Below are 288358 nucleotides of genomic sequence, written 5' to 3'. Positions count from 1 at the left end.
ATTCATTTCATTTTAGATATAATCATATAGTATATAATTATTATTTCGAGTTGTTCTGAGGCTCCCTTGTGCAGACTGCTGAGCAGAATGTTTTTGCTCAAAATCTTGCTCACCTGCATCCTCTTCTTCACACTCATCTGGAGACGAATCAACCTGTTCACTCTCAGAATCTCCAGACCTCTCTTCAATTTCGTCTTGAAAGTTATTATCATTTTCCTCTCCCAGATCCCCGGTTGCAGCAGGGTCTCCATCGTCACTCAGCAGCATGCTTCTGATCTCCCCAGTTGGTTTGGGTCCGAAAAATTGAACCGAGTGCCACTCATTATTGCAGCCTCTGCAAGAAAAAATAAGAATCGGTTGAGAAAATAACGAGCAATTGGAATAGGTTTTTTTTATTTATAATATAAATTATGACTATAACTTTCACTATGGAAAAAAACATGAAAAAATGGGAAGAAAAAGTAAGGTGCCTGTCAGACACTACAGCACAGTGATCTTTTGACAGACACAGATAAATATAATTTTATTTTACCATTTTTATGTCACATGAAAGTGAAAAAACATACAGAATGTACATAGAATTGGTATTTGAAATGAATTATAATAGAAAAATACAGAAAAACTTACCTTGAAAATTTTCCGTTTAATTGGGCGCAGTGAGCTTCTCAGATCGGGCGAGCTGTAGTGAGCCAATCAGAAAATTAACTGGAAAATGAATACCAGCATACTAACTGACATCCGAAGACAGGAAGGTACCATGAGAGTGAAGTCAAAGAAGCGCGATGGTGGGGGAATAGTTTAGGAAAACTGACGCCTAAGCCTGTCAGATCGGCCGCGCCCGATGCAGGGTTAAAATTGATCTCTCCAGACATTTGGTAGTTGAATCTAATGTTCATTGTAAGGTGATAGAAATGAGACTAATTTCTTCAGCTTCTGTTGTATTGGTTCCTTTGATGCTCTATGTTTGTACGCAGCCATGGCCTTGAGAGAGCCAGTTGCATTGTCTGTTAATTCATAATCCGGTCTAAATACCACGAGAACCAATCAGAGAAGCCTTCTATTGAAAAAAAACCCTGCTCTGATCAATTCTCATTAAATTCGATCCTGATTAAAATTGAACAGGCTTTTGTGCCACTGGGCCTGATATTTTCATGCTTCAAAATCAGCAAAAAACTAAATTGAAAAAACAACATAATATTCCATCAGCTGCTCCTATTTCCTTCCATCCTATATCATCCTATTATATGAAGTGATCAATTTCTGTATATATTTCCATATTTGATTATTTATATTTGGTTATTTATATTTATGGTTATTTATATCCAACAGATCTCGAAAACAACTCCAACGATTTTCACCAAATTTGGAACATAGTAGGTTTATGATATGAAAATTCGATTGCACTAGGTCTCATCCCTGGGAAAACTCGCTGAACGACATTGAAAGGATAATTCATCCTTTGAGAAACAGATGAAACTGTCGTCGTCTGTAGATAATAAAATATATATGTGGATATAAATGCACTCGGTCAGTGGAAAATCAAAATATCGCATCCCCGAAGTTCATAAGCTGACGTATAGCCAGCTGTAAAATATAGACACGATCATTTTAAAGAATTGTGTTCTGTTTATCGATATAAAACAATAACGAGCGAAACTCGGTGCCACGATATTATACTACAAGCAATTTCTGTTTATATGTTTAGATGTTTATATGTTTTTATATCTGTATGTGACTGGATCTCGTAAACAAATCTAACGATTCTCACGAAATTTGGAACAAAGTAGGTTTATGATATGCAAATTCGATTGCACTAGGTCTCAACCCTTGGATAACTCGCTGAAGGACATTAAAAGGATTAATACGCCCTTGGAAAAACAGCTGGAAATTTTGTCGTCTGTCGATACCTTAATGGAAGTGAGTAAACGAGTGCATGTGAAGGTTATTCCTCAGCTGATCTCATGAGAAGAATAATATCCAGCAAGAAAAACTTATTTTTGCTGCTTATTTCTCTTTTTTAGAGAACATATTTACTTTAAAAATTCCAAAATAGTAACTAGATGCTGTTAGTGTAGAATAGTACATAGTATATTAACGAATATTGTAGCAAACATAGTAAATCATTCTAAATCGAATTCATAGTATATCTATTTGTAATTGATGATGTGTTTGTTTTTTGAAATGTGAATAAATTGTCATTTTGATGAGAGATAGTAGCTTAAACTTAATTTTGATGTGGACTGTAGTATAAATCCGAAAAGGGACAGTTTTGGGCATTAAGCCTGTTGTGCCTCCTCATATAACTGTAAAAATGATTGTATGACTGAGAAAATGAATGAATAAATGTGAATATAAAATAAAAAATTAATCTTTCGTTACAAATGTTTCATGCTTTTACACTGCAGAGCGAAGCTCGGTCCCCCGATATTGATGTCATTACATGACACAAGACAAAACTATTGATATTGATAGATCACAAGTAAATACCAAAGTTGTCAATTTAGATAGAAATTGAATTGAATTTCATGTTTGTTGACATCCAAATTTCCATCCTTAAGCATTTGGTTTAAAGCTAAGATCAAAGAAATCATATGATGGTAGTGAATAATCAAAGTAATTGAATAAACTCTATTCAGATTTATTCGAATTCACATTAAAATGATCCCACTTTTATCTTCATATTAGTAAAGTTTAGGGCATGAGAAATCAGCCACAATAAATGTTATACTATTATGAATGGACTGTTATGTATGAAAGGACTTCCATGGGAGAAAGATCAGTGGATTGGCTGCTTTCACACTTTTGGATAAGTGAAACAAAAAGTAAACGAAATGCTATGCCAAAAACTCCAGAATAAGCAAGAGATCCATGGATCCATGGATTCAGAGTCATCAAATTCTGAATCAACTTAATTTGGAATTTAATCTTCAATTTTATCAAGCAAAAACAAAAATAACATGATCACTGCTAATTTTATATCTGTCAATGGGAAATATAAATTTCCAATGAATAAAGTCCAGGTCGACTCTTAAGCCTTGCCCAATATTCTACAAAATTTGCTGCAAAGACTACTATCCTACACAGCACTTCCAACACATCAATCAATTATTCGAATGATTTAACTCAATAATTATCATGCCAAGTTGTGGCCTAATCTCAAAACCGAATATAACAATTTTGGTAGGATTTAGATTATAAATGTTTCTCTTAAATTAGATAAATTATAGCGAAGCACGGGTGCCCTGCTAGTTAACTTATATTATTTATATTCATAAGCGGCTTCATTCACCCTAGTCTTGAATATTTTTGCTGAAGCATGTATTTGGATGAAAACTCTGAAATGATCAAATCAAGACAAGAGGAAGCATATTATGTTCTCTGATACGAGGTAATTGGAATACAAGTATCATTTTACATGTTGTCACGTACTGCTCCGTGGAGGGGCATGAACATGCACCAAATGAATAATGGTAAACTTTGAGTTTATGAAATTGTACTTCGTAATAATTATAGGTTAGGTTGATTTTTATCCGACTTGCAAAAGCATAGACGGCACTGAATTCATAGGATCTAGGCAGAGTGAACGGTATATAGACGAGATTTATTTGATGAAGTGATTTGTTGAATTGATAGGTTGGCGGTCTACAAAGGTAGCAGAAGTAGGAACTGTAAACTTCTAAACTGATGCCATAGGTGGGGATGTGCTAACTTGAAATTGAATCCAATTCAGTAATAAAATGCAGTTCAGTTTGAATCTGCCTATTATAATCAATGCTGTCGCTAGGACCAAGCAGAGATTTAAACTTCTGAGTGAGTTCACTCTCCAAATAATAACCAGTATACTTAGATTCTAATACCTGTTTAACAGTTGGAGGAGATATTAGATCGCACAAGACAACAAACAAAATGGCAAATCCATGCAAACCGGGTCTCTGACAAATACTATGGGTTGTAAGATTGCAAAGTGCCAAACCAAAATAGTAAATGCTTCGAGTACCGAGTTTAACTTTGATGCTGTCTATGCGATCAATTACCTCTCCTTGTGGCATTAACTGGTTGTTAATGCTGGATCCAATACACCTCGATGCGGTAGGTTGACGGCAGTCGATCTTATTTGGTTCAGGAGGATATCTCCAGTAAAATGTTTTATTATTTGATATGAATGTCGACTACCATCTACCACCAGAAGAAATAATGTTCCAATAATATTCATGTTACTCAATAATATCTGACTACTGCAAATCAGGTCGTGTCTCGCACGATCGATATGTGTCAGGTGAGGAAGAACGAACTTGGAGGTGTAATGAAATAAATTCAGAGAGGTGGATAGATAATATAAATATATTGTTGAAGAAATTCCCAAATAGCAAAAAAATTGAATTGATAGATGAACAGATTATACAAAATATAGTTTCAAACTGATAATGAGTGAATATTAAATGATAATAAGGTTGAATCTTCAAATGATAGATACTGTATGAAAATGTAATAATTTTAAATTTATTAAATTGAGGTAGGTGATAGCCCTTGGAAAGGGCCATAAGACATACAAAATTGAATAGGCCAAGTAGGCTAATACAAAATTATAATTTGAAAATAGAGTAAATGAATAGATAAAGATATTTCAAGGTGAGGGTTCGCCTAAGGAAATAGACCTTTTGGCTAATTACAGCGTGAATATTAAATTTGACTTATTGAAATAAAAATCATTCATAATAATTTGGTACACTTGAATCTATAGTCATGACCTTTTCCCAAGTTGACGAATTTATATGCTGTATAATTTCTGTAGAATAGCGGGGATCCCCTTTTATATGTTCGAACAACTTACGTAGACTTTTGTTTTCGTTTTGGTATTCAAAATATATTTGGCCGTAGAATATTTCGTGCCGGCTAGATCCTTCAGGCATGGCAAAATCGTCGAACAGACCTCACTATTATAACTTTAGGGTTTCTTTAAATGAATTCGCAAAAAAATTAATATCACAGATTACTATAGGAACTTTAGAACAACTTTTAAAAACAGAAAGAACAAAGATTAAATTACATTGAAACAGGAATTAAAGCTTTTAAAAATTAAGTATGTGGACCAGGTCTGTATCCCACTGGTAATTTTTCAAAAATGGCCTCCAGTCTTCTTCTTCCCATTTCCACCTGAGTTTCTTCTCAGAAATTAAAACTCTCCAAATTTACATACTATTTCGGGATTGGTTAGATCCTGTGATGTAACAAAAGCGCCAAATGAGTGGTGGAAATAGATCCAACTTTAAAGCTTTTGAATTAGTAAAATTCTGTATTATAAGTTCTTCTAAATTATCATTAGGTTCCATTAAAATATAAAATAAATAACATAATTTCATCTACTACGATATACATTTGTTAAATAACGAGATAGGTTTAACAATTCAAAAGAACTTGTGCTGGCGCTAATTTTGTGAACTTCAAAAATAGCCAATAATTTGTAGAACATAGACGTAATTTTATAAAATAAAGTAGAAGTATATATATATAGACATATAACAACACACATGCTTGTAATAATAATAATAAATATATTTCTTTTGTTTACATTGTTTTCCATGTGTTAGAATGTCAATCCCAAATCACTACATATAAACAAACCATGAACTCTATAATGAATATAGCTTTATGACAGCTCATAAATAAATATTTGAGCCCATTCGGCATATAGATTACAATATGAAAAGATGAAAAATTAATATCATATAGCTGTTGCAAACAATTATTAAGCAAACTGCCTTCTCAATTGGCTAGTTGTTGACACAAGTTAGCTTTGGTTTATTTAGGGTTATGTATCGGTTCAATTCTAACCTCCAAATATTTGAATTACCAATCAAAATAGTAAACATTATGAATACATGTGGTTTTTGTTAATAAATTTCTGAAAGATATACTATTACTGATTTACTAGTTGCAGCATTTATAGGTCAGATAACTGTCGTTTATCTGTCTTAGATAAGATTGTGATTCTTTCCCAGTGATGGAATTTGTTTTGTTCGCTTAACTGTCTATAAAAATTTTAATTCATAACTCAGGCGCTGTACAATCATTGGGTACATCACAATGTATTATAATCATCATGGTTCAGTAGGCGATTAGGATTGCACCTAATGAAATTTGTGTATTGGAAACCCACTTTTTCTTCTCCTTCTGGTCAAATTTACAATTTTCTAAATTCAATTCTCTAGTTCAATTCTACTTTAGAACAATCGAATAATAATTCTTCTTTTCTTGCTAATAATCCACCAACATTCGAATGAATGGAGCTTGAATGATGAAACTGCATTGGAATAAAATCAATATTTATGTTTTTTCAAGCTAATCCAGCTTCTCCAGCCACATGTTTCAAACTTTCAATTATTCGACATTCGAGTATAGAAAATTCTAGTTTGGAACAAAGAGATTCCTTATTTTTTACCTTATTCTCCCTCAACAACCTGCTCTATTTCTCATGCCTGAATCAGATCTCGGATCAAGACCATGTTAAGAAAAACTAAACTATTGCAGATTCAATCGTATTGCATTGACTATGTAAGTAGCTGAAAGGTAAATCAGTCAGAACGGCCGCAGCGAATACATTTCCCCATCTGCAGGCTATGCCTCGACCAAGGGGGGCAATAAATCTTGAAACTTTTCTATTGGTCTTTCAGATCAGTGAAAGGTCTTGACTGTGTTTTTAACATAAGAAACCCGTTCCAGAGGTGGTCGCCTTCTACCAAGGATTTAAATAGGGGGAGTAAAAGAGGGGACATTCTCTCTAATGTAATGAACCCATGACAATTGACGGATAAAAATTTATGATCCTGTTCGCTGTGCTCTGTCATTGAGCGCAAGCATGAACAAATGAAAATATCTCACGCACAATGCAACTAACCTGTTTCTGTTCAACAAACTGCCACTAGGACTAGGCCTATGCCTACTCTATCGAGTAGGTTTGAGGTCTGCCTCAGCATCGGTCAACTTTTTGTTGTTTTCACTACATTCTATCTGAGGTCTACCTCAGCATCGGTCAACTTTTTGTTGTTTTCACTACATTCTTCTGTTTCCTCAATTCTGTTAGTAACAATGGCCAAGATACACGACATAAATAGGCTACACATAGCAAAGAATCAATTTGATTCTTTGAATCAACTCTTGATCACACTCATCAGAAGATCTCCATCTTCTCAATAACATCATGATAGAAGTTATCAAATTTCTCAAATCCATGATCATTTAGAACTTTATCGTGAAGGTAGGTAGGAAGGATTTTTAATTTAAATTTCTCAAATCTATTATCATTGTGAAATTTATCAAAATAAAAGTTATTGTATAGTATAATCAAGAATTTACAAGGATAGCTGGAAGCTGAAAATTAGCTGTTTCCAATCGCTCCGATTGTGTAAGCTGTATACTCTTGGTTCTTCAGTTTGAAGGGTGACTGACTGCTTGTGACCAGTTCCACTTGTAGACACGAGCTTAAAAATCACTTCCCGATGGCTGGGAATGAAGGTCAATTTCTCATATCATTCTTCTTACAACGCATGTACAAGTCAAAGGTTCATAAGGGCATCATCTCTAGGAATTACATGGAGAACTTTTCAGCACAGAGCAATCAACTGCCACCTACGTGCATTCATTACTAAGTCTTATTCAATTGAAAAAATGAATATACTTATAGAGAAACAATAGCAACTCTCAAGCTATCTTTTCTCAATAAAAAAAAACTCAGATCAAAATAAAAAGCTTCTTGAGCCCCACAGCCCCACACTGTTTTTCTTCCTAATTTTGTGAAAATGTTCTAAATGAGGTTATGTAAACACTTCTCGTGATCACAAAAATGTACAGTCTAAAATAGGCTGCATTATACTATGAAGATTTCAAATTTTCATAATGAATCACAATTCACAAATCATTCCAAATGTCATTTTGTGACAGATCTCATTTTGTGAATCATAACCCTACCTTTGCTCGTATCATTTTCATCATCAAATTCCATTATTTATTCATTTCATTCCACAATCACAACATCAAATTGGGAGAGAATCAACAGTATAAACCCCACCCTTTTTTTCTTCCTAATTTTGTGAAGATGTTCTAAATGAGGTTCTGTAAACACTTCTCGTGATCACAAAAATGTACAGTCTAAAATAGGCTGCATTATACTATAAAGATTTCAAATGGAATTCAAATTTTCATAATGAATCACAATTCACAAATCATTCCAACAATCAAAGTAGTTTATATAACATCTCATAATTTTCATCATTTTTCTCTCTTGCTCATCATTCTTGCCACAGTGATTTATCATCAATGCGTCTCTTGCATCTTATAATATTAATGCCGTTTGCATCACATTCCATCTTATTAGAATAGCAATGGGCAGACACGCTCCGCCTCCCATACAACATAAGCTATGCAGCAGCCCATATAATTAGATAATTCAAGTAGAAATCAAAGGCCACCGTGGGGTGGGAGGTGATTGTTGGACCTATCTTAAGTGAAGGCGAGTGAAGACGGTGAGTTATTGGGCATAATTAGGTGGCGTGCTTAGATATGAGTTATGGCAGCTCCTTGGGCTTTCCTCGGTGACAATAATCATAATCGGGCGTCGAGACGCCTCGCCGATCTTGACAGACCCTGGAAGGAAGCCCGCTGCGCCGCTGTCACTTGCGATTAGGAGGCTCCTTCCGGACAAAGACGCTCTCCTCACTGCACTCAAACTGTCTGTATTCCTCATGCTCAATATCGATGCTTGCCGTTCAAACAATGCTGTCAGCTTGTAGTGCTGGCGTTGCTCTAGTGAGATTCACTACAAACTGTCACCAATCCTCATATACAACATCACTACTCCCTATTTAAACAAGGCTGCCAATTTAAAGATAATTTTACTATAAAGATTCACTCACTTTGTCACCATCCCGTATAAATAGCATCAATACTGCCCGTTCAAACAATGCTGCCAGTTTGAATGGAGTCTCTGGAATCGATCGCTAATGCTCTAGGTCCAAGAGAGTGACCACTACTATACTAAGCAAGTACACAGACGCACGCGCACACACCAGTGCTAACCAGGGTCAACACACGCATTATTTAGATGGACTCCCTTCTGTGATTTCACGCTTGTACTTGCAGGTTTCGCTTTCTCGGAGATTGTGTACACCCAGCCTGCAGTAAAGTATTTGAAAAGAAGTGCATGATACTACAGTGAGAAATTTAAACTATTTGGAAGATGATTGAAAGAAAACGGTTGAGAAGACGGAAAATGGTTGAGAAAACTATTAGGAATAAGGGGAAGAGTTGTTTCCTTCCAGGAAAATCAATTCAAGAGTCGTTATTGATTGTATACTTCATTGGTAGTTGCATGAGGAAATTCAGTTATTGGAGTTTCCATGGAGAGAGTCGATTTCTGAAGTTGATGAAAAACCAATAGAATTAATCGATTTTATATAATAAATTGAGAACTAATAAGATAGATTGAAACACTTTGATGGAAAACTTTATAGAATCGTTCGCGATGGACCCCATGGTCCATTTACTGGAAGATTGTTCTGAATCATCATTGATATAGTAGGGTCCACGTTGATAATGAGATTGGATAGAAAAAGAAGAACAGTGTTGCCGAATCTCTGTCTTTCCACTGCCTTCTCTAGAAGATAGCTGATTCTCATATTACCTGTGTAATAACTGTTCATTCTTGTTCAAAATAGCCTAATCAATATTATATTTTATTCATAAAGGAAATATATTTTTTAATGACCGCATAATAAATTTACATATTATTGATATTGGATATTTTGTAAATTATTAATATTTCTATTGTTTGAAATCGATCTGGCAACGTTGCAGAGCAAGAAAAGTATGGTGCTATCTACTTTGACGTATGTTAAACAAGGATATCAACACCATTTCTTGGATACCCTACTTGGATACTCAACACCATTAAATGATGGATAAATAATTTGAATTGAAAACAGATATATCTGTTGTTGGAAGGAGTCTCCTCTGCTCTAGTACTGAGCGAGTTCTATATTATGACGTCTATCAGGTCTTCCACTCTTTACCAGTTCTAAAACCATTCACCGCACACCTCACCTGCCCTGTTTCCACGTGCCCTGTTTTGCAAACTTTCAGAATAGTAATAAAATCAAAATCCAGTAAAGTGTTCGAAAAGTGAAAGAGACTTGACAAGGTGGTATTTTCGTCTTGACAGCGTCGTCCCCGTGTGACGCACAACAATCAAACACATGATGCTCCGAAAATGAAGTTACATCGTGGAGTATCCCGAATTTTGGAATATATGAAATATGGCAACGGCAGGACGCCGCCAGCGGGCTTGCTGTCACAAGCGTTGGAGATCAGATGCTGGTTTGATAAGATAATTCATCGCTTCCCCGGCTGTTACTTCTGGTCGTCCGCTATTATTCTGGGATACTGTTCCGCCCAGAAACGTAGTTACGCGCGACCGACAAATGTGTGTCACAACAACTAGTAATTCACAGACCTGGTTCGAAATATCAGGCTTCCTGAAATGTGTGAGTGGTGCTTCACTATGTGGCGGAGAAAAGGCGAAGACACAAAAGCTTTGAGCAGCTGACAGGTGGCATGTATCACACGGTTCATTATCACGCTAGCATTGTCGATCCCGCGCCTGGTGCAAGGTTCACGATTGAAGTCCAGGTTCTTCCAACATAGGATGATCTGAATGACGCTCCAACAAGATAGGCTATGAATGTGGTGATGTGTATGAAAATGAGTAATGTGACGCATATCTCAACAGAAATTGGATAGGATCAGGATGTTATTGCATTACTTCTCTTCATCAACGACGAGATGATGGAGGAAGTGTACAGGACATGAGGGGATGCATGGGATGTATTAATGACGGACTTGTTCACAAAGAAGATATTTTCATGGAGCCCCAATGGATATTATTATCATCATGAGGTAGAAAATCAAATCACTCTTTATTCTCCGAAATGCCCTCTACAGTCAGTTTAAAAAAATAATATTAGAAGAATACCCCGACACACACGTCCGTGGGTAGGGGTGAATATTATACTATAATAATGTTCAATTAATCTCATCAAATTTGAGAAGGATAAAACATTGCTGAAATTATTTCAGTTATGTTTTAAATTCCTGCCTTACCTTTTGAATTCGTGACTTCGGATGAGTTTTAAAAGATTAAAAAAGTACTCGTATTTTAGATCACACTGCGACACTGCCTGCTTCCTGGACTATGGACGCTTGCTAAGTTCATATTTTATGTCATAAACGAAATAATTGTGTGATACATCGAGAGAAACCGACAAATATTGTAACATTATGATAGGATAAGGAAATGTAGAATTCCTGGATTACAAGGAAACGCTACTCATGAACTGAATGTGCATCTTGCATAGCATGCATGCTCAGACGTGGATTATCATATTATTCCATAATATTAGACAAGATTCCATATTATCATCTCAGTAAGTGGTATATTTTATATTTCTGTATTAGACCTTTATGACCTAGAAATATTCAGGCTAGATATCTAGGCGGGAACAGGCCCCTGTTCCACAAATTGGATACAAATTACATACGTTACCTCACGCGCACTTCGAAATTTTGTGATATTGTGGTAGATATCCACATTGAACGAGAAGGCTTTGAATTGTCACGAACACTTATTCACTGGAATAGCAATGAGCTAGATCAAGCTGTTGTGACAATTTCAATATTTTGTTATTGGAGCCTAATAGGAATACAGTGTCACCGCTTGTGCAGAATGTGGAAACTGACTGTCAATGACCCGAACTATAGACGTGAACGCTTATTTCTGAAGAAACTACCATAAAAATAGAGCAGCTGGCTTTGTGCAAAGTCTGTTGTTGAAACTACTTTATAGTCAGTTTTAATGAGCAGATATTTATCAACGGTTGCTCCGTCTTCTAGCCCGTAAAAAGGGTTTGCCTACTTGACAGGTTTATGGGGTCTATCTTCAGCCAAATACGATCGAGAAGACGCTTGGCACGAAACTGTTCGCTCAATTCTTGATTCTTTCTAAAATTTGCTGCAATATCGCGGAATGCGATGCATTTCCACTCAACAAAGCATGTTCCACGAGAGTGGTTCGTGGTTGCATTTTTCAAGAATAGCTATGGTATGTATTGTGGCTTCTATCAATTTGGTGGATTGTTAAAGAATCTAGAACTACTTGGAGATGAACTCGTGTATTTTATTGCATTAAAGAATTGCTTGTCTTTGTGAGTCATGGTCGCTGTTGAAGCTATACTTGACTTTCCGTGGACTATTGGATGAAATGATTATTCTGCTTGATTTTATAACTCTTCAAGTAGTTAAACTAAGAATGATGTGGTTCAAAAAAATAAAGTGCATGTTCCATGAGAAATATATTGTAGAACTTGAAAATTTCCCTTTCAAAATATTTATTGTAAATTAATAGTAATTTTAAGTTGTTTAGGTATGAAATACAGTAGTTTTTCGTTCTTGATATAAGAACGAAACTATATATTGTGAAAACTCAATAGGATCTATTCAGAAACCTCAAGATACCTATCTATCTTTTACTTTGTTGAACCCATACTTTGTCTTCTCCTGATTGTTATAATAGCATTATACCTAGGAGATTCAAGTATCACATTAACAAGCACTATTATGCAATAAACAAACTCTAAAACAATGTGAAACTTTTAAAAATTGAGTTAAACTTGCGAAGTATAGTTGTCAGATTATTAATGCTGGCTTATTCAACATTTTTGTGAGATTAATCGTATTATGTTCATTTCTTCTCAAACATTGAAAGATACTTCACATGATGATTACTTGTACCTGTAATTGGCAATGATAGAGTCTACTTCTGAGATTCGTATTATCATTATCAACTCGTTATCATTATTATTATCTGATATGAAGAGTTATGAAGAAATCTGAAATTGATAAGGCTACGTAAGTGCACACTACGCCATCAAATGGCTTAAAAGCCTAGATCTATAAATCCAACTGATTGTAAAATGATTTGATTCCATTTATTAATAGCTCTATCCAACCGGTTTTAAACTCCAGTTCGGTTACTTCTTGACAGATGGAATACTGGATATGGTGTGCCAGTAATGTTTTGTACGAATAGATTTTATAGAATTTGATCAAATAAACACTATTGAATAAGTTCAAGGTATATCTGATAGCAAATTTAAAAATCTCACTTTAACAAATTTCACAAGTCATAGAAGCTCTGACTTGAAACAGTAGGAGTAGATTTCATTTTGATACTTAATATATGATACATACATAATATACCGTTAATAATTTGTAACAATTCATGTTTAAAGTTTAATCAGAGACTGTTTGTCATAAATTTCAAAATCCATGAGAATCCAGTTTATGAAATCTTCAAAAACCGTTGTCAGTACATGGAAACAGAAAATAAAATGAAATTTATAAAGAATTCTGGAGAATTGGGGATGAATGTAATTATTTGAGTTGATACTCTGATAAAAAGCATTTAGGACCTGATGAATTGACAGATGATTCTTTTTATTGGTTTTTTATGTATTCTCAAACGGAGTAATGACAGGGAAGCTGACATTACAGAGCAGCCAGCATTCACTAATCCGAAGAAAGAGACCGGTATCATCGGAGAAGGGCGCTAAGAAGGTGTGATAATCGTGTTAGTGAAGAGTGCGAAAGGGTGAGCAGGAACAACGCACTGATCAATGATTAGCAATGTGAAAGGTATGAATACACAAATCCTTTTTCGAATTGTTGTGAGAGGGTGATGAAGTGGGGTGTCAGAACAGTGCGGAGTCCAGGTAATATCGTAGCTGAAAAGAATAGGGGAGCATGTTGTGATTTTCAGAAGAGGGTGTGAATTCTAGGAGGATGAGAAGGTGGATACGCGGCGACTCATAAACCGACACAACTGTATCCGAGATATGAGTAATAATAAAAAGACTAGTGGAGTGACGGGGAGGGGGCTAGTAGTACGAAGCTAATTTTGCGGTGTCTGTGTTGCAAAACTTGTCCTCCTCTCATTATAATAATATTCTTTGCATGATCTGGCAAGGAAGCGGGGAAGCTGAGGAGTATCTCCGTTTCAATCTTGTACGCTCTCTTGCTCTAGCGTCTCCCTCTAGTCGCCGGTGGAGGAAGAGAGGGATCTGATTCCGTCTCTGTTGCACTCTCTTGGAGGAGACGAGGAGGCTCCTTGCATGTGCAGCCTGCACCAATGCAGTTTGTTGCAGGGAGCTGCATTAAGTGCATCAGAATAGCCGTGCGTTGTAGCGATAACCACGGGAAGATGAGCGCCGATCTTTTGTGTAGTCTTTGTCTTCTCATTTTCGCTGCGGAATGAAGACGCTCAGTCTTGGCGCGAAAACGCCGTTGTTTGCGCGAGGAAAACGCTGCTTGTGAGTCATGGAAAAATTGACAGGCATGTGTGCATCCCGCGCACCCACGCTTCTGCGTACAACAACCTTCCAAGACAAACTTTTCAACTTTGCATCACCTGAGGAATACCACCACCAGACTATGTGACGTGAGACTCATTTAGGACGTCCGTGAATTGTTATACTAGTTATCAGTACTGCGCATGTCTTTAAGTTTGTTCAACGCATCGTTAATTCTATAATCTTTGTTATGAATCTGTGTTATTCCTGTAATTTCTGTGATCATTCAAGAAGACGTTTGGAACTTCTAGATACAAGACGACTAAAGATATATTAGTTGAAACATTAATAATCATTCTGGAGAAATTGTTTTGATTTCCTGTGACCACCATCATCATGCAGTGATCTTCAGAGTTTGTAGCAGTGTCACACTCAAAGATCTGTCTGTTATGTAAGTAAGAATGGACTCTGTTATTGCATGTTTCATTCCTCTTATTGGAAAGTTCCAATTTCTGTGACTATTGTCTCTTCAGTCCTTCAATTCAGATTAATTGGGGGATCAAACTCATTAAATAAAGACCACCAGTCGAGACTATAAAAATAGGAAATAGTTGATGAATAGTGTATGTAATAGAGTTCCGATATAACAAAGTATTAAACGATGATATTTCAACATAGGTTTATTGAATGTTCCTACAGTAGCCGATGGAAACACCATTGGAATAATAACATTATAATTCTCATCGTCTTTAACCTGTTTAAATATTCAAGTCCACCATTTAAGCAATATTGGATCTGGAATGTAGCCAATGAGATGAAAATACTTTCTTCTCGATATAAATACTCTATAGATAATTAAAATGTTCAATTGCACAGAACATTAAGGTTCATCTTTCTGAAAATATTATATTAGTGTTCCAAACGTTTACTAATCTATTTCCATGGACTGGCCATTATACAGGGTGTTTCAGAAGTAGTGTCGAGAATTTTAGGGTATTGTACCTGGATGCTAGGAGACTACAAATGTCATATTTGAAGTGTCCAAAACTCAGCGGTTATCCTTATAGCTGCCATTTTGTTTTTTTCACTTAAAAATTTTTATCTCAAGAACGAAATGTTGTATTGATCTGAAATTTGGCATGAATATTTATGCTATAAAGACTCAACTATAAAAAATAAAAAAAAATTTTTTGGTTGAAATTTTTCAAAATGGCGGCCATTTTAAATTTTTGATGGCGAATATCTCGAAAACCGTCCATTTTACAGAAAATTTACAAGAGACAAAAATGTTAGCAAATTTTTTCACGATTCCAATGATACCTAATTTATTAAGATTGATCGAAGAATAACAGAGAAATTAATTTTTTTCGTACTGCATGCATGACCACTTTTCACCATTTAAAGATCAATATTAATTTTTTTTATAATTTCATGAAAACCGTTCTTATTACAGAAATATACAAGGATAACTTTCCTCCAAATTTTATTTTACATTGAAAAATATTAATTTCACTCAAATTGGTTCACTGATACTAATGCAGCAATTGCTCAAAATGCCGTCCTTCAACTTGATTACACAGTCTGCACCTTTCAATCATGGACCGTCGAACTGCTATAAAAGCATTTTCATCATCTTGAATGGCACCTGCTGCAGCAACCACTCTTGCCACAAGGTCTTCTTCGTTTTCTACTGGCGTGCTGTAAACAAGGTCTTTCATATGGCCCCAGAAAAAAAAATCTAAAGGGTTGAGGTCAGGTGAACGTGCGGGCCACGGTACTGGTCCACCCCGCCCAATCCACCGCTGACGATAGGTCATGTTCAGAAAGTCCGTAACAACATTTCCGAAATGAGCAGGGGCACCATCATGTTGAAACCAAATATTATATCTGTTTGCAAGAGGCACATCTTCCAAAAGTTCTGGTAGTATGTCTCTTAAAAAAGTAATGTACGTGGGAGAATTCAGACGATTAGGAAGAATGTATGGTCCAATCACGCGATTACCTAAGATACCCATCCAAACATTCAGCGAAAATCTATGCTGATAACCACGCACTTTGACCTCATGAGGATTGTCTAAGGCCCAGACGTGACTGTTGCGAGAGTTGAAGATTCCTTCTCTTGTAAAGCTGGACTCATCGGTAAATAACACATTTTCTAGAAAATTTGGTTGGATAATGTCTTGCTGAAGAAACCGACGGGCACAGTTTACTCTTGGCTCATAGTCGCGTTCAACCAATGAGTGAACTTTTTGAAAGCGGAAGGGGTGAAGTCTTTCCTTGTTTAGTACACGCCACACAGAAGAAGCACTTGAATTGATTTGCTTTGCAACTGCTCTCGTACTCGTTCTAGGATTGAAATCGAATTTCTGCAATACTTCCTCTTCAAAAGCAACATTTCGAACTGCTCGAGGCCTACCAGCAATTACCCTGTTCCGTTCAAATGAACCAACTTCTCTCAGCCGATTGTGAGTTCTTGTGAACACCTTGTCGGAAGGGAGACGGCGGTTTGGAAATGCAGCTGCATACATTCTTCTTGCTTCGGTCGCATTGCCAAGAGCTGCTCCATACATGAAGTGAATATCGGTGTACTCCAGCGAACTAAATTCCATTACAATAATTAAATATTTGTGTAGAAGCAACGTAAGAAAATATTGAAACTGGAAATTTAAGATAGAAATAAGACCTAGGAAACGTGAAATAGGAAGCACTACATCTGGTTCTTTACTTTTAATGAAACAACAATACTTTTACAAGACAAACATTATCATCTGAAAACCATTGTAAAATCATCTGTTTGCCCATATGGAGCCATACCGAGTTTCAAAGCTTCATCTTAAATACATCTGGAATTAAAAATTAATATTGATCTTTAAATGGTGAAAAGTGGTCATGCATGCAGTACGAAAAAAATTAATTTCTCTGTTATTCTTCGACCAATCTTAATAAATTAGGTATCATTGGAATTGTGAAACAATTTGCTAACTTTTTTGTCTCTTGTAAATTTTCTGTAAAATGGACGGTTTTCGAGATATTCGCCATCAAAAATTTAAAATGGCCGCCATTTTGAAAAATTTCAACGAAAAATTTTTTTTTTATTTTTTATAGTTGAGTCTTTATAGCATAAATATTCATGCCAAATTTCAGATCAATACAACATTTCGTTCTTGAGATAAAAATTTTTAAGTGAAAAAAACAAAATGGCAGCTATAAGGATAACCGCTGAGTTTTGGACACTTCAAATATGACATTTGTAGTCTCCTAGCATCCAGGTACAATACCCTAAAATTCTCGACACTACTTCTGAAACACCCTGTATGGCCATAATATATGCTTGCACAGGATACAATCATAACTAGAAGCCTATATTTTTTTAGAAGAGGGTAATTTTCACTAATGCCATTTCTAACTGTCCCTAAGATGTCAGGGTGAGTAGTTCATGGAAAATTGGTTAGATTTGGAACATCAATGATAGCATGGTTATAATTATGTAACAGGAAGGAAAATGGAAATCACTACGCTCTCAATCACTTATCCATATCAGTATTTGTAAACTAATTTCCCAAGTCTAAGATCTAATAATTTACAAAAGTAGCATTCAATCTATTATTCTCATGATTCAAGTATTACAAGAGTATCAAGTTTAAATAAAAACGAATTATAGGGAATTTCCCACTTGAATTATTACAATTCTCTGGAGTCAAAAGAGGTCATTTTAAACTAAGCTCTAAACCCCTGATCAGGGCGATTGTCAATTTCTATTCAGATTTTGAAGTTTTAAAGAGAAAAACTCTCTTATCAATGAGTGCTTGCAAAATAAAATTAAACTCACTCAATAAGTCCTTGATTATTCATTATTCAATATAGTTCTGAAAGAAAGTATATTTTTCCTTGATAAATTCCAATCCGTAATTGTCCACACATGTTCGGAAGATGTTTGAAGTAAAATGGCGGTAACAAGATGGACATTGTGTTGCCTGACGCTTGCGCGCGAGCTGCAACTTTGGCTCCAGCTAGAATCGATACACTCTGCAAATCTCTCAAAGAATCTCAATAAATGTTTCTAAAATAATTTGATACACAGCATTTTCCGATTAAAGAAACTATCGACATTTCCAATCACTAGTAGATAGGAGTAGCGTTCATGATTTTTATTTGAATTTTGACTATTTATGAGCGAAACGTCTTGAAACAGTTTGCGAAAGATTGATTCAAGCTTCTTTTCTGGTTCTTCCTTCTGTAATTAATATTAGTTTTGATTCATATTATGGTGTTTGAACATGCTATTGATATACAAATATCCTTATAATAAATAGATCATGGATTTCAATCACATACCGGTATATTTTGTTTTCACTTTAACTGGTAAAGGTTATCTTTCTTAGAAGGTTACATAAGAAAGTCTTGGCCATTGAGTAGTATTCATCATGAGAGATGATGGTGGAATTGAATTTTATCACTTTTTCGACTTATTTTAGTAGATTTTCAAGTATTACAGAACTATAGGTTTTTAAGTAGGTATTTCACAACTACTTGCCTGTAATGACTCATAACACTTGAACGCCTAAGTTCACATTTCTAGGTCATACCTTACCAAAAAGATGATCATACAAGTAGTTGAAGCCTATGATTGGCTACTTCATTCTGAATCGTGAATATTATTTTCATTGGAACTCAAAGCAAAATATATATGAGGTGATGAAAAAACTCTTTGTATGTATTGTGAGAAATTCTAATCATAAGAAGCATTGAAACAGTGATGAATTTCGATTAAGATGAATTTATGATTCTCACAAATTATTGGATCCCAATTCTCATGGAATAGGTTGAGAATGTTCCATGCCACATAGTCATGAATGTAGGCTGTTACTAATTCTGATCATTCATTTCAGAAACACATAATCATCAAATATTATTCAATCAATTCATTTAAACAGCTCCAACAGAGTTGTATGAGCTAAAAGTATATAATATATGAGCGATTGTAAGAGACAACCAAAATTATCGGGATACTACAAAATTGAATGGAATATTATAAGAAGATTTTTAAGGTTCACCAACCAAATTGTTGGCAAATGAAGCTAAGCCTACTGTTTGAAGTGAATTTGTTTCTCATTCCCTTATCTCAGCTTCCATGATGTATTCTCCGTTGGCTGATGAAAAAGTGTGTAGAAGTGTGTAGCGAATTAAATCCATGTATCGAATGTGTCTGATTTTGCTTTAAAAATTTATTGAAAAAATACTTAGCAACTAATAGGCTTCAAGTTGATAATATATTAAAGATGAATAATAGTTCGAATGTTCATAAACAGTGTTAATATATTGCTCTCAACACCACGTATGAATTTTCTATTACTCTACATCTGGGTTTATGAATGGTTCTATAGCATACTGTAAACATGCTTTATCAAGCTTGAGTTTTTCATTCAGAAGACGTTCAAACTTGATATCGATCATCATACTTCTGTAGTTATGTGTATGATCCACGTTGATCATATCACTCTATCAGAATCTTACCTGTGTATCATCATTTGGTTGCACATATGATATACCTCTACTCATCTAAGCGGAAAATAAAGGCATTCGTCCTATTCTATTGGACGCCTGAGACCAACTTGATTGGGCCGGCCACTAACCATACCTTAGAGTAACTCAAGCATGCTCGTACCAGCGAATATGTCTACAAGCCAAATTGCACTTGAATCTACGTAATTATATAGAAATGATGTCTGTTTTTGTTTTTGTGTGTATGTTTGTTCCCTATAGACTCGAAAACTACTTGGCAGAACGGCATGAAACTTTGGGAATATGTTGTGTGAATATTGGGAATGGTTTCTGACCAGAAATTCTAATAGGGGGGCTAAAAATAATTATTTATTAATCCATTTTCCAGACCTATGTTTTCGAAATTTTCGGCCGAGAGGCTACCGAAGAACAGAAAGATGATCATGATTCAAGATCATATTGTGATAATATGATTCAGCATCTAAAGTTACTAGCTGTATAATAAGCACGTCACCCTGTGATAAATTGTGTACTGGTATCAAAAATCTGGTGTGGCGCACACACGACTTTCCTTGCCGTTATGAAAATTGATCACCTGACGCTAGTGTTTCCGCGCATCTCAAGTCTACTATTCAAAGATTTGAGCCATCTGGTTACAGGGCAATAACGCTGGAGACACACGAGGTCTGCTATCTCTTCATAGTGAATCATTTTATAGAATCAACAGTTGCCAACAGTTTGCAATAATTAATTGGATAATCACATTTTCTCGAATTTCGAGCTTATTTTTAATTTTAGGTGAAAATGTTACTGAACATTAATTGTAGAGATTCTCATGCTCAATCTTGTCCACTCGAAGTTTTTTGTTTACATTGTATCTGAAGCCTGATAATTGAGAATCTGAAATCTAACTTTGCATAGATGGGGCGGAGCTCCTGAAATTTTTACAGATATAGGACTTGTGGCAGTTGATAAAGCTTATTGATGACTATTCTAGGTATAACTTTAATCAAAATCGTTGGAGCCGTTTTCGAGAAAATCACGAAAAACCCCTTTTTTTGACAACATTTTCGCCATTTTAGCCGCCATCTTCAATCGCATTTGATCGAAATTGTTCGTGTTGGATCCTTATGGTGTAAGGACCTTAAGTTCCAAATTTCAAGTCATTCCGTTAATTGGGAGATGAGATATCGTGTACACAGATTCACATACACTCATACACACACACACACACACACATACACACACACACACACACATACAGACCAATACCCAAAAACCACTTTTTTGGACTCAGGGGACCTTGAAACGTATAGAAATTTAGAAATTGGAGCACTTTAATTTTTTTCGGAAAGCAATACTTTCCTTACCTATGGTAATAGGGCAAGGAAAGTAAAAAAGTAGTTTGGAGTTGAAGTTAGTGTAGTTGATTGGTACCAGCTGTAGATAATCGTTTCTTAGAAGACCTGAACAAAAAATCTGGTGTAGCGCACTCACACAACTTTCCTTGCCGTTAGTGTTGACGCGCACCTCAAGTCTGCCATTCCAAGAACTGAGCCAGCTGGTGACATGACAATAACACTGGAGACATACGAGGTCTGCTATCTCTTCATAGTGAATAATAATAATAATAATAAAGCAGTCGTTAGGTCATGTCAGAGGCCCTGAAATTGATCAGTTGCGACCTGAAAACTCTGACACCAGACCTGAGCCAGCCAGGTCACTCGATATTATTATTATAGTGAATGATTTAATACAATCAACAGTTGACAACAGTTTGCAATTGAATAATCACATTTTCTCGAATTTCAAGCTTATTTTCAATTTTAGGTAAAAATTTTACTGTACATTGTAACATATTTAAATCTGGGTAGATGAAAAGCCCTAACAGAAATAGTAATAGGTCTAAAAATAAAGTAATTGGCTAATATCGCCAAGCAGATAATAAACAAGATTAGATAGCATCAGCTTGTTCTGGCTAAATGGTACAAGAACTTAAAAAGGATTTGAAGGAAGTTTACTACTCATAAATAGATTATTTATAAATATTTGAGATTGAGGTTATATAGATGTATTCACGGATCGGTGACCTAGAGATCGATCAAACCGAAGAACGTAGAATCTGACCAAAACCCCTTGGCAGAGCTTTATTGCATTCGGATGGGGTGCAATGTGAAAAAACACCCGTCCACGTGGCTAATTATTAGGTAGCATGGAATTAATATTAATATATAGAATATTAACTAGCATGCAAAGAGCATAAATAAAAAACCAAATAAAAATAATTTAATGTATTCAGGAAATAAGAGTTACCAGGCGCATGAATACCTAATAAAATTTGCATGCACCAATAGTAAAACGGCAGTTAATAGGCGGCAACTGTAGGCCAATTCAAAAATATTTATATATATTTATATAAATGTACTAGATTTTGTGTAAAAATGTGTGTAATCTATGTTATCAATATGGCTCGAATGCAAAGAAATTATTAATCATATAATCTAAGCAATATTTTAGCATTTTTTGTAAGATCTATTTGAATTTAATGGCGGAGGATTGGGATATTTAAATTTTATGCTAATTTGAAAGTCGGAAAGAGGATCTGTAAAACTTGAGAAGGAAGAACCAGCACTCGCCAGCCAAATGCCACCATAAGAGGACCCCAAATATTTTAGAGCGAAGTACCTTACTAATGATTTTGTAAAAGTTAAAGTTAAAGTAAATTATTTAATTTCTTAAAAGACTTCGTGATGCTATTGTGAAGCAGAAGTCATTTTCATTTTTAATTAAATTTATAACCCCTTGGAGGAGACGATTCCGGCTACCATATTCCCGGACCACATGGAGTTGGATCGACATCGGCGGCTTACAAGAAGATTTTCGACACGTGAGTGATTAAATTTGAATTTAGTGATGGGCGCCCTAGTGCTTCGAAATAATCTGATGATCAAAGCTAGCTCGCCGAAAGGGTTATTATAAATTGAGAAATTAATAAGAGTAATACTTGCGCAAGTAAAAATTAGTATTAAAGGTATTTAATTGAAAGAAAAATATATAGATCAATATTTTTAGAAATTTCTATTTAATCAAAGAAGTACGAAATCTAGGCTATTAAAACATATGCATATAATATTTAATTTTTTGCAATACAATTTGCGATGATTTATCATAATTCTAATTCACTAGATGAATGGCTCTACCTATTCCGTCAGGTGCCGAATCTTGCACCCTGAGATAAAAATATATATTCGATACAAATAAATCTACTAAATACTAGAGATTTTAATATATAAATATATATTTGGATTATTAGTGGCTAATTTATCAAGCTGATTTTAGAGCACACATTTGTTGATTGAATTATCCAAGTCGACAAGTATTAGCAAGCGTATATCGCAGCTACATGCAAAAGAATGCATATGATTTTAAGATAAAGGCACATGGTAATGATTCGTGCCATAAATCTAGAATATAAAGTTTAGCCTGTGATATTTTGCTGATATAAAATTATTGTTCTATTTTTTATATTATATTTTTTATCGCTCTATATATATTTTTTGCCTCGATTGATCTTTGCATTATTTGTGTAATATATGTGTGAAATTTTCATGGTGTGCAATTTATTTTTTATTCCTCATCTCTATAGTATAAGTATCATTTATATATATATTTATTATTTATTGAATTACAAGAGTTATTGGAGAAGCCCATATCTAGGCCTATCAAGATTCTTTAAGACTGAATACTATTAGAAAACCACGACCTAATTATATTAAATCTCATGCTTTACCGACTGATGCCAAGCAGGAGGCTAATCGTTATTTAAATATAAAGAATAACGTGACAACATTAATTGTAGAGATTTTCATGCTCAATCTTCTCCACTAATTTTTGTATTTTTGTTCAAATTGTATCTGAAGCCTGATAATTGCGAATCTGAAATCAAACTTTGCATGGATGAGGCGGGGCTCCTGAAATTTTTACAGATATGGAACTTGTGGCAGTTGATAGAGCTTATCAATGACTATTTAAGGTATAAATTTGATCATAATCGTTGGAGCCGTTTCCGAGGAAATCGCGAAAACCCCTGTTTTTGACAACATGTTCGCCATTTTAGCCGCCATCTTGAATTGCATTAGATCGAAATTGTTCGTGTCGGATCCTTATATCGTAAGGACTTCAAGTTCCAAATTTCAAGTCATTCCGTTAATTGGGAGATGAGATATCGTGTACACAGAAACACATACACTCAAACACACACACACACACACACACACACACACACACACAACACACACACACACACACACACACACACACACACACACACACACACACACACACACACACACACACACACACACATTCAGACCAATTCCATAGAGAAACATTAGAGTAAGTAGATATCCCATGGTATGGGGAATTTATGTCGCAACTTTTACTGTTATCTCAAGCCGATTACTGTCGATTATTGTAAATTTTTACTGTTTTGTTGGGGTGAGAGTGTATGAACGGCACAATTTGAGAGACTACCAGCGTCACACAGCTTCATGGGAAAGAACTAAGTGAACTATCGGCTTGGGATAACAGTGAAAGTTGCGACATAAACGCCCTATACTATGGGATATCTACTTATGCTATCGTTTCTCTATGCCAATACCGAAAAACCACTTTTTTGAACTCAGGGGACCTTGAAACGTATAGAAATTTAGAAATTGAGGTACATCTATTTTTTTTGAAAAGCAATACTTTCCTTACCTATGGTAATAGGGCAAGGAAAGTAATAATATTATCACTCCCCTATCAAATTCTCCTCATGAAAGAGAGTTGTTCATATTCCATTCATTGATATTACTGGAGAATGACAGACTATTTTACTTTTTTTTTAATTTAGCTTAGCTTATATTCTTTCTAAAATTGAGGATGGAAATAATATGGAATTCTGTGTAATTCATCGTACATCAAATATTTCCTGGTCCATCTATTGACAATCAACAACTATGAAAACATTAAATTCGTCTTTGAAACATTGATTTAACCTATTCATTTTTTTCAATTCAACACTCTACTGATAGATATTACTACCAATTGATTGAGAAGAATATTTTTTCGGAATAATAAATGCTGCATGACTAAACACATAGGAAATCCGTATTGAGATGTGAATTAGATTATTGATTGTCAGATAAATTTAATGATTCAAGTGTGACATGAGATACATTGACTTTTTGGCGGTACGAAGTTCGCCGTGTATGCTAGTGATGTATGAAATTATTCATTTTTGAAACTACTAACAAGTATGAATTTATCTAGAAGATATTTCCTTTCCATTTCCTCTTGATTGTATTCAACTTATATCTCTCTATCCCCTAAAAATGATACTCATCACAGAAACATATTACCATTTATTAAGCAATGTGATAACGTAACAGCAATGGATGTATGAGTAGGCTATTGGTAGCCTAATACACGTTATAATAATTATTCAGAAGTGTCGGACACTGATCAGAAACATTACATTGTTGAACTGGGCAGTGCAGAGCATAGGGCAACCCGTCCAGTACATCAGATCTCCAAGACTGTTCACGCCAGGCATGGCCTTTCCTGGTCATATTTGACAGCGACATACATGACGTGGCTACATGACAGTGCAGCATTCACTCAGAGTGCATTGTTCGCTCTCATCTGCTAATAATGGCAACTCAGCAATTACCCCAATTGCAGTCATACATGAACTCATAATCACACCCTCTTAAGAAGTTCATAAAGATGATTTCGACAGTATATTTGTTATGGATCGAAAAATGCTCGTGAATTGTTATCGTCCTCTTTAATTTATTAGAAGGACTGTTGAAGAATTTAATTCAATCAAGTTCAATTCATTTTTAATGAAATAGACTAAGAAATTGTCAAAAAAACCACAGATTTATTGATACTTGGGAAGACCGGTTTCGGTTGTTACACCATTGTCAATCTCTAATAAACTTAGTTTATGATGAGTTTATCAGAGATTAACAATGGTGTTACAACCGAAACCAGTCTTTCCAAGTATCAATAAATCTGTGGTTTTTTGACAATTTCTCAGTCTTTTTCATTTAATATGAATAATTACCACAATATCATCTTCTCAACTACACAAAAAGTTCAATTCATTTATTTGTCATAAGAAACAAGATTGACAATAACAAAATACAAATACAACACACATCATATTAGTGAATGGGAGATATATATGAACATTATTGTGTAAAATGTGGATGGGGCAGCAAGTTCCAGCATGTCGAAAGTTAAAGAAGAAAGTACACATTATTATCTTCCATCACCTTGAAGGGCGGTTGCAAAATATTAATGGAATCAGTGAGTAAAGTTAAATACCTTATTTTGGAATGTTGACTTTGAACTATTCATCACAAAATTAAATACCTATACAGCAATTGTTATTTTCAATTTAAACAAGAAAATCGTTTTTGTTTACTTTCGAGTTGTAAAGAAAAAGTTTACTCTCAATGTGGCTGGATTTTCATTATAATTTTGCATTTGTTAATATGGCTATCTACAATAGTAGTTAAGCTCTATTCATCTATTCGTTCCAACATTGCCTCAATGTAGGGTATACATCAAACAATGATATTCTGAGTAGAGTAATGTTAGCTGATTTCAAGAAAATTGGTTGAGATGGAGATTGATTTCTGTGAGGCCACTCTCGCTGATATCCTTATCAATTAATATTACATTGCATTTGTATTATTGTTAGATTTTCACAAAACAAGAACAAAGTTGTACTAGCAAATTATTATCTGACATTCTTGAATTACAAATCAGAATATGTACTGATAAACTGATGTTAATAGCAGATTTCCATTATCACAACTAAGCAAGGCATATTTTGAAGTAATATTCAAGTGAGGAAGAAATTGAAATGGGTTATATTTCAACATCAAGTTTCATTCGTTGATTTTTATTTGTGTCATGATCAAACTATAATTTAGTGGAAGATTTTCGTGCTTCCTTGGTAAATTGTATTCATGAATCTCCCCTGGTTGATGCAATGCATATTGTGAGGTATTGATCGTTATTCATATAAATATTGAAAACTGGTATACGATTTCTAGCTTGATAGAGGTTTCATATATTATTCAGGCTTACATGAGAGTTACATGCCCGCTGTCTGATAAAGAATTAAAATCACAAACTATATTGAAATTATATTGTTGAATCAACATCTAGTATTTATTTCACGATCTTGAAAAATGAAAATAATATGACATTCCAAAAAGTTGTTGAACCATTAAATATTTGAACATTGATGGTGAATATACAATCATTGAAAAATGTGTATTGAAATCAACAAATGAATCTAATTATAGATAATAATTGTATTCACGATTCTCAAATAGGCCCTCAGGTTTGAGAGTTTATAGGGAGCTAACTGCTATACGAGTACTACTTTTATAGCTGTATTTGACTTGCAGTGGAAATCTAAATAATTGGAATATAGAATTCTGTCACCAACCACAAATTACTAATCCGTCGAAGAATCACTCGCGTGATCTGTAATTACCTTCATAACTTTCCATCTTCCTTCTTTCTTTATTCTCATCCTATCTCTTCACTAGCATTCTGGAACAATATCCTATTTTGTGAAACTTCCATACAAATTGCTCTTTATTATTCAACTAATGATAAATATCTTTCGTTACCTTCGTGGAAACCGATTAGAAACAAAACCACAAACTATAATTCCCAGGGAGAACGAAGTAAATATTCAACCAAATAGGCTACTTATCACGGCATGACTTTCCACTATTATTTATTTTATATAAATGTTCAAGTGACAACAGATTTCTAAAACTTGATAATTCATTAACAATTAATAATCTTGCATTCAAATTATAATAAATGATTGTTTGAGTTAGCATAAACAACATTCTAATGGGTTGAAGATTGTCAATCTCCTTTTGTCAGGAGAGAAATGATTGTGAGAATCTTCATTGATTGTTTTGAAAAAAAAACATCAGCACAAATAATAAATAATAAATAAATGTTTATTTCCCAAAAAAACTAAAACTAGATCATCAATTACAAAAATATTAGATAAATTACAATATTACATACAATAGTTAGTAACAAAAGATTCTTATAATGTGTTCTCTACTTGTTTAATTTTTCTGTGTGGAAATTGACCTACTCCACTATGGCGTACCATGTTCTAGAGTAGGTTTTGTTAGTTTTTTGTGTGTATTATCAATTAGTTAGTGTATAAATAGAAGAGACAGTCAATATCTGAATCGAAAGCATAATCCAATTTACCTAGAATACATTATATTGTAGCCTAACTTTGGAATTCTAGGTACATTGGCATAATCGGTTATGCGCGTTGTAGGATCTCATATTGGAATGAATAGGCCTTGTCTTCGCCAGGAATATGATTTCTAGTTGAGAAAATTCCATGAATTCTAGTTAAAAATATGATTTTTAGTTGGAAGTAGTATCCATTCAAGCAGGAAGGTGTTGATTCTGAAACAATCTGGAACCGTAAATTCATCCACTCTAAATTTCTCTCCAACATTTCTTTTCTCAACCGCTCACCACTCATGTGAGCAACATCATCCTACAAAAAATAATTATTTATCACATAATCATTGAGTCATCTTCCATTCATGTATGACAAATTTTTCCTGTTTTCAACAAATATTCAGATTAAAAAGATCTATAAAATATCGAATCAAAAAATCTAGATCCAGATTTTGAATATTTCATTAGGATGAATAGAGCTTGAACCGATTCTACATGTTGTGATCAAACTTAAATAATATATAAACAGATAACCTCTCTACAATAAAGCACATAAAGGACAAGTCCCATATACGAAGACATATCATGGCTTTGAATAAGTGCACATTGAACAGGAAAGAGGCATAGTGAATGTAGATGATAAATATATCGGCATAAGCATAATCAACAAAGTATAGGATGGTGGTAAGAGGAGAAGTAATCTGACCAGTATAGAGCTTGATGCAATTAGGCATAAATCAAGAGAGGAGAAAGTAGTAACGCTGAAAGGAAGGAAAGAAAACACTGGGTGGGGGGTGCACTGAGAAAGACAAACGATCTAGCAATGGGACTAGGTTCTTAAATGGTGGAAAAAGACAGAACATTCATTCGGTCTGACGCGGTGCATGGTTTAGAGGCAGCTTGGAAATAAATATGAGGATAGAGGACGCTTTTTATCCAGCAGCTTTCCATGTTCTAGCGCGTTCCCTGGGCCTGGACTGGACTTCTCCATGGAGAAGAGAGGTACAAGAAGTGTTGTACAGACTGCAGCACTCAAGTACACACCATGTTGTCTGTGAGCGAGGCGAGGCCAGTTGTCCATACCATACACATACGGGCTGAAGCAAACCACTCGCCTCGAGAATCGTGACTTACCCGTGATTGCCATCTTATCATTATATATACATTTTTTGCTTTCGCTTTCCTATTTGCTTGTCCCTGTGATTCAATGCTGGCCAATAACCGTTAATCAAATGTAACGCACCAACTTCTGTTAACCTCTTCGCTGCATTCAAAAGTATTTCTAATGCAGCTCTATGCAGCTCCTCTAGAAAGTCTTGCAAATGTGTATCTCACGCGGTTGGGGACAGTTTCGTTGGGAAACTCTTCGCATAGACACTTCCAAATGAGGCATGAAGATGCAGATTATTATGAAAATTGTCTATGTAAATGTTGGGTTGCAATTCGAAATCGATTCCGCAATGCACTCACTGGAGACTATTAACTTTTTTCATTGAATTAATTGTCAACCTTCCAATATATGGAAAGATTCTTCCCTTTGTGCCAAATTATTGAGAGTTGAAAAGAATTCGAATGCATCATAATATAATATTGGTTTTAGAAAGCGACAAATGAGAATTTGACATCATGGATGCTACCAATGTACCTAGAATACAAGGTAGTGGCCACGAAAAGATGCGCAGTAACAAATCCAAACCAGTTGGTCGGTGTGACGTCATTGGTGCTCTAAAACTCTATTCTTCCCATCTTTTCAATGTTAAAATGAGCAACTTTGTGAGTCCCATCAACATTCCCTACAATTTATGCAATATTTATCTTCAATTTTTTTTTCGAAGATAAAGGACTGTGAGAGATATAATATCATACTATAATTAATGTTTTCACGTTTTCAATTCCTTATTCAATGATCGACTTATCAAATTCATTAGCATTGAGTAATTGAATTACAAAAGAGCAAGGGAAAGCATGTTAATTTTCAATAAGAGAGCTACAGGTATTCGATGTGCAGGCTCTTACAAAATCAATCATTCTGAAAGATCCAGCCGTCCAGAAGTATTGAATTTCTAAAAAAATTAAAGATAAATATTTTATAAATCGTAGGGAATGTCGATGGGACTTGAAAGTTATTTACTTTTTGAGAAAAAGACTCACGAAGCTGCTCAATTGAACAATGAAAATATAGGAAGAATAGATTTTTAGAGCACCAATGACGTCACACCGATCATCTGACTCAGATCATTAAAAGATCGAGATACGCGTGGCCAGTACCTTCTGTTTTAGGTACCTTGGATGCTACCTTATCTAGTCCATGCACATGTGAGGAGCGATGCTCAAAGATCTGTAATAAGAATAATATAATCTTATTCTGTAATGGAATATAGACCTTAAAGTAGTAGAGATATGATAGACATGTAAAAAGATTGTAGAAATGCAAGTTATAATCTTTGAAACTGGAACAGGTGTGTACGCCTAATCCTGGAGAGAAGAAGAAGAAGTATATTCTTATACTTTAGAATATGTAGAAGAGACAAAGGGACATTGGTTCGCATTCTTGAAGAATCTCTCAAAAAGGATATGATTCTTCATGTGTTCTGCTTGTGCAGAGCAGATTTTCAAAGTTTTTCTTTTTTTTCATTTTTTGTGTAGCAATCACAGTTCATCAACTTTCTTGGTAGAAAAATAACATCATCGATTCAACGTTGAGAGATGTGGAGTTTATTGAAATACAGAGCTATAGACAAACCTGGAGAGCATTCTGTGAAAAGATATAAATTGAATTCTGGACATGTTGGAGTGATGTAGTACAGTCAGTAATTTTATTGATAATTACGAATGAAAAATTGGACACTAATTACAAGGTGGATATCCCTTTTTATGCTCCTCCGAGCGCAGAAATGATGCAGCCCACATATGTGGAGCACAGCTAAGTCAGTAGCAACAATAGCTTGCCAGTTGTCATTTGAACTGAATTTATGATGCACTTTGGTTTCTCCTTGACCTCAGTTAGAAATGAGATGAAAGCTTTAATAAGAAGAAAATGAGAAATAAAAAAAGAAGAAAGGGGTAGAGGAGGAAGATAGAGTGAGACAACTACAATGGGCACGGTGTTTTATAAGAGTTATTGAATGTTGAAATGGAATCCATTGGCGATCCAGAAGAGTATAGCTATAGTGATGACTGGCCGCGTCTCTCTTACATTAGCACGCCGCCAGATCGAAATAGATTACTGACCTCAAATTTGTGAATTAGTGGGCTGCTCTCTTTCTCTTGAAAGCAGCCGATATAAATTCTTAGCGCGCTTCCTCGTTCTTGATCCAAATGTGCATCGCGTTCGAAACTGCATAGCTGACAATTTCGCCAGATACTTCGAAAATAAGATTGCATCAGAGACTATAAGCTGTAATCATCTACTGATCTGCCCTTATGGAATAATCATCAGCGTATAACGAGAGAATAATGTCAACATTCGACAAGTGAAGTACAGAGCACAGGAAATGAAATTTCTTTTATAATAAAATTTGTTGTGACGATCGTATTTTGTTCAGAAAATGCGGGTCGTGGGTAGCATGAATTCTTCGTAGATTTCCTTTTGACTTCAATTGCACTAACCAGCATCAACCAACTTGACATATTATCATGTTCGCACTGTTCATAATAATTGAAATGGAATTTTTTGTGGCTATTTTTAGTTGTTCACTGGTTCTAGTAATTACTCAGTATAGCTAATATTTTGTTATTTTTATCATTTTGTTGATGCACATGACACTATGGTGGTTCTACCATAGAACCATGGAGGAGCAATTAAGCAGAATAATGGAATCAAATGTGAGCATGTGACACTATGTTTTGGAAGCGCAACCAAATGCACCACCGGAAGTGTAGTGGCATTAAGCCCCGAATTTTTTATCCACCAGCTGGTGGCGCAACCAAGTAATCTTATTGAATCACATGCAGCATTTTCCATCACGCTTCCAAAATCGCAAACATACTCAGTCCAACACTACCATATTATTCATAATCTTCTATTGGTTGAAGTATGAAATATTCTCGATTCATGATTGATTGATTGATTACTTTATTTATGTAGATTACAATATAAGTACTGGCTCATAGACTCATATACAATAGCTTATAATACAGCAAAATTATGGATTAATTTACATAATATAAACTGAGAAAATAATTATTGAACTGTATATGACATGAAAAAAGCTATTTGGAATAACTTGTTAATAATAATATTGTTATGCATCTACATAAATTGGGGGAGCTTTGGACATATCAATGTCCATTCTTCGGAAAGAATATTAGAAATATCCTTCCCACTAACTCTCTACCAAAAGAGAGATGTTTGCTCCGCTTGAAGGCAGTTTTAGAAGCAATATTGGTGGACTGTTCTAAATATTTTGCCACCAGATTCATGCGACTGGTTTAGCACCCATGGTGGCCGACTGTGCTACATGCCTGAATCAGCATTCACCAATCTTAAAGTTTTGCGCCGATGAGATCCAAAACTTTCTCACCATATGCAAGCTAGTATAAGAACTCTATCGATTCACTCATCAAGATACTTTGTGAGTTCATGTGATTGGTCGAGAGTATCAGTAAACAGACTGATAATAGTCTACTCATACACGGCTTCGATATGAGAATCTCAGACCCGCCCTCATCCTGCCTGCTGGTGAACAGAATGTAATTGAATATATATTTTTGTTGAATTCAGCCTGAGAAGGTATTCGTTTATTTCTCTTGTCCCGCATAGAATATTGCCCAGACCGCTTCTAGACACTTGAGCCAACTCTAGACAGCTTGATAACAATGTTATGGCACAGGTTTCAGTGCTTGGTTGACAATCAGTTGTTGAGTTTTGATAATTGTTGCAGATTTTTCAAGAATGTATAGCCTTTACCTAACTTTCTCGCTTGGTGTATATTTTCATTTTTCATTCTGCTACAAGACATAATTAGGTATACTATCATTTGATTCGTGATCACGATGCATTATGTTCATATTCAGGACAGTGCTTAGCTACGATTTTCTGAATTAAACAAAATGCCGTTCAGTTCTCTACAAACTAAGATGTAGTGAACTATCTTATGCTTCGATCTGTCGGAGCTCTATCAATATAATCATTTAATAGGCCTAATATATATTTGACAAAGTGGTTGGAGCATTCATACTATTCAAAGAAGACTTCGAATGGAATGGTGGGCGGGAATAACGTATTTTAAAGGTGATGGCATGGTCCAGGTGGAAAAGATTCTTCTAGAAAAATGCGCTCATGACTGAATCGAGTCAGATGCAAATCTTTATAATTCTCGTTGTGTTTTTCTGAAGAATGCTAAAAATAACAGCGTTATCCCCCATTGGTGGCGCACAGCCAACTAACTTTAGATTCATTTCGTGCATTGCTCGTTAATGATGCACTTTTTCCACTGGATGCTTCTTACGATTTGCGCAACTGTCTTTGTCTCTCTCACAGGTTTTAATACGAAAAGAATCAATCGAACAGAGATTGAGGCGGGATGCAGTCGGACATCTATAGAACTGCACCTAAATATTGATGACCGAATTGCAGATGAAGCCAAACGGTGTTCTATAATGTGCTGCAGTTTTATTTGAGAGCTAGCGCGCACTTATAAATAGAATAAAAACATCCACCACGGAAAGATATATTTTTCTGCGTCATACAGAAACATGAAACCGAAATTTTATGGCTTCCCGTGACAAGAATGAGCCAGAAGCTACTCAAGTTTTGCGGTGTTTATAAGTGCGTCTTTTGGATTTCGTAACTCACTTTCTAAAAGGTTTATCTCGGATCTAGGGTACTGTGAGAGAAAAGTGAATTATTTTACACTTTTGTTTCTATAAAAAAACACACTTTGATTCCCAATAAATAACATTCATTACTTTATCAATTTCAATCTTGGGACAACCAATTCTTTCAATAACTACACTGATTTACGGTTTTTCTTTTACTTGGGAATACTACCTTCTGTTTCTTTAATGATTTGATTTGTCATTTTTGACAAATACATTATATTCCTTGCCCAAAATCATTGTCTGCCTCATTCAGTTCTGTCAAATGAATGGATCAAGTTTTATTATTTCATTTCCATAATCAATGGATAGTTCAATTCGCAAAGTATTCTAAAGATCAACTTTAATGGCACTGTCAAGCAATCTATAAGTGTTCATGATGTTATATGACATGAGGGTGATATAGAATTTTGTTTAAAAAGTAGCTCTGGTTGACTCATTCAGGTTGAGGAGGCTCTGTCAATGGGTATAATTTATTACTCGTACATAACTTTAGAAATTTCTTTGAATAATAATGGAAGGATGAATTTACAAGCAATTACTCACTGTCTAATAAACATTTACTTAATTCACGAAATCAAAATCACTAATATTCTGAGTGGAGACATCTATGATTTCTCTAGTGGATTTAAAACAATGGAAAATTGGACAATTGTATAACAACATCTATACTCCAAATTTTCTCAGAAGCGTACATGTATCTTTAACACATGTTGGCTATCACTTCCAGTTCTCAGCATTATATTGTGTCAAATATATTTAAAATTAAGAATCCATTTTCTAAATGTCAACAAACGAGCCTTTCAAGAAATTTCATCAATCTTAACTATTTTCATTTATTGTCAATGAACGATATAGTCTAATATAATAAAGGTTCTCTTACCACTACTGAGTTTTTGTGGGTTTACTTCCAACTCATCAAGACAAGAAGTATCATCATGGGAAAGCGACATCTAACTTGATATCTTCTCGTAATACAAGAGTGTCATTGCATTTATACAGTTAATCGGTCTTTTATGGGCAAAATAATAGTCTCACGATTCTCATTCCATGTTAAACGTATAATAAATGGCTGCAGGCTCTGTGACGTCACGAGCACAAGTCAAACGTTCATCGTGCTATATCATGCAACAATTCATCATGCCATGTCACAATACTTCCTCTATAATTCACTTTGCAGAAATGAATCTGCAACAAGATGAACGATTATTTATGGCAATATCCTCCAGGAGACAAAATAGGGTGCATCGTGTGGGAGTAGCGGGCATAAAAAACCCACACCCTCCTCATGTGGCCAACAGCTCAAGTAGTGAAAATCTTGGGACCCTTATTATATTTGCAGTGTTAATGATAATTATTATTTTCTATTATGGAATTATACCGGCTTTTCTGTAGAAGGAATGTTCTAAAGTGATATTACTATCTGAGAATAGATTGGTGGTCCATTCTGAAACATTCCTTAAACATGATTATCATATTTTATAACTAAAATTTGCGTGAATTTTATAAAATGTATAACTTGAACGCTCTGAATTTAGGTTGAGATTGCGTTTCAGTAGAAAAAATATTGTAGATTTTCTGTGAACATTATTCTTTGATAATAGACTAATTGAAGATTTTCTTTAATTTCTTATTTGAGAAGGTATTATTATTGCTTTTCAATCAATGAATAGTATAATATTCTATAGTTCTGAAATTGATAGTGGAGTTTAAAATTCATTGACAATGAAATAAAAAATGCTTAATAGATGAAGGAGAATTCAAATACCACTGATCTAATTATAGGTTGTGCATAGATTATTAGATTGCTTTAAAAAGATTGTGAGATTTCATCAAAAACAGGACTTTATATGAGAGTAATATTTTAAAAATATATTTTATATAAGAAACTACTGTCTTCGGAGCCGAAAAGGTAACAGCTCTTATACGAGTGAAACTCTTGTTAGAGTTTACTTTATAATTTGAAGATAATGGTTCTTGTTGTAATAATTAATTAATTTACTTTTCTCATGATTATAGAACGAATACATCTCAAATTAAATAACAAGCATCACATCAACCATACATAGTCTTCAATAATTTGGTGTATAATTCTAAACAAGATAATCATTTTCTTGACAAATGATGCAAAAGTCGAATAAGGTGATTATTATATGATAGCCATGACTCCACTCGTAAAAGTAATTTATTCTATTATCAAAAGAGCTACAAATCAATAGAACCGGGCTAGAACCTGAATTAGTACTACCTAAGACACGCTATCAAATTTACATGGTGTTTCCCTCCTAAAGGTTAATTGAACGCTGTGGCGTCTGGCAAAAAACTGTTCCTAAGTTTTTGGCCTTTGATAGTGTATTAAAAATAGGCGCACGCCAGGTATAAAAATAATGATACAGTGATGAAACGGTAGTTTTTTCTGTGCAATGTGAAAGCGTGCAGAGTGAAGGAAGGGTTGTGAGTGTCTGCCGGCAACATTTTTTGCCGTTTTTATTGTAGAACGAGAGCAGAGGTGACGGCAATAGGCGCGTCTTCCGGTTCAACAAAGGCATCAGCTTCCTTTCCGATTTTTAATTCTGTCGACAATCGAAAATTTTTATTTTCCGCGACTTGGCCGCCCTCTGACGACCCATCTGACTACTCCAAGTAGCGGAAGTGCCGTCAAACCGATTCCAATTACCTTTTCTCAACAAGAACAACGGAAAGTAGCGTCTGCACAAAGGACAACGGGTATATTGGATCACAAAGTTGAGATGTCAGTCCTGCCCTCTTCTAAACAGTATATAGAGAATAAATTTTAGAGATGAAGGCTTTGTCTCGCCAAATAAACTAAGTTACTTAGCTTTCACATTCTGGAAAATGTTAATTGTGTTACGTGATTGTCAATTAATTAACTTTCATTCCAAGTGATATTTTATATTGACTTTGACTCTCGAATGATATTGGAATAAGTGTTTGCAGAGCTTTCATCGAATCGTGCCAAATTGTGTCTTACACAATCGAATTATGTCTTTCATCGTTGAGTTATTATGATAAACCTTATGAAACCTATCTTGTTCTCGGATAGGGAATCATTTTAGGGGGATGCAGTTGCGAATCTTGTTATTTTCATGATGTATTCTAAATTTAGTGACTAAATTTAATACTTGTAGTATAAATAATGAGTGAGTATTGTCTTTTTTCTTTATTAGGGCTACTTTTGATATGAATAAAAATATAAATCTGAGTAGCCGAAACATGTCGTGACGAAATAATTTAAAATGGTACTCAAATTTATATTTTTATTTATGAGTGAGTATTCCTTTAAAAAAGTCGGAAATTACAATATTTTTCTTATATTTTGTCTATTGAGATAGAGCAATAAGAGAAGAGCTGACAAGTCATAATGATCAGTGAAAAAGTTGAAAAACTGAGAATAGTAGCTTGAAGGCAAGTGACTGCTCTCAATGGATTCTCACTTCAATCAACTTTTAAATCACCAATTTTCTACCATTTTTGCTGATAAATGAGGGAGAATTTCAAATAAAGTTAACTTCGAATCAAGAACAACTATTATTCCAGTCTCAATTTGAGAAGCTATTTCTAGAAGAGAGGTAAGAGGACACAATCTTCCAATGAAAGAGGTGGAACTTATCTTCAAAGTTTGGCAAACCAATTATTGATAGGGCTTTTAGTGGAGATTTTCAATTGTTTGGTAGTCAAACATCAGAGAGAATGGAATAATATAATGTCCATCGTTCACTGAAAAATATTAAGTTTCTAAAACCAAAACTGATTCATCGATCAAGATCCAAAGCTCAATGGAACGTTTATAGAGTGAGTAGTAGACATTAATTACAAGGCAACTTCCACGTGTTTCATGATATTATGATACAACATAATATTATGTTAGATTAAATGGATAAAAATACCTCTATAATTTATATCATTTCACCTGCATCAGTGACTATTTAGTTTCTTCATGCTCTAGCTGCAACCAACACCTGTACACAGACAGCAGTGCTTCAATACATCACATGAGATCTCCGGTGCTTCCCAAGATAAGTTGAGGACGTGTGATGCATGATGGCCCGGAAGTCGTTAGATGTGAATCTTTTGAATTGTTGCGAACGAAATTGTTTTCTTCTTCTTTTACTTTGTACAATCAATTTGCTATTGCAAATTAGATGCGTTAATCACTTCTGTTTTTCTTCTTTTTCGTTTGTAATTTCAATTTAATTCGCAATTGCAAATTAGGTGCTGTTTTCGTTGATAGAACACAACCTTGTTCCCAGGACGGTATGAGGCATGATGGCTTCCTCCTTCTTGCCTCGTGGCATCAACTCGATTGTCAGCCGTCAACTATAACAAAGATAGTTGGCGATAGTTGGGTCCGCCCCCACTATAGTTTGGAGTTTAGGCTAGCCCCACCATGATAGGCCGGCCGTGCTCAGACTTCCGTCGTTGGACTCCCTTTAGCTGCCAGGGAATTTTTACCGGCCTCTCGCCCCGCTTACCATCTACCTCTTAGCCCAAGAAACAATGCCCCTCGAATTGGTCTCATTATCCGCACAAGGGACTCCACCCTGACAACCCCTCTCCACCATCCCAAACAGAGGGCCGTCCCTTTTCTATTGTTTCAGCTTTTAGGATAATTGAAAGGCGTTTTTTCTTGTAGGTAATTCTTTTTTCTTGCGAGCATCCTGATGCCCTCCTTGTGTCGAGTGTTGTCCCGTCAGTAGGCAAACGCGCGCGGGTACGGCGACTCGTTACCGGACGTAACGTGTCACAATGTCGTCACGCAACGACACACGTCAATCAAGATCGCGCCTTCAAATCTTGCACGCTACTCAGCGCTAATAACCCACTGACTATTTATTCCATGATTTCGCGTAGTGTCACCCACTTAACCATACTGAATTGTGTTCATTAATGATCTCCAATTTAAGTGTAGGTGATATATAGAAACTATCTTTCCCAAATTTCCTTTAAACTCTGAATTGTGAAAACTAAAGTTGGTCTGCTACAGTAGACTCTGCTCATCGTTCTCCAAATTAGTGTGAAGATGCAGGTGAGTAGTGAAATATTGAAACTAATTCATTCGTTTATTAATTATTTTGGAAGTTCTGATCTTGAATGGAAACTGATTCAATTTGGCACACTGAAATTCACATATCTTGAGAGCCACCTCCTTAACTCATCATTTACAGATCACTAATTTTGGTAAATACTCTTGAAATTATCTTCTTTTGGTAGTTATCAAAGTTGGTATTTCCCAATACTATTATAATGTTCACTATCTGGATTTGGTTCTGAATTCGTCCAAGATGCAATACAGCGAATAATTATTTTCACATACAATCATTTTTGAAAGATTTGCAAGTTTTTAATGCGTCTAGAAGTGTTTTTAAAATCTTATTTCGTGAACTCCCATAAGAATCAATTTTCTTCATATAATATCACAAGATAACATTTTAATCCTCATCACATTACTGACTAGATAGCTTTGAGTTACTTAAATTATTCCATATTTCATCAAGGGAAGCATGGGAAGGATTTTTTATATTAACATGTATTACATATTGTACTATACTATATTATGATATTGAATTTTCGAGAAATACCTGCTATGTTCATATTTATTGATAATGAATCATTACATCAATGTTTTGGGAATCCCATTTGATCGGTAACTTGTCAGTAACTTATACTATAATACATACAATCAAAAAGAAAATATTTATACAGGAAGTGTCAAGTATCATCATTGTAGTCTACTCTAGCACTGAGTACATGGGGATGCGTAGATGTAGACTAATAAATAATTTATAACTTCAAATCATGACAACAGTAGACTAAATCTGAATTTAAATTACTGTAATGGGAAATTCAATTTTGTGGCTCTATAGATGGAACAGATCCATTCAGATAGTTGAGAGCTAAAAAACGAGAGTTATAATTATCAAAGCTCAAGAATTCCAACATTCAAACATTTGTGTAAAATTTATTTAAGAATATTATTTAACGGAAATGAGCATAGTTTATAGTGTGCTCAATGTACGTAGATTGCTAGAAGTTTTTCAATCAATATAAATTGCTATCAGTTCATAATAATAAACGTCATGTTTGTGGTGAATGCATGTGTTATGTGCTATTGAGATAGGCAGATTTCATATACTGGAGCTACAAGGAATTCTGCAAGGCCCTTTCACTTTTGAAAATTCATATAACCAGTTGAAACCGTTCAGTGAATTTGTCAAGTTTCATGAGGAATTCCAACATTTATCAGTCCTAATGAATTGCGTCAACTTTGATATAATATACAACAGTCCTGTTACTATTAGCAAGACTCGTTCAAGGATGAAAGTTGACACAACTTTGAATATTTCATAGGATTGAATGAGGATAGAAATGTCCAATTTTTGAACAATTCCTCAAGATATATGGTTCAGGATGTGGAAAGGATACCTGATACCTGTTATACTTGAAAGTTTTGCTACTCAAACGTAACTCAAGTTTGAAGGCAGTTTGAATATATTGCCAAATACCTAACTTGAAAAATAAAGTTTAGCTTGTTGATAGTGCTTTTAAAATGAACATTCTCTTATATAAAATATTGTTCTAAATGGTCTACTACTTGTGCTTGATGAACACTGAATCATTGCATCATTTAGTACAGTGAATTTCTCGGCACAAATATTTATTTTTGTTTAAATTTATTTAAATGAGTGAACAGAATTCAATTCCAGCTATTTATATGATAATAATTGGTACAATCACTCCAGCAGGGGTTTCCCAGTCTTCCAAGTAGGCTGGTAAAATTATTTCATTAAAATTTTATTGAACACCTTGTTCAATAATCGATAATATTATTATTCCTTTTCAAAGATAATAAGATCGATAATATTATTATTATTCCTTTTCAACCTAGAGTTTAATGATGATGATTCATTCTTCCATTGATGCCCTTCTGGAATTCAATGTTAATATTATTGATGTACGATCATTGATTATTGGCTGCAAATAAAGGCAATTTATTAACTATTACATTAAATCATTTTTTTATTCAGGAAATAATCTACTACTCATCCCCACTTGATAAGAATAAGACTAGTGTGGAAATTTAAATATTCATAAAGTATTGGAATAATGGAATGGTCGTTTTCTTCATTCTCAATCATTGTGATTGATTGGGAGCTCTTTACGTTTGTCCTTCTAATAATCAATCGATTCACGCAATCTTTATAAGAAAAGACATGCATACCAATTCTTAAGAAACTGCTGGAATATCATTATGATGAACTTCCATAAACAAGTGCCATAATTAAGGCCTTATACACTTATCTTTATAAGAAAAGACATGCTGCTATACCAAATCTTAAGAAACTGTTGGAATATTATTTGATGAACTTCCATAAATCCGGCCTTATTCACTATTTAATCGATAGAAAGAATTTTCATGTTCTTGAAACCTGATAGTGGTCCAACTCTCTTATTATTCGCGTTGTCTGCCAGAAAACAGAGTACGACACCGATTGTTTGTTTCGCAGTGTTTTGAGTGCGTGTGCTATTGAACTCTATTTTTCTAGGGTGCTGCACTAACAGTCGGTGGTTATTTTTGTACGAAAAAGCTTTTTTTTGTGCGCCGGTAAGGGGGTCTTAGACGCCGGCGGAGGTTCAGTGGAAGAGTGTTGTGTGGGACCGGCGCATGTCTTGAAAGATGTCGTCTGAGCGAGAACGTCGCGACGTTGAAGGGAAGCGTCTGGCTGCAGTTGCGGTGAGTACTGACCTGCCTCAACCCGGTGATTCTTGTCCGCGTCTCTCGATGCGGTCGCCGCGACGTCTTTTCTCTCTTTTTGAATCCGTTAGGCTCTGCTGTGCCCTCTCACACCTGCCTCTGCCTCATCGCACAGATGGAGTCCAACACTCGACTAAAAGATCAACAGGGCACGTGCCATTGACGACTGGTCACGATTCCCATCATCACTTTCATGCATACCACTGCTTGGTCGGTTGGTTCTTCTGAGAGCACGATACCTTGACTCATTGGGACGCTACTGTTTGAGATATTGAAGTGTGGTGGTGATTTTTGTAATTCTAATAAGTGGCACTGTTTGTCAATGAAACGTATCACATGATAACTTTTTGATAGGGGCCAAGAGAAGGATGAATACTCGATACGCAATACTGTATGGCACGTTATATAATATTTGATACTATACTATACACGTTACACTATGCATGACACGTTATCTATCTCACTTGAAATACTTGATACATCACACTCTACACGATACAAAATAAACTAAGCACAAAAAACACCACGTGATACAAAATACACAGCACACAATTAGCAGATGACAATAAAGAAATACTCTGATTTTTGTGAATTTCGAAAGAAAGGTTTTCCTTAAGAGCTTCATTTATCTATCTGAGACTATCCTCTGATACTTTAAATTATTATAAATAATTATAATTAGAATAATTGCCCCAATGCATGAATTAATAACAGAGTTTGAAGGGAAGATTGTTCTGATTCTTTGTCCATAGAAATATCTGAAGAAGTTGACGGTGGAGAGGAAGATAATAAATTATTATTTTTGACTGATATCGATTTTAATTGAATAGGTCAATTGTTACTGCTTTTGCTAATGCTCTTGCCATTGCTACTGCTCATAAAGTATTAACTTGTCAAACAGGTTTTCATTGCATTATTGCATTGAGATTAGTACAAAATTGTTCGATATTCGATTGTGAATGCAGCTTAGAATCCGTTGTAGTAATATTTTCTAGTAATCAATGTCGGTACTGAATACTACAGTGTCATGATGATGAACCAAAATGGGTATGACTTTGAACCATCAATAGGAATAGGCACACCCAGAAAACTTCGATTAACAGCATTTATGCTTTGAATCTGCTGGCCTACTCGAGTTTATCTCCATCAATGGCATAGTAAATTCTGAACCCATGTATTGCTCATGAGTATCATTGACCAAATGTGTACAACCGTCCGATCTAAGCCTGCAACGTTGCCATGAAAGTAGTTTCACATAATTAGCGAGAATGATGTTGACAGTTCTGAAAGACAATACTAAGCTGGCTGTCAACTAAAATTTCAGTTGATGCTTGGTCATGGCCATTTTGTTGTACGTATTTGCAATTTGCGTACGTTGAAATTTTGGAACGTGGGAATCCAGTAGTAGAATATTGGAGCTACAATTATTTGAAGAAATCGGTAAGCTTACTTTCTACCTACCCGTAAGATTTTCTGCAATGCTACTGCGCTACATTTCTCATCATACTTGAAAACTCTCGAATCTTCATAGTGAAACTTTTATTATAGTATTGTATGTATTATATGTATTATAGTATAGTAAATTCAATTTCGAATATTCTGACCTCGATCTTTGTACACTATTATTGTTAGCTTCTTCAACATCTAATGATGTTTGGGTGATTCATTATACAATTAATCATTCCATATCATTAAATCTCATTCTTCAACTTCATGTCCTTAAAAATGAATGAATTTCTATTGAAATCGAAAATGAAACAGATAATTAATCAGTATTCCTAAATATTTGAATGACTATTCTCGTAATCCAAATTGCAGATAGAAGAGCTAATCTATAATGATATAGCCTACAGTAATATATTATTACACCTGAATAATGTTCAGATCCAATGATCTTAGTAATTTATGATGTAGACGACATATGTTGTCTTAACAAAGTTACTTTAACAAAAGATGTTCTACAATCTTTCAACTCAGTCTAACAAAGATACAACCCATCGAAACTAGTTCATATTTCCAATAAATAGGTAACTGGAATCTGACAGTTTTTCATCAATTTAGTCCATTTTTTTCAAATATTGGATTATCGCACACAAACAAGCAAGCATTAACTACTAGAAACTGTTCTCTCATTCGGGGTTTTGTAACAAATTATTATACATTTATGTCCAAAAAATACCTGCATTTCAAAATTAATGAACTAAAAACCATTTTCACATTCCAGTAGCAGTGTGTCGAAAACAATTATTGTTCGCCTAGATTCTTCGCACAGAGACAGCACCGCGTAATTTTTCGAGCGTTGTAAACAATATGCAATAATAATTTGTATGATGCAATTGTGGTGAATACAGAGGTGGATTTTAATAGTGAACCGGCCGGCAATTGCATTTTAATTCACTTCAGTTGCGCTTTTCCCATAGGGCCCGTTCAGCTGGGCTCTCGCCAATTTCGAATTGTTTTATCTCGTTTCAATGCCGTTAGCCGGAGTTTTTGCCTTTTCCCGCTAGCAGCTTCAGTAATTTCCATTTAATTGTTAGTGAATTTTGTAATTTCAACGCTGAATGGAATTTATAAGAGCTCTGGGCACCCGGATCCCTGAGCTCGATTGTGTTGTTCTGCTCTCTGGGCTACTCCAAATGCTGCTGAAAGCTGAAGCCGAATTCTGTTGGGCCGAACATCGTTGCCATACTAACGTTTTTCTCGATCAATGTTGTGATTCCCTTATCAATTCATTTTTTACAGATAGTTTTTCCAAGTTCAATCACTAAGAAAGTCCTTGAAATACTTTGAAGACATTGATTGAAACAGGATACCTTGAAACTTATGAAAATCACGAAATTTAAGTACTTCAGGACCATATACTAACACTATGTTTAACGCTAAACCACGTTTACTTCTAGGTATGGTTGCAGTATGGTTGCAACCATATGGTTGTATGGTTGTATGGTTGCAACATGTAAACAGTCATTATGTTTTTCATACGCGGTTTGAACGAACAGCTGGCATTTCTCCGTTCAAACCGAGTATCTGCATACAAGCCTTATAATGGTTTCTTGAAATAAATGCTACCTACATCATTCATGCTGGTGAATCGATAAATCGATGGATCAATAGTAAAATATTGATATTTTTCGACATTCATGGTCAATGGATGATTCATGTATCAATAACATAATATTTGAAATGGAAATATTAATCCTTAATATTTTAAATGGAACTCTTGCTGAAAGAGGCATTTGATAAACTGTCCATTACTCTTAATAGTAGTTGAATCTGATAATCAGTACAAATATGAAAGCAGTGCATCAATCATATTCTGATGTATCACTTCAAATGTGAGCTTCTCATGCCATACACCCTGATCAGCTTGGTTTCAATTCTACCTTGTGATTCATAGTGAATCTCCAACCTGTAAACAATCAAGAACTCATCAATGATTTGCGATTTAATCTAGTGTCAAATCAATTCTCAATACAAAATGAAGGGGAATTTTATGAAGAATGAAATGATTAGTTGGTTAGTCGGATAAAAATACGAGAAGTGGATGATCCCACTTCTTGCATTAACAATTAAGTTGTAGTATACCAATTCTCAAGCTCCTAGAAATAAATATATTTGGACAATAACTGTAGTCTTATTTCATTTATTCTATCCAGTAAGATTCACAGCACAAATTTACTATGTAGGCTCAGCCTGACTGCACCGTACTTTCTTCGTTGATATTCTGTTATTCACTAGATTATAAAGCAGTAAACAAGCAATTGGGCTGAAGAAATCTTCTCGCTCAACAGGATGCATCCTTCATCTATAGTGAGATTCACTTTATACTGTCAGACTTTCTTATAGATGTCATTGATGCTTCTCATTCAAATAATGTTGACAATGTGAATTCAACTATGGCATCCAGCATCCAACCACCAATCTTCAATCACAATCATAATCAACTTTATGATGCGGTTATACGGATGGCTTTGTGGCATTTTGTTTTCAATGCAACTGCATTTATTTTCCCCAGATCGCTGCATAGAAGTGCATAAATATATTTACAAACATCACATGATGACAAGCCATTTTGCTGCTTTATTACTGGGTGAAATTACTTATGGGATTTTCGCTGTTATTTGCGGTTTATTCAATGTCATCTTTAGAAAATTCTGTTTATCTTTGAGTTGGATATTCTCTCATCAACTACTACGGTAACCTACCTCATGCTTTTCCTTTCCAACTTCCCACTAAGAAGCTGTTACCCTCGTCACCATCAGTTGACAAATCCTGTATCACAATCTATTACAATCCAATGCATCTAGAATAATGTACTCTAGGTACCTTATAACAATCAATCACGGAGTTATTGATCATATTCATGTTTGATGATTCATAATATGGATTATTGTATTAAAATCCATAATATTATTCTGAAAATTGATTGAAAGAGAGGAACACTAATATCAATTTACTAGTTCTCTCAATGTTCATTTTCCAACTAAAAAAAATGTGGAATAGTGATTGTCTCCTACTTGTTGAACCTTGAATATTCAAAGCCAATCAACCATTAGTATAATCTATTGTAGGACACATTAATGACGCTTCTACATTTTTTGATAATTTTTAACTCATCACATCATGCATATTTATAAGTCTCACCCAACTCATCTTTCGACTTGACCATAATCCCAAGATTCAAGAGCTACCTTGTCCATACCTCTAGCAAATGTTATGATGCATTAATTCCAGAGTTAATCCCTGTAAGTTATAAGAGAATGGAAGAAACTATGAAACATCATCTGTAATATAATTTCATGATAATTATAATAGCATATAATGTAATGAATTACAAATTTAATTCAATCAGAAGTATAGAATAATAAAGTACAAATATAATAAAACTTATCTATACTAGCATATTTGTTATAGACACTAACTTCTTTTTGTCGTTCTTCTAAATAAATCCTATTGCTTGGAGGGAAACCAAATATGAATAAGAAGGAAATTCGAATACCAACCAATTACGTGGAGTACAATAGCTCAAAATAACTGTCAACTTCAATAATTCTTATCACAGAAAATACATTTTAAATTCAAATACTATTTAATGCTAAATAAATCTTTACCATTAAAATAAAGCTTACTTTAAACTCATCTATTTCACTATCCATGACGAGCTGCAGGTAATAATCCGTTTTGAACAATTTTCGACGACACTACAGTCAAATTTGTCTAAATTAAACTGTAGTGTCGTCAAATTTGACAAATTTAAAAAAAATTTAGACAAGCTCGACTGTATTGTCGACGAAAATAGTTCAAAACGAATTTACTTTGAAGTTGATTATTGAAATAATTAAATAACATTGCCGATGAATTACCGATGACTTAAAAATTTATGTTTGAGCTGACAATAAAATGTCTGATAATAGGAGATCATGAGGAGCACATAAACTCTGCCATGAGTGCAGGTAAACTACACGTGTATGGCCATAACTCATTAACGAAAAGCGATCTGCATGTATTTTGCACGCTGGCTCTAAAGATGCGTAACCATAGGGCATTAGCCTTCGGTAACTTTTCCTTTTACGTTGACGGTTTGGCATTCAGACTAGACTCTTGAAGGTCGTAAAATGAGTTGAATGGGCCGTTTAAATATCCTATACATTAATATTCGCTCAACAGTTTTATAACTGAGCCCTTTGTTTCACGGCGAAACGCACCGTCATGCCATTCGTAACGCATGTCCGTCAAAAACGCAGCAAGCCGGGTTCAGATTGAACTCAAATTGTAAGTAGAGAATGATCAACATGTTGGAAATCAACTGCTTTTATTCAGTGTGATCTCATGAATTAAAGATTGTGTTTGTTTATTATTGTGATATTCTTTCATCCATTATTGGAGTGATAAAATCAATCACCAAAGAACTACTTCAATCCTGGTTTTGAAACTGATCACTTTCAAGGATTGATAGTATCAATAATTGTATCGATTGAATGAGTGTAAGGTGTGTATGTGTATAGTGTGATAGAGAATGTAGATCAATAGAGTATTATATTGCAATTTGGAACTTACAGCGCTTATTCAAATCCAGCACTATTCCTTTATTATCTCATTTTATGGTAACTTTTTCATCAACCCTGAGCATTCACTTGCCGTTCATTATTCTCATATAGATTCAAGTGTTGAGAACCTCTACCGTCTATTCATTAATTGCGCTGTAACCCCTTTGGATAGCGTTAATGGACACATTCAGGTCTTTCTTACAACTCCTGCTTCTCCGCAACTTTTCCCTCTTTTTTTTGTCAGGAATTCATTGAAATTTTATCAACATCATCTCACCATCTCTAAATTGGTTACCTCCAATTGGTTCTAATCGATATCTTCATCTGTTATTCTATGAATTATCATCAAGAAGGGAGTGACGAAGTAATTGATTGAATCAAGTGCAAATATCAATTCAATTCAATTCAAGGGGTTCAAGATAACAAAATGGATTTTTATAAAGCGATTACTCTTGAAATCTGGTTCTCAATTCAAAAAACAAATATCTCAAAATTTCTCTATTATTAGAATTTCCAACACCTTCAGCAAAGTATTGCTGAAAATCAAACCTTATTGTCTACTAAGAGCGTAGCTATTAATTTGTCATAATATGCATAATAAGCATAGTAAAATCAAAACAACTAAAAATTAGATAGGAGTATTTTATTTTTTATTCATTAAATCTCCTATACAACCTTTCCAACTTTTCATACATTCATCCTCAAGAAAACATATTTCAACAAAATTGATGAACAATTTAAAACATAAAACATTTTCTCTTCTAAGAATTCAAGTAGCTGCTCTTTCATCCTGTGTTCATTTTCCTTTACGATAGAACATCCTGATATGCTCTAGCTGGATGGTATATATCACATTTTTTCTCTCTTGTCTTATCTTAAGCAATGAACTTTCTCATTTGTAGAATGAAAGTATCATACTTTGAAAACTTGATTATAATAACTGACAATGTAATAGGCCTAGTTGTGGATGCTAAGGATGCTTTTCTGCCTGCAAAGAAAACAATCAACACTTTTCTGACTGCATACTTCACCCTCCTTCTTCCAACCAACTTTCTTGCCTCTTTTCCCTTTTGCAAACAAGATGGCCGGTCAATGACGGAGAAGAAGGTAGCGGTAATTAAAAGAATCGGGCAAGAATTATAGCCGTTTGTTTTCAAAGTGTTATCAGGACAATAAACGAGTTCTCCTTTTTGTCTCTTTCTGCATCCTCCCCTTCCTTCATGGCTTCTTTTCTTATCTTTAAAAAGCTTTTCAAGACAACGTGTTTCATGCGTCTCCACAGCCAGTGTTGTTGGCCACGTGGTTTGCAACCCCTTTAACAGTCCCTCCTCACCCCTCCCTGCCAAGCCAACACTTCTTTTGTTTCTAACAAGTTGAAGAAATCAGTGCTTGACTGTTATTATCCTGCCAGCAACTTTATCAGTTCCACTCATCTTGATTCTGGCCATTCACATTCTTCGGCTCATCCATTTAATCCTGGCAATCTGCTTTGTTTATATTGTTACTTTCTACGTCCCCCTTCCTGTTCTTGCTCAGTAATAAGCTGAATATTAAAAATTGTGTCCTCATTGAAATTGTAACAGATTAACTGTTATGAGAGAAGGCAATTCTCTTGTTTCCCAGTTCTCAAGTTTCTTGCTGCTGCTCTGTCATAGAATAACCAATCTATGCTATTCATCTGTATGGGTTTTCTCTAGTTCTGTGAGCATAATCATTGGGATGTGTTTTCCACGTAGCAGACTTTATTACCTTCATTTGTTGACGTTTTTTTCAGGTTCATTACGGGTTCTGTAGATAGATGTTCATCTACAGAGAAAATTGATGTTACAGATGGAATTGAATAGAGAATGCATTTATTCAAATGCTAATTGATATATTATTATTATTTAACGAAAATCCTAAATAAATGCTGCAAATCACCCCGAAGACTTCTGCTACTGCAGACATTGACAACAGGGTTAACAGCTAGATGGAAATTCGATGAGAGTTTTTTTTGGATAGTGGTTCTCATCGAATTTCCATCTAGCTATTAACCCTGTTGTCAATGTCTGCAGTAGCAGAAGTCTTCGGGGTGATTTGCAGCATTTATTTAGGATTTTCGTTAAATAATAATTAAAATTGATGTTCATAAATACATTTTGCAATGTCAATGAAAAGTGAATTGGATTTCAGTTCAGAGAAGAAGGAATGAAGACAGAAAGAAATTAAAAATAGTTTCGTCTCATAACAAATATCATTCTACAGTTTTAAAATGAAGATTTTATCATGAACTAACTCATTTCTTACTTATTTTCCCGGAACATCATGCGTAAAATCCATCAAGTTAAGTTGTCTGTTCCATGCTTTAAAAGCCATGTTTCAGCTTACGAATTTCATCCATTGAAATACAGAATGAATGAAAAAAAATTATTATTCACTTTGTTAACATTATTCTTAGGCCTACCAAACAAATCGTATGATCAAGACAAATAATATTTGAATGAACGTAGGTAATTGCTTGATTGGTCATATCACTACTGGAAAACATATTCACCATTTCCAAACCATTTAACTTTTTGAAAGCTTCTTCTCGAGCTAATCATCCAATTTTTCACTTTCAAAATCAAAAATATAATAGTTTCTTGCACACAGGATGCAAATTGAAGAAGTAGAATATAATATCAAAATTTGATCCTATAATTCATTTTTGATTAACCTGAGAAGACTGGAAAATCATTATAAGACAACATTGATTCGTAAATTTTAATTCAATGGAACTAAACTCTAATGAATTGACGTGTTTGAATTGTAAGGAGAACATCGAACTATCCAAAATATTGGAAAAATCTTATAAATCTACCTTCTGAGCCTTGAGACACAGAAATCGAGTAAGTAAGTGAAATCAACGTAATCTTGAGTACAGATATTAGGGATGCAACTCATTACCTAGCCAAACAATCATGGATGATTTGACTGTTTGATGAATCCATCTAAGACAGAACTGTATGCAAGACATTACAATTCTAGTAATATTCATGAAGCTTGCCAAGCAAGCAAATCGAAGTGCATGTCAATTCATGGGCATTTGCAAATTCGAGACCCAGGTACACTGGTAGACGTAATTGTTTCTCATATTAGTGATTCATCAAGTGGTAACGATCATAGTGAGCATTGCCATGTAGCACTGATTGATCAATTGTCCAGCATAGCTCATGCAAGCTTTGATAAGAATATGAGAAAAATATTATAAAATGAATAATTTAATCTAAAGGACCTAATAGCATACTAGCTAGCCTATTGCCTATCATAATGCAGCATTCATTTTACAAAATGCAAATCCTTTTCTCCTGGTCAATGTTGTTGTTTGCAATGGATAATGTAGATTTTCAAGCTATCCATCTATATACATAACAATGTGGAATCAATCAACAAATTTTCATCCTTGCTCCTCCAATCCAGGGCTACTTTTATTTCTCTTATATTTCCATTTTCTTATATTCAATCTGAAGATATGTTAATATGTTCTGAAAGTATGGTTTTATTCATAGTGAGTAGGTTTGTGATTTTGTCTTGAAGTTTTTCAAAAATTACAATATTTCTCAAGTTTTTAATTTATTGCTTTCTGTGGTACATTCATTCATACATTAATTCATCTCTTACGACAAACTTCGAAATTAAAAAATTCCAAATAATTATTCCTAGACCGAGCATTGAGTGGCGAAACAGTGATAAGTACTTTCCAAATCTATATAAATAAAAATCAAGCCTCAAATTTTGACATTCAATAACTTTTTATGTGTGCACCGAATTTGATGATTTTTTTAGTTGTGTTCGTTATGTTCAGGACCAGGATTATGGCCTATCAAATGTATAATCCGACTTCAGGATTCTTTCCCACAGTCCTTCAAAGTTCACATGTAATCCTTATGGGAGAAGATTTGTGAGCTTGCCACACACAGAAATAAGAATCAGCTGTTATAATCATTGCGTCATACAACACCCATCGGTAGATAGTAGACAAGAGTGTGTATGTATTTTATTTTAAACGCCCCGACTAAAAACAAAATGACTGTTCCGTGTGTAACCCTCCAGCAGTGCGGCCTCAGGTTGAAGACTTCCATGCTCTAAAGCTAAAGACATTGCTTTGTTCCGAATAATTGTGCTGTCTTCAGTGTTTAGAATTAATTGATTTTTAGTAAATGATTACTAGATAGACATCGATAATATAAATATTCCCATTAGCGGATCACGTGTTTTTTATTATAAGAATTTTTAATTGAATTTTATTTATTACTAGCTGGCCCGGCGAACTTCGTACCGCCAAATAGTTAATGCATCTCATGACAAACTTCGGCTGGATGCACACCTGAGGAGGCGCGATGCGGCATTTTGCATCCAGGTGCTTTGAATGGAAGCACTCAAACTGAATCGGGCATGCTGTAAAACGGTGTGATAAGGCAATCTCAATAAGATCAACACTTTGTATCACCAAGCCGCGCCCCTCCTCAGGTGTGCTTGGCCCTAGCCTAATCTGATGCATCACTATATTTTTATGAAAATTATCCAACAATCAGTATTTACATTATTTTATCTCAATATGGACTCCCTATGTGCTTAGTTTTATATTTATTTGGTAATAATTTACTGAAAATCAATTAATTCTAAACACCGAAGACAGCACAATTATTCGAAACAAAGCAATGTCTTTAGAGCATGTAAGTCTTGAACCTGAGGCCGCACTGCTGGATGGTTAGACACAAAACAGTCATTTTGATTTTTATTCGGGACGTTAAGAATAAAATACATCGGCGGTTATGGAGCAGCACACACTCGTCTACTATCTACCGACAGCTGATGGATGACGGAATGATTATAACAGCTGATTTTTATTTCTGTGTGTGGCCAGCTCACAAATCTTCTTCCATAAGGATCACATGTAAACTTTGAAGGACCGCAGGAAAGAGTCCTGAAGTTGGGTTATAAATTTGATAGGCCATAAACCTGGTCCTGGACATAACGAACACGACCAAAAAATCATCAAATTCGGTGCACACATGAAAAAGTTATTGAATGTCAAAATTTGAGGCTCGATTTTTATTTATATAGATTCTGTACTGTTGATAAATTATTGTGTACTGGTATTAATACAGTAGTTTGGAGCTGAAGTGTAGTTGAATGGTACCAGCTGTAGATAATGGCTCCTTAGAAGACCTTTACAAATAATTATCAGTCCCCTACCATTGAGAAACTGGAAAATGTAGAAAAATGTTTCACCTCATGAAAGAGAGTTGTTCAAATTGCAACATTAATTACTGAAGAATGACAGAATAATTTACTTCTTTTTTTTAAATTTAGCTAATCTAAACTGTTGATATTCATCATGAAATGGAAGATTGAAGGAATATAGAATTCTGTATGATTCATCATATATCGCATACTTCCTAGACCATCCATTGACAAATCAACAAATATTAATGCATCAAATTCATCTTTGAAACACTGATTTCACCTATCTATATTTTTTAATGCAACATTTTAATCATAGATGTTACTACTGATTGATTGATAAGAATTTGTTTTTGGAATAAAAAATGGTGCATGACTAAGCACATAGGAAGTCCGTATTGAGATGTAAATGAAAATTCTGATTCTCAGATAAATTTCACCAGATAAAGTGAAGTGACATGAGATACATTGTCTTTTTGACGGTTTGAAGTTTGCCGGGCCAGCTAGTTATCAATAAAAACAAGCATATCTATCAATTACTGTAGTTTCCAAAATAGGATTAGAAATTATGAGACAGATATAATTTTTATCTTATACAACACATTATACTTTCTGAGCTATTCTTGAAAAAGAGTTGAATGCTGGATTCATTATCTCATGAATTGAATCAGAAAACTGATACAGTACAACAGTGGTTCTCAGCCTTTCACTTCGCGCCCCCTGCATAATTCAGCTGTAAGCCGGGGCCCACTACATGTATAAGCGTGTAACAACAAATTCTATACAAACAATTATAATTTATTTTAATTCATAATTTATAGTTGTTACTTTTGTTTCTCATAGCAATTAACAATAAAAAGAGATTCAGTGTGAAGGATGAGCTTGTTTTTTTTCATACAGAGTTTGTTGAAAAGAGGTGTCAGCTATGATTACGCTACTCTAAGTTCCTAGGTCACATCCAGTCTTGATGTAAATTTACGTTTCATGGCAGCTAGAGAAGAAAACCCAGTTTCACACGAATAAGTTGTCGCTAATGAAGTCAATATCTTCAATGCTTTTTCCTTGATAAATGGGTGTTCCTTGTTCTCAACAATCCAGAAGGATGTGAGAGAATATTTTTCAAACTTCATTTCAAGCGCATGGTCACCTTGGATATCAATGAGATTTTCTCTTTCTATAATGTTGAGGGAGCACTCATTGATTGAGAATTTGAATGGGTTTTGATTTTGAATCCATGCCAAACCATTCAAATTCTCATGAAACTATTTTCAAGTGGAATTTTAAAAATAGAAAGATTGCTTATGGTAATTATTTTAGAAGTAAATTTAAATAATTTTCCAACCAAGCTTTGTGCCCCCCCCCTGAGCATTCATCGCGCCCCCCTTGGGGGTCGCGCCCCACACTTTGAGAACCACTGCAGTACAAAATAATCTTTCAAAATTTTGTCCTAAGAGTTATTCATTGCATAACTATTACTGATTGTTACTCATCTATGGAATAAAAGGCACACACATTATTATTGGCATTTCATGGAAGAAATAACATATAGCAACAAATTTCATTTCACTTATTATTTCCACTCCACGTACATTTGATAATATTCTTTATCACCAGTAAAAACCTCGAAATATCGGAATAAGAATTCAGAGCGCAAAAATACACAGAATGAAGATTTTTGCAAGTAGCTTCTCCAACAATAGAACGGCTTGCCAGCACTCCCAGGAGAAACAAAACACATTAATTTGCGTAACGCCCCTCGCCATTGCCCATTAGCGAAGATGACTATGGCTGTCCCTTTTTTCTTGCGTTATCTCACTCCACTTGTGCATTAAGATGGGGCTGACTGACATTAGAAGAAATAATAAAAAAGGGGAACAAGAAAACTGCCTGCAAAAAATGGCGACAGATGATGCGAGGGTGGAAATTGGGAAGATGGCTGAAGGGTGCAACTCAAGAAACAATGAGGAAAACAGAAGCAAAGGGTGAACTAATGATCAGTCTATATTACGAATCTGTTGGGCTGCTTCTTCGACATTATGGGCCACTATTTTCCACAACATTATTAGTCTGTACAAGATGACAAGAATGGATATTTCTCAAGAACAAGTATTCCAACAAGTATCTATCAGTTTTGTTAATAGTGTGCACTGAACTCATTCAACTGGTTTTTTCTCAGATCAATGATAATCATAAAACATATTTGATATTCAGTGCTGCTCATCATGATGCTACGAGTTGATATTACATCAAGTTACCTACCAAATGAGCAATCAGCATAAAAAACATAATTGAATCCTTTTATATTAAGCGAGCAATTTCTGTATATATTTTTATATCTGGTTATCTGGTTATTTATGTTCAACGGATCTCGAAAACGGCTCTAACGATTTTCACGATACTTGGAACATAGTAGGTTTATGATATAAAATTCGATTGCACTAGGTCTCATCCCTGGAAAAACTTGCTGAAGGACATGAAAAGGATAACAATTATTCATCCTTGGAAAAACAGTATGGGAGAGACAGAATTATTTCCAGCTGTGTAATCAATCAGCGATATATATTGACTTATTATTTAGAAATTTTAATCGACTTGATCAAATAATCTGATTTGTTGACATGACATGATAATCATTCCAAACTAGAGTATTTATATTAACTTTTATAAACGTATTATCAAATTATCATAAAGTTATTCATTATTTGACAATATTTCAAGTGATTAGTGAGTGTTATTTTGTTATTTAATTTGGTTTGTAAATAATCTAAATTGGAACTTTTTTGTTTTTAGATGTTAGGACTAAAAATTGAACTTCAAATGTATGGAACATAACCCACTTTCTGGACTATTTATAGTGTATAAATCAAAATTCGGGGAAGAAACAGTTTCGGGATGTGCCTGTTGGTACTTCCCCAATCATATTGAAGAAATGTGTTCTGTTTATCAATAGTTTATAAATGAATAACGAGCGAAGCTCGGTGCCCCGATATTTACAACTAATTGAGCTATTAAACATAGAATTAACCAGAGCCTACTGCGTCTCATGGCCGACATGATCACATGGTTAGCATGATCTGGTTAGCATGATCACATGCTAGTTAGAAGTATTATAGTCAGGAAATTTACTAAAATAAACAGTGGAATACATTATGAACTTGAATTCTTAGACTGTGCCGAATGAGATAATAAGCGTAGAATAGTATTGTCTTGAATTCGTGTCGAGTTTGTCTTATAATCTTACTCCATAATCAGGAAAGCCTTCTTGATAGACTTCAAACCTCTTCAATCTTAACGTCTCCAATGATATATGAGAAGACGAGAATAATTACAGCTTGAGGTTCCTAGTCCTAACTCCGCCTAATAAAGAATATTTTCATTTCATTTCAGCTTCTATATCATATCACTCTATCATTATTACATCTCAACTTACAATCTTATCATTTAATAACTTGCCTATGCAAGTCTCCATGATTTTACCATAAAAAATATGAAACCGTGTTGATATTGGAAAATTTCAATCCAAATTGTAATTTTAATTTATCAAAAATATATGATATCTCCCATAGACTTTTTGTAGCATACGATGTAATATCGTCTTTGTTGATCAGCATGTAAGATATTATCACTTCAATAAATTAACATGTGATATATAATTATTCAAAAACTGCTTTTTATTTTCGAAATGAACTTGTTGATAATACTGACTCATCAGAGTTGAATTAATCGATCCATTGATTTCATCATCAAATGGAATTGGAGTAATTAGTCATTTTAATGAGTAGGCCTATGTACGGTTATCATATTATGATGAATCACGTTTATGAATATTTCCTGCAATTTCACTAGAATAGTTTCATGTAAAATAAAAAGTGAACTTCTCACAACTTGTACAAACATGAATAGTAGGAATTTGTTATTGATGAAATTAGAAGTAGGCTATTAGCTTAGTCAACAACTAATTAAATTGGAATATTTATAAATATTATTTATTGATTCATTCAATTAAACAATCAAGAAATGTAAGAAGAATAAAGAAACAGTGGAACCTCAATATAGTACATCTGAAGGGACCGCTCATAAAACTATAATGAGGCCTGTTCTAAAGCAGGATATACTCTGTCGACGTTGAAAACAGCTATACGGACGTTTCAAGGGACTGCAGAACAAATGTACTATTACAGGAATGTAGGCTATTATAATAGAGTGTACTATATAGATGTTCCACTGTATAGTTTTATGAAACAGTCAAAGACAAATTTCACTCGATCCAACTGGAATAGTGAGAATCATCTCATGGTTTCAACTTTATCCAACAGGAAAAATAGGGAAAAAGTTTTCTTTTCAGATTCCCTTATTCTCACATAATATAGGAATGATGTTGAAAGCGACAGCAGCAAGGAGATAAGAACAGACAGGAGGTGGAGAAAACAGAAAAACTCTTTTAAAAAAGGAGGGTCAGGGAAGAAAGTGGACGAGGAATTTGTGAGATCTAGCTGCTTTGTGAAAGTAAAATGCGGTAAATTTGAAAACTGCTCGAGGGAAGAAGCAGGCGAGGTGTCATCTTTTTTATCAAGCCTCAGGCCTGAAGGGATGTTTTGACATTCGTAAGGCTATTCCCATTCTGGCTGTCCAAGTAGAAGGGTAGCGACTTAATGGAAGTGTCTGGTACGACGCTTCGACCGACCCTCATTTTTCTCTGACGTGAGCAACCAAACAGACGGATTAAAAAACCACGCTTTTTCCTACCTGCGGTTCTTATTCTTACTCGTGATAAGTCATAATATGATCGTGTTCAGTCACAACAACAGAATATGTAAACAATCTCATTTTACGCCACATGCTGAATGTTGTTCAATGCATCATTAAATGGTATTTTTCCGCATTGTCACTTAGGCTACATTGGGAATAATTCAGCATTCTTCTGAATTCTAGAACACATTTGTTCAAAAAATGAAACATCATCCATCAATCAAATATAAGGGTTTGGTAGTCGTACTATAAAATTGCTCAATATTTTAGAGATAACCAAAATATCACAATATTTCAAACAATACAAAATTAATTTTCATTGAATACTGAATCATCTAAATAAATCGCTTGATAAAATCATGCGCACAGGAATGCGAATCAAATGACGATGACGGCTACAGTAACGATTCAAACATTTACCCATACGGCTAGAACATGTTCCCGATCCTGTCGCCGTCATGGGATTTGCAGTGGTGTGCACACGACTTTAGAATAATCTGTATCACATATAAATTAGGAAAAACGTGTTTGCATCATATCAGGACAATGATTTGTTCAAAAGAGCGTATTCTCAATTGCGGATTAGTTGAGGTATGGGTATCGTGCGTTTTAGCACGCGAGCTCTCTGGGCGTCAAACGTTGCTAAGCCAACACACATTCCCTTCTGACGCATGCCACCTTTCAGGATGATCCTTTTAAAGGCCTTGTATTTTTTAAAAGCCCTTATTCATTCAGGTAGAGGTAGAGATTGATGGATCCCTAGATGCGCACAAAGAAAGGGTTTCAGACGGGGCAGCAAGCAACGGCTGTGACCCAGAAATGAACATTGGGACATTGTCCACGCGACCTAGGGAAGGGTCACACTCGTGACCCCTGACCCCAGGTCACCTCACCTGCCCCAGGTGGCCCGAAGGGACGGCCCCGGCACATTCAATCACTGTGTTTTCTTTTGTTTACAGGACTATAATTTTTGAGAATAATAAGCAGGCTAAATATAGAATTACTATTATCTGCACGTCCGCTAGGGGCCGAACCAACCAGGTGTATCAGTGGCGGATGCATAGTTCTATAGTCACGATGAATCTGAACAAAATCCTTCTGGTTGTTGAATTTAGAAACAATGGTTGTAGGGATTGGATCGATCCCACCATACAATTCTTGAGAGAGTAGTTGAAATTGTGAATAGATAGTAAAGAGAAACGCTATCTAGGGAAATTATATTCTTAATTAATGAACTATACTGTCACAATATACTATTTGCTCAACATACACCGTAGGACCTATATTCTCTGAACTAACTTATGAAATTCAAAATACATGAATATGACAAGGGTTAATTCAAAAATATTTTTCATAACTCTTGTTTGTGCGAAAACTTATTAATGAGGAGAAACATTCATTTTTGTGAGCTCTATTGCTATGATGTACTTGATACATTGCACTATGTTCAAAATATCCAATATTTCATGTAATACTTAGGAGGTACTGGGTTCGGTTCCCGGGCTGACAAAAAAATTTTGAATAGTAGCGCTCGTCGAATTTCCATCTAGCTGTTTACCCTGTTGTCAATATTTGCAGTAGCAGAAGTCTTCGGGGTGAATCACAGCATTTAACTTGGATTTTCATTTAATAATAATAATTCATTCATTAGCATTTGAATAATTGCAATATCTTAGTAATTTCCATCTGTAGAAATATTATCATGTAATTACCCACTGCTTATTTTTTTTTTTTGAAGTTGTTATTGATGAAGCTGTCGACTGTTCAACATGTCAGAAATATTGCAATGGAAATATTTTCTATAAACCTGGATATATTGTGGAGTTTAGAGATGTTATAGACCACCCTTCTCCAACTCAATCAAAACGATGAATTGACATTTTTTTTATTTTGTTCCTTGTTATCTTGAAATTCGAACAAACTTGTTTTCACAATGAAATTTGTCCGAATTCTTCATTTTTCTCCTCTTATCACAATAAAATGTTAGAACCTATATCATTACATTATTTCACAAAATTTGGGAGAAGAGTGGCCAATGAGGTTGGAGGCTGCCGAGTTCTGTGACAGCAGTGTGGTTAGTGGCACTTGGTTAAGCTCAGTGAGATGTTATTTGGTGGTGATTTTAGCCCTCTCGCAGGGCAAAAATAACTTTTATCAAGATAATTGATTCAATTAAATCGAGGCATGATGAGACAGAGGAGAAGTCAGACGGAAAAATATATCTAAATATAACGAATTCAATTATTTCTCCGTTCTCTTGAAATCCACACTGATGAAAAGAGAAGGGATGGTACTCGAAAAAGAGTTGGAGGAAGTCAGGCCCTAAATTCACTCGCTCTTTGAAAAGTAGAAATCGAGAATTCTTTCTCATTTTTCTTGCAAGGCATCCACCCACCGCCTCCTGAATACTGACTGCTTCATATCTATAAGAGGAAGATCAACTGTTTCATTAAGGCTCATTCAGATTCATCAATGTCCCTTCTGTCTCTCTCCTGTTTCTCTCTAGCCCTTAACAATCGGCTGCTCTTTGACGCTGCCCTTCGGCCAACCAAGGGCTGCAGCTGCAAAAGAATAATAAGAAGTTAATTAAATGTTTATGAGTGGCGTCATGATGAATTTCATGGCACGAGCCCAAGGCATTCCTTCTTTTCCTCCTTATAATTTTTCATTCTGAGATTTTACCCTTATCAAGAAAGAAAATAGGGTAATCAATCCTTTCTTGAGAGTCTATATTGAATATTATATTGTCAATATTGTTAATTGATTTGTTACAATGGAAAATCATTTAAACGAATTTCTTGGATTCTATGTTGAACCAGACTGATTCAAGTTCAATTCACTCGAATGTTTGTGGCTTGGAAAAATTTCTCGTCAATTTTCATGCAACAGATTTTTCAAATTATAATAATATTTTTCTTATATCTATCTATCCATCTTATCACAAAATTATTATATTTTAGAGGAGTAGTATTTTTGTGGAGATTTTCAAAACCCTTACAATCATAATAAAACGTTAATTAGAAAGAATATATTATCAATACAATTTTATCCAATAACTACTTTATTGAGAAATATGAAATCTGAGTTCAACTCTAATATGAATAGCTTGTGTATTATGTTACTTTCCTGGTCTTAATCACCATAAGATCCGATTCATTCTAATTTAACTGAATATGTGCATAATTATCAGACCCGTCATTAAAAACTTGAAAAAAAACTGACAAGAACCTGGTAATAATTGTAATGAAAAACGTGCGAATTAATTTTGTTAATCATCCGGCTTCAGAATAAAGTCATGAGCTTTATATTTGGGGAAGAACTGCGACAAAAAACAGAGTTTCGCAGCAAAGCCACATGAAGGTGGCCGAGGATAAGTGGATGAGGCAAGCGGCGTGAGATAAAAGGTTGGCGCATTGTTTTAAAAACGGCACAAGGGCAGGACGACCACAAGACGAATGGCGCTAACCCCAAGCTTCATAAAAATGTCGACGATAAAAGTTACACAAGGCCCCTGTTTAGGTCCAACAACTCGTGATAAATAACAAAAAATACTGGGTTGAGGAGTACGCTACAGAAAAGAGCTACGGAAAATTTTCTGGCCTCTTTTGGTTGCGGGAAAGCAACAACTTGTTCCCCGGGAAAAGGTTTTGTTTTTTAGAATCCACCTCCATTGTTTTCCTCCCGGAAAAGTTTTATTTGATAACTTTGATAACTCTGTGAAAGATATTTTGCTGAAACTGCTGCACAAAAACCCAAGTCCTTCGTTGGCCTTTCTCCATCTTTTGCTTCGTGAAATATTTTCTTCACCTATCTCGCTATGCCATCCCCCAACACCTCACCATTCACGTCTCACTCTGTTCTGCTCTCTCCTTTTTTCTCAACTCTGTCTGAGTCGATGTTGTTAGCCCATTATTCTTAAAATGATATATTAGCCACCCCTTAACTTGTTCATGCGACTAGATATGCACAACGATAACAGAACAAACACTCACTTTGTTGCATTCACGCCTAGACTACTCGCTATGTCTTGTTCTTAAACGTGTTTTTCACTATATATTAACTCATTCACAGAATATAACCTTGTTGACTTTTTATTTATAACAATATATATCATATATGTCTCGAAGTTGAGATATAGATACAATAACACCATGTGACTGTTTCCTTCTTTCCTTACTTTGCACAGTGTCAGATTACAACATTCTGTTATCTCAATCTCAATTTGTTCTACTCGACTATTTAATCTCCTGTTAAAACTTATGTCAATCTCAATTCACTAGTAATATATTGATTGGGAACTGGGATTTTGAATTATACAAACTGTTTGGAACGTAACCATGCCTGAGGAATGCTCCTGGAGCTATGCAGTCATCCATCAATACTATTATTTAGAAACGGAAGGCTTCACTGATTGCGCATTACAAACTGACTCCAACAAAAATATTCATTTCGATCGAAATTATGAAAATTAGCAATAATTGGAACAGTACAGCGATAAACTTGAGTAGTTGTCCTAGATTTTATTTGACGAGGATGAAGCACATATCCACTTGTAACCCCATTGATTGGAGCTAGAAATACTCAAATGTATGCTGAATTTCACTGTAACCTCAAATAAAGGTATTCTACTCACTGGGAATTTACGAAACTTATCCTTATTCACTTATATGCTCAAATCCCAATTACTGTATATGAATCTGTTTTCTCAAATTTTTCTTATCCTGAATTGGAATTTGCACATAATAACCAAGAGTATCAACAACAACTATCTGGTACTTTAAATCAAATACCATACTTATAAAACATTGAATACATTAGCTCAATAATTATTCTTTTTTAACAAGCATGACTCTGTATTAAGTTGTAGTTTAAAATCACTTCCTATAATGAAACGTAATTCAAATAGAGTGGATTCAGGATGTGGAATAATTGGGATTGAATCCACATTATTGTAGTAAGTGTTAGTCAAATTCTGCTTAAACCTGAATCTGTATGATAGCCGGTATAAGCTAGGATGCTAGTAGGGCTCTTGAAGGACTGTCGTCAGCCTAGAATGCCAGTGAGCTCCTCAGTTCGTTCATCAAATTGATATCACACTTGCAAGAGAAATTGTTGTACAATTCACCTTACTTGTATCATTTACCAATTCAATTTGCATTTGGATTATTATAAACAACTTACAACCCTAACATAATTATTTCGTCTTCAGCTCCAATCAAACACTGCTATCTTCAGCGTGAACATAATCAATATCCTCTGAAATTCTTCAAATAAATATCAATATATAATCCTACCTAATTCTACATGACTAACTGGTTCAATCTCTTAATTTGCTCCAAAGTTTTCACTCATTCACTATTTATTTTTTTATACTTTCTTAATCAAAGACAAATCGACTTTTTCTATTGAATATAGACTTGCTTCAACTGTGTTGGAGCTCCGTATCAAATATTTCTAAGTTTGAACCAGCAACTCTTCCAATTTGATTCAAATTCTCACTTCGCATGATTTGCTTAATTGAGACTTGATTTTATTGAACCGTACCTTAGTATACTTCTCCATCCGTTTCAACAAAAAGTAACACTTTAAATAAAATTATTAAAATTTTCAATAATATGAAAACGTATGTTTTGTTTTTAATTGACCGATCAATCAATTGATCAAATTATAAAATTAAATTGACCAAAACCTTGGATTGGCAGTCCAGGAGCATATTCTAATCTGCAGTTGTTCAATTATGTAGCTTATTTCATTCTACTCCATTCGATATTCAGAGAAGTGTTCCATGAGGGGGATAACAAGTTAGAAAAAGAAAATACCCTGACTTCATTATTCTCATAGTATATGACCATAAAAATGTATAGTGATTGATGCGTATAAGTATTGAAATGATAATAACTCATAACGTTGAAAATATTTTATTCTGAGAATATTTTTTTCCATTGTGCTCAATTTCCGTTGACATAGGAACTATGCTTGAAATAGGATAATCTCGCTTCGAGTTATGTTTCATGGTTTCCATTATGATTAGACTGCATTTTATCGAATCAACATGAATGACTCTCAGTATCCACAGCATCGAATCTTGATAGCGAGTGCAAAATAGGGGTTCAGATTTGCCAGTAGCACGGAAAACGTTCTAGCTCAAATGTTGCGGAAAAATCGAATTTTGATCGAGTGAAGGATTAGTGGGTGGGGCCTGTAGGCCTATGCCGCGCATGCCTTCCACTAATCCTCCCCTTCATAGGCTTCCATTGTTATGTTATGCTAAACTACCTAGACCAAAATCAAAGGCTGTTCCTAGATCCTGGTCTAGCGTTTGTTCTATTCCAAACATTATTTCGGTCTAGGTCTCCATTGCAACAAAGTTAAACTAGCAGCTCGCTAGAGATTTTAAAAATTGTTTCGATAAAACAAAATATTATGAAGACTATTAATAGATTTCAGCTCAGCTCTTGTTTTATTGCTATATTATTCGAAATACTTGGTCTAGGTCTATCAAATATAATCAGTTAACTATTATCAGGCCTACATTGAAACAAAATAGAACTTGAACACCGATCAGAGATTCTTCTCCAGGTTCATGTTCAAATTTGATACTGTTCTCCAGTTACACCTGTCCATAGAAATCCAGCATTGGCTCTATTTCAAACATAATTTTCAATCCAGACTTTTGTTGAAACTGAATAACACGTCAAGGGGAATCTTTGTTTGAAAACGCAGGCTCCAATCTCACACACAGAGTTCCCAAAAAAATAAGAATATCATTTGAAATGTTTTTATTCCTTCGCAAAAATAGTCTTCGTAGCCTTCCTATTGTCTTAAAGAAAATAACATAGAGACACAAAATCAGACTTTGGAAAGAATAAACTTGATGAATGAATCAATAAAATACAGGAGGCTGCCAGCCCACACTTAAAATCAAGTTTACTCTATTTCAAACAATATTTCCAACTTTCATTATAATTCTCCGAAACAATATTGAATGTCATTGGAGATTATCTCTTCGTGTCTGAAGAGAGAAAATTGTTTGTGTTCTTGAAACATTCTAGCTCTTGTTTTTTCCCAAAAATTATTCTCAATCTAGGCTCACATTGAAACCAAATAGAATTCAAAATTCTTGTCAAACCTCGAAACTGATGTTCAATCCCAAATCTCATGTACAAAGTGTTCTTGAAACGAGAACCACATTTTTCCTTAAGGGAATTTTTAAAAGTTTCAGCTTGTTGTTGTAGAGCATTATGATGCTGCGGTCTCTCTTTATAATTTTCTTCTTGAATAATTGCTGCATTCTTCATTTGTTCATTAGTTTGAGAGATAATACAAAAGTTCAATATTAATAATTTCTAGAATGCATATGAAATTTATATGTTTCAATTCTAGGTTTATTTTTTGTGAAGAATTTAATAATAGAATTTTGAAATTTCAGAATTTAAGAATTCAAGAAATTCATATTATAGTTAATAGAGTAGAGCTCTGAAGTATATTATAGGGGAACTAAAAGTGTAATCTTTCATCACTCTACTCTTATTCATGACATTAGAGCTGTCATCACTTGAATCAAAATTTGTTGATTATGTAATCTCAAACGAGGTGTTAGAATCATCTAACGAGCTGATTATGACAGATCACTGTGAGGTCTAGGTTTTAACTCGGATTTTCTTTCGTCTGTCTGTCTGTATGTATGTATGTATGTAACGCATTTACGGCCAAACGCATTGATGGAATTCTATGAGGTTTGGCATAAATATTCCTTTTTTAACTGCTGTCGATGCATGCACAAGGTTTTTTTTAAGGTTTAAGGTTTAATATGAAAGGAAAAGGAATTTGCTCCATGCTCCGATATCACTATATATATATCATCTATTCTGAAAATAGGATTAATCAGACTATAGTCATAATCAAACAGCTGACAAGTGGATTAGGCATGCATTACACAAATGACTGGAGAAGCCGGTAAACAGGTGACACAAGATACTTATGCATGAGAAAACTGCGTGAGTTCTATTGTTAACAGAGCTACTAGTATATGATGAGTGTATCACAACATTCAAGATTCTATTTTATTCATGGATTGGTTTTAAACTAGTAGTTCTGTGAAAAGTAGACCTCACGCAGTTATAGACCGCAGCCTCCTCTTTATACTGTCCATCATAGTAAATCCTGTCCGTATGTCGTGTTGGCGAGAAATCGGTGTGAAAACGGCTAATGGCTGTTGGGGTTGGTGTATCAAAAATGCTTACATCAAAAGCTAATCTCAAGAAATACTTGCTACAGAACAGCCCGAGATCAAAGCAGAGAAAGTCAATACCATGTTATTTCAGTTAATAATATTGCATGCGGTATTGCACGCAATCAATAGTTCATTTAATAGTGCATAAAAATTGCATCCAATTCGAAAAGGAACATATTTGTCAAATTTCATGAAAATCTATTACCGCGTTTCGCCGTAGATGCGCAACATATAATCATTTAAACATATAAACATAAAGAGAAATGCCAAACCGTCGACTTGAATCTTAGACCTCACTTCGCTCGGTCAACAAGCTGATTCATTTGATCTGTCATCTCCTTGATGTATTGATCAACTTTATCCAATTTCATCATATTCTAGCTGGTTGAGATGAATATTTCCTCATCGATACTCTCAAAAAAAGATTTAATCTATACACTTAATTTAACTATTTAATTTCATTCGAAGCCCATACTGAAGATTATGACTTGAGTATTTGAAATCATGGAATTATCAAGTAGTTTTGAAATAATTTTCCCAATCCAACCAGATATCTTGATTAGTCATCTAATTTCTGTTTGCCAAAAATTGATTGTGATTTCGAGATTTTTGTAATTACGATTGGATCTGAACTCTAGATATAACAATAGGGAATACGAGCCTGAGATTAGGGAGACGATTTGGAAGGGTTAACTAGAGAAGGGAAACCGTTCTTTTTTCGCATCCAGAACGAGGGCGTGGAATTGTGAGGTGCTCCTCACTGAATGAGTGAGGAGGAAGTGAGTGAGAAGCCTGAATAAAATGAGGAGGTAATATCTTTTGACGTCGCTCGCCAAGGCCCGGAGCCAAGGCATTAGAGAAATGAAAGGAAAAGGAAAAACGGTCCCGCTAATTGAGAAAATAAACAGGAAAAATTGGCGAGCTCTAAGGTAGCCTTTCAACTTCCCACTCACTCAATTGACATGAGTCCACGTTCACATACAGAATAATCACGTCAAATTCAGAGCGGTTTATATGTTTCAATTGAAGTACACTAACTCTGAATTTACTTACTCATTTCTAACTCAGAACGTTGCAAAGTAAGTTTAGATGATAGAATGGACAGTAGTTGAAGAGTCTTTAAATGGCATGTAATTAATATCATGCTTACTAGTACAAAAGTAGTTTGAGATGATTTGACTATCCAATTCAGTAAAATATCTAAGATAATGAGAAAATAGTTTTGTTGAATATATGTTTTTTAGACATAAAGAAAAATATGTGAAGGAATTAATCAATAATACAAAAACTTAATGACAATTCAGTAAGTCAGAGAGTTTGGCTGTTGAGAATTTCATAATAGAGCATCAATGATCTTAATTGATTAAGATCATTGTTTTTGAGAAAATGAAGTCAGCTCTGGTATTTTTCATTTTATGTTTCATTCAACTTTGTTTTTGTTATGAAAATTGGTTCCATTATAAGTATTATAATTATTATTCGATAAGGAATATTGGCTTTGCATTCGTAATCAAGTTTTATCCGAATTTCGCTCGTGAAATTTCATTTCAAGGATAGTTTTCTTATTCCATTTGATATCCTATTTGATCTCCCCGTTCCAACATTACTAATGAAGAACGTTAGTAATATTACATGCGTAAATCAGTCCAAGAGCATTAAATACGGAGTAATTACTGATGTTTTCTGAATATTTTAACAGAAGTTGTGGTCACATTAACCAGGAGAGAGAAATAAATATTCAAAGTAATCTTCATAATTTTGCAGGGGCTGCAACATAAATATCTTGAGATGGAAATATTGTACTTGGTAAGTGTCAAGCAGCCCAAAATAACTGAGCTCTATTCAGAGAATGTGGAATACGAATTGGTGCTTTACATATTATTCATTCATTCAAAAAATCATTTACACAATTGACTGGCTGTCAAAGACTCCATCAACATTAGACAAATCATAAATTTTCTCAAGCACTAGAATTGAACATTATAAAAATTTATACAGCCGAATACGTAGAGATTTGAAACGTATTAATTATATGGTTGTTTAATTACCTACATTTATCTAAGAAAAATCTTTCAAAAAAATAATTGAAATCAGTGAGTCCATAGAGCTCTTCCTGTACTGAACACTTCAATTATTGTATATTTATAGAACAACTATTCTTTATTCTTTATTTATAGAACAACTTGATAATTATATGAATGGTTCATGCTTTAATTTTGATTATTCATTAGTGATAGGTGATGTAAATATTGATTTGTTATGTAACTCTAAAAAAACGTATGATTATTTGTCTATTATGAGTTCGCATGGGTTTGAGTCCTTTGTCAATAGAAAAACTCGTCCTGCTTCAAATACTTGTTTGGACCATATTTTTTCTAAATCCAAACATAATGACTCATTAAAAACTGCTGTATTAGAAATGTCAATTACTGATCATTATGCGACTGCTCTTCACGCATCAATTAAAAAAGATGTTTGTTCTCGATCTAGTAAGCCATGTAAGTTTATTGAAGTGAGGAATGTTAATAAAGAAAAGTTGTTAGAGGAGAGTGCTTTAATGAATTGGGAGATTGACGCGAATAGAAGTATTGAAACATTAGTAATGAATTTGTAAATAATGTGAAAACGTGCATCAGTAGAGCAACAGTTATTAAAAAGGTTAATTTAACTAAAAAACATTTGAAACCTTGGATGTCCAATGGAATTCTAAAGTCCATAACTATAAGAGATAGATTATATAAAAGATTGAAAAATGAACCATTTAATGTAGAGCTGAGAAGGAAATTCCTGTCTTACAGAAATAGAATAGTAGATCTAATTAGAAAAGCAAAAGATTTATATTATCAATCAGAAATAAATAAAGCTCAAGGTGACCCTAAGAAGATATGGTCTGTGATAAATCAAGCAATTATTGGGGTAAATAAGAATTCACAACTACATGTGAATCAAGATCTTAATGCTTTGAATGACTATTTTGTGAATGTAGGTATAAATCAAGCGCAGGAAATTGATATACATGGACAGAATGGAGATCAATATTTGGAACAAACAATAGATATTGAAAATGCATTTAATTCCAATTTTGTTACTGAAACAGAAATCAAGGAAGTAATCAAAAGTTTGAATGATAATAAGGCACCTGGATGGGATAACATATCCAACAGCGTGCTAAAACTATTAACTGACACAATCTCTAAACCTCTTTCAGAAATTTTCAATTGTTGTTTTTCATCTGGATACTTTCCCTTGCATTTCAAGCATGCAAAAGTTATTCCTTTACACAAGGGGGGGAGTAAAGAAATACCTCAAAATTATAGACCAATTAGCTTGCTAAGTTCTATTTCTAAAATTTTCGAAAAATTGGTAAAGAAAAGATTAGTTGAATATCTAGATGTTAATAAAATCCTTGATAAGAGGCAGTTTGGTTTCCAACAGGGTAGAGGCACAGAGGATGCATTGGAGTCCTTAACTGAGACAATATACAATGGTTTCAAAACAAATAAAAAAACCTTGGTAATGTTTCTGGACCTGGCTAAGGCTTTTGACACAGTACCACATGATAAAATGATCCAGAAACTATCTAATATTGGTATTCAAGGAATAGAGTTAGATTTCTTTGAAAGTTATCTAAGGGGTAGAAGCCAAATCGTTAGCTGTGGTGGTAGTAATAGTGAGATTAGAGATGTGACATGGGGTCTACCTCAAGGGACTGTATTGGGACCAGTTTTATTTTTGATCTATGTTAATAACCTGCCTAGTGTACTGGACTCAGTTGGGTCTAAGACAATTTGTTTTGCTGATGACACAGCACTTATCTTCCAAGAAGGTTCCTGGGAAGATGTTATCAAGCAAACAAAAGTGGGTTACTATAAGGTTTCTCAGTGGCTAAAATGTAATTATTTGAGACTAAATCTTGGTAAAACGAAATGTATGACCTTCAGTCCAACAACAAGAGGAGATCTAGATATGAACAGGCTTTGTTTGAATAATGCTTGTAACAGGTATCCATGTGGTTCTTGCAATGAGGTTATTGAGAGTGTAAACAATTACAAGTATCTTGGTATTTTTGTTGATAAGCATCTACGCTGGTCATCTCAGATTAGCTACCTTTGTAGAAAATTAAGGGTGGTCAATTTAAAAATGTAGGCTACATGCTTAGAAGTATTTTGAGTCTAAAATTACTAAAATCTGTTTATTTCGCTCTATTCCAATCCTTAGTTCAGTATGGTAATTCTATATGGGGAGGAACTTTTGATTCAACTTTAAAACCTCTATTTGTTTTACAAAAGTTAGTTATCAAAACAATAATGAGGTATCCGAGAGATTTCCCAAGTGTCACATTGTTTCAAAATTCCAATCTGTTCACTATAAGACAATTGTTCATTTTAAAGACTATTAAGAAACATGTGCTCAAATTAAAAAATATTCAAAATTTTCAAAGAGTAACTAGACAAGTCGCTCAAAACTTAATCACAATTGAAAGAGTTGATAGCACCCTATCCCGTAGAAGTATTTCATATTTGAGAAATAAACTCTATAATAAAGTTCCAAGAGGATGGTTGATAAAGAATCCTAAAATAAAAGATTTCCATACCTGGGTGAAAGAAAATTATTTTTATTCAATTAATGATTTGGTTTAATATTGATTGATGTTGTATGAATCTTAAATTCAGCTTTATGTATATCTTTAATTTATTGTTATTTCTTAGAATAGAATATTTAGTTGGTTGAATGTTAATTACTGTTAGCCTATATTATAATATTGTAGGATCATTTTATATATTAATATTAATGTATAAGTGAATAAGTTATATTAAGACTCCACGTCGGCGTACAAGTTTTCTTTTGCCGACGTGTAGCACAAAGTTGTCAATTTCCTTTCAGTTATATTCTGTATATATTTTTTCCTACAGTTACGTTGAAAAGTGGCCATTGCTGCACTGATTACAGAACGCAAAGAATCACTTTTCCGCTCTAGTGCGGGAAAAATTTTTCTGCATTCCAGATTTGCAACATGGCAACGCAAAATACTTAGTAGGTTATATGGAGCAACAGTTCAGCAAAATCAAAATGAAGTTGGTAACAGTGACTGCTGTGGCTGCTATAGTGAGCAGAAGTGCAACGAAGCACAACGCGCTAATTATTACTATTATATATTATATCGAGGAACAGCACAGTGCCACCACAGCACACACCACACAGCCGCCTCGCCATTCAAGCACTACTAAGTTATTTGATGGATTTCAGGCAATTTTACCCATAATTACCCACTTTTCATATTCAATGGTAACTGTAGGAAAAACTTTATGTGAAATACGTGCGCAAAGTTCCTCTGCTGCACTCAAGAAACCATTCGGCACACGTTTCTTTCGGTGCAGCAAACTGTCACTTTGCGCACTAGTTGCACAAATAACTATTGTGCAATAAACGATTTGATTTGATTTGATATTCTATTTAACACACATGATACTGAAGATGTATGCTCATGCATTGCAAGCTTATCCTCGATTTTCTTGAAAATTTTCATGGTACATATTGATCCCACATCATATTAATTCTTTACATAAGAAATCCGCATTTATCTACTGATAATCACATAACACATATTACTCACATTATGAATTCAATCAATCACAGTAATCTGAAAAAACAATGTACTCTACACCATCACAACCTTTAGTGAAATGGGAAATTTTTTTGATCAATTCTTCTCGTTTATTATGGGCTCTTTCGTTGACTGATACGTTCAATAGAATTATTTATCATTATCGACAAAAAAAAAACCAAAAATTTTCATGATCGTTGAAAAATTTGAATATCAAAGGCAACAATCATTCACTTTGTTTGACAAGAATCATTCACTGATGAATCCTCAATATTAATATTATCAACAAGACAATTTGAGGTATTTGAAAAAATTGAATAGGAAAGGTACGTCCAATACAATCGAAGCACTCGTTTTTCGGTTTGGCAATTAAAACGTAAGGCGCGGGCAAACAGACGTGAACGAAAGGGTTGCTTACACCACCTTAATTGCCCACTCTCCAGCAGAGCAAATATTTAGACACGCTTCTCCTTTTTCTTCTCTTCCTTTCATTCTTCTCGCTTCTTCCTTCCGATTTCCTCTTCTTTTTATTCTCAAGCAATGAGAATGCATATTTCGGTCGGGGTTTTTTGCCTGGCTCTTCTACTCTGTCTTGTCGGGTATCCTTTGAAATAATTACTATAGCGGCCCCCGGCCCACCTACTGCCCTCAGTTTACAAACGGCTTTTTTATCGTCTCCGTTTAATAGCTGCTTCCCTTGCGACTGCACAACGTATTTTCTCATTCTACTTTTTCCACTGCCTTATCTCGTCCTTGTCACTATTTTCTTTCACGACAGACTCCACAAACGGTGACCGATCCGAAGACACATTTACAGAGCAAGTACTGTACTAATTGGTGATGCACAGTGACAATATTAGTTATTACAGAAATATGGTTGGTTTTTTGTACCTTATAAATAACTCTTAAAAATCGTTAAACGTATTTGTTGTACTGCTGATTGTTAACTACTTGTACAGGTAATATTTTCATATTTGTTGCATATTATTAGAGTTTACTATATGATTTTTGTATTGCATGAAATGGTAGAATCACACATTTCAAGCAACATATCTTGGATTCATTAAAGATCTACTCTATCGAATTCAATTCCCTCCTATTCACTCATTGAAGATTGAATTCAATTTTGTCATTATTTGTCACTATCTGACAAAAAGTGGATAACAATTCGAATATACCTCAATCTAGATGTTATGAAACTTCGTAGAGATATAATAGATTTATCAAATGAGAGTTGAGATATTCTTGAAGGCGTTCCAGTGATAATCGCCATCGAAAACGTAAACAAAAATATCGACTTAAAATTATGTATATATTTAGAATTTATATACTGCTCAAAAGTTTAGTTATAAAGAAGCCATTACACAAAGTTAAGATCCATTATCCGGCGTTTTGAGAATTGTGTTTGAATTCACCCAGCTATCATTACCCAACTCAAGCACAGTATGTCTGATATGCAAACTTACTGAGTTACGTGTCTCTTGATGTATCTATGATTGTCATGAATCATAGTTTTTTTCTAGCAGATTCAACCACTCTACAGTAGAGTCAGTTTTCTGTTTTGTGTTATAATATGTTATCTGTTTGTGTTATGTGTCTCCTAATATGTGTCGTTAATAGAGAGCTATGATTGCCATGAATCATTGCTTCTTCCCATATGTAACCTCCATAGTGTAGTGACTGTATATTTTGTAATGACTAACTCATTGCCGTGATTGAAGTAACACGCGTCGTGATTTGCTGGAAATTAGGGCTGTACACACACCAGGTGACACATACGTGACGTGTAAGCTCATTCACTACATGTGGGAGAAACATTGGCCAAATTGAAACACACACACACACACACACACAACACACACACACACACACACACACACACACACACACACACACACACACACACACAATGTTTGTCCAAACTATTGGGATGAACGTTGCTATTGTGAGAATCACTTCAACTTCTGCATGACCTATGAATAACATCAATTCTTCCCATTAGTTCAATGCTGACAGTTTCAAGTGATTCTCACTATAGCTACGCACAGATGCACTCTCAGTTTGCTAGAGAACTTGTTCGGCTGCATTGTAGAATATGATGATTCAGTGCCAGATAGTGTTTAATAGGTGGCCTGATTGTATCCACGAGTACTGTACACTCTCGGTGAAGGCAGCCCGCGAATGACAACTGGCCACTTGAAGCAACTTCACTCGTATGGCTCTATGTAGCCCCACACCTGAAAACATACATAACCCACATACATATACACACACGTCGCGACGTCATCACGCCAACTTGGCTAACTCATGTATTCAGTCATGTAGTTCATTACCTGCATTATTGTCAAGGCATTCGTACATTGTCTGTGCTATGCCATGATTATTTGCAACTGCGGTCCTACAAAGTGGTGTAAATATTATTGCTGTTCATTGTGGATGCAAAATGTGTACCAAAATCGTCTGTGAAATGGTCACTAGAATATTATCAGTCAATTTCAAATTTAATCCATCCCATGGATAGAATATATACAATAGCAGTGTACACATTTCTCAGGAGGTATAATTGTAGCCGTAATGGTAATCGAATTTGAATTAAACTCAGAATTTTATTTAATTATATAAATGATAATAATAAAATTATCAGAATTCTAAATCGAATTGTTATTATTACAGGGGGTATAAGTTACACATAATTCCTCACAAACACATAGGTCTTCTTTTTTAAAAATTTCCACTGAATCATTCCTAATCATTATCGTTCACATTATCCACTCTCAAGTCTATAAATTGAAACACGATCAGCAAAACAAAACAAAATACTATCTAGTAGTCTATGGTACTAAATTTGTATTACTCTGAATAGCTCTCGACTTGAATTAGTTGAGAAGTTCATATACCCCTTATGTAGGACATTAGTGGATGCTAGACCAAAATAGAATTTGCAAATGAATATTGAAATGTATAATACACTATCTGATATGATATACATCATCACTCAATAACATAATATAATGCAATTTATTCAATTGAATAATTCATAGTGTGGATATTATTAATAGTCCTCTCATTAATACTATTGAATACTGTCGACCAAAGTTGCTAACTTCTTGACCAACACTCAAGTTTCCTAGAAGTGTGGAATGTAGATGGTTGATGAATGTGGTTCGGCATGTGAGAGTGTCACCTACCATGGAGTTAGCCATAGTCCGGCCATGGTCAGTTTTTTCATCAAATTCAAACCAGATCTGCTTTGCAATGAAATGCGCAAATCACATGACTGCTGTGTATCCAGCAAAAAGTAAACTGCAGAACATTTTATATGCGCATAATAATGATTGTCCCATGCATCGTAATTCATGCAACGCAACTGGAAACAGAGCCACACTGTAGAGAGACAGGAGAATGTAGCTGGTTCAATCAATGTAGAAATAATAGGTACGAAGTAGTCGATTTTCGCAAATATAGATATATCAGTAAAACAGTCCAATGCAACGGATCAAATGGAGGAGCGTGGGATAAAGAGTCAGTTTTAATTACGTCAAACTAAGATAAAATCAATTGAATGAAGTGTTGTTTATTTTCAAATTTACAGGTCACACAGTACATAATGTTATGCTTTCAAATACTGTTACATTACATTTGTTTCAGAAATAAAGTTCTCTTTTCAATAGTACAAATAGTGCTTCTCCATTTTGTTCTCTCATTAAACTTGTCGTTCTGTGAACAGTAGAACTCGCACAGTTATAAACCACAGCCTCCTCTAATTCTGTCCATCAGATTCAATTCTGTCCTGTTGTGTCCGCAAGAAATCGTTACGAAAACTGTCAATGGCTTATTGACCGAGCGAAGAGAGGTCCAAGATTCAAGTCGACGGTTTAGCATTTCTCATAGTGTTTAAATGTTTGAATGTTTATATGTTGCGCATTTACAGCGAAATGCGGTAATAGATTTCATGAAATTTGACAGGTATGTCCCTTTTTTAATTGCGCGTCGACGCGTATATACAAGGTTTTTGGAAATTTCGCAATTCAAGGATAATATAAAAGGAAAAAGGAGCCTCCTTCATACGCCAATATTAGAGTAAGAATCAGACTATAGAATTATTCAATAATAAATCAGCTGACAAGTGATTACACAGATGTGTGGAGAAGCCAGTCTATTGCTGTATTTCCATAAGGTCTATAGTTTCAAGGTACTTGAGAATGAGAATACTGCGTGAGGTCTACTGTTCACAGAACTACTAGTTAGCTGGACGTATCGATAATGTAAATCATCTGTTGTAATCAACTATCACCAGAAGCTAATTTCCAACAAGCCAAGAGTATTTGAGACCTCTTATTGAATAATAATAGCTGGTGAGACAAATTTTCATGAATTATCATGATATAGATACAAGAAGCTGTAGCTTGGGGTGAAGTAAATAATTGTCAAGTGAAGTATTTCTTGAATCAAGGTCGTTTGTTTAATCAAACTAATTTTTGATTAATTGGTGACTGTGAGAGATTCAGTTCGTAAAATTTGAGATTTGTAATATTTTACATTATCCAGTTACTACTGCCATCTTTTGGTAGATTCCGAAGCTAGGCCTTGAATAACTTCTAGCCAATCAGGAGAAAGTAGGCGTGACCTAATGTCTTGCTGTTTGAGAAGCTGTACAACACCTAATTTGATCATCCAGCTGCTGCCATGCAGTGACAGAATTTGAAACTACGTCTCCATTAATTATTGTTGACTTAACATTGAAGAATAGGAAGAACTACAAAATAATAACAAATCACAAGTGAATAGTAGGATCTTGAAGATGTTATTCCAAACTGAATTTCATTCGTGATTTTGATATTCTACTTACGAATTCTGTGCTCCATCTTCCTCTCATGATTGTCATCTATTTTTATTGTTTTCTCTTGACATAATTTTTTGTGTCGAATTGCGATAAAGTATAGACACCCAAACTCCAAAGTGGGAAGCCAAACAAAGAAGGTTGGGAACCACTGCTGTTGTAAATAGACCACTCTGACAAGTGAAAAGTGGTAAAAGAATGAACTCTGTCTAGAAAAGTGGGAAAACACCAACTTAGGCTACTTGTCATTGCCTGTTGAACAGTTATACCAGATTCAGCTTGTACCCTCACTCAGATAATACTCTCACCGACATCTTTATTATAATTCGCTTGTTAGTCGACTGAGACTGCTTATGGTATCCATATTAGGATTACTTACATGTGTCTAGAATTGTTCCTTAGAATTAAAATTGAACGCTGTCAGTCCGTTTCCTCAGCTAATAATATGTTGAATATTTCAAATGAATCTACTTTGGATTTTCTGTGACTAGGGAGTCAACTAACAAGACTGACTGGTTATAATTGTGACATGCACTTTGATTTGTATTCCATTTCAACATGACAGCTACAATTCAACTAGAAAAAGTATGAATAACATTCTGCCAATTACACCTCTAATTCATGGATGTACAGTTGAGTTGATTGACAGAGCTTGGATTATCACCAGCATTATTTTTAACAAATGATGTTTTATTTAATTGAAATATACTCGAGAGAAATATTATAAGCCTGCTAGTTAAGAGCCGAATAATAGAAAATCCAGATTGCAAATTAAATTGATTGTATCCTAGACTTCATTGATTTACAATTTGAATGCTTCAGTAATTGAAGCTCTATTAGATATTTTTGGTGGAACTTAAGATCGTTCAAATTCCTTAACTAAATCAAATTGAACAGATTAATCTCAAGCAAGAATTCCAAAGAATGCTCTTAACAGCTGAAAATGTTGGATAATAGTAAATTTCTAACGAGATAACGAAGTCCTATAGATAAGAACCCGTATCTCCCTAGGAAACCGTATTTTTCCAATTCATGTTATATTCTTATTCATAATAGACAATTGCCGTTCAATGAAAACTCATAGAAATTCTCACTTGAATCAAATGCACTGTCATCAGAATTCAAATTACTATTGAAAATGAAAAATATTATGAACTGATAATAATTATTAAGAACTCAATCATATCAACTTCCAGTATACCTATCTTGAGACAGAACTTGACATTCATGTTTTCTGTGTTATGCATTGAACGACAATATTTTTTGAGCTTTATGATGTCACCTCTCGAATTCATTCTATACTCATATCAATTTGACTATCAATTTAAGTTATATTAACAGCACACAAGCGTTCTCAATTTTTCTCCTTCTTGCCACTGAATCAGCATTTCTTGATTATGCCAGAAATAATGTGGATGACTTGGAATTGATTCCAAAGAAGAAGACAATAAAAAAAACTGATAAGATTAGAGGAAGGGATTAATGGTGATGGAGTTTTAATCTAGAGGGAATAAGAGAGAGCGAATGCCACAAAGAAAGATGATGAAGAGAAGCCAGATTACTTTATTCCATCTGTTAGTGACATCCACCGGATTATCAGCTAAGTAAAATTTCGTCTTCAGACGCTCTTTTATTAATATAAAAACGGTTTCTTCTGAAGAAGAGGAGGAGGAGACTTGGCCCCGTGCGCCAGAAGAGGGCTTAGCGGAGGAAAGGAAAGGGAAATGAACAATGAACGCACAGCACATTTTTCTTTCCCTGGCGAATTTGCATTTTGCATAGCCAAAGAAAGAGAGCTCTGGCCTGTAGGACTTCAGACACCTTTAGTATCCCGTGCAGTGCTCCTAGACAGAGCCCGCTCAGGCTCTTGATAAATGAGTGGAGATTCAAACAGCCAGCTAGCCGTTCTAGTATTAAAAGACCAGATCGCCCACCTCCCGTAACAGTATCCCACTATACCCAGAGAGTCTTATGAGAAGATCAACCTAAAAGAAGAGAGGTAAAATTCAAATTGGTTCGAAGATGAACTATGTTGCAAGTAATTTATTCTCATCGCTCTATTCTATTTTTCATCACAATCCTATTACTTATAGTTTTTTTTTCTGAATTATTGTACTACAGTGAACTTTTTCCCTTTATAGTACTTAAAAACATTTGTGACTTTATTACTATCCATTGTGGGTACATTAATGAACAGAGGGCATTATTTTATATCCACAATAAGAAATTGTGAGTAATTAGTTTCAATTTCACAAAAATTTGTGAGGTAAACGTTCTATGAGTATTTGAAAAATCTTTCAACAAATATAAGTTTGCTCATCATGAGATCAAGGATTAACCGGAACGATTCTCATTTCAATAAACATATTACATAATATTCATTCATCAATTAATTTAATCACGAATCATGATAAATCTTTCCTTTTGAGAGCCAAAATTGATCTTCCCCCAAAAATGGAAGAATTTCTACTTATTTTCAAAAAATCAGCAATAAACAGATGGAAGACTTATTTCAAAGTCACCAAACGTGAATTGCTACTCATCCAAACACTCATTTTGAGAATCTTATTTGAAAATTATGAGTTTGGACATGGATGAATTAGTAATCTACACACACACACACACACACACACACATACACACGTCCGATACTTTTATATCATCAGTAATAACAGAAAATCATTCTTTCTGTGTTGTTTACCAGAGGTGTTATCTGGAAAGGAATCTACATCAATGGATTAAATTAAGATTATTTCATTGGATCTATGAGAAGATTCAGTTACTTATTCCAGGAATAACAAGATCAAACCAGCATTCAACGTTTCAAATGACAACAAAATTCTGACATTTTCTACAGGCATGTATGAGGTATTCATTTCCGGTATCAACTTTCATTCGCCGTGTACGAACTTTAAGCAAACATTATCATACTAGGCTATATGCATTATAGGCCTACTCACATATTTTTCCTATTTGAGACAAGTGCATACCATAAGTTAGTGATGTACTGAGTTATATGTTAGAATAGAACGTCGACGTTGTTTTATCTATAGCTTGGGATCACGAATCTGTTATCATCTGTATCAGCTCTCATTTATCATAGTCACTGATATCTTCCCGTTTCAAAACAAGACCAGAAGTAATGTACTGCCGTATCTGCAGGATCAGATCCTAGATTCTGTTCTATTTATGGCGTAGGTTTTTGAACGTCACACAATACCAGCTGCAGTCGATGTATTTCCATAGACGCATGCTTTAAAATGGTTTTGGGAATTCCGATAATTTGCTGAGGAAAACAGAGCTGGGGAAATTGGTCTGGAGGCGAGCAGCTTCGTGTCACAGAAACGCATTCGGCCAAGAGCTTTTTCGGCCGTGGAACGGAGTTGCAGCAGGATATTTTGAACTAATGTAGTTTCAGTCACACATCTGGCGAAGATTGGTCCGCAGATTTAACAGCTGGAGCGAGTTTTGGATGACAACAAAGTTGACGCGAGTTGACTCTATTCGTTGACGATGAGGAGAAGACAGCTTGTTAATATGCCCGTCGCAGTCAACAACGCAGGGGAAAAGAGCAGGGGCACTTATTCCAAGGCAGAAACAACGCACTCAGGCGTTTTGCAAGCTTCAACTCCTGTCGGACAGTAAAGGAGCCTCATAGGCGAAAGTAGGATAGATAAATAGCAAATCTAAACAGAACGAATGCTCGCCATATCCCCGCAGGGAAGTGCATTACTGCGGTGACACCTCTCAGACCCCTCTGGCGGAATTTGACAGCACTGGAAAAGTCATCGATGCGAACAACAGTTTTCACTTAAGTCTTCAGCTCTCCCCAATCAGCTCAAATTGAAAGACAGGCACAGATATAATTATACTTCTCTTCCTTTCGATAGCCATTCAGCTATTATATTAATAGTTATTTATACTTCTTCAATAGCTGTGTATTTATTTATTCAGTTTCAATCAATTTTTAATTGCAGCAACAGGAATGCAAATGAAAAACCCAAATGTGCTTCATTAACTCTAGAAAAATAAAAATCTCAACTTTAGAATATAAAATAACAACTAAGTAGTGATGTGAATTATGATGAAGGAGTGGAGATGGTGAGGTTACAATGATAACGAAGATGGCAAGAAGGAGGTGGATAAATGGATATGAGAAGATAAAGGTGATCATGATAGAAGCTAATCAAAATACTCTGAATATTATAAGGGAATAACTTTGAACGTTGATTGAACATATAAAATTACATAACAGCATAAAAAACTTTGAATTACTATGATATTTACTTACTTACTAGGTAACTTACTGCCATGAGCATACATATCTAAGTGGTTATTTAAGTAGATTTTTCTAAGGATCTTGCTCTCAAATACAATCAATTTTTTATCCTCTCTTCTATCTAACTTCCATGTCTCAGCACCGTAGAGCAATCTTGGACTGATAATTGTTTTATAGATTTTAATTTTCAACTAGAAGACTTGACCTATTTGGGACTATGTGTAACCTTTAATAAATTTGGGAGAGGAATAGCACAAGGATACCTTTTTTTCCTCTCTCTATCATTTTGATAATGTACTTTTTGTGAGAATTAATAAAGAATTTAATAGTATGTGATAACAATTTTGAGGGCATTAAGTTTGTAGCACGATTTAGCCTATTCTGTATGACCTGGGGAGACAGGTTGGCGGCGACCCTTCTGTATTTCTGTTACTCCTGTGTTTTGTTCAGAAATGACAACGCCTGAATACCTAAAAGTGTTTACTTTTTTAAAGTACTGACCATTCAATTGGATAGAACCAATTACTATTCAATTGCTTTGAATAACTATGATAATTATGAAAATTTCAATAGAAAAAATGTACAATAGTATCATAGAATAATTATTGTTAGCTTAATTGTATTTTAGATTAATTCTTTTTAGAAAAAATGTGTATGTATTACCTATCTGATTACTGTGAATAATGGTGGATTATCCATGAAGTAGTATTGAAAACTGTCTACCATCATTATTATAAAGGAAGAGAACATAAATTAATGTTGAAACATAAATTGTTTTCAGTGGTTTTATAAACGTTCTTATGGAAATTTTTCAAGGAGTCTTAATAAAGAGTGGCTGACTCTGGAATTCAATTTTCAACCAAATAACCTATCGCAAGGGTCAATGACGTAACGATGCAACTCAGTGAAGACAGCGGGAACAAAGAGAGTATCATTCGACTCTGAAACTCCCTATTTTTGTCTTTTATCGTCTCCACTTCCATGAAGAAAAATAAATGACCTGGTGTATGGTTTTTTCTGGCGAAAAAACAAAAATAGAGATTCCACAAAATGTTATGTGCTACCAAAATAGAAACGCTCTTGATAAAGAACAATTTTTTTCTATTTGGAGTAAATCAAGGCGCCTTAGCAACATGAGATACAACACTAATACTGTACAGTGAATATTGGACTTCAACTATTTTGTTGAACCAAATTAAAACAGTAAACTTCACTTGTATTTAATACACTTTCTGAACTGTACCGTAATCGTAGGGCAGCTTAATAATTATGTTTATGATATAAACCGTGATGATTCTTCGCTCTCTCACACTCGTTGTTTTTGTATATCTCTTCCTCTCATTAACTATTCACTATAAATATACTCAGAATGAATTTCACTTCAAAAAATAATTCCATGTAAATCCCTGTTCCACCTTTCCCTTCTCCTCCAAATTCTCCTGCTCCTCCTCCCTTATTTTTTCTACTCTCACACTCATTCTTTCTCCCACTCACTTACTATCTTCTTCTCTTTCTCTTTCTCTCCCTCCTACTCTCTCTCCCTCTCTCTCTCCCTTTCTCTCTCTCTCTCTCTCTCTCTCTCTCTCTCTCTCTCTCTCTCTCTCTCTCTCTCTGTATTTCTATTTTTTATTCTATTATTCACTTCCCTTCATTTAAAATTGTGCTAGAGAAGAGAACTAGAGTCCTAAGTTCGCACTCAGTCCTAAAGGATACACAATCATCGAACTACTATTTTCACAAAATCCTTTCTAGTTAGGGCCTGTCGAGCATGGAATGCACTTCCCGTTACTATCAGGTCCATCGAGAGCCGACCGAGCTTCATCCTGAATTTAAGAAAATATCTTTTGGAGCAAATGACTGAAACTGTCCAGCCCTAGAACATGACAACCATCCCCCACCCATCCCACAAATACAAACCTATAAACCTGTTATAGAATAAATTGTATATATTATATAAACTCATGCTATTTCAATTATCCACTGCATACTGCTGTATATTAATGAAAGTTGATTACCCTGATCTACTTTCAGCCTACTCCATTTTAATAATTAATGATTTGATCTTACTTATATAATTATTTTACTTTATTAATTTTCTGTTTTTTCTCTCTTAAATATTCATATTAATTAGAACTTTTACAATATTTTCAATTTTGAATAAATCCTTAGTTGAATTGATGAAATTAACGTTTCGGTAGAGAGTTAGTGGGAAGGATACTTCGAATATTCTTTCCGAAGAATGGACATTGATATGTCCAAAGCTCCGCCAATTTATGTAGATGCATAACAATATTATCTATTTTATCTATAGTTATTACAAATTGCTTTCTTTCATATCATATACAGCTCAATAATTATTTTCTTAATTTATATTTTGTAAATTCATCTATAATTTTGCTGTATTGTAAGCTATTGTATATGAGTGTATAAGCCAGTATATATTGTAATCTACATAAATAAAGTACTCAATCAATCAATCAATCAATAAAAGCTATTTATCTATCTTTCTATTGAATTATTTCTTGAATCTCATATTATAATCTTCCATTTACCTCTCATCTTCGAAATATATACGATTGATGCATGATCATGTAGTAGTTACTGAGCATCAGAGATACATAGTACTCTATTTTCAAACAAATAACTGTGGGTTTATTCATAATGTATTCCTGATAAAATGCTAACTGAATGAAGAGGTTTATCTGTCCGCTCTATGCATGGAGAAAATTCTAGGAAGGAAAAGGCAAATTTCAATAAAAGCCTGTACAAAATACTCGAAATAGACAATTTAGTTGACTAGTCTACCGCATAGAGAGAGCAGGCATACGCACCGTGGTGATTGCCTAGGAAGTTGAAAACCCTGGAAGCGAGAAAGCAAGTAGGAATTAATGTTATAGAGGCAGAGGGTAGAGGTTTAGTTGACTGGTAGGCAGTACAGAGTCCGGAGGAGAGATAATAGAAGCCAGTTCAATATTATCAATACCCATTCAAAATGCAAAAGCCTGCACATTTGAAAGCGCGAGCGGTCGGGGTGTTGTGTCGTCGTCGTTGACTAGTGAGAGAGAGAAAGTGGGTGAAGGGAGAGAAAGAGAGAGTAAGTGTTGAGAGTGAGAAAGAGGGAGAATGAGAATAGGTGAGAGATATATGAGGATAGACTCGCTGCAACGTGGGGGTTAGCGAGAGAAAATGATTATGAAAACGTTTATAGCAGGGGACGGATGCAAGTGGAAAATGGGATTCCTCATCGCCACTTTCCAAGTAACTATATATATTTATATACGGACACTTCATATACTCGAGTATATAAGTATATGTATATATTATTATCCCCTACATCACTACACACAAACACACACTGGACATCTCTACACTATTCCACTTGGTATCAACTGATATAGAATGAACAATATATAGATATATAGGGAATGTGCATCGTGCATTTTCCCCACCACTGACATAGGCCACCCTTCTCAGTCCCTTTTCCTCCCTTTTCGCCCTTCTAGGCGCATCCGCTGCACATGTGCATCATTTTTCCCTTCTCTTTGTGTTCCCTTCGGTGTGTGTGCATCGACTAACCCTTCCCTTCCTCCCTACACCATCATTTAAAATATAGCACTCTCCTCCTCATCGCCACCATTCCCCCTCCCACACTCTACTGAACCATCAACTTTGGTAGTTGCCAACATATCAGCTTTTCATCCCAAACAACCATGAATACTGGCTGCCGGCAAACAGAACGCACGGCGACTTGTTAATTATTTATCGGCTGCAAACATACTTTTGCTCTTCACTTGAAATTTTTCTGCGGACTTGTCTGAAAATGTGACAGCAATACAATAATAAGAATCGGGCAGGAACATAAAATTTCAATTTCAATGTTGCAGCTGAACTACAAGCATTGAGCGTTATTCGTTTTGAATCAGTGCAGGTCATTTCCATCAGAAACAAAGTGCAATTTCTATTTTGAAACGTCAACAACCAGCAGCCAACATAGAAAAAGCCACTATAAATAAAATTCGCCCACGTTGGAAAGTGCTGTCACTTCATCCCGGTTTCATGAATCACAATTCATATTATTCTTATTTTACAGTACAATGGTCGTTGAAAACATTATTAATTTCAGACATTTCATGTTTGAATTTAATTTAGCTTCATTTCCAAATTACAAATTAAAAAATTACAACATAAGAGTAGAACACACAATAAAAAGTGAATAGTAACCCCATTGAAATTGGTTGAGCTATCATTATTTGAAAAATTTTATATACTCTCTGGTTCTGTTCATCCTGATTGGAACAACCACAGAGATTTCTGAGTGTTTGGGTGACTTTATTCTACATAATAGGAAATTTTATCCCGTTCTCAATATCCAAATTCTATATCTGAGCCTCAATATCAAATACCCAGGGATTAACTCTTCTCCATCTAACAAGTAAATAATATAACATTCCATGCAGGTGCTCATCATTATACAACTTTTAAACCTTCCTCATCCTACTCCTTCATCTTCTCTTTCAAATTTATTTATTTGAGGATACAATCACAAATCATACAGATATGATTGAGGGGGGACAGGCTTGGCTCAAAACTATTCCATTCCCAAATTTTGAAATGAAAATATTCCTCGATGTCCATGCTAGTCAGCGTAGGAAACATAGTCTTGGAGCCAAAACTCGTACATTCAAAAACATATTTGCCCCATTTTATATGTTCTGAATTGTTTTAGTTATATAAGTCAAGCAATTCTTGAAATCGTTAAAGCCACCTATCTGATCAATTAGCACGCAACTAGTTCCAGATAATTTTAAACGTGGATGCTTCATTGATGTGTTGATTTGTTGCACATGTTTGCTTAGTAGTCTTGTTATTATTCGCAATCTACCCCCGCTCTCTTTTATTGATATATGTAGTATGACAATATCCAAGTGCCTTAGTAGTTCAATAAGGTTTAGTAGTACAAGGTATTATAAATACCTCGACGGTAAGTATGGGCGACGGACAGTATAGTACAGGTGGGTCAATGGCAGGTATAGTGAGGTGCATCCTAGATCGAGAGACTAGGCAAGACTTGGGAGCTTCTCTTCAGCTTCTATCTCTCGACTATGCTCTGCTCTGCCACGGCCTCTGCCTTATCGACCTTCCGTCGAACGAGATGACAGGCTAGCTAAACTCTCACACGCGCACTCATACACACTCCACGACGTACACGTATTTAGACGCTCTAGGCGGCTCGTTTCCAATGGATATTGTATGGGATAGTGCCAGTATTGTACAGAGTACAGGATCCCCCGCTCGTCCGTCCTGAGAACAAGATTAACCCACCACCCTTCCAAGCATCCCTAGATATCTCGGCCAGTTTTACTTGTGTCGACCCCACCCCCTCTCACCCGATCACTGCTAGCCCTTCATCTTTGCATCCGATTTCACAAACTAGAGTTAGATTATCCAACAGCAGCACTTCACCATCAGTATGGCTTATGTCGTGATTTACCCTTCTTGCCATTCCTTACGTTGACTGCTGAGAGTTGTATGAATGGTGCACTCAGTTGAGTCAATGAAGTTACATCCCTGAAATGAATACTATCTCTTCTTACACGTAATGCAAGTTTTCTCACATGAAGTGTTGAAAGAAAAAAGTATCTCAACTCTCTATATTAATTAATGATTTCTAAATAAAGAATATAAATAAATTCTTCGATAATATAACAAGAAAGCACTATTAAAAGAGTATTACCATCCGGTACTATCTACTTTATATGGTTATTATCGAATCTACTATAGATGAATACTCGTGATGTAAATAATGGATTCTTTGTATTTACGAGTACATCTGAAAAGGAAGATACATTTCCAACATCATCGACTGACAACAGCGAGATTCATCTTCTCAATTCTTCTTTAGACCTTCTTGATAAATCAGTAGTGAAAAAACGGAATATGAAAACCAACTTCGATGGTCGAAATCATTGATAAAGTTCTTAAATCAATCGTTGTTAACAAGATTATCAGGTGGGCATCAATGACCCATATTGAATATTCCAGAATGATACGATAATATTTTATTCTAATTCTTAGTTTATACTAACTTCATTACAACAGGAATATTATCTTCATTAATCCCTATCTATAATTTTGCCTCAATCATTAACAACATTGATTTTTAAAACTTACTAGAAAATTGTAAAATATCGGGAAAAATTATTCAATTTTCAAAGTGACGAATAGATTGATTGGTCCATTTCCTTCGCAAATATTCATTGACCCATATGAAAAACAAATGAACTCGGCGCCCAAGTGTACTGCAATAGAGAATGAGAGAGTTTATGAGGTGGAAATGATTCTAACCTGTGCTAACAACCACTAATCGCCTTCATAATGGAATTTTTTCTGCCGCCTGCAGAAGTGTGGCAGTGCAGAGGTCGCATGAGGGAGAAAAATCAACAAAGAATAACAGATTCGGAGCGCTGCTAGAGAGCTTATTCGCTTTTTATTGCCAACCCTTCTCACTGTGGTCGGCTGAAAAAAATGCAAAAAAGGTGTTTTCTTCTCTCGCCCGCTCAGTCGACCTTGTAATAAAGTCTATTATTTTTTAATTGCATTACACAGGTGGTGCGACTCGTCTGTGGGGAATGAAAAAATAATTTACAAGCCGTTTACCGCCCTGCCCTTCAATTATAATTACTTAATTCAGTTTTTTACAACTCGTTCCTTCAATTAGGCCTCCCAGAATGTAAATTCATGTAATCAACACCTCTTCCAACTTTTTTTTTCAAATTGGTTTATCAAGTGGTAGAACATTTTGCATTAATGCTCGTTTTTTATGCCTAAATCAAGAGTTAATTCTCTTTTCAGAACTTTTTATGATGAAGTAGTTCATATTTTACTTATGTTATACTATTATCATTGATAAAATCAAAACACATAGTAATTCTTTGTCTAAACGTTGACACGATAGGTATCGTAGCGCAAAAACAGAAACAAATTAAAATGTAAAAATTTAATAGAAATGTAGAATTTTAAGAAAATTGAGGAAATTTAAATGTAGAAAATTGAGAAAAGTGTAGAAATCATTCAATGAACGAAATTGAATTCATTAGCTTGATCATGTATTTTGTAAATGAATGAGTGAATGATTGGCTCATCAATGTTTTTCTGTTCTCTCAATAGGTCATAGAATATCACTGACAATCTGAAATGGGAATGTTCATTGATGGGTACTGTGGAAGTGAATGAAAAATTGAAATGGAAAAAATTGAAAGTTGCGAGAAGCAACAGGTGAAGTCCGTGTTGACTAATGAAAAATAATCACTGCAACTTGTTTATAGTAGTCGAAACTTTTTTCATTTTCCAGTGATAATAGTATGGAATTGGAAAGAGGCACTGCACTGTTCGACAGACCTAGATGTGCTTGTGTGGAGTGAATTAAAGGGCTGCAGAGGGGAAGTGGGTGAGGGCCGACATTCAGCCGAACTCTATACATATTGTGCATTAGAAGAACAGTGACAGATAATAATTAGAATCACACGCAAGCTCAGGCTCGCGCTCGCCTGCCTACAAGCGAACGCTCGCACGAACGCACCCACACACGCAAAACAGAATTGAACAAAACGCTCTCATACAAATACGAAGTAGAAACGAACGAACAGTACAATAATAAGGAAAACAAGAAGTGAGAGAGTGTAGGAGAATAGTTAGAGAGGGGTAAAATGTTAGCAGCCCCTATATCCCCACCAAAAGCTGGGTTTTCTCACATTTAGCGTTTCCTCGTTATCTGCCATATTCGTTCAACTGGCTTCAGCGCATGCGTCAATTTGTTTATGATGAGACGATTCTTTATACGCATGTTTTGGCTTGGGCGCGTGCGTGCCCCTGTGCGTAGGCAAGAGCTTGGACACTAGTCTCTCCAGAAAAAACTACTACTAATTCATTTTCAAAAATTAAACGGAAACTTTCGAACCTATGCGCCCGCGCGATAATAATACTGTTGGGTGGTGGGGAAGAGGGGTACGCGCAAGCGCGCACTAAATCACAGTCGAACACAAGTTTTCACTCACACCCTTTCTCTCTTATTCTATTGCTTGCTGTATCTCTCGCTCCTCTCAACCTTATGTACAAATAATTAATTATCAAATCGTACATCTTTGTTGCATATTGTATTATTCAACAAATTATTCAATATTTTTTAATGATATGTAATAATCTAAAATATTTTACTAAGTTGAGATGTGAGATAAAGTACCAGCTAATAGTTTGGCTATATGATTAATAAATAATTGAATGGGGAGATCATGTACTCCGTACTCTCGACCCAATTCCACTGATCGGACAAATTGTTGAACTGTTGAGCACAAATAAATGTCTACGATAAAAATTAAAATTCTAACAAGAAAAATAATAGAAGTATTTCTAAAAAGGGCAGAAACAATGTAATCTTGAAATGAATCATAGGTTGAAAGAATTTGCTAATAAACGTTTTCTATACATCATCCAATTAAAAAAATAGATAAATAACAATATGGAGTTTAATAATATTGAAAAATAGTTGTATAAATGATATGATGGCATGGGATATCGAAGTTTGAGCATTAACTTCATCGACTCTCTTAAACGGCATCTTATGCATTTCAGAGCAATTCTTTAGAGATTTAGATTTTTCTGAATTTGAACATATCAAAGAATATATTATTAAGGTTGCATTAATGTGGGAATCATACAAAGGTTGCTCAGTTGCACTAGTGAGGAAGCTGGGCGTTTGATTGAACATTGCAGTCTGATATGAATAAGTATCAAGTTGGATAGAGAAAAGAGCACTAGAGAACTTAGTATGCCCGTCAGAGATATTGGTGCTTACGTAGCTAGTTATTCACGCGACTTGTCCAGGCAACTGCACACTGTTGTTCATTTCCATATAAGCGAATTCAGGATAGGAATCATACTGGAACTGGAATCGATAAATTACATCTCGATCGGACGTCGGACGTGGAAGTCAAGAAATCCAGAACAGAAACAGCTATTAAGTTGGCCATAAATCTAGAGCCCCCTCCCTACTCCTCAGTTTGACTGCCTGCCTATCTTCCCCCTCCTCTCACCATTCTGATGTTCTCCCTCAGAATGAATGAATTCTCGACGCAAATTACATGCCAATTATCTATTTACATGGGAATATCTCCTCATTCGTCCGTCGCTGTATCCTGAATACTTAATTCGCCAGCGTCGAAAAATTGCGAATTCTTACCTGTATAATAAGGAATTGCAAAGATCTGGTGCTTTTGATAAGGGACCGCATTAGAATTTTGCAAATATCAATCATTCATGGACTCATAAACGGCCAAACAGGTGTGGGATGTTGATATTCTCATACTGTATTGAAGGAAAAATGAAATGAACATAAATAAAAACAGTAGAATTCATCTATGAAATTAGTCTCAAGAATAAATGTTCCTTCAATTTAATGATATCCTTTGGTTTATTCAACTGAGTTGATTGATAAGGACTTTAGTGCTGTGAAAAAGTATCTGTTTTTGTAGGAAACACTCACATGAACATTGCATTTTTACAGCTTTTAATGCTACGAATTCTTCTAATAATTATGATTAATGATAGTATTCAACAGAAATTTTCTCCAGGCATCAGCTTCTCTGATTCTCAATTCTTTTGTTTAAGCTTCAATTTCCATCTTCTTTTTCGTTATATGTCTTTAAATTATTATTACTTTCCTTGCCCTATTACCATAGGTAAGGAAAGTAGGCCTATTACTTTCCAAAAAAATTTAAGGTACCCTAATTTAATGTTTTCTATACGTTTCAAGGTCCCCTGAGTCCAAAAACATGATTTTTGGGTGTGTGTGTGTGTGTGTGTGTGTGTGTGTGTGTGTGTGTGTGTGTGTGTGTGTGTGTGTGTGTGTGTGTGTGTGTTGTGTGTGTGTGTGTGTGTGTGTGTGTGTGTGTGCGTACAAACGTAGAAGTCTGTGTTTTTCTACTTAGATTTTTTGCATATTTCAACTTTTATCTCAAAAACTACTCACACTACAGCTTCCAGACTAGTTTTATTCAATTTTTCAGATATTTTTACATATGAATCCAGCATAAGTTTTTCAAAAACTAGTCCCCAAACAATTCAGCATCACCAGAGGAACTGAATTCCGGGAGAAATCTTTCATCCTGTATAGCTCGCTGATGGAGCGTTTATGGATGTATATGTTTATTGGATTCTTTTTTCTTTTTTTTACCTTTACTATCACGTATTGAATTATTCAACCATAATTAAGAATCACCCTGTATATCAGCTCTATTAACTAGCATGAGTCTCCTCCCTGAGAAACTAACAGGGGGTCCACCCCATCCTTGAGAAATTTACTTTGTAACCTCCTTCTCGTGCTTGAGATAGGTGGGTAGAGCATTTTATTCAAAAGAACACACGTCGATATTTTATTTGTAGAACAGCTATTTTGACAACTTTTAAAAAATCCTCAAATTTCATAATTCAAACAAAGGAAAATGTACTCTGAAAACAATAACAATAGTATAATCGTAGTTTTAATAAAATTATTTAGCCGCCAATCGGCATAATGTTATTCCCCTAGATTATCCTCGTTTAAGAATGAGGCTTATAGATCAATGAGCAAGGAAAGTTGTGTGAGTGTACCACACCAGATTTTTTTTCCTATGTTACAGTAAAATGATAGCACACTCTCATCATCATTCCTTTAATAACAAGTTATATATATATATATATAGGAATCAGTCATTCAAGTTCCAAACAGTTCATGGATTTTTTTTATTCTCATAGTAATTTTAATTACAGAATTTGTTACATTTTTTACTTAGTGGACTAGTACTATTGTTCAAGTAGATTGCAATCTGGAGCATGTCGCCTCACAATCATAATTATAGACACATACTGATGTCGAGTATAACTTAAGTTAGGCTAGCCTATGTACTAATGAGTATGAGACTGGTGACATTGCAGGGTTGGTGAGTATGTGTATGTGTATGTATGTAAGGGTGTGTGTGAGGGTGGGTGGATGGTAGGCGGCAGGCGACATGACTCGTGATCTATATGAGGGTGTGTGGGGACTGATCGTGTGTGTGAGTGAGTGTGTGTTCGCGAATGTGCGGGTGCATTTTTTATTCGATTCGGAGATCGACGCTTTATAAAATGTGTATGATGGTGAGGGGATGGTGAGGGATGGCTAGGGGGGTTGGACGCGCGTGTGCGCGCACGGTCGAGGGGGTTGGAATTGAAAACGGTGGCAGGTTGAGAGTGCAGAGAGTTGGGGTTCGGGGGATGAGGGACGGTTTCGCAGAAGAGGGGAGACTAGTTTTGCAATTTTGCAAACGGCCGACGTTGGGGTGGGGGGCTTGGCCGGCCAATTGCATCGCCCAGTCGAACACTACATGCATACAAGTGCAGTTTGCTGCATCGAAGAGTTGCGAGGTGCTCACCGCACGCGTGAAGGTGCTCACTGCCCGTTTTTGCAACGCTTTTTCTAGCGATCGGGCTCAGTTTTTTCGAGTATTTCGCAAGCAAGTCGCGCCGACTTCTCGGGTGTGTCTTCAGCTTGCATCTGTGCCTTGGAACTGTGCGTCTGACAAGGAGCCTTCACGCCAGGCGACGGGTCTCCCCACCGCTCGACTCAAAACTCAACTTTGCCGCGCCACTTCGACTTGTCTTGAACTTCTCTCTCACTCGCTCCACTCTCAACTGCCCTCGTGCTCCTCCACTTTTCCTTCACTTTTAACCACCTCCTTCTTCACCAGCGTCACAACCACCTTCTTTCTCACCCCGTCTTCTTCCTTCCGGCTCTGAAAAAGCTGTTGTTTCTGCGTCGCCGCCGAAAGCCGCTCCCCATACTAGTCTATCAACTAACACAACATATCTATATTTAATAAGGGAACATATTATTTCTAAGTGAGTTTATCAATTTTCAAAAATTATCCATATTCCGTTAAAAACAAGTTGATTGAAAAAAAAAATTTGATAGTTGGAAACCTACATTACAATCAGCAATACCCTAGACTACAGTTTGAGTTATATCATTTTATAGCATTTGTTTTGAATATTGAATTCTTGAATAATCTCTTTTCATGACAACTGTAGTTGCTTTTCGAACGAAAAAAGTTGTTCGTGATTAAGAAAGCTAGGAACTTAGAAAACCTCCACCCCAACCCTCTCCACTAATGAGTTCAGATTCAATTCCATCTAATCTTCAAATCAGTGTTCTCATCCAATCTTTTGAAAGTCGTGCTGTCAATGTTGTTTTTTATAATTTGTGAAAAGTGTAGTATACTAAGATCTACTTTTAGCTCATAGATTGAAGAGACGTCTAGTGTCTAGCCATTGTATAGTTCTCTAATGCGTCATTGATGACGCATTATATCTCAATCTGGATTGTCATTCTTCAAGATAGGTCATATCAAGAAACTTGTCCGTTTCTCAAGAAACTTCGAACTTCAAAAATTCCATCTCATGCAAATTATCAAATTAACGAATCTCATGAAAACTTTCTTGAGAAACAGTGTTTCAAGTGCTCTCTGTAGAATCAATGTTTTCAAGGCAAGGTTCTTTGGAAGTTTCGAGTAGAATTTATAATTTGTAGAAATTTTGACCATTCAAAACTTTTTCAAATCTAACCAATCTCACTCTGTGTTCAAAGGATCAGATAAAAATGGAGCTTTCAAAGTCTAAATCTCATCCTCAATTCAATACAGTATCTGCAGATCACATATTTTGAGAAGTTTGAGAATATGTTAACATAATTTTTTCACTCTTTATCTATGATTCAATATCAGCTTGAACTAAGTAGGCCAGTCTATTGTTTATTGCTTTAGATTTGAGATATTTTCGGTTTCTTATTCACGTGGAATTCATTTTTGGCTCAATATATTGAATCAGATAGCCTACTGTACTGATTTTTCAATGATCTGTCCACACACAAGTCCATTGGTTCGGCTCTTTACGAAACAGCTGAATTGAATAGAAGATTTGAACTTAATTACATTTTTCAAGCAATTGTTTCTGGTGAAGTATTCTTGAGGCTATTTGAGCGTACAGGCCTACGAGTGATTCCATAAATCCACAAAATTCCTAAATATTGGGAAACAACTTCTCTCAACTTGAAATTTCTTTAAGTTACTTATTCTCTCGGATGATTTAATAAGTTCTTCCAACACTATAATTATTTTGCACTGTTGTGGAATGAATAGGATGATATTCCAATTCAAAGCAAATATTGCAAAATAGTGTTCCAAAAAAGACATACCAAAAATAATGCAGGCTTGCCAATATATATATTTTTAAAATTTACTTGACAATGAAATGTTTGATCCGAATTTATATTGGGTATACATTTTTTTGGTATTTATCATGGATAGAAACTCAAAATTGGATATTTGGAACTTTGAAAAGTAATTTATTCAAATTTTATGGGGAACTTTTCGACAATTGAAATGTTTCGTATGCTTCACATTGACAATGACTCAATTTCTAGAAACTAGATTTCTCTTACATCAATTGTCACGTGCTAGTGACTGGAACACTAAGAATATGAATGCTCGTTTCTTCAACTCCGATTTCTTGTGAATACTTTCCATAGCTCATTATGAGCTTGGAATGTATCATAGCTCCAAATTGGAATTTGAAAATTTTCTGGTTGATTTTTATTATGAAATTGACAATATACATTAGTTTGAGAGTTCTTCAATGAATAATTCCTCCCAAAATAAAATACTTATTCTCAAATAATCAAACATTTTCGAATGTTTCATAATTGATAGAATGTTATGCTCTGCATAATAATTGTTCTTGGAGAAATTGATTCAATTGTAACATTTTTTGAATGACAAAGGTTTGGAGTTATACTGTATAATATTTCTAATAGTGGACATGACTTGCCCACCGAAGACTAAACAGTTAACATAATATATCACTCGATGAGTGTTCCAAAACACTTGATATTTTATTCAAATATCTATTGGAAAAAACGAATCTATCTTCACATTATTTACATGGTGAATAGTATTTCCAGATACCATCATAAATCTCTCCGTGATTATCCTTTTTTCATAGAACCAGCCTTCATTATTTTTTCTATAAGAATCTCCCATGAAGTTCACCAATGATTCAGATATCAAATTTTAGGAAGTAGTCAACCACTCCAATAAAATCTTTTGAAAACCCTCAATATTGAGATCAATTTATATAATATTATTGGGAATTTCATTCAGAAAATTCCAACTATTGCACCAAATCTATGGCATTTGTCAAAACTTTCTTCAAAAATATCTCATACGTGAATCATTTGAGCCCTGGTGATGGAATAATCTAAATTCAGAAACAAGAAACAAAAACACTACTTATACTTCTTTCTTAAGCGACCAATATCAAATGATACAATTCCTAAAGTGTTTTTGGAGTAGAAGAATATAATAAACCATCTTAGGATAATCTCAAAAGAGAATGATCATCCTTCAAATGTAAGCTCTAATCTCGTCTTCAACCAGTTCCATGGATAGCTTGATGCGTTATAATTTAATGAATTGATGACAATTGCCAAACATAACCGAGATTTCCAAACTTTGTGGACAGTTGTTGAATTGTGAATGAGTTCAATGGCGAATGAAATGAACTTATCTCATTTGGGAGCAGCCGATGATCACCAAACACGTTTATGTTCTCCCCTTTTTACAAGTACACTCTGACATATTCTGTCACTGGTGTAGATCACACATTGCAAGAGCATTATTGAATACATGCCTCGTACTCAAATAATACATTGGATCGTCATTCAATTGTGTTTCATTGCCAGAGCATTGTTGAATACATGCCTAATACTCACATAATATATTGAATCGTTCTACAGTTCTGTAAACTACATTCATTCACACTAAATATTTCCCGTGGTACCAAATCAGTTGATAAACAGAACCTGATTCTGATACGGAAGCTCATGGCTATCCTCTAACTCATGTTACGTTACTTTTATGAGACTCTTCTACCATGAGTATTGGTTTTTACATGGAAAAGTCCGGCACTGGAGCATAAATTATTGTTGTCTACTTCTAATCACTCCAAATTAAATTCGATTTGATGACTCGGACTGATCTTGGAATTTAATTTCAATGGTAACATCATTGTTAGATTCATTGTTGATGAGACCTAGGAAATATTTTTACTGTCAAAAAGGATGATAACACTGAAAGAGGGTTGAATATATTATATTCAATATAATTAATACAATTATATTATATTCAATATTATATATATTCAACCCTCTTTCAGTGTTATCATCTTTTTGGACAGTGAAAATATTTCCCAAGTCTCATCAACAATGAATCTAGCAATGATGTTATCATAGAAATTAGATTCCAACATCAGTCCTAGTCATCAAATCGGGTCATCAATTTCATTTGGGGTGATTAAAAGTATAGAGATTATAGAGATTATAGTGCGGGTTTCACTTTGATAGGAGTGAAGTAATTGTGGCTTTTAGATTGATATAAATTTATGCGAATATATGATATGACAATGCGAATCATTCTACGTATTTGGACATTACTTGCAAATGCTTCAATCCACATCCAACTTCTGAAGAATTTTGGAATATCTTCTTCCGTATAGGTTCACTCGTAGTTTTAAAAATCACAATACAGATTTCAGAAAACCAGAATGAGAAAATACGTCAGTTTCTGACTCCAATTTTTTTTATTAAAAACTTTTTTGGAATATGAATAACGATAATACATAAAATTCAAATAGTTTGAATAATGGGATGATTGCTAAAAACTTTAAAATTCCAAAATCTCAAGTCAAAATTTTATTTCGATGTTTTTTAGTACAAATGATAGTAGTTGGAAAATTATAGTAGTCGTTTTCATGCGTGGAGTGTATTTTCAAAAAAAAAAAACGTTTTCTTAGTTATACTTTTATTGCTTTTGATCCACTCAGATTTTCATTTCGGGAAAATTGTCAAGTTAATAATCCTAAAGTCAGCTTCAATCCCAAACCAATGATAGTTATTATCAGTCAGATCTTGATCCTTAAACTTGTAATGAGGGAACAAAATAATCAACTCCAAGAAAATAATTGATCATAATTTCTATCCCTACTTTCCTTCTGTAAATACTAATTTGAATTTCACTTTAGAAGTGATCTCCACTTTTGTAGTGTGTTCAGAACCGGAAATTAAGTATGATAAGTTGGAGAGAAAGAGAGCGTGAGAAGGGAGGGACAAGTGAAGTGTGTGTGGCGACGAAGCGGCGGCGGCGGCGGTGACTTAGCACCCTAGGCGAGAAGGCCCAACAGGACGCTAGGCGACAGGCGACTGACGCAGTTTTGCTTTTCAGGTTGGAAGATGGCGCGCATGGATCATCTCAGTCAGTCATCGATGTAAAGAAGCTATGATATTGAAATTCGGAGACTATTGGACAATTCATTTTGCAAAGACTCCTATAAAACAAGTGTTATAATAGACAAACAGGCCTTGGTGCGAACTATAGACACAGTGTGCTTTGTGTGTGAAATGGTGATAAGGTAATAGCTCCACGTCATAGAACTTATATGATGACTGGACCCGGGCAGATGTAAGCCCAGCCCAGCCATAAGAATACCGACGAGGGGCTAATCCCCCAAAAGGACAGAAAAAACCTCCATGCAGTAACCACTAAGTAACTAACCCTTTTACAGGCTCCAACCCTACCCTCAAATACCATCCCTTCCTCAAGTATAAACGGGCCCCTAATCCAACTGTTCAGTACGAATTCCAAAAACGGCATCCTTCCACACCATTCAATCAAGACAAAACAAAAAATTACCCCCTAAATTCGAAATCAAAAAGCACTCGCAAAAATAAAGTTACTCGGTGTTCTAAAGAAAATAAAAAAGCGGTTTATTATTAAAAAATTATATGTTTACGAGAAAAGAAATTCTATGTGCCTAAATATTTAGAGAGAAAAATTTAAATTTTTAAAAAGTATTTTCCATTCGTCCAAAAAAGAAAACAAGTTTTAATCGTTTATTATTAAGGCCTACAGTTTGTAATGTGTTGTGGAACTGTTGAATTATAAACTGCAAGACATTTGTCAACTGAAGAAAAGCACTGTGTAGATTAATACAAGTAAATATAGGAGTCCAACTTGTGATACAAAATGGTTGTGATAATATTTTTCTAAGTATTAAACATAAAAAACTATTTAGACTGTTAATCGTAGCCTAACAGAAACGCTGTAGAATCGTGATGCTATCGCGTTGTTCCATCAACGACCAATCTTACCACAAGGAGAACCCTCTGGACATCAACTGCTGTCGATACTGCCTCACGCCCATCTGCTTGTCTCCCACAAAGGTGAGTCCACCAAATCCACCAAAACCTCATTTCTTACTGTTGTCACTTAAAGGTACTGTATGCCCTGTTCTAGTGATTTCACCAGAGATGATACTTGTAGTATGTCTATAATCAGTCGTCATGAGAACCCACGTCATTAAAGGCGACACGACTTCGTATTGACAGCAAACAAGGATCCTTGGACGCATGTGGATTCTAACATCAACTTCATTGAATTATATCCAATCCACAAAGAGAAAAGCAACAAGAGAATGATGGAATATACTTTCTGTTCTTTAAATAACTGGTCATCCATGAAAAATGTTGAAAAACTTTCTATAATTCAACGAATAAGTAGAGCACTGGGTGAAACAAGAATAATAAATTCAATCGAACTTCAATCATTTGGTGGTCAACTTCAAGGCCTAAATTATAGACACCCAAAACTTACTACAGAAGAATCGATGTATTTGGGAAATGAACTCTGATTATTCATTCAATAGTTTTTGTGTTGCTTGAGCTACATACAATATTATTGTAAATCAAAAGACAAATTAAAGTAGTTAACCTGGAAATGAATGTTCAAGTGTCTCCTCCAGGCCTGGCAAAAGCGTGTATTACTCACAAGGGCATAAAAGCCTATAATTGTACACGCATGTTTCCGGATAGCGTGAAACCCTTGGAAAGCCTTTCTTGGAGCTTCACAATTGAGTAACGCTTATGAAAGAAGACACTTGATTTCAAGAAAAAAGCGTTACTTTCAATAAACAAATATCAACGGTATTTGAGAAAACCATGTCGATAATAAAATCGATTTGATATATTGAGGATCTCCAGTTAGTGGAATGAAAATATCTCTGGGGGATCCCTTTTGTTGCTTTTTTACTCAACTTAGGCTATTTCTTATTAAAAAATATATTATTCAATAGATAAATAATCAAAATTCCAGAAGTATCAATTATTAACAATAGTTCAAAGAATAGAATTCACTTGACTCCCACTTTTTGAAAATTTTGAAAAATTCCCACTTTTGATGCTCCAACACTTTATTTTTCATTCTCTACTCCAACTAAAGGTACAGTATTGGAATGTCTACCCAATTATAATATTGTCTTCATTCCAGTTTTTTTTAATCTTTATGAAGTTAATTGATCTATTTACAATTTCACGGAAAACCTTGGATTTGTATTATGAGTGATAATACTTCACCGCGTATTGTAGAGTTTTCTCTCAGCAGAAATGTTTGGGAAGACTCTGTTGATAGTTCTGAAACGACAGACTGTAAAGCGAGTACATTACAGTTCAATTTTTGCATTCAAATTCGTTTACATTGTTCTCGAATTGAATTTGAACAAATGTAGGTTCATAGAGTAGAATAATTATTCAACAGGACATCACTTCTACTACTTGAAGTAGAGTAGTTTTGATAAGTGTTGATGTCAGAGTATGATACGATTAGTTTCGAAGTGGAAATAAGTTGGAAGCTAGGCAGGCAGATCAGTTGGAAGGAATAGGAGGTAAAATAGAATCGAAGTAGCGGAGGAGTTAGCGTGCGTAAGTGAAGCCGAGAACTTGGAATTCCTTGCTCTCAAGCACCTTTCTCACCTTTGCTTTTCTCACCAAGTCGCGTGTTTGCCAGCTACAATGACACAGCAAACAAAGTGTTAAGTCCCTCACTTTGCCGCAATACTCTTACCGACCTCTTCTACACTTTCTTTGCAGTCACCGACGGTCTCTCTCGCACCCATTATTCTTCGTCAACTCTCTCTCACTCACCTCCACTCATTCTCGGCATTCTTATCCTTCTTCGCATTCTTATCCGTCCCCTTCAAAAAGTACGACGCTAGCGCGCGTTCTATTTTTCGCCGGCGAATAAATCTTTTTAATTTATAACCGTAAACAGTCTCACGCTGAACATGTCCAATTATCTGCCCTGTTCAGCGCTTCTTCTCATTTGAATTTGACTCTGCACAAACTAACAAATGTTCATGAAGGACCATGACCTTTTTTATCTTCCTCGATGGTAAATTTTGAGCAGTGAGAATGTAGGGAGCTGCGTGCTTATCTCTCAAACTTTATTCTCAAAAAGAAGGAAAGCGTAAACTGTAAGAAACGATTCCAGTAAGTTTTGAAACTTATTCAACCTAAGAATTTTTCAAATCTCTTCACTAAATAAAATTTTTTCAATCAAGTAGTTTGCAATATTCTCCAAAACTTTATGTAAGCTATTTCAGTTTTAAAAGTTCTATCAGATGATATCAATAATTTTCTATTAAATCTGGTACCAGGATGTTCAAAACTGCTCATAACGATTCTGTTGATGAATTATTGTTTTATAAAACATTGGTGAGTGAGTCATCAGTGATTGTTAGTCTATGAACCGAATATTTCCGATCTTGCGTAATTATAGTTCATAGTTAACTTGAACAATCGAATACTTATCAAAAATGCTGTTTCAATATTCAGGATCTCTAGTACAATAATTTTATAAGTATACAAGATTATATTCTAAATTCTGGGCAGATTTTTCAACTGCGAAATGTATAATACCGTGTAACAGTAATAATATTGCTATTATTCCAACTTCATACTAGTGGAATTGGCGATTGAGTAGTATTTCTTACAGTATTATTGTTATATTGAACGGTGAAATCACCTTATTGTTTGGAAGGTCTAGGAATGGTATCTTACAAGCCTCCAAGCTAGGTGGCATTGACAACTGGACCCCCTCGAAGATGTTACAGTGGAAATCAGCAGGATTGCTTCGCTTTCACGTTTATTCAATAAGCATTTTTTGTAAAAAAAATAAAAAACTCTTCTCTTTTCATATTTCTCTGATGAATATCGATTTTTCTGCGTAATATTTTGGAATTCCTTAAAACCTACACTCACAGTATCATATATATGCGTTCCAAATTGAATCTTCATGGTCAAACCAATCGGAAGTTCTGGATAAATGTGGAAAACAATATTTCCTGTTTAATTTGGAGGAACTTATAAAATTCTTTTCAACACACTGTCAAGTTCCCAGTGTGACCTGGATAGAGTAATATTCTGTTGAGTGATTCTTGAACGAGCTGAAAAACTTTTTTTCTTCGATTACTTTTGTAAAAATATTAAAGAAACAGAAAAATCTTTAAAATATATTTGTAAAACTATTCAAATTACATTCCATGAACGTTGATACCAAGTATAATAGAGTGAAAACTATTTGTTCCCATTCTATTTATACCCAGAAATAATGTATTGTTCAGTTGAATAATATAATGACTAATAACTATTTTGTGAAATAAATGTAATCCTGATTTCATGAACCTATGCAATTCGCATAACTCAGCGTTGGAAACGCTGAGGAATCATCCAAATATTTTATATTTGCATCCTTGAAACATGAGCATTCATAATCGTCAAAACTGATAAATAAATTTCAAATCTTATTTATTTTTCCACAAAATATTATCAAATGTTTTCTTCTTCATGGAATTATTGATCGAGATTTTGAAAAAAGCATGAATTAAAACTCCAAACATGAATATTAGAGATTTGATAGCAGTGTTAGCCTTCAAGTGAATTGTATATATTGAGAAGTCTTTCAGTGCAGTAAAATATAGGGATTTTGCGAAGTGGATTTCATATCGGATATTTTATTTCATTCCATGAAAAAAGCTTTTTCGATCCGGCGCAACAAAAGTTTCGATACTTTATCGACGTTTCATGAATGTTTATAACATGGTAGGCTTGTTTTGCGAGCGGCGCCGAGCATTGTTGCGAGGTTTTATTGTGCGCTAGGGCAGTTGCTCACTAGCGGGTCGATTGCCACTGCTCGTATAAAGATTGTATTGAGGCTAGTAGGCCTGCCGGTGTGCTTTTTAAAGAATTCTGTTCGCAAATTGAACAAAATAGTAGCGACTGGCACAAACCCTACCTACCTCACTCTCTCACTCGTATTTCTCCGTGCTTGGCACCAAAAAACCATTTACCCTTTTATGCCTCCCTAATGATCTTACTCGGAAATAGAAAAACGCCATACTAAACACGCAATTTCTATTCTTATCCATCATATCGGAATTGGAGCCGGAATCAACTCTAATGGAATCAAATTTCCGTTCAACCATGAATAACGTTGTTGCGAAATTGTGGTAGAACACTGGAGCCTTTGTAATAAGAGCAACGATCAACTTATCACATCAAACTTTCATAATTCAGAAGCATTTCAAGTCCCTCTATTTTTTAATGCTTGTTTCTGAGTTTCAATAATTTTTAACAATCAGTTTTCAATGTTATTGATCCAACGTAGTGAGGTCTGTGTTTTAACTCGGATTTTCTTTGGCTGTCTGTATGTATGTAACGCAATTACGGCCAAACACGTTGATAGCATTCGATGAGATTGGGCAGGAATATTCTTTTTTCAAATGCGCGTCGATGTATACACAAGAATTTTTGAAAATTTGCATTTTAAGGATAATATGAAAAGAAAAGGAATTTCTCTATATTCCGATATCACTATATATATTATCTACTCTGAAGATAGGATTGATCAGACTATAGAACTATTCATAATCAATCAGCTAACAAGTGATTACACATATGTCTGGAGAAGCCAGTCTTTCTCTGTATTTCTAAAGGTGCGTACAGATATACGCGCTGCGAAAATGAGCGATTCACTTTTAATCAGCTGATGCCAAGCTTTTTATATCTGTATCTTACCGTTTCTGTAATAATACAGATATAGTCAGCTAATTAAAAGTGAATTGCTCATGTTCGCGGCGCGTATATCTCTGTACGCACCTTATAAGGTCTATAGTTTCAATCAAAGACCTTAAAAAGGTATGAATCTTTGAGGTCTTTGGTTTAAATATTTTGTTTTGCATTGCAGTCATACTATTATCATGCGTGCCCATCAGTATCAATATTCACACATTTGAAAAAACTAATTCAATAGGTGATTAGAAATAATCAAATGAACTAAATAATGCTGAAGAAATTATGATATTTTTGATTGTGAAAAATTAATTTTGATCAAATGGAAAGATTATCACAGAACTGGATGAATTATATCATATGGAATGGAATACGAATTCAAACGTGAACTGAGTTTGTTAAAATTTCAAACAGGTGACAACAGAATATACTTGTGAATGAGAAAACTGCGTGAAGTCTACTGTTCACAGAACTACTAGTTTGTCCTGTTTCATTTTGATGATAGACTGTTTTGAATTTTGAATTAATTGTGGAAGATAGAATATTTCATAAAATCTAACGCACAAAAGTATGGAGGAACAACCTCATATTACATCCTCTACATAATCCACTTCTCAGAAACGTATTTTCCGAACGTGGAATACTCAATTGAATTGAAAAGAAAGGGGGAAGGGAGCTGTGGTGGTTCAATTCGTTTTTGAAAGAGAGGATGCAGGCCACCCTAATAAACCATGACAATAAAAATTATCAATCAAAATGGGCTGTAATCAATGCTGGTGTACCACAGGGCTCCATTCTTGGTCCCACATTATTCATTATATACGTAAATGATCTGTCATCTTGCTCTACTAAGCCACTTATTCAGTATGCCGATGACACATCTTCTATTATTACTAATTCAAGTTTGAGAGCTGTAGTCACCCAAACACAGGAAGAGCTACTGAATATCAAGAAATGGTTTGCTGCAAATGGTCTGTCTATGAACTCAAGTAAGACAAAGTTCATTACCTTCCAACCCCCCCATTTTGCAGCCAGAAACTTTAATGAGTTGGCCGATTTGAGTGTACCCCAGCAGAGCGTTGCTGTTGATCTTCTAGGAGTAACACTAGATAGTAGATTGGACTGGTCAGTACACATTCAAAAAATATGCTCCACGGTTAACTCGGCTATTTTCTCTCTGCGAGTGCTCAAAAACACATTGAGCTTCAAAGCCCTAATGGTGGTATATTACGGTTATCTTTTTCCTTTCCTCAAGTATGGCATAACCCTTTGGGGAAGATCAAAATTCTTCATCCAAGTATTTAGATCTCAGAAAAAAGCATTAAGAGTTATTTTTGGTAAGCCCCCCCGATATCCCTGTCGAGAACTATTCCTGAGTAGCAGGATACTTACACTGCCGTCACTGTATATCTTGGAGATCTGTTCATACGTTCACAAAAACCTACCAAACTTCACCCGCAATAATGAAATCCTCAGTTACAATACAAGGCACTCAGCCTCCCTATCAGTGGCTGCTCATAGAACCGCCATGTTTGAAAAATCTCCGCAATATATGGGCCCAAAAATATATAATAGATTACCTCAGGATATTAGAGACATGGCGGACTTACGAAGATTCAGAGGAATGTTAAAGAGGCTGTTACTTGAAAGGCCATACTATTCTGTGGATGAGTTTCTGCAGGAGTGATATATTATTGTTCCTTGTCTTTGATTCTTCCCAGGTCCTTGTACATAGGTAATCTTGACTAACTGCGTTTTTATATATAATATATATATATATTAATATTTCATGTGACTATTGTATAATTACAGTATTTTATAAATGTATTATGATATGTGTTGAGAACCTCCTTTAGGTTGCTCTTTTTGACTTATCCCCAGTCCGATTATTCGGATGTTTGGGATGCAATAAAAATAATAATAATAATAAAAACAATCAATTCAATTCTGTGTTTCCACTATCTACAGCACTCATATTTTCTTGGATGGTGAAAATTTTGCTATCAAGAGGCAGTTATAGATTGAGAATAAGAAGTAATTGAGAATATCTAATGAAAAAAAAAACATTATTATTCACATGAAATGTCTATTACCGTGTATGGAAAACATTGATGAAAATATAAATGTCATAAACATACCATAAAGATATTGTGAATACCAGAAATATAAAAACCGTTCACCAGATAGTTTGTGACATATCTCTCATTGAAGCATCTTTTTTCGGAATTGGATCAACTTTTGTCGCAATTGAGACTGAATGAAGCGTGCCCCTCACAAAGACATGACATTTATTTTATCGGGGATTAATATTTCAACGATGATATAGCTGATGATGCTGTTTTCCATGAATCACTTCAGTCCGAAAATAATTTTGTCGCTTTGTTTGCTATTCACTCGCAGCGGCATGTTATAAAAACGAAGGTATGTGATAACAGAGGCGAAGGGTCGTGTAAAATTCCATACATTCAACACCAGAAAAAGCGGCCAAATTTATTTCGCTTTTCGAATCATTTTTCTTTTTCAACTGGAATCCTCTCATTACCAATGGATTAATGAGTTTTTAGCTAAACACTCGACGAATGATCGGCGTTCCGTGTTCACCAATTAACGCTACCGCCTCCCCTCACAGTGGAAATTACATATTTTCATTCCGATAACTTTAATTCAGCCGTCTCCAGTAATGAGCAATACAGCGAGTGTAAAGGGATTATAAATGCAATTACTGATTTTTCAAATGAACGGTAATATTTCACATTCATTTATTCATCTGTTATTATTTTTTTAAAGCTACCAGTCCACTGTATTTGGATAAAGTTACTGATTCATACTCTGTTAAAGGTCAGATGCTAGTTTCCAAGACATATATTTATTGCCAGAAAACTTTCAAAAAACGATTAATATTCTCAAGGCTTGTGAATTGCTGTACTTGATTTGAATTGAAACTTTTTAATAATATTTATAATTTGCCAGATTGTGAGACTTGAAGCTACAAAAACCAGTGAGAGCTATCGGAATTGTAAAGGCTAGCACGGTGAAATCAATGGTAGGCTGGTTCGATACGTCTAAATTCTCTCTCCATCATTTCATAAGCATTGTATTATGACAGCTAATGAAAAGAAAACACGAGCTCTCCAGTCTGCTCTCTTCGGGTCATTTCCTCGACTGTAACAATCAATACCTAATCAAGGTTATAACAGTCATGACCAGTCCACAACAAATGCCAAATCAATGTAATGGTATCTCATGTCTACAAATTTCAAAAATGTCTCAAAATTCCATGGTGAAATGCACTTTTAGTAACTCTATTCAAACTGGCCTACCAAATGAGAGGAACAATAAAATTTTTCAAAATTTCAATCTCAATATGTTTTATTTTCGAAAATTCAAATTTCATTTACTGAAGATAGATAAATTCATATATTGTTGAGCTGGTCTTGACCATCAGGTAAAGTGGCAAGAAAGCATATATTGTACTTTATTCTCTGCCGGTCACCCATTCAAGGACAGTCCCGAGTGCTTTTGATTGGACATTCACCAATCACCTTCATCAAGTTTTCTCTGAAGTTCCTCTCGAGAATTTGACAAAAATATTCTCAAATACTTTGAATTCAGAAAAATAGGAATGGAAACCAAACCCATAACTCAAGTGAATGGAGTGAAGTTTAACAAATAAATGGGGAGTACTTTCAACATTTTTTCACCTCCCGTAGATACTTTAGAAACAAATCAATGTCCTTCTTTCTACTTCTCCATGCTTCACAATATTCTTGTACAATGAAATTAGTTTGACTATCGTAATCCTTCCAGAACTATTATCATTCTTTTCTCAGTTTATTATCGATTATTGATAACGAGCACATGAACTTTTTATGCAAATGCATTTGTTTGAAAGAAAAAGTGGATCAATCAATCATTCACAAAAAATCCCCCTATGCAATCATTCAGCACAAAGCATTTATGGAGCATTAAGTCCCGAGGGACGGTGCTCGGCTCAAGTCTGGCTGCTGCTGCTGCATATCAGTGAACTGCACGCTGCACCGGGTGAGGGGAGGGGGAAGTGGACCGCTGATTTATACATGCATTTCCAACATGGCCGATGGCAGCAAAACTGAGCCTCTCAATTTAATATATGGTAATGGTGGAGAGGTGAAGGGGTACCCGTGGGACGGGGGTGGGTAATTATTTACCGAACTATCGATGTGGCAGTGACAGTCGCGACGATAGCAAAAGCTAGTTGGAAAAATTGCAGTTGCTGCTGTCGGGCCATGCAAAGGCCCAATGACAGGAGGGGGAGGCTCAGCTGGGCCAATCGCCGCTCGCCGCCAACACCCCCACCCCTACCCGCTCCGATTTCGTTTGACTTGCCGTAAAAAAGCACCCCACCCTAGCCACCCTCAAATAGTTCCACTATTGATTGATAGAGAGAGCGCACAACGTTCCACTATCCGATACACTATTGCCACTGCATGCATGCACCTTCTCCACTATTTCCCTGCCACCCTCTGGAATTTCGCAATAAAACTCGCTGCAAGTGCATCGCTTCATTTCTGCTGACCACCGCAAAGGCGCATGGGGATTAGGGGGAGGCTCAACTGTCTATTTTAATTATCTTTTGACGACGAGCATTATTAATCTCGAAAGCAAAATTAATTTCGACCTTTTGTTGTGCGAAATCGTACATATTGCCAGAAAAACTCGTTACCTGCATTTGGCGCGACGCATATGCAAATCTGATCTCGGTTGTTGCATGATAAAATGTTATTCTATTTGCGGAATGATGAAAAAGCTAGTCTACTTTCATGCCGATAGAAATTTTTGTACTGATGAGAATATATTTTCACACTCGCTTTGTCATATCTGTACTGCTATTGGAATTTCCGTATCAACAAAAGAATGAGTATGAATGCAAATTTTTCATGTCGTTTTGCTTTTGCAATACACACAAAGGTCTCCTCCATGGAATAGAATCATGTTAGTCTGTAGAGTGGCAATGCAGAGACATAGATTATTATGAGAATAACAACAATTTAGAATCATTTACTGTGCATTCACAATATAAATATGATTGATTAGTTGTAGACTGAATTTTATAAAAAGGAAAATACAAAAATACAATTTTGTAATCTGAAAAACCACAATAAATTGTACTTTTCACTGGTCTCTAAAATATTCGCCATAACTAATGACAGGTTAATGATTGATTGAGAGCAGGAAGTAGGCTACCTGGTACATCAGATTGTATGCAGAGAAGCTCACGATACTAGATTTGAGTGTATGAAACACACTATCATTGAAACAAGAGAACTTCATATCAACTATTCTACACGGAAATTAGTAAAAAAACCACTCACAAAAATGTCAATACTTGGTGAAAGGCAAACATAGAATAATTGGAAATGAAATATACCAATCTTGATACACAGATTTAGTTTTCTGATGAGGAAAGTTTTCTATGCTCTATCATCTCCCACTCAAAAATAATCAGGTTTCAAGAAATCTAATATCAAGGCTCAAGAGGAAGTGATTAAAGTTTACAGTTTACACAATAATGTTTCGTTGGTGAGCACGCCAAAGAACAAAGGGGGCTAAAAGGGTTGAATTAGCTATTCACCCTTCGTAGTCGTACGTCACACTGCAATGCTGCCGGACAGTCCAAGCCACAAGAGAGAGGGAGACAAGGATAGAATGAGGAAGAGATATGTACTATGACCCCACGCCAAGCCAGAGAAGAGATGGAGGAGTATATGAGGAAGAGGAAGAAAAGATAGGAGTGGAGATGATGATGAGTGAGAGAGAGTGATTGAGATTGAGGGAGAGAATAAGGATGAGTGTACAAGGGTCGTGCTCCCCCGTGGCTACCCCTGCATTGCTTCCCCTCAGCGTGAAGACGATGCAGCAAGAATTGCATGGGGCCGACTGCACCGCATTGCACTGCACTGTACTGCACCGACCGGCCAGCGTGCAGCTGGCAGCTTGATTGAGCCATTCATTAATTAATTACACTCTCAATTGAGTCGGTGAGCAGTCTTCTTAATTGCGCCGGAAGAAAAGCGCAGTGGCCGGTCACCGGCACGAGTCGGTGAACGCCTTTTATGAACGCCTGGTTCAATTGTGCGTTGGAGCCTCTCGATCACTTTTCTGGTCAATGACTGAATGTGCTGAGAAAGAGTCGATTGATTCCTCCTCACAAATAGATGAATGAATACTCAACTGAAAAGAGCGCTGATTTCATTATGAGATGATCAATAATTTAAGAATGATATAGGAAGATAGATAGAGAAAGAATGATCAATGATACAGAAAGATACTTCAACGTGTGAGGTTCACTGAAAGATATGCCTGATTTGTGTTTATATACATGCATTGGTACAGTAAAAAAGGAAATATTCTCATACTGAATATTCGTTCATATTTTGGTTTAGCTTTCAACGTTGAATATCGATGTAAATTTATCAGCTTTCAATTGAAATCTATATCGGGTTACATAAATACAACTATGACTCAACTATTATCTGAAAATGATTGGACAGTACCTTCTTACTTACTCATACAAAATCAGGTGGTTCCTTGTAGTTCATATTGATCGATCACTAAATAACTCTCAGGTTCTCTCAGCAAATAAGATTGCGTGTATTGTTTTTGACCACCTCAAGATGTCCAAACATTTTTGTTAAATTGGGTTCAGCTATCGTGGTTCGTCGTCAATATGTGAAGCATCCACAAGAGCATGACGGGGAGAAAATCAAATAATACTCAACCCTGAAACATACTTCACAACAATTGAACCAATTTGTTTCTTCTCCATGATAATATATTCTAAAATTGAATTTCTCAATTCTCATACTTCATAGTGGATATTGTGGCACTGATGATAATGTGGATCAAAGAAGAGAGGGAAAACTATGAAGTTTTTTTTGTTTTCTATACCTGGTTTTTATCTTCTCTTCTTAACTCTATTTTGAAGTGAGTGACCATTATAATCCTATAGTAGTGGCATGTGCAAACAAGAATCACAAAGAGGTTTAGCTAGCCACCCAACCCAATTACAAACCAGATCGTGCCTTGTCAAGTGAAGATAAAGAGTTTCAGCTCTCTCTTTGTGTAACTGAATTCGTAATGTTGGTTCACATGTCCTCCGTGTTCATTCCTTCTAGGAGACCTTTTCCACTTCTTCCTATTCCGAACACTTATCCTTTTTCAGCAATGAATCCATTTATTATCCTGAAACAATAACACTATTGAAAAGCTGATATTCGAAGCGAAGATGCTTATCATTTGAAACTCTAACCAACTATTGTGAAAAAATACCCACCTCTCCTGTTGGTGGATGATATTTTTCTATTATATCAAATTAAATTATGGATAACTTTTATATTAGCCTGCTGGATAGTTTCGAATTATATTCTTGTCTAAATTCCATAATGTAATATCAACCTTTGAATATATCAATTCACCCTGAATGACTCTTATGAGTATCTCAATGAATGATTTCTTATGTGATTTGAAAACTTGGATAGAATTATTTTGCTTCATTTAACGAAAATTATTTTATCCCGCTGTAGCTTGCTGAATTCTGAGTAGTGGGTATAAGCATAGATTATACAATCTGTGGAAGTTTCCCCAGGTATAAGGTGACTGGATAGAAAGCAGTGGGTCTTAATCATCCTGCAATGCTAGCATGATCTTATTTGCATCATTATCAAAAAACTAAAGTAGCCTCTCAAAAAATAGCTAATTCTTATTTTCAATAACAATTCTCCGCCCACATATAACTCAAAAGATTTTGAAAGAATAATAATGATTAACTTCTCCCTTCCCCAAAAAAGTAACATGGTGAATTGTGAGAGATTAGCGATAGCAGATTCTCAAATAAGTTGCAGAGCTTCGTACAATAGTGTCCAGACAAACTAGTCCGGGATAGATCCCATCCCACTGCAGTCTGCAGTAAGGAATTTGCAGAGAACAGTATAAAGCAGAGAAGAGGACACGCTCCAACATGTCTACGAGTACAACGTAAGTGCGATCGTCTGACCGTAGGTACATGAACGCCATATGTCGTACTGCTATCGAAACGGCCAGGAAACAATAAATTGCAACTATTCAGCCGCTAAGGAAATAGGCTGAGACAGGCACGAGTTGTGTGTGAAATGCACTCGGATCGTCCCTTTTTAACTTGCATCTCAAGTACCGCATGAACATCTTGCACATGCATATTCTCGATGTGTTCTCTCGTCGTCAAGTGCTTGTTACCGCATAGTTTGCTGTCGACATGGACATCTTTCTACCTAGTTATGCATCCAACTAGCCAGCCAAGTCTCCAACATATTTGCAAATACATCAACTTCACCTTTGAGTTTGATTTGTTGCAGTAGTATTCAAAATGTACTAACTTTTCATTTTTATAAAGTTGTATGATGATTATATAGAGTTGAAAATGGATTCAAAATTCACATTATCTGGATATAAAGATTCAGTTTCGAGAAATGTGATGGAGATAATATTGGAGATTGAACATGAATGCAGAAAACTCGATATATATGATAATACGAGTAGGAAATCAATAGAAATATATGAATATCTATCACATGTCACCTATTATCAAAGGCATTGGACTCATTATGAGCATTTACTTTTTTTACTTTCCTTGCCCTATTACCATAGGTAAGGAAAGTATTGCTTTCCGAAAAAAATTAAGGTACCCCAATTTCCAAATTTCTATACGTTTAAAGGTCCCCTGAGTCCAAAAAAGTGGTTTTTGGGTATTGGTCTGTATGTGTGTGTGTGTGTGTGTGTTGTGTGTGTGTGTGTGTGTTGTGTGTGTGTGTGTGTGGTGTGTGTGTGTGTGTGTGTGTATGAGTGTATGTGCGTCTGTGTACACGATATCTCATCTCCCAATTAACGGAATGACTTGAAATTTGGAACTCAAGGTCCTTACAATATAAGGATCCGACACGAACAATTTCGATCTGATGCAATTCAAGATGGCGGATAAAATGGTGAAAATGTTGTCAAGAACAGGGTTTTTCGCGATTTTCTCGAAAACGGCTCCAATGATTTTGATCAAATTTATACCTAAAATAGTCATTGATAAGCTCTATCAACTGCCACAAGTCCCATATCTTTAAAAATTTCAGGAGCTCCGCCCCATCTATGCAAAGTTTGATTTTAGATTCCCAATTATCAGGCTTTAGATACAATTTAAACAAAACATTCTAAGTGGAAAAGATTGAGCATGAAAATCTCTTCAATTAATGTTCAGTAATATTTTCACCTAAAATTGAAAATAAGCTCGAAATTCGAGAAAATGTTATTTCAATTAAAAACTGTTGGCAACTGTTGATTCTATTAAATCATTCACTATGAAGAGATAGTGAACTTCGTTTGTCTCCAGCCTTATTGTCCTGTCACCAGCTGGCTTGGATCTTTCAATAGTAGACTTGAGATGCGCGGGAACACTAGCGTCAGGTGATAAATTTTCATAACGGCAAGGAAAGTTGTGTGAGTGCGCCACACCAGATTTTTTTTTAACTTGTGATATAGTTATCATATCAGAGATAAATGATAGGAGACCACTTATTCTCATTTTTATACTACTGAAAGATACTTGTACACGGTTTTAATACTTTCTAGTTATTCATTTTCAATTTCCACCATTCATACTTATTATTCCCATGATAATGACGGGATTTGCTATCCTATTCTCATCAGGATTTGATTCAATTCGAGAAGTTCATGCATGACAGGAGATTGGTGACATCCTCACATATCACAACTGAGATAGAAAATGCATTAGGAATGGAAGGTGCATCCCAGTTTCAATGCCTCATCAAATCATCCTCATCAATTAGAAATCAGTCCCATCAATATTAATTCAACTTGATTATCATTCATTCGCAAATATTCTCCATTTATATTTTTATTCTCTCTAATGAAAGTTTTTTTTCAATTGATTACCAATCGATGATACAAGTGACCAGGGAATATCTTGGCTATTTTCAGCCTGGTGAATCAACACTTGCAGTGGGGATGATGGCAGGCATTTTTGATGCCGTTCCGATTATGTGAAATGCTAATGATGGACATGCAACTATCTGCATGACTCAAGGTGGGCGTAGCTCACTGCCAAACAGCCAATCACAGCTGCAATTCGCTCCCTCTATTCTGACACACGGCTCCCACATTCACTAATCATTCTTGAATAGCACATCGAAAGGGACTAGATGTCTTCCAATTAGGAATCGTCTAAGAACAGAAATATTCTTTATCCTTCACTCTGATAATTGATGTTTTATTATTTTGTGAGTGTGACTTATAATATGAAACGAAATACAGCACTATACTCCAATTATTCAATTTCTCACTTTTCATTTGTGAGTTTGTGGTTGGTGATCAAACAAACAATTTTCTTTGCCTCTTGCATTGGAGGTAACATTAACTGAATGCCAATTTTCTTGATCCTTTCTCATATTGCGTATCAAGGTTTTTACCTAATTATTCGATTGTTCCATCATTTACAATAATTATTAACTTAGATAAATGTACCTTGAACATCGATAACTTTCAGCTCAAGCCAAAAAATATTCCTCCTCTAATTCAGTCCACACTAGGTTGTGTAATAAATACTTCAGAATCAATAAATAAGACTGAAGCGAAAGAAAACATTTCGAATCACAAATATACAGAATAAAATAGTGAAGAATTTCATAAAGTAACACATTGTTGTGTTTCAATTACATTATGCTAGACTTGGAACTAGTGTACTATAAAAACTTCAACTGAGTTGTGGTCGATGTTGTAGAAACGTTCCATGATGAAATAAAAACACCTAGATGTTGTCAGTTTTCTACACTTTAACCATGGTCGTGTACCAAATTAAAGTGTAGAAAACTGACAACATCTAGGTGTTTTTATTTCATTACTATAAAAACACTTCACTCACATTTGCTACTTTTTAACAATTTAATAAAAACAATATAAAAATCTTGTAGTACACTTTATTTTTTAAAAACTTCAAAAAACTAGTTTCGACCCTAACTTTCGACCTTTGAACTATTTTAAAGTTTTTAAAAATAAAGGATACTACAAGATTTTTATATTGTTCATATGGGTCGATGTCAAACGAGGCAAACGACAGAAGAGACCAGCGACAGTCGAGACCAGCGACGGTATACACCGGCGACATACGAGGCCAGCGACGGTAGAGGACTCCTGAAAAAGTGGCCTCAAATGTCGCCTGCGTTAGGCGACAGATGAGGCCACTCTAATTTTTGTACAGCCCCGACAGTCGAGACCTACGACGGGAGAGGACTCCTGAAAAAGTGGCCTCAAATGTCGCCTGCGTTAGGCGACAGTTGAGGCCACTCTAATTTTTGTACAGCCCCGACAGTCGAGGCCTACGACCGTAGAGGACTCCTGAAAAAGAGTCCTCAACTGTCGCCTGCGCTAGGCTCTCCAGAATGGTAGACAGCACCAAAAGAATATTATCATTTAATTTGTATGGATTTCCCAGCAATTGAATATTATCCCATTATTCCTTCTATATTATGAATAAGTATTGCAACTTTACAACTGTAAATAAACCTTAGTTGCTTCATCATAAAAAACGAAATTTTCAAACTCGTAAATACCTTTTTGATACTTTGATGTCAAATTTTCAAATCCATGAACAGAATTCAAGAATATCTTATCGCTTTTGTTCGGATGCTTTTTGGCTGATTCATTCATCATTCTCCATTCGTTATCCTTCCATTCCATTTATTCTGATTTCCCCAATGATATTAGTTTAATCAAGAAGAATCCATCTTTCTACCACTCATCATCTACCACTCAACAATCACAGTGGTCCCCGATAATAATTATTGTCAAGAAGGACATTGACACTATCGTCTCATCAGCAGCACAGTTGACGTTATCGGCGTCAAGATCACCACCACCACCACCACCCCCACCACCATCATCATCATCATCAACAATAACGCCTTCATCATTATTATCTTGATCGTGGTCAACATGGCCAACATGTGTGACATGTATGTGTGTGCATGAGTGTGTTTTGAAGATGATGGAAGGGGGTATCGGATTCACAGACGGCTGCTCGTTCTACAAAGCAGCAGCAGTGAGATTCACTTTAATCTGTCAGTATTCCTGAATGTCAACATGGATGCTACTCATTCAATCAATGCTGACTATGGTGGCAGCGCGATATTCGGTCTTTTTCGTTGCGCCTCTCCCCGGGTCACTGTCAATAGAGAGAGAGAGAGAGACGTGCACCGCACCCCTGCAACAACCTTCATCCCTCACCCGGTCCATCTTAGTGCAGGCAGTTAGCAGGCTGGCAGTCGACCGCCACAACTCTCCTGCTGATAACACTGCACTATTGATTGCTCGACACACACACACACACACACACCACACACACACACACACACACACACACTCACTCGTTAGAGGGACACCGGCACAAATTCGATTCCAGAATGACGCCGTGCCGGGCAAGTTGCATCCAGTATGCAGGCTGGCATGCCCCACCGGCAGCGGCCGCCGGCCCCTCAGGGGCCAAATTCAGGCCAAAATTGCATTATTACGTAAACAGCTAACCGGACACTCCACTGTACTCTGTGCATCCCCAGCCTCCATTTTCCACCACCAACCTAAACTCGTAGAGAGTAGGCCTATTATCCACTGCTAAAAACCCACTGAATCCCCCATTTTATTACCCCCTTCCCCACCAATGCATGAGATTGAGTTATCGCACCCACAAAAACAATCAGCCGCCTATTAGATTCGACAGTGGATTCATCACAGCTCGTTGTTTTTCCCATCGCTTAATTGGTGTTTGAAAATTATATTTAAACCATTCTTCGCACCAAAAACCAGGGATTCATTATTTTTGCTCAAGCATTACTGCATGTTTCTTCTAATCGATCCACCAATAAATGAAAAAAGAATTTGGAGGCAAGAAAATGTAGTATGGTGAGTATTAAAGATGAGGAGAAGAAGTAAAAAAAATGTGCTCTACAAATTAACCCAATATTTCAAGATGAAATAAAGCTAAGTCCGTATGTTAATTTGCTGTCCGACTATACATATTCATCATTCTCTTCTTCATCTACAACTTCCATTGTTAACTGTGAGTTAATTTAATTTTTCCACTCATAGTGCTGTATAGGAGTACCAACCATATCCTATTGTACGCCAGAAGTATGAGTCAGTCCTAGAAGTGGCCTGTGACCTACATTGGATAACATTAATTCTTAGCTGTCAAAAGTGGAACTGGCATGTACCTCAGGGTAGATTACTTATATACAAAGGAGAATAAATTAGAATGAAGAGTTGACTCTACTCAGCCATTTGACAGCTAGCTTCGGTGTGCTATATGAGCAGATGTTATTTGAATGCGAAAGTTAAACCATAAATAATAGACTTGATCTATTGAATAGAAGTTGCAGGTATCAGGTTAAGCACCTGCTCAGGAAACCCATAACTAGCTCAAATTAATTCGTCCAATAAGCTCACCTAGATTATCAATTTCAAAGTGAAGACAGTTCCAATTACCACCCAGTTGACATGAGTCGCCTATGTTGAAGCAAATGGTGTTGACAGAAACAGTGTTTCCATCCTCTTTCCTAGATGGTAGTCGAATTCATTCTTAAGCCCTTGGAATTTCCAAATCATCTGCAAACTAATCTCAATAATAGAAAATGGAACATTCGAACTCGAAGTACATTCAAATTACAGTAGTGTAATAATGATCATGATTATATTTGTATTTTTAACATATTTTTATTTGAGAAGTTCTTGATACCAATTATATCCATAGCAATATTAAATATGATCTTGATATGTATGAATGCAGGACTAATTTCTTTCATTTATGAAATAGAATTATAGTACCCTTTGAAATTAATAATAGAATATAAATTAATTTGAATTCTTATTCTATTAATTTCAAAGGTTACCATAGTTCTATTCTAAAAATTAATTATGATATATTTTATATATTCATTCATATTCACATGTGATTATATATAAAAATAAGACTGAAAATGAAATGGAGAAAAAGGAGACACCAACCACTATCTTTCAGCTCTCAGCATTAAGCTTTCCTCAAAGAGATAATTATTAGACATCTCCTGTGATTATAAATGCCAATACTCTCTAAACTTTTTTTGGTTTCTCATACTAATCAGAAATGTTCCAATTCTCTTCACATTTTTGAAATACAAGATTAATCATGTGGATGGAGTTCTCAGAATGTGAGTGATATGATAACGATATAAGTTGCATTACATACCCTACAGCTTTAAACTACATGGAAACATAACAATTGACTGAAACGAAATTGAATGGAAGTAGAAACGATGTGCGTGGAAAACTGAAAACAAGTACAGCTGCTATCAGAGGGCAAGGCTGAAAATCAGTGGACTGATCGATCTGTCCGGCTGCATATGATGAGACGCTCAAGCGGATGTCGAATTACTAACAGAAGGAAGCGTGTGCATGAAAAGGGTTCATGTGGGGAAGGTTCTATGCTCTATTCTGTATGCTGTAAGGGCGCTCGGAAGGGTCAAAATGACGCGGTCCAGCATATTCGCGATCCAGCAAAATATGACAGGTGACCGACCAAAGGACCGCTGCAGCTGCCTTGAAGGGCGCTCGGTAGCCCTTTCTTGCATCATTGTTTGTGGCTGCCCGCGGTCCTAAGGGCAGACACCCTTGCACCCTACTCTCGTCGCGTCGGACACCGATCTCTGGCCTCTCATCGTGTCTCACCTATTGTTGTCTACTTTTAGTCGAATTATTTACAGCCGCACATATCCATGCTTCAGCTTGAGTTTTTGAAACAATGGTGCTGTTCCCTAATAATTTAGCAAACTGGATACGAAAAGGCATACGAAAAGGTGCTCAAGATTCGGGAATTTTGTAATTTGAAACTATAAAGCTTCAATAATAGAAGAGAATAGGTACAAATAGTACAAAATCAAATTCGTTCATTTTCCATATGAATAATATACAAAAATTAATCAAATGAATATTCTCAATCACAATATGGCCCAAAAAACTCTACATTGCACTTATCCCTTATCAAAACTCTACATTGTAACTTCATCCCTTCATTACATGTGCAGAGTTTCAAAACTAATAAGGCGTTTGTTTTAGTATCGGCAAAAACATAAATGAATGGGAGAAGATCGTGAATTGCAAGAGATATTGTTTGGGAAGTTTTGAGTCATTCTTCATAATTTCGTTGTCACTTCAGGTTCATTATTGAAGCAGAATTCTATCAATATTGATAATTTATTATAATGTGGTTGATGCTCGTATCATCACTTCAATTTTGAATTAATGAGGATGGACATTATGGATAGGATCATGATTGATTTCTTTTCTTAATACATGAATAAAACACCATCAATGATTTTGTTTTATGAATCCGGCCAATTTTGTTTTATGAATCCGGTCAATATGAATGAATGTCAAAAGAATCATTTATTTGGAAAAATTGTAAAGAAGACTACATTTTCCAGTTTCCAGTTGATAGAGAATACGGCAATTATAACATTGCTATTGGTTTCAAAGCACATGGATAAAGCAAAGAACAAGTTGTAACTTAAAAAGTCCCGATGTTGTTCCAAGAAAAGCTCGGCTGACTTGAATCTTGCCAGCTTTGACGAGAAGTTTTCGTCGAAAAGTTTTTTCGCAACGAGAGCAAAACAGACGCGATGAAAGTGGGAAGTTTATCTTGAAACTGGAAAGAAGAGAACGCTTGAGATGCTATGAAAACAATATATTTCATAAACGACTGATGATACAAAATTGAAAAAGTTGTTCGCTCGACGAGGAAGACTTGACATTTTTTACACTTGATTAGACCGAAGCGAAGTAAAATGGAGACAATGTTGTTCTAAACTTTGCACACTGCATAAAAAATTCAAATTCAGTGACAGTCGCTAGACCACTTTTGCACAAGCGCTGTGAAATTATATAACTTCATTTTATTCACTGGAAAACTGGTGGATGGACTTTATCAGAAGATATAAGCAGAGAAAAATGGAATAAATTGGCGGTTTTGTTTGGCAATGACTTTTTCAGCGAGCCTAATCCTTTTTAACGATTACTATTGATTCATATAGTTACACCTAATTCGTGTAGCTATTGTATTATTCCATGAATAATTGTATACAATTTCAATTCCAAATGGGCAGTGATTTCTAATTGGTCACATTCAACCTGAGTTTCTATCAACAAATTATTGCAAATCGAATCAATAATCCCATTTATTTTGATTTTTCTTAGATCATAGTCAATGCATCCTTGGTAAGACCGTTTAGTAGTAATTCGCTGAACTAATTGCTCCATAACTTTGAAATGCATCCGCACTTCAAATTTCAATTGTACGTGTTCTCATTCAGTGTGCGGGATGATTTTCAATGAGCGATGATTTTGACGAGCATAGTCACTCACATGTTCCAGCAAGTCATTCAGGGAGCATTTGAGGTGACAGACCAGGGGGTGGAAGGAAGCAGAGAAGGAACGAAATGAAACACAAGGAACAAGTGCAAGAGTGCTTCTCTCATTTCCATTCCAGTTGACTTCCCTTTTTGCGGTGCAGTGGGTGACTTACCTCCTCTTCTTCATCTTTTCCTTCTCCTTTCTCCAACTACTCCTCCTTCTTCCTACTTCTTCACCTCCTCCCAATCCTAATTCTCCTACATCACCTCCTCCTCCTCTGTTCCTAACCATACAACCATTTACTTCTCCACCTTCTCCTCCACCTGTATCTTCTCCTCGTATACCACCACCTATTTTACCTCCTCATACTCGTCGACCTGCTTTTCCACCATCGACACTTCCTCCTCCTCCTCCATCCTCGAGGACCTATGCACTTTTCACCATCTCCTTTTCTGAACATACACTCCTCCTCCCACTCCTATTTATGGCACGTTTTCACACATTAGCGATGCCAGTGCATGCATTTACTCCTGACACTCTGCTGCTGTCCTACTCTAGACTTCTCCATTTCTGTCGTCACCTTTGTGCACGCTTTTCCCCGTTGCAAGCCGCCGACCGCTTCTACCACCTACCGGTATTTATGGCCGTTATGAAATCGTTCCACTCACTTAAAGCGACTCTGAGATGAATCACAGCCCATGTACACAGGCCGCAATCACACCCCCAAATAACGCCTGTTGCATGCATTCAATTCTGTTGCGGTAGATTTTTATGGATGCTGTCTTCAATTAGGGTTTTCTCTGAACGATTGATATTGTGATGTGAATCCCTTGGATTTTTTAAACATAACTCGCTGGAAGATTGGAAAATGGACAGGGAATGTTGGATTTATAGGAATCTCAAGATATTTAAAACATTGTTTTCCCTCATTACAAAAATTACACGAAATCTCACATTAATTAGTAAACATGAAATAATATTATTGTTCTTAGGGCCGTTTGCACAGTGCCAGTATGAACGAAATTTTATTTCAAACTGGATTAAATCTATATTATGTCTCCTTTGTTATAATGTGATTCATTTTGAGTTTGGGTCACCAGCTGATTCAATTCAGTTTGAGCTTCTACTGTGCAAACGTCGCAATAAATTGGCATATAAGAATATGTCTACTAACAATAATTATTTATAATCATAATTATCCATTGTTGAATAAGAAAATATTATGTACATCAATTTTTTTCAAAGATCGATATTATGTGAACAGGGCATAATTCACATAGTCTTTCCACAATTTTTTCTGAACTAGTTTCTATAATACGATTTTTTATGAGTTCCTTCAATTTCCAAAGCATGGAATGATATTGATAGGCTTCTTGTCATACAATTGATGATGAGACGAATATAATCATAATTGAAAAGCAAAATTGATGAGATTCATCGAACTAAAAGAATGTATCTGGTCCTTGAAAATCAATATCGTCGATAAAATATCATGTTCCACCAACACTTCCAATAACTAAAATTTGATCTCCTTACATCAACTTTTTGCGTTATGAATGCTATTCTAAACTATGACTTGAAAAGTGAATATCATATTCCATGCGGAATTGCAACATTATTCCGATTAGAATAGCTACACTTTCTACTTGATTAATGAAAACAAAAAACACGGAACGTGCCAGTTGATCTGTGGAGAGCTTCGAAGCATTGAAAAATAGCCAATATGAAATCATCAAATTCAACACAGTGGCGAAAATTTCCGCAATGAGAAGCAGATTCTTTCGTTGTCTGTTAGTAAGATAAAGAGAAAAAATTAACAATATTCTGTGATTTCTCATTTCTGGAAAATTGTTCACATTATGCCTTTCAATGAATAAGATCGATCATTGTTGTGGATGATGTGAAATTTCTCGTTGTGAAGCACGTTCTCAAGTTTTTTTATAAAAAACTTCACCTGACAGCTGCAGAGCAATGACTTTTCTAGAGTTGATTGATCATCATTTTAATTTTTTATAATGGAATTAATTGAAGTTATAAACTATAAACTTTTGTTATTGGAACTGATTAAATAATCGGCTAGAATTAGAGAGTAAGGAATGTAATCATTATAATATACTATCTGGCTAGAATCCTTAATATACAGTGAAAATGAGAATATCAGAGTAATCGTTGCAAATAAGCATTTCTTCAAAAACTTCCATGAGTGACATATCATTGAAAATTAATGAATTCCGCTGCATTCCACAACAAGATAACACAGAATATTAATAAAATTTAAACTCAGTTGAAATAGCTGCTCGTGGTTGTTGGCTGGAGCTTCCTGAAATACTCGAAATGATACGCATTTCATAATTATCAATCATACTCACAGAAAATTTAAAAATGTTAGGTCCAGTTGCACAATAGTCTGTTGAATTTTAATCAGGAATAAATTCCATAAGAACTAATCAGAGAAGAATTTCTGAAATGAAAGCTTTTCCGATTGGCTCTTGTAACATTTAATTAAGGTTTAAGTTGATCAGGGATTTGTGCAACTGAGTCAATGTAAAATAATTCTCTCTGAGCGGGAAACTTGAAATTGACTTTTGAAAAATTGACAAATCATTAAAACATTTCTATTCTAATGGGATTTATAAGGATATTCATCATTTTTATCACAATAAACGAAGCCACTTTTGCACCTTTAAACCACACAGAATACAATCATCATGCATCAACCACTATCACTGGTAATCGCTAATTATTATGAACGTTGAGGCACAGATGAAGGATTAGATTCTCTGGATCTTATGATTATTCTCTGATTTATTCAAATTTGTTAGGAGCTATTGTCATAAAATATTATTATAAGTTGATTAAGTTGATGAAACTGTTGATAAACATCAATCTCTCATATTATGTGAGAGGTGCATCAACAATCTCTCAAACTTGATGAAAATAATTGAATATGAGTCGCGGTTAGATTTATATTTAAAAAACATTCAATCACAATGGTGCTATTCATTGCATTAGATAATTCAAGTCAATAATTGTAATATTATCTCCTCCAATTACAATACAATCCAATATATCAAACAGCTTTTACAAATACTTTTCATATAAATAAATATTTTATCGCCAATAAACAACTTTGAATCTACTATTGTGAAAACTTGACCTCTGATTAGTTGAAGTTGTAGCAGTCTTCCCAAAAAATATTCTTTTCATATAGAAAAAACAGCAAAATTCGTCAAGTTTCGATAATATTATAATGTGAGAGTACACATATTGATAAAAGTACTTCCGTCATTATTGCAGTAATGCATTTGCAGTTACGAAGTGCATCAAATTTGATTCTGCGATTACAAGGAGCTTGAGTTAGAATGGTATTCGCGGGAAAACTACTCCCACACACAAACACAATCGCAGGCGCTCGCACATACAGAGCGCAGCAATGCATCATGCCGCATGTCCGTCATTCCTAGTTGAATCGTAATTCAGAACCATTCTATTCGTTGAGCACGTGCGGTGTGCTTCGGTTCTTATTTCATCGGTGCGGTGCATAACATACAGACTTACCTGCAACTAATACAGTATTTGTGTAAATATTATACCGTTAAGACTAATGTGTAACCCTTGAAGCTGAATGTGATAGGATCGTTCGCTTTTATCCACCCATTTCATCGGTTGAAACTGTTGTGTTTTCCTTAACCAATAAGGAAATTGGGGGATGAATACTGTCAGTTATTATTTCAAGAGGCGATATAGGCTATATTTTGACTGAATAAAATAGTAAACATAGTGAACCAAATATCAGAATAAATAGAATGACAGAGTGTGAAGTGGAAATGGGGATGTTGAGTGGTTGGAATTTCTGTTTGTGTTGAAACAGATTGTCAAAATAATGTGTTCTATTCGAATGTAGTCCAACCATTGCAATGCTATCAATTTCAAGTCCTGGAACAGAAGGATGGATATTTGAGCAGGGAAGGTGCGAAGGAACTCACCCGTAAGTTCTCTTTTTCTATTGCAATTGAATTAACAGTTTTAATAAACAATTTTTTTACAATCAGGGTAAAGCTGATGTACAATTATCTTTATTAATAGAATAGCCCATAGATTATTATTATCATTTCATACATTTCAAATATATCTTCTTATTGTATAGGCTATAGTGTTCTATTATGGCAAAATCATAATATACTGGCTGGTCGGATAAAGACATACTGATTTTAGACCATTTCAAGCGTATGAAGACGAAAAATAGTAATTTGTAATCTCTTTATTACAATTTCATGATCTATTGATTTTCTCCAGCGGGATTTATCCAAGTCTTCTGTTTGGATGAAGGGATCGAAAACTGTACCGGGGGGTCCAAGGTCCCAAACCCAAAGAAATCCAGGAAAATCCGATGAATTTTTCCCAATTTCAGAGGAGGTGCGTCCTTGAGCTTGGGGGTGGGTACACCTGAATAGCACCCTAACCACTCATCAATTATTTTGTAGCCAATGATTTGAGAAATGGAATAAGAACATTTTTATTTGGTGAAGTTGAGATTTCCTAGTCCTCTCCACCATCAACCTCAATTTAGAATGAAAAAGATTGAAATGATACAGATAAACTAGAGGGAAGATGAATGAAGATTAAAAACAAATGAAAAGGTGAATGCAGAAGACCTGTATGTGCAGTTCAAAGCAGCTGCAGGCGATCCGAAGTCCAACTGTGCATGTGCAATATAATTTAAGTTTCAAATGTGAAGCACGATAAAGAATGAATACCGAGTGCCGCAGTACATGACAATGCATAACATGCATTTCCTTTTTACTCTTCTTCTGCTAGTACAGAATTCCCCTGAAAAAATTCCAAAGCAGATATTTAGCAGGTGATAAACATCTTATCATCTTGCTTCAATGAGAGGCGGTACATCAATTTGCCAAATGCATCATTGTTTATTCAACAACAATCGTTGATAAGAGCTGAGTTATGAAACCTCATTGAATGTTGCAAGACGTGAATGTTGCAAACCTCTAAAATAAAAATACTGCATCTAAAAGCTGTTTGATATATTATCGTTTTGCAGCAGACGACAGGCATTTGTTTTTTCCCATAGGAAAGTTTCAAGCACCACCCCTCATGCAAGAATAAATATAGGTGCAATCATCCTGTAGCTTTCTTCTCTGAACATTATTAATCATTCATTGTTCTGTTCATTTTTGATAACTTGTTATCATTCTTCAGTTACACTCAACTCATCGCTTATCATTAGCTGATTAATAATTCAAGATTAAACTCTCTTCTCAGCACAATCCATCCTAGCATGAAAAATTTGTGATGGATTATTTAATATGAACTAGCTATTATCGAGAGCTGGTGAGAAAAGTTGGGAAAATTTATCCGGGAAAACATCAACTTCCATTCCGGGGAACTTTCAATTCTTATTTTTGTAGAGAAGTTTTCCATTATAACAATCAATTTTGTTCTTCTAAATACGTGAATCATCAACTCAACTTGCTTTTACCGATTATGCTCACGCTACGGTTGGAGATAATTTTGTGAAAAGTGTCGTTCATTTGAATATTTATTTGATTCCTTTCGGTAATAACTACCATTATCACGCAACTGAGTATGATTAATTTATTTGTTTTGTGAGGAAAATGAATATCGAATAACGGTCCCTATGGAAAGAGGGACATTTTTTAGACCGATCAAGTCGGAGTTTTTTTTTTAATCCCCCTGTTATCATCCACAAAATTCCAAATTGAATATTGACAATTTTTTGTGAATGTTAGCATAGGCAACAGCCTTGTAACAATTATCAATAAATATCTCATCTTATCCACATTGAACTATACCCTCAATGGTAAAATAGATACTAGAAGTTAGCATGACAATCATAAATTTATCAAAACAATTCATGACAATCATACATTTAGTCCAATTTGAAAATCATTTCTGATCATAAACAGAAAACATACTGGATAAATTAATAATAATAATGATAATAATAAATAATTCGATTGTTCTACTTTTGATTTACTCTTCCATATTCTACTTAATCGATTTGTAACTGATCCTTATACATATATCATAATATCATACATAATAATTATCATACAAGGATCAGTTACAAATCGATTGAGTAGAATAGGGAAGAGTAACGGGAAATGAATTTTATGATTATTTATTTGCTTGTGCATACCAGATTAGATTTTTTTTATTTAGTGACCTTCTCATTATCAGATTGCAATAGTAACTTATTTAGACGATAATGCTTCTATTTGGCCTGACTTGGCTAGAAAACATCGCAGAACGGATCAAGCGACGATGAAATAACCTTTCCCTTCAAGCTTCTCTCGTGTACTGAAAGAAGCCACCCTTCGGTTTCAAAATAACACCCTTTGTAGTTCAAGAGATTCCCGCTAGATGGCGACAAACGCTGGAGAAAGAATTGTGCGCACACTCCTTTTTCAAGTTGCAGTTGAATTTTCCAGTTTCTGACCAATTTTTTTCTGAGAATGATGCCCATCTTATCAGCGTGAGAGATAATCAGTTATCTTATAGTTTCCTCTTTAGAGAAGCAGTGCCATAGTCGATCCAAAATATGGAATATTCATAACTTTTCGCATGTCATTCTGAATATTTCAATTGTCAATTTCTATGTAGACTGAAATCATGGAAATAAATTTTTCCCTTACTGAACCAAGTTCAAATTAAATAGAATAAGTTGTCTCATATGATATTATCTCTATTGAATAGTTTCTAGAACACTTTCTATATCTCCTTCATCATCATCATGTTCACATTATTACAACTCTAAAAAATTTTTTTATCATGAAGAAAACTGACATTTCCAGTTTAAAATCTTCTGCTAAGCCTTCTCAGAATTGAATATTCGGGTGCACTCATTGACTGAATTCCATTTTTTGTGTGATGAGTATAATTTATGGGAGAGATTGGAATAGTACTTCTACAAATTCATGTTTTTCTGGATTAGGCTTCTTAGCATCGGAAGGCAGAATATTGTGATGCAGTCTTAACAAAATTTCCCTCATAAATGTAGCCTATTCATTCAAACATACAAGATACAATATAACAATACAAATATGCAAGTAAAATAAAAACAATCATAATGTACCTATCAAGAGCTGAGAAACAAAAAAAGGGGAAAAATTGAAAGTTCTTCCAACTATGATTATCCATGACCTGGAAAAACCTTCAATCCTTGAGAGGGTGAAAAAGTATCAGGAAAAGTGGATAAAAGGTAGGTATGATAGGATGGGATTGAGGAAGGTAATTTTGGGATGGGAAATACTACTGGATCAGATGTAAATAAATAATTTGGAAGAATTTATAATTGTGAAATAATTTTAATTTGTTATAAGATACTCAATATTGAAATAATGAATAGAGATGACAGGAGTTTGGGAAATTGTATTTATTCCAGAGAAATTCTAGAGGACGTACCAATGTTGATGATTGCTTGAAGAGGAAATATCAAATAATAGGGTAGTGAATCAAAATCTGTATGAAACATGGACAATAGAGACATGACTTAGACTGAAATACTACAATCTAGAAGTAACTCACAACGAAAATAAATGAACATAGTAGCATCATATTTGTTGTCCTTATCACCGAATTTATCATCAAAATACCTAATTCTTTCTCTTATAGAGAAGTTTCAAATTTTGAAGTGTACTCTTCCAAAAGGAATTTACAAAGGAGAAAAACTTGATAATGTGCTATCATACCACTTGAGTGGAGAATGAATGTAGAGTTATGCCACTTAAAAAAAGATATGTCATTCAACCTTGGTCAATGCTTTTGCTTTATAGTATAGGTCATCTCAACTTGAAGAGTGCTTGAGCAGAGAAGGGTCAGTCAGAATAAGAGAGAGAGAGAGAGAGAGAGAGAGAGAGAGAGAAAGAGAGTGAGTGAGTGAGAGTGCTTGACCCATGTCAACCCGGTCACTTTTGTAATTGAGGCTTCTTATTTCCTCGCACCCCAATCTCTTTTTTTCAACCCTCGTGCTCGTATTTGAATACACCAACCCTTTATTCCACTCCCTTTCATGATTTTTCACCATGTTGACGGAAGAAAAGAATAATATCGTCTAACAAGGATGCAAGATTCAAGGAAGATGTCAAAGATCGAAAGTATATTTTGAATCCTTCAATTTTTCTGATTTGATAAGAGTTTTATTATTCTTGATCAGATCTTTATTAATAGCTGAGTGAATTATTCGAAAAAATGAATACAGATTCAGCATTACCAAAATTTCTCCTTATAATAAGCATTTCACATGCCTCAGTATCTTCTCTATGAAAATCTAAAAATCTATAAATCAAAAAAACTAAAAGGTTTCAGTTGGTAGGCTTCTCTAACTTCACATTTTCTAGAATATTATTGAATCACTGATGCTAAACTGTCAATTGTCGACAGTCAATTTCTTTCTTCCAATGGAAGAAATTGAAATTTATTTTATTTAATAGAAAACAATATAATTGATGAATAAATCAACTTTTGTAACTAGGTTCTTGTACCCGGAAGATTGATCATTATTCATGTATCACTCTTGAGAGTATTAAACAACAGTGATTATATAAATAATTGCTTGAATTCACTTTTACAAACTATTCCTACATTCGTGTGAAGAGAATAAGAAGTGTTTGAGAAGCGATCAACTACTTTCTATTATCAGGTTCATATGGAAACTAGTATCGAATGTGAATGATATTATTTGCGTGAGGTGTGAAGTAGCTGGGGTTGACAGTGGAGCAGAGAAGCAGCCGGCGGCGGGAGATTGTTGCTTGAAGAAAGGGAAGATGCTCTGGCGATTTTTCCCCGTGGAAGGACTGCCTGTAAGAGAGGGTGGTGGACGCAGCAAAGGGATGTAAAAATCTCTCAACAAGAAGGGGAAGGAAGCAGGGAAGTAGCCGGCTCCCTCCTTTTATTATTATTATTCGATTTTTTCAGCGACCCTTGCAAGGAAAAAGGGAGAAGAAGAAATAACGGAGGGGAGAAAGAAGGAAAATTGGTGGGGGAAGGAAAATCTTAGCGCCGCGTCTCGTGGAGGGGAGAAGACGCCGCAGACGCCGGCGCACAAAATTGTAAGGAAAATATCGCGGAGCGGGGGCGGCTGCCAGCAGTGCTTTTTCTAAGAGTGCTCGGAGGCGGCGGGTCGGGAGGCGGGGGTCAGGGGGGTTTCTAAGAGAGCCAAGCAAGTTGCCGACGCTCTACCCCTTCACCCCAAGCAAGTTACCCCTCAAGACGCTGCCTCCGACGCCCGGCGTCTCAGTACGCGCCGTGCCGCGACCAGAGAGGCCGCGCTCTCCTCAAGTCCTCCTCAAGTCTCTTCCTCGTCCTCAGACGCCGCCGCTTCTTCTTTCCTACCTTCCTTCCCAAGTCGCTGCCTCCTCAAGAAAGTGCGCGCTTTTTCAGTCGATCCACGACGTCGCCACGCGAAACAAGTCCTCCTCCGCATCCGCCTCCGCCTTCGACGACTTGCTCGGCTTCCTCCAGCGTCTTCGTCCTCGCACACCTCGGTACTTCCCATTTCTTAACATCTTCGCACACTTAGCACATCTTCACCCTTCACACATATCAACAACACTGTTTGCACTTGGAAATATTTCGCGTTCACTTGTAGGTTATCCATCGTCTATCAACAACTACATCCTCGGATAGCTGATATATATCCCCTAAGTAAATAAAATCATTCCACCAGGAAATTTCTCACTGCGACTTCGAAAATTTCATCCAAATTTTATTTATTCCAGATACTTCTGTACTTCGACTTAGCATAATTTTCTGGCTCACTTGAATTTTATAGGAAATATTATCCACAGATACTCTCAAGTTCAACTTTGCATAGAAATATCAATGGATAACCCTCATCAACATTTGAATCTTATTCAGCCTGGGGTAACTTGAGGGTTTCATCCCAGAAATAAGCTGAGTACATAGAACATAGCTAGGTACAATCATATTGATACTTTCGGAAAATGGATGAAAAATTTTGTTAGAGAATTTCTATGAAGATATGTCGGAGGATGAAGCTGGGTACATGAGGAACATAATTATTTTTCGGGATGTTGGAAATTATTGAATTTTTTTAATCTCCCTCTCGATATTTCGGAAAACTCAGCTGGTACATCGGCATTTCAAATATAATATAAGAAAATTCAGGAAAATATTCAAGTTGTTTCTGTGAGTATTTAACCGGGTACATTGCGATAGAAAATTCGACTTGAAATTCTAGATTATAGGGGAGATCTTTCTTGAATTGGTTCCATGAAGATATTTTGAAGAATTCAGCTGCTGGGTACATGTAATCCCAAATAACTTCAAAATTTCGGGGGAAATTTTGTTGAACCATTTCCTTGTGGAATTTTACTTGTCATTGTTCCTAGTTGATACATTTACGTATTCCTAGTTTGCATGTGTGAATCAAATGAATATTGAGTTAGTGAGCAGCACAGCACCAGAGATAAGCAGCTAGCTGATGTTTGGTTGTTGTTTTGTGTTGCAGCAGCGGGAGGATTGGCGCTAATAGTGCTCGCGATCAAGCGCCGACGAAAGCGACGGGTGTTTGCCGGTTTGCCGAGGGTGATGGGGTGTCGACGACGCTGCTGACCTTGCCAGAAGTCCGTTCGACGAGAAAGCCCTCGTGTGTGTCGTTAGTGTGTGTGTGTTCGCGATCAGACGAGACTGTCCAAGTACTGTTTAATTTAGTTAGTTTGATTAGGTGGATTAAGTCGCGCCAGGCGCGATCGGTCTTGAGATAGGTGGCAAGGGGTGTTTGTCAAGGCGGGCGCAAAACACAGCCACCACGATATCGACACCGTTGGACCTGCGAGCGTCGCCCGGCGACCAAATGTCGACAGAGGCGGCGGTGCTCATCCAACGTCCTGTCTTCAAAATGAATCCGGGACCGGACTTCTGGCAGCGGGGCCCTCCGCAGCACGCGTCACCGCAACCCTCGCCGCCCGCCGCAGCCGCAACTGCGGCCACGGCAGCTGCCAACAACGCGCCGCAACATATGACGTCACCGTCGTCCCAGCAGCAGGACATGCAGACGTCCGGCTCGGCTGCCAACACGCCGCTGCACCTTCAGAACCAGGCTCAGGCTCAGGCCCAACAACAGCAACAATCCCAACAACAGAGCCAACCACAACAGCAACAAGCCCAACAACAGCCGTCGCAAAACCAGCAGCAGGTAGCGACGCCTGAGCCGCAGCAGCAGCAACCGCAGCCGCAGCAGCCGCAACAGGCTTCCGACCCGCTGGCCTCGCCGGTAGGAAACGCCTGCAACAGCCTCGTGCTAGCCGACCCTAAAATGATGATGACCGAGAAACTCGTCAACGAGCTGCAGGTAAAGTAGCACCTTCTTTACTGAGTGGTGGCCGAGTGTTTTCTTCAATCAGGTACCTTTCTCGTTTCGCTTTTTGCTAGCTTTCAACCCTTCACTATGAAGTCTATTCACCCCTTAGTTGAATACAAGATTGTTGTAATTATTAGGTTGAATCTAAGATATAGTATTTCCCAATCATATCTACTACGCTACTATAAATACAACTAAAATTGAAGTGATGTGAAACCTTTTTTCAAGTGAGAATCGCGAAATTGACCAACTCACTATCTATTTCACGTGTGTGTTACTGATAACTTGACTGGATTCCCAGCATGATTCATTTTTAATGAAATGCTAACTGTAGAATGAGTTATCAAAATGACAAATATCAAAATTACATATTTTTCCAATTTCTATCTATGTATGGAAAATACGGATTTCAAATTCTACTTATTTCTGACAACAACCTTTTTTCAATTTCGAACGTAACAGCTAACTGAACTTAGTATATATCAATGTGAAACTTGAGTAGAACTTCTTATTCCTGCTACGCCTTGGTTCTGAAACATTTGCCGCCCGCGGGCAAAAGTACGGCTTGTGAGTTGATACTGTAACTATATATGTCAATAACAAATCATTTTGAAATATCCGCAAGATTTATAGTCTGTTTTACTAATACTTGGCCAATAAAGTGACTTGTTTTTTCATCTTTCTGTATAATCAACAACAAAATCTTACATGAAACAATTATTACAACGTAAGTTGTTGAAAGCTGCACTTCTCTTTTATTGAATCTATTATTCTATTCTATTATTATTATTCTATTGAGAAAAATTACCTCGTTAGAGTCAAGTTAGGAGTTCGAATACGAATTTGTTAATTTAACACTTATTGTGATGAAATATTCTCCCCAGTCCTGGATGTAACTCATTCTCATAGAACAACATCAGCGGTTTCAAACTAACTTGAAACTTGTGCTAAAATGATTGAAAATATTGATTGAATGTTGTATAAGTTATTTTTGAGCTCCAATTAGTACTGTAAATGCATTATCCAATTTCCCTTACCATTCAAAAAATTCTATTCCGCGAATGACGCATGTTTACGGTGAAAAGTTCATTTGATTTTGTCTGTGCCGAATAAATTATCAAACCGATATTGTGGGGATTTTTTGATAGTTGTTTCATTAGTGAATATAAATCCACTATAAATTGAACTTGAAATTCATCAAAAAGTATTTGTAACCGAAACAGAATAAGTACCCTAAATTAATATCATAAGTAAAAATGAAATATTTTAATGAATTACTATCAGAATCTATTGAAATTCTACTTCAAATTTGAACGGGCTACTGCCATGAAGCGCCGTATCTATATCCAATCTTGTAATGTGTACAACTACATCGAATTTTCATGTCCCCTTGAGTAATGTTCATACCGTTTCCATCATGTTGTTAACATTTTGCACTCAATTCTATTGTGATCTTCACTCTGATTTGAAAATGCATCATTAAAACATCAAACTGTTGGGAGAATATTTCTCAGAATAGGCCTACAATGTTCCGCTCATTTCATATTTATAATTCAACTTCTAATCATTTAGACTAAGTAGCAGAGTGGCACCTATATCTCTCGTATCCGATTGTTGGATCTGACCGCGATATGTGAATTCATGACTGGAGCTCATTGACTAATATTATCATAATATATTATCGAGTTTTATGATAGTCCATCTCTATGTGGAAAGTTTTCAATGATTCATATGCAATATTCTTAATAGGAATGATAATCATTTTAAAATAATAAATTATACGATTGTGGAACGTTTAATGGAACTCATATTGGTAAATAATAATAATCGAAAACTTCTAATCCCGAAATAACTGTGAATTCCTGTGCTTTGGGTTCTTCTTTCATGTTGAACAATTTCATAATCACGAACAAAATTCAATTGTTTAATTATATAATACTACTTATATTATATTGATTTACTTATATACACAACTCACTTTTCATGTACGTTATAATAATTATGTGTGCCTAAATTGTTTAAGATTTTTTTTTTTCAATAATAATACAGTAATTTTTTGTCTTATCAGATTTCATTCCTCACTTCTTGGCAGCATTAGAAACTATCATCGAGTTCAAAAAGTAATGTGATTGAGACATTATTGCCATATTTATTTTCAATCAAATGTTTATTGAATATTGTCTATATCGAATTATTACAAATTCTGTAATCGTGCCAGTGGTTAACACACTTTTTAATCGAGCATCCCTTCCAGGATCTGAGGGATTTTTCCTTGAAAGATTGATTAGCGTTTGCAACCCTGTAAGGTGCACTGCGCATGACCATGAGTCATCCCTTCCTTTTAATATTCTTCCCCTCTTTTTCTCCAAAATGCTCACAGAGAGCGCTGACTGCATCTTAGGTCGCAGTCTCCACGTGGCTCAGAAGCCGTCAACATCTTTCACTTGAAAGTGAACCACTGATGAAACTGACGAGTACATTATGTTAACTATGAAAATTTCAAAATTAAAATCTATATACCACTATATTTCCTTCTCCCCAGATATTGAAATAATACTGTAGATGAATCGTACATACAATCACCAAATACCATAACTATTGTACTATCATCAACAATAATGCAAGTCGGCATTGTAGCCCTTTACAATAAAAGATTTAAGGGAATGATTGATCTTTATTTCATAACAATCAATCATTTTTTGTTTTCAGTACTTGATAGATCTACAGTATATTTTTCTTGCCAGTCGCACAGGCGCACATGGTACGCCTACGTTCTATCAATTCTAAATTCATTTTTCCATGAGTTCACGAACTAAACTTGTTCATTATAGAATAGTTTTCTCCTGAATTGTGCTATATTCCATCTCCAATAACAAACTAGACACGTAAAGTGATGATATTGATTGGTTCAATTGTGTTTCTACCATGAAAGAGTGAGCCTCTTGTAATACAATGCATTTCCCTCTATCAGATAAGAGTACTAGTTTCTTCAATAAAATAAATTTCATTTTCAGTACATTATTCTAGTATTTGAGTTGAAGAATTCGCGAAGTCAGACATGATTTCCAATTATTAGAGTGTAGGCCTCCTAACATGGAAAATAAAGGATATAACACTAGTATGAAGTCACTGTTTGGAATAACAAAATTATTTCCACACGTCACTGTTATGTTGTTTTCAAGATACAGAAATTATTTTCTTCAATCGGATTTTATTGGAATAGAAGAATGACAATTTATGCCTATCCTTTCACATTTTGATGAGAAATCATGTTCTAATCTCAATAAAATATTTCCTAATCACAGTTATTTCTAAGAAGAAATGAATCACAAAGGCAGAAAAATATATTTTGTGAGTAAATTAATATCCTTTGCTAGAATGTGCTATTTGTGAAACCTTCGCATTAGTAGATTGGTAGTGAGATATTTCTGGTAAAACTTCTTCACAATCTGTCCAGAACAGTGAGCTTTTGGAATAATGCCTGATGATATTATTATTACCATACTCATAGAATAAGCTTGTTGGCATATTTCACAGTATTTTTTCTTGAGGGTTCTGTATTGAATTGTGCTGAATGGGACTGGTAACTAACTCAGATATTCTGTTATGTTTGTTTTCTTGTGCTTTCTCCTGTAATTTGGATCATTGGCGACGGTGTGATGTGATGATGGTGGTGACTGCTGGGTGATGTCACAGAATCGGTCCAACAGTGTGATATCTGATCGCACCCTCGAAGAATGTTGGTCAACCCTGCAACGAGTGAGTTGGACTCTATTCACTTCTGTAGTGTATCTTTCAACATTTTTGCATGATTTTATAGTGAGGTACTTTTCTGTCCCTTTCTAGATCACTCTATTCCTTGAATAATCATTATTATAATTGCAAGTTGGTAGAATTCCAAAAAAATGAAACTTTACGTCAAATTTTAACAGAAGAACTGTGAAATCTTAGATGAGTTTGAGATTGCTCTTCTCTTCCTATCTCTATTATCGAATATCAGGCTAGCGGATGAACTTATTCTCAAAACAGTTCGTATATAAAAATCATAGTTTTAAGGTTATAAAGAGCATAGTCAGATATTTATTATTAGCTCTATCGAATAAATGGAATAGGTATTTGAGAAAATAATACAATGTACTCAACAATGATTCGAATATTTGATGAAAGTAGAAACTTGAATGTTGAACAAGTAAATGGAATGCTATAAATCATATAATCATAATTATGAGCATGAAGTAAATATGAATTACTGTATCACTTACAAAAATAATAGCGAGTAATAAGTACTATTACTAATAAGTACGAGTTTACCTTTTTTGAAATTCTGCATGTTTTTTGAAATCATGAAGTGAAGTTCAGACTCTGTTGGATAAAGTTTATGTTGGATAAAGTTTATCGCCTGCTACCTCTCATCTAAATCTCAAATTGGATTTCATTTTTTTTTTTTTTTTGCTTGTAATAACGAAAATAAACTGAAATTCATAGCTGAATATGAATTGAGAATCCTACGATAATAATAAAGATATATTGAATGATCAAAACATCTAAATCGGCATGTTTTATGAAATGCAATTGAAGGATGGAGTATAATAATAATCGGTCGTGATATTGCATTATTTGATTTTCTAATCTCTTCATCAAAATAATAAAAGAAACATTACTGACATAATTTTTTAATATTCTAGTATAAAAGTATTGTAGAATTACTTGTTCAGTTATGTTATGAAGGTGAATGCCTGAAGCAAAAATACCACAGCTCATTCAACTACATTATTTAATAAGTGCTCACTGATAGAATGTGTGAGGCAATAACTGATGAAAAATCATCAGTCTCTACATAAAGTTTCCAAATCATCCTGCTGCCTGAGTACGTGTTTACTCAGTGGTTTTTGAATAGCTGTTTCTCTCAAATCCCCAGGTTCCCCCATTGAACATTCTGCTTTTTATTCTATTTGTTCAAACACTTTTATGTCAACGTGCAACAGTTGGGATGTTGGGATAACAACCGACTTCACTTTAAAAGTATTTAACCGGTGTGACCGTTCTCTTCCCCTTTTTTTAAACCTTGTGCTCATGAAATTGGTTTAGCCACTTTTGCCAAGCTACTTTTCCAACCCTCGAGGGAAGCTGATACCTGATGGTTCGAGTTTTTTGTTTAGGGATCGACAAACTCTCCACAATTTCATTCCCGATTTGACTTTCTGGTTTAGATACTCTTCAGTCACTATTCTGAAGGGATTAAAGATACTATTCTTGTGTCATTTAAATGGCCAATTTAATTCTTCATCTTTATCAATATTTCCATCAAGATTAAATGAATGATTAATCAATTTGAATGAAAATCTAACGTTATTCTCATAAAATTTACTTTTTTAGTGTGCATTACTGTACCACGTTAATGTATACAAAGATGTTTTACCATATAGTACTATTGATAAAAAGTATTGAAAATTCATCCCAAGATCTTGATAAGAGTAGTAAAAATTGCTACATTTTTTATAAAAAATGAATTCAATATCGACTCCTTTCACAATGGAAAAATAATATGAGATGATGGAAGTAATACGGTTGTATGAATGATGTATTCAAATATAAAAAAACTTCCACAAAGAAAGAAATCAAATAAGTTATCAAGACCTTTAGGAAACATTGCTCATGGTCATGTGATTCATATCTCCCATTTAAAGTGATGAACACTGTAAACATTTCAAGTGACTTGTCAGACTGATCACAAATCCATCATCTAGAACTAGTTGACAATAAATTATCAAGGGGTTATCCAACATTGGTTAGCAAGCTGTTCAGGTAGGTTTTGATTGTTTTAAAAATGAAGAGGGTCCTGTTAGGGTCCTTAGGAGGCTGAAAAGTGTTAATTAGAGACCCGGAGGTCTTCTGGGCCAAAGAAAATAAATAGGCCTAGGCGTTCCAGATGAGTTCTGTAGTTTGGTCCTGTTTAATTTTCCCATGGCACAGAGCGCGAACCTCAAGGCAAAGCAAAACTGTTCGGCTCGACATAAAACAAAACGTGAAGATACCGGTTCTCCATACGCACCTGCAAACATATAACATCTACCGTCTCCATCGTTCGTCTGCTCCTCTTCTTATAAATCTCTCTCTCTCTTACCCCTTTCTGTTTCCATCTTCACCAGCAATTATCCAGCACCCTTCTATTCTTATAAGCAACCCTCAGTCTCTTCATTTCTCTCCCACTATCATCTCCTCTTCTCTTCCTGGGATGCTTTCTCAGAAAAGACGACCTGGCGGTTTTTTGCTCTCCCTCTTCCTGCATTACCCCGGAAATCGATGACCTCAAAATGTACCACCCTTTACTATTATTGTTTCGAGGTCGTTAAGGACAGCTCTAGCGTTTGTTTAGTTGTGGCGGTTGAATCTGATTTTTTATTGAAGCCGTAAATAAATAATCCGTTATGTGATGGTCTCAATGAACTATCAACAATTCTCATTTGCATGAGTTATTTTTCTTAAGCTTTTGCTGGAGCTGAACGTTATGCATAAAGGTTTGAAGGAGCTACAGTTTATGTGTACCTTATCCTGTAATTATATTTGAAGTCGTGAGTTGAATTATTTCTCGTTGGTTTGAAAAAGTACTTGGAATAACTACTGAAATATAGAAAGATATACTCTACTATGTTTCAATACAATAATTATTAAATTATATCATTCTTTGAGTTCAAAAAACAGGGTTTACTCTTAAAAATCCAATTCCGTTCTTGATACGTTTATTTATATAAAATTTTAATAAGACAGTAAAACCGAAAGGATTTAAGTTATTTAAACTATTAACCTTCAAAGTTAAAAATATTCCTTAGTCTGCAAATGTCTATCCGCATAATATTCATTAAATCGTCAAGACTATCTAGTCAGTAATATCTAGTTCTTATCCCAGTTGACTCACCAATTCCTGTATAACGCTTTGGAATTGGATCTTTTTTTTTGATATAGCTCTACAGCCCATTGTGGGCTTTGGCCTCCTCCACAACATTCCTCCAAACGTTTCTATCCATTATAAATCCTCTCCATCCTCTATAACCCATCCTTATCAAATCATCCCTTATCTCATCTTCCCATCGTATTCTTGGTCTGCCTTGTTTTCTTCTCGAGTGAAGCTTCTCTTTAAGCACTATTTTTGGCATTCTGGTTTCATCCATCCTATAAATATGTCCGAACCACCTTAATCTCTGTGCCTTTATGAAGCGTACTATACTACGGCCTTTTATTAATAGTTCAAGTTCAGCATTGGTTCTCTTTCTCCACTCTTCTCCTTCTTTAACAGGACCGTACACTTTTCTAAGCACCTTTCGTTCAAATACACTTTAATTATGTTGGTCTTCCTTAGTCAAAGTCCATGATTCAGAGCCATAGGTAATTGGATCTATTTATTGATAATATACGCTTCATTTTCAATCATTCCAGCCTTAATTTTATTTATGATTATTTATTTGGATAAAAGTGTTTATTCAATCAAGTCTCAAGTGTCAATTCTCTATCATACTCGAAGGCTTTTGAAAATGCTATCACTGATTAATTCCAAACTTCAACTCTTCGCAATCTTCTATACATTGAACAGTTTCAACCATCAAAACAACTGCTGTGTATTGAAATTCATATCAAATGAATACTGGACTAGTTTTTGCCCTCATACTTCTCCAATCTCAACCAGAGTTCACATAAAATCTGCACAATGTATCTTACATTGTTTCATCCTAGAAAAAATTACACCATTAAAGGGTAGCATACATCCGGAAACATAAGGACTTCATCTCTGAATTTTTAATATATTTTGACAGTTGATGATGAGTGTTATTCGAAAATCTCCCTTCCATTGTTGAGTGCATGTCGAGTTCTCAAGTACAGCTATCTGATATCAGTATAAAAAATTAATTGAAAACAGTAACGTGAAGTGTCTGAGTAACTTGTTTGATTGGGAAGCGAGATGGGATGCGAGAAAGAGGAGTTCTGCAGCCGCGTTTCTATGAGGGCTGATTGAATACCGTTGAGCAATGAAGAAGAAAAAATTGAAAGGTGCAGGTAATTATCAAGGGAAGTGAACGTGAGAAAATTAACGTATTCAAAATATGCGCGTCACCCAATGACAAAAAACAATAGGGCCGTAACGGGCACATTTGTTCTAGTCTCTTTGTTTTTCTGAAACTGATTCGTCGACTACCGGTTTCGAAGCCTGAACTCAGCTCTTTGGCAATTCTTTGAGCAGATCTGTATCTGTCTTTGTCGCAGAGGGGAAATAGCTGTTCTGCGCTCAGTCTCTCACAAAGCAACTCGCACATCCCCATCGCATTACCCCTCACTATAATTAACTATAGTAAGATAAAAAAATAACTCTCGTTGAAACATGCGGCCTAGGCTGAACATGCTTCCGGAGAGATGAAAATAATGAATCTCCTATCATTTTGCCTAGCTCAAAGAATGTTCTTGGTTCCAGTTTTTCCTTACATTATCCTGATTCAGATGTAAGGCTAGCTACACAAACATCAAGTTTTGTTCGTACGATATTTTCCCGTCCTTATAAATTCTATATTGAACAGATGATTTCAAACAGATGACGTTCGTCAAGTTCCGTTTAATCTTATAGAATTCATAAGGACCACTAAATATCGTACGAACAAAAATCGATGTGTTTGTGCAGGGCTTAACTTTCCACTGTATTCCGAATCAGATATGAGATTCGAAGTATACTCGTAATATTTAGGATGATTGGAATGATCATCATTATTTCAATATTGCTAATAGCTTGCATGAGAGGAGAGACATCGCTTCATGTAAGAAATAAACTTTCAGAGTGAGGTATAACTTTCAGAATGAGGGATAACTTTCAAAGAATTATTTACTCGTCCATTCAGTCGTCCATACTCATCTAAGACATTCATCAGTTATATAATATGATAGCTAATGTACAGGAAAATTATAAATTCTATTCTATTACTTTTGATATCATTGAAAACTTCACTCTATTCTATCAAATAACTGACACAGTGATCTTCCTTCCTAATTTATTTATTTTTAATTGACAAACGTCCAAATAAATTTGAAATCTCAAATTAGCAGGTTGTCTTCAGCAGGCTAATAAATTGTGTTCCTATGAAATTCGAAAATATGTTCTTCTCCTTATCTATAATAATTTAATTGCAGACGTTACCTATATCAATCCCAATATTGAGTAATTATTGATAACTGAGCTATTCTCGTCATGAAAAATCAGCTATGCTTCAGAAACACTTTCATTCATATTTCCAAAAGTTTTTAAATACCAAGAATAGTGTAAATAGTGTATAGCTATAATACCATCCTTGTTTAAATACTACTTCTTGCTACATTTTTGTTATGACAAATTTTTCTCATATTGAAATCTCGAAAGAGAATTTTTGGAGGATTTTAGTTACGATAAAAAATTTAATTGAAAGTATGAAGCCGTCTGAATGGTTTGTTATCAGTGGGCTAGTTAGCCTACAGCGCATAATCAACAATTCACCTACTAACCTAAACCGATCTAACTAGGCCCCTATGTCATTGTTTTTATTATTATAGCGATAAGCGTTCATAAATGCACTTGGTTGTGCAATGATGCAAGTTGGCCTTTATCTCTCCCGTTGAGAGTTGCATTGAGACGGTCATGAATGCACTTTTAACTGCACTCGAATGCAGTTAGTCGTCGGTCGGAGTGCAGCTGTGTTATCAGTGGAGAGGGCGAGTGAGTTTGTTTCCGTGGTCACAATTTATTTTTGCTAATTCGGGCAATTTTTCTCTATATTTCAACAGTGTTTGTGTTTGCGAATTGTTAGTGTTCAGTAACAACCTACGTCCAAATCGAAGGAACACTACTGACGGCCGTCGAAAATTTGACCTTGGTTTACCCCTCTCTACTTGACTTTCATGTGACTTTTGAAACTTTTTCGAAGCGTTCAAACCCGAAGACACTGAGATGACCGCCTACACCCTAACATCGCCGATGCCGACCTACCTGCACAGGCACAATGTAGGCAATAATTCAAATTGACTTCTCTAAAAATAAGCTACTTTTTCAGAAACTAGCTTGTAACCAAATCGCTCACACTTGACAGAAAGATAAGGATGCACTCTTCAGCTGTGCGAGTGAGAGAGCTTATCGAATTATTCAGAGTGGATGTCAGTTGTAGGTTAACGGGACGGGGATGAATGACAGCAATTTGCACGCCTCCATGCATGGATGCATTAAACTCTTTGTAGAAACTCGCTATGTCCAAGAAGGTAATTATCCCGCTTTTTTTAATCGGTTCTAATCAATATTTGATTACCCATTTCACTACCATCCTGATAGGCTTATGAACATAGATTTCTTAGACATAGATTATTCTCATTGCCAATATAGAAATGTCCAAGAAGCATTTTTGGAAAATTGGAAGTTTTCCCCCAATTTCAACCAACTAGCACCAGCATCAATTGCCTATGCTTGCAAATTCCTACAACTGGGAGGAAGATTCTCTAATATTTCTGGATCTCATTCTCAGCAAGTGGTGAGTTGAAAAAATAATAAGATTTATTGATAAATTGAAAACCACTAGCCGATTTACGATTAACGCCAATTAATATTAAGATCTCAATTTATAAACATAAAATTTTTTTGACTATTATTTCTCAGGAAAGAGTTTTTCCAAATTCGTCTCTGGAAATTCTTACACAGCCAGTTCAACAATTTTCAAGATGCTCTTGTTTACTGTATGGAAAAGATTTTCCTGTTTTGTCAGTTTTGTAGATTCAGTAGAGTCTATCTACTCAATTTGCACTCCAAATATTCTTGGTCAATGGTTAAAAGGAACGACAAAATAGAATACCGAATATCGACGATTGTGAACAAAATCTGTCGAGCTCCCCCTTAACAAAAAATACAGTTGCCAATATATCAAAGAGCAGCAACCATGAATGAATCCAATGATTTCATAGTTTAGTTGCCGGGAATCATTATTATTGAGTGATGCGTGAGTTATTCGCTGCCAGCTGGACACGACGCCAATTGAAATTGAAATTCGGTGCGATGTTGATTTGAAATTTGTTTTGTTTATCGAGAGGAGCAGCCGAGAATGTCGGCCAATGATGTATGAATTTAATTAATAATTTCGCGTTTAAATTGGCACCGTGATTGCAGAAAGGGACGTCAGGAATAATAGAAAGTATTGAGTAGTAATTTCGAGTGGAGCCAAACTATTGTGCCTGGGATACCCACCGTCACCACCAACCACCCACCATTGTTCAATTGCAGTGCGCGCACGCATACTAATTGTACATACAAACATTTAGCATTCTGAACATTGCAATTCAATTTAGTCTTTAGACCATGAAACATGAATAACAACTTCCAATTTTGAACAACGCCATCAGCCATCTATCGCAGAGGAGAGAGCCTCTCTCACCAATAATATATTGTTTACGCACTGATCAGTTGATCAATACTGCACTGATGACTTATATTGCAATAATACACAACAATGCTCAACTGGATGATGTAAACGTCGTTGACTGGAGTTGTGCTATTCCAAGTAAAATGACAGGGCTGTTACTTGGAATAATTCTTATTGGGTTTTCATATTATTTTGGATTTGTAAATTTGGTAAGTTTGATTCTACTTTATTGTAAAATTATTATGGCGAGAGAAATATTTGATAGTGAGACTTTCAAGATCAATATGATTTGAAGTGTCATGAACAATAGTAAGTAGATGAAGGAGAGGACAAATATGGACAATGGAAGAGAATGGACAAAGGAAAGAGGAAAAAATAATATATATTATATAAAAATGGAAGTTTTCGAGTGGTTTAGACAAATACATGATATGTTGCGAGCCCGAAGTAGCATGGAATTCATAAATTCTTCTAATTTATCCCAGAAATCCCTATAGGATCCTTATCAGTGTATTGAAACCGAGAAAATCATACGGCACCACATTGTATGTTATTTGGCAGTGAGTGGCTCTCACCTCTTCTCCGATAACCATGATTTGGTATCATTTAAAAGTCACAAAGGTGACTACTTAATACCGGGCTCTGTCTTTCACACTGGATTGCGTTTCAAACCCCCATCAGACAGTATCTGAAGTATTTTCCAAGTTACAGAACTCACTGTAATCACAATGCCGGAACAGAAAAGCTGGGTAGCAAATGGGGAGCTCTCTATAATTCTCTGTGGCATCGCTGCCGCGTGAATTATACTATGAACAACTCCTTTCTATAATTTCCTTCTTTGGAAAGCTTCTAATATGGCAGCAATTTGAAAAGATATTCTCTTTCCAGACAAGAAACGTGCTCTTTTTGTCTGAATCGTTGAGATTAGTTTTTGTGGCTATGTTGGCAACAGAAGCTCGATTGAAGGAGTTTGTTTGCTTACTTCCTCGGTCTCAATCATGCAAAGCTCAATGGTCACGATCCCATCCGCCACAATTCTACACAAAGTCTAATTATCCATAAAACATAGTGATCAATTCTCTAAGATAGGTTATTTCTATTGTTATTTAAACTTATTTTTCATCTCCAATAATATGCAGTACAGTTCATCTCTGATCACATAGAGTACTTATACACCAAAATGTACTTATATCGTGAATATCTCATTTATCAAGAAATAAAAATGAGAAAGTCCCCTTTTCTTTTCAACAAATTTCTCTCACAACATGTTCCAACATTTATGTATTTTTCGAGTGAGTGAATTCACTATAATATAATGAATTATGGAGTTATATACTTTTTATAATTAAGAGGGTAGCCCTAACAAAAAATGTAATATCTCATCTAATTTACTCGAGTTAGATAAGTTGATGACGTCATTGTCACTCATACCAGTGAACTCGAAAGTTCTTATCATGGATCAACATTTTATAGAAACAATAAAAAATCAGTTTTGATGCTCTTTCAACCTCTTTATTCGTTAGATTATTCTTTTTCGATGAGTACATTATTCCTCAGGTAGGCTATAATGTATACTCAGGTATTATACCTGAGTTGCCAAGATACACTTACGCCTTGAAATATCTTACAAATTTCTCCATGTTCAATCTAACATTGTCTAGACGATTTGCAAGAGAATTTTAAAGTAGGTATTGATATCATGAAACAATACTGCTAAAGAATTTAAAAAATACAAAATTCAATTAAACCATAATATATATTCGAGAGAGAATTGAATCATTTGAACATCGTGGAAATATTATTAATCATCTTTTATTCCTTCACTTTCTTCCTTCTCCATGATGTAGATATTAATTTATTTTGATTATTAATTAACTAATTATAATTCCATACACATTTAATTTGCTATACATTATTTTTCTAAATTCACTCTATCAAAAATATTCTTATTGTAAATAGATAGTGTTTTATCTTGAATAGAGTTACCAAGATACCCTTACGCCTTGAAATATCCTACAAATTTTTCCAATGTTCAATCTAACATCGTCTAGACGATATGCAAAATATTTTTTTTGCAACTCTTTTATATATCTACAAAAAAGTTTAAAAACATTGATTGCGTTCGGAATGCAACAGTTGCTATACGATTGAGCATCGGAACTTTTTATGGCTTGATAACTGTGACTTATGTCCAAGACAGTGTTGCATGCTGTGTTACAGTAGTTTTCAAATTTATTATTGAAGTAGAATGCGAAACTCTTGTCTCTTATCGTACAATGGCTTTTTAACAGAGTTGTTACAATTAATTGCGAAAAAATAACTGAGACTGCGATAAGGAGACTTGATCTAGGCCAATAGTCTTCCGGTTAGCTTGGTCAATTCTTGCCTCAGTATATTTGCTTTATGCACTCAATAACTGTCAGCTGTAGCCGCGCTCACTGGTCTTGCACGTCAAGAAATGATTGTAACTAGAGTGGATACGTTAAGGGACACGATTTTGTCAAACTGGATTGGATTGGAGCACGATTTAAGCATTAGAGACCAATCATTGGTCGAGAAGGAGGCGATAAATCACGTTACTGTGTTCACTATCTATGGTGCTTTTAATCCTTATTGAATTATATATCTGTTATATCGTTCAAAAACCGCGAAAATTTAAAGCTGTCTTGAAGATTGGTAACTCCTAGATAGATAGATTGGAATCCTATCGAGTATATTCAAGTAAACTCAGAAACAAAAAGAAATAAATTTGAGTTTTCAGATTTTTCCGCACAATCCCATTAATTCTTAAAGTTTGATGAATATTTTTCACAATGAAAATTGAAATATATTCAAAATCCTTTATTTGTATTCAAATTCCTCATACGTATGAGCACATAGGTTAAGAGTCTGTTGGGGATAAATAATAAAGAATATTCTTTTATTTTCCGCACCAGTTCTGTATCAAATTCAAGTTCGCGTTAATTCTCCAGCTTGATGATTATTAACAATAGAAATATAAAATAATGAATATAAACTTAAATTTCTTCATTGGTCACTTTATCTTGATGAATCAATAAATATGGCAGAATTATGTGCAAATCCAGTATAAAATAATATTTTTGCATAAGCCTGGTATAAAACCTACCAGATGACTGCATCTGACAATGCGTTAAGATGCAGGTACATATATGCACAATGCACAATGCACTTGGCTCACCTAAATCACAGTGCAGTGGATAGAGATCAATGCACTTGAAGAGGCGGATTTTTATTGCGATAATGTGCACGCTTAGCATGGCAAGATATCGATTAGAAGGCGCAATGGGGAACTTTAATGGAGAAACTATCGTATTATAAACGTTGGCTCTTCAATCTTTTTCCAAGATATATTTTTCTTACTCTGGCATCTTCGATCATGGAGTATCTATCTCACTTTATTCCTCATTCCTGCCACTCCTTTTTATTTTCTACATAGTCCCTCACTCTTACTCTAACCTAACTACCATCATCTTCTCTCACAGACATTCACACGCACACACACACACACACACACACACACACACACACACATACCTTATCTGAATGAGTGATTTTTCTGTTCTGGCTCTTAGCAAAGCATTCACAGGATGGAGAAGATGAGTGGGTGGAAATGGAAGATGCAATGTGCCATTAAACCCCATTATCTGCAAGTGTTTCACGTGTATAGTAAAGTTGAGGTTATTCCCCATCTTTGTTGGTTGTTTTAGCAGAGAAATACTCCTCAAGAGTAAAGGGAGACAGATAGGGAATGAACTGTATTTTCATATTATTTAGTTCTACCTCTTCGTTTAAATACTAAGGTATATTATAATAAATTTGGTTCTTGGCTAGGGCTATTTCTCTCTCTTCGTCGATGTTATAGATGGAAAATACTTTTAGAGTAAAGGGAGATAGATAGAGGATGAAATTCTGTAAAATATTATTCTTGTTCTTGGCTAGGGCTATGCTTTTGCATTCTCGGCTGAAGAATAGTACAGTACTATCTTAGTGTGAGAGAGTAAAGAATATAGACAAACATATCCTTTGAGCAAAGAAGAACAACGACCCGTGACCTAGGAGGATATTGGAGCGCATAGGCCAAGTTCTGGCGAGACGTGTTCGAATTTGCTGATCAGATGATGATTACGATTCCCCGGGGTCGTTCGTCTAATAAGAAAAAAACGTTTTCGCGTGTCGTCGTTTTGCGTCGTCGCAGCAGAGCAGAGGGCGTCGGTCTTTCGGTTTCTGATATTATTATGCCGACGATGATTATGATGATATTAATGACAGAGTGCATGCTGCATACGTGAGTGAGTGAAGGATGCAGATGCAGATGATGATGCAGCCACGCACACTCGTTTCGAATCTACCAGCTCCCCTCCCCTCTCATCCATACCTCCCCCAGTAGAGCCGGCTATAGATCCCCACCGCTCCGTTACATCTATCTTCTCCCTCGTTCGGATGCATTTTTTCCGTACTGTTTTCGATTTTTTCTTTTTCTCCTTTTACTTTCTGCGCCTTCTTCTTCCCTCATTATTTCTACCTGCATCTCGGTGAATTCATCTCGGGCGCTGGTCGGGTGTACACGTATGCTGTCTGCACATACATTACACATGTTCACCCCGAACTCAGGCTGAGACGCCGGCAGTGCACAAGGTCACGGACGTCATCCGGACGGTAACTTTCGAGGCGTGTGTTTCGAATCGAGCGAATATCTTCCAAGTTTCGATCATCATTCCTATCAAGTTCACAATGTGGAGACGTCCTCTCTATTGACGAGACAATCTGTAATATCTTTGAAAATTTGTTATCAACATCAACAGTTTCGGTTGTTTAAGAGTCGTTGTAGATTTCACACGCAGTTAGTCAGTGTTTCTTGAACAATTGTAGCTTACACAAACAAATTTGTTAATTGAAAAGTTTTTGTTTATCATTGACAGTTTCCGGTCGTGGGCTCTTGTTTTATTACAGTGAATATTAGTGTACTTGATGTGGTACATGGCATATTCAGTGACAATTTCGTGGATTGGATCATGTGGATACAGAGATTGTGTCTGTTGCATCATGTCTGTGGATAAATTATAATAGCATCGGTTTAGTAATGATTAGGGAAAGTTATTGTTGATAAACTTCAGTCAACCAATAGTTACATTCCCAGTGAGAGGTCCTAGTTCTATTGTAGAGATGACACATCAGTTGTATTCGGGTTTGTCCTTTTCAAGTGTAGAGTTCGCTGTTAGCGATACATTATGATATACGGTCAAAATATACTTTAAAAAGTTCAGTTTTATGTGTTACGTAAGAGAAATTGGACTCACTCTACATTACCGCATGACATACGGACTGAATATGGTAAGTTCATACACAATTTGGTATATTTCAATTTTCAATCCTGATTAAACTTTACCGGAGAGTTTAGTAGGTGTTTTGAGCTGAATGGGGTTTTCCCATGATCAACCAAAAGCATCTTTTATTAAAAGGTTCAAGTGTGAGAGGAGTTTATTGATAAAACTGCTGAGACTTGATAGCTTATAGATATTGACTTTTCAAACCACTTCAATATTCCAGTACATTCAAACATTGGACCTCAATTATCCGATGATTAATAATTGATAATAGATTCATCACAAAAACTAGAGTAGAAGAAAATAACATTGTGATTGCATAATATGGATCGATAATATATATGTTATTATAATTTTCAATGGGTATCTCTAGCCTTTAACTGCATTCATTTCATTGTGAACAAAAGATGACTCTCTACCTGAACTTCGAACCCTTTTGGTGAATGATACCCAGAGAGCCAAGGCTTCATAAAAGCATACCCTAGTAAATGTTAATGCTCTTTTGCATAACAGTTCGGGATGATACCTTGAAGGTTGTCAAAAGCCCATAATAAACAAAAATATTTTTGAGAGATCATAAATAATATTTTCATTGGATATAGAGTATGTACCAAGTAGTCAAACATAGTTGTTAATCAGATCAGTTAATACACTGATGAGAGTGGTTTATCGTTTTCTTGTTCGCAAAATTTCATGGAGTAATATTGATAAATATAATCTCTCTTCATAATCTTCACTTGCTATAATCATTCCCCGAATAAAGTCTTAGAACGATTTTAAATGAGGGCAATGAGGATAATTTCCTGGAAGAATGTTTTTCTCACTCCATCTTGAAAATTTTTCCTAATCATCTCTTGATGGCAATACTAAATTAGTTGAAATCTACGCACTGTCTGAAGCTGTTTTTCTCGGTCTCTCTTTCCTAAATGATTTTAGACTATTTTTCCCCATGATGGTTGCTAATTAAGTGCTGTGTTTTCCTTCGTCTATGAGCATAAATTATTCCGTGTTATTGAAAATGGAAATAGAGCATCTAAATTCATCAAGATCGTTGGTGCGTAATGTGGCCGTAACAAAGATGATTACTAGTAATGAAAGTAACAAAACAGAAATCTCCAAGGGTGATGAAATAAATGAGTTCATCACACATATATAATACATAATACATTGTACATAATATTCCATCCTATACGAGAAAACTGATTGATGAGATAGAGAATGATGGAACCTGTTTAGTAATGATTATGAAAAGTTATTGTTCAATAACTTTCTGAAGTTTATAAATCAATAAATTCAACTGATGTACTTTGACGTTCTTCCGCCAGTTATGGAATACAGGTTATGTAAATACCATAATTTCAAAGGTATTTCTTCCTGTACGAATAAAGTTTTTATTGATAGATGCGTATTGAATGAACGATATTATAAATAGAATATTGATGACTGTAATGTGGAAACAGAAGGGAATCCATTCTGCCATTTTACAATAATTTTATTATTTCTCAGAGTTGTGCTCCAATGTATCATTTTATAATATCATTGAATATCGGGTGAGTGAAATTGATGTAAGAATAGTAAACATCCGAATCACCTATCTTACCTATCGATATTCTTCCTATGATGTCATTGTAAGGAAAGATGTGTTTGATAATGTGTGGGATTATCCGGTTAAATCTCCTCCATCAGTTGAAAGACTTCTACTGAGACTGGCGATAAATTCAATCAGTTCTCTGAAAAAGTTCAACAGCACTGCATGAACTATAGTGATTAAAAGAGGTGGTGGGATGTGATTTAGAGCGAGAGATGTTGATGGGAGAGAGCTGATGCAGGAGAGAGAGAAAGAGTGAGTGTGAGATTGAGAGAGAAGCACGATTTGTGTGTTGTAGCTGGGCAACAACAATTTTTGCCTTGCCTTTACGACCACTAGTCCATAAATAAAACACTCAGGTCGCCGTGTATCATGACCTATCCCAACTAGAATTTTGTTAGATTTTAAAACTTGTTTCTCGAGCGGGCCAAGGCGTCTAAATGCAATTTATTTCCAATGGAAAAAATCAACAATCTGTCTTCATCACTATTACAAACTTTTATGTGCTTCAATCTCATTATGAACTAATATTGACTAATAATTTTATGATAGTTATAAAAGTTGGAAATATCATGCTTCATCACCATACACACTTTAAAATTCGCAGAGTTTATAATATTTGTTGAACCATACGAACCATTGATCTTCACGGTTTTGTTGATAGCTTACCTTTTTCATGACTCATTTCCGTAAGCTCTAAAAGCATAAATGTTTTTATCCATTGCTATCCAATAATTCATGTTTCACTCACTTCTATCTCATTGTGATATAACTATTGATAACTGAGTCTAGTATGATATAATGCTCATTCATCTCTAACATCAAGTTTCTATGGAGTAATAAATATTGCGAAGTGAATAAACGTGTAAAAAATCAGATTAGTTAGTTATCATCACTTCTATCTTATATTTATTTATCCATATTCTATTTACAGTGGCGTATACGGAAATAAATTTCGGGGGAGGAACTAAACATTGGCATTGAAATCATTCCCATATCACTCTCCCATAGAAACGCCACTTTCTATTTATCTAGAAATTGAAATTTTCATTGTTCCATTTAATTAATTATCATACAAATTTGGACAGACATCAGGAGAAATCGAACAGTGTTTCTTCTATTTTTCCAAGATAAGTCGAAAATAAATTTTACTGATTAAGGAATGCAAGTGGCAAGTCACTGTGAAGTGTTCTAAAACAATTAGATCTGTATCAGATTTTTTAGCGGGGTTTTAAAAGCAGACTATGCGACACTTGTTGAACGTGCGTTTTTTTCCAATGAGAATAAACGAGTGCACATCTTCATGAAGCTGTGATCAGTGTCGGCCAACGTTTTCCTATAAATCTTCATCGCACGTGACATGACTTAGTCAACTGAATCCACTTTTCTCCTTTTTCGACTCCTCTTGTGATTGTAATTGCTGCTTTTTTCATGATCGTATTAACTAATTAACGTTCACAAAGAAATTTCATTACTTCCATTTACTACTCCGTAGTAAATTCAGACTTATTTGTCGGAATGACGCTGTTCAAGGATTCCAACTAATTTGCTTAGAATGATAGGCTAATGAATTCTTAAATAATCGCAATCCATGAGTTCAGACAATTTATAATTGAATTATAAACAATGAATTATTGAAATATCTCATGAGGATGTTATTCATCAAGCACATACAATCATTATCACAAATGAAATATTATTTAATCACTTAATTTGAAAGCAATGACTAGTAGGCTAGTTCTACTCATCCACCATCTAGCCCAATCCATTCGGATCTCTTCTTATTCTGTTGGCAATGAATTTTTCAAAACAGTTAAGTATTGAGTATGAATTTTTCAAAACAGTTAATACTCGACTTCCTTGTAAATTTAATGTTCAGATAAATAACAAACTGAATTCTATCCCATTCCAAAATCTATTATGTTGTGAAGGAAATTTTCACAAAATCTGATAATGTGGTAAGGAATTTCATTTGATCAATGGAGATTGATTGTATTATACAAACACAATCTATAAGTTTTTAATATCAGTATCTCTTCCAGAAGGTAATAAAATATTTTTTCGTTTTCTAGATGCCCTCATACCTCCGGTGTACCTACACAGTCTGACCTTCAGACTGGGCAGACATATGTTTTATTAAGTCTTTTTTCATGAATACTTGTTTTTTCTCTTCTTTACCTGACTCACATCAGTTCCTCTCTCCCTTCTCCTCCTCGCTACCTTGATGTAGCGATGCAGCCGCCTGTCTGGTCTTCTGGCCTTAGTACAGTCCGGTTCTATGCAAAAAAGTTAAAACTGCACTCACAAAGAAAAATGCATAATTTCCTCCGGACAATGCAAACTCAATTTATGCTAAATTGCCAACGATCAGTACGACCATTACCCCTTTAATTTTTCTCTCATAGCTCAAACAGTTATTTTCAATACGCCTAGACTAAATCCTCCTATGTTTTAGGCTACAAAAGATTCGAATGCGTTTTTTTTTAATTTGTGTATTCTGGTTGATACAGTGATTCCTTTTCAAAGATCTTCTGTGATGGAATGTGATAGTTTCAATTAAACCTCTCATATCAACTCAACTATCGAATTCAAATATTAATTTAACCGTACAAAATATTATTTACCGTTCAAAATATTATTCACCCGTTCAAAAACATCGAACATCTTGAAAATGTATCTTTCCATCAACGTTAGTAGACAGTTGACTATAATACTACCCGTTCAAAAACATCGAACATCTTGAAAATGTAACTTTCCATCAACGTTGTAGACAGTTGCAGCCAGACCTGATAACAGCGCTCACACTCACATTCTGGGACGACACGTCACGGTACGATAGGACAGAAAGCTCTATGTTGATTTAGGATTTTTTCTAGACATTTTAAATTGATAAATTATTTATTAATTTTTGAGAAAACATAACAACAGGTCAATGTAACTTACTGAGCGCGAGGTCTACTGTTCACAGAACTACTAGTAGATACATACTAGTAACGACGGTACGACATAACTAGATGTTCGCACAGCCATAATTTGTCCTATCGATTCGCTGATAACAATTAAAAAACCTATCTGAAGTTGAAATATAATAACAGTCATAAAACAACTGCTATAGGACGTAGGTGTGAGCAAGCTGAGCTATGTGAACGTATTATATTTCGTAATTTATTTCTCAGCATTCATAAAGTCGAACGGAGTATAAAGAAGAGAAAGATCATCTTTTTACGACCGAAAGAATGTAATAAATTTAAAGAAAGGATTTTGTTGAGCTAGCTCGGCTAGGCGGAGTCTAGGTTTCGTACTAGAAGATGCTATACACACTCTTGTAGATTTTAATGAGATATTCATGAAAGTTATAGCATTGCTTTTTAATGAGATGTGTTTATAGATATTGTAAAATAGATGCTTTTGCGAAATTGTAGGACGTTTTTAAGACTTCTCGACTAGGAGACTTTTGAGTCTTGTACAGTCATCCCAGGTCGTATTTCATGCTTATGCTTGTTGGACCTTCTCGCATATGTGCAACGCGCCTATGTACTGTCTTTATTTATTGCTCAAAAGAGAAGACAAAAGGAAAAGTAAAGGCAATGCGCTAAGTCTTACCCTGACAGTCGCAATTCGCTTCACGCAGTTTTCATACGGCCGTTGCTGGTCATCCACAATAAATCATAATAGCATACAATTGATAATTTTTCAATGGGTTCCGAACTACTAGGCTGTTACTTGGAAGACAATCACCGTTAGGTTCATTTTCTCCAAAAAACTTGAACTGAAATATTCTAGTTTAAGCCATCAGCTGAAATACATTTAAACACATTGAATTATAATGAATACGACCATACATTCATTAAACGTGTTTCATAGATCAACCAGCTTTGGAGAAAACGATCAAGGATGAAGGAAGAGGCTCAAGAAGTCATCCTCCAAAAGTACAACTGGAGCAACTAGCAACTGAGCAACTAGATATTACAGTATGGTCCAACTAACATATACATATACTGGAAACATAATTTTGATTTCCATCAATATCGATTGGGATGTCAAACGTGGCATCATAATAATATATGAGTGATCTGATGGAAAAAACGAAAGAAGTGCCAGATGTTAATCGTGGCCACAACAAAGTATGCCTGCCTGCACTAGAGATGAGTATTTGCCGCTTTTTCACATTGATGTTGCTTACTCTCTCTCATCCTCACTGCTCATTCATCTTCCTTCTCTCACCACCCTCACCACCTGTTCGGCATCGATAAAAAATCAACCCTTTCAACGTTTATAATGAATACTAATAGAGGTTTCCACGGCAAGACCCATTTCTGACTAATGAGACCACTAATGGATCACTGAAAGAGTGCTTTCTACAGCCTTCGGGGACAAAAAAGGCATATTTCTTGGGCTGCCACCCTGTGAAGCAAGTGCAGAAGGGGGGCAAAGGAGGTGCTTCTAGCGATTTCTGTGACAACGAAAACGGCTACAAGACAAGTGTTTCTTTTAACTTTATTACCAGCTTTTATCACCCAGAAATGTTATGAATATTTTCATATTTTGGGTTCTCTCTTAACTTAACCCAGATTCTCCACCGAAATCTGCTGGAAATCTTACACAATTCTTCTATCTAATATTACTTTTTCTTGTGTATTCTTCATCCATAACGCTTTCTACCATTTCAGTTTGTTTCACTGATATGACTCATCCGAATATAATTCTAGAGTCCTAAACTTTTGAAAATGATCCTAAATATCTCATTCCTAGAGAACTCAGTGATAAATGAATTTTGGATTAAATAAGGGATAGATTAAATAAGGTTGATTGATTGATTGATTGAGTACTTTATTTATGTAGATTACAATATACTGGCTTATACACTTATATACAATAGCTTACAATACAGCAAAATTATAGATGAATTTACATAATATAGACTAAGAAAATAATTATTGAACTGTATATGATATGAAAAAGTAATTTGTAATATAATAACTATAGATATTATATTGTTATGCATCTACATAAATTGGCGGAGCTTTGGACATATCAATGTCCATTCTTCGGAAAGAATATTAAAAATATCCTCCCCACTAACTCTCTACCAAAAAATGGTTATGAGGAATAGAGAAGCGATGAGGACTTGAAAAACAAAGAGATGAACTATATTATACTCTGAAAACAAGTTCTAGAAGAAAATCACAGCAGATTAATGTGGAAACCTGAAATATGAGTAGAGATAAGATCTTTCCAATTTAAAATTTATCACATAAAAGAAGAATATCAAATGAAGAAATTACTTTCAATGAAAGAAATTTATTGGAATAATTATACGATTTTGCATATCAATAATGAAACTAATTAAAGCGTTAGAACATTTTTTAATAGATTTTGTAGTAGATCAGGATATATCATAGGACCTTGAAACTCATAAGTTGAGACCAATATTAAATATCTTATAATCAATAACATATCCAACTAGAATATCCAAATAAGTTCGACTGGATACAATTATTTGATGCTTAATTCCATTCAAGAAACAGAATATTTTATATATTATGCAGAATTGACCAAGTACATCAAGAAACCAGCCAAGAACGATGAAACTCATCAATTACTCTCAACTCAAGAAGCGCAAGGGTTGAGGGAAGCAGATAGCAGACGGATGGCATTTTGGTTAGGCTCATTAAGAGACGGTTGGCTGTGAAATAATTAGGCACGGAGTGAGTAGAATACCCCCCTCATCCAAAAGGGGGTCCGTTCATCATGAGAAAAACAGATAACATAATGTCCCCGCTCCTTATACCACCCTTGGTCGCTGATTATTTTCCTTCGTGACCTGATGAGAAAATAAAACACTTAGCTGCTGCAATACGAGAGCAGGACAAAAAACCATTGGGGAATGGTATTGCAAGAAAGTGGTTTGAGGGAGTCTGATAGAAAGGAACGTGAATTTGGTGATTCTTATCACAGCAAAGTAGTTTTTTATCAGGCTCACAGAAACTATGAAAGATAAGTGACAAATGTGGAAAATATTTGAAAATCCAATATTAAACATCCATGAATTCAATTTTGATTTGAATTCCGAGAGACTAGAGTTTTTAAATGCAAGAAGATGAATAAGGAATGAATAAGAGGATAACAGATCAGCTTGATAAGCTTATATATGTGCGTAAATGCATTTGTAAAGGCTATTCCTCCTATAAAAAGAAGATAGTCGAACCAATAGGAAGATTATTAGTCATTCTAAGTTGGATTCCACACCACATTACATGTTCGCTTAGTAGTAAACTACTAAGCAAACTGTCAAGTAGTGAACTGTCAAGAATTATATAAAATCAGCAGTATAACTCTGTACAATTAATCCGGTTGTAAGAGGTATCATTGGGTAATAAGAGAAGTATTTGATTGCAATACGTGAGTAATTAAATACAATATTATTGGTAACGTGAATCTTCCTAGAGAGACAAGGAGCGGAAACTCAATGAAGACTGAAAGTATCGCTCAATTATTGCTAATCGCAGTTGTCCCATTAACGAGTTATACGTATTTGAAAAAATAATGGTATAAAAATGTTGATCCATTAGAGGGAATTCGAAAGATGGGATAATAACAGAGATTTTAATGAATATTGCTCATCAAGGTGCTGTGAAAAGTTGGTGCTTTTAGGATGATTTGGTGTCAAGTTTAATCAGCTGATAATAAATAACCATGGGCGATAAGTTGAGCCTTGAAAATGAGACGGTAAACGAGGAGGGTGGCAGCAGGCGAAAAGAAGGCTTTAAAAAGGGTTAGAAAGAAAATCTGGACTTGCCGTTTTTTAGCTCTCCTTCTACTATTAAAATGAAAGAAAGCTTTTCCGACATCGCTTAAAAGCGCAAAAAGCTGTAAGAGGGAATGAAACTCACAATCTGTCTGCTGGGTACGTTGAGTGTGGCACGGCAACTGCTAGCACTTCAAAAATAATAATCCAAATATAAAGAAGGAGAAACAAGGATGAAGGAAGAGGTAAGGCAGAAACCGTAAGATTAGGGGCAAAAATAAGAGTGGGAAGCGAAAATTTTTCACATCCATCATAATCAGTTGAAAACTTTCTTATTCATTTCTTCTCGCCTCTTTATTTTTATTACTCCCATAGGGAAAATATTTTTCTGTGTGAGTTAAAGAAAAGTTTCCTTCTCGATCATCGCTGTCAGGTTTTCATTTTTCTCCTCCCAGAGCCTGGTAATATTGATTTTCTATGAAACTTCATTTTTAAAAAGGTTTGTAAGCTACCCACACACCATACATGTTCTATTTGTTAGCTGGCACGCTTTTCTTTCTATGTGATCAGCTTAGAGTCAGTAATCCAAGACCTTAGAATAAAAGCTTGGAAATGTGATTAGTATAACATATTGCATGATACCTTTTCACTGATATTGATATGAAAGACAAAGCAAGACGTCCGTTTGGGCCAGGGTTCCCACCGGAAATGAATATCCCGATTTTAGTTCGTTGTCAAGCTACATATTTGAACAAGACAATCAATTGGTTATGTTTATCTTTATGTTCATGTGTATCTTGTATTTTGGCGAAATAAATATTCTATTATATTATGACATTAAAAAGACAATGATATTAAATAGATGCCGTGAACTGAGACACCAAGAATGGAGGCTCATTTTGAATTATCGACGAAAAAATGTTATAAGTTTCTAGTGGCAGCAGTACATTCATCCTGGATAATACTGACCTGCGCAAGTGCATAATTGTGGTCGAACCACACGGAACTGGTTTTTCGGGGGTCAATCTGTGGCCAGAGCAAAAAGTGTGGGTCAAGGTCAAGCTAAGTCACGAGTTGGGTGATGGTGCTAGCAGAGGGCACTATTCTCGAGTCCCTACGATTATAGTTTTTCAAACTGTCAGCATTAGTTAAATGGGAGGCATTGGTAATATTCATAAGGAATTCAGACAGTTTAAAGTGAATTCCAATATAGCCTTTAGACACCGGCCTAAGCCGTCTTCTTCATATGTACGATAGGCGTGTTGCGGTCAACACTGAAAAACGTAACTCAGCAACAATATTTTATGCTTCTTTGTTCCTTGGACGTGAATTGAATAAGAAATAATTATTACTAATCCATATAACTCATAATTTCTTGTACCATACTATTATATTCCGTCATTGCGATATTATTCTGCTACTGACATTCTTAAAAGGAACAATAATATTTATTCATCAGATATAGTTAACAAATTTCAGAGAAGACGGTTTCAAAAAGCAGTAGGTCCAATAAGCTCCTTATCGTATTATTTTGCTGATTAAACATTCATCAAGTTTTCAACTAATCTATCAATAATTATCGGAATGATGCCTCCATCTCACCATATTTTTTTCAAGACAATGAATTATATTGGAGGCATCTATATACTCTCCTGAACTGTTACGTGTCTTATTATATTACAAGCAATTCGTAGACAGAGTCCAAGGACGGTGTATAACTATAGTTTATATACTATTCTTGGACAGAGTCAGCATAACTTGTTACTTGACGCTGAAAAATTTATCAATGAGAGAATTTTCTCGACATCTCTTGTTGTTTAACCGTTGAATAAAATATTTCTATCCAATTCATTTGTCATTGTCATTATGATAAGGTGTCCGATTTGTTTCTTCATTTGATCACGCACACCTATTACAAGAATTACAAAATATTCATTAGTTCATGTTTATCAGAACCTGAGAATTTTATTAGATGTATCAGCAATAAATCTCCAATATTCAGGAAATATAGAATGAACATTCTATTCTATAAGTAAGTTATTGAATACCATAAAATTGTATGAGTTATGTTAATCATGTTATTGTTATTTTATAACAATACCTCCAACTGGAAATATTTTTATAATTTGCTAGGATTCGAATCTAGTACTACGAGTCGTACTTCTTTAATCGATTTCAACCTATTTTTTTAAATGTCGCTATTAATAATATCTGTAAAAATTCCAATTACTTTATCGGCTAAGTATTGAGGAAAATGGAAAAGAAAACTGAGTTATTTTGGAGAGGAGAAGCTGGAGGAGAGAAAAGGAAATTCTTGGAATTCCTCGCCCATTCAATAAAAAGATTGTAGGGTGATTGGAAAATGAACGTCTGTAACGGTGTATAGTATCCTTGAATGCTTCATGCTTGGACCTTATCAGAAGGGTCAGAAGTAAATTCTTCTCGTGGTAGAAATCAATTGAAAAAAAAACAAATAACTATGTCACCGTGATTGAATCGATGAAGAAGAAAGAATGTTTCTTCGAAATGGAGATTGATGAAGATTATAAATTCCTCGTGGAGTGAAATTCGTTTCCAGTAGAAATACTAAAAGAATTAAGAACTAATATTTCATGCTATTTTTATGTTGCATTACTTAAATAACTTGGAATAGTATTTTATCATAGAGAACAATAGCGTAAGTAGATATTACTTGGTATAGGGCGCTTGATATTACTTGGTATAGGGCGCTTGATATTACTTGGTACTATTACCATGGTATAGGGCGTTTATGTCGCAACTTTTACTGTTATCTCTAGCCGATTACTGTCGATTATTGTCGATTTTTACTGTTTTGACCGGGTAAGAGTGTATGAACGGCACAATATAGGACACTACCAGCGTCATAAAGCTTCACAGGAAAGAACTAAGTTACGTGGACTATAGGCTAGAGATAACAGTAAATGTTGCGACATAAACGCCCTATACCATGGGATATCTACTTATGTTTTTGTTTCTCTATGATTATATTTAAATCAATTTTGATTTTGTTATTGATATACCTTTCTCTTTGTCTGAAAATTATTTGTGAAAAACTTCACCTACTTCATTATTAGTAAAAAAGTATCCAGATGAATAGATAATGTTGAGCTTCATAAAATGAAACGTCATTCTGATAACAAATGTACAATCAGTAGTGACTTTGAAGCGATTTTGAAAGAGCCTCATTACATCATTTCGTTTGCGTGAATATCTCTATGAAGAGTTCCATTTCAATCAGTTTATCTTAATAATCAGCCTGGGAATATACGCAATAGGCCTGCCACCATAAGTGGCTAGTTTTTCGGATTGATAGATGCCATGTCAATGATAAATTTAGAATAGGCTTGTTCGAAAGAATAACGATTTATGCGCCTTTATGGAACTAATAACAAGCATCAATATCGGAAGTGGAATGTAATGTTCTCTGCGGAATAGGGCTATATAAGAACTCCCATCGCGTGGGGATTCGAGGGGATACTTCCCCCCTACGACGTGAAGGGGGGAGATGTTGCATGTTACAAAGAAATTCACTGAAAATTGAAGATATTGCGGACCTATACTCCACAACATTTTATAATAGCCTGCAGGGAAAGGCATTCACTCACAATCTTTTTCAGGTGTACATAAATCGGGGTACCTTTCCATGCAATCGTAAAAATAACATTGGGATTTCATGCAGTATCAGAATCTCTTGTCAACAACATGGAAACATGAATGCTTCTCACTCAACCAATGCTGGCAGTATGAAGTGACTGGGCAGTGGGCATCCCAACCAATTAACCTAGGTTGCGATAAGCACTCACCACATGTTGTCTAGTCTAGCGCCCAGCAAATAATAATGAAATCTTGGCTCGTCTGAATCTTGGTTCACAGCTTACCTCAGACATTTAGGCCAACCATATGTCTTTTTCCTATGCTCTTAATCTTTTGGGATTTTTATTTTTCTCAGCCTACTCTACTTCTTCATCTTTTTCTCCTCCTATTCCTCCTCCTTCTCCTTCTCCCACTTCTTCCCTTCTCTGCTTATTCAATTTCTTCTCCTCAACATTATTCTTCTTTTTCTTCTTGTCTAGCCAGCATTATGACGCCAACTGCATTTCGTTGCACTTGCTCCCCTCCCGAACTGCATTCGAGTCCTCTTTCCTCCTGGTGAATGCAGTAAGCCGGTTCTCACCTCAGAGACGCGTCCTTTATCTATGAGATGCGCCTGCCTCCATTCTATGCGTCGCATTGTGTTATACCCTGCGTCCCATGAGAAATTCTAACTCGTTCCCGGCGAATATCTAATGTCGAATTGCTTCCGCCCAGCCAAAAAACTGCAACTGGCTCGTTCGAAGATAAATGAGCTATATAAGACAACATAAATAATGTCTTCATCATCTATGAGAGATGAAGTCATAGAGGGACCAAAATTTTATTCAATTCACCAGAACTGAATTAGCAATATGTTCAAGTTCCTTAATGTCCCTTGACGAATGCTTCCGATAGGCCAAGTACAGAAGCATAATTATCCGAGTTGATCTTTGGTCCTATTCTATTCATTCCGTCATCACAAGAAGTATTATCAAGGGTTACTCAAGTCACAATGAATGAGCAGTTGATATTGTCTTTACTTTTGTTCATCTTCCGTGCATGGTCGATAATCCTTTGTTATTAAAGTTGGAGGAACCTTTGTTCAAGCGTTTACTTCTCGAGCTCGGAACATTTTTGATTGGAAAATGTTTGCTGCTAGGTAGTAGGCTACTGTAATCAGTGAAGTTTGAGTTGAGGCCGCTAAGAAAGAAGGAAGATATGAGAAAGCAAAGGAGATAACCTTAGCCGGATTTTATACAATTCAAAAAAGTCTGTACCTGAAAATATGTTTGAGAGGAATAAGACAATACAAGCAATAAGCAAACGGATGAATAGGAAATGATCAAGAACAGTAATTAGAGTATATGTATGGTGTGGGCAAGCAAAGAAAACGAATAAAAATGAAGAAATTTTGAAGAATTCTGATCCAGTTCTGAATGGGGTGAGAGGAGACCAAAAGAGAGTGTGTGAGAGAGAGAGAGCGAGAGAGAATAGCATTGACGATGGCCCAAGAAGGCTAATAATCAGAGGTTAAACAAACGGAGGATACTGATGATAAGCTGGGCAATTTCGAAGAGCTAGGCATGCTGCTTAGTGCTTGGAGGGGTGTTGGGGGGTAGAGTGAGACTGTAGGCTCTTTTAATTCCATCAGATTAAAAGTGCAACCCTCGGCTTGCCGAATCTTTTTTGCTTCTCGCTTCTTTTATCCAGCTTTTCCCTTGAATCCGGAATATTAGAGCAAAGCTGCACAGGCCCTTCGGTATTCTTTCAGTTCGTGGAATGTGAGCAAATTGATTACAAAAAACGTAACTGTTCCTACTTTCGAAAATTGGAGTAATTCAGGAATGAGTTTTAAAGCAATGAGAATGAGTTGCCTTGAAAACTTGAAAAAATCGTTTCATGTCTCATATTTTTTCCAAGTAGCCTTATGATATTATTATTTGGTTTGAACGAGTCGATTTCAACTAATATTATCTCAAATTATTATTTTTTCCATTAACTACTGATGAATCTGTTCATTGTATATATTTCTTTTATTATACTCTCCACTATAATAACCATCGATCTGAGTCCCTCTTTTGTTTCTGATCCTTATTTGACAACAAATTATGATTGAGCGCTGAGACCGAGTCCAAATGTAGCTAGAGGTAACGTGTTACTTCAAAATTCTTCAATTACACACTCAATTTACAATGTATACACACAAAAATCATTTTTAAATAGAAAGAAATACTTCCAGATCGAATTAAATTCATTAATTATAATTGGAAAATTCCAAACTTTGAAAAAACTATAAAATTTGGCGACCGAAAAGACAAACACACTATTTAGAACTTATTGGAAAATTGTTGTTATGTTCCATTACTGTTTTTTGAATTCTTCATTGATTATATAAAGCACTAATAAATTCATTTCTTGACTCAATTTATCATTCAGTTGATGAATGTTTCAAACTTCACTTCTCTCAATCATGAGCGCTTCAAACTATGATGAGAATTATATTATTTGAACGTTTGTACACTCCCACTATTATCATACGATGCGTCAAAAATAGTAAATTGATGATGCTGGACACTGGACCTATTCATTCTGAGAATTCAGAAGGCCAAGCCCAAGACTTTTATAATATTATTACTAGCCTTGGGCCAAGCACATGATATAGTAGCATACTTCTACATTTTTACAAAGAAATAGGAGTATTCTGATTACATAATATATTTACTAAGAAATAAAATAATTTTATTCATATTAATTCGTCCTAGAATGATATGTAATGGAAATTATGAGTTATCTTAGCATTTCATGCAACAATTCTATATAATTAATTGAAAAAATTGATTGTATTTATTCTAATTCGTCCTAGTATGATATGTAATGGACAATCTGAAAATCATGAGTTCTATTAACATTTCATTCAACTATTTGCATTTTTTGAGCTTTGTATTCTATTGATGAATGATGATGTACTGATCGGTGTGGATGTTTTTCGTTGCCAGATCTTCATGCACAAGTCAGCGATGCAACTGCACGCTCGCGAGATGCAGCGTGGCACGGGCGTGGTTGAGGTGAACAAGCCGCATCAATGCCAACAGTGCCTCAAGTCGTTCTCCAGCAACCACCAGCTGGTGCAGCACATCCGCGTGCACACGGGCGAGAAGCCCTACAAGTGCTCCTACTGCGAGCGCCGCTTCAAGCAGCTCAGCCATGTGCAGCAGCATACCAGGCTACACACAGGTAAGCCACCATTACATCAATGTATTTCATTGACGAATCTGTGCTCACATTTCCAAACCCGAATGAAGGAAGCTACGTGGAGATGACACTGGAACCATAAAATGTTCTCTCAGAATATTCACTTTCAATTTTCTTACTCGTACTTCATAAAATTCAACGGCAAATGACTGGCTCATATTTCCAAGCTCAGAAGTAAATCGATTTACTTCAAGAGATTCATTCGGTACATTCATAAAATTTTTCTGTCCTTCATAAAATTCATTGGCGAATGACTGGCTCGTATTTTCAAGCCCAGAAGTAGATTGATCAACGTCAAGAGATTCATTTGGAGACATTCGGTATATAACATCAGTTCGAAGAGATTTCATGACGTTAACAAGCAAAAGATTGAGTGTATCTGAAGGAATTAGACTTTGAACACCATTCCCTGAGAATATATTGTAATCAAGTGGTGAAGGAGTAGGTGTATCTTGTAATAGAGTATAAATTATAGTAGTGTGAAGGCTGTTTAAGTTTCACTGAAGGTCTTGAATTTCTGAAGGAGAAATGAGTATGATGCACATCATGTAGCAATGATTGTTAAAGCATTAAAACAGGAAGAGTATTTTGGAAAAGTATGGAGATTGATATCGGGTTCAGCAATATTTAACAAAATGAATACGATCTTCTTCAGACATGGAAAGAAGCCAGCTTGTCAAACTACTTGCTACTACTTGCAAACTCATTGCTACTACCTACCTACAGACGATTCCATTTAGTATTTGGTGTACTTTAAAAGCAAACATATGAATCTAGATTGTAAGAACATTGGAAATAAACTCAAGTAGAAAACTCTACCAAAGCATCATTACTTAATAGTGGCAAGACTCTAGACCTGCTGTACAGTATATAAATGTACGATGATACATCACCCATAAATCATTCAATCCTCTCATAAAAGGAAAAAGTCTATCAAAAATGTTTGCCAAGCCTCTCAATCACATCTAAGTTTAACACTGTAATGTAACCGATTTACAACGTCGCTAAGTCGCTACTGATTAGTGTGTCGCAGCATTAAACTGTGCAGAAGCAGACACCATGCTGCGTCTAGGCTAGCTAGGCATAGTCGGGGAATTGTGTGCATCGACAGTAATCATGTCAAAAACGAAAGTTGTGTCGTATCAACATTTCACCGCTGTGTTACAAGTAATTGGGAGGGGGAATAGGTTGGGGGGAAGGTTGGGGAAATGGTACAAATTTGGCACGTCCATGATTTATGGCCAACGAACGTTTCGAGAGCAGCGACGGGCCGACAGGGGTTGACAGCAATCGGTCTGCTTTAAAAATACATGGCTGCAATTTTGAATATTTGATGACGCTACGACAGAGAGAGAGAGAGAGAGCGAGAGAGAGAGTGTGTGTGTGAGAGAGAGAGAATGAGTAAGTGAGAGGGGGTGGGTGCACTGGAATAGGTACAATCTTCTGGTCGCCGCGCCCCCGGGAACATAACACTGCACTCAGTATGGGTTCGATTCCCATGCATGAATGCACGCACTCACACATCTCACCCATTTGTGCATATGTGTGCGACGGCTCTAAAAATGCATCCAGTACCCAGATAAATATGCTGCACTTTTTTCTCCTCTCATAGTCCTGCGCCTTCTTTTTCCTCATTCTTCCTTCCCTCTTCCTCTTCTTCTAAATCTTCTTTTCTTGTTTTCCTCTACATATTCTGCATCCCCCTAACCTGTTTCAAGTCGGCCCTCTCCACTCCTACAAGACTAGGTCTATACTGTATGCATGTAATGCGTGTGTTTTGTATCCTATCTCGTCTGTAATAAGAGTGCAATGAACTCCATCCTACCTCACCAACATAGAAGACATGTTCGGTGTAGACCATTTTTCAATCGTTGCAAATTCCTTATTCTGCATAATGATAAAAAATATTGGCCGGCTTCGAAGATAAGCTGCATAGTTGTAGGGTTTTATCGGTAACGCTTGGTATAATACACACTTTTATATTTGTGCTCTCAAGATAAGACACATATTCTACTATCTTTTTGAATTCAATAACACTATACTTTTCATACTTTTATTCAAAGACAGTTTTATCTATAGATCATCTCACTAATTAAGTTTGAACAAGGAATTGATTGAATGGGGAGTGAGTTAACATTATAGTATACGTGATCTGGAAATCTCTCATAAATTAAAGCTAATCATTTTGCAATTATATATACTTATCAAATCTCAAAGACTTTACATTTATAAAATTCACATAAGTAGCTTCACAGAGCAAAAACTTCAAGTACTCTAGCATGATATCATGAACTGACTTGTTTATCGTTTTCCCTATTCTTTTAGAAGCAAAGTTCATTGAATCAGCGTGGGTATGGATAACTTCACACGTAAATTACATCATTAGTCCTCATCATCCAAGAAGGAGTGGAGTACATCATAATGAAATAATTTGAACAGCTTTATGACGTACGTGGAACTCGTATTTTTCCTATGATTTTTCATTAATAACTGATGTATTTTTTGGATTGATGACTCTTATGTTACTTGGAATTATGAAAAATGATCGATATACAATAACAAATGAAAATAATCATACATTGAATAGGAAAATTCCATTGGATAATGCTTCAAGTCAATAGGGGTCAGGATCACTAGACTTTTAAAGTGTAAATGGAATGGAATCGATTCAAAGCAGCCTATTTCCCAATTCAATAATTTTGAGGGTGGAGAAGACTATAAGACATATCCCTGGTAACTTTTAAAATTCGCCAGGTGATAAGGCTATAAGATGGAAATTTCAAGTATATCATACAATAGAATGTCTTTCTCCACAAATATTGAACGTTTTTGCTAGGATTTGAGCTTTTTCCATTCAATTCTAGTTGAAGCAAAAATATGATATTCGTTCAATATTGAATAAGCAGGGCCTGCCTATTTATCCGCACTGTTTGGATGGTTTGGAGTAGTTAAATACACAGATAAGCTGTAAGTAGCTTATTCATTCCATTCAAAAGTTTTATCTAAACAAAAATGCAATATCATGACCTACTCAATACTCTACTCCACTCCACTTCACTTATCTACAGTCTGTTTATGGGAACGCTATTATTTTCCTATACTGCATTTGTTTGAAAATTTCAACTCAAGGCTTCTCAATGTCACTAAGAGGACTGAGAAAAATTACTTGATAGTTTTTATCTCACTTGATGTGGCAATTTTTGTCTTTCGGATGAGATACCATTACCCAGTCCAACAATGAGTGCTCACAGCATGAGACTATAAATAAACTATCATTTCAGTTACAAAGTTATACATGACCTTCACCAACTTGTACTGTAATATCGTTCAGCATTTAAATTTGGTGATAATTTCTCAACAGTACTCATCAGCAATTTTTTAACAAATTCCACTGATTTCGAAAAATATGATTCTCTGTTGAATAAATCAATTGGAGTTACAATAACTTACTCATTATTATTGTTTATTTCCCATAAAAAATAATTAAAATGACGTTATCATTTGGGAATTTCTCAAAACTTTGTTGTAAATTCATGAATTTTCCACAAACATTGGAACATTGATAGAGCTGATTTGCAATTCAAAAAAATATTTGAAAATATGAGTGAACAACTGAATTTCAACAAATTGAATGTTGATTAAAATGGAATTTTCCACAAGGTTAAATCCTTCCGATAGCACTCAGAATCTTTGCTTTATTTTCTTATCAGTAGATATGATATCCAACTATATTCAACTTTTGACCAGAAAAAGCTCTTTTCATAAATTTTCATTACAAATAAAATAAACGTAGCCATAACCTATTTTTGGATGATTTATATCCAAATTTGGGAAAGGCACAGTTTTGGGTTATAAGCCTGTTGTTCCTTTCCCAATCATTCATAGTTGAGGATGATTTTGTATCTATTGATGTATTAATGCATGAATGAATAAAACAGGAAAGATTGAGGATCAAGTAGTTAAATTTGAATTTAATTTCTTCTAAAACGGATATCGAAGAGGAACATTTTATATATTTTTGTGAATATATTTAGTTCATGAATACTGCTCGGAAGCATCTCTGTTTCTCAAGTGTTCAATGTTCATATTTTTCATCATTCTTGAAAGAAGTCCCGAATAATTTTCAAGCATGCGCGTGAGTCAATTGCGAGAATCTCTCCTTCTTTATCGGCTGAATCGAAGCAGAGGTCGTCTCCTTTTGAATATTGATAATATAATAGTAGACAGAAAGGATAATTTGCAGATTGCGAAAAGAAAGCGCATTACTTATTCAAAAGCCAATTCCATAGAGCGGCTTCAGAAGTGTTTTTTCTTGTTAAATTAGGCGGAAATGTAATGAACTGCCTTTGGTGGATCAGTGATGCTTCTCTTTTGAGGCCGAACAAAAAAGAGCAGCAGCCAGAGCCCTTCTTGAGCAATAAAAAGAGTCGAGAGAAGTTGGGTCAGCAGGGTCAGTTCTATGTTGACCGGTTATCAAGGAGCTTTCCGGGTTCTTTTTTGTAGAGTCAGCAGATTTTATGCCGTTTTAGTAATTAAAATTGTCGGAGGGCAAGTAATGATGATGGTAATGATGATAATGGCGAGGATGAGGAAGAGAAGCTTTTTAAATCTTTATCAGTGCCGCGTAGCCGACAAGCACATAGACTGCGATGATCCGGATTAACAAAAAAAGGAAAAAAAAGAAAAAAGAAATGCAAAAGTGGGTGAAAAAAGGCAAACAGCCCTCTACGGGAAGGGTGGCGAGGAAGGTGGGTTGGGGAAGCACTTGCACACGCGGTCCGCTCAGTATATTAGCCTGTCCGGCAATTTTCCAAATGACTACATCTTTTAAATTAAAAAACGGGAGTCGAGAGCACCGATGACGTCTTCTTGTGTTTCCTTTCAAGGGCGCACCGCCGCATTCTTTCCACCCTTCTGACCAACTCCTCTTCCCTCCACCATCCACGCGATGACCACCCGGTTCAAAAGTTAGCTAAGAAAAAAGCGGGAGTTATTATGGGATAATTAAAAAATCCCTTGTTCTTTCAACGAAAACTTTCACAGCAGAGGTTTGAAACTCTTAAGTTCTTAATTTTTACATCATGGGCCTCTTGCTTTTAATCTGTTATTCTCCTCAATTAACTGCTGCTATATTAGGTCATTTTGGATCAAGGTGATCAATTATATTCATTTACTTAAAATTGATATAATTCATATGCTTAATATTCATTAACTCATCATATGAGGCTATGGAAAACACTTTCGTATTCACTTAAACAAAAATGTTGATCGATATTAGGCTACGGGGATGATAACTATTTCTCTAAATTCAAAATATGTTTTACAATCAATTGAGTTGTGAAGTGATCCACAGGATAGTTTTCGGACAGTTTTAATCACACTTATTTTCACGTCATATTAAGCTACATTCGGTTTCATGTTTTTTTTCAGGACCGCTTTTCAAATTCCCTTGTCTCATCATCATTTTGTCCACTATATCATCATCTTGCTACTCTGAACCAACTGTTGACTACATATTTCCTAATCTTAAGAGCTATTTTATCATGTCAACAAGACTGAATATTATTTATTCGATACTTGCGAGACGTTTACGAAAATAACATAGTCATAAGAATGAGATGTAGTTTCCCTTCTCAAATATATATTTCCTTTGTTTGTCTTTTAGAATTAAATGATTTCCAATTGTAGAAACATATTGGTTCGGTTGCACAAAAGCCGGTTAAATTTTAATTCTGATTAATTCCACGAGAATCAATCAGAGAAGGCTTTTTCAAAAAGTAGGCTCCTTTCATTGGTTCTCGTGAAATCAATCACGATTAAAATTTAACCGGCTCTTGTGCAACTGGCACTTAATTGACTGAAAGCACTAAAAATTTACAATTTGTCGATTTAAAATGATTCCCAATCCTTCGAGCATAAAAATATTTCAAAAATACATACATACTGTAGTTGAGTATTTCGCCTTGAGGCTGTTATCAAGAAATATCTTGAATGAAAACGCTTGCGTATGAAATCACATTCGTTGTGAGCATTACATACAAGATTGGTTGTTGATAGTGAATCACCCACCATGCGGAAATGATTACAAATCGCAACATTCTGCAAAAGAAAGACACTGCATGCTTGATGAGGACGACCTTTCAGATTTGTATTCGTCACTAATCCATTTAAGGCGTCCGCCGTTGTTACAAAGCCTACAACGGACCGAAGAACATAATTTCCTCCTTTTCTTTGTCCTCGATTTATATTTTATTTTTGAGAAGCTGTGGCGGGGGAGAGCCGAGTTGGAAAATTTCTTAAACCAATTCTCAATCTCTTTCTGTCCGCGCCCTTCTTTTATTATTAGTCAACAATGGAGGCTGCCGTTTGTGAATAATGAACTTAACCGATCGGAAAGAGCAGTAGAAAAAACAGGCGGACGCAGATTTTCTCGTTTTGTCGCCGAATTTCCTTGCCGATTTTTCTTTTCTGCTGTCTCTTCCTCCTCAACGTTCAACTCCTCCTCCCTTCCGTCAAAGAAAAGAGGGAACGCCTCTCCCTCAACCTCCTCCTCTGATTCTCTTCAACAGTTAATACAAAAGTTCGACCCTTTTGTATTATTTTCGATGTTAAGCTCCTCAAAGAATTCTCTGTTATATTTACTTCACGAATTTCTTTCGATAACAAATCAGTACAATAGTGTCTATATTATTCAATAGAATAAGTTTTGTTACTGAATTGATGATGGAATCGACAGTTTTCAATAAATAAAGATACAAACCGTTTTTATTATCCTGATATTACTTGTTATCCTGATATCATCTTGACAGTTTACATTGTCACTTCTCTTGTTATACTGGATACCCAAGTTTTACATTATTGATTTTTTTATTCTGGAAAAAGCACTTCACAATTTGAGAATAATATTCCATACACAGTAAAAACCTACTTCTATAAGGTTTCATTCGTTTTTACAATGTGAACCTAATGAATGAAATGAATAAATCTTGAGAGAATAAAATAAAAAATGGTCATGGTCCTCTAGGGTCTGTTTTTGGGTCGTATGAAACTAGGAACACTATACTACATTTGCAAAATTTAGAATCTTATCAAAGTGGTTCATATGTTCAAGAACAAATTTCTTCCTTGTTCACATTATATGTTTAGTCTTGAATAGCGGCCATTATTTGAAAACGGTTTCATTCGTTCCCAAGCAAATCAAGTTTCATCTGGGATATTAATCCATGCCAAATACCATACAGAAATTGTGCTAAGATTATAGTACCTCGTGTTCGAACCATGTACGAATTCTATACGTTCATCCACTCTGTGGATATACTCCTATACATCCACTCAGTCCGATATAAACTTGCTGTATAAATCAATAAACATAGTTTTAGAGTACTCTGTGTAGTGAACCATCTGTGCATCATTTGGAACATCGGGGGATAAATAATGTCCTTTATTTGTTATATGCAATGCTCATGCATACCAGGGTATGAATATACATGTATGAACTATATTTGTCATTATATTATAGATCACTGAATAGAAGCGGATTGTAGTTGCTTGTCCAGTAATTTGTATTCCCTGTTCACCAGATGGATGTGAATGAACATATTATACCTATATAGATTCTCAGTATGTTCCAGATGAGTGACTGCGTGTGTTTATCTGTTATATACTCCTCCCTATGGCCTAAGCTATGCTTCTATTTTTACTCGTACCTATATTGTGCTATGATTATGAGCCACAACACGGACATTTATCATGACTTGATTTGAAAATCTCACTGGACATAGTGATAAGTTACAAATGAAGCCAAAATTCCATTTTATGCCTTTTATAATAGGTATTAATTATTACTAGATCTATCTATAAACATCATCCCTTGTCTCTTATCTATCGCTATGAAGTATTTCAATCCAGCTACCGAATAAAAACAACATAATTATATAAGGAGCGAAGCGAATGGCAACTCTATGCTAAACTCGTTTATTGATTAGACTGTGTTGCTATGAAGATTCAAATTAATTTAATCGTAGCCAGTTCTATATTAGGCCTATTGTAAATTTCATTTTTTTAAATTCATTGCTTAACTTATTCATTCTCTATATTTTACAAATTATTTCAATTATTATAGAATAAATATTGGAGTATTGGGCTCATATTATCTTTTACTCATTATATAACTCATGAGAGCTTGAATTTGGGTGAGAAATAGCACAAGTTAAATCTTATTTTCTCCTCTTCTAATTATTTTAATATCAAGTGTTTAGTGAGATTGAATAAAGAATAAAGTTTATTCGTTCATTTCCACTAACAAAATCATTAATAATCAGCGAATATTTGTCACAAGGCAAACGAGAATTTTCCATGAAAAAAACTTTTTATCAGTCAAATATGAGTGCTGGAAAGACATTGAGTTGTATAGTGAGAATTTTGTGGAATAAATTAGTTTACCCTCTCTCGTATAACTGCTTTTAGTTGATTAAATAATCACTTGCGCAGTCGGTATACAACTACTACCGCTTGCATCTCTCTGGGGGAATATTCGTTCCTATTAATTATTGCAATAAATAATGCAGAGCCTGGTGTTTATTGTCAAGCTGGCAGTGGTGGACATATAATTAAACAATAACATTGCGGGCTATTCAAAAAGTGAGTGGCTCTGTAGAGGTGTGGGCTGGAGCTGGAACTATGTTCTCTGAAACAACAGACTGCTCGGTTCCACAGTTACTATTCAACAGTTGTTTGTGTTATTTGTGTAGCTGAATAACTGGGTGAACGTTTTGTTTGCCACTGTATTTACTGATGTACGACGACGAAGCTCCACTCACAAATATTCATCCGACAAGAATCCGAAGACCAAGTCAGCTCCAAATTATTATTTGGAATTGAGTTTGGCTGTATTTTGTACATAGGCACCATCAAACAAATACAAACATCCAGTTTTTGAATTGTTGATGTTGTTGGTAACATGATATTACAAAATTATCAATGACAGGTTTTCGCTTCCAGAAATCCCCAACTATTGTTTTAGGAGCCCAAAACTTGATGTGCGGCACCGTCTAAACCTGAACGAAACGAATTTTGAAAATATTCCATCACATAATTAACTATTAGATGAAACGTTTTCGTTTCCAGAGAATCTTTAACTATTGTTTAGTCAACTATAGTTTCATAATGGGATGTTACCTTCTAAACAAACCAAATTTAGAATGGAAAGACTTAAGATTGTCATAACAGCCCTCGCATGTCATAATTTTTTACTATCATTTCTTTCGTTTGAATGTATTTGTTTTGATTTATCTATTTGTCAGGTTTTTCCATTGACAATAATCTCTACGATTTCCATCCAGTTGGAGCCAAGAAATTGATTGCAGATTGTCTGAATGGCAAACAGCTCTGACAGTGGGAAATTTTGATTACACCCTTGTCACCCCAGAGGGCCGTACGATTAAAAAGAATAAAATAAGAGGGGAAGATTCCATCAGTGTAAAATCTAATTCTTTTTCTGATTTTTCTCCTACCTCGACTTTCCGAGGGGTCGAGTAAGATTCCCGTTAGGAGAATCTTCTTTAATGATAAGCATTTTCCGAACAGTATGAATCGAGGGAGATGGTAGGGCGTGAAGAATCAACCAATGGAAAGATTTTTTTCCCCATTTCCAATTGTCAACAAATTTTGAATTATTTCCGAAACCTTTTTCTTTCACCCCAACAATTTCTGCACCCTCATTCAACACCCATCCAACATGTATTTTTCAATCGTGTTCCATTTGCATTTCATCCACAACTGTACTCCAGTAGGCCTACTTTTCAAAATGATTCAAGCATAAAAGTTTTCAAAATAATACTAGTCAATTACACAGTTTTCATTATTGCTACTGTAATTGAAAGCCTTTAATAAATTCGTCATTCTGTTAATCCATTGCAGGCTACTGAATAATGTTGACTTTTAACCTCAGTAAATTATTATATTATCATATTCTCCATTGTCAATCAATAATAATTTTTTCATCAATGCATTGTCGTCGTTTTTTTTCATTTCATTCCTTTTTGTTTTTTCTCTGTTTTTGGTCATTCCATCTCATTATTTCTCTTTTTTGAGCATTCTTTTCCATTATCTTCATTGAGCTTTATCATAATTACAAATAATAAAATATTCCTATTATTAAGATGCACTAGATAAGTTTATTTGCAACTTACCTGCGCTCAGGCTTATGCCTTAGCAGGTTTTTTTTCCTGTATTGTATTAAGTGTATTATTTTGTATACAATATTGCATAATAGTATGTTATTATTCAATTGTATTTTTGTCTTGAAAATGGAAAATAAATTTGATTTGATTTGATTTGATTTTTTGATCAGTACTGCAATCACTCAGAATTCTGTTGTGTAAGTTGTCAAATTTCAATTGGTCAATTGATTGAACTGGATAATTGTCAGAAATTGCTTATTACTTTGGTAAATACTTGTTGCATGATTATATTTTTCCATTTTTATCTTTTCTAAAATAAAGAATTGACCAACACTAGTTCTCTATTATCTCTAATGATATAACAAATATTCTTCTTTCAAAAAATATCTATAGACTAGCCATTGGTAGTGAAATTTTTATCGAATGACATATCGCACAATAAATATTATGATCTCGGAAAAGTATTGAAATAATGAATAATTAGTTTCCATTCGTTAATTCAAATTTCATCAGTAGAATTCTTTATCGTTGAACCCAGACTATAATAGCGAAAATATTACAAATAGTGTCAAGGCTGTTGAACAGAGGTCAGGGCGTAATATGTTTAACCGGTCATAGTTCACAAGAAAAACTACTGAATAAAGTCCCATTTTTATCACGATTTACGATTTTGCATTCCACATAGAAAATTATTGTAACTGGAGAATGAGAATTGCTATTAAACAATTCTTCAAAAACATTTTTGTGTGTGATAATATTACTGTTCAGATTGGGTTTTCATGCAAAAGTTATTACTAGAATTGGAGAAATCTACTCTTCATAATGCTGTGCTCCAATATTTCTTTTTTACAATAGTCACTACTATAACAACCAATTGAAATTATTATGCTGTGGGTTATTGTTCACAAAATGCCAATCAAGTTGGTAGAATATATACCATACTGTATTGAGTATAATGCAAAAGTATTGAGTATAATATACTTAATTCTATAATTGGATCAGTGATTTTATGGAATACTAAGAGTTAAATTTGCTCACATCGAGGTGAGCTCACTCCAATAGTTTATCTTCTTAGAATTCACGAAGATACAAGATTTAGGAAGGCTTTGTTCGAGTATTTTCTCCAAAGAAGCATTTAAAACAGAAGATATTATATTCCACGATTTTTCCAAATAAAAATTGATATATAAAAAAAACTCTCTCAGATCGTACCAGGGTCTGATCTAGATTCTGATCTAGGGGTGGGAAACTCCATCAACTCTATTTTCTTAACCCTTTATTAAGACGTTGTTTCTTCTGCGGGCGTTTTTTGTATACAATGAATGCTAAGAATGCTTCTCGTGAAAAACTCGGCCGGAAGACGTTGTATTTGATTTACATTTCAGGAAGTGTTAACAGCTCGCTAGACTCGTGAACGCACACAACTCCTCCAACCCTGAAACGTTCTTCTTCTTTCGGCCTGAAAACCAAAAAGATGGGTTTATTACTATCATTTGCATAATAATCAACACGCGTACTCCGTAGCCCTTCAGACCCGGACCTTAAAAATATTTTTATCAAGACATTATTGTTTTATTCATTATTTGTTATTATTTAATACCTCTCACAACTTTTTTTTGTCAGAAGAAATTCTTCCGTGATAATATTGTTCTTTCCAATTTCTCCATTGTGGAGGAAACATTTTGAACAAGAACACTATCATACTCGTGACAATACATAACAGCAATTATTCTCCAAACACTCTTGATAGCCCAATCATTCCCCATAGTCGCGAATCATTGCTCCTCCAATGAGCACTACATGAAATATTCGGCAAGAAACAATACAATGAACTTTGTACAGCGAATATACATACTATGAAATATAACAAACATCATTTAATCAAGATAAATAATTCTTTCTTTCATAGTGATTGGATAGTATTGTGTAAAATGAACATTGTAGGGTGCAACTGGATAACAATATTTTCATAATTATTATGTAAGTCACTTTTAAATTCATGATTAGCCTATTATCATTGACTCTATCGTTCACTGATATGGTGATCCATATTTCGACCGTCACGGGTCACTATTATAAATATAGAAATTTGATTGGCTGTCATGCTGGGTGGAGGAGAACATCACAATACCTACTCGTTAATCTAATGCAAAAAGGACAGGGGGCCAGTGTAGTAATTGCAGTATGTTGCCATTAATAGCGAAATTGAGATATCGGCATAAATTATGAATTCGGCCATAGCAGGGACTGATGTTGTTGCAAACTTGATGGGAATTTTGCAGTCGCAGTTGGACATCTCCTGGGAAATAAGTGTCCGCAAATCGGTGATACGCTGTTTGGTCCCAGAGCTCCGCACCGCCTCATACCTCATACGTCACTCAACCTCCGCTCCAAATCGACAAAAAATTGCCGTCTATCCTAGCATTGTTGTCACATACCCACCGCTGGATATTTTAATAGTTGATAACGCTGTCTATGTGCATTCGGCTGGTCCCCGATGGTGCATGTTTCACTCTTCTTGTTCACTGCAAATTATGAAAATCAACTCCGTTTATTTCGACTGTCACTATAAGTTCCCTCTAGCATTGCGCTTATTGTGGTACGGTGCCCCGTTCCTAATACCTTATTGTGAAATGCTCTTTCAAATTTGAGGATGATAGTTTTGTATGATCCTAGACATCACATTAAACACATTCAATATTCTGATTGGAAGTAAGATTAATGAAGCTATCTTTCAGCATGAATAATCAAGTATTGAGGACATCTAATAATAATTCGGATATTGAAGTATTTTGACAACTCGAGTTGATTGTGTAATGTTGGGTTTGTTTTCTTGACAAAAGATTACAGTGTTTGATTTGAATCTTCGACATTCACTTTAAAATGATCAATCATGCAAAATAGGTTGGATGATTGGAAGTTGAAGCTTTGCCACAAATAAAGCTTTGTCCTGAGAATAATTTATTATTGATGATTGGGTAGAGTGATAATAATAAAGGAACTATTTCCTTGACAAAATGTGAATGAGAGGATATAATGTACATTTATATTCTCATAGAAATTTAGTGAAGGCATTCATATCAGTCTGTACAACAAATAATAATCCATAGTGGTGAATGGTAGAAGTAATTTTTTTATTCTCGAAACGAATCCAATATTGTAGATAATTAGATGGAGAGACAATAGTTGAGAAAGAATCGAGTGGGGGAACTACCCTTTGAAAGCTGATAACAATTGCAGGTTCAATCATCTGTATTTTCTATGCAGTCTCATTGTAGCCATGTTGGAACATAGAGCAATCCTAGCTCTCTCTAGCCCCCTAGACCATTGCTATGATGTGCGCGCGCGCCTGTCTATATTTTATGCTAGCTGCACTCTCGCACGCACAGGAGCCCCCTTGCACTCTCCGGGTTTCCGTTACTAATGAACAAGAGCCGACCGACTGCCGGCACATTCTGGATCCGATAAAAATTGCAACAGTCTAATTTAGGGGAAGGTTGGGTGGGGGGCGGGATGGAAAGTGCATTGGCAGGAAGAGGCAAGCCGATGCCGCTTCTGATCGCTGGGGGAGAGAAAATTGTCAGCCGCATTCAAAAATTGCAATTTATATAAAATTGCGTAATTTACGACGAGAGTGGGGGAAGGCGCTCTCTGATTGGACGAGGGGTGGTGCAACGTGTAATTATGCAGCCGACGGGAGGCGGCCAGGGTTGCAACCCCCGCACTCCACCACTCCCACACCCTTATCCACTGGATGCAATTGAATACAAAGGGACCGATGACGTCACCTTTGCCAAAAGTGAACACTCACCTTCGCACACATTCGCGAGCACGCCTACTCTCACTTTACTGTATTTTGTTTACTATTTGCAGGGAGTTTTAATAATCATGATCTGTTTTACAATAACTAGTGCATTTTGCGGCGGCGGAAAAATAATTTGTGGAAATCCCAACGAATTTTTTTTCGACATGAGTTTCTATCATCTCATTTGAATAATCAACACAATTGCTTGAAAATACTTCAATTCTTAAGTGAATATTGCTGACTAATGAATGAATAAACCAATAATAATTTACTGAATGCCAAAAAGTTGCATCCCGAGTTTACTCACAAATACATAATTATAATACAAATATAAAATCTAAGAAGTTGCTAATTAAAATAATCTTAAATTCAATCCTAATAATCATGATGCACCACTATGATAAATAATATGTGTTATCATAATATTAGGGTCATCATCATATTTTTATCTAGAACATGGAATTTGTTAATGTTGAATAGTAATTTACAAATGTAATAGTACATACAACAATTATTATCACCTGAAACAGGAAGATTGGATTTGAAAATAATATTCATGATATTCTTAGTTTTGGTTTTGCCTGAGACTTTCGCTTTCGAATGTGACCCACATGAGCTGTTGTAGGGTTGTGCGTGGGTTACTCTGGACAATCTCCCAATTCTTTGAATCTGTGGGCTGAACTTTTGAATAAGACTCTCCACTGAGTTCATGATGATACACAGAGCGATGTCCCACATTCAACTATCTTGAATATTGATTTGAATATATTGATGTTTAGACTTGTTCAAGAAACAGTGTTGCATTCGTTGTGAACAGTGCCTATGAGTTCAATAGTGTTTATAATTCAATTTAAAATTCATAGAAATGAGTGAAAAAAAAATATTGAAATCCATTTTTTCCTAATTCATTGATTTCTCAAGTTTTCAGATCCAAGGAGTTCACTTGTTTCCAGAATCAAATTTAAAACATAAAAATTTCGAAAACATATATAAAATAGTGATTGAAAAACTATGCAACCGAAAGCAAAAGGTGGGATGTTATCAAATATGGTGAATTTGGTTTTTTTGTAATAATTGGATTCTCAACCGAAACTTCTAGGCTTGCTCGAACGTTGGATAATGAATCAAATCGAAATTTGGTTTCCATTATTTTCTAATGGAATGAAACTACTTTCCAATCATATTACACGCTGCAGGCGTTCATTACAATGACGAGCCTATTATTTGAAAATTTGCTAATCATTTGATTCGATAACTATGCAGGTGCAGTGGTGTGGTGTCGTGTAGAGGGGGAAAGGCTATTTTTATCAGGCAAGAAATAATGAATTTTGGCGTGCACAAATTCCGCATCGCCTGTTGACGTTGACGTTAGTCGCAATTTTTTCGCCAGAATTTAATTAAATAACGCACGGCCGATCGATTGTCGCTTGTTAAATATTCGGAGTGGCCATACATTTTTGATGTGCCCAAAACGTGAGCACACAGACAGAACTACAATCGTAATGGAACACACGAAACCCGGATAAGAGGGTTGGAGGGGGGGGGGAGTCGTAAGCGCTGCTGCCGGTAGTAAATAGTGGCGCACTATTTGATTGTTTAATTAATGTTGGGGTCCTGGGTTCGAGGCTTGGCGGCCATTGCAGTTTCCACCCCTCTTCCACCAACGGAATGACGGCCACACCCCCCCGTATGTTACATTCGGTCAGTCCGCGCTCAATAGTTAGCCAAATCATCCCCCTACCCCCCACCTTCAAACCTTATTGCTAAGCAGTTTCCAGTGACACTTGCGCACACTCTCACACACTCATATACATGCACTCACATGTCACATCCCTGCACAATAATTGTCTGGGTAATATTTGTTGTGATCAACTATTGATGATAAATAAGAAGAACGGGGCGCGGTAAACAAAAACACGTGCTGCATCCGACAAACTCCCGCCGAAAAAACTATTCAAACATTTCTGACATTATCGATCCGTAAACACGTGATATACGAGGGTATAAGCAAAATGAGGGTTTATTTTCTGCAATGTCCTCAGGGGGAAGATTTTGAGACTAAAATAAAGTACCTTGGAATTTTATAAAAAAAGTATTGCATAATCATCAACAGAGCTTTTTTAAAAGTTATTTTTACTGTGTCATGGAAGAATTTTATTATGAACCAATCATGGAACCAATCATTTATATTTTATCATGGAACCAATGATTTCAAGTAGACTCTTGAAGAAAATACGAAATCAAAATAAAGATAAAATGGGAAACATAAAACATTATTCAATCCTTCTCAGCTCGTAAGTGATATTTAAGAGTGCCACGGAAGCAATTTTTGTGAAACCTTATCTCTGAACCAGAACCATTGATTCGGAACCATTACGTCGCCTACTGACATAAAAATCAACAATCATTCCGGAAGGATGAAATGGGGTGAGAGATTGGAAGACGACGAAAATGATATCAAAGATCTCGAGAGCAGAAAGAAACACGTGAACCAATGACAATGGTTGCCGAGAAGTCTAGTCACGTTTTATTGAGAAAATAAAGAGTGAAAGCGAAAAAGAGGATCGGAATATCGACAAAGAAGAGACATTAAAAGGAGTGATTGGTGTTGGGGGTGATGGTGAGGGGGGTTTGACACAAGAGGGTGGAAAAATCTCTCGCAAATGGGCTGCTTCTTTTATGCGCCCGTAGACATTAATATAGACAGTGGAAAAATGGTGAAGGGAAGAAGAATAAAAATGTGCTCGCTGAATATTTACAAGTGAGACAATCGCCTCCGCTCCATTATCGTGGAGAAAAAGGCGGTGTTGGTCCCCTCTAGTGGAGTGACGAGAGTTGAATCCTCATGGTGACCGGTCTGCTTTCACTCCATTTACTTGTTCTTTCCTTCATATTTACAACAGATTTTTATGTTCGACTCTCCCGAACGATGGTTTTCCGGAAGCAGAGGACAAGACCAAAATTAATGACGTGTGCTCTAAGAGTCGCCACCACACCGCGGTTGTCCTTCATTTTCTACAGCTAGAATTATGATGCCTATGTAAAATGAACAACCCCTTCCCTTCTCCTTCCCCTTCCCATTTCCAACCAAGCCTGCGAGTCTTTACAGTTTTATTCTGTGTTTTTTGAGGGTGCCATAAAATGTTTAATGCTCTTTTTAATGCTATCAAGTAAATGTCGTATACCTACATCCATTTCGTTTTACACGGCCATTTTCGAACCGCACAAATAATTGTGTAATGAAGCACACTGTATGATTGCACTCAAGTAAAGGACTTGCTAAGAAAAACTTCTCACTGATTACTTCCTACTGATAACGTATTCATGAATAATGAAAATATTCAAAGATGCCATGAGGAAGGAGATCGTCCTTCGTTGAAGGTATCGACGCGCAATACTTCAATTGGATTCGTCAAATAAAGAATCAGATTTCTTCAAATAATACAAGAACAGTATGATATCTCACGAGTAATATATGTATTATCATTTACCAAATTGTTAGACGTTTCCTGAAAATAATGGAATATAATATGAATAGATAATTATACTATTATACTGATTTCTGTAGAGAAATATAGTTTTTTTTATAAATGCGAAGCTGTCAATTGAATCGACGGGTGGGAATACAAAATAATCACGACCAGAGAAGCTATCTTATCCTAAGCTTATCTTTCTCCTAATAATTCCAATGCATAATATTGAAATTTTGAATTCTAATGATTAGAAACATAATTGCGAAGAATATCCAAACATTTTAATAATCTCTAATTATGAATTGAAGAGTATGTTGAGAGTGCCCAAATGAGCAAAGGGTGAAATGAATAAGGATGAGCAGAATCTCTCCTCACGCCCCTATCATTTTTTCTTGACTTGTTATTGCTACCCTTTCTTCTTATAACAGGAGAAGTAGAAATTAAATTCTTCAACTTTCATTATTACTTAAAAAGTATCTCTTTTCTCTCTGCGTTATTCTTTTCCGCTGCTTTCGCTTTGACCCTGGTTCGCGGTGCAAAACAGCGGCAAAGAAAAATCGAAGAACTTGGAAATTGGGAGGGTAAAGAAAGTTTTTCTGTTAAGAAAGAAGGAAAGTTTTGTTAGCACGTCTCACAACTCTTTCCAAAGAGCGAAAATCGGGCAGTATAGGCAAGAATGAGAGGGGTATGATGTCTTGAAGAGAGGATTTATTAGCGCATTCTTTCTGTCTGGGTCAGTATTTTTCTTCTTGTGGACGGCTGACTTGCTCTTCTTTCATTCCCCTTCTTCCTCTACTCCCCTCCGCAGCCACTGCTCCCAAACGAAAACGGTGTTCAAATTGCGGGCAGCTAAGACTTTCCTCGGCACACTTACTTTTCATTCCAACAAGAGATGAAAGAAAATAAGAACGAAATACAAAACAATATTTCTTTTCTCTTTCTGTTAGTTTCCTATTCTCTTCGCTACCCTAATTCATATTTCCCTCGACACTCCTTCTTGAGAAGAAGCATCAGAGAAAAAATATTTTTGACAACAGTTTTGAAATCCAAATGCGAAATACCTACAGGAATCTCATTTGCATTCCGTTGAATATTCTTACTCTGTGAAAAAAGGAACGCTACCTTCATCTAAATAAGTACACTGTTTGCTGGATACTATGACTCTAATGTTTATTCAATTCACGCTTCACATCAGTTTTCACGTTAATCTCCTGAGTCTGTGCACATTCTTTCACGTTGTGAAACGAGTAAGACTAAAGATATTATTCATCTTTCTGTACTTTAGAGATATTATTTCAAGGTAAACTGAGCAGAAATTTCTACACTTTATTTGAAGACCAGTCGACTGTACATGTCTACCAGACTGAAACTCTAGTAAACCTCTATTTATGAAAATGAAGTGTATTCAAATAGAAAGAATTTAAATATTTGAAGTTTGATTTACTCTTATGGATAAATTATTGATGAATATCCACCACCATCATCACAATTTCTCCAATCTCTTAACAAACTATGAAATCACAGTGTATTCAGATTTACTTAAGAATCAATATTTTTTTATTTTATAATAGTTTTTCTGAGAATTTAAATTCTTCTTTCTATTGTTCTTGATCACGGATTTTCGAATTTTAACGGAATTTCTAAGGTTTTCAATATTATATATACTTTATGTTGGAGTGAAAGAAATCGTTATTTTGGTTTAGCATAACTTCCTTACATTATTACTGGATTGGATGTTGCCGTCTTTCAATCAATAATTCTTGGAAATTATTGAGTTCTCAATCTCATGGCTGAAAAGTAGAATTGATAAGGAATATATTGATAAGGAAATTGTGGAAAAGAGGAGTCATCTCATAACTGGCATTCTAATATCTCGAGAAGATATTGCTTTTTAGAAGAGCGACTTTTGCTCGGCTGGCTCGTTGAGTATTGCAATTAAAATATTTATAAAATTTTGATTAAATATTCTTCTCTCATTTTGAGTGAGCAAACTCTGCTCCTTTTCTTCTAATCTCTTTTCGTTTTCTCTTTTTTGAGACAATATGAATGAAAAAGTAGGTGACGGATGGAATGAGGGAGGGAGGGGTTGATGATCGGAAAGTTGATGGGTTTCGTGGGATGGGTGGGGAGGGAGGGGGGCAGTTTCTGAGTGTGTTGACCAGAATTCAAATTGCGCTGAAATTTCATCGAGTCAGGGGCAAGGAGCGGGGAGCGGGGAGTAAGATTTATTTTTCTAATATTTTTGTTGAGAAGTAAGGCGCTCTCTGTTGCTCCACTCCGTCGAGTGATGCTGATTTGCATGAAATGACACTCAGAAATGCAAAGGCATCGCTGCGGACAATCTTTCTTCGGCAATTAAAAAGACTGGCTGCTGGCGAGATGCGAAAAATCCCCGGTGGGGGTTTGCGAGATTGAGAAAGAGCGTGAGAGGAGAGCGTAAAGCTATGAGACGATGGGCTGTCTATTACATTGACAAGTGCTTATTTTCACCCTTTTTATAGCAGCCGCAAAATTACTGCAGAAAATTCAACATTGCCATTCATTCTGCTTATAAAAAGACTCTTTCAAACAGATCAGCTTGTTAGGGAACAATAAAATAGTTGAAAACTTGGGAAAAGCGTTTGATTCCATGCTCATGAGACCACTCATAATAAACTGTATGTAGTTCAGTTAATCAGAAAATCAATTATATCATATCAATTACAATTACTATTATAATATCTATGCACTCCTTCTCCTTACCTGCAATCGAACACTAGAGTTCACAGATCAGTTCGATAGTTTTTGAGCAAAAAATGAATAACATTAGAACTCACAAATATCGATTGATAAGTAGTGTCTTCTAAAATGTTTTCCATTAGCTCATTTGAGTTTCCTTTCAGTTTCCAAGAATTAGTTATTCATTTACTAATTCAGACTTACATTTTTGATTCCAATGATTGATATGGAAGTAATTTCTCAAGAAGTTTTTCAATAGATCATCTGGATGATCCTTAGTACCTTAGAGACCTTAGTACCTTAGAGACCTTAGTACCTTAGAGACCTTAGATCTGGAGACCTTAGATGAATCACTCAGGTCTCCAAATGTTTTCATTATAATGCTCCACCTTCATTCCTCTTCATTGGATGAGAAGAGAAAATAGACAAATTTACACGGTAATCCTGGATGTTAAGAGTATGAAGCAAACACGTCACAAGAACTCTAAATTGAACTCGTGATGAACAATTTTTATTAGGTAATTAGCGCTGTCAGCGTTTATTTAATGCAGATAATAATTTCATCTTAGTTGAGAAAGAGCTGTAAAACCTGCCATCGCTCGAGGAAAAATGGTTCAACCTAAATCTCATTCGCTGCTCATCTTTTCATCTTTTTCCGGTGTTGGACGGTCTGCTGATGGGGGAGGGGTGGTTATGGTGGCGAGGTATCTGCTGATGATGAGGGGTAGGGGGAAGAGTAAAAAGGATTCAAAAGTGCAAAAAGTGTGCGGCCCTTAACCAAGGGCGAAGAGCGATGAGCAGCTCAAGTGAGTGAGCAAAAAGGGTTTTTATTTTATTTCACTTTGCACAAACAAAGTCATCAACTACGCTTTAAAAACTGAACTTTGAATGGATCATAATTTTGTAAAGGACGGCGACCCGGTCTCTCAGTCACATCTTCTGCACAAGTAAAAAACACCATAAACCTCCTCCTACTCGTTTTTCAGGTTGTAATGATTTTTCTTAATTTATCAACTTTTCCGTGCAATCTAACCGCAATGGACAGGCGAAGAACACTTCTAAAGGATTGTAAATGTGATCGTAGACGTAGAGGCGTGAAAACATTCACATTTATTTTTTATTTATTTATTTATTTATTTATTTATTTATTTATTTATTTATTTATTTATTTATTTTTATTTATTTATTTATTTTATTTATTTATTATTTATTATTTATTTATTTATTTATTTATTATTATTTATTTATTATTTATTTATTTATTTATTTATTTATTTATTTATTTATTTATTTATTTATTTATTTATTTATTATTTATTTATTTATTTATTTATTTATTTATTATTTATTTATTTTTATTTATTTATTATTTATTTATTTATTTATTTATTTTATTTATTTATTTATTCATTTATTAGGTTAGCACATACAATACAATGATCCGAGAAGAAAAAACAGGCTATTGCCCAAAACTTCTTCAATTTCCTACTTTAGTTTCAAATTGTCCAAATATTATGCATCGGTCATAAACATTTCAATTTCTACACCAAATCATCAATCTGAAAATATAAATTAGAATGGAACAACCAATTTTAAATTTGAATAGATTGATAATAACACTTTCGTAAAAACATGGAACAAACTTTAAATTCACAAAATAAAGAATAAAACCACTCAAATTTTGAGCTCGAAAATATCACGCCCAGGACTGAGTATGGATTACTCATAGTCAGAGTAATCATTATACAGTTGTCAGCCAATATTATTTTATGTAGCATAAAGCCTACTCGAAACAAATGTTCCAATGTCAAATTATAGCTTATTCATTTCTGATACAATAGCAAAATTGATTTTCTCTGTGCACGTTCCAACTCATCATCAATAAATCTCTAATAATAGCTTATAATTCAAGGAGACAATTCTCTCAGAATACGCTTAAAAATGTATGACAATGATTTTCAACACGGTAAATGAAACACATTATTCGCTCATGTCTCTTTAATTATTTATTAATGTTGAGGAGATTTTTCCAACGACTATTGGCTGAAATAATACAAACTGAAAAAGAGATCAGTTGCCGTATTTTAATTGGAATGTAAATAATTGACCAGTATCGACGTTTCACCCTGGGGTTAGAACGGAAGCAGCAATTACAAACAAATTATTCCATCAATTCTGAATTGATGGATTGACGATTGTTAACTGTATTTCCTGTATGCTGTTGTGCAAATGAAATTGGTTCTTCTAATAAAAGAGCCATCGAGTACTTTGTTCAGGGAACAATTTCCGACTAAAAACTCTAGTTGTCCACAACTGAATTTACTTTCAACTGAGAATGGGTCGTGGGAGGCAAGATTCGCTTGAAAAATATCAACTTGCAAAACAAATAAAGACTTTTGCTCATAACTCACTCTTTTTCATTTTGTCTGTATAGTATGACAGGATAAAGTTTCAAATATTTATTTATGACTTTCACAAACATCTGATTGCAGCACTCTGTTTTTAATATCAGAATAAATTATTAAATCTATGAATATTTTCAAAAAGTTATAAAAAGAGTTCCACTTTCAGCAGTCTTAGGCGGGATGCACACCGGAGAAACGCATTCCGTGAAGCCCTCTTTCATCAAACTTGTTTCATGCAATCCGTTTCACTCGCGCATGCATACAAAAGAAACGTTCCCTGCTTAATCTTATCAGTCGAAACGAGCACGTTCCCTGAAACTTTTTTAACGAAACGCGTTTCTTCAGTGTGCATCCCGCCTTAAATCAGCATATTTTTTTACTGATTCCAGTAATAATTTTGAAGAAACTACTGATTTTATGAACATACTAGTTTCTCTGATGTCCAAAGTTTAATAAAAGTCACAACCATATATAAATTCATTTTCTTCTAAATTTTTAACGAAATAATTTCAAGATTGCAGCTTTAAAAATATACAGCTGTTTGTTTCATCCAAACAGTTTAAGAAGAATCATCTCCATACTTCATTTATAATCGATTTTTTTTATTAGAAGTCTGAAAAATATATTCACATTGCATTTGAACCATTTCCAGTATAGTAACTGATGTGACTGTCAGAAAGAAACAAAACTCGGTATGAAAGCATCTTGCCTATTCTTGAAGGGTGTGAGGTGGTCCCACGTTCTTAGAACAATGAATAACATGTGTGATGTCTTGAAGGCTGCTACATTAGAGAAACCGTCACCGCTTCCTTTTTAAAACAATAACGCTAGTCAAGCCTATTAGCGAGAAGAAAGAGACGAAAAAATTGAAACAATCCGCACAGCGCTGTAACGAAAGAACTCGTAATGTCACACAACAAAAAGAAATATCCGGAACACACTGTTGTAAGACCTAAGGTGGGCCCTGATATTAGCATAACGTGGTCCTAAAACAATGGAATATTAATTCGAATGAGAGCAGAATATCCCTTCTGGTTTTAAGAATGCTCGCCGAGTACATTCTGTGTGTGTAGTGGCTACGTTTCGTGGCACAAGCAAAAAATATAATTCCCAACTCCGGTTGTATTATGCGCGCACTGCAAAGGGGACATCCCGGCTTCTTGTCCTTTGTCTTGTTATAACCTAATCTACATCTGAATTATTTTTGGGAGCGTCCAGCCTCCTCCAGCTTCCTTGCAAATGTTCTGGCCTGTCTGGCTGCCTGTTCACTTCTCAGAAGCCGGACGAATTTGGAACGTTTTTAATACCGTAGTTTTCCTAGAGGTACTAAGCACGGTTTAGGGGATTTTGTAGTAAATATTCTAAAGACATACTCTCAAGATTATCCCTCTATTTCTATTGAACTTGATCTGGGAATGTGAGGGTAAATGATAATAAGTACTTTCATTCAAGAATAGGAACAATTCTTCCATTCTAGTGATTATTCCAACTTCAGTGTCTGTCCAGTCTATTGGAAAATTGTCATTCCATACAATCTGATAACTCCTAACCATGAATAATAGAATTAATTATATTTTGTATCCAATTGAATAATAATATTGAAAAATGTTCATTACATTTAATAGGCAATAACTTACATTCTAGTGGAATGTTTCCAAGAACACAGTATTATGAAGGTATTAAAAGCAGAATGATGACATTGTAACAAACATTCGGTAGGCTATTTATATAAAGAGTAGAGCATATATTAAACCTAGGTAATTTAACTTAAATTCTCAATAGATGTTCACAATCAAACCGTACTATATCTAGAAATTGATTTATCTTTATCATAAAGAATAAACGAACCATGACAATGACTGGAGGGGATACCACAGCAATGATCTCGCAATGGAAAAACCAAGTGTCGGTAGGTAGGCCTACTGTGCCTACTGTCTTGTTAGCAACGAGACTCAACAGCTCTGCAACAAACGTACTGTCTCGGTGAATAAGGGTCAAGTACAGAACAGACAGTGCAGCTGTTAAGAATGTAATCCCCCCAGAGGCTGAGCTGAATAATAAAAAGTGAGGTGCAACACAAACAGAGGTTGATAAAAAACAAGCAAGGGAAGAAGAAGTGGCAGATGCAGTATAGTAGGAGGCAGAGCATGTCGTGTAGGTTGATTTAGGCAGTACTTGTATTTAGGCAGTACTTGCTCGGATGCGCTGAAGTTGTTTGCAGTTGTCGACCGATGTTTGCAATTACCCGGCAGGACCACCTTGCTTCTAGCAAACAACACGCTTATCAACTTCACCTCAAAAATCCATGCAGACTGCAAATTAGCCAATTTTCGGACATGGCTTGTCTCGTTGGAGGAACGTTGATGTGTAATTTAGCGATCACTTCTGTCTGCCACTTCTACTTGCCATCCGTGGTCGCAATATTCTTCACACGGGCCAATAAACTGCAAGTATGATTCGAAAAAAATTGGCAATCACGAGTTTTTATGGCTTTTAGTAGGAAGTGCATCTTGCATTATATAAGACTTCATAAAATCATAAAATATACTATTTTAACTCACAAGAAATAATATAAAATTCCCTTCACTTATAATATTACTGGATTCAATAAGCTGGATATGTGATTCCGGAAAAAAATCGAAAATAAAAACTTTTCTGGTCCTCGATTGGAATTGCAATCCACATCACTCGAGATTTTAGAATCAAGTCAGGATTTATCATAACTTTATCATCACTTTCAACCTTATTCACCTACATTAGAACAATGTTATAAATTTGATAAAAATTAAACAATCCTATAAATTTTATAGGATCACTTTGATTAAAACTGATCTGTTATCCTACTTTGATTTGACTACATAAATCAATACTCCAACACCATGAATTTCAAAATAGGACTGAATTCTGATGGGAAAATATAAATGAGAAATATTATTTTTACTCAATATATTTTTCTTGTTATACTTGACAGTTTTATATTTGTTAGATCAACATTTAAACTGAAACTGTAGCAGCTTCAACTTGGCTGCTTGATTTCTTCAATTGCTTATTGAAATTTATTCTGAACCTTATTGTTTCTTAATAGGATTGTCTGTTGTTAAATTACAACCTCCATAGCAGCTTTCTATCTCTATCGCTTTCTATCTCTATCGCTTTCGATTCTCTTTGCTTACTGGCCAGGCAATTGCTTGATCTAGTTTCAATCTCCAGGTGTTTCTTTCAATGATTTCTACATTCTTCCTCTCAAACTAAATCAATGAACGTTTTCACATTCATGGACACTTCCTCCAGTAGTTCTATTTGGTTTCTCTTTTGGGAAAATCTGGTAGTCATTGTCTTTATTCTCTTTATCAGATCTGTACTCCATTTTTCTTCGTCAGGCGGATGTTAACCGAACTGTTATTATTCCGGTTTCATTATTTTGGTATCATATTTTTGTAAATTCATTCGGTTTGATGCCTACCTTTCGATCAAGATATTATTCAATCCAGTTCCCACATTAATATAGAAATCATAGAGTGCCGTCAGCATAAAAACAATCATGATTACTTACTTTTTATCGGTTGAGCCTACTGAATTGTTCAAGAATAAAGAAAATGGACTCTGCACTATAATTTAGATGAGTTATGGTTGGTTGAGCTGGTTTTTGCGTTATTTTTGTCACGCCCCCTTTTATAAAGTATATTTTTATTGGGTGGAGGTGGTGGAGGAATCAGTGATGAAATCATGCTTTTCCTGTCGTCACGCTGCATGATCTATTTAATGTCACAAAAATCTCCTCCATTGTAACAGTAATTTTTCGTTCCATTTTTGCTCTCTGTTCTGTTTCTATCATTGTCAAGCGGGAAAGTTGACAATTATACAGTGAAAGCGCGTTTAAATTATTTATGAACGCATCACTGCACAACTGTTCTGTTTCCCTCGCATTTTTCGCGCTCACTTCACCTGCTGTGTCACCTCATTTGTTGTGTGTCGGTGCATCGATGTCACTCGGAAAAGTAGCTCACATTTTTCCTGATTCGAAATAAACCCGGCGCGATAAATCTCCCTGCAAACTTCCCTCACCATCACTAACTGACTTCATCACAACATCCGTATTTCTATCACCGGGACTTGAAAAACGCCACTTTTTATTATAGTCCACCTCTATTCAAGCTGCGTTCACACAATAAACAACAGCAACCATCAATGCATACATGGACTGGCAATCATTTAGAAAAAACGAGATTGTAAGAGGAACAAATTTTGTGGACAGTAAAAGAGCAGCCGATTTTTTTCATGTGTCATTTGTATTCATTCACTGTGCAACCCTTTTCCCCTCTCGGATATTCTACTCATCAATCTCCTGGAATTGACGATAAAACGTTAGAAAAAGTATGATTTCACAACTGTGAACAGTTTCACAGTAAGTTCCGCTCTGGCACATTATTTGATGCCAATCACGCCTGAAATCATGAGATTTCGATATGCTTTATTTTATTTTGTAAAAAGCAGAATCAGCATCTCTTCTGTATAAGACTTATAATTACTATATAGAATTACTTTCAATCACTCTTCAATTTATTTTTAAACTCAAATGATGGACTATCAATCTTTATTGAATGGAAAGACTAAATTATTAAAACCTATTCAATGAGTTGTAATTTCATTGAATATGGAATGAGCATGACAATTTTGAATAAACGTTACTCAACTCTAGCTCATTTCTGGTCATCATAATTAGGGACGAAGGGCGGCTATTTCTATTACATTGGGTTGTTGTATTGTTTGGGCCTGTAAAGATGCGTGCCCTTTCCAAGTGTGGCGGCAACCAATGGAACAACGAGAGCTGCAACTGTCAACCGCGGCGCTTTCTAATAAATAGCAGCCAGACTGTGTTGTTCAGTGGAGAGTTGGCCTGCGGAATAGAATGCAGCTAGGCTAGATGCAATGCAACTCCTGTTTGTGAAATATTGCCCAGCTACGGCTTATCGTGAGGGTGCGTGAGGTGGGGGCAAGTAATGTATGGCTAGCAAAGGCCTAGGATTCGCCCGAATATTAGTCACCTCACTATTTCGACACGGCGAGATCAGGTGCAAGAGAAATTCCCACTAGTTCAATAAATTCCCCTAATATGGCAACAATGCTATGACGTCACCTATGTTCTGTGTCCCCTATTGGACCGTGGCTCAATCGATAGCATAGGTTTCCCGCCCTGGCATGTGAGTGTGTGCGTGCACTCACTGCGTGCGCAACCATAATCTATAAAATACAACATACAATTCGACAGCATAAAACTAGAGAGAAATCCTAGATGAAACCCCCTCTGTTATGCGAAATTCCCATGTGGTTGAAAATTGTGATGCTGATGATGACAACTCGCTGAGCCGAAGTGCACTCGTAACTTTTTTTATCAATGATGGGAAGCGGGGAAGTGATGAACGGTGGGGTCGTCATACGCTCTTCTATCCTCTCAGCAACCCACTCGCTCACCCTGCAATGTAAAACTATCTTCCAACTAATTATACAACTATCATATCCCTCAGCATCATTATTGCCGCCAAAAGTTGATGCTGCTTCCCATAAGTATGATTTATCCATTAGACTACGGAAGCAAATTCTTATGTGCTGAACATTTGTTGTTAGATTAGAAAAGTCTTGATTGGAATAGACAAGAAACTGTACTGCTTCAATTATTAGATCAACATATTAAATCTTGAAACTACAAATATATTTATTTGCAATTCACAACGTACTATATTACAAAAGAGTAACACAACTTGTCACTTGGACTGACTCTAGTTTGATACTTCCCTCAAATCATGATTGGATCATTTATAATGTGTTGTTCAAGCATGAGATTCTGAACAATGTGTATCTAAAGATGCGTACAGATTTACGCGCCGCGAACATGAGCAATTCACTTTTAATCAGCTGATGCCAAGCTTTTTATATCTGTATCTTACCGTTTCTGTAAAAATACAGATATAGTCAGCTGATTAAAAGTGAATTGCTCATGTTCGCGGCGCGTATTTATCTGTACGCACCTTCAGCTGGAAAATGTCGGACCCGTTCTTCTTTAGACGTGTCTATTCTCGTCAGTTGTAATCAACTGCCATAAGATACACATTTTTTCAGTACAAACACTCGTCATCAATTTTCTCGGGGTTTAAAATTTCCTAATAATGAGTTGATCAAAATTCCATCGGGGAAGTCGATGGGGAAATAATACGTTACATCGAAAATGTCATTATTGAATTTTGCCATATACCGGTATTGAATTTTTTCAATTTTGCAAAATGTCAATGTTGATGTTGATGTTGATGTTGCGTTTCAGGTGAGCGGCCCTACCGCTGTCACCTCGCCGAGTGCGGCCGCGCCTTCATCCAGCTGTCGAACCTGCAGCAGCACCTCCGCAACCACGACGCCCAGGTGGAGCGCGCCAAAAATCGGCCCTTCCACTGCACCATCTGCGGAAAGGGATTCGCCACCGAGTCCAGTCTCCGCACTCACACAACAAAGGTAAGTTGCTACACAACCTGGCTCGCAATACTGCTCACAGAAGCCAATCTACACTCCATAACCTTCACATCATTTTAATTAGATGTTTTTCCAACCTCGCTTAGTTTCCTCTTCAAGGAGCTCTGCGAGCTCAATTTCTCTGCAAAAAACAAACATCCAAGAACACTATGCACAAATAATATACATGGTTTTATTAAGCTGTCTTTCAAAATTTTTCTTAGTAATATTCATCTTGTGGAGCTAAACTGTTCTACTGTAAACAGCTAACATGCTCTTCAATATAATCATGATTTCCCTTGTTCTTTCCCTAATGTAGAGCTCTATGTGGTTGTCTGCTCTGCAGCAGACAGCTTATAACCCATAACCTTCTCACATCAACGTCATTTTGTTTTAATATTTTTCCTATTTCTCTAGTTCTTTCTCTTATTAGAAGCTCTCTATGATCAAGTGCGCAACTGCAGACAATTATGATCCAACATCCTCTTCTATAAGAATGAATGTCAAAAAACTTATTGCGAATATTATTCTTTCTTCTTTCCTCTTTTAAAGCCCTATATTCTCATACTTTTTTCTCACCACAAAAGACCCGATGCTTTCTCAGTCTGTCAATCATTTTATCAAGTTTTTTTTCCAATTCTCTCATTATTCTTCTACCTATTCTTCCATTCTATGGAATATTTTCCTACTTTGCTCTTAACACAAACAAATCAGATGCTCCCAACTAACTGTCTGGGTGGTTTGAAACTCACTTGATTGATAATCAACTTTACACTCATTTATATATTCCCATTCCAATAACAACTTATTAATCTATAATATTATCCACGAAGCCATACTCTGGCCTACTATGAACAGAGGAGAGCTACCATGACCTATTAGAAAAAAACTGGAAAAAATGTTGGAAAACCTTGGTTGACTCACCTGCAAAACCTTCATCAGCCCGTTCAATCTCCAACCAATTCGTGGTGGATGAAATTAATGTGGTTGACAGCATTGTAGCCCAGAAAAAAGCTTCCCCTAAAACCACTTGCAGACGTATTTGATAGCGCTCGGTGTGTTTGACGTGAAAAAAGCGACCGCACACCCACAGACGGGGTAACTGTGTGAGTTGCGAGAGTGTGAGTGTCGATCCAATTCTTCCTCAACCCTTTATCAATCGACCTCCCTTGTCAGTTTTTTCTGTACATCTGTGTCAGGCCTCGATCATTATATTAATAATGGTAAGCAAGGGTGCGGAAGACGATGCTAGATAAATATACGAGACGCTTTCGTCCACCAAATGCTGGCCTACTTTCCGATGTTATTATTTGCCTATTTTGTTCTTTAATCGACAGCAGTGGCTCGTCCTCCGTATGTTCACTGTTATCTCGATTCGTCCATTACGTCGATAAAAATAATACAGCCCCTATCAATTAATTACAACCGCTAATCGAGTCGTGACCCACATTTTTAAAAGCTTATTTTTTTGGGGTTGAACATGTTTTGATCCTGTTCACACCATCTTGAGTGAGGCGTGAGGAAGTTCCTATCCAGAAATAAGTAATGTTGCCTCGACGGGTAGTAGAAAACGAATATCAAACAAAAACAGATAGATAACTGATATAGAAAGTTCATGTTATACCATATGTATCAAAGTTAATAAGAGTTACTTCTTATTATAAAACTTCGAATGCTCCCAAGTATTTTAGTGTAGATAACAAATTACAAACGTTCGTTGAAGATGTGGTTGAGTTAATTGCTACCTGTGATTCAAGTCTCAATTGCTAAAGCATTACAGAGCATCACATCCATCACAGTCACCTATGGTAAACAACCAACCAGAAAAATTCATCCCAAGTTTGCATCACGTCCCATATTCAAATTATGAATTTCCAGAGGAGGTTTGTTACAATCCATGTTTTCCTATGTGGAACTCCACGTCTCCACATCTGTAATATCAATTATTCTGTTACATCATTTGCCAATAAAGGTTTCAAAACATGAATAAATTATCATACTATTATTTTTGTCAAATACAGATGAGAATTATTTCTGTATTCATACCAGTTTCAGTTGAATCACGTGTTGATTCAAATTGTAACTTACTTTCAATACAAATAATAATCATGGGAGGTCGCATGTCCTGTTAACTTCAATTATTATTATTATTGTTACATAACACAATAGAGCTGCTTATAAGCGACAAGGTGATGTTTATCAAGTGTAGCCAACACACAAAGCGAAATTTTGGTACAAACTCACAAACTTTATTGCTTGATTCTCTCTCACCTGTTAACTCATTCCATATCAAATCCAATTTATTCAAATTCTGCTTATGATCACAAGTTGCAGTACCACTTCTCGAATTCCCGGTTCTTCTTATTTGTTTATTTGTAGGAGTTGTTTTTGGTCCATGATAGTTTATTTGTTTGTTTTCATAGATAACAAGCGTAATGCTTGGCTCTGCTCAACTCACAATACGCATATGAGGGAAGAGCCCGGTAGCATAGCAACATAATGTAGCACAATAGAATGATAGTTGGCTAGCCAGCCCTACGATCACTGTTTGTGGCAACATCAGTGAGTTTGGTTTGTTCATGACTCATGGCGCTATTCTCACATAGCACCATACTCACACTATTTCTTTTCCTAAATTTCTATTACTGTACCTCACAACTAAAAATTGCAAAAAATCGACATTTTTCACAAAAAGTTTCTTTCTTAATCTTAGTTACAAAAATTTGCTTATTATATAACGTATATTCAATTCAGTTTTTCCATCTCATAACTTATCCAACTCCAACTTCACATAGTTCTTATTCATGATAGTTATGAACCATTCAACGTTGTATTAGCAGTCTTTGTAACGATTTCGAAATGCAAAACGTTTATAGATTTTGTACCCTTTATGGCTTGCTGAAGCAGTAAAAAGTAGAAAATTGCAAATCCAATTGTAATTCCAATTATTGAAATTTCTGCAAAATGGCTTGCTCATTCAATAAGCAGCAGACCCATGATTTTTCAAAAAGATTTTTGTTTTTCCCATTATGAGATACTCAAGATCTCTTGATTCCGGAAAAGATGATCAGTGAGCAATTGCAGAGATGAATGTTCTATTTATGTGTTTGTCTTGGTGTGTGTGAGTGTGCTGAGAAGCGGCTTTAGTTGATTCATTCATTCCGGGGCTACTTCTTCCCACACAGAGTCCACCCCTTGAGCTTCTTCCTTCCTCCGACGCTGTCATGACCATATATTTTCTTCCCCTTTTGGTGTTCAACCCTTTCGATGGTTTTTTATCGGGGTGATAGCCGGTCGTTGTGAGCGCTCTGCTCCTCTTCCTTTTCTTCTCCTCCTTTTCCTTCTTCTACTTTTTCTCCTATTTCTTCTTATATTTTATCATCATTTACCTCGTCTTTTCCTCTCCCACTCCTTCCCGCTTTTCAGTTTTTGTTGGACCATCAAGTTACCACCAGCACGAACCACTAAATAATTGCTGGAAAACTTCTTCACTCGAAAAAAGGTCTGTCCCTCTCCGTTTCAAGTACTCGCCTACTCTCTCTTCTCTTTCTTCAGTTGCGCAAAATCGTACAAGCACTTATTTTCCATTCAGTTCCCACTCTATTTACAAAAAATATTGGAACAACCTTTTCAAATTCATTATCGCTTTTTCTGTTTTCGACGAAATTAATCCTCTTCACAAAAACACTGGTCAAACCTTGTATCAATGTAAAAAGTTAAGGGAAAGGACCACTGATTCAAGGCAATCGTTGTTCTGCTACTGCACTCCTTCCCAAATCGACAATGTAACTTTCTACATCGTCTAAAGCTCTTTAAAAAGTTTTCGAGTTACTCGATAAAACGGACAGAAGTCGTACTACCCGCCTGTAGTGATATCCACCTGCAGTCGTCCAACATTTCAACCCATCTCTATGCCCTTTCACAAGAGTGCAGTGTAAAAGGATAAAATGTCCACAAAACATTGATATCTCTAGTATTTTGCCACTCAAGCACTTCTCTGGTAAAACTCCTCATTATCTCATGAATTAGTAAATCTTAACTTTTCTATTTCACTATTCATTTTCATGTTTTTTGAAACCCTATTCCTCGCTATTCAATTAATTTTATCTTTATCTTCGTCTATACGTTGGGCTTTATTTGTATCAATTGTATTCTGCTTTAGTAGTCTAGAATTTTTTATGATTGATGTTTAGGATGACCAGCATTATGCTAAGAAATGCCAGCAGATACACTAAATTACCACTAACTGGACTGAATACAGATATACATTTCACCCTGAGTTTTGTGGTTATCTGCTTCTTTCTGAAGGAAATTATTTTTTCCAGAAAATTTATATTTGGAAGCTTGATTGATTGATTATTCTATTATTGGGAGACTAAATTATTCCAATCTATTTAAAAAAGTTGAGTTCAATATTCTGAAATCATTTTTTAATTGTCCTTGTTAGACTAGACTATTTCTATTTTACTCTGATTCAAATTGAGTTACATATTTGTGTGTTTAATGTGTTTGGACATCCTTTGCAACGCATGGTTGTGAAGTTTGTCAAAAAAATTTATGAAATGAATAAATAAAGCTCGTAAATTTGTTTCAGTGTGTTTCCTGGGTGAGTAGAACATTTTATTTACTTAGAATAAAGTTTTCAAATCTATAGTAGATTGAGAGTAGGATGATTGTAAATTGTCTTCCTATAACTTTAATGGTACTGTAACTTCCATTTGCGCCATTCAATGGGCAACACTTGAATAAGCAATTATTTCGATATGTCTCATTTGCTGGAGATTTGGAGAATAATAGATTTCAACTTTGCGATCCTTTTGATCGTAAATTGTTATCCTCCTGATATCGTAAAATGAGTTGAATATGACAACCTTCTACAATTACTGATGTGATGCATGACCTGTATTCAATTGTTTTCTATTCGATTCTTAATACTTGTTATAACTTTTATTCTGTGTGATCTTATTGAGACTGCTCACAACTGCACTACTTGTGTGTCAAATAGCTATTATAATATTCTAGGAAAGCTCAATAACATAATATTCCTACATTGTCTGGAAATGACTTTTTAATCAATCCCACTCCTATGCAAATAGTTGATTTCAAACTTTATTTGTAAAAGCTGACTTTTCATTGTGTTTTACTCATGAATCAATGAAATTTGAGTATGATGTTACCTAAGTCGAATAATCTCATTCTGTAGATTTTTGTAACATCAACTGGAATATACAATTCATCCAGCCAATAAATAAAAGAATGAGAAGGTTTTATCAAATATTATGCAAAATAATATCAATGCCAGAATAAGAATTCGATATGAATGTGACTGAAAAAAATTAGAGATATATACTCACATTATTTTAAAATGATCTTACATGATAATATATTAGAACATCTTCTTGATATAATGTCACAGCATTTCTAGTTGTTATTATTTATAGAGTTAATTCGGATAGAATAATTTTGAAGATTATCGCTAGTTTTTTTTCCTTTAAGTGAACTAATCCTAGTAGAGAAATTGATTAATTAACTAATCCTACAAGAGAAATCCAAATGCTTTGAAAAAAATTGGAAATTGTTCTTGCACATATATAGACTCCTGCTTGAATGCATTGCTTAATTGTTGCTTGTGTGCTTGCTTGCTTGAATATTGAATGAGCATTTATTGAATACTGATACAGTATGCAGTTTGTAGTATGTTGATGAAGTAAAAAGTAAGCAGTACCAACTAGGCCTACTAAGATCGTTGATCTAGAATTACAGTAGTCCGTCTCTTCAATAATCAACATTGAAAGAGTTAATTCGATTGAACAAAGATACCATTCATTCATTGTTGTAAATTACAATCCAGGGCTGGTCATTACAAACACATACTATCAATTAGGTACTCACATTATCTTGCAAATTGATTTCAGTGGAGTGAGGGGTAATTTTCAAGTGCCAAAAGGAAGTCAACCAATTACTATCAATGCAATTACCTAGGAACAAACTGAATAGCTAAAAATAAAAGAGTTGCCTCCTTCATTCATGCTTCGGTGATTGTAAAAAAAGCAGAAATTTTATGAGCTGATCGTCATCAGATAAACATCGGTTATTATGAGCATGATTAAATCACTAGAAATATGAGTTCGGAGAGGTATAATTTGGAAAGCAAAGAAACAGAACGCAGCCGCCGCCTGAGTAGGAAAAAGGCTGTCGATAAGATTATTTAGGCGTGTATAACATGTTGGTCGCGATTTCTTTTGAAGATAAAAAGGTGTTGAGCCGAGCAGAGCGGAGCAGAGAGGTCAACAATGAGAGAAAAACGAACAGCGCGAGCCAACTGAAACGGAAATAGTTTATTCAAAGCATGTCGACACTTGGTTGCCCTTCTACGGTGCTCCGATATCTCTGATCTCTTCGAAAAGTAACAACCGATCACCACCACAACTGTCCACCTGTTCTTAGATCTCCTGATTAAGTTTAGAAAAATGATTCGAATGAGACGGAAAACCTGCACACACACTGTAAAAGAAGAGAGAGGGAAAAACTAGAAACAACAAACCGGTGTAAGTCAATGAGTAAAGGGTTGAGAAACATGTATATAATTAGGGTGCCAAAGGAAACGGTAATTCATGGTGTTTTCTGTAGAGCCAACCACAACATGAACAGCCGTTGAAAGATTAATGTTTGATGAACAAACATTATCTCCAGCCTTATTTCCTACCCTCATTAGTCACTTCTTCGGTCGATAGATATTTCAAAAAATATGATACGTTGAGTGCAGAGGGAGTGACAGTCCTATCCTCAAAATATTACCGACTTGTAAAACATTTGTGATGATGTATAGGCCTAGTGGGAAACAAATCTACTGTACCAAAAGAGGAATAATATCGATGAAAAAGAAATTATTCATAAGCTCAAGATTGATGATTGATTTTTTTTTGTCTAATTCTACCGGATTCCAACTGTCTTTATTAACACTGCTTGAAAAAGGTCACTTGAAAACTATTCTTGTTCACTTTGGAAAATTGAACTATGATCGAAATTCTGGGGAATGAGTCAATGTCAACAACAATGGATGTGAATGAAAGATTTTCCATGATATCATTCCATTTCCATTTCCATTTACTCGACTGTTCAATATTTTAAAATTTGAAGAAATCAATATCAGGCTGGTGATGATTATACAGCTCGTTATTAACAAAAACTATGGATAATCCCATAATCCAATCTTCTTCTTATAAGCTCTTCAAATAAGTGAGGCATACTATGAATAAAAAAGAAAGAATCACATAATTGATTCATTGTTTATTCTCTTGTTTTGTCCCACACCAGCGCTCACCTCTCACACCCTTCCTGTTTCCAAATAATTATTGTACATTATCAATTTTTAAAACAGCAGAGAAAACTGTCACAATTATTTTTTTTATGATCCTGGAACAGATTAGGTGCTCCATTGAGATTATTCAACTATTGCAACCAACCCACAGCAAATTATTTCTCATCAATCATACTTCTTTTGGTGATAAAATCACAGTCCCTTAAATGTGCAACTATGAGTAGACATCCTATAATTTTATTTTGAAAGATGAATTCTGTTCTCTATGAATCATTGTTGATAGTTTTTTTGTATTTTCCCCAGTTGGATGATTCGATCTAATAACATAAAAACTATACTGAAAGTAGTTAAGCTAATCTTTAATCTTTGTCAAGTATAGAACACTGTTGGAGCTTATAATGACGTTAATATATAACCATGCTGGAACAGATCTTTTCTTGGTAGTACCAACCCTCCTCCTCTCAGAAAACCCGCGTAAAGTTTATTGTGATTTAGAATTCAGAAGGAAGTTTACATGGTTGAATTTCCTGCTCCTCACTAACAGAACCTTGTTCTTGCAGTATGCGACAAATACCCACAAACACCAGGTGCTAAATATATACAGACAGACATTCGATGTGCAGGATTATCAGTTGCGCCTGCAATACGAGTAGCTTACATTGGAACAAGAATTGAGGTAGCGAAAATTTAATAGGAAATACACTGTTTAAATTCTGCCACTATCTCATTTTCTGGTTAACGGCTATAATAAGCACCGATGCCTACAATTGACGCGATGAGATGCACTCATAATTGCAAAAGGTTGTAGTCAGTGCAGAACATCCAGCCTCGCTTAAGGAATTTTTGAGTACGCTCCGTTCCAAGCGAGAATCCTGCTCGGTAAGGTTCAATTATAAGAATGAGTGAACATGTCCCGTTGTGTCAACTCCCCAATATGTCTGTACCCTGGCTCCGCACGTGCACTGCTAGCACTATTTCAGAGTGCAGGTTATTTGCCACATGAACTTTAAACTCGCCTATGTTGACGGATTACCGACAATGTATTCTTCCTCAAACATGCCGGCATCTAGAAGCTCTATATTGACATTCAAATTGTAGTGAAAACGGGTGTACATCAGCAATAGGGTTCGAACATAACTTAAATTGTATCCATTAAGTTTCAAAAATTATTCTTTATCATCCACTAATAATATTTTCTAATTAGAATGGAGCATGAGAAATATTATCACACTTTTTTCTAAGTTTGAAGAAATTTAAAAAAATAATGTTTCATGTTTCCTCAATCTAGATTAAACATACTTCATCAATGTACTGGAGTTTGAAATATAATTCTTTACAATTAAATCAAATTAGATTGGAAAATGGTTGACATCATATTGTTTTATTTATGGAGATAAGTTATTTATTCTTTATTCTTTCCCAAACCGCTTTTTATTTCCTTAAGCTAGTTTACCAAGAGCTATTACGAGGGTTAAGGATGTCAGCCACCACTAGATATTCTTCCAAGATAATGTGCCCCAAGTTTTTCTGTGATGATTTTATGTGTCACGCAGAAAGAAACAATTTTTATTGGAGTTTAGATTTGTCGTAGGGAAGAAAGCGATTGCTTTTCGACGCCCTCCCACTTCGATGCCGTCCGTCCCTCTTATTGTTCGGATATATAATAATGAAATCGTGATTGAATGGTCGCCAGACACGCATGCAGATACACAGAGACACAGCAAAGTTCCGGATAAATAAATAAAGAGAAAAACTGGAAAAAGGCACGATTCGTTTTTAGGATATTATTACCTATGATTCTCGGGGTTTCGAGGGAGGAAATTCAAATATGATGGGGAAAACTTATTTTGCCATTTATTGTTGTTTGTTTTAAAGCAGTGTTGTTCTTTTTTCTGTCTTTTTGAGAGACGAACAAAACAGAAGCAGGACAGAGGAGTATAAAAAGTGAAATAGATTGTTGTTGGGCCGAATGGAAACAGAAGTACGGCTGCGTCACGAAAGAATATCGCCTGGAAGAAATTAGATTTGGCCAGAATACATCGGAAACCCATCAATGTCCTTTCGTTTCATCGCTTCATGAAGAAACAATCCATTCATGAACTAATTAACCGATTCGCTCGCACGCGATACGGCTCATCCTCACGCAATTAGGTGGCCTCTTCTCATTTCTTCATTTCTTTCTTTCCATAATCTCTTTTCCTTGCCCTCACCCTCTCTTGCCTTGTCACTTGGTAGCCAACGAAACCTTAAGTTACCGTGAAACCTCATGGAAAATGCTGATCAGTTCCAAGAGCTTACTCCAGACTACTTACACGGCTAGCAATGCAGACAATCACAATTTCCAAACAATTTAAAATTGGAATTCAGATTAGTCAGGCAACAATCAACACATAATATGAAATTCAACTGTTCATGAGAGAACTTCAACATACATTATTTGATGGATTGAATAACTCTTATTAAATATCTAATGAGAAAATAATTATCCATCAAACAAAATTCCATGAATCTCTATGAAAGCAATATCACAATAATATGTTAGGTATCTGTCATGTTTGAGCCCGTATTGTAATTTTTCTGAATAAGATTTTAATGTAATAAAGTTTATTCATTCATTCTATCCATTCAGTTCATCCAATAATCATATAATATTCAGGTGATGGAAGAAAGGAAATACAATTCCTTGATAACTATAGGCAAACCTGTAGTAAAAACATTTAGAATTGCCAAGATCATTTGAAATTGACGCTATCAAGCTTGCATCCTATCAAGTGATTCTTATGAGGGGTCATAGATTCAAGAGATGGAGTGAAATATTTTATGAACTGAGATATACTGCTACCAATGTGCTCAAGAAACAAGAACAAGTATTCCACCGCTATGCTGTTTCGTTGAAAAGCTACGTTATTGTAGAGAGCAGAGAGAAAATAGAGAAAAGAAGATTTCGATAAGAATGAAAGAACACGTAACGAAGTATTTAAGCCTCAGGAGAGCTCTTCCTCAGGCCAGCCAATGGCCGGCTACTTAGCTTGATTCATAAAACAGTATCATGCGATTTTTGTGATGGACGCCATAGCGTGAAAGGCAAGAAATAACGCTCCACTGATGCAACATATTACGATTTGATTAGTTTCTCCGATAAGACCCTTCCTCCCCTTCACTGGTCCTTTCCTCCCTTCCACTTCCAACTCCTCGATAACCCATCTTTCCATTCTATTTCCCATGACTACTTTCGATTTCATCCACCCTTCTCATTTCAATCATCATACTAGGTGACGATCTATTGGAAACGTCAATGGAAACAACTTTAAGAAGAGCTGAGCGATATCAGATTATGGAGAGGTTTTTGAACTGCATATAACTAGATCGATACACATGTTAATAGGTTATGACAGTGGAAAGTGTTCAATATCCAGAAGAATAAAACAAGTATATATATATATATATCAGACACGTGATCAGATCAATCAATCAACTTAAAACTGTAATTGTTGCGTAATACTTACAGTAGTAATACAAGTATTAGTAGCGATATATAATAGTATTATAGGAGTGAATGTTATTCAATAAGACTATTGAAAGCCCCCTTTTCAGACATCATCTTCCATGCAACATTTCATTGCTGAATAGTACCACACATTAATCTCGTTATTGCTTGACATAGACTTTACTCTTTGAGTATAGAAAAAGTAGTCTAACAGTGATTGAGTATTTCAATAGCAAATCAATTTTGTGGAATTTGCATGCATGTCAATTATTTGCATGACTGTTGTGGTTTTGTGAGTAGTTATCAATGCGAAACTTGTTTCATATTCTGTGTTTTATAGATTTATTTCTCTTTATTTCAAACATTAAACCCTAATTTCAGTTCATTTTCCATCTGTGAACTTTGATATATGTTCATGATGTTTTAAAAGTCGTTCAATGTCAAGCCATTCATCTGACATTATTGAATAGAATCATAGTCCAATTCATTATCATATACCACAAACCTTTTGATATCAAGAACTCTTACAACGAATTCAAACTCTGCAATCAAGATTTTGTAGCAGATTTGAAACCTATTCTCTACTCACTAATCTGAATATTCTCGAGACGTGCAAATGTAATGCAATATTTCTGCGTTATATAAGAGTGATACCTGTTTTCACTGTTTTGAATAAACGACAAGGCCTACTCTCACCTGTATCGAGCAGGTTCAAACCCTGGGGCCATATGGCTTATTGTTTCATGAAACATACAAAAGTTTTTAATGTCTTCATTGAATCTCATAAGATAACATTTGATATAAATCGTCTAGGTAATTTTCATGCAGCTCCCTTTTCGTCGAAACAGCCAACTGGTTCCCTTTGGCGACGGGCGAGATATCGTTAATCTTGCCAAATTGCGCTGAAATTTATCGCGAATCTGTTTTTTACCAACACAAATGTGCCAATTTCTACGCCTAGTAACAATAATTATTCGAAAGAAGCAGCTGTACGGTTTCAATAGACTATAGTGGGATTCACTTCAAACTTTCACCATTAGTTGAATGGAAATCATTTATGTTATTTGAAAGGGGTGATGACAGTATGAAGTGAATCTGATAGTTTCCCTTTGAGGGGTTTTTCTAGTGTTGTGCCGCAAGTGATCTGCTCGTTGAAGATCTGCTCGTTTCAATCCTACAGCTTGTTACCAGCCTTGCTAGGGTCGATCAACCCATATGAGAAAGGTATCGATAAAGATCGATGGAAGAATCGATAAAGTCCATTTCAGCTTTCACTTTTCTGACCTCCGAGCACCAACCCATTATTATTACACTAGTTATTGACCGCAGTGCTCAGTATTGTTGAACTCGTGAAAGAAGTACGTCTCCTTGCAGTAATCAAGACTCTAATAGCGTCCTACATAACATACTCTGCACCGTATACCGTTACAATGTGGCTGCGGTCGACTCTTTGAACTGCAATTGTCGATAAAACCTCACTTGCAATTAACCAGGGCTGATGCTCTGCCTTGGAGCCACTGCATTTTTATGGACATCCAGCCAGCTGGACATCTAATCAGCCACAAACTAGTGTCTTGATCAGGTCCCACTTACTAACATTGATAGATTGTGAGTCAGATAAGTTTTCAAGTAGGCTATAAGATGGTATATACTTAGTATCAATTGAGTAATTAATAATATATGTATGATACACCAGCATTAACTATTTTCATCTCTTATTTAAAGCTAGCCTACAAACCTTGAATATACTTAGAAAAACATTCAACTTGAAAATGCATTTTTGAAAATTGTTGAATTACTTAAAATTACTTTCAAATCAATATTTGAGTTAAATAGTGAAAACTGTGAGATATGAGGCTTTACCTGTACACTCAATTAGATAAGAATCATCTTTCACAATGACCATGAATGTAGAATCTATATCAATAGATGTCCATTTCATATCCCTAGCTATTATCATAATGTAGGCTTTGCGTTCATTTATTTCCATTGGGTTCAAAATCTCAATTTATTGTCACTTCTATACTGTCTCATAAACAAAATTTTCAATGTGAATCAACTTACTCTCAAATCCATGCACGTGATATGGAATACTCTCAAATCTTGCATATTTGGATAAATTGAAAAATTAAACTCAAATGTTTGAATGAATGAAAGGATTGTCACTTATAGCTTGAACCAAACCATTATTGTTATCACGGTATTCAATCACATCTCAAGTATCACATTGATTGATTAACAACCCAAAACACATCAAGATTGATCATTGGGCACTTCAAGCCTCAAGATGTATCTGATGTATCTCTTGGTGCTCTGCTCAGATGTATGATTGATGGACGTCTTGGCCAGAGCGTAGTAGGAAATTGAAGGAGATCGTGCATGAAGGTAGTTACATTCACATCAAGCGAATCAATATTATGGTAGCACCGGTAATAAGCCTGTATTAATGAGCTCTACAACTCCCTATTATCATTCTGCTTCAGAAATAGTCGATTATATTGAATGGAACTGCAACAGTATTGCATGTAATGATTGAGCTCCATCAAAAATGGTTGAATCTATGTTTGAGATGCAAGTCTACTAAACCGTCTAATATGACAGCTATCAAGTTGATTATATTTATCAGCAAAATCACTATTCAGGGATTGGATGGAATGGAATTCTAATAAGCCTATTACAAAGTCAGTTTTGACTGGATTCACGGGAAGTAATAAATCGTTATTTAACAAGAAATAAATGGGAGTAGTATAATCAGGGATAATATAGAATATAGAAGAATAATTTTCTAGTTATTATCTTAGCACTAAGTTTTAGGCTAATATTATCTTTGAATAAAATGATAGGATTGAATAGAATATAATTGGTTTCACTGGTATTACCAAAGTTTTATGTTTCACGATAACAACACGCAGGCAATATAGAAGTAATTAATTCTATTGAAAAAAAAAATTACGATCAGTTTTATTCAAAGGAAAAACATTTTTTGATCAGTTTCATTTTGAGAGAAATCATTCTAGTTGTATAATTGGTAAGGAAACACCAGTTGCAAAATATAGGGAAAAATCACACAGATTCACAACTTTTGATCATTTGGATGGAGTGGAAGATAATATTATCAGTCTCGAGTTATGCAGAGAGGATGGAATGAAATTCATTTGATATCTGGCATCTTTTCGATTTCATATTTGTTTTAGCATGAGTGAAGCTGGTCGGTTCACCCTCGTTGCTGTTTCCCTGGAGCTTGTTTCTTGCTAAATTAGGGAAATTGTGAATTAAAAAGGTGTTAGGTGGCCATTAGCAGGCGACTTTTTATCGTTGGAGGAAGAAAATGTATATTTCTAGAATTCCACTTCCCTCTGAGTTAGCAGTTACGTTCCTTAGTGAAATTTGAGAAAGATGATTCACTTTTCCTCTCCCACCCCCAACACCCCGCGTTACTGCAGAAGTATAACGAAGTAAAGAAATGCAAAATTTTCTATTTCACAGGTGTATCTCTGAGTTTTTATCGCATTAACTCCAACGCAGCATAGCACCCAGATGCCCCTTATATTACTGTTTAATCTGCAGAAGATATCCGCTTCTCCCTCCCCCCTCACCAATACAACCCCTTCATCATTTGTCACCCCATCAAGGCAGCGACAAACACCTTTTTCCATTCCAATTTTTTAATCATTTTACACAGCTTCCTTCAAGCAGCTCTACAGCTGAAAGCATTAAGTATAGCTTATAAGTCTTGCTGCACTGAAAACAACTTGTGTTTCCTGCTCTGCTCGCTTTAAATAATGATGAGCTTCAGATCCATGCTCAATCACATCTAGAAGTCTCCTCCCCCACTCGTCCGTTATTTTCAAAATTGGAAACATTCTCTCTCTGATAGTACGACGAAATTGGAAATATTCATGAAACAACAAAACATCTCAGTAATCGGAGATTCTGTAGATCAAAAAGATGTTCAAATTAATAATGAATGTTGAGACTAGTACTCTTTCAAATAATTTTAATTAATAATTACCGGCGTAAGACTTCCACAACATCAATATGTGATTAGTAAATGATCCAAATTCTCTGTTTTCTCTGTAAAGTTGAATAAATACAACATTTTCACTCTGAAAATAACAATTTGAAAAATTTTTAATTATTTCAAACTATTTCCACTGCTGTCTACCATGACTCCAGTCCACTACTATAATTCACATTGCAGTGAGAGTTATCCGGGCAATATTCTAACATTATTTACTAGATATAGCAGTATCTCATCGACTATACACATACAGTCACGGTCTCACAAGTTGATCTCTTGATCGATTTACATTTGATCAAGCAGTTGAGGCTATTTGAGTCAACCAGCCAGCACGCCGTATCTTATCATTAGTAATTCAGCAGTCAGGCATGCAAAGTTGGCTTATTTCAGCTTCCGCCCGTCCATACACCGAAAAACTATGGATCAATTTATTAGACCATATTATTGAAAGCAAGCTCCGCAAAAAACAACAGTATTACCAGGTCTAGTTACTCATTTTTTGAAGCTGTTTTCTTGTTAGACACACTTGTGTGGGTGATCAGTATCATTATCAGATGCTTGTTGCTTGGTGCAAATGAATAGGAAACTGCGCGTCTCACTTGCAGTGCAGCATCTCCCCAGTCCCTATCTGACTCATGACTTATTAAAAGTAAGGGAGAGATAAAAAAGAAGCGCTATAGATGAAAGGGTTGAAAGGGATTGTTGGTTATGAATAGGGATGGGTAATGAAAAAATCGAAATGTGTATAGAAGTGCAACAAGGATGAAAACTGTTGGAGCGGTGCAGTCGTATTAAATCGCATAGGCTGAAATGAATGTGAATGCAATATTCCTTGTTGATATACAAGATGACGATACCCGATTAGATGGTCATAACAGAAAAAGTGATTATTCAAACCGACATGTTCACAGGCCAACTGATTTTCAATCCACGTTTTACTTTCTTTGGAAATTGTTTCTCCATGTGAGCCTATTACTATTTGTTCCATGAATAAATAATTACTTGATAAAAATACTAGTAGTTCTGTGAACAGTAGACCTCACGCAGTATTCTCAACCAAAAGTACCTGATGTCACCTGTTTTAAATGTTAACAAACTCAGTTCATGTTTGAATTTGTATTCCATATGATATAATTCATCCAGTTCCGTGATAGTCTTTCCATCTGATGTAAATTATTTTTTTTAAATCAAAAGTATTATAATTTCTTCAGTATTATTAAATTTAGTTCATTTGATTATTTTTAATAATCACCTATTAAATACGTTTTTTCAAATGAGAGAATATTGATACTGATGGGCACGCATAATAATACCATGACTGCAAAACTAAATAATGAAACTAAAGACCTTGAAAATGCATACCTCTTTAAGGTCTTTGATTGAAACAATAGACCATATAGAAATACAGAAATAGACTGGCTTCTCCAGACATCTGTGTTATCACTTGTCAGCTGATTAATTATGAATCATTTTATAGTCTGATTGATCCTATCTTCAGAGTAGATGATATATATAGTGATATCGGAGTATAGAGGAATTCCTTCTCTTTTCATATTATCCTGGAAATGCAAAATTTCAAAAAACCCTGTGTATACATCGACGCGCAGTTGAAAGAGTAATATTTCTGCCAAATCTCATGGATTTCTATCAACGCGTTTGGCCGTAATTGCGTTACATACAGACAGACATAAGAAAATCCGAGTTAAAACATAAACCTCAGTACGTTCGGTCAATTACCCCTTCAATACTAGTAGTTCTGTGAACAGTAGACTTCGCGCTCAGTAAGTTACATTGACCTGTTGTTATGTTTTCTCAAAAATTAATAGATAATTTATCAATTTAAAATGACTAGAAAAAATCATAAATAAACATAGAGCTTTCTGTCCTATCGTAACGTGACGTGTCGTACCGGAATGTGAGTGTGAGCGCTGTTATCAGGTCTGGCGGCCGTCGATACGCCAATCCAATCAACCCATCAGAGAATATTCTGTGTTGATGTGTTGGCGAAAAATCGGTGCGTTGAAATTAACAAAATAAACTACCATAATGCTGATTTCCTACAAACTTCATTTCTCACTTTTCATGATTTTAGAAATCAATTTCTTTTCAATAATATATGTTGCAATTTTAATCATCATATTAAAAAAGAAAAATGTAAAAAAAATGTTTTCTATCAATATTCCCAAACTCCAAACTAGAATCATGGCCTCAGCTTATGGAAAGACAAAGTTAGTAGACAACTGTCTACTAACGTTGATAGAAAGATACATTTTCAAGATGTTCGATGTTTTTGAACGGGTAGTATTACTGACCGAGCGAAGTGAGGTCTAAGATTCAAGTCGACGGTTTGGCATTTCTCTTAATGTTTATATGTTGCGCATTTACGGCGAAACGCGGTAATAGATTTTCATGAAATTTGGCAGGTATGTTCATTTTTAAATTGCGCGTCGACGTATTTACGAGGTTTTTGAAAATTTTGCATTTCAAGGATAATATAAAAGGAAAAAGGAGCCTCCTTCATACGCCAATATTACCGAAAAGATCAGACTATAGAATTATTCATCATAAATCAGCTGTAAAGTGGACTATAATACTACCCGTTCAAAAACATCGAACATCTTGAAAATGGACAGAAAGCTCTATGTTTATTTACGATTTTTTATAGACATTTTAAATTGATAAATTATTTATTATTTTTTGAGAAAACCTAACAACAGGTCAATGTAACTTACTAAGCGCGAGGTCTACTGTTCATAGAACTACAAGTAGTCCACTAGACAGCTGATTCATGATGAATAATTCTAAAGTCTGAATTTTACGGTAATATTGGCGTTCAATGGAGAGTCCTTTTCCTTTTGTATTATCCTTGAAATGCAAAATTTCAAAAAACCGTATGTGTACGTCGACGCGAAATTCAAAAAGGAACATACCTGTCAAATTTCATGAAAATCTATTGCTGCCTTTCGCTGTAAATGCGGAACATAAATATAAACATATAAACATGAAAGAAATGCAAAACCGTCGACTTGAATCTTAGACCTCGGTCAACAAAGGATTATAACTCTGAAATTAATGTGGAGAACTAATGTTTTCAGCTCATTCAAGTTTTGCAAGCAATTTTAAATGAATCTTTCATGTATTTCCTTTGTAAATATCATCTTTTTCCAAATAGTACAGAATTTTATCCTCAGAGTTAACTCGAAACGAACAATACTCGCCTCCATAGATACTTTTTTCATTGATTTTTTCCTTGAATCTGAGTTGTTCTAGACCTTTCTACTCAAATGCTCGCAATCTAAGAAGATTGAATATATAAATCACATACATTCTTATTTAACATTGGAGAATATTGTTTTCAAGATGGATTATCACCTATTCCTTGTCAATTAGACATCTACTGTAGTTGTAAAGAAGGCGTCTTTTTAGTCGTTTTCTTCTTGATAATACCCTGATCTAACATTGAAGCATGAAAAGCATGAAGCATGGTATGTTTTTTTCTAATGCTAAGATATGAACGATATCCTCTTTGCTTCGGAAAAGAGATTAATTCGTTTGAATTCAATTTTTCATGTAGGTCATTCAGCCCAATTGTCGTATTACCCGTTTTTCGTATTACTTACAGAAAATATATGCAATATAAACATTCTATACTCTCTGATTGCATGATATCATTTTTGATCCTACAAATGATAATATAATGACTAGCCTCAATTAGAGATACATCATGCATGTGCATTGTCAAAAAGGTAGAAAGTTACCTCCCTTAATCCACATAATTTTAACAATAAATTATATCATATTCATAATTCAGGTAAAAAGCCTGGATAGCTGAGATGACTAAGGCATTGCACCCTTCAATCTGCTAGAACTACCTGGTTGTGGGTTCGAATCCCATTGGTAGGCATGAACGTTTGGTCAATACCATCAATATTCATCTATGCACTTTTCATTACCTACAAGCTGAAATGTCATGTGGACATGACCAGCAATGAGAAAAATCATTATCAATAATATAATCTTGTCTAACCCTATCTGTAATCAAGTTTATTGTGATTTTCTGTCCGTGGCCTGCTATCAATAATAATTTAGACATAATCACAATAGGAAACAATATTTCTATTATGAAGGAAAATAGGAAACTTTTCAAAAGCCTTCTAGTCCACTGAATAAATTGCATGCTGAACAGTTACATTTATAGTGTGATTCAATCGCCTCACTTGCATCTCTCTGATTGCATTGTTGAATGAATAATTTTTGGCAATTTTTAGTAGTTTGAACTACTTTAAGTGTGGAAGTAACTTGTCTTATACAATTTTCACTACAACAAATTTTCAATTTTTCTTTCTCAGATGCTCCATGAGAGACACGACAAACGTCAGGTACCAAAAACATTTTGTATTATCGATTATCACAATAATTCATGTAGTCTATCTCCCTTCAAATGTTTGTCTTTCCTCTATCAATTCTTGGCTCCTTTTTCTATGGCACTCTCAAATGGGGGAATATTTCATATTCTCCGTTTCTGTTCTATTAACTCTGATAGAATATACTTCCCATTTATTTCATCGATGGCAATTGATATGATTCAGAAGCTAGTCAGTAAGCATTGCATTCCCCAATAATGACTTGATAATGCCACTAAATTTCGCCACAATGTAGTAATAGATGAACGTTTTCTTTTGAAAGCATGCCTAGTACGATGCAAGAAGTAAAAAACATGACGAATTTCAGTTACAGTTTTGTTTACAATTGACAAATTATGTACTTATATCATTATTCCTTTATTCACTAAGAATATTATGAGATGATACACTATTATTTATGAGTATAAGATAGCACCTCTTCAATACAGAAGTCAATCTCAATGATCATATTGTCAGAGAAATTCAATGAGTATAATCAGTTAATGTCATCTAAACTTATCTATTCTCAATGTTCAAAACAGTTTCCATCTTTCACTAAAATAAACTTCACTAATGTTGAAATAAAATTCAGTTATTGTGGACTATTTCTCATTTCATTCCAAGTTCATCAACTGATATTATTTCAAATAAGCACCTCAAAGCGTTTAGAATGGCTTCTATTTGATATGAAAGTTGTTGACGGTAGTGGTTGAGATGTTGAGCTAATATAAAACAGCATACTGTGCGGACAATTTTGCAAAAGGGTGTAAGCCTGAGCAGGCTTGGCTTGATGACCTGATCATTACGTCCTTTAAAGGGGTTTCTATTTTTCAACCACTTATTTCCACCTTTTGAGTTTACTTGCTACACTCGTCCAGTAATTTACACGTTACCGACGACCCTTACGCTTATTTAACGTGAAAAATAGACTGCTGCCGTCCTTATCCCTTTGAATGTAAAACGAAGCATATGCTGTGCGTCAGTGTAATCAGTGGCCTATTAACTTGAAAGGACTATCTTCCCTGCGGACACATTGATTTTTCTCTCCACTGAGAATTTTCCGCCTTTTTATGTACGTTTATCTCGGTTCTAACAAGATACTAATAGCTTACATGCCATTAAAAATTCCTGTAGCCTCGTCAATCATCCAATCGGAATGATTCACGGTTTCAATTTTATTAAATTCCTTTCTACCTCCAGTCTTCAGTCGGTTACAGTTCAGTTGGAGAAAATACTGTCACACCTCAGACTATCAACCGCCTTGTAGTTTTCAAACTACTCTTCTGGCTGTATGCTGATCATAATGAATACCAACATTCAACTGCAAATCAATATTCTCCTATAATTTTATTCGATAGATTCGAATTCTTTGGATTTCTCTCTCCAATATGAATATCATCTAATTGTATTATATCCATCACTAATAATAGAAAAGTAGGACTATTACACAGGAAATGACATTTGGCCAACAATTACTTTGGAGGGATAGATCTTGTATAACAATAGTTCTACTTTGTTGATGAATTTTAACAAACATTTTCTGAGAAAAAGTCTTGATACACTATAGTTCATTTTATTAGTTAATGAGGTTGTTTGTTTGACACATAATATTCACAGAAATCAGTGTTAGTGTAAATCATATTCTTCTGAAAGGTTTTCGTGGTGAGCATCACCTTGTACCTTCCTTAAGATTCAAATCTAGCTGGAAATTTGATTTGCTTGAGTAGAAATCAGAATAAATCTTTTTTTTTCTATGGCTTAGATAATATATCGGATTCAGACCTTTTAACATATTGTAATCGTTATAGACTATTTTCAACTAAAAATGATGATGATTAAACTACTTCCTTTGAGTTAGTTCAGTCCTGAACATTTCAGCAGGGATTAGAGAATTGTTGAGACCTTAGTTTATTCTATGCCTTCGGAGTTGGAGGAGAGTTTCTAGCCCAACAGTGAGTCGAATGAATTTTTGAATATGACGAGTTCTGTGTGAAGATGTTGACGGCGTGGGTCCGATATTGATTTCCGAAATGCAGCTGTGGGAGGGGGTGGGAGAGTACCGGCAAGGGGTGGCCATCATGATGACTAAGTACAAGGACAATAAATAACAGTTATGAACCCTCTTGCTCACCCTTCCTCTTTCGAGCAAGTCCAAGTCCTACAGTCGAAAAAAGCTAGGGGAGTGTTTTAAAAAATAGAACAGCAGTGGATGGTTGAGGGACGTGAGGGATAGAGAGGAGGGAGGAAAAGGAGGAAGTGATAGTTTGGTAGGGAAAAGGAGGATAATAAAAAATATTGTAGACTTTTTCGATGTAGTGCAGAGTAGGGCCGAAAGTGTTCAGTTGAAATTGTTGGTGAGGAAGGAGGAAATAATAGTTCAAAAGGGAAAAGAAGTGATAGTTTAGTTGGGAGAAGAAGGATGATGAAAACATATTGTAGACTTTCTCGATGAGTTTGAGGGGTTGGGTGTGTATAGATGAGGATTGTAGGACTAGAAGCGTGTGGCTGTAGCTACACAACGGATGATAATCCTAGGGTTAAATGTGATTCTAGGCTACCCACCCTCATGGAGAGTTTTTTATAGCCTTTCGTTTAATCCTGACTGGCTTGAGAGCGACCCAACCCCTGACGCATGTGGTAGAAAAAAGCAGCGCCAAGCCTGACTGGCTTGTGTGAACGACCCAACCCCCTGACGCATGTGGTAGAAAAAAGCAGCTCTGGGGTGGGGCTGCCGGGAAAAAAAATCAGGCGATTGGTGGAAGTTTGCCGCCTCTTGCCCTGTTCACGTCGGCGAATGGTAGCCGCTATCTTGCTTGTGACGTTGCTTTTTTTCTACCTTACCTGGTCTGCTGCCCCCGCTGCCCCCAATACTCTGGGGGCGGATTTTTTCCAGTGAGCATCCGTGTGCTTACCCTATCTCGCCTCCATGCAACTGGCCAGTGCCGCTTGGCCGCATCCTTTGACCAAGGTGGGACTAGTTATCGCACCCTAAACAACACTCTTTCACAATACCGTTAAAGTTACCTCGCGTGTAATTTTTTTCAAACCAACGCATTCATCCCATACCGTATTAGAAATCACTTGTATCCAAAACAATATTGATAGAGTCAGTTCGTTTTTATTATCTAAAGAGCTTATTTTTATAAAGAGCATTGTGAATCAGTTGAATTGTGATCCAACATGTTCCATATTCAAATTATAAATATGAAGTCTTGTAATAGTCCAAGGCAACTTAATATGTTCCATCAAAGCTCCACCCGTGCAGATTCAAATTACATTATTCGAAGGGTATGAAACTCTTGAACTTTGATCTGTTAACTTGTTCTACCCCAGCAACTATATATAAGAATTGATCAGGCCAGGATTGAATTATGGAATATTCATATTCATTGGGATTTGCTCTATTCCAAAAATATTTCCAAAAAAATTATCTCACACACAAATACAGAATACAGAAATAATCACACAGCGAATCGACGTTGTAAATGGAGACCGGCCGATTACTGCAATCAGGACCAGGAACAGTATTGTCTGAGAGAGGCACCAGGCACCAGGCACCAGGCACCAGGCACCAGGCACCAGGAACCAGGCACCCCCGTTGCCATTGCCTTGGGTCATTTGCTGTTGCTCCATCATTAACCGGACCATTGCCATTCTTGCAGCAGGCCTCAAGCATCAGCTGTGTCGATAGTTAGATTCACTTCATACAGTCAGTATTACTCATAAATAACATCAATGATCCCCATTCAACCAATCATGACAGTTTGAGATGAATCTCACTAGAGTAGTCGATAGTGGGATCAACTTTATACTGTCAGCATTACTTATGAACAGTGTTTCGATGCTTCCCATTCAACTAATGGTGATATTTGGAAGTGAATTTGAATGGAGCAGCAAGCAGCCACCCATGGCTTGACCGGGACCGCTGGGCAGCTCCAGGCTCCAGGATAAAATAGTATTTGAAGCGCGGAGGAGTCGATCCTAGGTGGGGTTGCAACATGAAGGGGGATCAACTCGCTTAAACCGGATTCTTTCTGCATTGTCTTCTATTTTTGCCTCTTTTTCCACTTCTTCATCTGCTGCTACATGCTTTTTATGCTGTCCTACCTCCTCCCCCCACCCATCACAAAACCATTCGATTAAACAGACGCCTCTCTGGGTCGTTGCCTCATTCTTCTTTCGTTTCTTTTTTACTCCTTTGCGTCTTTTTTCCTTGTACAAATCTTGTCCTACCTCAAGAAAACTTGTATTAGCCCTGTTCGTTTTTTATGCAGTCACGAGAGAGACGAGTGCGTTGCGTTATGTGATGTGCCTGCTCGCGTACAGTCAGAGCCAAAACTGCTCTCGCAATTTACATATCGCCTCCGCATTTGCACTTGCCATTAGAGTACAGCTGCAGCGCATTTTTGCTTCAATCTGTGCTGAAGCCGAAACAATTCCAAACCCGAATCTGTCCAATAAAGAGACTACATCTCTTTGATTCCAACATAAACTGTAATGCCGGCTATATCGTGATCTTATTACTTATGGTACGAAATTAACTGAAGATGAATATAGTAAATAGAAGAATTAGAATAATAGAAATAAGGTCGTAGATATTATGTCTCATCTCAACCGTGATTTATATTATATGTACTCAAATTCTTTTCTGCTACTGCATTGACCAGTGATGATACAACCATAATTGAATATAAATGAAATATGTGAAACTTTGAGAAATTGAATAAAATGAAGTGAGGAAGAGTTAAAAAAGCCTGATGTAACCGTCATACTATTCTTTTTTAATAATATTTTAATAATCCCTGTTCCCTAACATATTTTTTGTTATTCAATACAGCTGTATTCAAATCTATTGATCTCATGAAATCGCACAAGTTGAGGGATGAGCAACAAAAGGTTTAATGATTACCCGTTCAAAAATTGCCAGTGTCTGTTTAAAAGAATATTACTTCCCAATAATCTTCTATTTTTATGGTTCAAACCCTTCGCCAGTCATTTCAACTGTTGTGTCAATGATATAGGCTGATGACAATATTTTCATAAATCAACCAAAGAATAACATACATCTGTAAACTGTTCAATTTAGCTTTTGCATTGTGATTGAGACTTGGAGTAAAAAACACTCCGATACTTCATTAAAAAATACTTAATTCCTAAGAAAAGCTAATAATCCTTCGATTTTCAATTCAATGGATCCTTAAAAAAATGATATGATGGTCGAATTTTCAAGCTAGTATTTTCAGTATCCTTTAGACCCTAAAGTTATTAATATTATTTCGTGAACTATTGTCGAGCAGATTTCTTCGGGCTGCATAAAATAATAATTCATGTGTATTATTCATGATTCTAGATTCCACATCGTCTAAGTTAGATGGATTAGTTTTCTTCTAGACCTATCATTCCACTTCAACTAGACTTCAAATGAGAGTGATGACAGTCTTTCACATCTGATTCTATTTATACTATGAGAGTAATATAATCTAGCTGAACATTGAATTCTATCAATATTGCTCAAATATTCAGATTTCTCTTTACATGATAACTTGAATATTACCATAGTAGCCATAGTGACGTACATGGGGATAATTTTACACAATACTTTAAAACGCAGCTAGCAATATTACATTCATAATATTTAAAACGAATTTTATGTGAATTATTCCAACACTCCAGTCACATCTTTCAACACTACGTGCCGCAAATGATGGCACATTGACAAACGCCTAAAAACTACAATTCTTCTTCAGTTCATAAATTGAAACATTGAAATGATGCAGATACATTGAAGCTGTGCATTACGATTTTTGTAATAATTTCCATTTAGCTCTTCACATAATTATGATTAAATGTAAAAAAATCTTTCGAATCCCATCTGATTTCATACGAAAAAATGAAATGATATAATCTATAAATCTATAATCTATAATCTCTAAACAAAATCTGGTACTTTTTCAAGAAATCCTGTATAATTGTTTATTAATGTAATATGGAATCATTGCATAATACTTCTGTATTATCTAAGTAAAAAAATACAACCATTATACATTGTGATATCCTATCTGCACTTCAATTTCTTATTCATTCCACGCATAACACAATATTGAAATAGAAAACAACATTTTAATACTAGTTATTTGTTATCATTACGTTGGTGTGAATTTTTGATATATATTACTCTCTAATGGATTGGAATCAAACACGTTTCCGTTTATCTGATGTAGCACATTATTATAATCATAATTTGATTAATGAACAAATCATATTCCACAATTCAAGTTCTTGATTCGCCATAGACATGAGAGCATTATCAGTAAAAGAAAAACATTTTAGCGATTTTTTATCCTTTTCACAATAATTTTAGTACTAGCATAGAGAAACAATAGCATGAGGTATACAAATATAAACAATAACCCAACGCTATATTTCTCTATGGTACCAGATAGAACACTTGACATCCAGGTAGTATAAAAGTTGAAAATTGATGTAAGTTCAGTTACCGACTCCAAAAATGATCAGTAGGAACAATAATTATGGAAGTGGTAATGCACAGCATGGTGAAGGGCAGATAGGGTTGGTGCTTTCCACTGTAGGGCAGGCCTTGGTTGGGCAGGTTGTGCAGTTGTTGTCAGTGTCTTTAACATGCTGTGGTTAACATTAACAGGAAGCTGAGCTGCGTGTGGATGTGTTGCAGCAGCACGCTGCGTTGCTCGGAGGTCCGAACGCCACCTCGTGCCGCATCTGCCACAAGTTCTTCATCGGCGGGGAGAGTCTCATCGAGCACATGAAAGTCGCGCACAAGGACCTCAATCCGGCCGCCATCACAAGTTAGTAACACTACTTCTTTCCCCCTTCTTAGTATAAAACTAAAACTAAAACTAAAACCTAAAACTACTTTCCTCCCCTATAGTATAAAATATCCTATAGGATAAATATAAAGTAAATAAGTATCATAGTAAAAACACTTCCATGGGCTACTTTTGTACAAATTAATAAAACAATATAAAAACCTTGTAGTACCCTTTATTATTGGAAACCTTATTGTTTCATATTGGTTTTATTGTTTTACAAGGTTTTTTATTGTTTTTTTAATTTTTAAATATCCTATTAGTAGCTTATAAACTACGGTGTGTTCATCGAGAGCAGAGGCAATGACAAAAAAGTGTTGAAAAAGGACCTAGTGTCCGAAAGCGCTCCACAAAATGTGAGTAGAAGATAATTGCTTTTATTTATAAAAATCAAACTGCTATGTCGTTATTTAAGTATTCAAAAGGGATTAAGACAAAAAGTTAGCGCTTGTGTGCATATAAAAGTGATTACTCCTCATATCATTTGTCAATAATTGTTGCACTCTCAATGCTTTCATTCACACTGAGTCACTGTGACTATCCACTTCAAAACCTATTGTCTTCATTTCCGACATTTGAGTTATGTGATTCGTGCTTGCTCCTTGGTCTTGGGCATGTTAGTTTATATCGTCTCTCGGCTCTCAGAACAGACTGTAGTTTAAGACCCTCGGTAGGAATTGATAAGCGATTTTTATTGTGTAATAGATGCTGTTTTACAGTATATTTCAATTATCACATGAAAATGGTTGATATTTCTTTGATAGAAGTTATAATAGAAGTCAGGGGCCTTGAAGTCAATGTTTTCATTTGATAATCAATCGTTGTTTAATGAAACTACATTACACTTGACGAGACTTACAGCAATAACTTTGAATAATCCTAGGTTATTTCTCACATTATTATGTAACTCATGCTAGAAGTTTAAACCATAAAACTTGAATTTATGGAATTGTCTAAAATCTATGTATAGAAATGTTCAGCTTCCATTTAGTATTAAATGATTTCAAATCTATCTACATCAACTTTGAACTTTTTAAAAATGTTCACTCTCATTTTTCAGGTGGTGACAACATGTCGCAATTGCCAGCATTACAAAGCAGCCAACAGAGCTACAGTAAGTTAATTATTCCGATTATAATATGTATGTAAACCATAGTATTACTATTGAGATCTAACGATTGAACTAGCATTTTCACTATTTAAAATATTAGCTGGAACAAGTGATGAGTTCCTCAGAAAACAAAATATTAGTTTTTTTTACTTAGAGCTCGTCTGTTATTCAACCCCTAACACTGGTCAGTCATCTACAAACAAGGGATGTTACGTAAAGGTCTAAAGATTCCTTCAGCCTTTTCCTAGCTGACTTTTAATCAGAAACGACAATGAATGAAAGCGGGGCGAAAAGCGATCTTCTTCTTCTTCCGAGCATGAGAAATATGATCGCAAGGGGAATAGCAGCGGGTGGTTAGCAGAAAAAAAGACGCAATAAACTCTTCAAAATGATTCTAATCAATGAATTCTCTGTTAAGTTCAGTAAAGTATGTATTCTATAAAGTTACAGATTTATCGAATTAAAAATTCAGTATAGTTGGAAATGTATTCTAGAATATTGTTATCTCAACAGTCTACTTAGCACATATAGTTACCAGCAGCAATGGTAAATGGAAATTCAAACTTTATTATAATTTTGAAATGGAGCATTCTACAATTTTTATCACATTCCAGTTACAGCAAAATGCATCCTATCGAGTGGATTACAAACCAATAGGGATGCGCAGATAATTCGGGCGTGTGCTTTGGTGGTCTTGAAAAAGACGTGCGGCGGGATTGGCGAGAGGGGGAGAAGTGGCCCAGCATCAGCCAATCAGACAATAATAATTAATGGCAAACGTCACAGTAATCCCGGGACATGAGCGGCGGGCGGCGGACGGCGAGCGGCCGATTTTAATGGATTCGCACTATTTTATTAACAAGGCGTGCAGAATGCACCTGTCATCCAGTGACAGTGCTGTATTCTGGCCGAAAACACAAAACAACATCGGGCACAAATACACTGATACTGACCAGAGAGACCCTCCCCCACCTCCGCCCCATCCCACCCTTTTTGCCTACCAACTAATGCTGCCAAAAACTCACCTCGCTTTGAACCCAAGGGTTCTGTAAGTCAGAGGGGGGGGGGATTGTGCAGCTTTCGCGATCCCCGAATAACACATTACATAATTATAGCCATTTATAAATGGTCGTGTCACGTAGGTACAACCAACGTCAAAGGCTGTTCGGTACTGTATTATCATCATTCTCGATTCCATCCATGTTCGCGCCTGCGAAAGTAAAGTATGCTTGCATTCTTGTTCACCTCAGTTATGGATGTCATATTGCTGTATTATAATGGCGGCGGCTATTTTGAACAGCTTTGAACAACATAGAGGAATGAGATATCTGTTCCTATGTGATAGGGAGTATTAGATTTGACGAAATATTCAATGATAATAGGGAAATCACTTTAATCAATAAAATTAGATAAAGTGTTAATTAAAATAGAGAACCTTATCGTAATTGTTTCAGAAATGATTGTTCATCTATTCGCATTAATTAGGATCACTACAATCCACACGAAAATAGTCTGATGAAAATTGGAAGAGCTGAGAAACTCCTAAACCCTCTCCCCTCCGTACCAATAGACATTACAAATTCGTGATGTGTATCATAAAAATATTAATTAATTTCCAATTAATCAGCTGTGGACAACGTTGATAAAGTTTTATTTGGCAACGTTGTATGTAATTTCATCGGACTATTTTCGTGTGGTTAGCTATAGTAGTAGATAATGAACAAATCGTAAAATCGTTATCAATATAATTCAAGAAAGCTCCCACTTGAGTTTTCCAATCGAATGATACAATTAAAAAATCTTAATAGGAATAAATTTCAAGTATCAAGACAAATGCTCACTTGCAAAAGTAATCAGTATACCTACTGCAATATGATGTAGTGTGATGATGATTAGTGTATGATGAATTGGAGTTCTATTGCACAGCTTTATATAGGTCACCAGAAACTGATGTAGCGTGTTTTGTGGATGCTCTAGAGATTTTTCTGAATGAGACAGCACATTTCGAAAATAGGTTAATTGTTGGTGACTCTAATATTGATATTCTTGATAAAAATTTGTCTCTTGTGGGTAATAGATTTTTGGATAATCTTCTTGAATATGGCTTTATAAATTATCTCTGGCAGTACTAGATGTACTGTTTTAAGTGAATCGTGTATCGATCAGATTTTTTTGAAAAGTAAGCATTGTCTATTCAAATCAGCTATATATAATTGTGCAATCACAGATCACAATGCAGTGATGTGTTGTGTAGAACGTAAGAGCCGGTTGTCATATGGCAGAGATGTTGAATCTGATTCCCAGGATGTTCAGGCTTTATTATTTAATGAAGATGTTTTTCAATCAAAAATTAAAACAGAAACATGGAACGATGTTCTTCAGGAGAACGATCCCAGACTAGCTTTCTCTTTGTTTTATGATAGACTTCGTTCATTATTTGACTCTGCAAAAACTGTTAGGAGAAGGATTAGTAATAATACAAAGAAAATCAAACCTTGGGTGACTAATGGTATTCTTCGATGTATGAGGCAAAGAGACAAAATGTCTCTTAAGGTTCGTAAACAACCATTTAATGTACAGCTGATGGATTGTTTTAAATCATATAATCGAACACTGAAGTCGGCATTGCGAACTCTAAAGGAACAGTATTTCAAGAATAAATTAGTTGAATGTGGAAATAATCTAAGGGCTGTATGGAAGGTTGTGAATGAAGCAACAGATACCCCTTGTAAAACTAATTGTTCTATTAAAGAGTTGGTTACCAAGGATAATCGCATTTTTAGATCTTATCAAGTAAATGAAATAGCAGAGGTGCTTAATGAACATTTTGTGAGTGTTGGTAGAAGAATTTCTGAAAAAATTACTAAGGTAAAGGACAAGATTTTCAGGGAAAAAACTAATAGATTGTTTTGTAATTCGTTTTTCTTTTTTCCTGTCATAGCAGAGGAGATTGATATGTGTATTAAAAACTTGAAGAAAGGGGTAGCACCAGGATTTGATGGAATTTTTTCTAAATGTCTGAGTTCAAATTCTCGCATAATTTCAGTTCCTCTGGCTCATGTAATAAATTTATGCTTTTTGAATGGTGTTTTCCCCGATGAGTTGAAAAAGGCCACTGTTATTCCTTTGCATAAGAATGGTAACAAAAGTGATCCAGGGAACTATCGCCCAATTTCTCTGCTTTCATGTTTGTCAAAGGTGATTGAGAAATGTGTTAAGACTCGTTTGGTCGAATTCTTGGAAAAATATGAAATTTTATCTAATTGCCAATTCGGTTTTCGTTAGGGTGTAAGTACTTCTGATGCTGTATATAATGTTACTAAGAGAATTATTGAAACACTGGACAGGAAAGAAAAATGTAAAGCTGTGTTTTTAGATCTCCAGAAGGCTTTTGATACAGTGGACCACAATATTTTATTTAGAAAGTTAGAAGGTAAAGTTGGAATTAGAGGTGTTGCTTTGGGTTTCTTCAAAAGCTATCTCAGTTGTAGATCACAGGTGGTTGGTGTTGATGGTATAATGAGCTCAGAATTAGAAATTACGATGGGTGTGCCACAGGGAACAGTTCTGGGTCCAATATTATTTTTGATTTACATTAATGACTTACTCAAGATAGAGCTTGAGAGCTGTTCTTTGTTTTCTTTTGCTGACGACACTGTTGCTATTTTCTGTGCATCAAAATGGGAAGATGTTTTTTGTAGAGCTAATGAGGGTTTGAAAGTTATAAAAAACTGGTTAGATTTCAACTTAGTTAGTTTAAATATAGCAAAAACTACTGCAGTCTCATTTTCTTTGACCTCAGCAGGTCAGCCAGATAACCAGGGGAGTTTGGCTTTTCATGAAACTGGATGCGATGATAATAATTGTCTATGTCCTATAATAATACAAGGTGCGGCAGAAAGGATGAACGGTTTTCAAAAAAGTAATATGTCGTTACCTATGCATAAAAAAAACATTTATTTACAGAACAATATTCACATTATTTTACAATTTTAGAAAATTAATGTTTGAAAACAATATCTGACAGGTGACGGCCGTTTTCAGCAATGCACTTTACGAGCCGCTCTCGGAAGTTGGATTGCACTCTTTCTATCATTGCCCTGCCAATTTGTTCGACTTCCTCACGAATTGCTCCCTTTAGTTCTTGAAGTGTACGTGGTTTATGCTGGTAAACACGTGACTTCAGGAAACCCCACAAGAAGTAGTCGCACATGGACAGGTCTGGAGAACGAGGAGGCCAATCAATGTCACCAAACCGAGAAATGATGCGACCACGAAAAACAGCCCGAATTGCTTCCATTGAATTTCTTGCTGTGTGAGCTGTCGCCCCGTCCTGCTGAAACCATACTTGCGGATAGGAATACGTTTCCTTCTTAATTCAGGAAGGAAGAATTCAGTGAACATCTGTCCATAACGTTCTGAGGTTACAGTTACAGTGGTCCCGTTGTCGTCTTCAAAAAAGTATGGACCAATAACAAATATACTGCTCACAGCACACCAAACTGTCACCTTGGGACTGTGTAATGGTCTCTCATGCATTAATTTTGGATTTTCATCTGACCAATAACGATAGTTCTGCTGATTAACGGTATAATTCAAATGAAAATGTGCTTCATCTGTCGTAAACAAAATGATGTTTTCATTTTGGTCAAATATGGCCTCCATTTCTCGAGCAAAATTCAGCCGCTTTACATAATCGCCAGGATTCAATTGTTGAACCATGGCCATTTTGTAGGGATGAAATCCTAGATCTTTATGTAAAATACGCCTTACTGACCGATCACTGATGTTCAGTTCAGAAGAATGTCTCCTAGCAGATCGATTAGGACTACGGAGTATGGCTTGCCGAACTCTTTCCACATTTTGTGGAGTGCGTACAGTGCGATGAGCCCCTGGTGGTCGTTTATTCATTACTGTTCCTACTGAACGAAATGATTTTACCCAACGTAAAATGGTGTTACGAGTGGGTACATTTTCATTTCTCGCAAGATTGAAATGACGACGAAACTCGCGCTGAACTGTAATGATACTCTCATTATTACGCACAAAACTGTCGTAAGTAAACACACGATGTTGCACATTCCACGAATCCATGATGCCGATTAAACAATGACTAGAAAAAATGGTATGATCTACCGAACACATGTTCACTTCAGCTGGCCCAATCCGACTACCCAAATCAGAATACTATCTGTTCTAAAAACAACCACCCTTCCTGCCGCACCCAGTATTTAAGAACAGCACCAAATACTTGGGAATAATCATTGATAAGCATTTGAAATGGAGAGACCATATTTCATATTTATGTTCTAGGTTGAGGAAGACGCTGTATAAGTTTGTTCAACTGAGAAATATTTTTACAGTTGAGCAAATTGAAATGGTTTTCTTTGCGCTTGTGCAGTCAGTTGTGCGATATGGTATAATTGGCTGGGGTGGTTGTGGTGTTACCGTTCTTAAGCCTCTTATAGTATTGTATAAGAAAATTATTAAAATATGCTTGAAAAACCCGGTTAGATATCCAACAAATTTGCTCTATAAAGAATTTAATGTTCTCAGTATTGAGCATTTGTATGATCTTGACCTAGCTAGTTTTGTCTATTCGTGGCCCAATAGATTCCCTATAGCCCCTCATGGCGGCTATGTTACTCGTAGACAATCTGAGAGATTTTTGCTAGAACCACTTTGTAGAACAGCGGCTGCCAGTGCTCATGCAGCGTATTATGGTCCTAGACTTTTAAACCGTCTGTTGCTTGAAGTTTCTGGAGCATCCCAATGTATACCAATTTGTTATTATTCTTTCACTTTCAAAACTTTTAGACAGTATCTTCGACACTACTTATTAGGGAGACAAAATGAAGACTAATTTTGATTTATTTCTCAAATCTGTTTGTAAATCTCAATTCTATTCTTAAAATACATATCTTACTTAGTATAACAGAGCAGAAGAGAATTTGTTGTTTTATTTTTAATATTGGTGATCTTTATCTTTGATGTAGAACATATAGTTGAATCTCAATTAGGCCTATACTGATTACAAGAGCAACATTTGTATGAAAATAGCATAAGAGAATGGAATTTTCTTTTTTCTTTTTTTCTTGATATTGTAATGTAAAATTATAAAATCTAATTATGTTATTAATATTACGATGTATATTAGTATCTTATGCTATCCAACATTCTAGAGATACACCATCCCTCATCACAAGCTTTGCTTAAAGAGGGATGCAACAATATTATTTAGAATATGATATTTTATGTAAATAGTCTGAGCTCCAAAAGAATACTCAAAACAATTGATTAATGTTTTATTCCAGATCTGGGAACCGGACCATACCTTGCGAAGCGACGAACAGCCAACCACCCGTGTCCCGTCTGCGGAAAGCACTACGTCAACGAAGGCAGTTTACGGAAACATCTCGCTTGCCATCCGGAAGCATCGCAGATCGCTTCCCAGCTGAGAATGTGGCCGTGCTCTGTCTGTCAGGCGGTTTTCACACATGAAACAGGTACACTGATATTCTGCTGGTCCTCTTAGTTGATGGATACTATAGGAAAATTCTCGACATTGTTGAGCGGGTCACCTGTATTTGCCCTGCAAGTAGTGTCATCCGCTGCTCACAAACGGTAGCCGTAAACCTTGGATTCATCAATCATCACAGTCGCCACAATACATTTTTTCGCTCTATAGGATACTTTCTAAGCACACTTCATCTGCTAACATGATCGAAATAGTTTGACTGCTAAGAAATTCGAAATAGTTTCGTTGACATGAATTTTGTGAAGTGAACAACTAGGCCTACAAGACAACCTATATCGGACTATGTGTAACCTTATCTAAATTTGAAAGAGGAATAGCACAAGGTTACCTCATTTTTCCTCTCCCTATCATTTTGATGATGTACTTATTGTATGAATCAATAAAGAATGAAGAATAATTACTCAAGAAAGTATTCACTAACACTGGCAATGAGAATCAAAACAGATTGTCAATTTTTACAATGGAGAACATCAAACCTTTCGATTTCTTTGATTTGCCAAACAACTGTATAGGTTTTCTCAAATTTGGAATCCTGATTTTGAATTTAGTCAATGTACGATTGTGTTGGTATGTTGCAGGACTGCTGAGTCACATGGAACACATGAGAATGGACCCGAAGCATCAATTTGCAGCGCAGTATGTTCTGAGCAGAGCGGCAGCCGAGCGCCGCGAGAGGGCAGAGCTGTCTCACAACTCCATCCTAGCGGCCGCCGCGGCTTCTATGCCCGCGTTAGGTAACTACGGTACAGTACTAACAATTTCAATTACTCTCATTATTATTACTAACAATTTTTCTCTACTGCAATATTATTTTAATTAATGTTTTTAGTATAATTGAAAATGAGGACTACATTGTTTCTATGCTCATTCTATGGAAAAGAACAATTAGCTCACAGGCTCTCTGGATCCGGAAAATTGGAAGCATTGTACTCCATAAGAGCAATGCTGCAATCTAAGGTTTGCACAGACTATAGTACAAAATGTTTTTTCATCAATGCTGTGTGTCTCTATTTTGTGATAATGAAATATCGAAGTATGAAACTGATAAAAAGTATGAATAACATAAATAAATGGAACTCTGTCATCACTACTATATGCTATGAAAAAGCTTCGTTGATATTTTGTAATATTTTTACATAATTGTGAGGTTTTTCTAATACAAATTCATCAAATATGTTTATATTATTCTCTATTTAGTTAATATTATCAATGAGAAACAATATTTGAAAACTTAGCATTTTCCAATAATATCTCCTCGATTTGAGTGTCTCTATTTATGCATCTACACAGTTGATAAACAACTGAGAATGTCTTAAATATTGAACCTAAATATAAAACAAAGGCTCTTTTCACATTGTATTCAATGTGTGACTAATTATGCATCCACACACTCAATAAACAATAAAAAACTCTGTAACATTCAATGTAAATGGTTCTATGTGAATGTTAATGTGATGTTTGAAATTAACTCAAAAGCGTACAATTTCTTTGTTAACTGTCCAATTTTGATTGGTGGCTTTTTTATGTAACAAATAAAGTATTGTGTTTCCTGAGAAATGAAATCCTAAATGATTATTTTTTCAAGTTTCATTATTCACATACCAAGCACATAATTTATATTAACAAACTATGCTGAAAATGCTGTACAAACTTTGCATTTCACTTCTCATCAGCTGATTATATCTGTATTTATACAGGAACAGTAAGGTACAGATATAAAAAGCGTTGCATCAGCTGATGAAAAGTGAAATGCGTGTATTCGTGGTGTTCAAGTATGTACGAAGATTTACAGTAAAATTCCTCTTTCAAACTGTGAGCTCGAACTTCAAAATTGAATACTCTTAAACTTGAGCCAACTTCCAATACCCATTCAATATAATTTATTGTTTTTGCAGGACTGCTGAGTCACATGGAACACATGAGAATGGACCCGAAGCATCAATTTGCAGCGCAGTATGTTCTGAGCAGAGCGGCAGCCGAGCGCCGCGAGAGGGCAGAGCTGTCTCACAACTCCATCCTAGCGGCCGCCGCGGCTTCTATGCCCGCGTTAGGTAACTACGGTACAGTACTAACAATTTCAATTACTCTCATTATTATTACTAACAATTTTTCTCTACTGCAATATTATTTTAATTAATGTTTTTAGTATAATTGAAAATGAGGACTACATTGTTTCTATGCTCATTCTATGGAAAAGAACAATTAGCTCACAGGCTCTCTGGATCCTGAAAATTGGAAGCATTTTACTCCATAAGAGCAATGCTGCAATCTAAGGTTTGCACAGACTATAGTACAAAATGTTTTTTCATCAATGCTGTGTGTCTCTATTTTGTGATAATGAAATATCGAAGTATGAAACTGATAAAAAGTATGAATAACATAAATAAATGGAACTCTGTCATCACTACTATATGCTATGAAAAAGCTTCGTTGATATTTTGTAATATTTTTACATAATTGTGAGGTTTTTCTAATACAAATTCATCAAATATGTTTATATTATTCTCTATTTAGTTAATATTATCAATGAGAAACAATATTTGAAAACTTAGCATTTTCCAATAATATCTCCTCGATTTGAGTGTCTCTATTTATGCATCTACACAGTTGATAAACAACTGAGAATGTCTTAAATATTGAACCTAAATATAAAACAAAGGCTCTTTTCACATTGTATTCAATGTGTGACTAATTATGCATCCACACACTCAATAAACAATAAAAAACTCTGTAACATTCAATGTAAATGGTTCTATGTGAATGTTAATGTGTGATGTTTGAAATTAACTCAAAAGCGTACAATTTCTTTGTTAACTGTCCAATTTTGATTGGTGGCTTTTTTATGTAACAAATAAAGTATTGTGTTTCCTGAGAAATGAAATCCTAAATGATTATTTTTTCAAGTTTCATTATTCACATACCAAGCACATAATTTATATTAACAAACTATGCTGAAAATGCTGTACAAACTTTGCATTTCACTTCTCATCAGCTGATTATATCTGTATTTATACAGGAACAGTAAGGTACAGATATAAAAAGCGTTGCATCAGCTGATGAAAAGTGAAATGCGTGTATTCGTGGTGTTCAAGTATGTACGAAGATTTACAGTAAAATTCCTCTTTCAAACTGTGAGCTCGAACTTCAAAATTGAATACTCTTAAACTTGAGCCAACTTCCAATACCCATTCAATATAATTTATTGTTTTTGCAGGACTCGGTGGCGGTCAGTCGTCGATGTGCGCATCTCCATCTGCGCACTCGGACAGCTCGAGCAACGGTGGCGGGGAAGGGCGCCTGAGCAGCACCGGCTCAGAGCAGGGAGCCTCCCTGTTGTTGCACAACAACAATAACAACAACAACAACACCGCCACTGCCAAGCTCGCCGAACTGATGGCCGGACGATCTGGCACCCCTTCCTCACTCAACCTGTCTCTCAACGGTCAGCAATTCATTCATTCATCTATTCAATTATTGTTAAACAGTAGTCAAGGACTACCATCATTGGCTGATGGTCAAGGACTACCATCATTGGCTGATGGTCAAGGACTACCATCATTGGCTGATGGTCAAGGACTACCATCATTGGCTGATGGTCAAGGACCCATGGCACAGGAGAGAAGAATCACAGCTCCGTTAGTAAGATCATCTTACTAAAGGAACTGTAAAACATTTCTAACAAAGCATTACATGAGTCGAGTGTTCCTCTCTCAATTCTCATGCGACATTACTCAATAGGTCAGTTAAATAAAAGCTAGCAATTGCTGATACTAAATAACTTTCAAACAAATACTGGGATTTGATTCAGCTTGATAATCTTATTTGTATCGCTAGAACTCATGACTGAAGCTAGTTGCTAATCACTAAATTTTAGTTATTATTCAATCAACCCAATAAATCAATGTGCATTTTTTAAGAGTTCTCTCACATGAATAATTTGATGTGAAATGAATTTTTAGTTTTTGTTTATTTGAAATATTGCTGCAAGAAGAAGCAACGGTCTTAGCTAGAACTCATGACTTTAACTAGTTGCTGATCACTAGATTCTAGTTTTCATTCAATCGACCTAATGAATCAATCACATCTGCATAAATTCTCTCACATGAAGAATTTGATGTGGAATGAATTTTAATGTGTGTTTATTTGAAATGTTGCTGCAGGAGGAAGCAACGGTCACCACTACCTAAACCAGCAGAGCCAGCAGTACAACGCGGAGGAGCTACAGCGAGCGGCGCAGGCACTGATTGTGCAAAGTCAGCAGCAGCAGAGCCAACATGGCAACGAGTCGCCCGCCAACTCACCCTCTGCCGCCTCCGTCGTGCAGGCTATGGCCGCAGCCATGCGAATGACCTCCTCGCAGCACCAGCAGAATCAGCAGGTTTCTGTGCACAGGTAAGCCCACAAATATCCTACATCACTCACATCATCAGCCAGTTACACACACATCGATTTGTGGACGTAAGATTTTTTGCCGTCCTTATAAATTATATTAGATTAAACAGACTATGTTTGTCAAGTTCCGTTTAATCTGGCGGATTTCATAAGGACGGCAAAAAATCGATGTGTGTGTAACTGGTTTAGCTACACTTAAGTCAGTTATACAGACCTCGATTTTTGGTCGTACGATTTTTTGTCGTCCTTATGAATTCTATCAAATTCAACGGAACTTGACAAGCATTATCTGTTTGACAACATCTGTTTAATCTAATAGAATTTATAAGGTCGGCAAAAAATCTAACAATTAAAATTCTTTAATTCTTCACAGTAAGAAGAGGGATGCAATCTATATTTTCAATATCGCTTATTGTATAAAAAAGAATGGGCTATGAATATTGTTTATATTTCCATTATTGCTTTCTGCTTATAATTTATAATAATGAATACCGTATGATAGTAATGTATGATAGTACCGTATGATAGAATAATTCATAATAATATTGTTCATTACTTATTTCTCAAATAATAAGAATAATTTCCACTACTAGGCATTATAATTATAGTAAATAGCTTGAATTTCCAGCGGTACTATACAGTGAGTATAGAATGTAATTATATTCCATACTCACTGGTACTATATGCCCTGTGTATAAATTCTATTATGCTATAATATTTTTTTATAATCTGTTATATTATCCCATCGAAATGAATGAATTCAATTCTGAGCAGCGATGAGTGAAATGGGGTTCCAATAAGAAGGTCTGCAATCAATTTCATATGATCTTGAAGTGGATTCACGGAATAGGCTACTCAAAAATATTGTTCATCATTCACTGCTTACTCGCACTTGAGTACTATTTTCTGAGGTCTACTGTGGCTGTGGTGCTTAAATGGTGATCTACAATGGAAACAACAGGCATCAACTCAAATGTGTTTCCTTGTCACAAACAAGATTTTACTTCCGTTGAATATGCGTTGATCTTTTATGGAACTTCTTCGTTATTGAAAAATACACTTCTGAATTCTGTTTTTTTTTTCAAAACAAAAACCAGTACAATGCACATTCAAAAACTATTGGTATTGTTGTTCTTGGGCCAATTCTGTATTTGGCATATGCAAATGAGCTATTTTCAATTAAGATAAGAGAGAGAGTCATAGCTTTTGCTGATGATACAGTTATACTATTTGAAGGAAACACCTGGGAGAAAGTTTTTAATCTGGCACAGAAAGAATTGATTGAAGTTGATAAATGGTTGAGAGAAAATTTGCTTACAGTAAATGCAACAAAATCGAAATTTCTAGCCTTTTCTCTGACGGAACGGATTCTTCAATAAATGTACATCACTGTGGGAGCACCAACAACCCGTGTGATTGCCCTCCAATTAAACAAGTCAATGAAATAAAATATTTAGGAACAATAGTGGACAACAAAAATATAAATGGGACAAGCAAATTAATCTATCAATAACCCGGATCAGGAAGCTTCTTTACAAATTCTATCAACTCCGTAAAATACTCAACTATGAGACATTAAAAACTGTTCATTTTTCTTTAGTGCAATCAATTTTAAGATACGTCATAATTATCTGGAGAGCTACGAATTTTATACATGTTGAAACTCTCTTCAAAAACGAATACTAAAAATAATAGGCTTCAAGGAGAATCAATTCCCCACGAACATTCTTTTTAAGGACAGTAAAGTACTGAGTGTAAGACAACTCTACATCCAGGCTATCATCACGCGAATGAGGAGAAACAACGAACACATAAGACTGGCAGATCATAACCATCAAACAAGGCAGAGACACACGAATTTAATAGTACCAAGGATGAACACTACATTTGGGCAAAGAGACTACATATATTTGGGACCAAAAATTTACAATTCATTACCAATTTACATTAGGGAAGAATTCAATAGACACAGGTTCAAGAAAAGTTCATTTTCCTGGTTAGTTGATATTGGTGTAGAAAATTGTGAAAATTTAGTTAGACTGAAAATATTGAAACTATTTATTCTTCATTCTTTTCCTTTACTAGTTTTTCATTTTTCTAAAAATTAATTTTCTTATTATTATCCTTAATAGAACATTGATATTTATCTACTAATTTCATAATTTTGTTTGTATTATAAATTTTTACTAATTTCATTATAAAAAAATAAAACCCATATCAGTGAATGAAGTTTGTGAATAGTAATAATTATAAGACGCAACAAGAAACTAATAACTTATACCCCAACACATATAATTTATAGTGGGGTGTATATTTATTCATTGAATTATATTTGCCTATTAAGGAATTATTCAATGAATAAAACTTAATTGTTTTAATTGTATTAATTGTTATAGTATTCTAATTTGTAATTTAATTGTTTTTATGAATAAATTTTATTTGATTTATTTGATTTGATTTGTTAACATTCGAAGCTGAAGCAAAGTGAAGTGTACTCATATTTTAGCATCATTCAAGTTAACAATGCTGTTTACTGGAGTTTTTCCCCCGTCATGATAGGCTTTCAAAACTACTGTTTTATAATATTATCATAGTAGCAGGTAACCCGTGCTCTGCAAGGATCTAATTAAAAACTTGACAAACTGAAAACTCTACCTACTGAAATCTTGAAGAATCTAAAATAGGCCTATAACCATCCTCGGTAAATTAAGAATCTATATGCGAATTCTCAAGATAATCAGTCCAGTAGTTCATACGTGATGATGTGTCAAATCAAATCAAATTTTATTGCCTTACAAAGAATGTTGTGTCATTCATGTATTTCCTATTCCGTATGTGACAGCCAATTTTTTCCATTATTACAATAGATAACTGAAGAAGACATAATACTTGAAAATCTAACTATTGATTTTTTTCAATACATCAATATTTTATTATCGATTAGATCCTCACTTTGAATCAGACAGCCTTTTGTTTCCCCAATTCCCCCAAAATACCTACAATATTAGTTTCACTCCGAATTTGTGTCTGATAGTACATTAAAACTGAAGAATATAAATTATTACTAATTTTATTGTGATCTGTTCATGTTTTTCTTATGAATTCCAATGATACAGCTTGAAACCTATGTCCATTTATTTTGTACTGATTGCAAAAGTTTACATTGAATAATTATTTGATGAAAAATCCAAGTTCAATCATAATGAAAACAACTTCCTTCAAAAAATAATTTATAGTAATACGTTTCGAGGGAAAAAATCAAGAACCAAAAACAATGGAAGAAACGCGGATTCGATCCGAGAAACCTTCGCTCTAAAGTCGAGTACTCTACCGCTAGACCACAACGTTATAAGAAGGAAAATTGAAATTTGTGCTTCGAGGTGCAAGAGATTAATATTTTTAGAATCTATATGCAAAACTTGGATATCTAAATCATTCCCGTTTTTCCGGTATGCAATCCACAAGTTTACATGTTTTTATGCGAACTAACTCAACCCAACTCTCTCTTATTATAAATATTCTATTCTCAACAGTTTTACCCTAGTAAAATTCCCGTATTGGTAGATCCATATAATAATATTATAATTAATTTATTTATTTATTTACATTACATTACAATATTGTATTATAATAATATTGTAAAACATGTCAGTGTTGTGAATAAATTTCAAAATCTATTTGAATGATGATGGTAATTTGTGTTGATGTAGCAACGGGCCGGTGAACTCGAACGCGGTGAACACGGACAACATGACAGCGGCGCTGATGAACGCAGCGGTGCGAGCTGCGTCGATGCAGTCGATGGTAGTCGACGCCGCCAACCACGCGTCCATGGCAGCCGCCAATCACCAGTCGATAGCCGCAGCCGCCAATCACCAAGCGGCCGCAGCCGCAGCCGCAGCCGGCCTGCAGACGCCGCAGAACTCGCCGTCACCGACCAGTGCTCTCCGCATGCAGGAGGCGCTGCTTCGATCGCAGGCGGAGGCCGCTTTGCGGCTGGCTGTCACGCAGGCCGTTGTCTCCGCCTCCACGTCCGCCGCGTCCGGCAATGCCGCCGCCGCCGCCCAACACCAGGGCATGCAGGGCGGCACCATGCACAATTACCACCACCAGAACCAGGTGAGTTTACATGCACACATGATAAGAATGATTTGAAATGAAAGATAGGCATGGCCCTTTCTTCCAATAATTTTGTTTAAGAAATAAGTTACTTGACAAATAAATGAACTAACTCAATCAGATTCAAACTCAGTTGAAAGAGAAATATTTGCACTAATTGATGTGATTATTATCTTGCTCTTTCTCTTTAATATAAAACTTGATAACTTGATATATTATTTTGATATTCCTTACTTAGTCTATGTGTTTGACTTTAATAAAATATTCACAATGGATAACTTTTTCCATGTATTCCATATAATCTCATATGTTCAAACATTTTATAGGTATTTTCAAACATCAATGACAGTTCACTTTTAAACTGTTGATTTATTTTTATATTTTGATTTCTTTTATGTATATTGTGTTGCATTGAATAAAATTATTGATTGATTGATTGAAACACACTTAGTAGACAAGTGTAATAAGTGAATGAAAAATGTGGAACGTATACTAATAAGCAGAATTATATGAATGAAAAATGTAAGAAACAGTGGATTGAATGTTGTGTGCTTTGTGTTGTTGCAGGTGCCGGCTGACTTGAGTGAAGCACTGCGCATGCAAGAGCAACGCATCGAACAAGCGCTGCGACTGTCGGGCGGAGACCCACGCGCACTCGGCCTCACGCTGTCCAACAGCCACCACTCGCTGCAACAGTCGCTGCAACAGCAGCAGCAGCAACAACAGCAGCAGCAACACCACCCATGAGGGTTCACCTACTTCTGAAACAGCGCTGGCGGTCACGATTCTTTGCAGCACTTCTTGGACTCAATCTAACAGAGATGCCGTGACGTGACTCGCGCTACACAACCACTAATCCATAATTATTAGTTCATCTGTTAATCAAAAACCTCACTCGCTGGATCCTCTCGGTAACTGGCCGCGACATTCGAGGGACGGTTCATGTAATCCACCGACTTGCATGTTTGCAGCCCAGTTGCACTCCGCGCTGCACTTGTGTTCACAGTGCGCCTGCGCCTCCTCACAACTGGTCAGTCGGTCTGATTACTCCAACTCCCCCCAACCACCCACCCCCATAAATACAAATAATACACATAATCCTCTCAACAGAGGATGTCTCATTTCTCAGCCAGTGTGCTACAGCTACGTACACTGTCACCGGTAACTCAGCGTTACACTACCGAACAACAAGTCTCCTCCGAGATGCAGCACCGTTACCAGTTTGGACCAGCGCCTCACAAACGTCTCTGTATAGTAATCACTTATAGCCTAATTAATGTAAAATATTAGATGTAATTGTAATACGTTTGTACAGTTACAGTAACTTATTAACAATAATGTAATTATGTACTACTACAATCTCCTGAGATAAACTACTATCTCGAAATCACCAGTTACACATGCAACTCATTGTTCCATGTGGTATGTGTCTTTTTATATTGTTTATTGTCAAACGCTGCCTGGTATATGTATTAGTAATTGTAATAATGTGTGTTGAAAGGCGATTCTCGTATTGGTAGATTCATTTAATTATCTCGGGGATGGGTGATAATACATATATATTCTGTTAGGACTTTAGAAGAAATCTTTGTTGTTTGGAACTGAAATTCAGTCATTCTCATTCTGTTCACTGATGTGAGTCTAAATGATTCAGAATTAGAATCGCCCTTCTCTATTCGAGCTCATAAAAATCAATTAATTGTGAAAAATACATAGAATCTTCCGAAAAAAAAGAAATTTGGGAAGGTAAAATCATTTTATATCCTGGAGATTCAAATGTCTCAAACTTATAGATTGGCTTGAAATTTGTTAGATAATTCTAAAAGGTGGAATTTACAATCCCAGTTATCTAAATTTAAGAAATTTTCTCTCTCATTTGATATACAATCTTATACATTATTTATATATTACTTATAATTAGATCAGCGTGAACAATTTGATCAGGCTGTGAGTCAAAGTATTAGTCAAATGTTTCTGGTCAATGTTTTAAGCTCTCTCTGACTTACTTGAAGTGTTTGATAAATATCCAAAAATAGAAAGAGCTCAGAAGATAATAATCATCTAATGCGAAATCATTTGTCGTTTGTTCAATTATTATAATTTTTCAATTGAAAATAAATTGTGTAATTAACATCAAAATTAAAATTTATATCTTAAACTTCAAAATTGAACAGAAATGAAAACTATGAGTGAGTAAGGATGAATCAAATAAAAGGCTTCCGGATGACTGAGTTGCAGTTCCAAATTGAACTATAAGATACTACACATTTTGCTACACTACATCTTGAGCTAATAAATTCAAAATCCTATATTCGGGCATTATTTATATTTAGGCTAAGAAAAATGGAATTTAAGTCTAGTTGGAAATCAATTGACAGATTTATTGACTATAGGTTTCTTGGAATAATACAATTCTGGTCTTAATCAAAATCACAAAACTGTGTCAACAAAAGTTCCTCTTTTTATATAATTTTTTAAATTCCAACTAGCTATGCTTAGGATTTGGTATTGCAAAATGAATTGTTCCAATCTGAAAGATTTCAACTAAAATGTGTTGTATGATGATATTGTTGATAATATACATATATATATATATAAAAAAAGAGAATTGTACATGAGAATTTATTATAACATCTGTATCAATCACCTTTAAAGAAATTATTGAAATTTAACATTTTTATTATTATCACCATTACGATAATGGTGATTTTTAATGATAGTATGTTAGTGTATTTTTGAAACAATGAAATTTAGTACCAACGACTAGAAAAAAATGGTTTTGGTATGAATGACATATCTGTGAGAAAACAAATAAAATATAATGTGTGACTGTTGGTGTGGATGAAATCGTGAATGAGTGTGTATCTGCAAATCTGTATAACGAATATTTGTTGATAAGCGTACGTTGGCGATCGAATGTTGTTACGATAAATCTTTTTATTTCCAATCAAGTTAGTGCTAAAATAACTACTATTGATACGAGATAATATTCCGTTATTTTATATTTTACTATTTCAAATGAAATAACAAAATGAATTACACGACTGAGATAATTTAGTGTTATTTTATTTTTACATAAGATGGGGTTTGCAATTATTATTCATAGAAATTTATAGTGGTTTAAGACTTGTTACGTAATCTTTAATGTTTGGAATGATGGAAATTTTGTTTGGCTGGTTATTTTTCGACAAGTATTAGGAAAACCATGATGTTGACAATATTCATAACAAAAAAGTATCCTCAAAAAAGAGTTTCCATTGGAAGAAAATTGGGAATAATACATTGCATTGAAATCCTATTTGTTGTAAGTATGTGTTGATGTAAATCTAGTGCAATTCAGGATCAGAATTTTGTTCCTACCTTCACTTTCAACACCCCCCCCCTCTCCACCAATTATAACTTTTAGTGCAGAAATATATTCAGTGAACTGAGAAACGCCTCCAATTTCAATTTTAAGAACAGACTATCATCTTAATAATTTCCTTGTAAATCTTTGTAAATACGACTGTTTTGTTATAGATATTTTTTCTACGTTTAACTTTCTTTAAAATTATTATAATCTTATTTTGTTTATGATTAGATTATTGATTTTATTATTCGAACGGGCATAAAAAGAATGAATGATGTTAGGCATTTATGTAGACTAGTTCGTCAGGCGTTTTTGATTATTTCAATTTTCTTGTTTCCTTTCTCTCAGTGATGTTGTGTCGGCTGTGATATTTTTTATATTTGAGTTTGTTTTGTTGATTTTTATTTAAGTATTGTATTTCTAATCGAATACAATTTTCAAGTAATACTGATCGTGCATTTTGATGGAAACGGTAAAGCTGTGTGGCTTTTCTTCAAAGGGAATGTTGATTTACTTGTTCTAATAACTTGGAAAATTAAAAATATTGAAAGTATCTACGTTACTGGATAAAATTGAGAATTTATCATAAATCAACTCATGGACTCTTATCACTGTAATATTTTCTGTACAATCTCCTCAGATTATGTTCTTATTTATAAATATTGTTTTGGTCAGTTTGTTCTTTTGTTTCGGTGTGAATGTTGAATAAGTGTGAGTGTCCGATTCCCATACAAAAATAGCTCAATGTATCATGTTCTTCAATGACCATGGACTTTATCTTCCATGGAAAACTCTTCAAATCATTATTTTAGTCAGATATATTTCTTATTTACTGAATGACAATACTTAGAAATAAAATTCCATGAAAATCTTTTGGTGAATTTGCACAGATTGCTTTGTACTTGTACTGTACATACAAAAGTGATGTTATGGTTAAGTTCAACACATTTAGGACGATGATCAATTTTTATTTCGATAAAATTCTGTCAGTTTAAACATTGTAAATATTTTTCTTGATTTTCTTATCATGATACGTGTATATCTATTAATATTATCAGAGCAGCAACAGTAATCTTCATTAATGTGTATTGAATTGTTTTAGAGAACTTTCCTTTGCAATAGATCAACCGGTTTTGAATTATACATAAGCATCTACTCATATTGTAACTTATACCGTATAATGATGTGTGTTGAACTTCCGTGGATCACTGATTCATCCATGTCCGTGTATATTCAATAGCAAAACTGGTTTTCTGTATAAAGATTTAATAGCTATAGGATCACCGCAAGAAGTTTAATTAGGTTTAATTCTCCAATTCCTTGTGTAAACAGTTATATAATTACATTTTAGGGCCTTACAGATATTGTAAATAATTATTGTCATAACAAAAATACAATAGTATACTCAGTACTGAGGAACTGTACATACACAGTTCCTCCATCAATTAACACGGACTGAACATTCTATGTACACTGGATTTACAAGAATGGGAATCGCTGTTTATAAATCAACTGTATCATACCATCCATGAAGCTTTTGTAGCATTAACTCTCTATTCTTCTCATTGACTAGGAAACATTATTTTAATGTCTACTCAGCCAAAGCTGCAATTACATCCGGCTGATGGTCATTGGAATAACTAAATCTCCCACCTCATACCATCAAATGAAACTCGCTTTATCTCACCTCTAAGTTATTGACAAAGAATATCCTGTGTTTTTCCATACAAGAACAGGGATGACCTCTTATAACAGTTTTAGCCCCTTTGTCAATAGCTATATCATGTGTAATGGGTTTCATCCTACATGATAATCGTGAGGAGTGATCACCTAGTTGTGCAACCATATGGATGAGAATTCTACAAATACGAAGATTGTATGGTTGCACAGTGACTGTGATATCCACCTCACATTAGTTTTATCTGAATTCCTCAAATTGCAACAACTCTGAAATACTTTTAACTTGAAATAAGTACATTAATTTGACCAATATTTTTTGAAAAAATCTCTCTTATTAGGTTTCTAATAAACAACCAATGCTGCAAGCATAACATTAAGTCGGGTATGATCAGTTGGAATAAATGTTCGATTCTCATCCACTACTCACAATTAAGCTGAAACTTTAAACGAATATGTTCTGGTCAGTAATATAAGTGCAATATGAAATGAAATCCGTTATTTCTCTACTTTTTATTCTGTTAATGTAAGCAAATTGAATTGTTTTGAAAAACAAATTCTATGATAATTTCTGTATTATAACTTTTCCTTTATTAAATCAATATTCCAGTTTATTTTCTTTAGAATATATTTGAATATTGAGAAATCATTATTATAATAACTATTACTATTATTAACGTTGATGAGAGAAAATATCTTTTTGTTATATTTTATTGAAATAAGGTATTTAAGTATTAATTTAAGTATCGGCCATTCTACCATGATGTTTTTGATTATATTGTAATATTATTATTTGTAACAATATGATAGATTCATTTATAATAATTTCTATAATCAAAAGTTTATGCATGTTGGAATATTCATAAAAAATGGTCTTATATTTGTCAGATAATAATAGTTGAATTATTACAGATTTATATTTTGAAAGAGAAAAACTATTGAAATCAAACAGATATTGCTGTTGAAACGACCAAACGTTAACATACATCATGACACTTGCAAATACAAAAGTGTCACAACTCTGTTTGGTCCACCAAGACTGTTTTGTTTAGAGGTTCAGCGGGACGGACGCCATATAGAACTTGATAAGTCGATAACTCAATAACTTTTTTACTGTATCTTGAAACCACTGACAAAGGTCAAATATCAAAATTCCATTGTTTTACGAGAAAAAACATTCCATTAATTTCCACATAAAAATTCTCACGGACAAAAATACACAACTCATTAAGTTTTCTGTTACTGATTCATAGTCAAATAGCACATAACTCTCCTACTCTCTACTTTCCTCCACTTCTCGGCACATCAACACAGACGTGTGTCTTGAACATTATTATCTGCATTCATACATTAACTAATAAACAAATGAAGCTTCATTTTTAAGACATCCTTTCTGAATTTTCAAAACAATAATCCGTGCAGAATAGTATTACACTATTTGTAAAGTTGAAATTTGCCACCGCTACAATAGCCCAATACATAGCATGTTTACACTGCTATGTACCATATGCAAACCTATTGGAGACAGACATTTGCAATAGCCCAAACACCCCAGTTCACCAGAGCGGGGGTGCCTCTGTTACAATTTTTCTGACGCCACCATGCAATAGACCAATACGTAATATGCATACACTATTACGTACAATACTTACAAGACTAAAACGATAATTATACACACAAACATTTTGCCGAAGACTACAAATAGCCTGATAAACATAAATAGTCGTGACACTATTATGTACCGATGACTTCCTTAGCCCGATTACATATATAGTATGACACTATTATGTAGAAGATTACATGAATAGTATGACACTATTATGTACTACATGCTCTCATTGTATTATATTGTTCTACAAATGTACCATAGCCCGTACAATAGCCCAATACATGATCAGTCATCACTGACATGTACCATAATACAAATAAAAAACTATGTTTTTACAATAGCCCAATACACGGTGTGTATATCACCGCCGTGTACCACACTACAATACAATAATGTTAAATCAGTTGAGTTACAATAATAGCCTAAATGCATCAATAGTTGACACTATTATGTACTCAATATTCTCAACAATAATGAAACGAACGGATCAATATTAATTACAATCAGTAATTGCAATAGACTAAACACGCACAGCAACCACAGCTGTGAGTGCCACCACTCAAATAACTGCAATAGCCACCTGGATATTTGGACAGTAGCCACGATCAATGCTTGCCGTCAATACATAAATAGTCAATACTATTATGTAATTCACATACAGCAACAACTAACAGCCATCAGCAATACTGCTACCTCACCATCTATGGCTCATTAGTATTTTAATATCACACATAATGGTTAGTACTATTATGTAATGCCAGCTACTATATTTTGCATGTAAACCAGGAAAATTCAGCAATCTCTTTCAAAGCACTGGTATCTTGCAAAATACGTATATTATATGAATATTACATGCAATAGCTTGGCGCGATCGTGAGCATCAGCCGCGATCGTTGCCCTATCAACTGGTTTTTAATTTATTATACTCAAACATAATTACATTTTAAATAGATTTCTGTGTAACAACCATGTTCAACATTGTTTAATCTTAAAAGTAAATATTATTAAGGTGTTGTTTAGTTTCTGGTGTCACATCAACAGTAATCGAGTTTATGTTTAGTTGTTATATGCTTCATATGCTCTTCTATAATATCTACTATTACTTCAATCTACTATGCTTGTCAATAGATGTAGCCTCAGAGCTTCACTCCTCCCTTGTGATTCCAATTTCAATTACCAGAAACCCTTTACAGCTGACTTGGAACTCTTTTTATTGGATTTTTGTGAGAAATTATTCAAAATATTCATTTTGATAACAAATTTTGATTTACAATCTAACTTACAACTCAATTCGATTTTTGTGAAAATCGTTTTAGAAAAATTCTAGTTTAGCCGTATATTTTTAGAATTTCTTGAGATCTTTCAATTTCTCTAATCAATTAATCTTCATCTTACAAATCATTAAGCTTCTTATCATGAAACACATTTATTGACTCAAAATTTATTGAAGTAATTATAAATTACTCCATGTGACTTGATTTTTTAAATATGGTAGTTTAATGCATTAAAAATAAGATTATATTCAAATAAAAACCTTTGACTTAAAGTTATCTCATCTTCAAATCAAATTTTCCAAGTCAGCCAAAACTGTTTCCTTTTAGAGAATCATTCAGTGTGCAAGAAGTATTTCCCTTTTCTCTCCAACTACAGAATAATTGTGTTACGCACAATATTTTGGAGTCTCTAGAGGGTGATATTTCCAGCTTGCTGATTGGTGATCTGTTCCTTTGGTTTTCTCTGATCCTTTCGGATCGAACATTTTTCGATTGCTCTCTTCCCCAACCTTATTGAAACGAGCCGTTATTGCAGTAACAGTAAGACACACCATGCTGTTATGTGTCATTCTAATATGTTGTGTTTTTCTCTTATACAATATACAAGTTAACAGTTTTCCTCATTAATTAGTTTGTATACAGTGTAATCAGACTCTGAGCTTTTCAGCCGGGTCCTAAGTAAGATACAGTAATGTTTTACAGTAAAATAACATACCATAACATCAGTCTCAATGATGTATTTTGAACTATATAGATGATAAGTACGGTACCGTAAGTTAGATATCCTTTATTGAAAGAATTGGTGGCTTCTATAGTGTTGAATTTCTGTTTGCAATCCAAACACTTCCCTTTATTATCTATAATTAATTATTGTATCGCAGTCAGCCTTGTTGCTCTTGATTAACCTCTAGTATCAATGACAATTATTAATAACTTATAAATCAATTCTTGTTATGTTTTGCGACTTATCTTTCCTGTAGCTGTAAAAGTCAAGCTGTTACCAATTGTTGACAATTTATTGCGTTCGTGTTGATCATATAGGTAAATAATTATCATTACCATTCAGATACCGGTACTTTAAACGGTTGCAATATACTTTATACCTCAAGTATGAAACTTTCTTTAAACCTCCTTTTTATGTTATCTGTTGTTAACCACTCTTGTTTGTTATTTCCCACTGTTATTTTTTTCAATTACAGTACTTGTTCTTGTTCCCAACTTTTATATCTAAGGATGTGCTATCTAAGTAGAGATGTACAGTGTAGTTCAATTGTTCATAACATCCAGTTTTGTTAGGTGATATTGAGGAATCTTTGAAATTTAATCAGTCTCTTGACTGGGAAATCATACCGGTAACTTAGAACTGAAAGGATACTGAGATTGCAGTTTGGAAGTTGGAAGTAAAGTTGAAAAGATTGGAAGTTGGTTAAAATATAGAAGCGCACATTTCTTACAGTCACAGTCAACAACGTCAACTTCACAGCCAATAAAATAAAAAAAATATATAAATTCATAAAAAACAATTGCTATTCGAAACAACTGAATTATGAAGTTGAGAAATGCTTTTTGGAGAAAAATATGAATTTTTCGCGAAAAATAATAATTGATAAAGCATAGACCATGATGTAGAATTTTCAGTGAAAAATAAATTCAACAATAAATATTTTTGAAACTTCGGATGTATTGCCTATATCATGGCAGATTTTTCAAATTTATAACTAAACCGGAATCAAGAAATTGAAAATATTAAATCAACTAGCCTTTATCAATAATTATCAATAATTGAATAAATTGAAAATTAACTTTTGAAGCTATCTTTATTGTCTCATACACCGGTATATTTTTGTAATGTTAGATTGGTTGGGTTTAGGGAAGAAGAAGAGTTTAGAATTTCCAGCAACTAGTTATATTTCCAAGATCCCATTCTTTATTTCAATTCAATAAGATATCAATCCAAATATTCAGATAATATTTTCAAACATTTTGGAAAAGACGTTGTTTCAAGAGATTAAATTACAGGCCTACTAATTAGGCCCATTACTTGGTATAGGTGCCTATAAAGTTTATTTTGTCTTAATTATTCGACGATTATGAAACTAAATTATGGACTCATACTTCTAGAGATATTCAACATACTCGTGACAGCCCACTGGTTTTTTTTTGAACACCTTGAATTAGAATTTGTCAATATATCACCTGACAGAGCTGCGTACGAGAAGCCTCTAAATTCTTTCAATAATGAATATTGATCATTTACCTATTGATAGTTCAAATGGCAGCCTGAGATCTTGTGCAGGAAACTTTTGCAAAATAAATATCACTGACAAGTCCATCAATGAAACAAATAAAAATTATGACAAAAAATAATATTAGTGTGATGATGATAATATGTTTTCGATGAATGTGATAAAATTTGTTTTAACTTGTAAAATTTATGTATTCAGAGTTCGTGTGGAAAATTAGGAGTTTTGATGGATTTTTCACCAATCACAAATCACGAAATGATATTACTAAATTAGGTTTGGCTACAGACTGCACAAGTATCAGACTGTTATAAGCTGTTTTAATAATCGCTGTCTGACAGTAACTATATTATTTAGCTTAACATTTTTCATTTACAGTAATAGTTTAAATAATATTTCAATAGTATCAATATTACTTAGAACACATAATATTTATCCGCCATGATACAGTTAATAATAAGCATTCGAACCTCTCTCCTCTGAACATTTTCCTAGGTGTAACACTTGGTGTTTGTTTGACTGTGTTCTAATTTTTGTTTCATTGCCATATCTGTATTGATATATTAACAATTTGTTTAAGTGGAAAAATTGAAAAGTCGTAGAGATTTTTTATCATTTTATTTGATAAAACAAGCGCACTCTGTATGTCTTATCTTACACCTTTTGTGTTCAGTTAAACATGTATACGTTGAGCAAATATTCAAACTGAATATATTGCAAGAAATTATCATTTTGTTCCTTCGAACCAAATATCTACTAAGATTTTGAGAGATAATATTTTGTGTTCAAAATAACTCAAAAACATTGAAAAAAATGTTTGACTGAGAAATTTAATTTCATGACGTTATTGAATTTTATACTATCTGCTGCATGTCAAACTGCTTGAGATTTGATAACTTATATTGTGTATTGATAGTCATATTTTTTAAGCTCCTGTAACTTATTTGAACGTTCAGAATATGGCAAATCGATTAGTTATTTATGTTACAGGTGTTGCCCAAAGTGTGTATGTAGCTAAGTATGAGTGTGAGTTTTGTTCCACAGCATAGGCCTACTTGTGTAGAAATCTATCCTGTTTAGGTATAAATTCATTGTTCTGAAACGATTTATGTTCACAATCGAATGTTCAATAAAAATAATATAATCTGGTTTGCTTACAAGGTCTTGTGAAAACCATTATTGATGACTCAAGTACAACATTATAAAATTGAATATTTTAAGCCAAAATTAAGTATTTGGAAGAATATTGAAAATATAATATAAAGAGGATATTTTTATATTTCATTTGGCAAGATAAATAAAACTCATTTGGCAAATAAGAATATTGTATTAGGCATTTCTTATGATTTTCTCTTTCATTTCATGATAAAAACAAGAAAAATTATGAATATATTTTAAAAATGGAACAACCCAAAAATATGTTGTGTAGTAATATTATTGATGTATTGAAAAATAAAATATGAAAAATAAGATAATTGGTTTTGAATCACATCCAGAATTTCCTAGTTCTGACAACTTCTTAATAGAAAATCATTCCATTCAAGCCATACTGGATCATACTCCTACAAAAAATAAAGAATTTACCAGGTTTTCTACAAAGAGAAGGTTTGAAGCCAAAAATAGATTTTAATCAATTTATAGAATTATGAAGAGTATCCGAAGGGGGGTGAAATATTATGCAGTGAGATAATGATTCTTGATTATTGCAATCCATGGAGTTGTAGAGAGAGTCTTCAACTTGAATAATTTACTCATAAATAAATTAATGAGAGTCAACAATATTCACAGAAAGGATTATCAATTTTGAAGAGAATCGTCATGTTTACTCTGACAATATTTATGATTGAACTATTACAATATATGGTACGCTTCATAAACATGAAAGAGGCAACTGGGGCGAGGTTACGACTTGTGGAAATGCACCGCTACCTTCAGTCATTATTAGTGATCTGGGTTTTGAACTCATCAACTCATTTTCAATAATAGTAAAATATTATAATTTCAAAGCAAACTTCTTACATTGATTGCCTCTGTGTCATGGAACATGGATATGAGAAGCGAGACAGCTGTTACACAATTTGAGTTCAACTTCCATTGTAGAGATTCTTGAACTCATTGTAAGAATTCTGTTGGAGCTAAGAGTCAGGACATAAGAATTATATTTATTTTGCCAATGAACTCGGTTTTCAGAAGAGTCTGAAATCACTATTAGCTAAAATTATAATGAAGCCTTCTTGATCAGTGTAGAGAATATTGGAGTAATAAAATGCTGACATTCATATTTTGTAATATTTGTTAACGACAGTATGTGATAATTTTTTTTAGGTATAAAACCCCGATTTAGGATTGTAAATCCTGGTCAGGGAACAAATTTCAAGATTGGATGGAAAGGATTATGAAGCCTCTCCATAAAATTATTGGAAATAGATTTACTAATAATCTTCATGTGGGCCAGTCCAACAGTGGCTGGATTTTAGCACAGAATTACAGAATTATAGGAGTTTTCTCTGATTCTAGTTAGACCAACACCTCACTCGTCAGCTGAGCACCATATTCATGTATGCTAATAAGAGCAGCTTTACAGACCCATAACTACAATAGAACCTCTATAACTTGTAGTTGACTCGACCAAGCGTTTACTACGAATTACGGAGGGTACGAATTATAGTAGCTATAATTGTGTAGGTGGAGGAAGAGGAAGTGAAGTAGGAGTAGAAAGAGACCGAGGAGGAATCTAATCATTAATAGGCTATGGATGGTGCTGAAGAAATCATTTGAATTATAGAATGTTTAAATGTTTAATGAGCGATCACATATATTATAAGGATGAAAATGGAAAATTATATGGGAATAGTTTATTAACTTTTAATCTGAAATTTTCAGAAAATATTGGCAGATTTTGAAAAATTCACATAAAAATGTTCAGAATTATTGACAGATTTTTAAGTATTTAATTGACTATATTACAAATATTGAAAGAATTTTTTTCTTTCGATTTCAAATTTTTGATCGCACTGAATGATCAATGCTAATAATAGATACCAATTTGAAAACAAAGTACACAACATGCAAAGGCTAAGAGCTCCCCAGCAGTTCAATGCAACTGCTGTATTACCGTAGCTGCTCAACAGGCAGGGCCATCGGCGCCAGCCAACTCATTGTGGCTCCTTTCTTGTCATGCTTGTACACACTTATTTGTTGACAATCGAATGGCTTCTGAGGTGATCATGAAACAACACAGAAAACTAAATAACAACCGCATTACCACATAAAATAAAATATGGCCATTGACTTACTCTGTGGATCATTCTCAAATTTTGGAAGGTAAAATGCAGAATGATTTGTATATTTTGAAATATTGGTTCGATCTAAATCATTTGACTCATTGAAGTACAAGAACTAGATAATAGCGAGAGTCACATATAAAGCGTTCTCATGCGTTTTCAGAATCGCCAGAGCAGGAAGCTCTCAGTTTAGATTGTGTTGGCACCAGTAAAAATGCTTGGAAAAACCGAATGAAAAAAGCGCTTCATGTGGCTTGGATTCACACACACCAGTGACAGTGGACAGTGAAAATGTAACTCCCACAAGTTCTGATGTTATTATCTATAGGCCTACTCACTTCGGGGATGAGATATTCTAATAATTTTCCCAATAATTATAAACCATTATAGCTTCCTATCAACTGGTCACTGAAAAATACTGAGTTATTAGTTGCATGCATCCATCATTGCATGCAATTTATAATCCACGGGAAAATACTATGCTCCGTTGAGCCAGCTGATTGATCTATATATATAAAAGTTAAAGTTTATCAATAAATAAATTACTTTTCAAAAAACAATTTTATTCAAAACATTACAAAGTTTAACATGAGGTCCGTTCGCTATGTGCGCTAGCAAGGAACTGAGCTCTGAATACAATATTGTCTTCCACTATGACTATGCTGACTAAACAAGTTAACTGTGATTCTATGCAGTTTTCACTCATATAACTCCTCCATCCCTAAAGAGAACATCAGGGGGTGGATGAGCTGCAAGAACGGGTTGCACATTTTTAAAGAATTCTTTATAAACAATTATGATAATAATTGCTTGAAGTACGATATACAGTAGAGAAGTCCATAGACTAATGCTTGTCGTAAAATTACTTTCTTCCCTTATGGGGGTGTACTTATTGACATCAATCGGATTAAAATCAAGATGTTCTAAATTAATTGTGAATTCTGGTTCCTGGTCTTCATTCATAGTATTAATAACGTTGTCTAGGTTCAATAACTTAGGTCTATACTTCGATTCAGACAAATGATTAAGTTTTTTACCATTATAATAAAATGTATTGTTGTTGCTATTGATTAAATAAACTCCTTTTACAGACTTTGTTATCATTTCTGATTGCTTGTCAATTTTTATAGTCTCCTCATTTGGAAAGATACACAAGTAGCTATTCAATTCTCGAATCCATTTGACAATACTATTATCTATTTTCATCTTACTATATTTACAATTTGATGTAGTTCCTGATTCAATAATTTATTTTTCGCAATTTAGTTTGTCATGATACAGATTTTCTATAGAACAAATAAAATTTGAATTTGTTTTTTTAGTACATTCACTAGTCAGACCTTCAATTAATATTTCTTTCTTTTTATAAATATCGTTTGACTTTAGTAAGTATCTGATTTTAGGTAGGACAGTTACGTATTCATTTCGAAACATATTAGGTACAGAAAACAACTTGTATAGGTTATAATGTGTCGTCTACAATATTGGTAAGTTCAAAAAGTAAATAATTTCTTTAGAAGTTAGTTTACAGTTTACATCTATTAAATTTTCTAATTGCCACATATTTTCCAATTCGGGTTTTAATGGTAATTTGTTCTGATAGTAACCAGCAATCTTGGTAATCTGATAGTACAATTCTCTGGTTGAAATAATACTAGGATGTAGAACTTTCAATTTACAAAATGTTAAAGAATTTTCAATATCTTGGATCAAACTTGATACAATGTTATATAAAATATTCAACTGGTTCAGCAAATCTCTAAATCTCTCTAGTTCTACATAGTCGCTAAGTTTATCATTTACAAATTTCAATTTATTCTCTAATTCATTAAAACTATAATTAACAATGTTTAAAGTCTGATTAAATTCAGCCATAATTTCTGAATTCAATGAATATTGGGCTGATATTTGATTTATTAAATTGTTTTGATTATCTTTCAAATGTTCAAGTAAATTATCATATCTTTCACTATCATACGAGTCTAAATTTCCAGTAATAAATTTTATTACAGCTCCTATTCCATTCACAAGTCCTCTTTTAGATCTCTTATTATTAGTTACACTTATAATGTCTAACTTATCTTCTATTACATTCTTAGTGTGATTAATAAATTTCAAATAGTTAACTATATCTCTTGCTTTACTACCGTTATCAGTTATATACTCTACATTTTTCATTATTGGAATCTTATCTCTAATATTCTCTGATACCTTATTTTAATACACATTCAAATTATCAATATGATCAAAAATACTATCTAATTCATAATAGTGTATGAAAGTGTGCTTTGAAATGTCTAATTTTGCTGAGCCTAAATCTGCTGCAATTATTCCTAGATTGTTACTTATATTCCGGAATTCTTCAGCTTGAGAAGAATGATTCGTCATACTCATTAGGCGGAGGAGGTACCTGGAAGAACAGGATTTGAATTAGGATCGATTGTTACTTGTTCAGTTCTTTGATTAGTTTGATTTTTGTTCATTTTCTTTAACTTTCTGGGTCGTTTTATTTTAGATAGATGAATTTTTTCTCTAGTGTTATGATGTCGGGGATTTATTTTGGCAGTTTTAAGTTCTCGATTCACTGATAGGAGAGTTTCTTTGTTGAATTTATTTTTTTGTTTTACTCTGTTTTTGCAGATTTCTCACGTGTCTTTTGGAATATTTGGTAGTTCCTCTCGATCTTTGTTCCTTTCGTTGATGACTTGTTCTTTTCTACTTTCATGTTAAGATACTCCTTCTTGAGAACAGGAGTAGTACCTGCTGGTACACAAGATCCTGCTGCTGGCAATTAAGGGACAGGTGGTGCTGGTGGATTCATTTTTAATAATTAATGATGAATATGTGGGTCAAAATGTCACAATAATAAAATAGTTCAAAAGATAAATGATTGTTTCTACTCACAAGATAATATCCAACATTGCACTATGATTTCTTAACACTATTTCACTGTTGACAATATGCACTTGACACAAATGATGTTCGCGACGACTTCTCAATGGTGAAAACCGACGAATTATTTCAATGTTTCAGAAAATTATTTTCACTAAATTTCACGAATTGACTAATTCTGAAGCCGTCCTACCGACTGCGCCAGTTAAAGTTTATCAACAAATAAATTACTTTTTAAAAAACAATTTTATTCATTACAAAACATTACAAAGTTTAACATGAGGTCCATTCGCTATGTGCGCTAGCAAGGAACTGAGCTCTGAATACAATATTGTCTTCCACTATGACTATGCTGACTAAACAAGATAACTGTGATTCTATGCAGTTTTCACTCATATATATATATATATATATATATATATATATATATATATATTATATATATATATATATATATTATATATATATATATATAAGCGAAATGGCACTCACTCACTCACTCACTCGCAGAACTTAAAATCTACTGGATCAAAAACGTTCAAATTTGGTAGGTTTGTTCAGTTGGCCCTTTAGAGGCGCACTAAGAACAGATTTGAAAAAAATTCCAAAGATACACCTGAAATCTGCGTTTTTCCAGCGTTTTCTCAGCTTTATCGAGAACAAATGGACAGAAAATGTTCAAATTCAGTACAGAAGCTCAGCTAGAGTGTAATAATGTTGTGTTAGAAGGAATTTGCAATAACGTCAAAGATATGCCCAAAATTAGCGTTTTTCCAGCGTTTTTTTTTTTTGCTTTTTCTCAGATTTATCAAGAACAAATGAACAGAAATTGTTCAAATTTAGTACAGAAGCTGAGCTAGGGTGTAATAATGTTGTGTTAGAAGGGATTTGAAATAACGCCAAAGATAAGTCCAAAATCTGCGATTTTATGCTCTTTCTCAGCTTTATCGAGAACAAATGAACAGAAAATGTTCGAATTTACTACAGAAGCTCAGCTGGGGTTTAATACGGTAATGTTGTGTTAGAAGGAATTTGAAATAACGCCAAGGATACACCCAAAATTAGCGTTTTTTTGCTTTTTCTCTGTTATTTCATCAAGTAATTGACAGAAAATTTCCAAATTTGGAGCTGAGATTTAGCTAGGATCTAAAAATTTTGTGATGAGGTGACTTTAATATTTCATCAAAGATACGCCCAAAATCAGCGTTTTTCCAACGTTTTTCTCAGCTCTTCCGCATTTTCTCAGTACTTTGACTTTCTGATGGAATGAAGCATGCTCAAATAAAAAATGCAGGCGAGCGAAGCGAGCCCGCTGATCTCATTTCCGGACGATCCAGTCGGGGGTCCAGGGGGTGGAGCCCCCTGGCTAGACGGATATGGCGAGCGAAGCGAGCCTGATGGCTAGTTATTAATAGATCTATGTGTGACTAGCAGGGCACCCGTGCTTCGCTAAGGGAGTTGAAATATCTGTATAATTCCATACGCATCAGGTAACAAAGTAATAATAATAATAATTTAATAATTTCTCTGATTGCCAATGAGTTGCAACCACAGGAGTTTATTGACAAAACATATTTATGATTGTTATATTATACATACAAAATTGCTAATACTAAACTTAGTTCTAATTATGATACCCCACTATAATAATATGTGTCGGGGTGATCATGATATTCTTTCCTAAAACATTTATAAAAAATTTAATTAGTAATTTTAGTTATAAAGGTTTGTTAGTTATTGAAGGTAGAATAAAAAGAAGACATTAGTTCATCCCATATCCTATTTACAATGAGCTCCTCAGTCTGGTAAATGCTACTATCATATAACCAATTTCGTACTGCTCTTTTAAATCTATTTATATTTATTCCGTCCTTAGCGATCTGCGGGATTGTATTGTAAATTCTAGGACCTAAATATTGTACAGATCTCTGACCGAAAGCTGTGTTCATTCTGGGAGCGAGAAGAAAATTCAGATTTCTAATTCTGGTGTTGTGGCTATGGAAAATTAAATCGGTAAAATTTGTATTCTTCTTAATATAAATTACTAAAACTAATACATATAACTGTCTGACGCTGAGAATTCTACTTTCGGTGAACAATTCACTTGTTGGAAAACGGTTGTTTCTGTTTGTCATAACCTTAAGAATACGTTTCTGAGCTTATTTAAAAATTGAATCTATTAAGTTGTAATTTGCTGCACCCCAAACCAACAGTCCATATCTCAAAAGTGACTTCACAAGAGAGAAATATACTATTTTAATCATATCTTTACTAATAATATGACGAAGCTGGTAGAACTTATAAATGAGCTTTTTTATTTTCCTAGTTGTGTACGATATATGCTCATCCCATTTCAATCGATCATCTACAAAATTATACCTAGATATTTAACATTATCAGAGCACTTAATGAGAGGACAATCACAGTTTCGACTCTCCCCTTTACTATAATGGAGCTTCATTGATGACTTTGATGGTTTGGTGCTATCAGTTACGGTATAGAAAAGATTAAGAAATTTGTTTTCCCTGCATTTAATGTTATCAGGTTGTTCCCCATCCATGTGGTGACCCTGGAGAGTTCTTTTTCTGCTGTTTGAAATACCTCATCCCAGTTTCTACCCTGGAAAAGCAGGGCCGTGTGATCTGCAAATGTTATTCCCCTACCTCTGATTCGAATGGAGCACAACTCATTTGCAAATATAAGATATGAAATTGGGCCCAAAACTGTTCCTAGAGGAATTCCAAATTCCATGGATCCTTCTGCACTCATGTGAATTCCAACTTTTGTTCTCTGCTGACGGTTGCTAAGGTAGGATTTGAACCACTCCAGAGTTGTATTTCTTATTCCTATTGCTTCAAGTTTTTTAAGTAATAAATCATGTGACACAGAGTCAAAGGCCTTATCCAGATCCAAAAATTCAGCTAAACACTTATTTTTTCCCTCTAGGTTATGGATAACCAATTTTGACAACTCCAGAACTGCTGATTCCGTACTTATTCCCTTACGAAAACCAAATTGGTTTGGAGAAATTATATTATACTTTTCCAGATAGCTCATCAACCGAACTTTCACTAACTTTTCCAGTATTTTTGATAAGTTACTTATTAGTGATATAGGCCTACAGTTACTTAAAATTAGCTTATCACCTCCCTTATTGATAGGTCTAAGAAAGGAAGATCAATTTAAGAAAGGAAGAAATTGATTTATATGGGATTCCTCGATATTCCAATGTTTTTAGGTGTAGGCAGGATGGTCGAGGGGCCGAAGTATTAGGTGTCTTTTATAGAGAGAATTTAAAAATAGAACATATAGATTATGATTTCGTATCTGCAGAATTAATATGTTTGGTAATAGATAGTGGGGAAAAATCAATATTAATAGTTGCATTTTATCGACCCCCTGATCAGAATATAAATCGTTTCAACGAAGAATTGGAAAAATTTCTTGGAATGAATAAAATTAAAAATAAGAATAATATAAGAATATTATAATGATGGGTGACAAATTTATGTTATTTAAATTATAGATATGAAGTGCAGGATTACCTGGGTGTGTTGTATTCTAATGGTCTATATAATAGTAACCAGAGGCCCACTAGAGAAGAGTTTTATAATAATGTGTTGGTTTCATATTGTTTGGACCATGTAAATGTTAAAGTAAACAATGAAAATCCTATTTAGCTTTTCTGATTGAGAATAAAATATCGCATCACTATTGGACAGGGGTGAAAACAAGTTCAATTGAATATCCTCTAATAGATAACATAGAGAACGACTATAAAAATTTTATTAGCACTAAAAAAGTAAATGAATTAATCCAAAAAGAGAACTGGTGGCCAATACTAGATTTGAGAGACCCATCAGATATAAATATAGTGTGGTCCTTGAAAAATTTAACAACATCTATGATAAAAGTACTATTAAGATTAAAATAAATGAAAAAAAAGAACAGAATCCTTGGTTTAATAACAATATCAAGCAATTGTTTGAAAATAAAAATCTCACATGGCCAAGGTTGAAGAGAGATGGAAATAATGTGGAACTAATGAGGAATCAATTTAAAACACTCAGAAACGAACTGACAAATAAGATTTGTATAGAAAAAAGAAATTATTACCATGAATTGTTTTCTAAAAGTTTCAATAATACAAAAAAAACTTGGGAAATTATCAATCAATTTATCAATAAAAAAGCGAAAACCAAAAATAATAGAATCAATAAAGAATATAATTTCAAAGTTAAAATGATAAAAGCATACAAGACTTTACAGAAAATTTTAAAAATAATCTCAAATTTATTTAGCATCCATGAAAGAATGGGGGACATTTTACTCTAGGAAAGAAGTGATAAGAATTCAATCAATTCAGACTATTGAGGAGAGGAAAGGTCACAAATCCTTTCTTGTATGGTAAACACACATACTTCTTGTTGATCTTTCTAACTAGCCAACATTTCCAGTGTGACAGATTTCTCACTTTGTAGATACCTAGATATGAGCTTGGGAGCGGATTGTCATATAAATAAGACTTGTCAGTAAATGTCTTCCCAATAGCAACCATTTCTTCCCTCTCATTGGAGTCCACAACAGGAATCTTCTTCTGCTAATGAAATTTTAAATTTCTCAAATACTACGGTAATGATTTATATTGTGGAGGACCACAAAGAGCCAGCAAAGGACCGCTGCTGTGTGCTGATTTTTCATCAAAAAATGGAAAGGTTGTTGATGCAATTTTTCCCCTTACATTTTCACATTGCAATATGAATTTTTCTGCCAACCTTTTTGATATTTGTTCTAGGGGTTATTTTCCCTCCTGATCAATTTTTTGAGTGTTTGAAGGTGGTTCTCGAATTGAAAGCTGATATGTCATTGAGGGTGAAACGTTCAATAATAGCCATAAAGTTGTCAGCGTAATCCACTAGATGGAATAGACCATGAAAATTGTGTGTGATTAGTAGTTGATCACCATACAAAAATGCAACCATCTTCACAAAATGCACTAACAATTTTCTTGAATTATCACGAACCTCTTCATCTTTGCATAACTTTGGACTGAGTAGAATATTGTTATGGCAATATGTAATTCCAAGAGACTTGTGTATCTCTCATCATTTAACACTCCTCTTAAAACAACAGGACCAGCATAAATTTGGAACATCCTGAATTCAGTGGCTTTCCACCTCAGAAAAACTGTCAAATTTCGAAGTTTTCTGGCAAATTCTGATGGGAAAGCAGAAGCCAGCAAGTCAAGATCCCCTGACAGTGTGGATCTGTTGTTATACTTGACAACCTTGATAACTTCAAGGATTTAGTACCTGAAGTCCATGTAACAAGTAGTGTTCTTACAATGTTCTTACAACTCCTAAGCAAACCAAATGCATGTAATCAAGCACAAATGACTTGACAAAGTGTATGCTAGGAATTTATTATAAAGGCGTGTATTTGCTGCAGTAGTGTTTTGTCAGTTTTGTTTTTGAAGTTTGAAATCATCAAGGGCAATCTGACTCTAAAAAGACTCTTCCCTTCTCTACTGTTGTACCCTTTATTGTACATCTTGTGCATGAGTAGAAGCCACCATGTCCAATTACACCCATAATAATGTAACTTTTAGCTGGAGCATCACAACAGAAACCAGCCGATGATTTTTCTATATGACCATTTACAATGTCAACTCCATCATTCAACAGTTTGTTGATCTCATTGACAAAGGGCATCAAAAACAACTTAATACTTCTTGGTAGTAAATGCCTACTGGGACTCCTCTCAATTTTGTAATATTCAAAACTGATACAAGAATTGGATACAGCTCGCCCTGGCTAGGCTACTCTTAAAAGGTGGTAAGCCATCTACATTCACCAGCAATTCTACTTTGTTGATATTTTCAGCAAGATTTGACAGCAATGTTATTAATTGATCTTCAAGCCCCAGATGAACATAACAACCTGGGTCAAGCTTATATTTCACTATTTTGGTGGGAGTGTTAAGGAATGTCCTTCCACAACTCGGCAAATCCACAAAACATGCATGAGATTTTAAGCCCTCCAGAAAAGCATCCATGGAAGAATGGGGGACTCCCATAACGGAATTGTTGAAATATATTGAAAAATATATATTCTTCCACAATGGAAGAATATAGTCAACAGCCTATTTCTAGAGAAATTCAATCATACTACACCGTTCGATGAATCAATACTATGGCTAGCAGAGTTGCTGGATGTTGAAGGGGGGTTAACTTCTTCTGTTGGTGAACTATCAACTTCGCTGTTAGTATCATCAGAAACATAATTGGGCACTTCACTTTCACATGAACTAGAAGTGGGGGAAGAATGAGGAAGGAGAAGATAAACTTCACTCAAAAGGTTTGCATGAAACTCTCCAGGGTCTATTTGTGGGATTACAATAGAGGAGGGTGATTTTGCCAAACCCTGAGGAGATGAGTTATCATTAGAGCTGCTATCAGATAGCCAATATGTTGGCTGTTTTTGAGAATTGCATCTCCTCCATTTTGTTGTTTTGGACAACCTATGGTAGCCCAAACCAAATGACTCCTTTGACATTTTCAAGCTGACGTGGCTTCAAGGTCTGTGATGGGTCCAAGTATATTTTTATCCTTGGACAGGGAAACAGGTTGTTGGAAAGGGTCAGCTATTGTTCCTAGGTCTATGAATGCTCATTGTTAATTATTAATCATTATTCATTCATTTTAACTGTAATCAGCTGTGCTGAATAGTTAGTTGTGTTTTTCTGTCTCTAAATTTTGTAAAATTATTCAAAAAATTTCCAATAAATGATGATTTGAGTGTGATATTTTTGTTTTTTATTCTGTTTTCAACTGTCAAAATTCAAAAATCTTAGTATTCGTTGTTTTTCAGTGAAAATGGACCAAATTTTAGTAAAGTGAAATCATAACCCTATTTTGGACTTTTAAAACGTTATCTAAATTTGGGAGAGAATCGTACAAGGAGTATCCTTAGTATTTCTCTCCCAATCAGTGTTTCTTTGTAAAAAATATAAATAAGGAACTAAATAAATAAATAATGGCTAGTATGAAAGTTGGAACCAAAGGTAATTTATCATCTAAAGAGAGCACGATTTGGAGTAATGTGGAGTACTACGATACACATGCTTATAGGCAAGTAAACCTATGGATTTAGGACTATGATAATAATTGCTATACTAGTGTTATTACAAAGCGTCTCTAATCTATCTTTACTCAAATTCATCCTCATCTATCTCTTCTAATTTTAGTTATCAGTAAATAAATATTACTTTTTATAGAGTGAAAATATGACTTAATATGCTAAATAGCTTGAAATAGCTACCTGAATTTCTTCCATCCATCCTTCGTCTTTCAGTAAGTGTAGATAGTCTTGAATACTGCTCTGTAAACGCATTGAGAAATCATACTCTCTAGAGGTCTTTCTGTCTATGGTAAAAGAAAACTATTATGTGTTTGTCTATGGTAAAAGTAAAAGATTACCTGTGTGCCGTAGACAGATAGATCTCTAGATTATGATTTCTTAATGCTTTTACTTTATTTTCTTGTCAAATGAACTATACTAGGTACTGAAACTCAAGGTTTGATTCGAAATAAGAATTTTGTGGTGTAATGAAAGTTTGAAGTGTAATTTTATAGCAGTTTCATACCGGCCAGTACGGGGTTGAAATAATACGACCGGTACAGATCCATAAAATATCTACTCCGAAACGTGCTCTCTATAGTTCACAGCAACAGGGAAGGCTCAAAATCAAGAAAATGGTCATACTCTCCAACTATTATAGAACAATAGAAAAGGGATGAAGGAAGAAATATTGCCAACTTTATAAACAATAGGACAACCCTTTCTGATCCCATCAGCCTGTTGCATTTTCTACCTTCAGGTAGAAAACACAGTTGGACCCACCAGAGACCTCAATGCCGCTGACATAACTGTAAATTAAGAATTGCTATCAAAAAATAAAATTACTTACAACACTACAAGACAATATTTATACACACAGTGTTACTTAGGCACAGGCGGCTATTTCGAAAAAGCTAAATGACAACAGGGCCCAATTTCACAACGTACCATAACAAGTCTTGTTACTAACTTTTTATGTGAGTAATCACGCCCTGACTTAAATCGTGGGCACCTTTTTTCAGAACATTCTGTATAGGCCTACCCAAAAAATGAGTTCAAAAATAATTAGTTTAAAAAAATGTTCTTAGTCAATAACTCAATACTTGAAATAATAATCATTGAGTTCCAATAAGAAAACACTATTTCAGCTGTGTTCTGTCTAGTTTTTTCAAATTGGTTTTTAATGCCTGAGGGTGGGGAATTTTTATATGTTCACCTCCTTACTACCCTCAACAAAACTGCGGGGTCAAAAATTGTCTCCCAAACTTTTCCCTCTATAACCCTTCCTTGACTGGACTATTTATATAGTTGACAGTTGAAATGCCATTTACTCTGTATTATAAATGTGCGGATTGTTTGAGCAGAGAAATTTCAAGTACTGTGTGTCTTGAGCTTGAGTACATTGAAATCGAGAAGAGTAATTTTACTAAGTACCTTGACATTTTAGTTGATGAGAATTTGAATTGGAAAATCTAAATTTATTGCAGTATGGGGTTACATTGTGGGGAGGTACTTATTATTCATCTATGAAACCACTGTTAATTACACAAAAAAGTTAGAGTAATGCGCTGTTTAAAGGAAGTCGAGAACATGCTCAACCCCTTTTTTCTCAACTACTGCTTGTGTTTCCCTTAAGACATCTACATGTATTTCGTTTTATGAGGGCTTTCTATTTGAGAAGTGGTAATCTAGTGAGTACTGTAATACTATGGTATATTCTCAAAGATTGCTGAATACCCAGACAACTGTAATACCAAGACCATACAAAAAATCATTTGATTACTTAGCTCCAAAAATATGGAATAAAATTGAACCAATTGAGAAAAATTTGAGGTAAGACATTTATTAGAAAAGTATAATTATCAAGCAATTTCTCATGAGCATAGTTTTTATTGAAAATTGGATTAGATCATTGGGCTAATGGCACTTTATTTTTTATTTTTTCAAGATTTATGTTTCTGTTACTTTTTTCAAAAGGAAATTTTTGTGATTAAGTGAGTATTGGGCTTGACTAACTCTTATTTTTGTCAAAATCAAGTTTGGTGATCCCAACACAATTTTCATTACAGGGGTACCACACATTATTGTTTCTTGTACCATACAGTATAGTAGGCTAATGTAATATGTAGTATGTAGTAATATAATTGTGTAACATAGAAATATTATATTGTTTCGTTTTTTTAAAGGAATATGAATTTTTAATATTCGTTTTTTTAGCATAAGTAGTTGGAAAATGTGCCTAATGACTTTTGGTTATATTATTAGGACTGCATATGGAGATATTTACCAATAATCTATGATATTCGATAGTATTTTCTCATTTGGACTACTTTTATCGTGATTAATTCGACTTCAAAAACTTGATACTTTTCGGGGACAATATTTCACTTTCCACTCTGTATATGTATTTTTTCCGATGACACCCCCGCCGTAGAACATAAAGCATTCAACCAGATTTCATTTCATAGCTTTAGAAAGTTTCCACAACACTGTGCCAATAATATCAGTGTTTATTCACTGTAAAGACACTCACAGTGTGAAAAAGTAAAATTTTGTCCCCAAAAAATCAGATTTCAAGAGTTTAAAGTTATATTTAAGTAGTTTCATAGTATAAGTTTTGTATGAGCTTTTGTAATGAGAAGAATCTTTCGAATACGGAATTGTAGTATAATTTTTTTGGAGCCCCCAAATAGCTGAATTGATCTGATATCTTTAATATTAATATAATTACATACGATTTCATGAAAATCGGCATATTTTTGCGCGATCTTGTTTTTTTCATGTTTAGAAACATTTTTGAGATTTTCATTATGGATTTTCTCTCTCTACTCATCATTAAGAAGAGATTGATACCATTTCCAAGTCTGTACCTTCAAGGAGTCATGAGTTACACGGTTTTCTAATTGTTAGGTTTGGCATATGGTGGAAATAGTTATTTGTGCAACTAGTGCGCAAAGTGAAAGTTTGCTGCACAGAAAGAAAGTTTACGCCCAAGCCGTATGCGAGGGCGGAATGGCTTCTTGAGTGCAGCAGAGGAACTTTGCTCACATATTTCACATTAAACTTTTCCTACAGTTACTATTGAATATGAGAAGTGGTTGATTATGGGTAAAATGATGGCTGAAATCCATCAAATGTTTGTGTGTGTGTGATGCTGTTATTAATAACAACAACCTTAATTCATTTAAAAATTAATAATCCAATTGAAGTTGAAGATTCTCAGCCAAAGTTCTCATTTTTATTCATTCAAGAGTCAGAAAAAATACAGATAGAACAAAAAATCACATTCATAATACACGCCAACAGCTGATTGGGATGGCTGCAAGATGGCTGAACCGACAAGCGCGCGACCTAGCGGGAAGAATCGTACCTAAGTTTGTTTCATCCAGCTAAAAAGTACTGGAACAGGATTCAGAAATTTAGACTTTTGCTCAAATTACCGGGAAAAATGCTCAAAGGAAACTGAAAAATATTTATAAAAATAACATAGACAACAGAGAATATTATTATTGTAGCATTCTTATGTTTTTTATCATTTTTATTCATATGGATATTGAACGGTAATCATTCAACCTCAAAATTCGAATTTTATAATGTATATTTGCTACTTTTCTCATTGATTGCAGTTGAAATAATAATTATCAATAGAAAAGAACTATTATTTATTATTAAATGATGAGAATTCGTAAATGATGATTATTTAATTATGATTTAGATGAACATTATTCTTGTTTTGGATTTCTAGATTGGGATTTTATCATAAATGTAGGGTAGCCATTGAAATGATTATTATCTAAATCTAACCACAGTCATTGTTACCAACTTAATTTTTGTTTTCGTGCACTAACCCACCAACTATTTTGTGTTGCCATGTTACGCAAAGAGTAATACTTTGCGCACTAGAGCGGAAAAGTGATTCTTTGCGTTCTGTAATCAGTGCAGGAATGGTCACTTTTCAAGGTAGCTGTAGGAAAAAGCGTTTTTTCCACTGCAAACAGTACTTTTTGCTTTTACCGATGACGCTCCAGCCGTAAAATATGCACAGCCTTCAATCAGATGTCATTTTGAAGCTTTGGAAATATTCTACAACACTGTGCCAATAATACTAGTGTATGTCTACTGCGAATACATATACAGAGTGGAAAGTGAAATATTTTCTCCGAAAAGCATAATATGTTTTAAGTTTTTGAAGTTGAATTAATCACGATAAAAGTAGTCCAAATGAGACGATTCTATCGATTATCAAATCTTGGTTAATTCTAAACACTTTGGTAGGCTTGTAGAATCAATTTGATATCTCTCACAATAACTGAATAGCAAGCGATATAAAAAATGTCTGTCAATAATGACCGCCATCTTCCATTTTTTAATGATTTCAAATATTTTCGCTGTTTCATCATCAATATTCTTATTCAGCTTGTTGTAACGAAGAAATTGAGACTATTTGCAAGTCTCTACGTTGAAGTATTCATGAAAAATCGATTTTATAGTTCTACCTATTGATTTATTGAGCGAACATGGCTTGAAGATCTGCATCAAACAAGCCACCAGGGTAACAACAGAGACATCAACATGCCTGGATCACATATTAACAAACTCCAAACAACAGATACATCCAATAATATATACCACTCTAGCATCACAGATCATTTTATCACCGTTTTGGGTCTACAAGATGTCCGGGAGCAAGTAACAGAGCGAATCTACATGAAACCGATTCCACAAACCGAAAAACAATTAATTTAGCTGGTCTAAGAACATGTCTAGCAGAGGAGCTAGACTCATCTTAATTAAATTAATTTCACTTCATACCAACTTAAGAGCACTTGAGTTACAGAGCACTTTATATTTATTTCCGATTTCAATGTACCCCAGTGTTTCCTTAGTTTCCTTAGAATTAGTGCTTGCACAGATAAATTCATTGAGAGTGTTATCTATCTGTTTTGACAACGTTTTCGATTCGTTTCAATCATGGAACTTTACAAATTTATTATTAAAATTCAAATCATCTTCATCTAAGTCTTGCATTTGCTAATAAAGTTGCGATGGAACTCAAATGTAGTACCTATATTGAAAAAAATTGAAGGATGAAACTCACAAAAATTATGTACCTAATTTATTAATCCGTTATTAGTAAATGTTAATTATGAGCTATTAATCCATGCTGCTCTATGCTACTCGGTAAGAAAATATAATATAATTATTGCCTACATAACCCCTCTATCCTATTATATTAAGCGAGCAATATCTGTATATTTGTTTATATTTTTATATCTGGTTATCTAGTTATTTTAATATTTTTATATATGTGTTCATCTTGTTATTTATGTTCAACAGATCTCGAAAACGGCTTTAACGATTTTCACGAAATTTGGAACATAGTAGGTTCATGATATAAAAATATGATACAGGTCTCATCCCTGGGAAAACTCGCTGAAGGACATGAAAAGGATAACAATTATTCATCCTTGGAAAAACAGATGATAATTTCGTAGTCTGTCGATAACAGAAGATGTGAGTGCCTGTGTGGGAGAGAGACAGAATTATTTCCAGCTGTGTAATTAATCAGCGAGAAATTTTATCTAGCTAGACAATTTAATCGACTTATCAACATACATACATATATATACTATATATATATATATATAATATATATATATATATATATATATATATATATAGTAATCTGATTTGTTGACATGACATGATAATCCTAAACTAGCTAGAGTATATAATAATTTTCAAATTTGATCATTATTTGACAATTTTAAGTAATTAGTGAGTGTTATTGAATTTGGTTTGTAAATAATCTAAATTAGAACTTTTTTGTTTTCAAATGTTTGAACTAAAAATTGAACCTGAATTCAAGTGTATGGAACATAACCTACTTCCTGGACTATGTATAGAGTATATAAACCAAAATTCGGGGAAAAAACAGTTTTGGGCTGAGCCTGTTAGTCCTTCCCCAATCATTTTAAAAATTGTGTTTGGTTTATCAAAAGTCAATAAATAAATAACGAGCGAAGCTCGGTGCCCCGATATTAATAGTGATAAATAATCGTTTTTTCTTCATTGATTGGATTGAATGATTCTATATTCTCACCCCCGACATATATAATTTATTTATTCATTTATTGGATAGAGCAAACAATACAATACTTGGAAAAAGAAAGAAAGAACAGGCTATTATCAAAAACTTTGAATGCAATAAAAATAGGCTAACTAAGAAAAATAACAATAAAAATCTGTGATATGTGTCATCTACATGAAAACAGGAAAGTACAATATATGACCATGTTCAGTCGATTCACTTTTTCCTTTCAAATTATTCCACCCCGACTTTTTATCGGGTTTTCTGAACCCTTTCCTGTTCATGTCTCATTATAATCAGCCTATTACATGATAAACCATGTTTCATGAGGTATTTTTTCTCCTCATCTTATCTTCCTAGCCGATTCCACCTAGAACAAGTAGTTTTGTTCATATATTGTTTGTTCTTTATACATTGTTATTCGTACTCTTCTTTCGCATTGTAATGAGTAATGTGTGAGAGATTGGTGTTCTCATAAATGTTATTGTTACAGCTGCTACAAAACGGTGCTGGCCGAAGGGAGAATTAAAGCAGGTCCAGTTGAAAGCGGCTACATGGCTTGCACAAGCCCAATCAAAGTTGGACAAAATGTAAGCATTCATCTTACAATCAATTTCTCTAGAAAATCTGCATTGGAAAAATGTATTACACGACCATCTTCCCATTCGAAAAATATGAGCTAGGATTCAATATGACTGATCCTAGATGGCGGACCAAATTTTTAATGTCATGATTCAGTGGAAAATTTTTTATTTTAGCACGATCCCCCACGTCACCGACCATCAAATTACCTCTATGAAAAGTATCAAGCCGTTTCCAAACTTTTTACTCACTTTGTATTGAGCTGTTTCCTGAATAGGTCATCTTTCACCCAAGGTTATTAAAAAGAAGGTTGTTCCATAACTTCCTGATATTGGGACGAAATGAAAATTGGGTGGAGAGACTAGAATATTTGAAGTGCTGCAGATCAGAAATTCTAGTGCGAATGTCCTTGTCTTTTCAGCAAAAATATCATTTATGTTGTTATCTTGTTACACTTCTCAAAATAGATCACTTCACTTGGTTTCTACTTAGACTAAATCAAATAAAAAGATCTGATTTCAACATTACAGAAACATGATATTATTAGTAAAACATTGGTGAAAATGTAAAACTCAATTGATAAATAATTTTTTATTAAAGCAACCTTGTGGTTGTTATGAGCCATGAAAGCTCAATATGATTAATATTTTCAATGCGCCAGTCGTGATCGCCAGTGAAGTCGGGCGATCTCTGATCTGTACTATTTTTCGGGTTCCCCATCACTTTCAGTTTCCTCAAATCGGAATAACCTTGTCTTTCACCAACTAACAATTTTTCTATTGGGTACTCTAGCTAACTACATCTGGAGGGAAAGATGATTGGCATGATTGTGTAAAACTTACCCAAATCTCAGAAATCGTCGTGACCAAATGATCAAAATCGAAAGACTAAACACTGATTCATATGGTTTGACTATGTTGTCTTCTTTTGATAGGGATTTCTGAAATTTGAGTCACTAATACAATCACCGCCATTTAACGTTTTCTTCAGAATCTGATTCTCTACAACTTCTATTAATAAAAATACATGTTTATGATTTCATTTCCATTTATAACCCTCAAGTATTAATAAAACAATATATTATAATTTAATATTTATAATATAAAAACATATATTTTCTGCGTTGTATTTGTTTCTTTCTGATTTTTTTATTATTTTCATTTTTTTCCAGGAATCAGCCATCAACACCAGCTACAACCACAATCAACAATGATTGTGAAGATGAACCTCACGAAGGGGATATACTTGAATAGATAAGAATATAGAAGTAGTGACAAAAATGTTTATAAAACGTGTCTACTTGTTTAATTTACTGTCATCATAATCTATAAATTATTAATTGATTATAATTACGGTTATTAATTGAATAATCACTTCCTAAATCCTCAATATTGTCAAAAATATCAATTGAAATTTACAAAATTGCAAAAATTTACTTATAATATATTTTTAAAAATTGTGAAATGAGGGTACAGTTACACTATGAGCAAGTTTGCTCAAATAAGCGCTTTCAAGCTGGTAGTGAAAACTTACTGGTAAAAAACAGAATCTGGTAACATGCATAGAAACACCTCATGCACAGAAAGAATAGAACTAATCCAGGAAAAATGCAGAATTAGTTCCATTCTCTCTGGGTACGTTATAACGTGTTTCATCCATTTGAAAAAAAATTGTTTTTCACTTGTAAGTTGGCACTACCAGCTTGATGCTTATTTGAGCAAGCTTGCACATAGTAAAACTGTACCCTTGTGTTCTGTTCTCACAATATTGTGAAATAGTGTCAAAAACTTTTGTACAAAATTGTGGAAAAATGTTCTCACAATACAGTGGAATAATTTTCTCACAATATTACAGGATAATTTTTCCACAATATTTTGTGGAAATATTCGGTTCAACATTCTATCAATATTGTGTTAATATATTTCAATATTTCAGGAAAATATCTTCCCAACATCCACCAATATTTTCAAATATCTTGGAAAAAATATTGAAGGTTTCATAAAGATATTGTCAGAGTACCTATTCTGACAACATTGACCAACATTTCCAATACATTGAACAATGTTGTGATAATTTTTGTCACAATATAGCGACAATATTTAAGAAAAAATGTTTACCAATATTATGTCAATATTTTGTCAAAATATCTTAGCAACATATACCAACATTGCTATAATATCTTCAAAAAAATATTAAAGGTTCCATGAAGATACTACCAGAGTACTCTGACAATATTGACCAACATTTCCAATACATTGAACAATGTTGTGATAATTTTTGTCTGGTAGTATCAAGAATTACTAGACCTAACGAAAAATCTGGTGTGAAGCACTCACACAACTTTCCTTGCCATTATGAAAGTTGATTAAGTGACGCTAGTGATGCATCTCAAGTCTACTATTCAAAGATCTGAGCCAGCTAGTGACAGGACAAAAACGCTGGAGACACAAGAAGTCTGTTATCTCTTCATAGTGAATGATTTAATAGAATCAACAGTTGCCAAACAGTTTGCAATTTAATAATAACATTTTCTCAAATTTTGAGCTTATTTTCAATTTTAGGTAAAAATTTTACTGAACATTAATTTTATTATTGTAGAGATTTTCATGCTCAATCTTTTCCACTTGACATTTTTTGTTTAAATTGCATCTAAAGCATGATAATTGAGAATCTAAAATCAAACTTTGCATACATGGGGCGGAACTCCTGGAATTTTCACAGATATGGGACTCGTGGCAGTTGATAGAGCTTATCAATGACTTTTTTAGGTAAAAATTTGATCAAAATCGTTGGAGCCGTTTTCGATAAAATCGCCGTTTTAGCCGCCATCTTGAATTGCATTTGATCGAAATTGTTCGTGTCGGATCCTTATACTGTAAGGACCTCAAGTTCCAAATTTCAAGTCATTCCGTTGATTGGGAGATGAGCTGATATCGTGTACACAGACGCACATACACTCATACACACACACACACACACACACACACACACACACACACACACACACCACACACACACACACACACACACACACACACACACACACACACACACACACACACAGACCAATACGCAAAAACCACTTTTTTGGACTCAGGGGACCTTGAAACGTATAGAAATTTGGAAATTGGGGTACCTCAATTTTTTTTCGGAAAGCAATACTTTCCTTACCTATGGTAATAGGGCAAGGAAAGTAATAATGCTGTATATCATTATATCATATCATACTATCTTTATTTGTTCATTGCATGTAAATAGTACCATTTAATGATGTTTGTCATCAAAGTTACATACCGTATTTCGCTTATTTGAATGATAAGTGCATAGTCAATAAAAGTGTTGACACACAATATACCTTATTGAAAATAATTCTTTTAAAGTCTATAATTATACCAAGCCACTGTAAATATATAGCCTAAGTAATACTCTCTCCATTCCAAGTCTGTATTGTTAATGTTTTTACTGTATTTGTTCAATAATCTTTTGTATCTAGTAATTTTTTGTATCTAGTAATTTTTATAGGCCTAGTCAAACTTTTTAGATAAGCTTTTTAAGTGAAACATATTGGTTTCGTTTAAAGTTTTCATCTTATTTAAAGGATGACACTTGTTCTAGAGTGAGTGATCTAGGTTTGTCTTGAAAAGATTCAATAAGAGTGTGCTTCTATCACTTCTGGAAACTTATTATCCAACCTACAAGATAAAGTTCTGTAACACAAGAAATTCATTTTTATTCCATAAAGTTTTTTTCTAGTTTTATCATAGCTTGGTACTTGATAACTTTTATTATAATAATAATATCGATTGGACTGGCTGGCTCAGGTGTGGTGTCAGAGTTTTCAGGTCGCAACTTATCAATTTCAGGGCCTCTGACGTGACCTAACGACTGATTTTTAGGTAGCCGGGACCGACAACTCAACATGACCATCCGGAACACGGGATAACTTTTATTTATGCTTCATTGTAGGCCTACAGTATTTATGGTTACAACTTCCAGTATATTCGGTATGATACCTAATACAATACTACATACACAACTACACAAAGAGTTGAGTACGAATTCAGATGGAAGGTGAAGAAAAATACTTTTGAAATCTGTTGTCTTTGGCACAAGGCATAAGGCTGGCATTAATATTGTTCAGCTTCAAATGGAATTTAATCAATAATTAGAATTTCACCTTTACGCCACTCCTACTCATGTATGTTTTGTAAAGTCTGGTCGCGTTTAAAGGCTACTGGGACCTTCAGCGCATCAGGACTATACAAAACATTTAGGAAAAGTGGAATAATTTCTTATCACCAAAATCTTCATGAAATGGAAGAAGCTCCGAAAATAATTCAATTTTCAGCTTCCACAGCAACAGCAAACATTGCAATGCTTGAATAATAGGAAATCTGCAGGTTTTGAATACTAAGCTCCTACTATCCAATGAATTTCTCCTCTGCTGGGCATAAAAAGAGCACCATTGGTTCTTATGGTAGTGTTCACACATTTAAATTCTCCCATAAAAGCCAATGGTATTTTTTTTTACCCAGCAGAGCAGTAATCCATTGGAAAGCAGAGCTCTATTGAAATAAGCGAACTTCTCTACCCACTCTGTACTAATAGGAATATTAGAATAGTATTACTTTTCATTACTTAAGCAAGCCACTAATGAAACGTTTCAAATGTACGATACGACTATACACCTGCAAGTGTGAACGCTAGAGTGAGGTCCAAGTTATAATGGCATTGGAGAAAGATAGGAGAACAGCATTGCCGATTCTCTGCCTTGATACTTCCTTCTATAGAACATACCTAGTTAATACCTGTAATTTTATCAGTCCATTATTGTTAGAAACAATAAATTACATTTTATTCGTCAAGAGAATATATTTTTAAATGAATAATCATAATTGAGATTAAATATAATTATATTTCTGCATTGTCAAAAAGCGATCTGGCTACGTTGCAGAGGAGAAGGATAGCAACACCAATGTTAATTAAATTCTGTCATTATAACGTGGAACACACTATAGAGGCAGTCACTTGAGACTTGAGGTGTGCAGTAGTTTGTGTGCTTTTGCAGATCTGATGGCCACCAACGGTAGAACATGCATGATAAACAAAATATTCTACATATATGATACAAATGTTTAATAACAAACCTGCATGTTACACAGTCCAAGTATATGTGTCATCACAGCGAAAGGCTTCGAGCTGAATTTTCTTGTTTTTAGGTTTCTGTGTTTCCAGTTTTTTATTGTTTATTTCTTCTTCGCTGCTAGGTCGAATAATTTTTCTATCTTTATAATTTGTAATTTTCAGTGTTTATTGATTGTTTATTCTATATTAGAAGCCTCTCGCTGATGACAAAACATGCATGATAAACATGTCATGCATGTTTAAACATAATTGTCCACCCTTACACAACATGTTCGCCCGTCAGTCGTTACATTATTGGCTGGCTAAAGAAATGTATTGTTAGATTGTTACATGAAAAGATTGAAATTCAAAATAGAAAGATTAGAGGAGAAATGTTTATCAGTATAAAACGAAATGTTACACGAAAAGGATGAAATACAAATATTAGAATAAAATTAATTTCAGTCAGTATTTGTTACACAAATAGGATGAAATACAGCATACCAATAGAAAAACTGTATCTGATTAGAACTACTTCTAGTCTAGACAACACATTGATATACAAATAGGATGAATCAATATACTAAGAGAAAAACATACTACAACTACTTTCAGTTAATCAATGGATTAAGTGAATCTTATAACTATGAAGATATCTAATCAGTCACTGACGATGCAGTTTTTTCCCTCAATAAATTGTCAATGCATTCGCACGTGCTGTACCAGAGATAATTAGAGACGTGGTTCTGAAAAAAAAGCATTGTCACTTTGAAAAACTTGTTATTGAAGCTTGGAAATAATTATACTCTAGAAGAAATTACAGCATATATACTAAATGTTACAATCGAAATTAAAACAAAAAATAATCAAGTAAAATATCACGATCAATATTATTTGTAGATTTTTTCTTAGAATAATTGAATTAAAAAGAAAACTCCAAGAGTGAATGAGGAAATTCGTGAAACTGAAAATATGAGAAATATTTCATCATAATAAATAAAAATGATCTAAATCTAAATTCTAATTCCCCTCAACAATTTATTAGGGTAATTTCCAATAATTCAAAAATATATAAAAGCCTCAAATATTTCAAGATTAACTTCTATTGATATGTTTTTCTTCTAAAATAGGTAGATAAAAAATAAGTAATAAATATTTCATCATAATAAATAAAACTGATCTAAATCTAAATTCTAACTCCCCTCAACAATTTATTAGGGTAATTTCCAATAATTCAAAAATATATAAAAGCCTCAAATATTTCAAGATTAACTTCTTGATATGTTTTTCTCCTAAAATAGGTAGATAAAAAATAAGTGAGTGAGATTTAGGGGCGAGAAATGGAATAATATAAAAATTGATGCATGAAATTTTCAATTTCTAAATTACTGAGAATGTTGAGTTAACTTGGTATAATTAAGAAGATTAATCATACAGAGGGATCCAAAAAATGTATACACTCTTTGTCCAGTTACACACACATCGATTTTTTGGCAAATACATCCTATGCTATTAAACGAGCAATTTCTGTAAATATACTAGCAATTTCTGTAAATATACTAGCAGTAGCTTCGCTACGGGAATTAAAAGGTGGACTATCTTTGTGAGATATTTATAATCCATGTTTAATCAAAATCATTATAATCGTTTTTGGAATCCATCATACAAACAAAAATTGCTTGCTAAATAGAACTAGATTCAATAAAGTCTCGTCGCTGTCATAGAATTTTGTATTCGGAAAAGTGCCCTCCCTAGATGAAAATGTTAACATATGGTATATTTTATACATTATTGGATGGGAGACGGGAAGAAGAATGTACATGCTATAGGAGCCGAACTACACCTATCTTAAAGGCCTATTCCAAGTTTCATTCAAATACCTCAGCATCTTCATTTCGGTATTTCTTCAGGTATAATTCGTGTTTCTTATACAATAATATCTAAAAATTTAAAAATAAATTTGAAAAATCAATTATGCCACTTGTTGTCTACTCAAGTATTTTGTTAGAATCAAATTAGAATATGGCTGATGACCTGAAGATTGTTTGTTCAAATCTATACAGTCACTGTCAGATTTGAAAAAACAATGAAGGTAAAAATTACATATTTCTGGAAAACTGACATTGCAAAGCTAGAAAAGGATAGCACTATCTGCTTTGTTGAATGATAGATAAGTATAGCAACACCATTGTCAATCAAATACTGCCATTATAACGTGGACCTCACTATAGACTTAGGGCCATATGTTAACATTTTGTTCAACACTAAACCACGTTTACTTGTAGATATGGTTGCATTTATCATAATGTGTTTCATACAGGGTTTTAACAAACAGCTTAAATTTCTTCGTTTAAACCGAGTATCTGCATACGGGCCTTAGACAGTGAATATCTTGGTAACGCAATGGCAGCTATTACAGTTTGCATGCGGGCTACTCATGCCACGCTACTGTTGATGAGACACCGAACTACAATACCAAAAGTAAGGCCCAATTCACACAGAGACGTGGCAATACACACGGCACACAGAGATGTGTAAGCAATGCATACCAGATGGGCAATTCCGTTCAACATATTATTTTGTCCATCCTCATTTGAAACAAGTGGCGAGGAAGTGGCGTGTATGCCACGAGAGACGGCAAAGAGACAAGGCGCGGGAGAGACAGTGAACATTCTCTTCTGTTAATAGTGTTAATGATGGACCATTTATTAACATAGGAAAAACGTGGAAGGGACAAAAGTACGTGCCACAAACCTGTGAATTGGGCCTAACATTCATAGCTGTAACTTTACGTTATCTTGTTCTGTTTACGTTCACTGTCAATAAGTGTATACATTTCTTGCATCAACAAATTCACTCTATTCATTATTTCAATTGCATAAATATAGTTTCATGCTAAATACCCTTCTGACTTTGATTCCGACTCTGGCTCTTGAACTCTGGAAGGATCTGGGAATGATGGTGGTTCTTCTACTTCTTCCGAGCTGAAAACAGTTCAATTGACTCTAAAATCTAGAAAACTGGCAATCACACACTGGGAGGACTGCCTACAAGAAGCACTCCATGCAATCAGGTCCCTACTATGTACATCCACCAATGAAACTCCACACGAAAGAATATTCCGGTTTCCTAGACGAACAGGAAATGGCGGATCCACTCCATCTTGGCTCATCTCACCAGGACACGTATTACTCAGAAAGCACGTGAGAACATCGAATTATGACCCGCTTGTTGAAGAGGTTACTCTGCTTCAAGGAAATGGTGAATACGCTCACGTACAACTTCCAGATTAGAGAGAAAAACAGTGTCCACAAGGGATCTAGCTCCCACTGTGCCCATAGCCAGCTCGGAAGAAGTAGAAGAAGGGTATTCCGGAATTGTATCCTCAGACATCCAAGGAACGGAGGGTCCGCATTCAGTTCAAGAGCCTGACGTTAGTGAAGCTAACGGCAATCGAAGAAGCACAAGGACAAAAAGGCTTCCAACTTATTTAAAGGACTATGAGCATTCATTCTCCTAGGTGGAGTGAATGTGATGATATTGATCATATGATCTATAATCATATGCTCTAGTTACTAGGAAAATCAATTGCATGTTTTATTTAAGTTGTCATTAATGTTTGATAAAGCCTTGTTAATACATCAAAAGGTTTCTCTTTCGTTTTAATTTAGTTCAATTTATCAAACATTAATGACAACTTAAATAAAACATGCAATTGATTTTCCTAGTAACTAGAGCATATGATTATAGATCATATGATCAATATCATCACATTCACTCCACCTAGGAGAATGAATGTTCATAGTCCTTTAAATAAGTTGGAAGCCTTTTTGTCCTTGTGCTTCTTCGATTGCCGTTAGCTTCACTAACGTCAGGCTCTTGAACTGAATGCGGACCCTCCGTTCCTTGGATGTCTGAGGATACAATTCTGGAATACCCTTCTGACTTTGATTCCGACTCTGGCTCTTGAACTCTGGAAGGATCTGGGAATGATGGTGGTTCTTCTACTTCTTCCGAGCTGAAAACAGTTCAATTGACTCTAAAATCTAGAAAACTGGCAATCACACACTGGGAGGACTGCCTACAAGAAGCACTCCATGCAATCAGGTCCCTACTATGTACATCCACCAATGAAACTCCACACGAAAGAATATTCCGGTTTCCTAGACGAACAGGAAATGGCGGATCCACTCCATCTTGGCTCATCTCACCAGGACACGTATTACTCAGAAAGCACGTGAGAACATCGAAGTATGACCCGCTTGTTGAAGAGGTTACTCTGCTTCAAGGAAATGGTGAATACGCTCACGTACAATTTCCAGATTAGAGAGAAAAACAGTGTCCACAAGGGATCTAGCTCCCACTGTGCCCATAGCCAGCTCGGAAGAAGTAGAAGAAGGGTATTCCGGAATTGTATCCTCAGACATCCAAGGAACGGAGGGTCCGCATTCAGTTCAAGAGCCTGACGTTAGTGAAGCTAACGGCAATCGAAGAAGCACAAGGACAAAAAGGCTTCCAACTTATTTAAAGGACTATGAACATTCATTCTCCTAGGTGGAGTGAATGTGATGATATTGATCATATGATCTATAATCATATGCTCTAGTTACTAGGAAAATCAATTGCATGTTTTATTTAAGTTGTCATTAATGTTTGATAAAGCCTTGTTAATACATCAAAAGGTTTCTCTTTCGTTTTATTTTATTTTTTAAATTATATTTCCGCGCAGCCTAAAATCGATTTGGCAGAGCTTGAGAAATGAATGAACATAAAGTTTAAGGAGGGTTTTGAACACCAAGAAAAGTATTTGAAATTTATAATTGTATGTTATCAGAGATGACACCTCAAGTAGAAAAATTTCCATCAGAAGTACTGAAAGCACGGCACTCATCAAACGGTAAAAACAACGGATGCATGAGAGTGTTGGAGATAATGAGTATATTAAAATGGGTGAAACATACTGCCCAATTATAGGACCACAATTAAATCAAGCATTACTTTCAACATTCTCAAGTTTGATACTACCTTTGCCGCTTCACTATGTTTTCATCTTAAGCTGTGATCTGCAAGGATAAAAAATCCCCTTTAAGGATTGTAAAAATTGTAATATAATGAAAACATTATAAGTTAGTGAGAAGAGTTATGCTGAATTCAAGATTCTACTGCATTTAAAGAAGATAACTTACCCGCTAACATAATTGCATGTTTTGTGAGCTCTCCTCGTGTGATCCTTTAGTGCTGAAGGGTATGTAAACCGTTTGTCACAGACATGACACTCATGGTTTCTCACAGAATGCATGTCTTTTTGATGCTTTACCAAAGAGGATAACCGGTTGGAGCATTTTTCGCAAATCGGACATTTGAAGCTCTTTTCATTCATATGTCTCTGAATGTGAGAAATTAGGCTTATCTAAGAACCTAAATTCTTATTGCAATAAACACAGATAAAGTTAAGCTTGTCAACGGTTTTCCTCAGTGAATGTTTTTGTTTTGTATGCGCAATCAATTAACCTTTTGATTTGAAAGTCTTGCCACAGTTTTCACATACGTAGATATACATTTTTTTGGGATGTTTATCTTCGATATGTTTTAATTTAAAATAATTTGGAGATTTGCAAGACACAACCAGTAATTCATTGCAAATGTCACAAAACCAAGTTTTCGTTCCATGATGTAATCGAATATGTCACTCTAGCTTTTTTGAGTTTTCTTTGACCACCTGACAATATATGCAAATCTTCCTCTTCTTATGCAGAGATAAATGTTCAATGTATTCTTTACTGGTTTTTAACCATATTTCATTCTTACATAAAACACACATTCTTTTCTCGAAAGAGCACCGACTGTAATGACTTCTAATTCTCTTCAAATCACCCATATACCACATACACTTAAAACAAGTCTCAGCCATGTGGTTTTCAGAATAAATTCTAAATTTATTTTCCGTTTGCAGGCTTGCACCACATTTGAAGCAGATAAATTCAGTAATATGCCTCCTGGCATTGTATAAGAAGTTTGAAATTCCTTCCAATCGATTTCATTGGCAAGTATTTTTATCAACATATCTTAATGTTCCTTACTGCTAGAGTTTCTCATAATATCAAGTTTTTTTCAAAGATAATGCCATTTTTTTCAATGCTTTCTTCACAAGTGGTCTTACTGTCTTCCATGCTCCAAACCATGCACTTTGAAATGCAATTTCAAATATTCCTCGCAATGATAGGCCATTCCACAAGCGCCACAAACATAACCTCCCAGAGTTGCAAGCGCCGAAACGTGACTTTGAAATTTGTCAATGCTTTCATAAAACAAACTGCAATCTGAGGAGCATAATTCACTATTTTTCCTATCATTTTCAAGTGCATCGTCCACTTTCCATCATCAGAACACTCAAACTGGCAAGGCGGACATGTAAACGTATAATGACCACGTTTGTGCATTTTGTATTTTTCAAAATCACTCCCGAGATTTTCACCGCATGTTGAACATTCAAAAATGGGCGATAAATGTTGAGACAAATGATTCTTCAATTTATCTTGACATGTACAAAGTCTGCCACAAACTGGACAAAACCAGAGTAGATGATCTGCCACATGATTTAGTACAATTCTCTTGTTCATAGAAAGAATTCGCTTGCATATTATACATTTGAAGCCAACAATAAATTTAGTGTTATCTAGCCAGCTGAAATAGTAGGGCATTAATGATATTTCGCCATTCAAAAAATTATTTAGCCATCCAGTTAGTGATCGACAAACATTGGGATTCTCTAAATCAAAAGTTTCCATTTCAAGATACAACATATCAACCATTTAATCATGTTCACAATTATTAAATTTTGATATATCAGGAGAAATAGTGTATATCATGTGTTTTGTATCCATGTGAGATCTGACAAGTAAATAAGGAATACTATTACATAAAAGCTCAGAGTTGCTGTTGGTCTCCATCCTGTAATAGTGACCTTTAAATGACTGCACAATTTCTGCGTTAAATGTAGCATTCAAAGAAGAACTCTCAATTAAATTTGTAGTGTTTGTGTCATGTTGATTTAGAAGACTACTTGAATTATCACACACTTATTTTCACTATCTTTAGAAACGATATTAACATCTATGTAGAATTGCATTCTACATAAGTATTTTCTTCATCAACCATCAACATTGAATTTTCTTTCAATATTATTAGATACTGTTTGATCTTGGTAAACATCAATGTCTTCCTCCTTTATCAATAAATCAGCAAAAGTTGACGAATCTAAATCACCAGATGTAGATGAGATGCATTATTGTGTAGGTTACTATTTTCCAAATTTACTTAATTCGAAAAGTCACTATTGAATTCAGATTGCAATCTATCGCAATCAGAAGAGACTGATTCATAAACAACTCTCATCTTCCTGAGTTTGATTTGCACTTGATGACATATGTCTTTGAAACACCACAAATTATCCAATTTGGTCACACAGGATAAGCACACAGAATGACGCAAATTGTCACTTTTACCGACAGTTATATCTAATAATTGCATTATTTTATACTATATATAAAATATCTATATATCTATATATCTATGCCAATATCTATATTACCTGTACTCTCAAAGATATTCGAGATGGTAATAGCAGAGCAGCTATATGAATTTTGTGAGATTAATGGCTTATTTGCAGGTATGCAGTTTGGATTCAGAGCGGGGAGGTCCACTGTTGAGGCTGTGGGATATTTAATCTTAAAAGTAATTGAGAGTTTGGAGGGGGGAGGTCTTGCTGGGTTGACTCTCTGTGATCTCAGCAAGGCTTTTGATACCCTAGACCATGACATCTTAATGTCTAAGCTCTCTGCCTATGGCATAGTTGGCAGTCCTCTGGTGCTTCTCCGCTCCTACCTGGAGTGTCTGCAAATAGTATAAGGTCACGGGTGAGATTGGTGACCTGTGGGGTGCCCCAGGGCTCTGTGCTGGGGCCCTTATTGTTCCTGATCATGATAAACGATGTCGCTCTCTCCAGAAACAGGATAGTGGTATGCTATGCTGATGATACCTCATTATTGGACATCAATGGGGACTTGGCTGACCTGCATGAACTGATGCAGGCTTCAGAGGGGACCGTGGCTGACTGGTTCCGAGCAAATAGATTTTTGCTTAACAGCGAGAAGACTCAGTCCATTGTGTTCAGCCTCAAGAATGGTGATCAGTTCAACTTCCCCTCGGTGAAGCTCTTGGGCTTTACAATGGATTGTAAGCTTGCTTGGGGAGATCACATTCAGGGTGTCTGTTGCAGGCTCAATAGAGTGCTGTTCCTGCTGAGGAGTCTGAGAGGTTGCATCCCGGGGGCCCATCATCGAATGTGCTACTTTGCCTTCTTCCATAGCGTGATGGCTTATGGTATTACACTGTGGGGTGGTGCCGCCGAGGTAAAAAGGATATTGCTGGTGCAGAAGAAGGCTATACGAATTTTATGTGGGGCTGATTATCTGGCGAATTGCAAGCCACTGTTTGTAAGGGAGCACATTATGACAGTCTTCAACCTCTACATTTACAGGTCTGCCATTGCAGCTTTTCGGGGACTTGTTGCCTTGCCTACCAGAGGTGACTTTCATTGGCATGACACCAGGAACAGGCACAGGCTGAACCTCCCTTACTGTAGATTGGGGAGGACTCAAAACAACTTGGCCTACCAGCCGGTGAGGATCCTCAACAAGCTGCCCATTTCCGCCAGAGGTTTGCCTGAGGTGGTCTTGAGGAGGAGATTGAGGACGTTCCTGCATGAAAATCCCTTCTACTCTTTAAGGGAATTTTTTGAATGTGACACGGCAACTGCAAGTAGCTACTTCTTGTAATAGCGCATTTGCCTGCTGCTTGGTTGTATTTTTCTGTGTTTCTTTTTACTTTCTGTAACATTTTGACTGTCCATCTAAGGACTTGTTTTTATTATTATCTTGACGTGTTCCCTTATGGACATGCCCTGGTGGCATGTCTGTGCTATGAACAAAAACCATTATTATTATTATTATTATTACTGCAACAAATTAATAGAAGCGAGCCTATCAAAAATATGGATTGATTGATTACAAAAAAGTCCACATAACCTACAAATAATTTTAGATTCTGTCAACATTGTTACTAAGTATCTTGTCTGTAGCTAACGTCGAACTATTATAATGTCTGAATGGAAAAGAGAAATTTGATCCATTGTGAACTGTACATAATTATTATTATTCACTTTTAACAGAAAAACTATAGATGCAGCCTAAAGTAAGTTCAGCTTGCACAGTCCAGACATGACCGTGGCAGGGTGGCACAGACCGTGGGCCAAGCCACAGTGTCACAGCCAAAGGGCCAATTTTAGCTCGTTGATTACTGGTCTAAGAGGAGACCCAATTCATCTTTCACCCAATCTACAATTTCACCCAATATTTTGGAAATGTGAAACCACTTTACCCAACCGACACTTTATCCAATAGCCTTCATATCCAAACACCAACTCACCCAATACGACATCAAACAACTTTGCTGTACTCTAGTGGATTAGTTCATAGTTTAACCAGAGAAAACTCCTATAATTAATTTAGAGAAAACTCCTATAATTAATAATGCTATTATTAATTCTGTGGTTTAACATTCAGAAATTCACCACTTTAGAAATGACATATTTCTGTGACGTCACTGCTATCGCAGATTGCAATGCCTTTTTTTGGAGCATGCAGATGTACGGTTCAAGTTAAACGGTGTACACACGTACGTTTGCCTCGGGTGAGCATACGTGTATGGGCTTGCATTCGCACGTGTGGACACTGTTCGCTGAGGCATGTGGGCGAACCGGAACCCTGTCGGTATTTTGGCGTGCTCAAAGGCGCCTCGGGCGAGCATTGAATGTACGTGTGGACGCGATTTTGCCATACGGGTGAGGCAAAACGTAAACATTGAAGGCGTCATAACCTAATTCCAATGAATTAGGTTAATGAATGACAAATCAAATTGTGATCCAATAACTAATAATTGTAAATTGTAGGATATGTGGATTGTCAAATATTTAAATAGAAACATGCATGGAGTAAGTTATATAATTTGTATCATGATTAACAAATTTAGAACTGCATAATTTGAGTGAAAAAGCTTCTCTACAGGGTTCCTACAAGAAAGTATAGCTCAAGTATTATTTTACTGTGGCTATCAAATCATCTTGTGTTTGTTTCATGTTATCAATCAGAGTTGTTAATTAAAATTGTAATCTTCAATATGATATTATACGTTTTAGATAGCTAGGCTATCTATAGAGAGATTTATTCAAACTTTGAACTAGTATTCCCTTAAAGGTAAATCTTGAAGCTAATCTTTTGGAGAATCTTGTTTTGTCATGTGTATGAGCAGAGTTAGTTTAAAATGAGCAATTTAGTATTTGATTCAATTTATGGCTAATTTCCTTAAAGAAGACTATCAATTTTGTGAAACAGTGTTAAGTGCTTTGATTAGGTCATCAAAACTTCTGGAATTATTGTAGAAATTTTCTTTTTTTGAGATTCAGAATAGATATTCGAAACCAACAAATGAATCGCCTAATGTCAAGAATTTCAAAGTTAGAGCCAATTGTGGAGTTATTGCTTCCCTCATGATGATATCATTGTTTAGATAATTAGTTGAATTAGATTCAGTATATTAACAAGATAATGTTTTGACAACCTAATAAAGTTTGAATTGTCAATCTTATGTCATGTAGCAATTTATTTCCTTACTTCAACCTACAATCGTTCAACCCACCAACATCGTTTGTCAAGTTTTATTTTTGATTTTATTATAAAAGTCATTGAAATAAAATGATACTGCTGCAATTTGTGATAACTATCTTCAATGATAGAATGACGCCATGTTGTCAACTTGTCATGTTGTGGAGAATCTACATCGACCATGTCTTTGTGTCGTCTGCAAATCAGATAGCTTTTTGAATGCCGAGGCATACGTGGATCGCGTCCACAAGGACGTACAGTGAATGTTGAGGTATATGTACATATGATTGTTCGCGCGAATCTGTACGGACGTGTGTACAAGGCTATAAACTATAACTTAACCTATAAGCTATAATGGTTTATTATCAGAGGTTACATCCTATTATCAAATATTCGATAATACAATACTAATTCTTCTGACTATGATGATTTTCTATGATATTTCAAATATGTGAGTGTTTTAAAACCCTTCTTAACTATATATTTGTAGCAGAGCAGTATATTGTATTTCCACTTGTTTCAAAGAGAAGTAAAGCATAAAGCTTTAAGCCGCGTTTACACCGGAGTTGGCAATAAAAAATTGCCAATTTCGATTGCAGACGCTAGTTGCCGATGGAAGTCTGCAACTTGTACTTGCAACCTGGGCACATAGTTTGTTTTTAGGTCTGCAACCTGCAACTTGCAACTAAACTTTACAGTATGTAGAAAATCAGACTAGAATGTCAAGTGCTGAAGAGGTTGTTCTTGCTGCGGCAGCGTGTGTTATTTTATCAAAATGTAGAAAACCGAGAAGATACTGGGTTCGACCTTCATTGCAGGCAAGAGCAAAGTATTGCGGCAGCGATCTTTTAAATCGAGATGATACAGATCCTTTGACGGGAGAATTGAGATGCGATGGCAGTGTAAAAAACTTTTTAAGAATGTCAAGTTACGATTTTGAAAGTTAAATTGTTCTAACTACAGGAAAGCAATTCCAGTGCGAGAAAGATTGGCTATTACATTGCGCTTTTTGGCGAGTGGCGACTCTATACTAGTATCAGTTATTTGTTTAAAGTTTCCAAAAGTGCGATATCTATTTTAGTGCCAGAGATTTGTGAGGCTGTTATAGGTTTCCTGAAGGATAACATACAGGTGAGCAAAGAAAGAAAATTACTAAATATTGTTATTTTTAGATTCCTTTTATTTGTTTACGTTGTGCACTGAGTTGAATAAATCTAGACAAAAGTTAATTGTTAATAAATCTAGACAAAAAAAGTTGCAACCTGGTAGTGACTTGTTAATAAAATATGAACACAAAGTTAAGTTAATGTTCCAAAGTAACACAATTCATAAAATTAGAAATAAATGTATACATCAAAAAAACTCCAAATCAAACAAAGAAACTCTATAGCTTAAGAAATATATAGCTTAGCTTGAGTAATGTTTAGCTTAGCTTACATTATAGCTTACATTGCACTAGCACAAACAACAACCAAACAACAAAACACAACAAGTCACGACGACTAGCCTGCTTGAACTGAGTAACTGACGCAGCGCGACCACGTGGATCCAACAGGCGGGAGGGGTAGCGGGGTAGTTGCAGACTCAAGTTGCAACTCAAGTTAGCGCTGCAACTCGCATTGCCAACCGGGGTTGGCAACCGCCTTTGATCTTTACCGACTCCGGTCGGAAAACCAAATTTCGATTGCCAACTCGCAAAATCGGTCTCCAACTACGGTTGGCAATGCGAGTTGCAGTTGTTTTAATGCGTGCAACTCAAAATTGCCGATAAATGTCGGCAATCATTGGTTGCCAACTCCGGTGTAAACGCGGCTTTAGGCGTTAAAACTAACAACTGTGCCTGTGTTAGATATTTTTCAAGTATATTTACAGCCTTCATAAACATTTGTACAATTTTTGGCTATCATTATGAAAAACATTGATCTCAATGCAATTTATGGGATTGGCAGACCAAGGAAGATTCTGACGGTACTTTATCATTATTCACTAGTCTAAACTTGAAACTATTCACAGAATTCTGAACTATTCCTATAAATAAAATGAAACATTAAAATGTGGTGCCTATGGGCTTTAGAATTACAAGAACAATAAGCTAATGGCAGTATTATGATGATAGCATACTCCAGTGTAGGCCTACAGCATTTCTATAAGATTTTACATGATAGATAGTTCGTCATTTGCATGTGAATAATATTTTTCTGCTTATAAAGATAACAGGAATTTGGCAAAATTCCAGTAAAATATCAGTGAGTGATTAGCAAGAAATCACAAGGTTAGAATTAGCATAATGCAATGTGCAACAGTGGAAGGAAAAGGAAAGATAAAATTAGACAATCAGTTATGTATTGATATGTACAGAGTTAATGAGAATAACTATGGACTGAGTTGTGGTCGATGTTGTAGAAACGTTCCATGATGAAATAAAAACACATAGATGTTGTAGAAAACTGACAACATCTATGTGTTTTTATTTCATCAATAACTATGGAACTCAAAAAGTTGAAAAAATGAATTCAAGTGTGACTGACTAAACATCCTCTCAAGTGATTTCACCCATGTATTGGGAAAAGCACTCACTGACACAAAATCATAAATGGTTGACATGATTTTAACAGATGTGCTTTCCCCAGAGCAAATGCTGTATATTTTTTACCCTATGTTTATTATCTAAAAATCATCAAAACTTTGGTTTGCCTGAGTGCTAATCCAAATTACTCAAACTTCATTCAGGTAGATGGGTACACATCCATATCTGGTCTTTGGGTGTTACTAATTCATGTGTTTATTCATATGGCTTTCTTTTATTGGCAGAGAGATCCTTTTGAATGTTCTGCCTTGCTATATAACCTAATGACATCTCCTATTGATTACACTTGGGTTTATAGGTCATATATTGTCCTAGGCCCCCTGTTGTTCATATTGCTTATGAACAACTTCACGAGAAGGCAGGTTGCAGTACTCTTTGCAGATGACACCACCTTGTTATGCAGGGGCACCACCATCGAACAGGTGAGAGAACGGTCTGCCAGTCTCATGGAGGAGGTCAAGCAATGGCTTCTTGCAAACAAACTGAAGCTCAATAAGGATAAAACCAGCATCCTAGTCTGCTCTTTGAAGAGTCAAGCAGCTGCAGATGAACCATTGAAGCTGCTAGGTTTTCTGGATGGACAGGAGAATGAGCTGGAATCACCATGTTCAACAGGTGTGCAGGAAACTGTCAAGAATATTATACCTCCTGAGAAGACTGAGACACCTGGTCGACCACAACAGCCTTATAATGGCATACCACTCACTTTTCCAGAGCCACATTAACTATGGGCTGCTGCTGTGGGGTCATTCACCAGCTGTCCATGATGTTCTGCTCCTGCAGAAAAAAGCCATCAGGATAATAACTTTCTCTGACCTAAGGGAACATTGCCGACCTCTCTTCTGGAGCCTTAGAATCCTCACTGTGTACAGTCAGTATGTACTGCGCTCAGTGATGTACATAAAGGAAAACTGGGATCTGATGTACAGAAGAGGTGATATACATCAATACAATACCAGACATGCTGCCTCATTGGAAATACCTTGCAGCAGACTGGCTGGAACTTGCAACAGCTTCCCAACACAAGCTATAAAATTGTTCAACAGTATTTCCAAGGAGATACAAGGCAAATCTAACTCCAGGTTCTATGTGATTGTAAAGAGCAAACTTATTGATAGACAACTCTTACTCGTTGGGGGAATTAAGGGAGGAGTCCCTTTTTGCAGATCCAGCACCTCCACAACATGAATAGACATGCTGTTTTTATTATTGTATGTGACAGAAGTTTTTTTTGACACTGCCTATCTGGAGACCCCAATTATTGGCAACAACTTCAAGTATCTAAGTGAGTAAGTGAGTATTCAAGTATTGGTTTCAAAGATTACAATACAACAGTGTTCTTGAGTGAGTTCTCCAGCCCAGGGAGTCTTTATATAATATATGAATATATATATTACAATAATGTCTCTGGTGTAGGCCTACATATTATTGAAACTGAAATAATTATCAATGGTACATCAAAATATCAAATCACACATCTGTTTAGAACCTAAAATGTTCTGTTTGATCATATTTGGAAGGTAAAAGTTTCCGATGTTTCTTTAATTGAGATACAGGAACAATGTTATAATCATTTTATAATGTTGCTACATTCCATTTCCCAATATCAATAATACACAGATAGACCTGTCCCCCTTCATTTATTTCAAAACAACTCTATTTATGATTTAAAAATCGATTTTTTATTATTCAGAGAAGAAAACAGATAAATAGAATCTATAAATGATCTAATATTATAGTAATCTACAATATCAGTGACGTCACAGAAATATGTCTTTTTCAAAGTGGTGGATTTCAGTCTGTTACTTCATGAACTGAGCCACTGGAGTGCAGCACAGTTGTTCGATAAAGTGCAAGGTCTATAAAAATCAAAATCAAGGTATTTGATAAAAATAATACGCTGTGGCTACAGTTAACCATAGCTCGAATCGAGTTCCGGTAAACATTTGCGCATGCGCGGCTACTGCTATTTACATGTGCATTGTGGTGTTGGAGGTTTTTGGTCACATGGTTATGATTTCTAAGTAACCTATCGGTTCAATGTTTCAATCATGAAGTTTACATTCTTCCAGGATTTGAAAAAATATAGTAGTGTAAAAGAAAGAAAATGTTAAAGGATGAGCTTGTATATTATGAATTAAAGTACAAATGTACTCATGGTGGTGTAAAGAAAAGTAAGTCCGACCCAACCAAAAAAAAGTAAGTTCAAGGAAAAAGCTATGCGAAGAGCCTTTAAACAAATCATTATATACCTAAGCTATTTATTACCTAAACTCAAAAATACCTTATTGTTCTCAATAAAGTACGAGGAAATCAAAACAGTTTGGGTTAGTAGAGTGGCGGAGACTGTCAGATTGAAAATAAATATTAGCTACATTTTTTCAGTGCATGTGATGCTGATGACTTCAATAATTTTTATAAAGTGATTTCATATTTACTCTCTATCCCTGCATTTCAGCATTTGTGTAAAGGATTTTTTCGGTGATGAATAATAAGTGAAGAGATGAGAGGAGCAAAGCATCTTTGAATCTCATAATTTATGACGAAGTGAAGATTTATTTCAATTTGAATGTTGATTGCAAAGATGCTTTGCAACTCTTCACCAGTAACAATTATTTATTGATGATTGCCAAAATCAATAAGAAATATATTTTTAAGAATAACTAATTGATTTTTTATTAAATTTAAAATTCATTGTACTCATTTTGTATCCCATTATAATACTCATGTATTGTATTTTGAATATCCATTTAAAATTAATTTATTTGCATGGGCTACTTATAGAAGTTATCAAAACATAATAAAGCACCCTTTATTATTTTTTCCAGGAGCACATTCAAGCTCTAAAATAAAAAAAATACTACTCAATAATCAGCCTTGTGGAGCACTAGATAGAAGAATACCATGAATATGTTGATATGAATGCTAATATGAAGATTTAAAACGTTAGAAGCAAAAACAGTAAATTGAATTAATGTAAAAGAAGATTCCATATCTACACTACAGCAAAATAATATAGTATAATAAACTAATAACTATTATTCAATTCGATTTAGATAATCCCATTTTTGATGAAATCATGCAAACCTAGAAATATAACATAATATGGAGGATAGTCTTATATGTACATGAATTCGTCAATACTTTTTTATTTATTTATTCATTTTTCATTTGAACTTGAAAATGGCTAAAATAAGCTGGAACCGGTCGTTCATTAAAAATATTTCATATAAATAAAGGGTGTTTTATGCTTTTAATAAATCATTTAAAATTGTATTTTGAGAAGTACACATAGCTTTGGCCAGAGGGGTGCAATTTTTTTGCATTAAATTTCTTAATCTTGTATACCTCAAATTATTTTGCAATACAGTAGCCTAGAGTTGATTAAATTGTTGAAGAGTAACAATATTATGCATTTTTTCAAGACATACCTATTATAACTTACATTTTGAATTTACAAGACCAACTCCAAAACTGTTTGGATTGAATAAAATAAATTATATGTTTTTTTCATGATACTATATTAAACAATTCTTCAGTATGAGCGTGTGCTTTGTAACAAATTAAATTAATTTATTTATGATTATTTTCGTCATACCAGTATGTAATCAATAACTTTCCAAGCTATCATGTTCTTATTTGAATAAATCGAATTATTCTATCATTAGTCATTATTAATTAAAAGAATAATTATAATGGATTCTAATAGTAATCAGTGATATTCATGTCAATAACGTGTATTCTTGTGAGTATATAAGAATGCCATAAAGAAATATGCTGACTGCTAAACTTCGGGTTTGGCAGGACCCTCAATTGTTTGTATTGTGAATAAAAAATTTGATTTGATTTGACTTTTTGAATATACAGGTGCAAATGACATGTACTTTATTTAAACCTAATGTACTTTATTTTTTAGGCCTGTGATTACCAATGTACTTCATTTTCTAAAGATGTGTGGTATGCTTCTGATGAATAAACCATTTATAACATTATCAGGAATTATATATATCTATAAACTATCTCCAGCACAGATTCATCAATAAAACCCTAGATATTTTAATTTATTTGTGCTGTTTTATGAATTGATTTGTGCCGTTCTGTGTTGTACTAGCCTAATGCCAGCCCTGCACACTCTCAAAGTTCAATATCTTCTTCAAATTGACAGCACAAGATAAACTTTTTGCAGCAAAAAACAGCACAAATTGAGCACTGAATCCTTAGATATTTTGTTATATTTGTGCTTTTTTGTGAATCAATTTGGGTGGTTTTGGGTGGTGATGCCACCACAAAACAGCACAAATTGAGCACTAAATCCCTAGATATGATGATTTATTTGTGAATTGATTTGTACCATTTTGGGTGGTGCAAACTAGAAGCCAGCCCTACCCACTTTGAAAGTCCAATATCTTCATTGAATTGATAGCACAAAATAAACTTTTTTCAGCACAAAAAAGCACAATTTGAGCACTAAATCCTTAGATATGTTGATTTATTTGTGCTGTTTTGTGAATTGGTTTGTACCATTTTGGGTGGTGCAAGCATGAAGCCAGCCCGCCCACTTTCCAGGTTGAATGTCTTCTTTGAATTGATAGCACAAAATAAACTTCTTACAGCGCAAAGCAGCACAAATTGAGCACTGAATCCCTAGATATAATGATTTATTTGTGCTGTTTTGTGAATTGATTTGTACCATTTTGGGTGGTGCAAGCATGAAGACAGCCCGCCCACTTTCAAAGTTGAATATCTTCTTTAAATTGATAGCACAAATGAAAATTTTTGCAGCACAAAACAGCACAAATTGAGCACTAAATCCTTAAATGTGTTGATTTATTTGTGCTGTTTTGTGAATTGATTTGTACCATTGTGGGTGGTGCAAGCGTGAAGACAGCCCACCCACTTTCAAAGTTGAATATCTTCTTTAAATTGATAGCACAAATGAAAATTCTTGCAGCACAAAACAGCACAAATTGAGCACTAAATCCTTAAATATGTTGATTTATTTGTGCTGTTTTGTGAATTGATTTGTACCATTTTGGGTGGTGCAAGCGTGAAGACAGCCCGCCCACTTTCAAAGTTGAATATCTTCTTTAAATTGATAGCACAAAATGAACTTTTCACAGCACAAAACAGCACAAATTGAGCACTAAATCTTCAGATATGTTGGTTTATTTGTGCTGTTTTGTGAATTGATTTGCGCCATTTTGGGTGGTGCAAGCATGAAGCCAGCCCACCCACTTTCAAAGTTGAATATCTTCTTTAAATTGATAGCACAAATAAAAATTTTTGCAGCACAAAACAGCACAAATTGAGCACTAAATCCTTAGATATGTTCATTTATTTGTGCTGTTTTGTGAATTGATTTGAGCCATTGTGGGTGCTGCAAGCGTGAAGCCAGCCCTACCCACTTTCAAAGTCCAATATCTTTCTTTAAATTGATAGCACAAAATAAACTTTTTACAGCACAAAACGGCACAAATTGAGCACTAAATCCCTAGATATGTTGATTTATTTGTGCTGTTTTGTGAATTGATTTGTGCCATTTTGTGTGGTGCAAGCGTGAAGCCAGCCCGCCCACTTTCAAAGATGAATATCTTCTCTAAATTGATAGCACAAATAAAAATTTTTGCAGCACAAATTGAGCACTAAAACCCTTGATATGTCAATTCTTTTTTGCCGTTTTGGGTGGGGCCAGCCCGCCCACTTTCAAAGTTGAATATCTTCTTTAAATTGCTAGCACAAATAAAAATTTTTGCAGCACAAAACAGCACAAATTGAGCACTAAATCCCTGGATATAACAATTAGTTTTTGCCGTTCTGGTAGTCACCTTAGACCAGTTATAGAATAGACACGCTGTGAAGTCTAGCCTCTGAAGCCAACATCTACTGCCACACCGCCCCATCGTGACGTCAGCATCAGATGGAAAACTTTTCTGCAGTTTGTTTACATTGTTTTCCATAGCAGATTGTGTCTATTT

The 288358-nt window shown here is 35.0% G+C and overlaps 1 protein-coding gene across 1 annotated transcript; it reads left to right on the top strand.

Annotated features, from left to right (window-relative positions):
- The first annotated feature begins 92156 nt into the window (after positions 1–92156).
- On the top strand, positions 92157–245132 carry LOC111043827. The gene is made up of 17 exons (XM_039429555.1): positions 92157–92652; positions 97086–98083; positions 129726–130568; positions 134274–134336; positions 162260–162497; positions 191414–191598; positions 196190–196201; positions 210774–210803; positions 217489–217651; positions 218733–218786; positions 225098–225289; positions 225900–226064; positions 227217–227381; positions 228536–228763; positions 229482–229713; positions 233424–233832; positions 234400–245132. Exons 3-17 carry the CDS (start codon positions 130071–130073, stop codon positions 234577–234579), a joined length of 2814 nt encoding a protein of 937 aa, XP_039285489.1. The 5' UTR covers positions 92157–92652; positions 97086–98083; positions 129726–130070; the 3' UTR covers positions 234580–245132.
- Positions 245133–288358: the final 43226 nt, after the last annotated feature.

The sequence above is a fragment of the Nilaparvata lugens genome, chromosome 1, assembly GCF_014356525.2.
Source record: "Nilaparvata lugens isolate BPH chromosome 1, ASM1435652v1, whole genome shotgun sequence".
NCBI classification, from domain to species: Eukaryota; Metazoa; Arthropoda; class Insecta; order Hemiptera; family Delphacidae; genus Nilaparvata; species Nilaparvata lugens.
Note: the sequence above shows the minus strand (reverse complement) of the source record. Positions and strands in the feature narration are given on the sequence as shown.

What these genes read in the sequence shown, in the direction of transcription:
- LOC111043827 (XM_039429555.1), top strand. Translation starts at nt 130,071, where the DNA reads ATGTCGACAGAGGCGGCGGTGCTCATCCAACGTCCTGTCTTCAAAATG. An exon ending in CAATCCGGCCGCCATCACAA is followed by an intron (nt 217,652 to 218,732) that starts GTTAGTAACACT and finishes CTCATTTTTCAG; the next exon opens with GTGGTGACAACATGTCGCAA. An exon ending in ATTACCACCACCAGAACCAG is followed by an intron (nt 233,833 to 234,399) that starts GTGAGTTTACAT and finishes GTGTTGTTGCAG; the next exon opens with GTGCCGGCTGACTTGAGTGA.